At 39.0% G+C, this 288,358-nt stretch overlaps 5 protein-coding genes across 12 annotated transcripts in view; 3 read left to right on the forward strand and 2 right to left on the reverse strand.

The window, feature by feature from the left end:
- Positions 1 to 22,008: 22,008 nt before the first annotated feature.
- On the reverse strand, positions 22,009 to 178,442 carry grin2aa (glutamate receptor, ionotropic, N-methyl D-aspartate 2A, a). Its single transcript, XM_084401231.1, has 13 exons — positions 177,804 to 178,442; positions 174,249 to 174,656; positions 88,278 to 88,870; positions 80,753 to 80,867; positions 51,060 to 51,262; positions 36,494 to 36,665; positions 36,013 to 36,166; positions 35,453 to 35,578; positions 34,520 to 34,749; positions 32,659 to 32,819; positions 27,930 to 28,117; positions 26,547 to 26,785; positions 22,009 to 25,492 (listed from the first exon to the last, which is right to left on the reverse strand). Exons 2-13 carry the CDS (start codon positions 174,651 to 174,653, stop codon positions 23,699 to 23,701), a joined length of 4,380 nt encoding a protein of 1,459 aa, XP_084257357.1. The 5' UTR covers positions 174,654 to 174,656; positions 177,804 to 178,442; the 3' UTR covers positions 22,009 to 23,698.
- A 3,386-nt stretch (positions 178,443 to 181,828) lies between these two features.
- atf7ip2 (activating transcription factor 7 interacting protein 2) lies at positions 181,829 to 190,495 on the forward strand. 4 transcript variants are annotated; one of them, XM_084435101.1, is made up of 12 exons: positions 181,829 to 182,637; positions 182,743 to 182,807; positions 183,989 to 184,120; positions 184,657 to 184,743; positions 184,957 to 185,036; positions 188,977 to 189,029; positions 189,123 to 189,181; positions 189,370 to 189,412; positions 189,499 to 189,545; positions 189,628 to 189,691; positions 189,787 to 189,845; positions 189,933 to 190,495. In XM_084435101.1, the coding sequence occupies exons 1-12, from the start codon at positions 182,619 to 182,621 to the stop codon at positions 190,332 to 190,334; spliced, it is 1,110 nt and encodes a 369-aa protein (XP_084291227.1). In that variant the 5' UTR covers positions 181,829 to 182,618; the 3' UTR covers positions 190,335 to 190,495. The 4 variants fall into 4 exon arrangements, with proteins under 4 accessions (XP_084291227.1, XP_084291230.1, XP_084291229.1 ...); XM_084435104.1 differs by having other exon boundaries at positions 181,829 to 182,031; XM_084435103.1 differs by having other exon boundaries at positions 181,878 to 182,637; positions 189,790 to 189,845.
- A 1,216-nt stretch (positions 190,496 to 191,711) lies between these two features.
- On the reverse strand, positions 191,712 to 214,227 carry emp2 (epithelial membrane protein 2). Of its 2 annotated transcripts, none has more exons than XM_084401524.1 (5): positions 214,055 to 214,227; positions 195,819 to 195,933; positions 195,186 to 195,282; positions 194,954 to 195,094; positions 191,712 to 193,020 (listed from the first exon to the last, which is right to left on the reverse strand). In XM_084401524.1, exons 2-5 carry the CDS (start codon positions 195,894 to 195,896, stop codon positions 192,851 to 192,853), a joined length of 486 nt encoding a protein of 161 aa, XP_084257650.1. In that variant the 5' UTR covers positions 195,897 to 195,933; positions 214,055 to 214,227; the 3' UTR covers positions 191,712 to 192,850. The 2 variants fall into 2 exon arrangements, with proteins under 2 accessions (XP_084257650.1, XP_084257651.1); XM_084401525.1 differs by lacking the exon at positions 214,055 to 214,227 and adding an exon at positions 203,980 to 204,082.
- Positions 214,228 to 244,260: 30,033 nt separating this feature from the next.
- nubp1 (nucleotide binding protein 1 (MinD homolog, E. coli)) lies at positions 244,261 to 268,946 on the forward strand. Its single transcript, XM_084408181.1, has 11 exons — positions 244,261 to 244,388; positions 244,830 to 244,934; positions 245,158 to 245,291; positions 255,527 to 255,595; positions 255,700 to 255,732; positions 255,848 to 255,938; positions 258,884 to 259,038; positions 259,791 to 259,901; positions 264,629 to 264,731; positions 265,051 to 265,134; positions 268,323 to 268,946. The coding sequence occupies exons 1-11, from the start codon at positions 244,358 to 244,360 to the stop codon at positions 268,370 to 268,372; spliced, it is 966 nt and encodes a 321-aa protein (XP_084264307.1). The 5' UTR covers positions 244,261 to 244,357; the 3' UTR covers positions 268,373 to 268,946.
- A 3,076-nt stretch (positions 268,947 to 272,022) lies between these two features.
- ciita (class II, major histocompatibility complex, transactivator) overlaps positions 272,023 to 288,358 on the forward strand; it is an 18,833-nt gene continuing 2,497 nt past the window's right edge. The window contains exons 1-13 of one of the 4 annotated variants that reach the window (XM_084407902.1): positions 272,028 to 272,193; positions 272,287 to 272,455; positions 277,357 to 277,407; positions 277,508 to 277,567; positions 277,676 to 277,708; positions 277,883 to 277,972; positions 278,054 to 278,122; positions 278,404 to 278,535; positions 278,636 to 278,728; positions 278,828 to 278,878; positions 279,323 to 279,442; positions 286,483 to 286,554; positions 286,635 to 288,315. In XM_084407902.1, coding sequence (XP_084264028.1) covers positions 272,134 to 272,193; positions 272,287 to 272,455; positions 277,357 to 277,407; positions 277,508 to 277,567; positions 277,676 to 277,708; positions 277,883 to 277,972; positions 278,054 to 278,122; positions 278,404 to 278,535; positions 278,636 to 278,728; positions 278,828 to 278,878; positions 279,323 to 279,442; positions 286,483 to 286,554; positions 286,635 to 288,315 — 2,681 coding nt within the window. In that variant the 5' untranslated portion in view covers positions 272,028 to 272,133. Of the gene's footprint in view, positions 272,456 to 276,807; positions 277,032 to 277,356; positions 277,408 to 277,507; positions 277,568 to 277,675; positions 277,709 to 277,882; positions 277,973 to 278,053; positions 278,123 to 278,403; positions 278,536 to 278,635; positions 278,729 to 278,827; positions 278,879 to 279,322; positions 279,443 to 286,482; positions 286,555 to 286,634; positions 288,316 to 288,358 lie in introns of those variants that run through there. The other 3 variants (XR_014627193.1, XM_084407901.1, XM_084407903.1) reach the window with 3 other exon arrangements.

Raw genomic sequence — 288,358 nt, forward strand, 5'->3', positions numbered from 1 at the left:
TCAGCAACTTTTCTCAAACTTGTTTTTTTTGGGGTCATTTGCAGTTCTGTGAAGTGTCTGCACATAGATAAGCGATAAGGCGGATGTGCAGGTTTGAAGCAGTGCGCTAGTCTCCGACATTAGCATTCACAACACTAGACTTCGTGTCTCAGAGTGAAACTCCAGAGGAGCTGCCGAATTGATCCGAGCTGTGACTTTCTCTGTTTCTTTCTTGACTTTACAGCAAAGGTAGCAGTTTTTGGTACTAATTAAACTTACAGTGCAGAGAGCAGCTCAAAAGTTAGCAGAGCCAAGAGAAGAAGGGGACGATGAGGGATGGTCAACGTGAACACTTAATTTCATGCATCGTGGCTCCCTTCAATAACGGAGCCGGCCATATGGATTAGCGCCATCCACTTCTGTCAAAACTGACCACGAACGGACCCCTGAGCGAATCCTGATAACTAAACTTGATACTAGTTTCTACACATAGGCTTTGACTTACTGTATTAATGTTAATGAGCCATCGTTGTCTGCTCTGTGATGAATTTAATTACCTCCAGATGACCAAATGTTCTAAATATGATAGTGCTCATTATCTAAATATAAAGATGGAGAAAATAGCTCTGCCATGAAAGCATCTCTCTGACTAATTGGAGATTTTCCCCCAAATGGAGCCTCACCACTGAGACACTGTCCATATGTTCAGATATGGAGTGGAATTCTCCGGAGACAGTCTCGCTGCTAACTAAATTAGCCTGAAATTCAAATCACTGCCTGTTGAGTTGTGAAGGACAGTCAAAGCTCTGACTGCATGAAGACAACGGAAGACATTGAACAATGAGCACTGTCTTTGCCCTCACTGAAATGAGAGTGTGTTAGATCAAGATTTCAAACTAAAGTTAGACCACATGAGTCATTCTCTTGCTTATTAAAAGAGATATTCAACATCTTTGTTACATACAGCAATGAGTCACTGGTTGTCTTGCATCTTGTCCTTAAACCAGCCTTGAAGCCATCGCATGGATGGCTAACTATGTGCCTTTGGCTCACTGAGAGCCTGTTGTCCTCCATGTAGCTTAGATGATTTCAAGGTGGTGAAACATAATTAGGGTAAAAAAAAATCAGAGCCACTTTATAAGGTATCTACGGCAATTTTTATATTAAATTGTCAATGGAGGTTATCAGAATAATAATATCTCAAATGTTACATTGTCAGAAACTCCCCACAACCAATAGCTGCATGATTGCATTGCATATTTAACGTCACAAGCAAACAACCGCCAGCCCTTCACCCAAAAAGTAACTGGGGCTTATTCACAATGATCAAATGTGTTCATTCTGCATGGATGAGAACTCACTCAATTTTGCCTGACATGCAGTTTTATGGTGCTGTTTTTTTGTTAGTTTTTTTTTTTACCAGTAAAAGGTGACATTTTATTGGTATGATCATCAACACATATAAATGTAGGTAGTGCCAAACGCAAGGGCGTAGATTTGGTTTGAACATTGGGGGGGTTGAAGTTTGGGTATGCCTCCTTTTCATGTGATCATGGTATAAATATTGGGGGGGGGTTGTAATGCATAGATTTAAATATTGGGGGGGTTATCTCCCCCCCAACCCCCCCACAAATTACGCCCCTGGCCAAACGGCATTAGTACATCCAGCGGCCTTGGATAGCTGTGGGTATTCCCTCTCGACAGAAATCCAAAACTCAGCCAGCGTCTTGGAATTAAACGCTGTTGTAACCCCCGTCAGCCGATTAGGGGTTAACTTATAGTAATAAACTACAATGGCTCACTAGAATTTACTTAGATTTACTTGCAGGATCGCATTAGACCAGGTTAATACTCATCAGAAGACTCAAGAACTCGTAAGAAGCAAGAGCACACACACACACAAGTATATGATTTAAATGTACTTATTTATATAAAAGTGAGATTTGGGTTTTTTCAGATTTTTCCGACAGAATACACAAATTGTGTATGTCAATAACACTGCATAGAAATTAACAAAACAAGCAAAAGAAATGTAAATCAAAAGAGCGTTAATAAACTTAAAATCAGACTTTTATCCAAACAAGGTAACTGAATGAATTTTAAATGGAACTTCACACAAGAGATTCCTTCCCTCAAAATAAATGAAATTTTGTTCTCGACTCAAATGTTCAAATTCTAGATTTCTTCCTTTACTTATGACCTTATGTCAATATTAGCTCAATTTTAACACTTGAATTGTAACTCAAATAAATTCTAACAACACATTTGGAAAATAAAATAACCCAAATACCAGTGTATGTGAAATCACATATACAAGTTTACAACATAAACATTCATATGTAAAATTGCACGAACAAAAATCTGTTCAGTAACCTTTTAGAATGCACAGTTCGATAATGTCAGTCCAGATGATAACAAATGATTCCTCAGTTCCTTATAAAGAATGATCCTGTGCTCAAAAAAATGAAAAAAGGTAATAAATACTCCAAACCTTCAAGAACCCAATGAAATATTTCGTTGGAAGCAATGCAGATGTCCACGAAGGCAAAGGTAAGTGTCTTTGGTCGTCTCAAGGGTGGCCCGCCATCTTCACATAGTGCACATTTGAAGTGTTCATATCAAGCAGTCCTCGAACAGAAGAATCCAGAATCTAAATTCTAAGATAACAAAACTGGCCTGCGCACACACACAGGACAATATTCTTAATCAATCCACACTTACATACATTTTTTACAGCTCTGTACATATTTTTATAACAGTGTATACATTTACTCCATACAAAACTGAACATTTTTCCTCTCAAAAATACACCAATACACCACTGAATCACCATATTTCAATATGTATATTAAAATAAACATTTTAACTCACCGATTCCTTTGTGTATTAATGATACTTCCTATTTTCTTTTAGGTTTCCACCGGATGACGCAACGATGGCCTAACGCTACTCATTGGATTCCAGCGCAACAACAGTCACACGGATCAACAGGATAAAGGTAAGTTCTTTCAAAACTACTTCAATTCGTTCCACAACAAAACATCTACAAATGACTTTTAATAGATCAACATTTCACGCAGTTATAAATCAACACATCTAGCTCACGTTTCTCTTCTTGTGTTCTCTCGAACTTTCTTTCTACGCAGCTTCCCAGAGGGGGCGGAGTCAGCTTGACCTAATCGATTGGCTGCTCACCTGCGCAGCACAGACAAAGAGCTCAAAATAAAATAATATTTTATTGCAACTATTTATATTGCCTAATACTATAAATAAATCTTATCTAATGTGAAATAATTTGTATTTCAGCCTTTTATCTTATTTATTATTTGCTTCACATTTATTGGTTGTTTAGTCTAACTGTATTCATAAAACTGACTCAGACTACGAATGTTTTTGGACCTGGGTTACACCCTCCCCCCTTAGAATCATGCAAGTCCCTTTGCATATTGTTAGTGTCCGCACTCTTCTGTGATGTGGAACAACTCAATTGGGAATAATCTTGTAGGGACTCTGAGAAGGCATCATTCAGACCTTGAAGAAGGGACTGAACTATGGTTATCAAGGGATTTCCCAATTTAGGGTAGGTCAAGATTTTAGGTTTCTCCTTTACTCGAACAGACCTCCTCAACTCATTCTGTGTGTGTGCTTCATGTTCGAAGGTTTCTTTATCGGTTTCAATATTTCCTGCATCATTTAACTCTTTTCCAGTGGGACTGGACTCTGGCATAGAAGGTTCTCCATTTAAGCTTGGATTTGCTGAAGTGATTGAATGAGTTAAGTCAACAGGTTCTTCTCTTTCAGGTTGGACTCCAGAACTCTCAGGTAAGTTTTCCTCAAGGTTTACAGGTAAGTCTTCAGTAACCTGACATTCAGGCGTTTCACTCACTGAGCCTGTTTCCAAGGATTGGGTAATGTGTTTCTTTCCAAGTTCTGTTGCTCCAGAAGTATGGACTGTATAAGACTCACTTACAACCTCAAATTGGGGTCTTGAATAGTAACCTTCCTCTTCTGAATCAGGAGTATCTTCTTCAGGGTTTTCACAGACCGTTTTACTGCGAGTTTTACGCTTGGGAACTGAACTTTGTGACTCGAGTTCACTCACATCAGAGGAAAGGGTTCCGCACGGAAGCAACAAGTCACGATGCAACGTTCGAATGGGCCCTGTTTGAGACTCAGGACACACTTTGTACACAGGTAAATCCCCACATTGATCTACCACCACATAGACTGTTTCCTCCCATTTGTCAGCAAGTTTATTCTTTCCTCTCAATCTGACGCTTCTCACAAGAACTCTGTCACCTTTGTTCAACTCTGATGCGGTCACGTGTTTGTCATAACGAGTTTTATTTTTCTCAGCCATCTTTTTGGAATTTTCAGCTGCAATCCGAAAACTCTCCTCAAGGCTTGACTTCAGGCTCTTTACATACTGAGAATGTGTCACATCTGCCTTATCTCTGAGGGGTAATCCAAATGCTAAATCTACTGGAAGCCTAGGTTGTCGCCCGAACATCAGCTCATAAGGGCTAAACCCGGTGGTTTCATTTCTGGTACAATTATAAGCGTGTGCAAGTGGCTTTACAAACTCCTTCCAGTAGCTTTTCTTCTTGGCTTCCAGGGTTCCAAGCATATTTAGCAGAGTTCTGTTGAATCTTTCAACAGGGTTTCCCCTCGGATGGTATGGGGTTGTTCTGACTTTCCGCACCCCAGCAATATCACACAATTCTTTAATTAGGTGTGATTCAAAATCAGGGCCTTGATCGCTGTGAAGGCGTTCGGGATATCCATAATGACATATGAACTGCTCCCAAAGACACTTCGCAACAGTCTTGGCTTTCTGGTTCGCGGTAGGTATAGCAAGGGCGTATTTAGTAAAGTGATCCGTTATTACCAACACGTCCTTTGTATTACTGTGGTCAGGCTCGAGGGTGAGAAAGTCCATGCATACCAATTGTAAGGGACGATTGGTTGAAATGTTTACGAGCGGTGCTGCCTTTTCAGGTAGGACTTTTCTCCGTATACATCGACCACATGTTCTGATCTTATGCTCTATATCCGAAGCCATTTTGGGCCAATAGAATCGGTTCCGTACCAAATCCAAAGTGCGGTCGATTCCCATATGACCGAGGTCGTCGTGCAGATGATTAAGGACGTCAGAGTGGAATTCTTCAGGTAAAACCAACTGATACATGACCTTATCAGCCACACTCCTCCTTCGATAAAGGACTCCGTCATGGAACTCTAGTCGTTCCCTCTCCCTGAGAAGGTAAGGTAACCTAGGCAAAGCACTACGGACAGCTCCTGAAGGGGATTCTCCAGTCTGAATCTGGGTAATGACTTCTCTGATACAGGGATCGGCCAGTTGTGCCCTTTGGATTTCTGAAGGAGATAGATGGGGAAGAGTTGGTAGTCCTCCACATTGGTCCTCTTGCGAATACACATCAGGCACGGCAGCTGACTGCATCGTCAGAGAACTTATGAAGGCCACAGGTAAGTCATGTGAATACTCACTCCATTGGGTAAGACGACTGTCGCATATGGCTCTTACTACCTCACTAGCGATCTCTTGCTCTCCAGCCTCTGCAGTGAGACGCTCAGCAAAGGTAAGTATTCGGTTCTGCTCATCATGAGAGGTATCGTTTTCAGGGAGCTCTGAATGAGGTCGCCGAGACAACCCATCGGCATCAACATTTTGCTTCCCGCACCTGTACTGCAGTTTGAAATCGTAAGTAGAGAGTGCTGCTAACCACCTATACCCTGCCGCATCCAGCTTAGCAGTGGAAAGAACATAGGTTAAAGGATTGCTGTCTGTCACTACCGTGAAGGTGCTGCCATAAAGAAAATCGTGGAACTTCTCTGTGACCGCCCACTTCAACGCTAGGAATTCTAGTTTATGGGCAGGGTACTTGGATTCGCTGGATGAAAGTCCCCGACTTGCATAAGCAATAACCCTCACTTGCCCATCCTGCTCTTGGTATAGAGCAGCTCCTAGTCCTGACGTGCTAGCATCTGTATGCAGGATATATGGTAACTTGGGATCAGCAAATGCTAATACAGGGGAAGTAGTGAGCTCCTCAATGATCTGTTCAAATGCCTTTTGACAAGCAGTAGTCCACCTACTTTCGAAGAAATCCTTTGGGTTTCGATAACGGCCATTGCTTGTCGACTTGATGCCCTGGCGAGTAGGGGGGTATCCTGAAGTTAAGTCATTCAAGGGCTTAACTTTTTTCGAAAAATCTTTGACAAAGCGACGGTAATAACCAACGAATCCTAGGAAGGACCGGAGTTCTTTCAAGTTCCTAGGAACCGGCCAGGTTTTGACAGCCGTTACTTTGTCAGGGTCTGTTTGAACTCCCTTGTCAGACACTATGTGTCCAAGATACTTGACTGAGGTCTGTGCAAAGATGCATTTTTCTGGGGCAAGTTTCAAGCCGTACTCCTTGAGCCTGTTTAAGACCCTAAATAGCCTTTCTTCATGCTCCTCCAAGTCCTTGGAAAACACAATTATGTCGTCTATAAAGACAAGAACCTCACGAAGATTGATGTCTGCCATGCACTTCTCCATGATTCTCTGGAAGGTACTCGGAGCATTAGTGACACCTTGAGGCATACGGTTAAATTCGTAGAACCCCAAGGGACACACGAATGCAGTTTTTGCTTTGTCCTTCTCTTCGACTTCAATTTGGTAAAAACCAGACTTCAGGTCGAGTACTGAGAACCACTTAGATCCTGTCAAAGCCATAAAGGTGTCCTCCAATTTTGGGAGTGCATAAGCATCTTTTATGGTTCGTTGGTTTAACTTTCGATAGTCTATACATAACCTGATGTCACCACTCTTTTTTCTCACAACGACAATTGGTGAAGAGTAGGGGGACACAGATTCTCGTATGACTCCCGCGTCAAGCAATTCCTGCAAATGCTTCTTTACAGCGTCCATGTCCTCTGGATGTATAGGCCTTGGCCGATGTTTGAAAGGTGTCTCATCCATAAGGTTAATTTTATGCTTAACCTTATCAGTGCACCCAAAATCTTGAGTATGCAAGGAAAAGACTTCTGGCATCTCTCTTAACTGTCTAATAAGCTTGTCTTTCCACTCTGGTGGAATGGGCGAATCACCAAAGTTGAATTCAAGAGAAGACTTTGGAGTAGGTTCTGTTTCATCCACACTGTTAGACTGTTTATTTAAGATCACAGACTGGACAGCCTTTAGTTCAGCTACAATGCATCTGCAAGGAATTGCGATGTCGTGAGTGGTAGGGTTGGAGATCACTACAGGTAATTGACAAGTCTTACTCTCCCCAAGGGTAACTACGCATGTCTTAACGATCAAGCCACCAGGTAAAGAAGAGGAGGATGGGTGTTCGATGACTACCCATTTGTCGGAGTACACTCCTCGAACAGATGCTGTCCCACAAAGAACTGTGCTTTGACCAGCTGGAATCACTCGAGATTGCTTTTCAGGAAAACGCACTACCCCGACATTTCCTTTCACACCCTGTTTTTGGCGTAACTCCAAGATCTTAAGGATTTGCTTATACCCATATGAGGGTGAAAAGTAACAAGGTTTTTGTTGTGAAAAATCCTTGTAGAGCTCGTCCAGGGTATTTGTACCAATCAGTACAGACGGTTGAAAGGCAGAAGGAAGATCAGGGATAACAAGAGCTAAGGTAGGTACCTCCATTCTGATTCCAACAAAATCTCTGGGAAAGGTGATAGTAACTTCAACGTATCCAAGGTAGGGGACATTTTGGCCATTGGCGCTCTCAACCTCAAGCAAATCATCTAAAGGGTAAATTTGTTGGTCACCAAGATTTCTGTTGTAAAAAGACTGCGTGATGGTGGTGACTTGGGAACCAGTGTCGAGCAAACAATCACACGTCATTCCTGCTATGTCTACTTGGGCAGTGCATCTGGCCCCAATTAATCCTCTGGGTAAAACTGATTGTCGTGAGTTCACCTGTGCTTGTGCCATAAACGCTTTATGCTGTTTGGGACACTCTGATTCGGTCTCAGTTCCTGTTTGTCCCGCAGCAGGAACTGCGCCTAGTTTAAACGGGGCTTGAGGTTGCCATACTGCAGATCCCATTCGTTCTGCCGCTTTGTGAGTTGTTCTCTCTTTTCTGCTACTAATGTGGGATTTGGATCATTTGAACATGAGCTGGCAATATGCCCCTCCTCTCCACATCTAAAGCAGTAGCCCGGTTTAGGTCTGATTGGCTGTGATTTGTCTGCAGCTTTGTTTTTCCCCTTGGGACTACTTGTGCTCTGCTTATTCCCAGGTTTGACAGCACTCATCTTTGCATTTGATTTGTCTTTGGACTGGTTTGAGGTTAGTGCCGCAAGTTGCCTTTGGAGCTCTGTTATTTGACTTGCTAACTGAGCAGTAACAGAATGTAACTGAGTCACATCTTCTCCAACAGCTGTTTGAGACTGTACAACGACACGCTGCTTAGAATTTCCCAAGTGTTGTTTCATCCGTAAACTTTTTGAAGCGTGTTTGCTCTCCTCAGTACGTAACGTTGTCATTAGCTCGGCAAAGGACGGCGGTGAACCTTTTCTCTGTTCTAATTGCAACTCTAAAAGCAAGGAACTCTCCCAGCATCCTCTACAGAACTGTTTAAGCAGATGCTTGTTAATCTCTGAGCTAAGGACTCCACCACGTCGCATGGTGGTCTGCAATGCCACGTGCAGTCGCTGTAAATAAGCAGATGGCTTTTCACCTGGGTTCTGAAATGTGTTCAGAAATTTAGCGAATAATTCGTCGCCATCTTCAATGGGTGCAAAAGCAGAATCAAGGAGCTGAATGTAAGCTGAAGGCGATGCTGTAGGACTAAGGGATTTTACAATGTCCGCGGCCGGGGACAAGAGACTCTCACAGATTCTGCGCACTCTGTGGAAATCAGAGACCGTCGGGTCTTGGAAGAGAAGTTCAGCGCTGGTACGCCAAGTTTCGTAATCAACTTCATTGGGTGGATGGGGAGTTCGCCCAGAGAAGGCACGGAGTCTTAATGGTGAGTTCCCAGATATCGCAAAGTCAGTAGTGCGTACAAGATGCTCTACCACAACTTTTTGCACTGCAGGTGGGTTTAAGTCACTGACGGTAAGTGATGGGGATTCTGGGCCTGCGGCTGCAGATGCTGGCGGAACTGTGCAATGTCGTGCAGCATTTGTTGGCACCTGAGACTGTTTAGAAGTGAAATCAGTTTGGGACGGAGCAGTCGAATGAGCAGGTAAAGTGTCGTCAGCTTCAGCAAGGGCGGGTTCAGAATACGGCTTTGGCACAACCCTCTCATGAATATGAACTAACATGCCCTTCAAAACATCCTCAAAACTTTCTCCACTACGGCTTGCCAATGCGTCCAGCTCATTGAGGTAAGTTTGGGTTGTGGTTTTTCCCAGTTTCTGAACATAAATATCTGACAGGGCTGTTACATGGAAAGAGATTTCGGGATCGTCTTGTGCTTGTTGGACATATGGGAGCATTGTCCGGAGGGTTCGCACTGCTAGCCCTGAGTTGAATTCAACTATTAAAGACTTCTTTGACTCTGGGCTAGTATCACTTACTGGGATGATTCTGTTAATTGACCCGTACTGTTTCACAAAGTCCAATATTTCCTCATCTACTTCTGTTTCAGTTATGCCAGTAATTAAAATAGCATTTGGGACTTTCACGCATTCCTTCTCTACTACCTCCATTTTGTTCTACTTGTGTTTTTTCCTTTTTTTACGTCACTATTTCTATGATTGATGGAGAAAAAAAAAAGAAGGAAATAACTAGTTTTCTCAAGATGGGAACTTTAAGTGAATACCAGTAAATGTGTGTGTGGTCTCCTTTGCCTCTCCTGGCTGGCTCGCCACAAATAAGTGTAACCCCCGTCAGCCGATTAGGGGTTAACTTATAGTAATAAACTACAATGGCTCACTAGAATTTACTTAGATTTACTTGCAGGATCGCATTAGACCAGGTTAATACTCATCAGAAGACTCAAGAACTCGTAAGAAGCAAGAGCACACACACACACAAGTATATGATTTAAATGTACTTATTTATATAAAAGTGAGATTTGGGTTTTTTCAGATTTTTCCGACAGAATACACAAATTGTGTATGTCAATAACACTGCATAGAAATTAACAAAACAAGCAAAAGAAATGTAAATCAAAAGAGCGTTAATAAACTTAAAATCAGACTTTTATCCAAACAAGGTAACTGAATGAATTTTAAATGGAACTTCACACAAGAGATTCCTTCCCTCAAAATAAATGAAATTTTGTTCTCGACTCAAATGTTCAAATTCTAGATTTCTTCCTTTACTTATGACCTTATGTCAATATTAGCTCAATTTTAACACTTGAATTGTAACTCAAATAAATTCTAACAACACATTTGGAAAATAAAATAACCCAAATACCAGTGTATGTGAAATCACATATACAAGTTTACAACATAAACATTCATATGTAAAATTGCACGAACAAAAATCTGTTCAGTAACCTTTTAGAATGCACAGTTCGATAATGTCAGTCCAGATGATAACAAATGATTCCTCAGTTCCTTATAAAGAATGATCCTGTGCTCAAAAAAATGAAAAAAGGTAATAAATACTCCAAACCTTCAAGAACCCAATGAAATATTTCGTTGGAAGCAATGCAGATGTCCACGAAGGCAAAGGTAAGTGTCTTTGGTCGTCTCAAGGGTGGCCCGCCATCTTCACATAGTGCACATTTGAAGTGTTCATATCAAGCAGTCCTCGAACAGAAGAATCCAGAATCTAAATTCTAAGATAACAAAACTGGCCTGCGCACACACACAGGACAATATTCTTAATCAATCCACACTTACATACATTTTTTACAGCTCTGTACATATTTTTATAACAGTGTATACATTTACTCCATACAAAACTGAACATTTTTCCTCTCAAAAATACACCAATACACCACTGAATCACCATATTTCAATATGTATATTAAAATAAACATTTTAACTCACCGATTCCTTTGTGTATTAATGATACTTCCTATTTTCTTTTAGGTTTCCACCGGATGACGCAACGATGGCCTAACGCTACTCATTGGATTCCAGCGCAACAACAGTCACACGGATCAACAGGATAAAGGTAAGTTCTTTCAAAACTACTTCAATTCGTTCCACAACAAAACATCTACAAATGACTTTTAATAGATCAACATTTCACGCAGTTATAAATCAACACATCTAGCTCACGTTTCTCTTCTTGTGTTCTCTCGAACTTTCTTTCTACGCAGCTTCCCAGAGGGGGCGGAGTCAGCTTGACCTAATCGATTGGCTGCTCACCTGCGCAGCACAGACAAAGAGCTCAAAATAAAATAATATTTTATTGCAACTATTTATATTGCCTAATACTATAAATAAATCTTATCTAATGTGAAATAATTTGTATTTCAGCCTTTTATCTTATTTATTATTTGCTTCACATTTATTGGTTGTTTAGTCTAACTGTATTCATAAAACTGACTCAGACTACGAATGTTTTTGGACCTGGGTTACACTGTCTTTAAAGTTTGGTCGCTTGACAGTTCAACCAGTGCATCCTGCAGGTCAGATATCAGATGATTTGCCCTTGTTACAGTGAACGGTGATCTTATCCAGTCATATTGTTCTGGAGCTGTTTCCTCTGGGAAATACTTGTTGAATTGTTCCAGGAGGGCTTGAAGGTGGTGATAGACTTCTTCACTATGTTAATACTCAGTTCATTTTCCTCCATGAATTCGTCCAGCTCAGAAAACATGTCAATCCTACCCATTTCAACTCGCTCAGTCCAGCGCTCAAGTTTTCCTGTGAATGCATGGATTTTATCATTCAGTGACATAATGCTTGTGTTTTCACCTTGCAATGACATATTAAGGCCATTAAGTTTTCCAAATATGCAAGACAAATACACTAGCCTTCTTAACCAGTCAGGATCAGTGAGGTGGTCAGCGAGCTGGGACCCATGCTCCATCAGAAATAAGCAAACTTCGTCCCGCAGCTCAAACAGCAAATGGCTGAGCACATTCCCTCACGAAAGCCACCTGACTTCTGTGTGGAACAGTTTGTGACAGAGAGTGGTAAACAGCCTGATATTGAGTGGACGTGTTTTTATGTAGTTGACAATTTTTATTGCAGTCTCAAGAACATGTTTAAGTTCTGGGTCAAGTGTTTTGCTCGCAAGAGCTTCTCTGTGTATAATACAATGCGTGAAATTTACATGAAGCGCCACTTGCAAGACTCTTGCTTTATATATATATGTCTATATGCTTTAAGACCTTTCTTTTTCCCCAGCGTCGCTCCAGCACTGTCTGTACACACATCGATGCACTTGCCCCAAGACAGTCCCTCTTCTTTTAGTTTGTTGTCAAGTTTTGTGAAAATGTCCTCGCCTGTGCACGTTCCCTCAAGCGGGGTGCAAAACAGAATGTCCTCGTTAAGTTTTCCATCAAAACTGTATCTGACGAATTCAAGCAGCTGTGGAGAGTTTGATACATCTGTGGATTCATCTATCTGTAAAGCATATTTCCCTTTCTTCACTCTGTCCACCAGCTGACACTTTATGTCCTGGGCCATGTCGGAGATGCGCTGGGCATAGTCCCGTTAGACAGAGGCACTGCTTCTAGCTCACGGCCAGTTTATCCCCATGCATAGCCTGACTTATTGCTATAGCGGGTTTGATAAGGGTTTCCCCGATCGTGTGTGGCTTTTTTGCCTGTGCAATTAAATATGCCACCTCATTTGATGCCTGTTGAGCTTTGGCAGGGATTGTTGTTTGTTTAGTTAGAAATTTCCTTTGGCCTTGCAACTCTCACTCCTTTCGTCTGAAAAAATCTACTGGTTTAGCAGTAAGAGAGGGGTGTTTGGTTTGGTTTCAAGTGTCGTAGCATTTTTATAGGCTTTAGACTTTCATGTGCAAGCACCTTACACATTGGGGATGTTGTACTTCATTGACGATGACGCATGTGAATCCATACAGGATAAATTCGTCTCGATACTTTCGACACTTGGAGGAAGGCTGATCCGACTGCTGATGGATGTCCTCTTTATGCACACGCCGGTCTCTTTCCATACCTGAGGTCGATGGCATTTCCAACGGTGGTGCTTCTCCTCCACTCTCCTCCGCTGGCCCCTCTGCTGGCCTTCCTTTGTTGTCTTTGTGGTCGATATTAACCAATGTTTCATTTCGAAAAAAATATTATCCTAAGCTTAAAGCCTAAAAAATGACCTACGTGTCAGAATGTTTAACTTGGTGCTGTAAATTGACCGTTAATTGTCGTTAATCTGTCATCATCACCTCAGGAGTTAAGGTCAAGGAAAATCGAAAGGCTGATGGCTTTTTTTATTTTTAATTTAACAACTATTTTTAGTAATTTGCTACAATTATGGATACAATATGCTATTTATAATCGTTATAAAAAAATCAATAAAAAAAAAATCTGGAAATCATCTCGCGACCCCCCCTCTCGCTGGGGTGCGACCCCTACTTTGGGAACCACTGTACTAGAGGTACCAGCCTTTCGAGACTGGCTTCTGGATTTTGTTGTTGTTGTGCAATCAGCCCGACGCCCTGTAACGGCGAACCGGCAGGGAACGACCGAACTGACTGCTCTAGGACCCTCCTCGGAGGGGGCGGGCATCCCAGGACCACTATGTTTCCGGGTGGACCCTAAGATATTATGTGCTCGCCGGAGACTGCTGTGCCCTAAAGCACATGAGGTGGCAGGGTTAGCATAACGGCCCTCTGAGGGCACCGAAGGGAGACGGGCAACGTATAATGAGGTGTTGACCGCTCTGCTTCGGGGGGGGACTGCCCTCATTGGCCTGTACCCTCGGACGTCAGGACCTTTTCTCCGCAGCCCTCTTGGAATGATGTCTCTCAGTGGCCACCAGGGCTGCCATAGAACGGCCGATAATTTTAGCCGTCTCCCTGAGAGACAAATCTGTGGCCCGACGCAGTTCACAAACCACGTTCAGGCCAATACCCCCACCCTCATCAAGGTCTCCTAACAATTCAGCCTGGTAAGCCTGCGGCAGTGACATGGTGTGGAGGCACGCATAAGCCTTACCCACCAAAGCTGAAGTTGTTCTGACTGGTTTGGTGGGTAATACCTGGGCCTTAAGTGAAGATGCTGATTTAGGGGAGAGATAGCTCGCAAGCGTCTCTTCCACCTTTGACATTTCTCCATAACCGTGCTCTTTATAGTTTGTGATAGAGGAATAGTGAGATGTTTGTGGACTATAAACTCTATATGAAACTTGTTTATCCAACGATCTCGACACCTCGGTGTGGAGATCGGGGAAAAATGGAAGGCCTCGGCGTTGAGGTTGTTAACGAGAGGGCAGGAAGCGTTCGACTAGTTTGCTTCTAGAATGAACGTCCTGCTTATCTGCCGGCCAATCGATGCTTAATCTTTCGACCGCTCTCGTTACAACCTCAACAAGCTCCTCAAAAGCAAGAGACTGAGGTGGCGAGTCCTCAGTATCTCCTGCTTCGACACTAACAACATCTAGTTCCTCAGAACTAGATAGCTGCAGTGTCGGTGCCTCAATCAGGGCGGAAGTAACTGCAGTGCATGCTTCCAAACCTTGAGAGAAGGCACTGGATCTGTCAGGTGAAGGTAGAGATAAGGCTAGGCCCGTCTCTAACCCCAATAACAAATCCATTAGTTGTAACACCCCCTAAGATCACTGGTTTTAATGTTTCCTACTCAGGGTGATGCTCAGCACCTTTTCAAATCTGGGAATAAAACCAAAGCAATTGAAAGAATTCTACTGCCAACTATAATAATATTACTGTTCCCATGTCTATATACAGTAGTTTGCTAAATTGATTGAATTATGAAGGATATTAAATGTTTTCTCTCTCTCTCTCTTCTCTGGGATCTGAGAAGTTCCTGTGTAAGGTCACAACCTGATAAAGGACGGTGGAGAGAGAGAGACGCAGCATGTGGAATAAGCTTGCACAGATAAGCAGTCAACATGGAGCTGGAAGCACATGCATTTAAATACGTGCCCTAGATACCCAAATAAGCCTGCCTCAATTGCTGGAAATCATATTCAAAGCAGTCAGCTTGGGGATCCATACTGCTAACCTAGATAACTTTTTGACTTTTAATAATGCTAGAAGGTATCTTAGAGCATGGAGCATTATTGAGTATCACGTAAATCTTGTGCCCCCTGCATTATGACTCCAGAAAGATGAGCCATTACATCTGTGCATTACCTCAGGCCAGCAAGACCCGGTGATCTGAATATATCCATTCTGAATAAAAATGACTTCTTAAATAGGTGGAAGGATTGCTGAGTGATGATTTGGTTTGCGCTGACTATAATAAACTATACTAGGCAATCAGATGTCTTGTATAATACAGTTTGTGCATATTAAAAAGATTAAGAACACAAATTTTCATTAAAATGTTATTAAGCAAATTCATTAAAGTGTTACCCCTCTGCTAGAAGATGTAGTCCCTGACAGAACAGAACGTTGCTATGCAACACAACAACGATCAGTTACGGGAGCTGCACAGTGATGGTAAACAGCTGTGTCGCGTCATAGCAGGTAATATCAACTTCAGTCCTTCCCCGAAAGCCGGGGGCTTAGATTCGTCACCGACTTTCACCCATCTAGCACCTGTGTAGTCCAATTTTGTTTGATCCAGTACACAAATTCGCCCTCTTGTTTACTTTTTTTTTAAATGAAATCCACTTTTCTAACAATATATTTTCTTGTTATATTGGCTTACATAAAACTAGTTAATGTTCCAGCATGAGTGTTTGTGATACAACGGCAAATCTGACGCAACAATTATACAATTATACAACAATTGTAGTTTTCATTCCCCAGTAAGTGGGGTTCTTGACTCAATGATTACATAATACTTTCATGTTTGATGGGTTATTCTATTTTTTCTACTTCGAGACGCTTAATTCATAAAATGTAATTAAAATTGAAAATTCATTAAAACTAAATCCATACAATGATCCTATGATGGGAACCCCTAAGAGATTCTATACACTGTTAGAAAAATCTGTAGAAATTACAGTATTACTGGCAGCTACTTGCCAGTAACTTACTGTAGATTTAAATTGATGTTATTTACTGGCAACAATTTGTTCAAAATTAAATGAACATTAAACATTAACAAGTCTTTATCTTTACATAATAAAACTAAAATAACAGCCTCTTGCAAAGCATTCTGGGAACCAAAATCTGAAGGAAAAAAAAACAGAAAAAGGTTGATGAAGATTTCTGGTTCCCAGAATGCTTTGCATTAGATTGTTATTTTATAATTTTATTCTGTAAAGACAAAGACTTGTTAATGTTTAATGTTCATTTAACTTTGAACAAACTGTTGCCAGTAAATAACATAAATTTAAATCTACAGTAAGTTACTGGCAAACAGCTGCATAACTACAGCAATTTTTTTACAGTGTATAAGAATTGCCTGACAGAACCTTTTAAGGTTCTAGAATCCTTTTTTTCTAAGAGTGGGAAGTTTACCCAACTTCTGGTCAAGGACAGCTCCAGTTTATTTATATGGGATGCTCTAATGTGTGTCTGAGTTAGAAACAGTAACCGAGGGCCCAGAGCTTATGAGGCGTTCAAGTCCTCCATGGGAAATTTGGAATTACAGTACAACGTCAGGTGTGATCAAATCACTTTGGTTGGAGCAAGATGGCAATGTACAAAATAATAATAATAATACAGCAAGGTTTTTAACTCTACTTCTTTAACACTATCATATTTTGTACATGCAACTTGGCTAGTTTTGTAAATGTAAAAATATATCTATTTCATACATTTCAACAAATTTACCTTCAACTACAGATTGCATCCGCCAAGTTTTCATGTTCTCACTGACACAACGCCAACTCTAAAAATCCAAGCTCAAAGAAAATCCAGAGTTTCCCACCCGTAAATGTAGTGGCATTCATTTGCATTCAACTCGTAAAAATCTTTCCGACATAACATGAACACACCATTAGCGTAAGGTCAACTGATGCAGTTACAAGGTGTTAATTTTTAACCTTACAATAATAAAAATGTCTGATTTGTTGTTAGGATTCATGCACATTGAGTTTCATTTGTTCTGCTAAATAGAGAAGAATGACAACAGAAGAAAAGGAGGGAGAAGGACAGTGTTTAGCTTAGAATGCTATATTTTGTCAGCCTGTGTCAACTACAGAGTAAACGGTCTTAAAGTGGGTTTTGTTGGCTAGTCTGTAAAGTAATTAATTACAGGTTCAATCCTGCCAGTCCACATCACGCTTGTGATGATTAATTGCAGCTCTTCAGAAGATATAAGAGAGAGATCAAGAGTCTACTTCAGCCAGTGTTTGAAAATAAGCAAAGCTGAGCAAACTTATTCATTTCCCTTCAGTGAGAAACAAAGGCACATCAGCAGCTGAAGTCATTCTGCATGCAAGTAGCTCATAGCACACAGATGCCCATAGATTTGCTGTCATTGCGTATTTCTTTTCAGCGCCTGCGGGGTTTTCCTTTGTATTTCTTTTTCATTTCTCTTTATTCAAAAAAAAAAAAAAAAAGAGAGATTACTCATAAGATACGTAACGTTGTGTTTATTGTTAGCATCATCATGTGCAGATGATTTTAAATAGTGCTGAAATGCTGCCAGTAATTCCATCTAAACCAATTCACTTACTCTGAACAGTTTTAATCCACCTAAAGATTACATCTTCAATTGTTTTCTTTCTCCCAGTGAAAGTGAGTCATTGTTAGTCTTAGACAATATTGTGCTTTGTTCCAGTGTATTCAACCATGAATACCAGAAGCCTAGAGATCCATTAAATAGCAAAGACATAAGAGATAGTGCATTCTTCTCTCTAAAGCATAAAACTTATTTAGATATTGAAAGGGTATTTGTCCCGGTCATAACAGATATGATCAATATCACATTACCTCCAAACAAAAGGCAGAGCTACGTAGGTAAGGTGCAAGTTATAGAACAGTACAACCTTTGCTGCAATGTGGAAATTGATGGAAAATGGCCTGTAATTATTCCTGACTTATTTAGAGAAACTACTTTCTCTCTTTTCTTCTTTCTCTGTTGTCTTTAAACGGTTCAGAATCATTTACTTTAATAATGAGTGGTCAAGAAAAAAAGCACAAATTATGATTCACTTTCTGTGTGTGATTGAATCATTAAAAAGTAACAATACTTGATGAGATTATAAGAATAAACGGTTACACTTTAGTTTATGGTCTTATTCTCAGTTGACTAGGTGCTTATTAGTATGCATATTACTAGGATATTGGCTGTTTATTAGTACTTATAAGAACATATTAATGCCTTATTCTGGATGACCTTATTCTGCATCCCTTAATTCTACCCAATACCTAAACTTACTACATTACTAACTATTAATAGGCAGTAATTGGGAGTTTATTAAGGCAAAGGTCATAGTTAATTGTGAGAATTGGACCCTAAACTAAAGTGTGACCGAATAACCTTTGAACTTTTTTGGTTTGGTGGATATGGTTTTGAAAAATGTATTAAATAGAAATATACTTGTTAAAAATAATATCAAAATGATTAAATATCATATACATTTGAATGATATTTTGATGCTAGTAACGATACTGTAATAATCCTGCATAATTAATGACTGCACTAAAACTTGAAATGTCAAATATTTGAATCAGTTAATCATTTTGAATGGATGATGCAAAACTAAGGAAAAATGACAAAACGGATAAGTCCCTTTCATTTCTCAGTGCTGTCTGTGACAGAGCGTCTTCATTGTGCGCACATAATGCTTCATTTCTGCTGATAGCAAAGCTGCTTTTTTGACTCGTGTAATATTGCTGGGTCACGGCCCTTGTTGCACACATATTCAGACTGAGGACTTGAAGCCTGAATGCCACATTTGTCGCCATTACAGCATGTACTAATCATGACTGTTGGAATTACCAGAGTTGTCAGTCAGTTCCCAACCCCCCGCTTCATGAACTATCTAGGAGTCTGTAATATTCACCGGGAGCCTTGGATTCGGAAACATACCGCAACAGATACAGTGATCATATAAAGTGGCAGAAAGAGCCTTTATTAGAAAAATGAAACTTTGACTTATATACATGTTTTTACATCTTGTAACCCAGCACACGTCCTGCAACCACGTTGTATTGACATTTCACAAGTCACATATCAGACCTGTTCCTTTAATATGATCTTCATACACATAAAAAAAGCAGAGAACAAAAAAACTAAACAAATTCTGAACACAATATTTTAAACGAAATGTACAGGAGATATGTTTAAACCGCTCCAATGATTTAGTACTTTCTCATGCAATTTGCCAATAGCAGAAATGATTTCATTTATGCAAGTTTGTGTCAGCTTTTATGTAAGCGATTACTTCCAACTTACTTTAAAAAGTTCTTAAGACATTTCAGTACGCACACAAGTGATAATGCTTCATTATAAAATAACATTTAGGCAGCAGGTCACATGTTTCAGTGATAAATAGGTTATAGTCACATGACAATCCCCACCCGCCCCAGTATAAAACACTGTTCTAAAATAATTTCTACTTTTAACCACATAAAATATGAATGCAAAGCTCACAAGAGTGATTATTAAACAGGAAACACAAGTGATTCGTTTCAAACAAATCTTCTTTCTACTGTGATTCTACTACGATCAGAATCGTTGTTTTTACAGGGAAGGCAGCGTTCCTCTTTCCTTTAATAAGTGCAAGTATTCCAGCAGCTCTGCTCAAACTCAAACAACCAAACAAAGAACTTAAAAAAAAAAAAAAAACACCTTTAGGGTCAGTACTCACTAAATCGCTGTCTGTCCTTCATTTTTGATTCCCTATTAAAATAATCAAACATTTAAAATATCCATCACAGGAAATGCATTACAGGTGAGCAAAGATAATCATCATGTCAGTAATGCAATGATAAAAATGCCATTGCTGAAAGAGCCGCATGACTGACAGTGAGCATTTACAAGTTGTTTCCAAGCTGCCATTTTTGCCCCTGCAAACGTCTTCCTGAGGGTTATAAAGCGGCCTGAGAACAAAAGGGAGCGAGCTGCAGTCGACACAGTCATGCATGAGGACTCCCGCTCCTGTCTTTAGCCACCTGCCCCTTCTCACCGTGCCTTGTGTGGCTCTGGCAGATGTAATTTGAGCTGAGGTGATTTCTCCTTGAAACTACCTCAATGGGAACACAGCCAATGATGCAGTGACAGTACACCAGCTTGCCTGGCAGACGAAAAGGGCCTATCCTTCTTACTGCACTGCACTTGGCAAAATATCAATTTAGGAAAGAATAGATTTCAAATGGCCTTCCATGTGGATGCAGAGATCTATTGTTGTGTTAAGTAACTGTCTCACTTCCCTGCTTCGCTTTTTGATATTCTGCTCAAAACGGTCATAAAATTTGCCTCAAAGGGAAAGAAAATTGGTTGTATCTTTTAGTCTAATGGGTTTTTATAAAAGACAAACTTGCGGTGATGGAGGCATCTCTGTTATCTACAAAGACTTTTAGAGTGTAAATATTCAGCATACAAACTGAGTGCCATTAGCCGTTGATCCTAAAACTCCCTCTTCATGATCCACAAATAAACGTACACAAACACACATCTCTGCTGAAAGAAGTGGAGTGTAACAAACATGAAGGACGAAACAGATTAACCCTTAACTGCTGTTTAATGTGTAATTGAGAAAGTACTAACTTTTTTCTGTGACTTCAAAATCCTCCTTTGTTGACTTACTCAACTACTTTGCCTAGTCTAACTCATCTTATGGAAATAATCAGCATCTGAGCTACTTTAAATTCACATTTGTGCACTATTCTATGAGAGGTAAATAAAACCAAAAATATAATATAATAGATTTTTCAATAAACTACAGATGGCTTTTGCCTAGCCAAAAACTGCTACATAAAATAATCCCACACAGTTCATCTGTTTCCATTTGCAATCAATACCTGACCTGCGCTGTTCCACTCGACACATCCGACCGCCTCCGATAACCTTCGACAAAAACAAAATGATGAAGTAAAAAGTACATTTTGGTTTTCAAGATGTTTTTGTGTAAAAATCCCAGAAGTTTGGCGGCCTAAACGACAGGCCAGAGTGGCCACAGAGCTTTGGTTCATGAGCAGGATGGATTCGTACCCTGCAGTCTCATGACGACCCCTGTGCAGTATGTCTATGAGAAAAGGAGGCCAGTTCTCCTCGCATTGATCTGCTTGATCCAAGCTCACCTTCAAGTGGATTGACAGTATTTACTTAGAAAAAAATCTGCCTCAATGCAATGTAGTCCCCACCCTCACCCCAGCCCCGAAATGTTCAAGCTTACAAAAACTGCAGGGCTACAATCCCTGATAACAAACTGCATGGAGACTTTGAAATCTCGAAAGGTGACGTTTCGATGCAGACCTTGTGAGTGATGTCATTTTTCGTACGTATGCTACAGAAAACGAGTGCTACTGTACAGACCTGTGAAACCCACACAAAAAATATTGTTTACTCTGTATCGTCTTAACTTTCATGAATTATTTGAGTAAGAATTTACAAGCAATATACAAGTGCCTTATATTCAAAATAGTTGCTAAGTCTTTGAGGAATTTAAAAAAAAGCTCTATTCTTACAGCAAACCATAGATAATAGAGAAAATCAAGAAGACGTCATATCTTTGGAGGGATAGCAGACCCGAAAAGAGCAGACCCGACTTTTTTTCTCTCTCTCTCTTTACAGGTTAAATCTGGCTATATGTGACAGGTAAGAGACAGAAAGCATAGTTGGTGATGTTTTCACCTGCTAATCAAGGAAGAGCAAGGATATTCACCTCGCCTCGCAAAGGATATGAAATCAATGCAGATGTAGCTCTGTGATTAATAATAGAGGCTAATGCCTTGCTATTTCCCCAAAACTGCAGCTCTGCAATATGAATTATCATTTTCTTTTCATTTATATGCTATATTTGCACCCTGTTACAAATAATTTGTGATCATAACATCATAACAAAAACATAGAAAGAGTTACAATTGAGTTGCATGCCATTATTATAATTCATGTTCATGTAATCAAAATACATTTTCCTTAAAGACTGGGGTTATTACAAGGGTGAAAAATAACTGAAAAACAAGTTGCAAAGAGTAAAAACTATGTATGGCATATATGATTACAAGACCTTGATATTTTACATGTGCATACGCACATTAGCTTCTTAAAGCAGCACTTCATATGTTGAATATGTTCATGATTGTGACAGTGATGACATATTCAAGATAAGTGTACAGTGAATAATGTCACATTATTGGGGAAGTTCAAAGAAAGCAAATCTGATATGAGAGTGGAAGCTGCTACAGCAGTCATATAACACGGTTATGTCGATAAACATCCTGTTTTCCAACAAACGTTGAAATCGTAAACAAAGCTTGTTTCAAAGATGGCTGAAAGATCCCCTCTCTATTGTTCACATAAACGCGACTGCAATGGAAGTCCTTGGACAACCAGAGCGGAGTGGAGGGAAACATGCGTGAATGTTGTACCTTTCGGTGGTGCAGAAAAAACCTTACACAAAATGACACAGAACCATCCTGAGGTATTTGATCTAATACACGATTTGGCTATGTGTTATGATTCACATTGCATGGAGTTCATTGAGTGTGTTCGTACAGTATAAAGTTTAGTAATAGGTCTGCAGAACAAAGATCTTGCGTGGTAGTCCTCAATGTGAATAGTGTGTTGACCGTGTTACGGACTGCAACAGAAAACCAATGCTCTAGTTCAGACTTCAAGCTTCACACATGGCCCTCGTTACATTAAATGAGTGGATCGCAATAGCGAAGCAAGGCTCCGCTGAGCTACAGTAAACAACAGTCTTCGAGAGGTGATGCTCTGATTCGGTTTCACAGTGTACAGTGACAGGATGGAAGTATTGAACAAAATAAATGCACGACAAACTTCCATCGCAAAAACTTCCCCAAAATCTTGAAATGGAGGATCAACACAATATTCCTAGTCGAACAACCTATACAGGTCAAGTTTTCATTGCACAGATGACCACCTCAGCTATCAAATGAAATCACCTTAAATGTAAGTATATCTTCAAAACAAATAAGACAAGAAAATAAACACACATGCAAAATAAATCTACTCCTGACAGTAATATAGAAGTTCTGTTTATAAAGCAGAGGTGGGCGGTTAACTAATGATTATTGTGCTACCAAATAAGATAGAGAAGAGTCTAAATTCTAAATAGGGATTAGAATGCCAAAAATCCCAAGTCTATATTAATAAAAGCAAAAATGCAATTGCTGAGTGCAAATTAATGAATGAAATACCCTTGCTTGCCTTAAGTTCAGGAACTATTCCAGCCACAGTCTGTCTGATACCAGGTACGCTCTTGTCACATGCAATGTGGGGCCAAATACCTGAAACCCCACCCTAGGATCTGTTTCGGTCCACCATGGCTTTGGGTCGGACTTCGAAGCAGTACATCTGTCCTAGCACTCAGCGTTTTGAGTACACACTAGCACTAGGCCAAGTGTGGGGGATAATTAACAACTTCCATGCTGGACCACATTTTATTGGCTTACGCCCAGAAGGCATCTTAAAATGCTGAAAACCTTTGGAAATCGCTCGTATAAGAAGAGCGATATCTCGGGTACTTTATAGATGTAGGTGAATGTGGCATTCTAAGTGAGTAAATAGTTCAACTTCACAAAAAAGCATTAAACATCTGACTCGAGACTAGGTATTTTCTTATACACTCGTCTATTGCTAAACTGCGAAGAGTTGAGAACCCGGGGAGCTGAGTATGCACTAGTCTTGTTGGCTACATAAGGCATTACATGCTCTGAAATGTACATGTCATTGGGTATTTGACCATCCCTGGAACAGTATGAAGTGGTGGACTTCACGGAGGACCTCAGATTGTTCTCGTTCCTGTTTTTGATGGGAGCCAACTGTTTGTAAATATCTGAGGAGCTCCTGCCGTGGACCAGGCGAGTGTCGTCCCGTATAGATTGCATGAAGGGGTTGTCTGAGGGGTGATCGGGGTAAAGTGACTTACTACGCTTGCTATCCTCCAGGCTTCGGTTAAAGAGCATGGACCTACTGCCAAACAGTTTGTCAGCCTTGATGTTAAACATGTTTGCATAAGGGCTGTCCTCCAGGAAGCGGTCCTTCTCTTTTAGGCTGACGCTCCGCGCCGGCCGGTTCAGGTCAATCTCTTTGGGCTTCTCGAGCATGATATTGTCAAAGGAGTGCTGACGGCTAAGCCTCAGTCTGTTCCTCCTCTGTACGTGTGGCCCGTCCGTCTGAGGCCAGTAGTGGCTAAACATGTCATCGTGGTGCATGCTAGGGCTGATCATGGCATCCTGCAGCATCTGGTCCTCACTGATGTCGTACAGGTTGCCCATGTGGATGCATGCCTCACACCGGTTATATGGCGAGCGTGCGGCAGCATACGGCCCCGTGCTGTAGTTGGGTACCTTGGAAAGACAGCTCCGGCAATGAGTCTGTTTAAATCGGTCGTTGGTTTCGTGCGGACTGAGGTTCTTCTCCTTCAAGCTGTAGTGTTTGTTGTAGGCGTTGTCAGGCAGGAGGTCAGATTCACTTTGATGCAGGGGGCTGCTGTTGAGATGGATGATGGGCTGGTCACATTTCCTGTAATTGTCGTTGTGGTCTGAGTAAATTTCACCAAAATCCAAATCGTCGGTTGTAAAGGCTCTGCCTTCCCTGTAGTGTTGTGGCTCTGAGTGCAGACTCAGCTCCCGGTCAGAGTCTATGGTGTAGATTTTCTCCCGGCCCGCTCCGCCCTGCTTATTTTTTAAGTAGGACAGCTCTACTTCACTGCAATCCCTAGGGTATTTTGACGTCATCGATCTTTTTTTTAAGTTATCCTTGGGCTTTAGGTGCTTGTTATTGTCTGGATCCTTGTAGGAGGTGGCTCTGCTTGAGCAGTCAGAGATATCCGAGTGTGCAGCATCCTCTGGCAGGTACCTCTGACTCTTCATGGACAAACGGGGGTCTAGGGTATCAGGCCCCTGTGTTTGACGCAAAGTATCCACAGATTTCTTCCACAGAGCTCGGGGTTTTGCATTGGTCTGGGCTGTGTCTGCGCTTACCGCCACCTCTACAGTATTAGGGTTTGATTCATTGAGGGTGAGGGGATGTTGACCCTGGAAGATGTAGTTGTTCAGATGGTCCTTATGGCGGTTGGACAGATATGCCTGCAAGTCGCTGGAGTCCCCGTATATATCCTTTTGGGCATAGCTGCGATTGTCAGTGTAGATGAAGTTCCCTTTCTCCGCCATCATGTCCATGATCATGGGGCTTGCCGAATGCATGAACTCACTGCCACGTTTAGGAGAGTTGATCCGGGAGCCGCTGAGATTGGTCATATTAGTCATCTGCTTGGCGGACTTGATAAGCTTAAGCATGTTGGACTGTGGACTGAAGTCCAGGTCAGATGACTTTTTCTTCATGTCGATATGGACACCATGAATGCAACTCCATATACCCTATGGAAAACAAGTGAATAAAGCTCAATATTCATGCACTGACCATGGTGTCTGTGAATAATATGGCTTTCAGTTCTTTTTACAGTACAAGACCCCGATATCTGATTTTACTGCAGAGACTTGCAAATGTACCAATCAGTGAGATCAAAGAGCACTATGAAGTTTTTTATTTAGGGCATAGATTAAGGCGGTGACAAAGATGCCTTCAAATTTGAAAACGAATTGCTAGTGGGTTTATTTTGAAAAATGATCATGTCCTCTCTCTAGCTCTATGAATCTCTTTTCACCAGTAAACATTCTATCAGTTATGCATGGGTCCGTCAACACCAACATTTCATTACCTTAAAGATGTTAATCAGAGGCACCATATTCTCACACTGATAGCATGTACACAAACCCATCAGGGATCTAAACTAAACAAAGACATTCTAAACTTTTGGTGGTGCTAGAAATCAAGCTGTCAAAACAGACTGCTGTGTTGTCATTTTAAGCTCTGTGGCCATGGCACCAGTGGTCGAAAATAAAATTTCTGACAAACTTTTTCTTTCAAACACTGGCCATGTCAGGGTAAATACTGAGCTCAAATGCCAACTGGATTACTGCTGACACTGTCACAAGTTAGGTTGAGTGATATTGGCTGTCCATTGGCTGTCTCTACAGTCAAGACAGGAAAACTCAGGCAGAGGACATCTTCTGTGGCATGATATTAAAATCAATAACTGTGAGGGTGATCCAATATAACACCAAAACCAGGGTCTTCAGCAGCTGGTTCGCAACCCCTAGGGGGTCTACTGCAGTAATTATAGCTTGATCTCAAAATAATTTGTGAAAAGGTTTTTTATTGTCCCTCCCACATTAAAATTTACTAGGAATAGCTAAAATATACTGTACAAGTATGACTCTGCCCATCAATAATATTAATTAGAATTATTTATTTACTATTATTAATTATTATTATTATTATCATTATTATTATATTTTATTAAATATAATGTCTTATTCAAGATAACATTACGATTTTGTATTGACCTCAAAGAGAGAATAGAAGCCTTACCCTGCTGATGGAGAAGAGCAGGCCGGGTGTGCCTGAGCAGACGCCAGTAAAGCAGTATCTGAGTCTCCAGTAGAACAGGTGCTCCCAGACAAAGGTAATGAGGCTGAGACCCATTGCGGTTGCCAGCATGTAAAACACTCCAGCCATGTTGTCCACATCCAACTGGCTGCTCATCACCTCATTCTTTTCATTGTGGCAGATCCCAGTCAGCCACTGAGCCTCCAACTCCTCCATCTCACCTGTGGAGATATGCACATGCCCAAGCCCACATCATCAATCAGCTCTGTCTCCCATTTCATGTACACTTCAGTGGGCCACACTGGTACCGTTCACAGACATATCCTCCTTTTCCAGAACTCCCCATGCAAAAACATGTCAAAGTGAGGATCAATAAAATGATATGCTCAAGCTTCAGCCATATGTTAGCACCATCTGAGACTTTTTTCTCTTTACTCTCCATATAGCACTACTGTGAAACAGCATATAGTATGAGAGACATACTGCAAATGTCTATGTAGGAAGAAATCTGAACTAAAAGAAGGCTAAAAAATGTAACAGATGGACATTGCGGCATGAAAACAACACATTCTAATTCTGGCTTTACTACACTGCAAATTCTGGCTTTACTACACTGCATAAAAACTCCTTAGGGCAGACATTTACATGTATTAATTTAGCAGACACTTTTATCCAAAGTGACTTTCAAATGAGGAACAGATATATTTTCAACATGCATGTAGTGCAGCACCACACATACATATATTCCAAGATGTTATAAAACCACGCACATGAACATGAGTAGGTGACACAAAATGTGCCGATGTTTTCTGGGGGGTGAAAATGTATAAAAAAGTATGGATGTCCTGTTTTTCACCTTTTTTTCTTATTTTTTTGCACTATGATCGTAATCAATAGTTTTTGCAACTAAAACAGAAACATCATAAATATAGTTACACACTGAATCCACAAATTAATTTTGAATGAACAGAATTTATTATTTAATAAATAAGTTTAAATTATTAAATGTAATAATTAAATATATATATATATATATATTTTTTTTAATATCCACTGAATTATAATCATTTTTTAATAATTAAAATATTATTAAATTAATTATTTTACAAATTATTATGGCCACTCATAGTGCACGCATGGACCTCCAAGGCCATAACCTAAAAAGGAGTGATTCACTACCTATATATGTCTTTGAATATACGTATTTAATAAGAATTTACATCCTTACAGTTCTATGTTTGGGATTCCATGGAAAGGTCAATAGTACTTGAACAACAGTGAACTCAGTGGGTTTATAGGGCTTTCAAGCTGCCCATTCAAACATGCACAGTATTCTGGACTGCTGCCAGGCTTGCGTGCACTTACCATCTCCAATAATAGCGAGAATGGCCAGATCCACCGGGCGCTTCCAAAGCGACCCTTTCTGCAGGGCAATGCCATAGCCAGTGGTAGCAAAGATGTAGCCACTGCCAATGGTCACTAGTTTACAGCCCTCATCCCTACCGGCCATGTAGTTCAGCACAGCTGCGTCATATATGAAGGCATCAAGTTTGCTGGTGAAAGGAAAGAGCACAGACACTATTCAGATGGCAAATAGAGAGGTTAAATGTTCTGAGTCATTCTCATGCCTTAACACCACTGTCATGAATCATAACACATTTTAACTTGTTATGATGTAGACACAGAGTCACAAGTTTAAGGTGAGAGACAGCACTGGGTGCAATCACATCACAAGCAATGGGGAGAAATAGAGCAATAAAAGCTATTTGATTGATTTAGGCTTAATTTATTTATTTTATTTTATGCCAGGGGTTGTCTGTAAGGTGTAATTGGTGTCTGTAAGGAGAATACATTTTCAGAGAAAAAAAATACTAAATGCATTTCAACAGTAAGAAATAAAAAACAAGGCTGCATACTTTCCAGAATTGTTTGTTTATATAAGCCTGCATCTTCTGCCTTGCCATTGTTGCTTGTTCACTGGGGCTTGTGAGGAACAATTCTCTGTAATGCTCCTTTGGAATAATATTTGTTGTGAAATGTGCAGTAAATTTGAATTGAAAATATAATAGTCTCACACTGGGTAGAAAAAGATATGTATTAACTTATATATTAACTGTAAATATATAAATATTTTAGTCCAGATCCTTTTTGTAGTACAAAGACAAGCAAAAGCCAATTATTTTGTTTTGGAAACAACATGCTATCTTTTAAATATTGCAAATTTTTTCTCACAGAATACTTAACTGCCTTTTTAGGAATGGTGTCATCATATATGGGGGTCCTTTGGCATTAAAAAAATTAAAACAGCACACGCAAATAGAGAAAGGGAGATGAAGAACGTCTCGGTTACGTATGTAACCCTCGTTCCCTGAGGAGGGAACGGAGACATTACGTCAGTGCCTGACGAAATGGAGGTTTCGCTTAGAAGTCTCTCACCTTCGAGTTCTAGAAAACGAGCCAATGGCAAACCAATGCCATGGGTCTGCAGAATTTGCATAGCGCAAAATACGGGATGCATATGGAAAAACTCAGAGGTATCCAGCCCGCAGGGTTGAGATGGCAAGAGGTCTTGCCGAGGAAAAGACATGAGCTCGGTGGAGACTTACTGTGGGGGTTGCCCAAGCGGGGAACCATGCACATGGAAGCACGTGGTGACGGCATTGACAGTGCAGGAGGAACTAAGGGTCTAAGGAGAACTCATCTGAGTGAATTAGCGCACGTATCCAGTCCGTGGAGTGGAATGGCGCAGCAAGCAATGACACTGAGCAGGTCCTACTTACTGGCTAGTAGGGGTGTAACGATTCGTTTTAACAACGATTCGATTCGATTCGCGATTCATGGTTGTCGATTCGATTCAAGGACGATATTGGTTCACTGGTAAAGCCCAGGAGGAAGCCACACTCCGGGTGGAGTGTGCTTTTACCCCTAGGGGGCATGGTCGACCCTGCATCTGGTAAGCCAAGACAATGGCGTCCACTATCCAGTGAGACAACCTTTGCTTGGAGAGAGCCCTTCCCTTCAGCTTCCCACCAAAACAGACAAAGAGCTGGTCTGAGGTCCTGAAACACTGCGTTCTGTCTACGTAAGTACCTGATCCCGGAAAGGAGTAGTGGGAACCTTGGGCACGTATCCAGGCCGGGGTCTCAAGATCACATGAGAGTTAGCCGGCCTGAATTCTAGGCACGCTTCGTCAACCGAAAATGCCTGCAGGTCCCCTACCCTCTTGATAAAGGCCAAAGCAACTAGGAGCGCTGTCTTCATAGACAGGACTTTAAGCTTAAGTGATCGCAATGGCTCAAAGGGAGCTCTCTGCAGGGCAGATAAAACCACTGCGAGGTCCCAAGAGGGTATAAGACACTGTCGAGGACTTTGTCCAAAAGCAGACTGAGGCCATTAAGTACATCCTGCCCCAGTCGTGATACCACCGCCATAAGGTCGCCACGGGCTGGTTCCCAGCCTGCTCGTCACAGAAGGCATCCCCCTGTGGCTTCTACACCTGCTCCGGCACGACCAAAGACGTCCCTCAGGCTGCAACTAAACCCTCTACCCCTGGAAATGCCTGATTAGCTCTCGCGGCACATCACATTGCAGTTGACGGTAGGTCACTGGGAAAGTAAACATGACCATCAGGTTCCTGAGAGGTGCCAGGAAGCTAAATCCTCCCAGGCCATGCCTCATCCCCTCCTGGGAACTCTATATGATCCTTTCTGGTCTTCAGAGAGCTCCCTTTGAGCAAGCTCCCTTCCATCAAGAGGGAGTAAGGAGTGGGTGCTCACTCCACTCGGAGTGCTGCCTCCTTCTGGGTGTTGGCGCAAGGCGCCTCTTTGGCAGGCATCTGCAGAGCTGTGGGCTGAGCGACACCTAATACCTTTGCGAGATTCTACAATTTCCGTGTGGAGCAGGGTTCTTCCCATGTGTTGGGTACAAACAGGTGCATGTGCAAGAAGGCTGACTCTGTGTCTCGTTTGAAGCGCCATTCCCCTCTAAGGGGCGATACGAGCGCATTCTTTGCTCTTCAGATGAGTTCCCAATTCGGGAAGCTCTGGATTGAGTTTCCTGCGAGCATCCTTCGACAGTCTGACACGGTAGAGGCATCTGGCCTGTCAGCCTTTATACTGGGCTAGATGCCCCATATGCTGTGATTCCCCCTTCGAATGTGACTAACATATATGGAACATCTTCCTGATGGAGGAAACAGAGACATTATGTCACTCCTGCCACAACCCTGAACCACCCTGCTGAATGGCCGGGATCCCTTGTCTCTGCTCCTCAACATAAACCTGAATGAGTGGATGCGTGCCATATACCCGTATGTACAGGGGAGTGGCTTGGCATGCAAATTCCACTGGCTGTTTTCAAAGGTGATTAGGTCTCTCAAGTGAGACCCAATTTTTCAGTCTTTGACGATGGAATTTTATTTTCGCTTTATTTCAAATATTTTTTTATTTTTTTTGGATGATGTGCTTTTATTGTGCTGTTGTGTAGGCTTATTTGTGGATGGGTACAGCAAATGCACAATAATAAATTGTCTTGCAGTATATTAATAAAGTGTCTATTTTATTTTATTTTATTTTCGCTTTATTTCAATTAATTATTATTATTTTTTATTTGGATTAACAATAATAAAACTGGGAACAGACTGTATTATAATTTATTATTATAAACTCAACTGAACATCACAGTCAAAAAAAATAAAAATAATAATAATAATAATAATAATTCTTATCATGCTAATCCCTAGATAAATAAAACATTAGTTCTAAACAAGCAAGTTTGTGCTTCTTCATTCAAAGCTATTATATGATCAGCTCATGACATAAATCTACTACGAATAATACTAAAACGTGAAAAAATTCACACTGTGTGCACCCGACTTTCGACCCCACCTACAAACTGACATTTGGAGCCATGGTGGGCTGCTTGTCAAACTCGATCTCTCTGTTGGAAAAGCCTTTGTCTAAGACTCATTAGTCTGGTTGTCTGACATTTCAAGAATGTCAAATGTAACTCAGGGATCATGCTGACATCCAGTAGATTTGCTCAATGATTCTTTTGTAACGGTGCTGGCTGGATCTACAGTATGTGTAGTGATATGCTGAGCTGCAAGAAATGATGCTGTGTACAACCAAAGAAAATCATTGACACTTTATTAATATACTGCAAGGCAATTTATTATTGTGCATTTGCTGTACCCATCCACAAATAAGCCTATACAACAGCACAGTTTTGCTGCCATTTAGAGAGATAATGAAAGCTGTTTAATAGCCCTTGCTGCTGATCTACTGCTCTTCTCTTTCACTGTTCCCCCTAATATTCAGAAGGCAGTATTGCTTGTAATTCATGAATTACATTAAACTGAATTGTCTTAGTAACCAGTAAAATTGTCAGAAAAAATGAACTAGGGCCATCATTGGATCATCATTGACTTTTTATTTTATTTTTTTTATTTATTAAACAGAAGAGTTAATTTTGTTAATTTTTGCTCTTTTTTTAATGTTTCTTTTGTTCTCTGACCCAAGATGCTGCTTTAATTCAGCTGTGGCCATGATGGGGAGTGGTTTATAATTTTAATATGAGTTTATAATATTGATATATAATAGTTTATAATTTAATATGAACAATTGTTTTTGTTAACTAAAATAAAGCTGCAATAAAATAAATTTAAATATTATATGAAAACATTAAAGTTAAAAAAACTGAAACAAATTCAAGTTGCAGTACTAAAACTACTAAAACCGAAATAAAAATAAAATAATGCTTAATAGAAATGAATATATACAAATAAAAGCTAATACAAAATATTTATAAATACCAAATATAAGTAATGCTAAAATAACTGTGTTTTTCACACAAAAAAGCTATTGTATGAGTTTTAAAGACATTTTGTAACTCGACAGCCTTGATAGTGGCCAGGAAAATGTACCTTTTGTGTTCCACAAAATCTTCATTTTTGGGCAAACTAATCCCATTAATAATAGCCCTGCCACTGCCAGTTTAAGGAAGCACGGTCAGCATGTAAGACAATGACTCACTCACTATTTCAACCATTCTGCTCAGACTGACAAGACAACCAGTGAGGGTGTAATATACATACCCGGTCTTCAAGCTGACTAGTGCATCATTCACCCCGGTCTGATGGTACTTCACCATGTACTGGTGCATGTCGGGGTAATTCTTTCGGATGTTTCTCTCTGTACTGCCGTTTGGGACCGTTCCAAAGCGGAAAGGAGGGGAGTAGGAGTAGGGGCTCTGAAACTACAAGTTAAAAAACAAAATAAACATTCGATAAAAGAACAACAGGAAATAAAATGCTTTTATTTTATGTTTACAAAACATTGAGTTTTATCACTTACACTCCAAAAAAATACTGCTTCCAATAAGAACAAAACATTTGTTTTACAAGCCAAACCTTTTAAAGTTCACAAAGGACTTTTCATTCTCTAGTACTTTTAAAACCTACATACAGCAGCGATAATATACAGTAGTGTTTGAATGTGTTTGTTTGTTGACCATTTGACCAGAGTTATGCCACTTTAATGTGTGTCTTCATGAGCAAACTGTGTCATGAGTGACTCTTCATGTCTTCTTCCTGCAGGCCCATACGTGGCTTCACCTCTCCTCTTGACCTACTTTTTAGAGAACTGACATTGCCTGTCTTATTATACCATTAATTCTCTATTACAACCCAAATGAATGCCCTTTTTGTCTGGAACAAGTAGCTGAGGAGCCCTTCTCGAGCCAGTCTACACCTGCTGCTCTCCCTGTACTTGACTCAGTATGGTTATTTATTTTCAATAGGCAGCTATGGCAACACTTAACACATTTTCTGAATGGACAAAAAATATCTGTTTTTGGGAATCAGGAAAAATACACACTCATCCATACACTACTGTCTGTTGTACAAAGGCATAATGCTCTGTGTTCTGTAGATGAAATTTTGCATCACAACACTCTACACCATTCACAAATGCGGAGCTTGCAGTAAAACACCAACTAAAAGTCCCATGACAGCTGAACAAGACAAATGATTCTACTTTAATCGAGCTTACTACTATATAAGAGAGTTCACAATCTATGTCAAAGAGCTTTGGGCTTTGTTTTATTTTCAGACAGTATATTTTAGATTTATACTTGTTTTGCCAAATTTTTCACTAGCTCCACCACCACACACACACACACACACACACAAAAACACCTCAACCAACTTTCCAGCTCTGACAGGATTCTCTGCTCTGATACTAATCAGTTCTGAAATCTTTGTTTTCATGTAAAGGAGAGACACTCGTTAGTCTTGGATACGAGCCTTATGAACAAAACATCCAGCGGTCAACATAACTTCAAGTCTGCAAAGAAAACACTCTAGACTGCAGTAAATACCCAGCAGAGACTGCAATGTCTTACCAAAGGTCAAAGTACTTTGTTGCACTATTACAGGATCGAAACCACTGACTGTGACTCTTTGGGGGACACACACCCTTGCCACAAGACCTATCAAATTAATATCCTTACATGACTTAAAAGGCATTAAGAATGTGAATAATATGAAATGGTTATATATATATATATATTGTCTCTTATGCTCAATGCTAAATAACTACTTTACTATATTTTAAAATGTAATTTATTCCTGCAATGTCAAATCTGAATTTTCAGCATCATTACCCCAGTCTTCATGTCACATGATCCTTCAGAAATTAGTCTAATATTGTGACATTTATTATTATGATCAATTATCAACAATTATTATTATCAATGTTGAAAACAGTTGTGCTGCTTAATTATTTTTTTTGTGGAAACCGTGATACATTTTCTTCAAGATTATTTGATGCGAAGAAACAACAGCATTTATTTGAAATAGAAATCTTTTGCAAAAGGCTTTACTGTCACTTATAAAGTAAGTGTTCATTTCTTTAAAAAACTTTTGAATGGTGGTATGGATATATAAATCATTTTACCTTATTGTCGCTTAGACCTGTCACTTGGTCCACAAATTCCTCCTGGATCATGAAGGCAGCCAGGTTAGCAGTGTAGCTGGCCAGGAAGATGACAGCAAAGAAGGCCCAGACGGACACTATGAATTTACTGGTGGTGCCTTTGGGGTTTTGCACCGGCACAGAGTTGTTAAATACCAGGCCCCACAACAGCCACACTGCTTTCCCCATGGTGAAAGACGGTCCGTGGGGGTCTGCGGAAGACATGTTTTCATTAGCATCCTTCATTTGTGACAAATGTGTTGCAAAGTGCCTTTTTCAATGCTTTAATTTTGGAAATAATATAGTTTCCCCTCTGCATGGTCATTAGAGTTATTGCACATATTAATGACAACATACAACACCCTACTGCTCAGCTGTTAATCATTATATTCTTGAATAGTTCATTGTTTTCATATAAGCAGAACTGCATGCAAGAGTTAACAGTGGAACATTGGGGTAAACACACAGAAGTGAAGCTGGAAACGGTTCGTTTGTAAGGTGGGTGTAGAACTAGACAGTTGATTTATCTTTAGAATTCTTTGACATGTTTCCCTTTTGAAAACGGAAAAATCTAAGCTTTAAATGAGTCATCTAACAAGAGAAGAAATGCTTTTTAGTGCCTCATAACAAAAGCCCTCCAAATGAGACTACATGAATTAAATCTGATCCACTTGAATCAAATGAAAATGAATTGAAACCTCGGAGCCTGAAACCACTCAGCACTGAAAACAGTGAAATTAAGCATAAATTAAGCCTTTATATTTTGCAAAATAACCAAAGGGTTGTGGTACAGATTATGAGACAGGCTCTATCAGAGCAGGGCAAGGGTTTACGAGTGTGCCTGAAACTGGAAGACCAACTGCATTGCAGGGGAACCGCAGGGGGAGAGAGTAGCTGAGGGTGCTAGTTACGTACCTTTGCCCTGAGCAAGGTTCCTGTTGAAGCCCAAGGGACTGATGTACTCAAACATGAAGACAGCCATTGCAGTCACCAGCAGCAGCATCACAAACATCATCACCCACACAGACGCACTGAAGGGCTCTGCAGCGAGGGAGGAGAAGGAGGAGCAAGAGACAGGTAGATCAGGGGAAAAAATGACACAGTCAGCGACTATCATGCAGGCATTCTGCATGGTATGTGACTATAGACAAGCTGAAGAGATTAAAGAGTTTTACCATGGGAAGTAAATGGAAACCTGGCAAGTGTCCATTGAGGAGGTTTCTCAGACCCTATAATTATTGGCCTTATGCTAATTAAATAATGGCTTGCTGATCTAGTGCCATCAAGCATAAAGAAGCACTCAGGGTGCTATGAATCTAAAAGCGGTCCACTTCAGCAGATTTGTGGGAGACTCTATTGGCCTGTTGGACCTGTGCTTTGATTGGTGAGAAGACCTCAATATTTTGACAGGTGGAAATAAGATGCGCCTCTCACGATCATCAGGAAAACAGCTGCTGTGCCCTGCAGATAGTTACCTAAAAACGCTGATGGAGAGACAGTTCCGTTGCTACGGGATACCATCACACTAATCCCCGTTTCCACGAAGGGGACGGAGAAATCGATGACCTCTGAGCGCTCCTCATTGATTGTCAGGGAGCCCACGGCCATGACTGCTTTTTTGGTCAACACCTGTGGTAGAAGACAAGACAACACAAAGGTTTGGACAAAATCTGCTTGGTTTATATACAGAACACCTGGGATATTTCAATTTATTTTTGCAACCAAATGAAACTTGAGTTTCAACAGCATTTCACTCCTTCTGGATCCAAATTGAACAAATATCTAGCTCCTTTCCCCAATTTCACATTTGATTGCTATCAGGCTTTGAGTGATTACTTCCAGTGGAGAGAAAGAGAGAGAAGCTCACTCCGCTTCTGTGAACAAAACTTTATTCAGTCTAACCTTTGTTTAGCTCTGTAAATGGAAAAGCAGATTTGGCTATTTAAAACTTCTCACCTCTCCCACCATGCCGTTCCACACATTGTTGATCTTCTTCCCGTGCTTCCCGTTGGTCACTAGATAAAGGTCATAGGTGAACTTCACATTCCGAGCAATTTTCTTGAGTATGTCGATGCAGAAGCCTTTGCAGCACTTTTTGATGTATGTTCCTCCTCCCTCGGTGGTGTTGCTGATGAATAGAGCATATTAATCAAAGCTCAACTTAAAGCAAAATATCTGAATCATGATGTCAGGACCATTTCACACTTAGCTGACTGATGCATTTTCTAGATTCATCCATGTATGGGGAGATATATGGCATGTGTTGCAATGAACATTCAAAGCAGTAAGAAATGCAGTTTTGTGCATTAAAAAATACAGCAGTCACTCTTGAAATTGCAATGACTGAGCAAAAAAAACAGTACCATTCAAAAGTTTGGGGTCAGTATTTTGAAGTCAGTTTAAAAGAAGAAGAAGAAGAAGAAGAAAATTGTACAAGAATGCATTACATTTTTTTTTTCATTGTTATTACAATTTTCTTTCTATTCAAAGAATAAAAAAAAATTAGGCAGCACAACTGTTTTAACATTGATAATAATAAGAAAAGTTTCTTGAGCATCAAATCATCATATTCTTATGGTTTTAGAAGAATCATGTGACAATGAATGCTGAAAATTCAGCTTTGCCATCACATGAAAAAATTACATTCAAATAGAATAGAATAGAAAATGGTTACTTTAAATTGTAATAGTATTTATGTTTTTACTGTATCAAATAAATGCAGCCTTGGTGAGCAAAAGAGACTTCTTTATAATAAAAAAAACATTGTGCTGACCCCAAACTTTCGAAAGGCAGTGTAGATAACAAGAGTTTAATCCATTTTAAGTCAGATATTTTTAACGAAAGAAATGTTACAACTACAAACACTTATTACTAAACTGTCAATTACAGAAGTGCCTTTTGTTTTAAATAAACATGCTCTCTGGAACATAATTTATGGGTTACCCAATCAATTTTGTCACAACCCTGAGTTTTTGGAGAGTAAATTCAGCTCAAAGGTCAGTGTGAACAGAAAGAAATTTAGTACTCAGAGTGATCAGAATTTCAAGTCTCTGATTTCATGACTACGTACATCACACACTATGTCATTGTTACTTCAAGTTTATAAATCAAAAAAAAAAAAAAAAGGAGCAAAATGATAGTTGTTATCTTTGTAGCCCTCATTTAGTATAGTTAAGCCGGGGACACTAAGGCTGATTATGAATGTAATTTGATACTTACGACTGATCATGCCCAAACGCGCCGAGTCACAGACAGTCGGTGTTTAAAATCTGCTCCAGTCATTGGAAACAGTCTGTAAGTGTGTTCAGTTCAGTCTTAGAATGTTTCATCTAGTCGTTAAGTGTGTCCCTGGCATAACAGTATATTGGATATGTGAGCTTCACATGATTTTCACTGCATGTAAAACCAATATCTGTGTAAACAAAACAGGATTAAGCACTCAGAAGAGGAGTCACCATCGTATTTAGCTGCAGTGTGTCTAAAGCATATTTTGGACACCTGTCTGCTTGTGCAGATCAGGCTCTAGCTGGGATTACTGTACAGTAGGTATAGTCTGCTGAAGCATGAACGATAGAGCCTTTTGCTGCCGGCAGTGGAGATATTTCTTAATTACAATGAATAGTAGGGCTTTCCCATGAGAGCCACTCTGGGAGCCATCAAGGGAGTGCCAAACCTCTGGTGAAAATTGCAGTTGGCTGGAGATTTCTGATGCCTCGTAAAGACCACCGCCAATCTGTGCCGACTTAATTGCACAGGGGTTCCTGTTTTCCAGAGCGAGGAGGAAGACAATTCTATTTAAAGGCAGTCAAGATTATTATTTAATTTGGACTGGGGGAGAAGGTCCTGCTCTTAGACACAGTCAGGAGGCGTTGACTGGAGTAGGACCTGCATTACTGTGTTCATATTCTCATTCACCCCTTTATTCATTTCTCAGTTGAAGAATATTACCTCACCCAAACAAATATCCTGTTTTCAACCTGGTATTAAAATTTGTCGGGTGTAATCCAATCCCAAATGGTTAGCCAGACACATTGAATTGTATACCAGGTAGGGACTATGAGTGTTAAAATGAAGGCTTATAACATTCAAATTGATCAATTTATTTAACTATAATTTAATTGTATTAACTTTTATTAAAGTATAAATAAATATAAATAAAATATATATTAAGTCTCCCGGGAGAAACACTGATTTGAAACTTGCCTTTGCCTACAGCTGAGGAAAATGTGTTTCTGTCTTACTTTATCTATAATTAACCTTTTAAAGGTTTTCTTTTGCAAAATGTTTATTACATATCTAGACAGAAATCCACATTAGCACTTAGTAGCACTTCACTCTCTCAAGGATAGGGGAATCTATAAGCTGAAAGCTGCCATCATATGTTGCTTTTTTTTTTTTATTCTACACCGGACGCATGCGAAATGACTAAATTAGTGATTATGTCTACACTAGACGAATCTATTTCTTTCGGTCTCCATTAATTAATGAGAACATTTCATTTAATTGAAAGGAGGGTTTCATTTGTCTGTCCAAAATAATAATTTGGGCACTGCATATGTTAAGAAACAATTGTATATTGTTTGTTTTGTTCATTAATTATTTTATTACATTAACAGTTAAGCTGACTGAACGCCAACTAACTAAATAAATAAATAAATAAATATTTTGGGTGGATCTCAGGCGCTGTTGCTATTATACTGGCGGGATAAATGACTCTTGCGCCCAACGCAAATCTAAAATGGGTTGGTCTGAAGTAGCTACATTACTTTATGTTTGGGTGTAACGTGAAATAAACCAATCAGATCTCACATTACCTTTAAAAGCAGGTGAGCTTGTTCCATGGCAGATTGCTATTATAACGGCGGATTTGCCAGGCGCACGCCAGGAGCGGTTCACAGCCGAGGAGACCGACATTCTCGTCAGGGCCGTAAAAGACAGAGGAGTGACATTGTATGGGGATGGGAGAAACCCACCCAAATAAGCTTTGGTTAAACAGACGTATAATAATTTGGGTAAATGTGTAAGCTAGATTTAAGCCTATTTTTTCACATCTTCATGGACACCACAATGATTTCCCTCGTGTGGAATATTTTTCCTTGTAATTATGTATGGTTTGCAAAAATGGCAACTGCTACGTCTGTGTAGATGAGACATGAGAGAAGCAAAGTGTATGTGCGTTGTGCACACGCTACATTATGGCCAAGCATGCACCCTTAAAATAGCATCTGAATAACGCGCCACTGACTTTAGACTAGGTTTTTCCTGGTCTGTGGTGGAATTGTTTTCTGGAACTGCAAAATAGCACCAGGTAACGTTTGCGCCAGAACATACCTCCTCTTTTCGCTGAACCGCCCCCGGGAGCGCAAGGTCATTCCCTAATTTACTGACATGCGTCTGTGGAGGGAAAAGTCCACTTTGCGTCGGGTGCAAAATAGGAATGATACATGTGTCGGTGTACAAGTCAGTTGTGCTGGGTGCAAGATAGGGCCCATAGACTCGTTCAGTAAATGTAACATTTTTACAAAAATGTAAAAAAGCAACATATGATGGCAGAGCTTTCAGCTTAAAGATTCCCCTATCCTTGAGAGAGGAACATTTTGCATAAACATTTTGCAAAAGAAAACCTTAAAAAGGTTAATTATAGAAACACACCTGTTCACCGGTCATTTTCCTCAGCTGTAGGCAAAGGCAAGTTTTAAATCAGTTCTTCTCCCGGGACTAGCGCTAAATTAATCCCCTATCTTAGCGCCATCTACTGTTTTAGAAGAGGAAGTTGCTCAACTGCATTTGTGAGAAAATCTGCCTGGACATATTTGTGAGAAAATCGAGCAGAGAGATCTCATAAAAAGCCAAGTGTCTCACAATCATAACAGACAGATATGCATTTGTATGCACTAGATTTGGTATTTGTTCAAAGGTTACATGCAATTTGTAGGATGATTTGTATTTATTTGCGAAATATGATCTAGGCTCATTTATTTATATTTGCAAAAGACAATGCATATGTGTTACTCCACTGCATTTTCGCTCAAATTGACCTTTGTACTTGCACGTTGCTTTCTGTTTGTTTGCGAGTCGAGTTTTCCTTTGCAAAGCAGATCGAGTTTGTTTGCGAGTCGAGTTTTCCGTAGCAAAGCAGATCGAGTTTGTTTGCAAAATGCTGGATTTGTTTGTTTAATTAAGGCACAATATTAACTCCATACATATACACCTGTATTTAACACTGTCACTTGATCAGATGTTTTTAACATGGTCAAATTGACAAGTAGTGAGAAAGAGTTGTGCATATTTTTTATCCGCAGAGATCTTTACACTTGAGTCAGGGACACGTGAAACTTTTGCTTTTGTCCAAGACAATTTACAGTACACTTATTACAGGGACAGTCCTCCTGGAGCAGCCTGGGGTTAAATGCTTTGCTCAAGGGCACAATGGCAGTGGTTAATGGACTGTCTCTTCTTGGGTTTAAACGTACAATATTTTGGTTAACAGCTCAGATGCTTAACCACAAGTCTGCACAACATCCTCTCTGGGGAAGGCATGTTTTGGACATAATTATGAGAGACTAAAGTAAATATAGCACTATATATAATTATCAGGCAGTTGTACAAAGCAGCTAAGCTTGTAGATTTTTTTTTACTTTGGTTTAAAAAAATGACAGGGTTGCAGACAGGACAGAGCTGCATTAGTAATCAGGCCACCATCTGAGTGAGTAGAGCATCACCACTGTGGAGTTCATACAGAAAACACTTAAACTAGCAAAGCCACCTGGGAGCCTCATTTAACTTTTAGATTGAAACTAATTAAGACTCAGCTTTCTATGTTCTTTAAACAGATCAACACTAAGAAAAAAAAAAAAACACTTATACTTTGTCTCCCATGTGATTGCTCCCATGTGCACCAATTCCTTCTTCTCACGGTGAACTATCGCCATGTATTTGTCCCCCTGATGTAGTCTGATTGCAACAGCTATAAATATCAAATACTTCAAAATAATGGCCAGAGAAAGTGCATGTGTATTGCATAAGCCTGGGGAATAAATACTAAGGAATAGAATAGAATACATTTTTAATCAATTGCAGTGCTCACTGATTGTCCTAGCTGTTCTACAACCAATATCTGAACAAAATAAATTAGTCTACAATACAGAGACAATGCAGTCTACCAAAAACTGAAAAGCTGAGCAATAAAATGCGTGTTCCCTGCTATTGTGTTTTGGTGGGAAGCTTATTGTAAAGCCAGCCTAGCACTGATCGCATAAAAGCTGAGGAGTGTGTTTGGCAGCAGGAAGTGGCCGCATGCCTTCTGACTGCAGAATTTAACAAACTTTCCTGTCTCCACAATGAGAGAGACACACATTTGACTGCCTAGGCAAAATCCAGTTTAAAATCAATCTCTTCCCCTCTGTGCTGGCTATGACGCACACGATGAATTCCCCCGGCTCCTGCAGAGGCTCTATTCAAACTCTCACATGGCACAATCCATATTATTACAGTCTTCTTCACATTTCGATTACCCCAGCGGCAATAAGAAGGGATCCCTTATGTTACCAGACCACTTCCTCGCTGCATTTACTACACCAATTACATTCTTATGAAGACACACTGTCCGCCATGTTTGTTTCTTCTTTTAGAGAAACATGGCATGCTAATGTGGTCACTTGCCAAGACAACACAGTGAGTAAATCTAGGCAGATAAAAGATGGAGCTAAAAGATGGAGGTTATACTCTGAGTTGACAACAGGTTTCAGATATCTGAATTCTTGACATTTGCTTTGAAAGCACAAATATCTCAATGGCGCAGAGTGAGCTTGAATTGTTTGCATTTGTGTGTGTGTCCTGGTCACTGAAGGATGTTTCATCTGTGTCTGTGGCTTGTCAAGCTGGCACTGCATCAGTTTCTGCATATACAGACTTCAGTGGCAGCTGATGTAGAGGGTAAAATGACAGCTGAGGATAACACATCATCAGATTTATCTCTGACAAAGTGTTAGACTGTCTATCTGTCAGACTGGGCCAAAAAAAAAAAAAAAAAATCACATTATTATAGCTAATTATTCTGAGGTTAAAGGATTAGTTCACTCATAAAGATAAAATTTGGCTTTCTTTTTTCATGAAACAAAAAACGAAGAAATTTTGAAGATCTGCTTATTTTTTGAGGTCATACTTTTCTGTGCAATTACAATGAATGGGGACTGGGATCTTTCAAGGTTTAAAAAGAATGCAAAACTACAATAAAATATAAAGTTGTCATTGTCACATTTTTTGGGTTTTGTTTCATGTTTATATGTTTCATGTAGTTTATTTTGAAGTTTAGTCACAGTCATGTGCTTCCCTTGCTCCTCATGTTATCCTGCCATGTGCCCCCCTTGTGAATATGTCATGTTCTGATTGGTTGTTTCATGTCATGTTTTTTTTTTCTGTTTTGTGATTTATTGTCTTTTTTTTTTTTACAGGTGTTTCTTATTGCTTATTAGTCTTTGTGTATATATAGCCCTCATGTTTCATTGTTCCTTTGTCTAGCTTTGTTCCCTGTAACCCCTGTTTGTGAGTTTGTTTAGTTCATGTTCGTTTCAAGTTTCAAGTCAGGTTTTTGTTTATGACCTTTATTTGTTATGTTAAATAAACTGCACATGGGTTCTTACTACAACTTGCTTTCAGTGGATTTTCTTACAGACAGCTAGACCTCTAAAATGAACCCAGCAGTCATTTTGCTACATTTGCGCCAGGGGAATCGCCCCATTGAAGAATATGTGATTTGTTTGCGGCTTCCTGGGGGAAAGATAGACTGGTCCCTGGCAGAATACATTGACCATGCCCTTCTGTTAAGTGCTACGGCCACAGAGGCCACCCATGAACTCACTGTGCCTCATGCTATGTAGGCCATTTATGTTCCAGGCCCACCACTGCTCCACGGCCCTCTGCTCCACGGTCCAGGTCCGCTAACGCTCCACGGTCCAGGTCCGCAAGTGCACCATGATCCTCTGCTCCATGGTCCAGTCCCTCCTCTGCCCAACGGCCCAGGTCCACCACTGCTCCACGGTCCAGTCCCTCCTCTGCCAAACGGCCCAGGTCCACCACTGCTCCACGGTCCAGTCCCTCCTCTGCCAAACGGCCCAGGTCCACCACTGCTCCACGGTCCAGTCCTTCCTCTGCCCAACGGCCCAGGTCCACCACTGCTCCACGGTCCAGTCCCTCCTCTGCCAAACGGCCCAGGTCCACCACTGCTCCACGGTCCAGTCCCTCCTCTGCCAAACGGCCCAGGTCCACCACTGCTCCACGGTCCAGTCCTTCCTCTGCCCAACGGCCCAGGTCCACCACTGCTCCACGGTCCAGTCCCTCCTCTGCCAAACGGCCCAGGTCCACCACTGCTCCACGGTCCAGTCCTTCCTCTGCCCAACGGCCCAGGTCCACCACTGCTCCACAGTCCAGTCCCTCCTCTGCCCAACGGCCCAGGGCCGCCTAAGCTCCATGGTCCAAGTCTGCCACCGCTGCACAGTCTAGACCACAATCCAGGTGCTCTTCCTCTTCACGGGCCTGGCCCTCCATCCCTTCCCCTAGACCGCCTCCACTCCTCCACCCTTCTGGACTATTTATTGTTTTGTGTTTATTTTTGTTGGGTGGTTCGTTAGGGCGTCGGGTGCTGCCCTTTTTTGAGGGGGTGGATATGTCACGTTGTTTTGTGTCATGTTTGTTTCATGTTTCAAGTCAGGTCTTTGTTTATATTTTGTTCACATTTGTTAAACTTGCACATGGGTTCTTACTGCAACTCTCTTTCAGTGGACTTCCTTACAGTCATACAGGTTTGGAGAAGACATGGGGCTGTAATGACAAGTTTGAAGTCGGTACATTTGTTTTTGGCAAATTGTCTCTTATTCTCACCAAGGCTGCATTTATTTTATAAAAAAAATACAGTAAAAACAGTAATATAGTGAAATATCAGTACAATTTAAAATAACATTTTCTATTGTTATATTTTTTAAATGTAATTCCTGTGATGGCAAAGCTGAATATTCAGCATCATTACTTTAGTCTTCAGTTTCACATGATCCTTCAGAAATCATTCTAATTTGCTGCTCAAGAAACATTTATTATCAATGTTGAAAACATTATGTAGCTTTATAATTTTGTGGATTTTTTTTTGTTTGTTTTTTTATTATTCTTTGAATAATGTCCAAATGAATGGTATTTATTTCAAATATTTTTTTTTGAAACAATGTAAGCCTTTACTGTGACTTTTGATCAATTAAATGCATCGATGCTGAAGAAAATTATTAATTTCCTTTCGAACGATAGTGTATTTTGGGTGAACTGTGCCTTTGACAATACTTATACAAATTAAAGGTACAATATGCAATAATTTTTTGCCGCTAGAGGGCGCTACATTCCAAACAACAACAACGGCATAGCTTGATGACGATGTGAAGGAGTGTGGAATGATGGGAACTGTTGTTTTAAACTCGAGACGTTTAAAAACGAGACGAGCGGGACGCAAGTAGGTCAAGTGCAAATGACAAACACCTGTGCCTTATTGCAGTGATCGGCGTGGAGAGACCGCTTATAGAGCTGGTAAGTCCCGCCCATCCGTAAAACCCCAAGTGGACCTCTAGGTTGAAAAATCGTCAATGCAAGTGAATGGGAGAAAATAATTATTTTCTGGTCCCGTTTGAATTGTGCCATGAATGTGAACTTATGTTGTCTGTGAATTTTTTATATAATTTTTCATGTTACGAGTTTGACAGTATATGGTATGATTCTTCGGCTAGCAGTTGTGGAAAAGACATAACGAGAAAGACTATGTGACGTCACCCCATAAAGTTGACTTACCCTTGGTTTTCGCCAACCTCAACGATTTTGTCCTCTCCCTGAAAGAATGCGGTGAAGTGCACCAAAGACACAGTCATGTTTAGCGGGATCCGTGAGCTAGTGTCCGTGTGCGAATGGTGGTGACGTTTCAAACGCGTCGAAAGCAGCGAAGAGTTGTAGTCCACAAAGTGCTCTCACACAAAGTCTACCCATATCTAACTTCTACCCGCTAAATTGTAGCATTCTTTACACGAAAAATTATATAAAAAAATTCACAGACAACATGTGTTCACATTCATGGCACAATTCAAACGGGACCAGAAAATAATTATTTTCTCCCATTCACTTGCATTGACGATTTTTCAACCTAGAGGTCCAGCGGGGTTAGCGGAAGGGGCGGGACTTACCAGCTCTATAAGCCGCGCGTTGGAACGAGAGAGAGAGACTGAAGAAAATATTGGACGCAGAGAAAGAAAACCGGTGGATCCGAGCTCTCATTTTTGAACTGTTTTGTGCCGTCGCGGTTGCCACGGTGAATGCGCGTTGTGCATGACTTTTGTTAAAGTACGAGTCCCAGTCACGCCGACCCCCAGGCCCGGATTGGCTAATCGGGAGCACCGGGAAAATTCCCGGTGGGCCGGTCTGTTTTATTGGCCAGGAGGGCCGGTGTTGTCATGGCACTGGGTTGAATGCTTTCCTTATGGCTCCAGTCATAGCGCAGCCCCACTATTTTTTTTAATTATTATTTTATCGCAGCCCCACAAAAAAATAAAAAATAAAGTCACTTTGTTAGAGATGTGCGAACAAAAAATAAGAGATACAAAACATGGATAATAGCCTATAGGCGCAAAGGCGGCGCTGAAAAGGTCAGAATAATAAAATATCTCTAGAAACTCAAGCGGCCAAATAGCCTACGAGTCAGGGCCGTACCGACCATTGAGGTCTCCGAGATCCGGACCTCGGTAATTTTTCCTGAGTGTATAATGAACGTTGTGAAATAATTGCCTAATATTACCTGCTGCAATGATTCGCATATCGCGACGATAACCGACCTCATCATCTGAGCTGCTTCAGCACTCAAACACCGCTCGTCGGCAATGGCAAAATGTTTGAGATGACCGATCAAAGCAAGCGGGATTTAAGTTCACAGAAGCGCGAGCCGCGGCCGCGCGCGAATCCCAACGCGACGCTTCACGAGATAAGGTGCGTGGCTAAACTAAACGGCTGTTTTACAATAGAAATTTTAAACGACCGACATAATAATCACTTTACAAAGACTGTATCAATCTAAGCTCATCTTCAGGAAGGGGAGATTTACAGGTAAAGATAAAGAGACTGAGAGAAGAAGAACGAGAGAAGGAGATGGAGATGAGAGAGGAGAGCAGGTAGAGCAATAGCCTATTGCATAATAATGAGAATAACTTTATTACAATGGATTCCTATTTAACACAGTCAGATGTTTATGGAAGCTTGTTTCCGCCACAAAAAAAAAGAAAAAAAAGAAAAAGATAATTGCGACTTTTTATCTCACAATTGCGAGTTTACATCTCGCAATTCTGACTTTATTTCTCAGAATTGCGAGATACAAAGTCAGAATTGCGTGAAATAAAGTCGCAATTGCGTGTTATAAAGTCAGAATTGCGAGATATAAAGTCAGAATTGCGTGAAATAAAATCGCAATTGCGTGTTATAAAGTCAGAATTGCGAGATATAAAGTCAGAATTGCGTGAAATAAAGTCGCAATTGCGTGTTATAAAGTCAGAATTGCGAGATAAAGTCAGAATTGCGTGAAATAAAGTCGCAATTGCGTGTTATAAAGTCAGAATTGCGAGATATAAAGTCAGAATTGCGTGAAATAAAGTCGCAATTGCGTGTTATAAAGTCAGAATTGCGAGATAAAGTCAGAATTGCGTGAAATAAAGTCGCAATTGCGTGTTATAAAGTCAGAATTGCGAGATATAAAGTCAGAATTGCGTGAAATAAAATCGCAATTGCGTGTTATAAAGTCAGAATTACGAGATATAAAGTCAGAATTGCGTGAAATAAAGTCGCAATTGCGTGTTATAAAGTCAGAATTGCGAGATAAAGTCAGAATTGCGTGAAATAAAGTCGCAATTGCGTGTTATAAAGTCAGAATTGCGAGATATAAAGTCAGAATTGCGTGAAATAAAGTCACAATTGCGTGTTATAAAGTCAGAATTCTGACTTTTTTTCTCGCAATTGTGACATCACGCAACTCTGACTTTATAACACGCAATTGGGAGATATAAAGTCAGAATTGCATGATATAAAGTCGCAATTGTGTGTTATAAAGTCAGAATTGTGAGATAAACTATTCTGAGAAAAAAAAAAAGTCCGTCTTTTTTCCCCCCTTAGAATAGGAATTTATATCTCACAATTGTGAGTTTATATCTCACAATTCTGAGAAAATATGTCAGAATTGCGAGATATAAACTCGCAATTGCGTGTTATAAAGTCAGAATTTTCAGAAGGACCCTCTTGAAAATGAGATGGTACATCTCAAGGGGTTAACCTTGAAATAAAGATTAAAGAATAAAGAATTGCGTGATATAAAGTCGCAATTGCGAGAAAAAAAGTCAGAATTCTGACTTTATAACACGCAATTGCGACTTTATTTCACGCAATTCTGACTTTGTATCTCGCAATTCTGAGAAATAAAGTCAGAATTGCGAGATGTAAACTCGCAATTGTGAGATAAAAAGTCGCAATTATCATTTATTTATTTTTATTTTGTGGCGGAAACAAGCTTCCATATTGGGGGAAGTGCCAGATAGCCCTTGAAAGATTGGGCCTTATATACTGAGGGTTTAATTACATTATTTTAATAGTCAGTCGGGAACTAAAGTGGGCCGGTCTAAGGCATGAAACTCCAGGGCTGAAAATGAGTCCCAATCCGGCCCTGCCGACCCCTGTCTTCTTCCTTCCTGACTCTTGAACCTCATCACACTTTTATTTCATTAAAATGAATTAACCGCAAGAAAAGTAAGGTTTAATACTAAATTGGTTATCATAGATGTTACTGTATGTTGAATTCATTGTTGTGATAGCGCTGCGCAGTTTTACGTGTTCTAAACAATTGTTGTAAAAGTACATTCGAACATACCCACATCATTTGCCAAAATACTGATTAATCTTTATGTAAAACACATGCTATATTTATTTACATGGCCATAAACACAGACGTGATAAATAATGTCAATAAACTAAACACAAATCTAAAGCAATAATACTTCCCTTACATAAACATAACTATTACCGAATGCTACATTTGGAAAATATAAAATTAAGCATGCTTTGTCGACAGAACCAGCTGTCCACGCAGTACGAGCGTTTATATACTGTCTATGAGTACGAGCGGAAACCGAGGGTAACGCGGATATGACGCAATTGACTGGCGACTCCCAGCTCCCCCCTGCTCTAACGCCCTGTTTCCTTGGTTAAAATCACAATTTTCTTACGATTTAAAAATATTTGGAAACATTTGGGATATTGTAAGTAATCAACTTAACAAAATATATAACACTGGCCTTGAGATTTTGGGATATTTTAATGCAAAATTCTTACATATTGTACCTTTAATACTGTGCATATCACTGACAGATAAGCTTTCAAATAAATGGGAAATTCTCTATAGCTTTTACCATAAAACCTTTAGCTTTTGGTAATGTAATTTAAAGGTTGTTTATCAAACCACACAGAATTTAATCATAAAACAGAAGATAATAACAACTCTCTGATCTTGTTTACGTTAGGTTGAATCAGGGCAGAAGTTCCCGTTGGGTTTTCTGATGCACTGAAGTTAACAAATTCTAGTTTTGTTTACTGTGATTATGGCTAAGTAGTTAAGTTGGCTGAGTAATTTTGCTGATAAAAGCAAACAGATGAGGAACCAATAAAGTAAGGCTGAGGGAGAGACACACAGAGAAAGAGAGAGAGAGAGAGAGAGAGAGAGAGAGAGAGAGAGAGAGAGAGGCAGGTCTATCCTGCCAGTGTCTTTGCATGCCTCAGTAATTCCTGCCTCCTCCTCTTCCTCCAAATGGGCACAATGGATGCTTGAGTGGGAATTGTGCCGTTGGAGGAAAACAACAGAGAGCATTGGCCTGTTTGCAAGTGGACATGTGTGGAATCCATGTATTCTCTCGAGTGTTTGTGTGTGTGCGCTCAGTTCTTTGATGAGACTAATCTTCATGCATACAGAGCAGGCTATAGTGATCCTATGAGATCATATATTCTTCGCCCTATTTAGCAGTGTATGAAATCCAATAAAAGCCCCTGTGCATTTCTTTAAGGGACATGGGCAGTTCTCACAGTCTGCATTAATCATGGCTCACAGATCACATCAATTTTTATGACTGTGACCTTTTAAATACTTGTGTGCTCAAAAGTGTACACTACCTTTCAAAATTTGGGGGTATTAAATTAATACTTTTATTTATCAAGGATGCATTCATTTGATCAAAAGTGACAGTAAATACATCTGTAATGTTACAAAAGATTTTTTTTTTTATAAAAATTATTTTGAACTTTATATTCATCAGAGAAACGTAAAAAAAAGTATCACGGTTTCCACCAAAAATAATTAGTGGCACAATACAATAACAATAATAATAATTGTTTAAATAATTAAATGCACATTAAAAAGCAAATGAACACAAGAGACTTTCAAAATATTACAAAAATTTTACCGACCCCAAACTTTTAAGCAGTAGTATACTTTTTTTTTAAAACACCTTTATGTCTCTCTGACAATAAGCACCTAAGACTCAGTTTACACCTATAAAAATCAAATGTTTCTTCCAATCACACTTACACCCGACGTACTTGTTACATCATAAGAAAAATGGCATATATGCTAATATTAGTCTCTCTGTATTACTCTCTGTATCCAGATCAGATGGTGGACCTGCGCCTAGACACTCATCAACACGACAGCCATCAGCACTGATCCTCAACAAACCCGTCTCCATACTGGCGTGATGACTCCGATCTTCAACCAGATGGATCTGAATGTTACGATCCAATATTCCGACTTCTGATCTGTAATGCTGCCTGAATCATAATCATACTGTACTCGGTTGGTTCATTGGCCAGAGGAGAACTGGCCCCTCAACTGAGCCTGCTTTTTTCTCCATTCTGTCACCTGATGGAGTTTTGGTTCCTTGCCACTGTCACCTTTGGCTTTTTGGCTTGTTTAGTTGGAGACACTTAATATTCAACAATATTATTGATCTGCCTGCATTGACACCATTGTATGAGAACTGAACTGAGCTGGACGATTACATCACTGTTTTCTCCGGAGCGGCTACATATATAAATGAACTAAATTAATAACTTTTTTACAACAAAAATGAACCATCACTGAACTTACTTAAGCTGGACTATGACACTATTTTCTTCTAGATCTGCTGTACAGACGAAACAAACTTTGTTGCATTATTTTCCTGTTATCACTGTAAAGCTGCTTTAAAACAGTCTGTATTGTAAAAAGCACTATAGAAATAAAGGTGACTTGACTTGACTGATATATGTAGTCATGCAGTCAACAACACTCAACATATATCAAACACGCTTACATGCTTCTTTGCACCCCTCTAAGGCCAAAATGTCAAACATCCAACAGTTTGAGAGTGATTTTTTGAGGTGACATGAGTGATGGGAAAGGTGAGCATGAGGGGAGGTTAAGAAAAACAAGCCTCACTCTTTGATGTGTTTACGACAGGGCACAGAGTTTCTCATGCAGGTGCCCGTGAGGCGCTCCACATTCTCCACGATGACAAAGGGCTTCTCCTCTAGTGTTACAATGGTCAGGTGATTGTCGTCGGTCTCTGCATCGCCAAACGAGTTGAAGCGAGGCCACACCGGATATTTCAAGGTCAAACTCTGGTTCTCCCATTTGCCCATCTGGAAATAAATCAAAAAGAGGAGTTTCATATTCTTGCTTAATTATTTGTTTATTGCCATTATTGTTGTTTACTTGCAATATTGCCATGTATCAATACACACAATAATAACAGTGACAGAAAGAAAAAGAAAAAACGAATGAAAAAATAGGTGTTAATTATAATAAGAATCATTAAAAAAATAATCAAACTAAACATAAAATAAAATGAATTAAAAAAATATTTAAAAATTTGTTTGGCTGAATGTGGAATGAGTTTATTTTTCAAATTATAGTTGTGAAAGGGAAAGTCTGCTTCTGTCTTGACATCACCAGTGTCACAATAAGCACAGAGTTTGTCTGTCAGTCTTCTGTGGCTAGACTGTGATCACTAAGCCTGTATTTGCTGAGGATCCATCTCTGCTTTGTATCTTTCTCTCTGTCCCAGAGGGCAAGGTGTGTGGATAAAGCAATGCTTGAGAGCAAATCAGATCAGATCCACAGAGGCCAGCCCAACACATTCATCAAATAGTGCTACATAGTCCCCGTGTCTGAATATGCATCAATACACAAAAATAAAGACAGTGACAGGAAAAAGATAAATAAATAAAATAAAGATGACAGTCAATTTAAAAGATTCCAGTAGAATTCAAATTGAATTAACAATAAATAAATAAATAATAAAACAACATTATGAAAAGCTTGCACACATTCCTTGTATCCGAATATGCATACTTCTCTGCTAAACAGTTAGGGAAAAAGTTGTTCGTCAAATTAGTATAATGTACACAGGAGGCCAACAATACCAGGCTGATGCACAGATTGGTGCCACTCTGGGGAACAAGAAAACCCCCCTTTTGAACAAGAAAAGACGTTCAGTCATGATGTCAAGATACCAAGCAGATCTGCTGGAGTCTCAGTCAAATATCCATGGCTCAGATATACCAGACTTTCCTAAGTGTGCAAGGTCAGTGTACTGGAGAAAGATGAACAGTGATCTCACTAGCTGCAGTAGTGCTAACCAGTGTCAAAGCAGGAAATTTGGGTTAATGCTGTTAATCCTATCAGCGACCAACCGGAGACTGAGGACGTGTCTGACACCGTCACAATTCCCTTTATCAGCAGCACAGCCGCCGATTCAACCGCAACCTTATTAGAGTCAAAGCGCCTTTCTTTTTGAATTCCCCCCTCCAACTTTCTTCAACGCTTCTTGTTCTACTGTGTGAAAATTTCATTTCATTAATCTGTTTCATTTGGTTTGATGGTACATTTCTTTTGTCAAGCATTGTGGGAAAAAATGGCTCACCCAGCTTATCTGTCTCAGCTGAAGACAAAAGTAACTCCTAGCAGTTTCTGTCAGGCTTCCCAGCCTAAAAGAATGATTAATGAATTCAATGTTTTCAGAGTATTTTCTTTTCTGAAAATAAAAGGACATGACTCCTCTTGTATTGTCAGTCATTTACAGAGATGGCGTGCAAACATTTTAGTGACGCTGAAGTAAAGACGTGTAATATTCAGGCCCAATTCCCACTTTGTGTGTTGATAGTGATGCTTATGTCTCGCAGGACACATATGTTGCTGTACTTGCTGATGATGGAGCGATAGGCCACAAGCAACTGAATAATTCAGTGTGTTTTGGAAGGGTGAGCTGACGTCAGCAAGCCTACCAATGAAAACAGAGTGCAAATCCTAAGAACAACAGAATGCTGCCTTGAGTTGAAACTGCACAGAGCTATTAATTCTTAATGGAACAGGATTCAGAAATTGCTAAACCTAGCTCTTGCTGCTTTTTTCTTTCTTATCAAACTTCTTTCCACTGTCTCATGAGTAGTACACACACTCTCTCTCTTGCTTTCATTCTGCTCATTTCGGCCTCTGGCTCAGCTTTCTCTCCCTATTTTTCCTCTGTTATTTGGATTATATATGTTTGAGCATTTGTATTTGAAACTTTGTTGCCCTTGAAACACTTCAGCATACATTCATTACAAATGCGCACACATACCTATATTGTAAACATCCAGACATGGCACTCCTGGGTGCCTATCATACACTCGGCACAGCGCAACGCAAGTGTTTCTTTGTTTCAACCCGACGCAGTTAGCATTTTCACATCCTGAGCCATGTTGTTTAAATAGCAAATGCATTTGCGCCCATTTGTGCGCCCATGGGCATGCTGGTCTGAAAACGAGGTGTGTTCAGGCGCATTGTTAGCACATTGCTATTTTGAGGCAACAAAATATTTTTTTTGTAATTTAAATGGCACATTAGTAATATGCACCTATAGGCGGGTGCACAACGTGCATACACTCTGCTTATTACACACACACACAGGGACACAGCAGCACACAAACTAGCCAAATATTAAAAATAAAAGGATTACAATGTTTATTATTGTGTAAACAAAGATATGGTGGAATCCGGCTTGTCCCGTAGATGGTCTGCTTGCACGATTTAACCTCGCGCACGAGCAGATCCGTTATAACTGATGTCTTAAGACCTTTCAGTCTAGATATAAACAATATGTCAATATTCAAGCCAACAACACAAATGCGAGTGTGATATTGCTTTTATACAATTACTAAATAAACAAGAAGCGATTATTGAGGAACTTTTACATCCATTACACTTCATTTTAAACTTGCCGACTTTGAATAGAAAAAATTGTGTAGTAGATTGAATGCAATCAGAACATACTATACGTACCACAAATAGCTGCAAACCATACTGTGTGAAAACCATTTAGAATGTCCTTGCACTTGAAAAAGTAGTGAAAGGAAAGGGTTTTAAATATCCTACATAATGCATTTATGAGGCATTACAATCAAGCTGTGAAAGCTCTCTTTTGTGCGAAAGTTCTTTCCTTTTATGAACAGTGAATATTCTACAAACCATGCATAAACCAAGAAGACACTTAAACAGGAAGAGACTTGCAAAATGAGAGAGAGAAAGACAAAGAAATTGGATAAACTAAATTAATGAAGAAAGGCACTTGTGCTCCAGACACTAAGTAATGACAGTGTTTGAGCCACTCAAAATCTAATAAAACAACACAGGCAATGTAGCGCCTGTGATGAAAACAGTTGCATCCCGCTACTATGCGAAGTAAGCAGGCTGCGCCTATGCATTTCAATGACCTCATTAGATAAATATAATTAAAAGGGAACTTTGTGAAGCAATGGAGCAGACAATCCAAATTAAGATGCTTAATTTCCTCCTCATTGTATTACTGCTCTTAATAGAGAAGTAAGTTTGTTTTCTTATTTCATTTGAAATTACTATGTTCGTGTTTACTATGACAGTGAAATGAGGTTATTGTGGATACAGGCACACATTAACCAAGGGGTCCTCTGACTATTTAAGGGGCCCAAACAGTAGAAACTGTTAAAACTTACATCTTATGTCTTACATGTTCACATACAATTATCATATATATATATAAAATGGCATTGTAAGTATTTAAAGGACCCCTATTATGCAATTTTAAAGTAATGTTAATGTTGTTGTGGACTCTCCTACAACATGTTTACATGCATCAAAGGGAAAAAAACTGTTTAATTTCCTCATAATATACATTTGCACATCATCACATTTTCAATGATTCTCAAACGACTCATCAAATGAATCAATCTCTCTAAATCCCTCCTTTCCGTGATATACTCTGCTCTGATTGGCCAGACAGCTCAGTCTGTTGTGATTGGCATACCGTGTACAGCGCGTCGAAAACAAAACCACCCATTGCCATAACAACATCAGCTCTGCTTATCCTGAGGCTTCCTACACCGTAAACTAAACACAGTAACGAACAATGACGTCGATTTTACCATATCAATGGGAGCGCGAGTCCGATGATGAAACATTGGAAGAACTGTTATTCAACCCGAACCTCCATCGCAAGGACGACTCGAACAGGACGTTTCTCAGTGAAACACTACTCAGTTTGAGGTACATTATGAGATGTTGCAACTGTAATTCCTCACCATCAGCATTAACAAGTGCATGTCCATCAACAAACCGATTATTTTACTTGTACTAATTTATTTACTGAGTATTTTTCTAATATATTGCGGTGAACACGTGGAAACTGTATCAATAACAGTGCATGTATACATTAGCCGAGCTCTAGAGTGAATGATCTGATGTAACATAAACATTGGTAAAACAAATATTTCCTCAAAGTAGTGAGAACGACAGACAATCTGCATTATATAGACACAGTTATAGGTAATAGTGGCCCACAAACTGATTAGCAGAAGTTTTTCTGTAAGACAGTAATAACGTGAGTTAGCCAGTTAGCAGGAGACCTAACAGTTACACAATATAAAACTCAAAACTAAGTATTTTGAACACCATCTTAAAAGAGCAAGCAGTTTGCAAATCCTGCATTGAACTCCGAGATTTGAGAAGCAGTCGTCAGTGAAATAAAGGGAACACAGCAAAAAGTTTAGGATTATACTGCTGTGATATCGTGGTAAAGATGATTTTTAACCACTGATTCTTCACATGCTCGTCCTTGGGCAGTGAAAAAAAAAAAAAAAAAGGCTTTACCTTACATTATAGAGCACAGCGCCGTCTTCTCGACATAATGCTATCCAGTATCCACAGGAATCAGCTGCTGGTTTGAGGTTCAAGTTTTCCCTGGTGTCTGCGCGCGCAATAAGTGCAATATGGAGGGGGGGGGGGGGGGGTTAGGTCTTATTTTGGATCTCAAGGTACTGGATCAACCTCCGAGGGGGTTCAGATTCAAGATACCGACTGTCAGTCAGACCAGCTCCGAGGACTGGTCTGTCGTGATAGATCCACAAGCTCCTTAACTCCTCGTTCCCTTCTAACCCCATCACAGGAAGTTTACGAGATCCGCTTTTGGGGGAAAAGCGCATCGGTTCCGGACTCTTCCAGTCGGCCTAGCCTTATCCTTTCACACCTTCACTAAATGTATGGACGACCCTTGCTCCATTGAGACTTCAGGGGGTCCGTATCTTAAATTATATAGATGACTGGTTCATTTTAGCTCAGTCGAAAGAACTAGCAATTCAACATCGAGATGTTGTTTTGCGTCACCTGAGGTGCTTGGGGTTGAGACTCAATGTGAAGAAAAGTTCCTTAACTCCTCTTCAGAGGACTACGTTCCTGGGAGTAGAGTGGGACTCAGTCACGATGCGGGCACAATTGTCTCCTGCTCGTATAAATACTATCTTAAACACAATAAAGAGTATTAGGTTAGGCCACGCCATCACTGTCAAACACTTTCAAAGAGTTTTGGGTCTTATGGCTGCAGCTTCCACAGTAGTGCCTTTTGGTCTGCTCCATATGAGCAGTTTATTAATAAGCATAATATTAGCAATATGCTAATGATTTCATTGACTCAAGAGTAGACTCTTACTTTTGAAAGACAATAACTTTATATACAGTGCACTTTCAGATTTAAAACTTTGCAGGATGTTTTCATTCACTTAGCTTAGAGCTATGTTACACACTACATGAAAGGTCATTTTCAAAAATCCATAATAGAGGCCCTTTAAATTACTTGCAAAAAGGGGGTAAAAACAGGGGCGATTCCAGGATTTTATAAATGGGGGGGCACAGGGGGGACCAAGAACCAGTAAGGGGGGGCCCCATGGGAAATCAGAAAATTCAACTGGAAATAAATACTTGTTTAGAAAACATTAAGCACGATTTCAAAAATATTTGCAATGCCCTGTGCCCTAATATAGATGCTATGAAATGTGGCACTGCATTCATTGGACCACACAGTTTTGTTCTAATAAATAAAAAACAAAAAAGACTCTGTCCTCTTTTCATTCTCAACTCAGGAACAGGTGAGACTCTTATCAATTAAACAATGAATAACTATGACAACTAAGGAAACAGGAAAAGGGAAGCTAGGCAAAATGGAACAGAAAGGACTTCAAACCAAGAGTCCCAAAATACATATAGACCAAAACCATGACAATGTTAAAGTCCATCTCTTGAAAATGCAGGGCAGTTCTTTCGCCAAGCAGAAGTGTGATATATTGAACTTTGTTTTACTAACTGTCAGACAGGGTGCGGCACTTTTTCTTTCTGCTGTCAAATATCGGAGCATCTGGCAGCTAATGAACAGTTGACATATCACCAAATGTTTGTAAAAACAGTCAATTTTCTGTTCACTCAAACAGACATGGTTATCTGTGATTATGTGTCTGTTTTGCTGATAAGACTGTCCCCGAGTGTTTATAGTTCCACCCACTATGAACACCTTCAGGAACACACACAAGAAATATGTAGTTTATGAGGAGACAGAGCTACATAAAAATCCTGATTCTTTTATTTTACTAAAGGCAATTGAAATAAATGTATCAAAAAATTTAATTAATATAATATTTTTATTATCAAAATTTAAAATAATGTTAAACGATCCATTGATACATTTTATAAAATAATTATCTATAATTCTAATATTATTATTAATGAACTAATTTAAAAAATGTAATATTTGTTAATAAAATTAATGTATCCCGGTCTCCTCACAAACTACATATTTATACCAAATATATATATATATATATATAAAATAAAATGTAAAAAAAAAAAAAATAGGAACAGGCTATTGCCAGTGAATTCAAGTACTTGTATACTTAACACTGTATGTATCGATCTGCACCACTGACCCACACTGCATGCATGCCCTCAACTGGTTTCCAAACTGCATGCTATAACCTTCACTGGGAACTATTTATTAGATGCTGGATGACTAGAAAAGTCATTAGCACTTTACCACAGGGATGGGAAATTAGCATTTTAATTGTTTGCGCGCTGTGCATTTCCATGGTCACGGTGCAAATAGATTTTGTGCTTGTAGATCTCAACCTGCTTCTATTCCAATCAAATTCTCCCCCCTTCAGGAGTGATTACATGAGTGCCACACAATATCGGAGGGCTCTGGCTTCACCTTCAGGCCCCATGAGGATGAGGAAGGCTTGTGACAAGCCTTCATAGATGCTCTGCCCTCAAAAGCGACAGAGAGGAATTGAATTGAATGAGAACGCCTTCGCCAGATAAAAACAGTATAATGTACATCCTGGAGGCTTGCTTGCAGAGAGCTATTAAGATAAAATGCTCCATGTCTAATTCGGTTGAGGAGGTATAATTAATGACTCCTGTGCAGAGGGGAGGGGCTGTGTGCATATAAGCGCTAACCAAATAGCTAGCTTGAAAGCGGCTGACACTCAGCAACGCGTCTGCTGCTGCCCACTCAAAATTCCACATTGGTAGAGCTGCAGCTTGCCGCAGAGTATTGACCTTGGATACTTCACTCTATATATTTCTACAAGCATCATGTATTACCAGGGCCAAAAGACGCATAAATGAATTACGATGTGGGTACTGAGTGCTGATGTGGGAGTCATACCCAGAGGGTTGATTAATTGTTCATATCAGTGCTTCAGAACATTGGAGTATTTGACAAAAATGTAATTCTGTTCACTGACATGCTCTTGGTACAGTGATGGACACAGATACCCATGAGACTATGAGAATATTCTCCAACTTTCTTAAAGGAGCAGTATACCTAAAAATGAAAATTCAATCTCATGACATTCCAAGATTTTCTTTTTTTTTTACCAGAGCACAAAAGAAGACATTTTGAAAAATATACTGTTCATTCTTGTCAAAAAATATTCTAAGTCTTCTGAAACCATATGATAGTTTTGTGTGAGAAACAGACCAAATATTTATAAACACTTTTGCTAATTTTGGTTATTTTATATACATATGTAGTTTGTGAGGGGACAGTTACATTAAAAACTATATTGAAAACTTTATATTCACTATATTAAAATAAATAATACAGTAAATTATATATAATAATAATAATTTAAATTAAATTAAATAATGAAATAAAACAAAAAATACTGAACACAGAAGTGAATAATAATTTCAACCATTCAGTTACAACTTAGACATTGGCAATCTGTTGTTACAGATTGAGATTCTGAAGACTTTGATTATAGCAGATTGGTCATATGGACTACTTTTGTGATGCTTTTATGGTACTTTTCTGTCCTTTTTTAAACTTGAAAGCCTTAGTTCCCATTCACTCCCACTCTGCATGGAATAAAAAAGACCAGCACATTCTTCAAAATTATGGTAATCATTGTGTTCCACAGACGTAATAAAGTCATACAGAACCAACGAGTGTGAGTAAATGACGGCAGCTTGTTTGTTATGAGTATTTGAATGGCCAGCAATTAAAGAGAGGGAAGAAACACTCATACGTTTATGTGGTGCACACTGTTCAGCCCATTAAGAGAGCAAATATATTCTCTTTTGTTTGTCAAACTGTGGAATCAATCAGTCAAGTCAAGTCTGGGTTTTCTGTGTGGGTGGCAGTTGTTCTTATATTGAAGTCCCATGTGGATCCATGATCCAGCATTCAGCCAACATGAGACAGCGACAACAGATTCTCTGGCTGCCAATCAAAGCTGGGGCAGAGTTTAATCATGAAGGCTGAAGCTGTAATTAGCTCCAGAAAACCAAACTCCTCCGTAACATCTTAAGAGGATGGATCTGCTTTAAGTGTGAGGCGTTTATTATTTATAGTTCAATGATGGTAGAGGAGAGCTGGACTGAGTAGTATGGGATTTCTGCCTGACTGAGACATAAAGATGGGAAAGAGAGAGAGAGTTAAAGCAAGATAAACAGAGGAATAAAAGACAACAGGGCTCCAATGTGCGTCATGAGGTGCTGCTGCGCAGTCGTTTTCATCACAGCCTCTGGTCACGATTTACAGTGACCCACTCTTTGATTAAAAGCAGCGACGCTGTCTGATGAACTGCCTCTCGGCCACAGTTTTGCCACAGCATCACCCATACTGCCTGCACAATGACCTGCTCAGTTTAGACGTCATTTGAGTCTATTTACTGACACTTGAGCCTGGGCAATCCATTCGGGTTATGCTTCATCTCGCGCCAGGCAGCTAAAGCCAGATGGGAATTTAGTTTTCCTTAAGGATTTTAGGCAAAATTGTGTTTCAAAGATGTACTTTGTGATTTTAATTCCACATGGATCGAATACATTTATGTCTTTCTCGCACAACCTCGGGTAAAAATCACAGAGAAAAATACCAACTGTTTTTCAGTAACTTGGAGGCCCTTTGAAGAAGGGAATTCCATCCGGATAAAAACTCATTGTCATTGTGGTATATTACTCCTTCACATTGCTTCTCTTCATTAATTTTGACCTTTGTCAAATACCTTGAATTCTAAATTAGATGCTGCTCTGTCTGGTGCACCTTCGTTATGAATTCAGACCTTTTGCCCAATCCGTCCAAATCAGTACATGAAATCAAAGACACCCCATCTTAATAATATTCCCAGCTAAATTTAAGTTCCAAATCACATCCAAAATAGTGCTTAAATTAATAGTTCACATACAAAAAAAGAAAACGCTTAAATGAATAGTTCACCTTAAAATTTAAATTCATTATTTACTCGCCATAAAATTGTTTTGAACACATATGACATATGGAATAAAATATAGATATTGTGGCCATAAATTAAGAATTTGTTCCAATAGGCCAGATATTATCCATTAAGTTTATGGATATTTTCTCTGACCCTAAGGCCATGAGTCCACCAAACTGTTTTTTTTTTTTTTTCAGTGGCTACCGTATTTTTCCAATTGTTTTCAATGGTTCCAATTGTTTTTTTACTGGTCGCCGAGAGTTGAAAAATGTTGAACTCTGGTAAAACGTCCAACTTTGGCTCATCACTGTCACTTTTTACACAACCGTCCAATCATAGTGGAAGAGGGGCAGGACAAATACCACACCGATCAACAGCACATTCTGCTTGTACAACGTCAACAGATGACAACAAGTATAATAACGGTACAAAATCATTTAAAATAAGAGCCAGAGCAAATACTTTACATTGTATCGACATTTTTATATAGAAACAGTACAGAAACAAACTATCTGTGAAATGAGACACAAATAAAACTTCTGGGGACATTCAGTATCATAGCAAAGCATCTCAACCGAAAAAAACACTGCGGTGCCGAATCACTCTCAAGCTCCCACAGCCAGGCGTTTTCAGCAGGGTGCCTACCGCCTAGTCTTTACAGCTGGCTAAAAAACGCTTTGGTGGACACACAGCCTAAAACACAACAATCCATGATTCAAAATACAGGTAAACCACCTGTGAAAAATCAATATACATTATTTTTTTTTCATATTAACAACATTAGGCCTTATTTTTATTTTTTATTTTTTTACAGTGTATTGAATTGTGGGCACAACTTATATATATATATATAAAAAAATCTTTGTTTTAGTTACATAGTGGCCACATTTGACTAATTAATTCCCTCATTTTAGTTATATCATGCCCACATTGTACTTATTCATTCCATCATTTTAATTTAGTTAAATCGTGGCCACAATTGAACTAAAACAAGGAAATCAATAGGTACAACGTTGCCACAATTTGGGGAATGGAATAAGAAGTCGTGGGAATGAATACTTAATTCTTTTTTTTTTTTTTTTAGCATGTGTGGGGCTGCATATTTATGAGAGTTCATGAGAGAAGTAACACTGCAAGTAACATGTGTATGAATCATTCATTTGAGTAAATTAATTGTTTGATCCAGTTCCTGTATCTTGTCTGAATGATTAATTCACAAATCTGACTGATTTGGGCTGGGTTTCCCGATAACGTTGTCTCTACGATGACCCGTAAGGTATAACTTAACTAAAGGTATACCATTACTAGGCGTGTTCCCCAAACTATACCTAGAAAGCTGCTTAAGATATACTTTCTTACGTGCGACGTTACCCAGTGCTGTCCGTGGCGATGGTGCTGAATTGGTTGATATCGATGGCTCGAGAATCAATTATTCTCTTGTCCAGGCGCTGTTTCACTGCTTTATGCTAGAAAGTGGTGTTCTTTATAAAAGAAGCACTTCAGAAATAGTTGAAATTACATTTATTAGGACTATTGGATATTATAAAAAATAATCCAAACTACAGGGTGGGCCATTTATATTGATACACCGTAATAACATGGGAATGGTTGGTGATATTAAAGTCCTGTTTGTGGCACATTAGTATATGTGAGGGGGCAAACTCCTCAAGATGGGTGGTGACCATCACATATACTAATGTGCCACAAACAGGACTTTAATATCAGCAACCATTCCCATGTTATTACGGTGTATCCATATAAATGGCCCACCCTGTATAATAGCCTAGCCTACATATTTTACAATTGTAACATATATTGCTGCCATAAAAACCATTTCAAAAATTTTATGTGCTTTCATCTCTTTCCTATTTTTGTTCGCTGAGGTGGAGCTGCGATGAAACATTGTTCTTGTAAATACTTTCCAGCATTTCAGTAATACAAGTTTACATCTTACGTACGGTGCTCGGCAATGATCAAAAAGGATTTAAACAGTGGATTTTGAATCTCTTCTTGTAAACTCAGAGATGTGGATTCAGACGGCAATTAAATTCCCACACGACCTGTTTGTCAAAAAACAGTAGGTAATTTGGACAGGGAGTTTTACGCGGGTTGGGTGAGAAAAAACACTGATATTATGGATTCGGACGGCACTAAAATCACCGACTTACCCCTGTAAATGTTTAAAATACCGGACGAGCCCATGAGAAACAATATTAGCGTCCGAATAGAACTTAACTGACAGTAGCCTATGCTTTCACTGGCCTTTAAAAGTGCTCTTTTATTAAATTAATAATATAATATATAATAATAATATAATTAAAATTCTAACAACAATCAGTGTGATTGATAATTTTATTCTTTGCATGAAAACACTTGAATTAGCCTAAATGAACACTGTCTGGGTGTATTAAAACTTCAGAATTATATTCGTATAGACCTGCAACACTGATAAGGTAAAGCTAAGAGTGGTTCAGACCAACCTTCCGAACGTATGACTTACAGAAGGTATACTTAACTAAGAACGTTTCGGGAAACACGTATTAACGATAAGGTACAGCTTAAGGTGTAACTTAAAGGGATACTTCACCTCTGGAAAGATGAATGTGTATTTAAAATAGGTCATTTATGTAGAAGAAATGTGAAAGTATTTTTGAATTTGGAGCTCTCTAGACTAAGAAAAGCCAGAAAATGTATTTTTGGCTTATGTGGATGAAAGACAACAACTCCCAGAATGCACTTGCTTCACTGCCCTAGGAGGCCACTCCCAAGCCACGCCTACCAGTAAGAGAGCGCAGTTGAAAAAAACAAAGCTAGGCTACTAGCTAGTCTCCGTGATGAGTTTGCCCTGGATTTCGAGATCGCCCAAAATGTCCGGGATTCGGCTTTTGCGTTCTACAGTCGCCATTCATTATGTTTACTGTGGCGAGCAGGACGAGGCTGAGGGCCGCGGGAGAACGGCGCGAGGCCGGTGGTGTGATTACTGAGACGCACCGGTCTCGCATCTCTCACGGAGGAGCGGGAATTTTCTTAGCAATGTTAAAACGCACATCAACCGATCATTTGTTTAGCGTTCATGTAAACACTACATTCAGATTCACCAATTGGAATGAATTCAGTTAGATTGAAACAAAAGGTGTGCATGTAAACAATGTATGGCGACTGCAGAAAGCAAAAGCCGAATCCCGGACATTTTGGACGATCTCGACGGCCGGACATGTCCGGGAAAAAGAGGATGGTAACCCCTACTACTCAGCTTTCTCCTACTACTCAGTTTTCTCCACAGAACAAGAGCCTGTTAACTTAGCTTCCAAAGAAAGACGGCTGAACTATGTGTACATTCTGTGAGTGAGATCCCACCCTCTATGGGCGGGTTGAGAACATGCGGGACAGCCCCTACTACTGGCTGTAGTCTTTAGCCTCTGGCCAGAAAATCCTCCGATGACGCAATATGACGATTTTTGCGTCATCGGAGGATTTTTTCCAGATAAAAAATACATAAATCTCTCCTCTCAGGGGGATATGAGGGTGGAAAGCAAGGTAATTCGAAAATACTAGGTTTTCTACTAATACAAAGCTTAATGCTAAATCCTGAAGTATCCCTTTAAGAACGACGTAGCGTTAAGAAGGTTTCGGGAAACGGAGCCCTGAATTATATAACGCACAAGCCACATGAACCACTTTTATGATGCCTTTTTGTAATTTTGGAGTTTAGATACACACAGAGTACAAAGAAATCAAAATGCACTGTAAAAAAATTATATGATCAATAAGTTATGACAACATATGTTTATAGATTTCTTTAACTCATCATAAGTTAAGCAATTTTCAACTTTTTTTATAAGTTATACAAGATTAAACTAATTTGTTTAAGTCAGTTTAATGTAATTTAAGTTGAAATAACTTAAACAACCCAGTTGATTGTACTTTAAGGCAGCAACCTTTTTTTACAGTGTGGCTTTTGAAAGTCATGATGTTGAGTAAATGATGATAAGTTTAATTTCTGGGTAAACTATCTCTTTACATAATGACTGAGAAGCTACAGGAAAAATAAAAGCATAATCTCAGCCATTTAGTCTATAAACACAATCTGCCTAATACACTGAGCATTCAAACATATTAAACGATCCACCCTGCCATCAACTAAAAGTCCTGGTCCAGTTCAATGATGACTCAACGTTTTAATGAGCCCTGACCGAACAATATGAAAAGCACATTGGGGGAAGGGCTTGGGGGAGGTGTGTGTTTTAAATAAAACACAAAAAAAAAATAAAAAACACGGTGAAAAACGAGGGCTGTTTTTCAAGGTGACAGCAGTACAGGTTGAATGCTATAGTACAGCACTTGTATTCTCCCACTCTCTCTGGGTGAAAAAGATGGAGAAGAAGAATGGAAGCAGGACATCAGCTTATTTCTTGCTACCATAGTCCACGGCTTAGCGGCCAGACCAATTCACCGCAGGTCTCGGGTAGGTCACGCAGATAGGAGGATTACTTTAAGAGGGCCGACATTCCATTACTCTGTCGGACAATAGTATCAAAATAATCAACGATACCCAGATTTATGGGCAATATCAAGAGGCCGCTCCTGAGCAGAGATGAGTAGGACAGAGTTGACCCCCCAGAAAGGATTCCTGACGGGAAGCTTCGGCCCCCGAGTAAATTACACAACACAAGCAATTTGCCACACGGCCGACGAGGCCGGGAGCGAAGGGAGCGAGGGGGAGAACGAAAGTGACAGACAAAGACAGAATGGAAAGGCTTTCTGCCTAATTTTCAAGGAGATGAAGGGCACTTGTGCATCATTTCAGCTCATCAGTAGTCAAAAACACCACTGTTGCCTTTCCCTAATGCCTTGCACCATTCTTAAAACATTCAGATCCACTCCAAAATAAAAGCCATTTGTGTAAACCATTATTCACAAGAAGAAAGCTGAATGAAATCTCTTCTTAGGGGACTCACGCATGCGGTGAATTCTAATGTTTTTATTTTGAACACGGCTTCTCCCCATACAGACAGGCAGAAAGCTGTGTGGTGAAACCGCCGCTCACACCCGACCCGCGTATGCCACCGAAAAGTTTGTGCTCATTCTTCTCGTCTTGTTTGCTAAGGCAGATAGCTCATGGTGACACCAATAATTACACAGTATGGAAAAGCCACACTAGGATCGCGTTTCACCTCTCCATAGGATCACATGCTTGACTTACAGATACAGATGAGTATCGGAAAACATCTAGCATACTTCTCTCGAGACATTAAGGAATAGAACAAAGATATTCCATCAGTGTTTTTGTGAAAAAAACAATGTTTTTATTAATTAATGTCACATTAAATTGATCAAAAGGGACAGTAAAAACATTCATGATATTACAAAAGAATTATATTTCAAATCAGTGCTGTTCTTTGAACTTTCTATTCATTAACTCTTTCCCCGCCAGTGTTTTTGAAAAAAGTTGCCAGACAGCGGCAGCATTTTTTATCATTTTTTTTTTACAAAAGTTTCATAGCCCCCACCCAGAACATTTTGTTGTATAAATATCTGAACATGCAATATATAAAAAAAAAAAAAAAAAATTGTTTATATATTATATGGTTTTCTTTTTCTTTTTTTTTTCTTTTTTATCAACACTTGAACATGGGTGAGTTTCATGAAAAAGCAACATTTCGAGCAAAATCTTGTTTTTGTCAAAGACTACATCTGGATCAGATTCAGAACGATGATCAAAACATAGATGGAGTAGATCGAGTCCATCTTCACAGTCCTATACCTCGCCCTGGGTCGACATTTCATTCGGTAACGTTAGGCAGTTTTGATTTATATGCTGTTTAATGTTGATGATCGCATTATTCACATGTGCATCTGCTTACATATGCCATGGCTTGTTTCTGCTTCTTCTTCACATGTCTTTTGATCTGGAGATTCAGTACTCTTTCAGAGGTTGTATAATAACGGTGAAAACATTTTATTTATTTATTACATTTATTTTGGGATATTTTTAAAGCTGTAATTATAATGGTGATGGCTTTGGAAAGTATTTAAAAAATAACAGAACAATAATAGGTCTGCTGAAAAAACAAGGTCAATTAAATTTTGAAGAATGCACCTTCATATTTTACTGTTTTGTTATATAAACCCCCTGTGGTGAAAATCAAGTTTTTAATGTTGTTTATATGTCTATGTGGTGTTTTTAATATGCTTTAAGACAAACCATGTGCAAATTCATAAGTCAACATCATTGCTGAGTATTTTCTCCTTAAAACTGCAGTGAACTGCAGTGAACCAAAGACAGATTTAAAAACGCAGTTTGAAATCACCCTTGTTCTCTGTCACAAGCATGTTGTAACCAACCACGTCAGCATATCATTACTATGCTGTGAAGCAGTGGAGTCTCAAGAGAAGCCAGGTTATCCCGGTATATGTTTCTGCTGATATGAACAATCGGGTATATTTAGCAATATAGCGGGTGAATTATGTATATAATGTGTATTACGGTGTTATGGTGGTGAACTATACACCTTTCTCCACTGACGTTCTGAGTTGTTCAAAGCATTTCTAAGCAGGGCTCTGAACCGGTTCAAGGAACGAAAACGAAAACCGGAAACAAACGAAATTTTAACAGGAACAAAAACGAAAACGAAAACAAAATCAATTTTAATCGTTCTGAACAGAAACGTTTATTTAAAATGACTATTAACCGGTTAATAACGTTATTTTATCGTTCTCTTTAATATTTTAATTTGCCATTGACCAATCATGAATTTAGTCAAAGCGTGACGTTGACGCATTAACGAGTGACGTTGACGAGTGAAATGCCCGCGCAGCAGTCATCGGCAGACAATCTCTTCGGCATAGGCTATTCAAGAGAAGCACACCTTAAGAGGAGTGAGTGTACTTTTAAGTCTACTGGGCAAGTGTTGCTCTCACTAACCCAGATTTGTACAAACTTGCTATGAATGTAATTGCACTACCGCGCCCACGGTAACGCAAGTCAGCGTAGATTGCGCATTTTCATGCCTCAAGTAGCCTACATTCTTTCCTCATTGAGTAGGTCTTCAATGAATGCACAGGTATTGGAGGACATTATTTTCGTACGTTTAAACAAGCTAGCCTACGGACTTTAAGCTCAAGTAGTTTATGGATTTCGTATAAGTACTAGCAAGTATCGCACATTTTTTCTATAGTCTTTCAGGTAGCCAAAAACAGGACAGGTCAAATGTTTTCTTTATAGACTTTTAATGCTTTGTATTAAAAATAGAAAATGTGTTGTAGTTTTACAATGTTATTGCATTAAATGATCGTGCTTTATTAGCAGACTGAAATTGGTTAACGTTATGTGATGCAAGGATGTGTTGCGCAGTGTTTGCTTTGAAATTAGCAGTTGACGGTGCATTAAAAGAGCAATGATCGTCCAGTTTATATAGGCCTACTTTTTATTCATGTAATTTCTAAAACAATTCGTGTTGCAATATATATATATATGTGTGTGTGTGTGTGTACAAATAATTGTATCACTCTTCTGAAAAGAATTAGGCATAAGAGTGCCAATTTCGATTGTCTAACGGTCCAGTAAAACAGGTCAATATTTTTCCAGCTGTTTATGCTTTGTAATTAATACAGGTATTTCTGTAATGGTTTTAACAATGTTATGAAATAAATGTTCAAGTTTAATTATCATGTGTTATCTTATTTTTGAGTGAAAATTAGTCTTATTTATACATATTGTTTAAAATATAGGCTAAATTAAAATAACGTTATTAACCGGTATTTTATCTAATCAAACCGGTTTCGGAACGGTAATGTTTAACGAGGAACGCAAAAACGGAAACGTTAAAATATTGATTCTGCTCGGAGTGAACCAATTGAATTTTTTTTTCGTTTTTAAGCCCTGTTTCTAAGGATTCTGATTGTTAGAAGACTGAGATTGCGAACGGGAACGTGGTTTGTGTAACATTAGCAACACATTATTAGCTGTTTGATAACGTAGTCAAGCAAAAGACTAATCCAATTAATTATTTAATTATTTCCACTTCTTCTGAAGAATCCGTTTCTGGTTCAAACATATGTGGCTGAATTAAACCAGTATTTCCACTTGCCATTGTGCAGCGTTTACTACAGTTGAGCGAGTGGATCAGGTATAGAGTGGTGCAGCCAGGTATGACGTCACTTTGTAGGCATTTAGCATCACACTGGTTCCCTTGACAAAAACCCAATAGGATTTTCCCATTGGCTTTTGGATTATCACTTAAAACAAGCTCTGTGATCAACAAAAGTTTATGATTTTTGCACGTTTTGTCCATCAAGATAATTTTCACAGATTATCACAACTTTTATGAATTTTGAAGCCTAAATGCAGTCTCCAGAAGTAAAAAGCTAAAAGTAACCTTTAAACAAACTGCACCACGATCCCACAAATTCAATTTTTCAATCTCTTTCAGTTTTTATCTAAAAACATTTTCCCAGAACGTTTGAGTTAGAATAGTTTATAAGAGCACAATTAAGCATAATGAGCCCGTAAAAGCGGACTGAGCTTACTTGTTCGGCGTGAGGATGTTTAATCTCCTCGACACCCTCTTTAGTCCCATTTAGCCACTTGTTAGCATCCGTCTTTTTCAAGACACGTAACAGCTTAAAAAAATCAAATCATAAAATTTCTGTGTTTTATGTCGTAGCATAAAACGTGAAAGTATCTTGAGCTTGTGTTCACCACAGACCTTATTTCAGCCATTTAACAAACAAAAAAAACATTGACTTCAGGACGATGCTAAATGCTAAAATGCTAACTCACTTCCACGTTTTGACCTACAAAGTGATGTCATACCTGCACTATTCTATTCTGAGCTGTTGTGGTTGAGTGGAGGTGGGGCTAATTTAGATGTTTAAAGATGATTTTATTATTCATAGAGAAAAGGTGCCTAAATAAAAATGTAGTTAATGTTTCTCACAGCGATTCTTCAGTAAGAAACTATTAATGTTAGAATTATACAATATAAGATTAAAATAACATATACAGTATACTTGCGATGTTGCTTGTGATGTTCCTCATTTGTATGTCACTGTAAAGTGTAAATGTAAGAGAACATAACATACTGTAAAATAACTGTAACATAACATACTGTAGCATAACATTATGACATAACATACTGTAAAATGACATGGTATAAAATAACAACATAACATGACATACACTGTAACAAATATATAGGCTATATATACTGTATATATGTATGTATATATATATATATATATATATATATATATACACACATACATATATACAGTATATAAAAATTATAGGTGACAACATTTGGAAACGGAACTAGATGATCAGATTATGTTAGCATGAGAGAAGAAATGAGAACCGATGGTATAAATTTAAAGAAAGGAGTGAAGTGAATGCTAAATTACCCAAAAAAGATATCTTCTGAAATGACTTGATTAGTTCAACAGTTTCTGTAATTCTTTTAACCTGGGGTTTGTGTGATGTAGTGGTCAAAGATATAGAGACGAAAGGACTATTACCACTGTACTAGGCCCAGCTTTATGATGTAAGGTGGGCCAGATAGGGCTCTCATGGTGGGGCGGACAGGCCAACACTTAACCCCAGGTCAGTCTAGGGCGACTGTCACTGAAAGGATAAAATCTTCTGTGAAATGTTTAATAAAATGCCAGCCCCAGGATCTTTTTGTTGCTTTCCTGTGTCCAGACTGAGAATGACCGGGCACAGCACCTCACTGTTGACCATGACAACATGCAGTGAGACTTGACCGTCCCATCAGTCAAACTTTGTTGATTTGATAGTGCGTAAAATTAGGCAGCAGACGAGCACATCATCAAGTGTATCTCCACAGCAGAACACAGTGGCTATGAAGGGCAGAGCTGTGATTGTCAGTGTAGCGAGGGGTGGAGATGGAGAGGGGCACAGCAGTAAGTATGACGGACAGCGGAGGTGAAGAGAAGCACACCAGGCTTACTAAAGAGAATTACACCTTATCTCTGCTGGATGAGTCAAAGCCAGTGCAGGCAGCAGAAGCACTGCTAAAGCTCCCAGCCTTGTCTGTCTTTGTATTTATCTGTTTGCTTCTTTTTCTTTCTTTCTCTCTGCACATTTGTTTTGTCAAATCAGTGTACAATAAGTAAAATAAAGTCAAAACACAATAGAGCAAAACATAACTAGTATTAACAAAATAAACCAAACAAATAAAATAAAATAAATTAAAAAATATTAAATTAAATAAAATAAGATAAAGTAATTTAACAGTGCAAAGCAAAAATAAGAAACGAACAACGAGTAAATGTAGCAATTTATAATGAAGTTACATTAATTATGAATTGCGAAAAGAGATAAAAAAAACCCCAAAGACTAAATGTGTCTTCCTTCTTTTTCTTCTATCTTTCTTTTATGAGAGAGCTGTTGGAAGGTCAGACCCCAGCAATTGCCCAGGTGGCATAGTCATTTTCCACTGTGAGAAGGCAAAAATGGCAGTGAGATCCATTTCACACTGTTACAACTGCCTTCCACAGATTCAGTTGCAAGAACGAGGCATCCCACCACCACCTCTAACTCAGTGAGCAATGAACTCTCCTTTTGATTGTTCCATGTGTGTATATGTAACAGAAAAAGACAGACAGAAAGAAATTCTGTATGTTGACTATTACTTGACCAGCAATTGTGCCCCTCAGAGTCCCACATTTTTCCTCCATCTAGCGGTCAATCCTCTGTCATGGAGAGATCACTCAGATAAATATATTTCTCGGCCTAAGGTGCCCACAGGTTCAGCGCCATGGCCCCATGCGGCAGCTCTGTCAATAAATGAAATTCTGAGGGCAAACTGCAGCGAGCCACGGTCCAGCAGATCTCGGGGATCAGATTTTGATTAACTCAAGGTTCAGATGATTTCCAAGTTCACTGGCTGCAGTAATATCTGCTCTTTGAGCCACTGAGATGAGCTTAAGGATGTTTGCTTCAGGCGTTGTAACAAACACTTTTCAAGCATTGGACACGTGTGACAGACAAATAAAGCTAGATATTATATGGTCAAAACAAGGTGAACAAAGTGTGCATGGCGGACTACAGTGTTAGATTCATGAATATGTAAGTACAAAGCCAAGATTATAATGTTAATTATTTACTGACTTGCCTATGTATGATTCAGCAGCACTTTGCACATCACAGACTGTGTGTTTCATGATTTATACTGAGACTTGCACTGTTATGTTGGCAGTACGTGCCACACAAACACACGCACACACTGCTGCCCCTGTAAGACCAAGTGGCCATGTGACCCCTGATTGTACCAGTCACTTCCAGGCATTGAATAGGCCCATCAGCAGCCAAGATGCTCAGTCTTCATCTGTTTTAATTAGCCAATCATGTTCTCCTCCTGGCTCTCCATGAGAGCACTTCTCTCCGGCTTGGCGTCAAAACAGAAACACAGTGTAGTAGCTCAACCACCACCACCTCCCCCCCCCCATCAAGCCTCGGGTTCTGGAGCCTTCTTCATCACTCCTTCATCTCTAATAGGCATTCAGACCAGCCCTCAACACAGCATCTGGAGCAGGGTCTTGCCAGCACTGCTTGTTTGGCTTGAATGCAGAATGATTGGTGGTTTTGTGAGGCCGAGACTTTGTTTTGTCCATTCCATGTTACACTTCTCAGTAGACCACAACATTTACATCAAAGGCAACACTATATATATATATATATATATATATATATATATATATATATATATATATATATATAAGCAAAGTGAAAAGTTGGAGGGGAAAAAAACAGTACATTTACACACAATGGGTCTCATTCATGAAACATTCGTAAATATACGAGTAAATATGTGAGTGATTTGCACGTAAAGAGACATTCACCAAAAATTCTTCTCCTGATTCACAAATACTTCGTAGACGTCAGATTTGATAGTGAAATGTGTGTGTGTGTTAATGAATTCCAATCAGTCGTAAATGGGACGCGCGTGCACGCTCATTCTCTCAATTACCATAAATCCCGCCCATTAAAACCGACTGACAACTATATATGGGCATCATATTATGACACCAAACAAAGAATTTCAACATGTCTTCTCAAAAGTGAATGAAGAAGAGAAATTTCTCAGATGCAGAAATTGAAGTTTTATTATCAGAAGTTCATTCAAAACGCCACATTTTATTTTCAAGCGTACATAGTGGCGTATCAGGTCCTAAAAAAAATGATTTTTTTAGGTAATAATGCTTTTACCTAAATGCTTTAGGTAAAAATGCTTGGCAGCATATTACAGATGCAGTTAATGGAGTTTCATCTGTTAATCGAACAGTCCCAGAAGTGAAAAGAAAATGGTTCGACATGAAGCTTGACTGCAACACTTGTGACTTGCGGACTTGTAAAAAAAGAAAAAAAGAAAAAAAGAAAAATGAATAAACAGCTTGAATCTAAAAAAAAAAATAAAAAAAATACTTGCGGACTTGTGTTCTGTTTGCAGATGCTATTACTGGCTCTCGTAATAAAAGTAAAAAGAAAAACCGTATGTAATTACTATATATAATATTTTTTCAAAATGCTGTGTAAATATGTACCCGATTAAGGTGAATTAAAATGCAGCCTTATTAATGAGCAAAACGTTCGGCTGTTAAACGCACTATTTACGCGTGGCTGGGAGCAGGTGTAGATTTCTTTCGTACCAACTAACATTTGGAAAATACGAACATTTTAATGAATCCGAAAATTTACGTCAGAACCACTTTACACACGATTTACACAAAAATTCGTTCTGCTCGTGTTTCATGAATGAGACCCAATAACTTTTATTTGCATACAAAAATCATACAAAAAAGGTACAACGATATAGTGATGGCAGTAACAACATTTTACCATATTCTTCAAAATATAAAACCATATAAAACGATAACAATATATTTGTATAATGGTTCTGCAAGGTACAATATCTTTATTTTTTCATGTTGATTTTTTTTATATACTGTATTACTGAGGTAAATTTCAGACATTTCAGTCTGTGGACTATGCTGAGAATAGTCACTGAACACAGCAAAAGAAAAGCACAGCAAAAAAAAAGCAGTAGAAAAACTACTAAACAATAGTTCCCTATTAGCTAGAGAGGCCAATCTACTTCGAGTGAAACTAAACGAGCCAATGCACATTGGCGTGCAATCATTTGCATCAGCTGTTCAGCCACGCAGCACGGGTATATAATAAGCAGCATGTGCGATTGCACTTCAGCTTTTTGCTTCGGAGACGAGCACTTCTATGCTGTATTTTCTACAACAAATCAGACCATCCACGAGGTGCATTGAAGGGTGGGTTCGACTTCTCTGCGGATGACGAATCGGCGCAGCTACCCCCTTCGGGTGTGACAGCGGTGCCCGAATCGGACCCGGAGATGATAGCCATGCTTTCCCGGGCCGCCAACAGGATCGGGCTTGTGTACACCTTCCCTCAAGGCTGGATGATTGGTATCTTGGGGTGGCGCGCGCTGGTTCTCAGCAACCCACCCCGGTGTCTTTCTTCCCGGAGGTGCATGAGGGGCTCACTGAGGCGTGGACGGCACCTTTTATTGCCAGACATGAGGGAGACCAACAAGTCAGGTTCCTTAACTCCCCCGTGTCACAGATCGGCCTCTTCGGAGATGCAGTCGAGAACTTTGCCCAGCAGTTCTCGGCTGTAGAAAAGCAGACTGGGGTCAATAACCCTCTGGGGTCGGCAAACGTGCCACGCATTTTGCTCAATTTTTTTCACATAGCAGCAAAATAGACTTAAAGGGATACTCCACTTTTTTCAGAAATATGCTCATTTTACAACTCCCCCAGAGTTAAACAGTTGAGTTTTACCGTTTTAGAATCCATTCAGCCGAACTCCGGGTCTGACGGTACCACTTTTAGCATAGCTTAGCATAGATCATTGATTCAGACGAGTCCAGTAGCATTTCTTTCAAAATGACCAAAGAGTTTCAATATTTTTTTCTATTTAAAACTTGACTCTTCTGTAGTTAAACCGTGTACTAAGATCGACGGAAAATGAAAAGTTGCGATTTTCTAAGCCTATATGGCTAAGAACTACTCTCCGTCAGTACCGTCAGACTCGGAGTTCGGCTGAATGGATTCTAAAACGGTAAAACTCATCTTTTTAACTCTGGGGGAGTTGTAAAATGAGCATATTTCCGAAAAAAGTGGAGTATCCCTTTAAATACTCCGTAATTTATGGTCATACAGACTTAAGAAATATGTAAAACTGTAAAATGTCTACTTTTTTATGTGTCCACTTACAATCGAAACAAAACATTGTGCTTTTGTAAAATAAAGAAAATAAACAGGATGTGCTTTCTGCCTCTCCGTCTCTTAACTTTAACAAACTCAGCGCTATTCACCCAGGCATGAGCAATATATCTTTATAATCATTTAAGTGTCTACTATTAAATTATCTAATTCAAAACGAAAACAAATATGCTCTGTTTATGTAATCTGTATGAAAAGAGAGAGATATCAGTCATTCTCATTTCAACTCATTATATGAAGTTTTATGTAACAAAGTTCGGGAGGAGCATGTTCAGGTAATCATCCAATCAGCACAAGAAGAAGCCAGTATAAATAAAGCCTTACCTTACCTCCTGTCTCATGACAAATTTCTCAGCATCCCGCCACCAACCCATCACCTCACATTCAGATGGGTCTGCTCATAGATACCCATGATCTATACATTCATAGGGGGGAGTACTCTGGGGCCGGGCCGAATTCTGAGCTCGGAGCCCTCCCCCCGGACAGCAAGCCAAATACGCATTATAATATTACATCAGATTTCATTAACATGTGAACTCGTGAACTGCTAATGTGAACACGCCCACGGAGAGCGCACACTATTCAAACGCAAATGATCTGAGGCAATCGGCAAACCTGTGAACGGCCACATCAGGTCAATAAAACACATCAAGTTTTATCAGATTCATGTACTTTACGTCGTCTTGCGACGCTGTGAGGAATAATACTATCGTAATAATAATCCTGGAAAATTTATCTCAGAAGTGCTGGTTTAGTTCATTTCGAGAAGCAACGGATCCATCTGAGGATTGTGAATAGTAAGTTCTTTATTCTTAAACACATCCTGCCACGACGGTCAGCTGCTGCCTCCACCCCATCGTCTACTCGCCGGAAGCGTCCTCCTGCGTCTGCGTCTCCTTCCCAGTGTTATCCAATAATCTCACTGTATGGGTTATCACAGAACAACAGTGACAGATACACTCTGTGTAAGCCCTCTCCTATCATCCTTCCAGGCAAGAAGGGGCAAGAGGCTCGCACAGGGCGCTGGATGGGGTCAGCAGCTGTGGCGCTTTGGTAGGGATTCCTATTCGTTGGTCACAACTATGTCATTAAACTGAAGTGCAATTGCACCTCCTGCTCATTATATACCCGTGCTGCGTGGCTGAACAGCTGATGCAAATGATTGCACGCCAATGTGCATTGGCTCATTTAGTTTCACTCGAAATAGATTGGTCTCTCTAGCGAGATTCCTATTTGTCGGTCACAACGTACGTATCCGTTCCCTCCTTCAGGGAACGAGGGTTACCATAAGTAACTGAGACGTTATTTCTTAAAACTGAAAAAGGAGTTTGATATGAGCAGAGCACTGGTGATATTTACTTGTGATAGTCATATTGCTCCTGTATCTACTCTGAAATGTCAGTCACACTTCAAGCATTTCATCAAGACTTTGCATACTCTTCATTAATGCATCTATTTTGGTGTTTTAATGAATGCACACACAAAAAAGCATGAGAAATAAGAAGCTCAGAGGTGACAGACATTGCTGACAGTGTCATGATGACAACACAACCGTTCCAATCACAATAAGATCAGCTGAAAAAAACAAAGAACAAACAGATGTTTGTGTTTGGCAGAGCTGCCCAGACATAACTTGCAGACTAATCACAATCACATACACTTTGTGAATGAAAATTACTGTAAAAATTGTGTAAACTGCTTTCATTGCAGCCTGCAATGTTGTGATATCCTTAATAAACATTGTTTTACACAGACAATGTTTGTTTATAGCCAAAACCGTCTGTATTCAATCTTTTATATCTAACCGTAGTTCAAAAGGTAGCTGAAACAAATTTCCAAAGATTTCCCAGTGCTCCAGTGAAGAAAATGTCTAGCTTATCGACTGCTGCGACTACTGCAGCTCTATAAGCATAAAGGGACATTCACACTTATAGTGATTTGCAGTGACAAAATGACCGGATGTCATTCTTTTTAGAGTTAGAGTTGATGATTTCTGGTGACATAAGCGACAAAAAAAAAAAAAAAAAACAATGGCAATGGCAATGTGGAAGTTATTTTAAATTTATACTAATGACTATATGACAAATATAGTGTTGACAGTAGCCGGATTTCACATTTTGCAATTCTGCCAAAAAATGCAGGATGACAAAAAATGTGGATAGATTTTCCAAATGCACATATGCAAATCACCACCTTCTATTCATTAAATTACTGAATCATTCATTCTGAATTTCATAGTTTTTATGTGTATTTTGGAAATGCATAGTTTTGTTTCCAACAAAATTCACATTAAAATTAATGAATGGAAATCTGTCTGAATTTTGAACAACTCTGGTGAATCGGGTTATGTCTTATCCCAAAACAAAACTGTTTATAACAAAACACTGATAACTATCAAAAATCAGCTTATTATAAAAACTTGACAAAATGTGCTTACATAAAATTTGTAAATTGTCTGTCTTGACGTCAAAACTTAAACGAACATGCACACAAACTAACATGTTTCATGTGCAGAGCAAAATGAGTAAAATATACAAAAAACGATGTATATCAGGTTTTGCATTAATCGTTTACGACCTTTACCTGATAAAGGAACATTGTTTAAGGCATTTACAGTACTATGCATTATCAATGCATGATCAATGTCATTCTGCATAGCTTTTGTGCTCAGTTACTGCCATTGGTGCAGTCTTTGTGCAATATGCTTTATGACTTGTTGCACACTAATGGCCACGTGGACATGTCGTCAGGGCAAGGTGTGAGATATTGCTTTGGTTCAACAGGGCTGTAAATCTGCCCCATGCTTTTGTCTTTGCTCTGCCAGCACTTCACACTGATGAATAGGCTTTGTCAGATTAATATCAACATAGTGTGGTGTCAAACTGCATTACTCTGCGGTTATGTTCCTTAGAGCTACACGTTTGACATGTAACTCTGTGTGTTCTACTAAAGGATTTTAAGAGTTCCCCTCAGTCTTGTACACAGGCAGACCTGTGGTATCAGGGTAAATGTCTTCAAGCTATTCACCTTTATGAGTTTTTGATGGTCTTCTGTCCTCCACCATGAAGCTAGTGCATCATTGTGAGCTGTATATTTTCAATCCATTGAGATGAAACCCAATTGAGAAGGTTCACTGATGAGTCAGTAGGCAGTTAGTAGTCTTCCGTGAGGTCGCCACATTTGTGTGGATATTTCCAACTAAGTTGTAATTATTTTCCTAACACTTGTAGTCCAATGTTTTCTGTCATCTGTTTCCAAAACTCTGTCCAAAGGTGAAAAATAATATGTGACAGCACACAGCTAGAGTGACAACCAGTTCAACATTTTATCCGCTTTAATCAACATCAACAAGAGGCAACTTGACATGGAATTAATTAATGTAATTACTTTCATGTGGATTTAATTTGGCACCATAGCAGCTTGATCTTTGCAGCTGTCAGCTCCCTGATAAAGGGAGGAGACCGTTACGTTTGTACATAGCCACTGGCTAGTGCAGAGTGCAAAGAGTCAAAGGCTATTTTTAGAGTGACTGAGGCCCAACAACTGGGCTGTCTGCCATCACAAAAGAGTCAGATCCTATGTAAAAATGTAAATACCATGATACACTACCGTTCAAAAGTTTCGGGTCAGTAAGATTTTATTGCCTTTGAAAGAAGTCTCACATGTTCAACAAGGCTGCATTTATTTGATGAAAAATAGAGTAAAAACAGTAATATTGTGCAATATTATTACTATTTAAAATAACTGTTAATAAGAATTTGAACATATTTTAAGATGTATTTTATTCCTGTGGTGACAAAGCTGAATTTTCAGCATCATTACTCCAGTCTTTAGTGTCACATGATCCTTCAGAAATCATTTTGATAGGCTGATTTGCTGCTAAAGAAACATTTATTATTATTAATGTTGAAAACAGTTGTGCTGCTTAAAATTTGTAAATATCAATATTTATGAATTTTTATAGAAAGCTCAAAAGAACAGCATTTATTTGAAATAGAAATCTTTGTAACATTTTACATTTCTGTACAGTCACTTTTGATCATTTTAACACATCCTTGCATAAAAGTATCATACCAAAGTACCATGGCATTTCTGACAACCACCTCACGTTACAATATGCATTGCAACACATCACGATTCATTGAGATGCATCACAATATCATAATTGGATCGAGAATCAGTTTCAGCCTCTCTTGTGCAGTTCATTTCACTTTTGGACAGTGCTGCATCTCATTGAATCAGCTTTGACCACGCTGAGAATGACCTACTTCGTGATATGAACTGTAGAAATTGATATGAATCAGTTGATAGATAAATAAAAAATATCAATTAAAAGACCTGAACTGTATTGGTAGAGCTCTGAATAATTAAGCCTGGTTTATACCAAAATTGTCAAATGGAATTGACATTCTTATTCATACATTCTTTTGAAAAGCTTGTTTATTTTATACTGTTTAAACATTTTATTAGTGTGACTAAATTGGGTTCAATTAAGGTCTAAAATAGAAACTATAAAACTGTTAACTTAACTTGCAGCTCTGGACAAAAGACAAAAGTGTAAAATACTGGCTAGTGTTTTTGTTTTTTTGTCCACTTCTTGAAAACAACCAGTGAATATGAACTACCTGGCAAGTGAATCATAAAACGATATCTTCTCACTGCATTTCGTGTTGGTTCAGCAAATATTTTCTCCACACTGCCATTTGGTATTTCGGAGAATATTGCATAGGTGAAACAAGTTTAAAGTGCTGTGAGTTACACTTACAAAAATGTATCAACTACTAATTTAATCCTATTAAAATGATTAAAAAATATATTTTGGTAGTACTTTTGAAGACACTTAAGAGAATTTGAACAATGAATGTTGTTGTCACCTAATGTATTCTACTTTAAACACTAATAATACTACAGTCCCAATGAGCTGAACGACATGGGATGCTTTTTATTACAGATTTATGAAACTCCAAAAGCTCAATCGACAGTCAAAACAGCAAGAAAAAAATACAGAGCCACTGTAATGGAGCCCACAAGAATGCTTTACTAATCAGATATATAATAAGGCTCTAACCACCTCTGGGAGCTAATTTAGTGTATTGTATCCTACTGTAATACAAACCCAATATCATAACTGCCGTTTAATGAGCAATAGAATGTTCTATTAGGACAGACCACCGGTATGCGGATTGCCCTCAAAATAACGCAATTTCTTTGGGATGTTTTTTATATCACTGATGATCTTCATGGTCTTCCAACAAGAAATCAAGAGGCCTAATCAGAGCAAATGTGCCTTTTGCCACATGGATGTGTATTCATAACCAAGTCTGTCTCTCAGTGCGAGCCTTATTCTGTCAATTAGGCTCCCATTGATTGATTTGCAGAGCGAACTCCACAAATCAATTTCTCCCGTTGTTTTGCTTTTCCAATTATTCCTCCCGCACTGGTTTCATTGAAGCACATTCTCTCCTAGAACAGATAAAAGAGGGACACGCTCATCCAAGATACCAGCACTAATGCGCACGTGTGTGTTTCCGTACGTTTGGGCTTGGATAGGATTACGGTCTAAAAGAAAAAAAAAACGGCCCTAATTACACCTCTGAATTTGCAGACTCTTGCAGTGTGTGTCTGAGGTAATTACCGCACTGACACACTTTTACATCGTTCCAGGGTGTAATTAAGATGGCGAATTCATGGGTACTAATATTGTGTGAACAGTTGTTAATGACGCTTTGCTTGGAGGAGTTATAATGAAATTATAATGACGCAGTTAGGAAGGTCAGTTGTTTTCAGCAGCCTTACCTTTTCCCACTCTCTGTCTTTGTTCAACACGATCACCACCAGTTTGGGATACACCTGGTAACCATCCTCGGTGAAGGACAAATCTCTGCCATCCCAGGTCACGTTCATCATGTACCTACAGGAAGCAGAGAACTCATCAGGTCCAGAAATAGAGCGGTCAGGTGACACGAATATTATCTGCTGCAGTAGGCATAAAAATAACTTTTCATCCTAATGATGTTCGTTCTATACCTAAAAGATCAAAATAACATATGAAGGTCATTTTCAACATGCAAGAAGACAAAAAGAGGAATTAATGAGCTATCTGAAGACTAACGACTGACCTAAATCAGACGTCACATTAAGCGAAGATGAAAAATCTGCCCGAGTTATTATTAGTATCTAATGAAATCTACATGAATCACAACCATTCTTTCTTTTGTCCTCATCTTCAAAGAAATAGAAAGAGAGAGCATGTAGACATAAAATAGACCAGTCTGGGTTCATTACAAGCACTTTAATAGCATTTGTTGCATTATATCTGATTAGTCTTTTTTTTTTTTTTTTTTTTGTGTTTGCAGTTACAGTGCAGAAGTAATACATAGGCTATATGCAAACATATATGTTTGAACCAGAAACAGATTCAGAGGAATAAGAGGAAAAGCGATTCATACAGGGTCGTCTATAAGTTGCTTCAAGTCTACAACGTCGGACACATAACAGTAATTGATGATTTTTCCTGTCCCTTCATAAAGGTGTTTTTGTGCACACTCTGTAAAAATGCCCGCAGAGCATGACATGAATGATAAAAAAAATCCTGCCCCACACGTTGACTGTATTGGTTACTTGTTTGTGACAGTAGGAAATAGGCGGTTTCAAACCACATTTTTAAGACTGTATTTGGTTCACTGCAGGTTTTAAGGAGAAAATAGTCAGCAATGGTGCTGACTGATGCATTTACACATGGTTTGTCTTAAAGTATATTAAAAACACCACATAGGCATATAAACAACATTAAAACTAGATTTTTACCACAAAATGTCTTGACATTAATTAAATATGTGAAACAATATTTTTTGGAGATATTTACAATAATCCCTATAATTATTACAATTTCATTCATCTTTCAAAAAACTGATTTTATGAGATGATGATGATGAGCTTTTTTTAGGAAAAGTAAAACCCAAGTGAATAGAGACAGGATCCTTCACTTTTCACAATGCCACCATGTTCCTGTCATATCACTTTAAAAGCGATAAACCGAGAAACACATTGTGTAGCCTTCTCACTTTTCACACCATGTCGTCAGGCCTACCTCAGAGACTCAAGAGGAAAAACACCAGCTGACACAAACACATCACACTGCCCCTTCTCCTTCAGTTATTACAACCCAGTCATTTTGACGTACAATGCGGCACGGGTACAGTCTGGTGGTATGTTTTATGCCGCGGTTCTGCCAGGTGAGCAGAATTAGAAGTGTAGTGCGATGATCGATTCATGAAACTGGTCTTAGTGGGCGTCTAATGACTGAATGGCACGGAGCAGCTTGTTGACTTGATTGGGGTCCCATTTAGGGGGCAAAGAGAAGGCCCACTCACCCTAGATATATCGTTGAATCCAATTACATCAGACTGCGGGAGAGGAAAATAATCGATAAGCTCTGCTCTCCTCCACTACAAGACGTTTCCATTTACAATGGGCTCCGTTATTTATTTTAAACCTTCTTTCATATTTTACACCTCCTAGTTCTCTTTGGGGAACTAGTCTTCACCTAATACTGTGAGCCATGGATCACTACACTGATCACACCTGCAGAGTCCCTTTTACCAATTACTAAGGAAACCAGACACTGGACACAGTGTGTCAATAGTGCTATAGGTTCTCAGCAGATAGATATCCATCTATGATTGCATAAAATGTTTGCCTAGGGTACCAATAAGGACTGTCAAAAAAAGCACAATGCCCTACACCAGCACATCAACCAGACCCGACCCAACCCAACAGCCCTTCCATGACCATCTCCACAATGTCAAGACAACCTAGTGCAACAAGGATAAGAACCCAACCTGAGCACAGCTCACTTCTCCCTAATTAAACACATAACCACCCCTGACCCACACTTGCTCACTGTGAACCCTTCATCAGAGTCCTCATTACAGCAGGTGTACCTGAAAGTGCCACACAGCTGCTCTGGAATCAGACAGATTAATATAGGTGAGTGGTACAACTGGCCTGAAAATGTTCGCAGTACTTTATATGTGGTCAAACTGAAGTAGGCAGCTGCATTCCAACCGGTTGAGTACAGTTGAATATAACAGTTCCTCTTTAGGCATTTATAGTAATGGGGTTGACACTAATGAGGGCAGGCAAGATGTTCCCTATGCAACATTTTTCAGTCATTAGAGAAGCAAGAAAATGTTCCTACATGAAGTTACAGTAGTTAATTTATGGGGAGTCTGCACATCTCGAGCTGAATCCACTGGCATGATGGAACATGTAAATGAAATCAACTCTCCCTTGAGTTAATAACTCCGGACGTGATATACAAACAAATCCAATCATTTTTCTGACACAGGTATCTGCGCAATGCTCAATCAGTGTCATAAGAGAGCATTGCATCTGGCGCGACAATACCAGGACAGCTGGGACTGTGGAGGTCTTTTCACCTGGGGCTCAGGCAGACGTTACAAAGACCCAGGGAATGGCAGAATGAGTGCACACATAAACCTGCGGTACTAAGTGCATCAGATACAAAGTGGGGCACGGCGAACTATATAAGAGCAAATATGGTCCTGACAGCACGTTTGAGGAGAAGGGAGTGACTGGTGTTTGCTCTCTCTCCTCTCCCCTGAGGACACATTCAGGTCAATTAAAGTCCTTCCAACCAAAGGTTTTAAAATAAAAACATGACTCGAACATGCTACCTTTTGCCAGGCTTGTAGAAAAAATGGATTCTAGACCTTATGGATATTGACAATAAATACAAATTTAAAAACCATCTTCAGGCTTATTTTTCTTCATACCTTGACCAGATCATTCCACCATATTCATTGAACCAATGGGTGTGTGTGTTCTGTCTGAGTGTCTCTACTTTACTGTAGACACAAGAACAGTAGTAAGAGTCTAATAACCATTGAATTGAATTCTAACTAAATTACAAATTAAAGTACAAGGTAGACAGACAGACAGACAGACAGACAAATAGATAGATAGACAGACAGACAGATTATTTTACTTCAATCATACATCCTCTACAAAACTCCAGTCTCAACAGGCATGTCAGCAAGCCCAAACATTACAAAAACAAAAAAAATTGACTGTGAGCCAGAGTGTTTCTGATTGGCTAAAAAGCCCTGAACCGCAACGTAAAAAATATATTAACATTACGAGAATAAAGTAAAGTCATAATATTTTCTTTTTTTTTACGTTGCGGTTCAGGGCTTCCGTAGACTTTTTTAGCCAAAATTACAAGACTTCCGTAGAAGTTTGTGTGTGTGTGTGTGTGTGTGTCAGAGTAGTAACGAAGTACATTTACTTCATTACATTTACTTGAGTATTTTTCTGGTAAATTGTACTTTTAAGAGTAGATTTAAATGTGGGTACTTTTACTTTAACTCGAGTACATTTCTAATGAAAAAAGTGTACTTTTACTTTGTTACGTTGGGCGACGTTCCTCTCGTTACTTTATTTGAATGCAATACATTTTGTGAAATGCAATGAATTTTGTGAATTCATAATAGAGAATTAATCACTCTTTTGAGTCGATTCTGTTCAAAGACTTCATCGAACAAGTTGGCAGATCTGTCTCTAAATCAGTTCGCGAATCAGTTTGAATGATCTGTTCAGTTTCCTGCACGCACTGAATCGTCTGAAGCGCTTTCAATTCACACTCGACTCGGAGTCGTAACGGGAAGATTTAAGAACATCAAAGAGCGTGGGGGGGGGGGATCTTTGAATAAAAATATGTTTGGAATTTTTTTAAGATTTAGAAGATTCTTTTTTTACAGAAATTTTTTTATTGAATTTTTTTTACGTTGCGGTTCAGGGCTTCCGTAGAACCAATTCTTTGACACTTAAAAAAAACTGCCTTCTTCCCCATAGGGAGGACAGTCAAGGCTCAAGACAGTTATTTTAACCCAGCTCTTTATAATGCTTCCCATTGTGCTGCTGCCTGCCAACTTAACTCCCTTTAATGCGCTGTGATGGCCATATAAAAGTATTATTTCTACAGGAGCTCATATTTCCCTTCACTCCAGCCCACAAAGGCTTTGAGTTGAGGGTAAGACTCTGGTCCTTTTTAAAGCAAAGGCACAATGACATCACTGCTAACCCTCCCCAAAAGAGAATGACCTGTTGCCACTGCCAGGAAATGTTCTGCCCACACATATAATCCACCTTTATAACTACCATAAGTCATATTACATTTTGCCTATGAAAGTTAAAAGTAATAGCAGTGACTCCTGTAGCATTGCCCTCTGTGAAATGGTGTTTTGCTGGGGGTGGTCAGATTGGCTCCCATCTCAGTGGGAGTGTTTAAAGTGCCCTTTATTTAAAAAATGTATGGTTCCATAGAGCACAGCTGACAGCTACCCTTGGTCCCCAACATGTGGGAGGAAGCACATTGGACTTGCCATGCCTCTCCCCTGTTGACAGGTAATTTCAGTATTCGTCACTGATATATGAAGTCTAAATTTTGCTAAGGTCCGCTTTTCACAGCACTTCAGATGACAGTCTTAAATCTGTCATAAAGGAACATTTTGCTTGGGGACTGCATATTTCACCCAGGCTTCTGACACTCAATTTTAACGAACACGAAATTCAGAATTTTTTTTTTTTTTTTTGTCACCTGAAAGAAGAAGAAAAAAATGCTGTGCCAGATATATTCCCTATATTACATTCCAACTTAAATACAGAAGATTTTCTATCATTTCTGAAAGTGTCTGTATAGGAGAAAAAAAATTATATTTAGAATCCAACTTTTGAGGCTTTATGACAGCCCCGTTTAAATTATTAATTTACAAGTGTAATTATATCTATAGATAGTCTATATTTTATAATTCTATCATAATTACACCATTAGAACATTAAACATAGGAGTAATTAATCATTAGAAAGTTGAGACTTTTTTTCTGCCAGTGCAGAAAACTCCAAATGTGTGTTTGGGTCAAAGAAGTGGCTCAAAATGAGAATGTCACATACAGTGTAAAATGAAATGAAAATCTAATATATTACAGGAACGTGTTGACATTTTTACAGTAATCATTCAGTCCAAGAACAAGGTTGGATTTTCAAAGAATCCGATACCTTCCCTCGGATGATCTACATGCCTAAAAAGTCTAGAATACAAAAGAGACCCCCATGCATTCAGGGCACGAGTCTTCCTCTTTGCTGGCTCTAGTAGAGCCGATCTCTGGCCAAGCCTTTGACCATCTGTGCTGAGACTATCAGGATTAATGTACCCTAGACACCAGGGTGAACATGTATCTCAGGCAACACCGCTCCACTGCAAATGGGGCAATTCAGCGTGTCTGCTCAGCACTGGCAGGTACAGAGGCATATGGGTGAGACAGACTAAGGACTGGCAGCATGTAAGCTCGGTGCTGCATTCGACACCGGCTCCAACACAGGGGCATAAAGGAACAAAAGCACCCGGGCTCATCAAGAGCACTTTATATTTGGAGAGTTCTCCAAGCGCATTAGCAAAGTCCATGCTGTTCTGCTCAGCACTGGCTCTCTCAGGACGCTGTGTAAAACATTATTCATTAAAAGCACAGGAGCGCTGCGCTGTCCCGAGAGAGATTGAGAAGTGCAGCAGTACCCACCTCTGGGTGTCTGAGCGGCACTCTGCAACTCCCTAAAAACCTCCCTCAGCGTCGCTCGCCTGCCCCTTCACTGCATTCGACCATTAGTTTACTCAAGAACGCAGCTCACACTTAGAAATATATTTGCAGGATGTAGCAATGAATTTTGCATACGCCCGACCCATTCCTCTCTCTTACAGATCTCTCGGGTTGCTTTTTTCCACCCCGTATTTTCCTTTTTCCACTTGACTGACCAAAAACTGTGTTTTCTCACATAAATAGCCTTCTTTTTTTCCACTTTTTAAGTGCAGGAACAAGATGAACAGAAAGCACATATAATAAGCAGCTCCTGGTCCCTCACTCATTTTGTAACTTGTTTTTGACAAAACAAAGTCTCAGCTTTGAAATGATGTTTCAATTATAGATCTATGTTTACATAGCTGAAAGATGTCAATAAAAGATTATTTTTTATTTATATATTATAATTATTTACTGACATCAATATAAGATGTCAATAAAACAACACCTTGTCACCACATTAAAGGGATATTTATGTAGTAGAAATGTGAAATAATTTTAGAAGTTGGTGCCTTCTAGACTGAGAAAAGCCAGAAAATTTATTTTTGGCTCATGTGGATGAAAGACAACAACTCCCAGAATGCACTTGCTTCGCTGCCCTACAAAGCACTCCCAAGCCATGCCTACCAGTTACAGAGGGCAGTATCGGAAGAAATGATACAACTAGGCTACTAGTTGATTCGAAACTGAAAAGACACCGTTTTATCGTGAGATCCCACCCCCTATGGGCGGGTTGAAAACATGCGGAACTAGCTCCTACTACTGGCTGTAGTCTCTAGCCTCTGGCCAAAAAAGCCTCAGATTGAAAATGACGATTTTTGCGTCATCTGAGGGGTTTTCTTTCAGACACACAATACAGAAATCTCTCGTCTCAGGGGGACATGAGGGAGGGAAGCACGGTCATTCGAAAATACTACCGGGTTTCTACTGATACAAACCTTAATGCTAATCGGTGAAGTATTCCTTTAATATACCTCTATATAATGCCATTCATTTATAATGAGTATGTTGTCAAAATGTTGTCAGAAATGTTGTCAACATTGATAATAGTAAGAAATGTTTCTTGAGCAGCAAATCAGCATATTAGACTGATTTCTGAAGGATCAGCTTTGCATCGCAGGAATAAATAACTTTTAAAAATATATTTTAAATATTCATATATTTTAAAATAATATTTAATAAGAATTTTAGATTAAATAAATGGAGCCTTGGTGAGCATAAGAGACTTACTGAACCCAAACTTACATATAGGCGCTATATGATATTTGCATTATATTTTTACTTAACCTGCTATTGATGTCTTAATTAAAAGTATTCATTAATATGAATACATATATTTATATATGTATATATTATATATATTTGCAATTTTTAAGTTTTAATGATGGCCACCAAGAAACATAATAGTTCTATCATTAGAAAGCTGAGACTTTACTTTGCATTTATTTACCCGATATGCCCTATGTCTCTAACACAGACCTCTTGGGTTGTTTTTTTCCCACCTTTTCCCTTTTCCACTTGACTGATCAAAAACTGTTTTTCTCACATAAATATCCCTCTTGTTTCCACTTTTTAAAGCGCAGGAAGCAGATGGACAGGCTGTTGACAGAAAACACTAACATATTGTTGACACACAGATAATAAGCCTGTTCTCGTCCTTCACTTACTTGTGTAACGCGCTGGGCGGCAACTTGGTTTTCTCCATTTGGCCATAGCAGCTGGTTTTGGCCTCAGGGATGTCCCCAAACTCTTCCAACATGGCTGCAGCTGCTGTGGTTATAATCCCAAGCCCATCTCGAACCCGTGCCTCAAGAGGATAGTCCCAGTCATCGTAGGATACAGAGATCATTCCAGAGGGTAACGAATCTGGAGTGATATCTGGGTTGCCCGTGGTCAAGCTGGGCACGATCCAGATGTACCCGAACCCGGTCAGGCCCAGCGAACGGGCCTCTTCCAGGATGTAAGCTGCTTCGTCCTTGGAGCAGTACAAGAGGATGACTGGAGACTGCACCTTCTTCAACTGGATCTGGGTTCTGGTGTCCCCGTCCACAGCATCCAGGGTTATGGTGTTCTGGAGGTCCCAACCGACAAAGCTGTTGTCGACCGTTGTCTTCAGAATGGTGATGAAATCCTGGTAGCCTGGGAACTTGCTGGTCACTATGGAGAAGACGTGCCAGTCGTACTCTTCCATGATGTTAAGCATGAGCAGTGCCTCCTGCTGGATGGAGGCCCCGAACTGGAAGAATGTTGATTTCACATCCTGTTGAACAAACAAAGATAAAAAGATGTGAGTCACAACATGATAAATATAGGCTTTCAACAATACATCAGTATCATATCGCTTTTGGGTCTATTTTTTTTTTTTTTACTTTTAATTTACAATTGCCGGCATCTAATGCTCACTTAAAGTTAAACATTAAAAACATTTTAAAAATAACAATACTTTTTAGTGCATCCCTAATAAACTTTAAATTAAACATCAGCTAAAATTCCATAATTCCCTCAAATAAATACAGTAGAACAGCCAGAAAAAAAAGAAATTATTTAAATATTTAGGGAGCTCTGAACTCAGTTTTACAGACTGACAAAGTTAACAAAAGTTAATAAGGTTCTTTATTAAAATGTAACGAGACAAAAAGGAAAGAGAAGAGCTATTCTGGTTCTTTAACTCCTTTGAGATCCATCTGATATGTGCAGCTCTGGCCTTGATGAACTCATTGTCTAATCATAATGATGCACAGAGCCAGTTCTTTCTGGCTGAGCAGATTCAATCCCCATGTGCCTTTAGAACTATTCCCTCCAGCATCCCACAATTCCACAGCTTTAACAGGCCCTCTGAGGAACAAAGGACACAATCATTTTAAGATTCATACTCGAGTTCAAACTTTGAGAGGATCGAAAGCTTATAAGGAATGCAACATGCCTTCATTAACCTTCTCAATCACCATGGACGCTAGTTTTCCCATCACCATTTCAATGTCAAACCAATGACTATGGCCTCATAAATGCGAAATGAAAGATAGCCCATGAATCAATACAGTTGTAAGATGAGGCATCTGTGTTTGTGAATGTGTGCATGTGTGAAAGATGCCTGTAGTAAGCAACATGTAGTGAGTCTGCATATGTTGGGAGAAAAAAAAAAAATCGCTATTTTTAAGGAAGACTGGCTTGACATTGGCAATTTCACACACCTGGGAAACTAAATAGACACTGACGCTGCAGGATACTGTGGATAACACTTCACACACAACCACGGCCCAATTGAACATAAATCTGCTTTGACCAAAACCGTCATGTTACTTTTAAATGACCAACCATCTGGCACTCAGCGGCATCAATATCTTCGAACACCATATCAGATCTTCTTCCGGGCTTTGTCGATCTTTTCATTTGATGCCAGCCCAATATAACACATTCATTAAAAGTCGCTTCTGAGATACGCAGTGATTATCTTCTGTTTTGGTGACGGATAGTTAATGAAACATGGGGTCGACACTGGAGACGCTTCATTGAGTGGTTTTGCAATAGATGTTTATTAGCCAGTCGGTTGGCTGATAATGAGAGTTTTTTGTCTATGGTTTTTCTGCAAGATTTAATAAAATGTCACATTCTTTTAATGGAAATACTGTAGTGTTTTTGGAGGGGGAGGGGGGGGGACGATTTTATGTCTAAACATAAGCTTTTTTTTGTAAACAGTGGTTTATTGAACAAATTGTGTCTTTCTCATTAAATAAATTCAATTATAATTAACATTTTCTTAAAGGTGCATTGCGCAAGTCACTGAGTTTTTGCAGAACTATGCCCCCTTCTGGCGACACGCGAAACTGCAACCAGAGTTGTGCACGCGGTTACGTGGAGTTTGCGTTGGGGTTTGGGATGAACTAGAAGCCGGTCTCTTTGAATACATCTTCTACTTTTGCAAAAGTCGCTTGAGTTGTCTTCGCTGATGCGGATAATGGCGGCGAATACACAAACCTGCCAGACATAGCCAGGTGAGCGTGAACGCGCATGACGTCACGCCCAGTCGATTCCGTCCCGAATCCCTCTTATTTATTTTACTGTACAGGATTATAGAGGCAATCGCAGTGATCATAGAAGGGCTCATTCAGCCCATCAGGCAATTGTTTAAGCATGTATGGGTTAGAAAAACGGGTATTTTTAACATGAAAAGTTGCATAATGCACCTTTAAGGATAAAAAAAATCTATCTCTGCTAAGCAGTAAACTATACTGTATATGTGGCCCTTACTAACACATTACTGTAATATTAAAAGTTACTGTTAACAACAGAGCCCAAACTATTAAATTCAGTTGCTATTATTAAATCAACACTCAAATAAATAAAAAAACATGTAAATGGCAGGTTTTGTATTAACTTCTACATCTAATTATAAAATTATTTTTCAATTACTTTTCTACTCCAATTCATTTTTGAAATATAATCAACAGTTACTGTCATAACTTGTTTTCATGAAAGATTTATTTAAACATATTAAATAATTAAGACATTACTAACAGGCTAAGCTTAAGCTTAAATAAGCTTATATAGTGCATATATTTAGTGAAATGCTCCCCTCTAGAGTTAATTTCTCTAGTGAACTAACAAGCTGTGGACACTAAATGACTTGCCAGAGGCAAATGTAATGCTACGTGAGATATTATTCTCAAGCTGTTTTATTGATGTCTTTCTGCAGTTTAAACTGGTTGAGAGATTACATGTAAACATGTGATTTTTTCCCCCAAACCAGTTCAGAGGAAATTTCATTTTCAAGATTTCATTGGTCATGTCAGTCTTGACAATACTGATTGTCTACACCGAACACTGATCCCTAAACCTACCCGTCACTGTAACCTTAACCAATAAAATTAGCTGCAAGGCGGGATTTCCGCTGAACTGGTTTGGGGGGAAAAATCACCTGTTTTCATGTAATCTCTCAACCAGTTCGGGAAAAAAATCACACCACGTAAACATATATATGCATAGATAATCTGTTATTCTTCTTCTGTGCTTTTTCCTGTTGTGGTGGTTAGCAAACAGCGTTGCATTACCGCGCACTCTGGATTGGAGTGTGGATCGCCTGTGACCAACTGTATTCTTTGTCTGATTGTATGCACTGAACCATTATGTCCATAACGTGATGGTTCGAGTCGAATACATGTACCATTACACCCCCTAAGAAATAGTGTTTTTGTTTTCAACAAAAAAGGAAACAGAGTCATAAAACGTCTTGGTTACTAATGTAACCCTCGTTCCCTGAAGGAGGGAACTGGAGACGTAACGTCGATGTGACGACGTAATTGGGATCATTTCAGGGAGCTCTATCATCTTCAAGTGTCTACAGAACGAGCCAATGAACGTTGGCGTGGGTGAATCACGTCACACGCCCTGCCCTGGTATAAACAGGAAGCGGGTGCACACACACATTGTTTTTCGCGGAGGAGCCGAGATCATGACGGCCGTACAGCGATGGTCAGCAATGGTGGAGATGGGACGTTACGTCTCCCGTTCCCTCCTTCAGGGAACGAGGGTTACATTAGTAACCGAGACGTTCCCTATCAGTCGCTCACGTTCAACATAACGTCGACGTGACCACATAATTGGGATCCCTATGGAAATTGGGATCCCTATCCCCCACGGTTACAGCCACATCCAGCACCCTACGACTCTCAGACCCCCAACTGGCAGGGGCGGAAGGCCTGCATAGAGGGAGTTCAAACTGCTGTTCCGTTATACCCCACACAGTGGAACTCTCAGAGGGAAAGACACAGGCTCACCGCAGGGAGCTGGTCGTGGAAGAATACGCATATGGGATCGCCGCAGGGATCACCACATTTGGAACCCAGCCTAGCACAAGTTACACAAGCATACGAGCACTAGGCCTGGTGTAAGACGCTCCGCAACGTCTGACTGCCGAAGGGGTGCGGAGGTACTCAACAGGGTTCGCCTAAGTGGGGAACTCGACTGGAGCAGAAAAGTGCACGTCCGCTCCACGGCTGCGCAGTTAAGCAGGCCCAGAATATAAAGAGCACGAAGCGACCTCAGATGCGTCTGACTCCAAAGGTGGAGATGGCGGGCGAGTTGTGACATGCGGCGGGAGTGTAGACCACCCTGACGGTTGATGTACGCAGCGGTCGCAGTGCTGTCTGTACGGACCAGTACATGCTTGCCTAGTAGCGGCGTTTTGAAGCGGCCCAGCGCAAGATGTACTGCTAACAACTCAAGGCAGATGATGTGCTAATGCAGCTGAGGCCCTGACCACAGACCTGAAGCTGCATGCCCGTTGTACGTGGCCCTTCCAGCCAGTGGCAGCCGGTGAGTTTGCTCTTTTCCCAGTTGACCCGAAGCCCTAGGTGGCTGAGGAGACTGAGCAACATGTCCCTGTGTTCGCACAACTGCTCTCTTGACTGGGCCAGGAAAAGCCAGTCGTCACGGTAGTTGAAGATACGAACACCACGCTCGTACATGGGAGCAATGGCCACCTCCGCGACTTTCGTGAAGACACGGGGCCAGCCCGAAGGGTAAGACTTTGTACTGATATGCCTGCCCCTCAAACGCAAAGCGTAGAAATGGTCTGTGTCGAGGGAGAATCTTCAGGTCGATCGCTGCAAACCAATCTTGGGGACGGACGTACTTGAAAATGCATTTCTGCGTAAGCATCTTGAACGGCAGCCTGTGAAGGGACCAGTTCAGGACACGCAGGTCCAAGATTGGTTGTAACCCATCGCTTTTCTTGGGTACAATGAAGTACGGGCTTCAGGATCGGCTCGATTGTGTCCTTTGCCACAGGGGCATTCAGTTTACCCGTGTTCTGGCGGATAATGAAAGCTGAAAGCTGGGGGACACCGGGCGAACTGAATCGCAGAGCCGAATCTGATAGTACGGATGAGCCAGCGAGACGGGCTGGGAAGTGCTAGCCAGGCTCCCAGAGACCGTGCAAGCGGGACCAACGGCACCACAGACGGCGGAATGCATAGACCCAATTCGGACGGCATAGCAGCCCGGAGTGGGGTCTGAGTGTGTGGTGCAACACGTACCTGCTTGTGCTGCAGAGTGAGTGTGCGGAGGCGTCAGTGCGTCCGGGACACAGCCACTGCTGCTCGCTGGCGATGAAAGAGGGGCCAGAGGGTGACAAGGCATAGAGTTGTCAACCGCCAAGCGCGCCCTCTTGGGACCCAGAGGTTTCAGTAACTGCTCTTTTATTGAAATTGTGGGAACAAAAACAAAAGGAAACAAAAGATTCTCCGCCCGGCCCTCCACCGGAGAAGGAGTTCATCATCTCCTGAAGAGCAGTCTGATCCACCTCTGGGTCGCCCGTCTCAGGGTCGTTTGCACCTCCGCTTGCCCCCTGGTTTACGGGTGGGGTCGACTTCCTGTGGCTTGCCGGGGCAGGATGTGGCGGATGGCCTCTGTCTGCTTCTGGGCGGCCGAGAACTGCTGGGCAAAGCTCTCGACCGCGTCGCAAAATAACCCAAAAATGGCGCTCCTGGACCACCAAGGTGGACATCGCCTGACCGACGGAACGTGCAGTTTCCTTTGTCGCCCAGAGGGCGAGGTCAGTTGCCACATGGAGCTGCCGGAGGAGCTCTGGGTCAGAACCACCCTCGTGCATGTCCATGAGCGCCTGGGCCTGGTGGACCTGCAGAAGCGCATGGTGGCAGAAGCAGCCTGTCCACAGGCTCTGTAAGCCTTCGCCGTGAGACCGGACAAAAACGTACATGCCTTTGACGGGAGGCGTAGATTGCCCCGCCAGGAGGAAGCGGACGCTGGACACAGTTACATCGCAACAGCACGCTCCACCGGCGGGACATCCACACACCCCTTAGCCGCTCCACCATCGAGGGTGGTGACGAGGGAGTAGGGCTGGGACGGTATGGATTTTTTCTTACCGCGGTTGAAAAGCAAGAAATTCCCGCGGTATTGCGGTAAACCGCTTTAAACCTCAACCCCCCTCCCCATCCTCCCCACCCTCCCCCAGTTTTTTTTTTTCTGCAACGTTGCGGCTGGAACAACAAACAAAGTGTGTCAATGATAATCTCAGGTAGTGTTTATGTGCTTTATTTAATGTTAAAAGCATGCAATGTGACTTTGAATATTGTTTAGTGCTCCAGCTTTGTAGCTGTAAAAGCAACAATGGATAATTCACCTCAGATCTTGAAATTAAACAAATGGAAACAAGAACGTTCAAACTGTGAACATACAAGTGTATTCTTTGACAAATATTGTTTTAGTAACTCAGTAGCCTATGTATTTTTAATAATGTTTAAATGGTGTAATATTTGTGAATTTGATTATGTAGTCTACTTATCCATTTTCTTGCGAGTGCCGTCAAGATTACTCTCTGGTGCTGTGAGTGTGCACTTGCCGCGACTCCGCGAGGGTTGACAAATGCGGTCTTCACGTGAGAGAATTCTGTTAAATAAGCACGTGCAATTAAAAGCTGAGGTCCTGCTTTTACTTTTTTTATTTATTTACGGTGCGGCTTGGACGCGGCGTACGTCGAAAATAGACTAGGCACCTATCTTTATCGAAGCGGCGCTGAGAGATGCTTCTGAAACGCGCTGCGCCGTGGCTGTTGTAAACACAAGCATTGACTAGAGTGGGCGCGATCAGCTCCGGTAGCCGCGTCCCAGCCGTAACACGCCACAGAGTGTAAATAAGGGGTTATAGTCAATAGCCTACGAATGGAATGTTATTATGTGTCATGAAACAACTTGCGAACTTGCGAAAGGTCGGATTTGTTCCATCTTTTGATGATAAGTTTTGTTTAGAAAACCTTGAATCCATGTAAGACACAATGTTATTAGACACAATCCATGTCATTAGAATCAATGAATCCATGTCATTAGACACAACGTGAACACATGTGAAGGCCAGTGGTTAATTTTTTTTATTTTTTTTATTTATTTTTTGCGGTGATGACGGTGACGAGCTCAGACCCGCGGTAGGCATCACGTGACCGCGGTATTGCGGTAAAGCGGTAACCGTCCCAGCCCTACGAGGGAGGAGCCACTAGGACGGCTTCTGGCACTATACAGTGCCGTCCACGTCCTAGTGAGCTCCTCATGAACCTCCGGGAAGAATGGCACCCGGGTTGCGCACTGAAAACCAGCACGGCCTGCCCCAAGAAAGCAATCATCCATCCGAGAAGGTTCGGGACGTGGTGGAGAATTCCACGTAAGCTCAACCTTCTCGGCGGCCCGGGAAAGCATAGCCACCCATTCTGGATTGGACTCGGGCAACGCTACACTCCCCAAAGGAGTCCAGAGGACTGAAGCTCCCCCTCTGATGCTGCGACCGACATCTGATCGTCAGGAGGAGCCCCAAAAGACACGACTTGTCGTCCATGAGAAGGACCAGCACGCTCTTTTGGAGGCTCCATCGGCGGCAGCGTTTGTGAGGCGTGAGGGGCCCACTGAGATTGCATCGGCGGGGAAGCCCTCACGGTAATCCTCAGATCACCCTGGCTAAGCGCTGAAGTAGGCCTATTCTGAGGTCCAGAGTAGGCACTAGATCGAGGCATAGGCGAGGGGACTGCACCTCCCTTGAGGTAAGCGAGTCTTGATCTTAACGCTGCCAAAGTCATATTCCTGCAATGGGAACATGAATTATTCACAAAAGCTGCCTCAGCGTGCTGAATGCCCAAACACAAGAGGCAACTATTGTGGCCGTCTGCTGGCGCAGGGGAACGACCGCACCCAGAAACGCACAAGCGGAATGTTGCTCTTTCAGTTGAAAACAAAAAAGAGAAAATATAACTCTTTCTGCGCTGAGGCACCCAGGGGTAGCCATGAGAGTATAAACTCAGGGAACGCCCACCGATACCAAAACACACACACAGTATAATGCTGTGAGAACAGCAGTTGTGAGCTGTAAGCTGATTGCGCCATCACACTAATAGGGTTGTGCCGATGGACGATATCATCGTCCATCGTGATGGCTGACCGACATCACGATGGTGAGCCACCATCGTGATGCCACGCCCCCACCCTGTGAGACCAGCCCAGTCTCACGGCAGTTCGTGTTCGTGTGTACACCAGTGGTTGGGAACCTGGCTCTTAGGCAAAAATCATGTGGCTCGCAAGGTCTCTCACCCTTTACCAACGAACGATAAAAAAATTAAGACGTGCGTGTTCAGTGCTGTTCGCGAGTGTCACGAGTCACCACAGCAATCAACTAACCGCTTACGTTTCTGTGGTAACCTAACAGTTAAGTTACAGCTCCTGCACTGGGATTCAAGCAGCTGCTGCTTGTTTAAGGTGATGGCCAAAATCATTTTAGAACAGCAGCGAAAATGTAAAAGTAGGCTATATAAACTTTAATATATCCTTTTATTGAAACGGGTGCTTTACTGTTCAAAGAGACATTTCGAAACATTTCACCCGCTGGCCGCTGGTACTTTCACTTTTGCCGCAGAGACCCTTATGTCCTATAAATGTGTCGTATTGTTGATAATCCGCGCAGATTTCAGTTGACGATTCTGTTTAAAGTTATTAATGATAAAACATGAATGAATGAGAAAGAAAAGAGCAGGATGTGCTTTATATTGAAAATAAATATTAAAAGCGTGATAAGTCGCGAAAGAGACCTGAATTGTACTGACAGGATGCTGTGCACGCGCTCCGAGCGCAACACGGACAAGCATAGTCTTTGTCTTCGGTTGCGAGCCTAAACGGCCAAATAAACATATAAATATTTAAAAATGCCAAGCCGAGTATTCCCGTGGCGTAAACACAGTAGAAGTAGCTACTCTCTCTCTCTCTTCGTGATGGTCAGCGCGATTCCATAGCATAGAAGGTTTTTTCTTCTTTCTTTTCGGTTAATTGTTATGCTTTCTATCTTATGCTGTTACCTGTATCTGTACAGCACTTTGGGGCAGTAGTGACTGCTTGTAAATGTGCTTTATAAATAAACTTTGACCTTGACCTTGAACGTGAGCGACTGATAGGGAACCAAATTTCTGAGTAATTCATAGACTGTCAAAGACTAAATACTAAATACAAATAAATAAAAATATTTAAAAAAATGCTAAATAAAATACCATAGTAAATCTAAATAAATAAAAAATGCATATTGCATAGAATGTATTTAAAAAAAGGTAGTTTAAAATAAATATTTCAATTATATTGCTGAGGCTAACACAAGATTTATAAATCGCACACCGTTGGGTCATTTTAAGCCCCATTATGCATTCTACGATAATGAAAAAGCATTACAATATTATTTTGAATCTAGAATCTATAAACTCGATAAAACTTATTTTGCATTGAAATATTGTGTATAACAGTGGCACTGTTATGTGAACTGGCCCCTATGAGACTAGACGTATTTACTTAAATGATGGATCGGCGACAAGACAGTCCTAATTTATTTTCGCTGTCTCACCTTGGAAAGATTTTAATTATTACTCAAATGTTATCATGATGTTATCTTAAAGAGACACAGTTTTGAGTGGCAATTTCTTTTAAATCAGATCTGGAGATGTCAACGCAAATGTATCAAATAACGGCATAAAGATTAATCAGCTCAAGCTGCCAGCTCCCCAAAGTTGTCCATCAACTCTTGAAGTGTAGGGTTAACCAAACGTGACCTCATAATCATCAGTCTAGTGGGTGCTATGTGTGGGGTGAACATGTAGATTGTGCGAAGTGAGCCCTCTGACATCATTCTGCGAATGAACTCAAGAGATGGTGGAAAAAGAGGGAGGGGTAATTGTGTTCTCTTTCTGCAACATGAATGAAACCAACAATTACAGAGACCATGAAAAAGAAACAAAAGACACTGATGAACAAAAGTAAGATATTTTATACAGTTCGATGTATACAAATTTATTCTAATGTGTGATGTGAAACAATTTATATTATATTAAATTATATTAGGCTATATTTAGCATAATGTTTTTAATACAATTTATAGCCACAAACTGCAGCATGAAAAGTATGATTCACAAAGTACATTTATAAAGATTTTGCATTGTTGTCTACAGTAAATGTAATTTCACAGCAAAGCACAGACTGTGACATGACAGGCATGTGTAATCAGCTTCAGAGGTGTGAAAGAAGATTTGTCTGCACATCTGAAGTGTAGCAATACTAGTTAATTTCCTCCCAACTTTCCCATCATCCCTGTGTAGTGATTTATGATCTTAAATATTAATATTAATATTAATATTTAGTATTAATATTAATATTGAGTTTTTGGTCACACGTCACCTAAGTTGAGTTTGACAATGTCAGATGATTCCTTCCTATACGGGGCACCAACCAAGGAATTTCACCTTGGCAATAAAGAACAATCATGGAAGATTGTATCACATCTGATCAATCTGAAGGATTTAGTAGAGCCTCTGATTATTAACACAAGAATGACACAGTTTGCAATAATATGAATTTATTCACAAAAAGATATACAAGATATCACACTTACTAAATACTACTAAGGAAAATGAATAAACTACTAAGAAAATGTTATCAATAATCAAACAGAAGCTACAAACTATTACACAAATGGACATTAACAAAATGAATGCCAAGTAGATAAGCAACGGATTGGACGAAGCAATGAATGAGTAATTAGCAGTCTATGGGGGAGTCAACTGTGGTCTTTCTGGATGCTGGTATGAAATAGTAATAGTCTAATGAATCTATCTGTATACGCTGACCCTAGATAAACAGTCTCTACACAAATAGCAATCTCATATAGCAACAACCTAATGCCAAGGCCTTTGGGAAGAGGTTTAGTTAGCTTATATTTACGTTCCACGTGGTTGGGTGATCAGTCCGGCGATGGGGTATGTCTTCCACTGGTATCTTTCCGCTTGCAGTGGGAGTAGACTGGATCGCTTTCCAACAGTTGCAGAGCCGCACTGAGTGCTGGGGGTTCGCTGCTGGTCCTTGTGTAATCCGGAGAACTGTAGGTCAGGCGGTGGTTGATCCACAGGGTCCTTTGCAGGCTGGAGGTTACAACGGCCAGATTCATGCAGGTCAGGCGTTGATTGCTGGAGCCGAAGTCCTCTGCAGAAGCAGTTGGGCTGCTTGAAGGTCCGTGCGGCTGAAGGTTTACTCGCAAGAGTATAATCTTGGTCGTCCTCTTGTTCCTTCCCTCTTCACGTCAAAAACTCAGAACGAGGGTGTGTTCGCTTGGGAAAGCTTTTATTCCTTCCAGTTGGGTAGAGGGTTACTAATTCCCGCCTTCCTACGGTAGTGGTGTGATTGGGTCGTAGCATTCCAAGTGTCCGCCCATCACATCCCACCTTTCCATCCTGTGGAGCTTGGTCTACACCTTGGTTTCAGGAATGAAGGGTTGAGGTGAACAATGGGCAACTGGTCATGAGATTAGCCTGTGATCAGTGGGACGTTGATGTCCTCATTCTTGTCATTCACCTCTGACAATCCTGATCAAAATGGTCACTTGTTTGTGATATTCCTTTGTTGAGGGTCTTATCACACCCGTTTGTCTTTTCATCAAAGTGGAACAAAGGGACTCCTTTTGTGACGAGGGAACCTGTGGTGCCATCTTGTCTGCTGTTCACTACACCTGCCTGCTGCTGAGCTTTCTCAATGCCATTTTCTTCATGTAACAAGATGCCATTACCAGCCAGAGGCGATAAAGCTATATTGTTTGCTCAAAAATAGGAACCGTGCTGTATCTTATTTCTAAGCCTATATGAAAAAAAAAAAAAAACATGATTTGGAGTGGAGATATTTCTCAAAAGACATTGCTTAAGATCTTCAGACCTTCTGAAGTTCTCTGATAACTCCTTTATTGTATGTGATACTGGGGTTTGTCTGACATCAATCATTCTGCAAAAGGTGAAATCTTAATTGCGACCTCATACTTCGTAGCACCACATCAAAAACACTTTATATTTACCTTGTATACTTGCACTGTTTTAAATCTAAAAAGCAGCCGGCAAACTTGACAGACTGAACGTGTAATTTCGGAAGAAATCAAATGCAATGAATCACATCAATAACCACTAAGAGCATCTGAGGTGCTCTTTTGATATCTCAACAGCTCTCAGACACATTAGAGGCATTTAGTTCTCTCTGTTCAGAAACAATCACTAAGATATTCAGATCACAGCATCTAGTGGCAAGAACAAGTGGCCACAATCTCTCATGCCTGTTAGCCTGATTAGACCTCCATTACAAGGAGACATGATCTGCCCATATAGGTTGGCGTCATTGGCTGAGCAAGCAACAAGAGTGCATGTACACAATCTACTGTAAATATGCCATTTTGTATGCGAGCGAGCATGTGGATAATCTAAAGTGCTTCACATGTCCGCTTTAGGGGTGGCTGTATTATTCCTACAACTCATATCATTCCCAGAACAGCAGAGCAAACACAGCAGCGTTAGTCTAATAACACAGAAGAGCCACACAGTGTTAACGCAATCACAGCATCCAGCCCAGCAATTGTGACTTAGAAAATTCTATAAATTGTCAATTTGCTTTTGATGGAGTGGTACTCCACCAAGTAGCATAATGTTGTTGTTGCTAATGCCACTGTCTTGCACCGCCTTTAATAACCACGCCTTTTCAGCGCAAATTTTTCACAACGTGTCTTTAGTAAATCCTGACAGTAGTTTTTTTAATGCCAAAAGAGGGTTTGCGCTGGTGCAAGCTGTTAGTAAATATGGCCCTAGGTCTTAAGAGCTGCTCCATGAGCTCATTTTAAGTGTGGTATAGAGTTCTTAGTGAATAAAGCAAATTAGTGCAGCCAAAGTAAGAAAGAAAGAGAAAGGCTGATATAAACAGAGCAGTACTATAGCCAAAGAGACAGAATACGTCACCATCTTACCTATGCAGAAGAATTTCTATCCCAAATATGAAAGTACATGGTTTCTCTCATTTTATGACTTTTACTGTCATTCATGATGATTACTGAATACTTTTTATTTTATTTTATTTTTTTATTAGTTTATTTCTGTTGCAATTTTTATTTGTTTGTCAGATGCCAATCCTTGGAATGAAAATACTTACATAATTATACTTATTTGTGAACATAAGTCTGAAAAAGAACAAAAGAAATGCCCAGAGGTTTCAGTTCAGCTCAATGGTGGATTTGGCTTTAACAGACAAATTTACTTTCAGTATAAAAAGTTCTCAACCTTTTTGACTCCAAGGCCCCCAAATATCCACAAAAATATTCAAAGGTCGTATGACTTTAAGATATTTATGATAAACTGGACTTTTCTACCCACTGAGCTCTGCATTAATAGAAAATCAATATTGATTATAGAAATTCCAAGTGAGAGTGACAATTTATTAGAATTATGCATGCATGACACTTTTTAAAATCAGACTACTTCATAGTAGAGGGAAAAACTATTGTTAAAGAGGTTAAAAAGATCATTTGATTTGTAGCTTATTTTGTATTTTAGCTTGTTTTGTTAAATAAAAAATGTTGATGTCCCTGGGATGTTTGGTCAAGAACCATTGCAGTATACACATTACTGTATAAGGAGCAGCTGGACCTTTTGGGGGCCCAGCAGGGAATGCAGAACAGCTGAGATGGGCCCAACTTCCTCTAACTTGCACTGGGCCCTGCCCCATGCATGTAAATATGTGTATATCAACATTTATTAAATGAGAGCAGAGATTACATTTCTGCATACTGATTATTGTCACATACACACACACACAAAAAAATTATGTGACATGCTAAAGAACACGTGCACACATTTGTTTTTTCTATCATGACGGGGACTTTCCACAATTTAAATGCATTTTACATATTTCAATGAATGAGATTTTGCTTCATTTTGGATCTCTGAGAGAGATAAATAAGCTTTTACCAGATTCACAGTTTGGAATTAAGCTGAATCAAAATGCTGGAGCATCAGCTCCTTTTCACTGTGTTTAAATTAGCCAAACTCAGTATAGTAATCAGGTGGTGTGCAATGACTGGTGGGTAAATCCTCCACTTCCTGCGAAGTGAGTGTAGTTTAGGCTGAACATTTACGCTCCCTATGATTTGACATTTCTGTGGCCACTAGAGGGCCCTATGCCAGGTGTATAGATACACTAAATAATAATAACTTTGATAAAGTTTGCACATGTTAGTGTTTGAAAATGAACAGGCAGCACTATCAATCTAGTACAAAAAGAGGAAAGAAAGCGAGCAAGATAAGAGAGTAAGTGATTAATTCTGAAAAGATACTGTAGAAATGGTAGTTGCTGGATCATGTCTTATCGGTTTAATTCAGCGTTCCGCGAGAGCTCTGAAGACGCTGTGCAAATGTAACGGTGTCAGTCTCATCCATATTGCGGTTATGAACATGAATGATGATTGTTGTCACGGGCTCTTCAAAATATGTGAATAATTCCTACCTTTTTATCCGAATTGTTTAGTTTTGTAGACTGCACATTAGCTTCTTTCCCATTGACTGGTTACATTTTACAACACTGTGTATTTTCTGCATAAAAAATCGGTCTGATTTTCACATTGATAAGAACAAAAGCAGAAGACCGGCTGAAAAAAAAATGCAATGTCTCACACTCTGACAGTAGGAGGCGCTTGTGGAACAACAGAAATACAACTGTTACTGTGGTTACAACAAGCACAACTTGAAATCTTGAAAGATAAATATACTGAGTAAAACAATTTGGTAAAACTTTACAATAAGGTGTCAATATGTAGGCTACTTTGGGAATATGGGTGGTTAGGTGAAACCATAGGTTCCACCAAAATGGTAGGGCCGGCTCTGATCTCACTGAAGATGGTTGAATTCCCTGTGAATCCACTTTGTGGGGCACTTTCAGGTGAACTTACAAAGCACCGCACTGCACCACCACCGTCACTAGTTACACAACTCCATAGTCTTTCTCTCTGTTTTCCATTCCTTCAATGTCCTTTTCTCTCCTTATTCATTCTCTCTTTTCATCTTCCTCTCTCTGGGCTCCGCCTGAGTGTCCCTCCTAAACCACCTTATCAGCACGTGTGATTGATGAAAAAGGGGAACGTGTGCAGAAATTCAATTATACTGACATGCTGGTGACAGAGAGAGAGATGGGGGGTGGGGGGTGCTGGAGAAAAAGAAACAGAGAAAGGAAGAAAAAAACAGTGCCCTAGCGAAACGCCACTCACTGAAGTGCAATTAGCTCTCCTGTGAACAAAAGACGTGATTATTCTCTTTAAGATCATGTCTGAAAAACTTGCGATAAAAAGGTTCATCACTTTGTGTGTCACAATTGGGAGAGAAGCATTATTTATGATCCTGTTGGAACAGCTTCTTTTGAATATTTAATGAAATTCCTCCACAATGTTTGAGCAAAAAAGAAAAGGGAAAAGATAGAGAAGATGGGTGGAGGTATGATGAAGAGGGTCTGTAAACCCATGGATGCTGCGCTCTGAGTAATGACTACGCCAGTGTCTCATGAAGTGTTCATTACATAACTGTCATGAGTTTCTCAAAAACAGATTTTGCAGAATGCTCCCATAGTCTTAGGGGGAAGTGACTGACAGCTGCCTTAGACAGTAAGGTGTTCACCTCACAATACAAGTGAAATACAGATTACTATTAATGAGAGAACCTGGTTTAAGAAGGATTTACAAACCGTCAATGGCTCTGTGTTCCAATCATGTAATCTAGTCTGACCTACGAAGGCAAAAATATTTTCAAATGACAAATGACAGAATTTGACTTTATTACTGTTCTGCTTTCTAAAGACTGGTCCTCTTCAGGATTGTACACCCAACATTACTATAATGTAGCTACAGTATATATAGCCTATGCATATATTCTATAGAATGTATCGCATGTATATATATATATTGCATATATACGCTATATTTTACCATCACCACGGGAACCGTTTCACCGTTTGTATCACTCCACATGTTTCTGCCACATCTATACTGGCAGCACTTCTCACAGCAAGCATCAATGGCGGAAGAGCAAACCCACTATAATTTTACAAATACTACTGTTATTGTGTCACAGAATGTAGGTTTAGGAGTTTTTTAGGAAAGAATGCAGTTGTTTAGACCTCAAATATGCGAAATTGAAATTGAGCTTTTAAAAAAAAAATGTTTAGTCGTTTTCGGAGATATGAGCTCCTTACTGAGCTCCAGAGAACAGCTTTATCTTGGCCAGTCCTTCAGGAATTTGCAGCTGGCTCTTATGTAGATAGTGGTTAACTTTGAGACATAATTAATTTTGGGTATATCAAACGGGCAATCTTTGGCCTTATTGATCTATTACTTGTTCCAGAGCAAATCGGCAAAGTGGAGTTTCATAACTTTATATTTTTATTTAACTTAAATCCTATACAATCCTATAACTAGAGTCTTGCTTTTGTACTTTTGACTTAACTGTTTGCCTGTGTTTATTTCCTATTGTACAAACTTATTATACTTATAAAATGACTATTATTGTTAATTTAAATATTATTGTTCATTAAATCATATTTTACTTTATATATGCCATATTTGGTATTGAGAAAGGGTCCTTCAATTATTGTGACTTATTTTTAGTTATTTCGACTTCAGTGGAAATTACATTATTAAGCCATTAGATGGCGGCAAAGACTGTCTTTTTGAGTAAGTCAGTGGCAAAGACTTTTATGATGAAAGGGACTGAGACATTGGGTTTGTTGTTCATAAATACCAGTAGAAGATGTACAATGAGGACGTTGTCATGTCACCGGAATCATCAGTGTACCAAGGGGTAGTGATCCAGGGTCCTACTGTCCTTATCAGTGCCCGAATTTGTGTACACGATATACTGATTCACGACCTCGGAAGATAGGAAGCTGATTAAGAAGCCCAAGGTTGTAAATAAGGATTTTTTTTTTTTTTACTTTAAACAACACCTTATAAGACGCATGCATTGACAAGTGCTGTCATGGGAAATCTCCTTAACTGTTAAAAGGATCCTAAGGATTTACTCAGCGGACATTCAAACTGATTTTTTATTATGGATATCAGACTGACCTGAAAAATAAGTGCTAAAACTGATGCAGGTAATACACTTGCTTAGTCGATCTCTCTCTCATAATACTCTTCTCTACATAATACAATAAAGTTTCAGTGAAGCGACTCAACGTTCCTTCATTGCTAGTTCTAAAGTGACGTTTTAGAATTAGTAACGGCTTGGGCTTTACTGTTAAACTGTCAACTTGAGATTTGAATCCGTGGTGGAAGGAAGTAGTTCCACAAAAAATATGGGTTTTAAAGACACTCTATAGTTGATTCTTATTTACACACTTGTGCCATTGAACTGTGGTATAAATGCAATATCACACGAGTAGGAGTGCGATATGGCTCTATATCAGCACTGCTGTGATTGCCTGCGGCACTCAGTCTACGGCCTCGTGCCTACGGCCTAAACACAACTGTGCTGATAGAGAGCCATATCGCACTCCTACTCGTGTGATATTGCTCATATATACACCAAAAAAAGCTTGAAAACCCCTCAGTCTTTGGCTCACAGGAACAGGAACCCGGTGGGATAAAGAAGAGATAAAGCAGAAAACTAGAGAAGCAGAACACTGTCTACATTTTTAACCCATCATAATGAATCTTCCATGCTCACCCGGAAAAATCCCTTCATTAATTCCCATGCCCTCTTCAGAATAAGACCTGATCCCTGCTGGAAACTGTTAGGAGATCAATAGAGAACAGAGGATATATTTTACCTCACACAAGCAACGGTAATGAATGAATGATCACAGTGGCTCCCTCTTACATTGAGCCCCCTAAAGCACTTTAAAATAACACAGAGTCTTAGTTTGAGCCTGCACTTTAAACATCACAAGCTTAATCAATTCATCTAAGCTGGGGTTTTTTAAAGACGCATTACGATAATTAAGAAAACATATGATGAGGTCAAACGGATGATCAGCTACTGTCTTTATAGAGTTAGATATGTTCGCAAAGTGAGGCAACGAGGGGCAAAAGACGCTCTTTTGTGTGAGATAAAGTTTAAAAATAGCAGACGGCAAAAAAATTTGTTCATCTACACGCTCACTGAGCTTGCATTCACAACTGTCTTTTTGTTACTGCTGCTGTTTTTTCTGTCAGGACTTTTTAACAAGCACCAAAACCCCACAGGGGCAAGCTGACAAAGGCAGATAAACTTTCTCCGAGCACAGATAGCTCTCTCTCTCTCTCTCTCTCTCTCTCTCTCTCTCTCTCTGTGGGCACTGCCCCACTCCTGTCAGAAAATTCCTGAGGACGTTCCCTTCAGAGTCCTTTATGTTTACATCATCAGATTACTAATCACATTACAAGTGCTGTCATTCTGAGGAGAACTGCATGTTTGCACTCTACTCAAGCTGTTTGTTCAATCTTTACATGTCATGATCTGTGACGCAGCCTGTCCAGGAAGATGATAATCCCCAAATCATACAGGCGGTCAGAGAGGTCAGTGTCACGATGGCTGGTAATCATCGGATGTGGCAGAGCATGTAACAAAGAGCAGGCATCTTTTTCTCTGGAATGACCTGATGACTCAATACAAAGCATTATATGACAGAACATCAACATCAAAATGTTCTGCTGCTTTTCATACAGATGCAATGAAGCTTTAAATAAATGATTCATTTTATTTGTGTTCAGTTGCGTTTAAGGAGCACATGATACACTTATTTAAAATGATGTCCTATACTCACCCTCAAGTCTGTAAACCTGTAAGACTTTCTTTAGTCCATGAAACATAAAAGGAGATGTTAGGCAATATGTCCAAGCTGCTCTTTTCTATACAATGAAAGTGAATGGTGACCAGAGCTATGAAGCAAGATTTAGTCATTTAGATTGTCAGTGTTATTTTATTTTTATTTTTAATATACCTTTATAGTATTTATAAATTTTTTGAATTAGCTTTTAGCTTAGGCTTTATTTATTTTTTGTTAATTTTTTCTATTTCTATTTCAGTTTTAGTAATTTTAGTACTTAAACTTATTTTATTTTAGCTAGTTGCCAAAGCAATATTTCTAAATTCCATTTTAGTCTGTCATCTTATATTTTATATGATTTTATTTCAGCTTCATTGCAATTAACGAAAGGGCCTGTTGATAGTTTTAGAATGTTCAAAGCTATTATATGGCTTTGAAAGACTTGGAATATAGTGTGTGAATCATATGGACTATTTTATTATGGTTTTATGGTGTTTTTTTGTTGTTGTTTTTTTTAGCCCATCCACTACTATGAAAGAGAGCAGAGTGGATATTCTACATAACATCTCTTTTTGTGTTCCACAGAAGACACAAAATCATATAAGTTTGGAATGAAATGAGGGCAAGTAGATGATGACAGAATTTTAATTACTCTATGAACTATTCCTTTAAGTAGCAGTTCGGGAGGAGAGCCGAGAGCAAGAGAGTGAGAGAGAAAAAGAGTGAGAGTGTAGCACTGCATTATAGGATTGGCATTTTAATCACTTCCAAAAGAAGCCAAATAATTAACATTACAGCTCTACATCAATTGTCTTATGCAGTTTTCTTTGTCATTTTTCCTTAGCTTGCATTCATTTATTAAGTAGACAGAGAACACACACGCACACACACATCTAGACTAAATAAGATTATGTATACAGCGGCTCTGGGCAGGGCCCGAGTGTTGGAACGGATGGATGTTCTGCCCTGTGGTTTGCGCTGTGTCCATTTGCACTACAGAGAAACTTCAGCTGCAAACGTCACCATCTAACTTTTTAAAACCACCAAAGTAGATGCCATATCTAATCAACTTCAAAACAAAAGCCAAACAGGATGAGGAAAAACACTGTTCCATCTTTCGTCACATGGCAGGTGCTGGGGGAACGCAACCAGCCCGTGTTAAGTGCTCCCATTTCATTTTGATTGGCTGCCAGCAAACAGTACAGAGTAACTGGCACTTGTTATACTTCAGCAGACAAACGGCACTCCTGGGAGATGTCAATCAGACACGCTCGAGGCTGTGACGTAACCACCCAGAGCTACTGAACCTGAAACCAAGCAACGGTTCACACACACTCACTCAAGCATAGACGTACACAAAATACTCCACTTCAGCACCAGACTCATATAACGTACAATGTCAACCAGATTTTAACTGTGATTATCCCCCAGAAAATGCACACACTTGTAAAAAAAATAATAATAATTTTTTAATTCACTTGCATTCACAGGATTCGATAAAGAGCCCAATATTCACATCCAATACAAAGAGTCATCATAGACTTTTATTGGTCTTTTTAATTTTTTATTAGGTGTTAAATCATGACCTATTAGCTTTAAGAGATTGTGCGAAAGAAAAAAACAGTTTTTGTATTTTTATTTTTATTTGTTTTTTAATGCTACTTAGTTTAAATTTATTTTATCTTTATTATATTTTAGTTCAGCTTTATATCAATGAAAACTATTTTTAATAGTTTTACTTTATATTACTGTCAAAGATTTTAATATAAACTCAAGTGATTCTCTTCACAATTCTAACAACACCAAATTATTTGAGCAATGCTATTCCAATGAATTTTCTAGCTCTGTTTTATTACTCTTACTGTATATAAACACATTCTCAGTCTATTTTTACTTCTATTGACTCTTTCCCTGCCATTGACGGAAATTTACGTCATTTATGAGACAACGCTTCCATGCCATTGACAGAATTTTCCGGCTTTCCGTGTTTTCACTATTATACGGTAGGGGGCGCTATTATACAACTTCTGAAAGAGTACTGAATCTCTAGATCAAAAGACGTGAAGAAGAAGCAGAAACAAGCCATAGCATATAAGCAGATGCATATATGAATAACGCGATCATCAACATTAAACAGCATATAAATCAAAACTGCCTAATGTTACAGAATAAAATGTCGACCCAGGACGAGTTATAGGACTCATCTATTCCATCTGTTTTGATCATCGTTCTGAATCTGCTTTTTGCTCAAAATGCTGCCTTTTTTATGAAACTTACCCACATTCAAGAGTTGATTAAAAAAAAGAATACATGAAGCTAAAATAAAATGTTTTTTTGTTTTGTTTTTTGGTTAAAAGTAGAGGCTCTGTTCTTTCTTTTAAAATACTGGTATGGCATGTTCAGATATTCGTACAACAAAATATTCTGGGGGTCATGAAACTTTTATAAAAATCATCAAAAATGCTGGTGGAAAGAAACTGGCAGGGAGATGTTTCTATTTTAGGAGAAACATCTGGGAGCAAGTTGATAGACTAAACACAAGAACATTTAGTCTTGAGTAATTGAAAAAAAATCTGTTTTATCACATAATTGAGAATCAATTGTAATTGAATTGCAAAGCCATTTGCGTAACTCTCCTGCTTCTCAGTTTTCTCAAAATCTCTCGACAAAAGCTAATAATCGTACTCATTATATTCCATCACTGTAGTCAGGAGACGCTGGCTAAACAGAAAAAGCAAACGAATAAAACTGCTGCAGAGACTCGCAATTCTCTCCTTGACAGTGATTGTGCTAGAATCGTATTTCTTTCTATTGGAGTTTACACAAATTGAAAAAATATTATGTGACTTTAAACTCAATTCTGAAGAAGTGAGACAATAAAAATGGGAAAATGTAGTTTGCGATGTTGAGACAAATCAGGCGAAAACAGAGATGGAGCAGCTTTGTGTAAAAAGCTCAGCTTGCCACATCTGTCTTAATATAACCATGTGTTCAACATTAGATTTCCTCTGCCATACACAGACACGCTGCCTCTGTAACCATGGCAAAAGTTTTTGTGAACTTTCCTAAGGACAAGAATAAACAGCCAAAGTGTCACCATTGACCAGCCCTCTATTGACTTTGTGGCTCATTTTCTGCCTCGCTGTGTACTCATCAGCTTGATTGACAGGATGTCTGGTTCACTCTCAACCAATCAGCGTCTGTGCCAGAGAACAGACGTTTGGTCTTATCAGACAGAACCTGAGGGAGATCAGATGTCAGAGATGCGCTGGGACTAAAAAACAGCTTGGGACACTCCTGTCTGTTGCCAACTAATGCGTGCAGTTTTATCTTGTTCATATACAGTACTGAATTTCATTTTGACATTCCAAACAAAGAAAAAAAATCTTCACTGAACATTTAGCATTCACTATTATGTAAAGCACTGTGGAATATGATTCATTTTACTGATTTGGTTCATTTGGACAATTCATTTTAATGAACAGAAGATATTCACCAATTAATTTGATTCCACATGCATTAATTGTTTTTCTATGAACATTTAATGATATACTGCTAGATCACTATGTTTTCATCTCATTCATATAAATTAGGATGTTAGTTGCATTATTAGCCTATTTAGTGTAAATTCACCAGTTCGGATCAAATAATATCACTTAAATGGAGACCTTCATTGTTTTGTTTTTTTACTTGTTTTTTTTTTGCCAGATAAAAACTGTTCTGATTGAGAAAAAAATAAAAAATAAAGTATTAATCAGAGAGGGTTAACATGAGTTTAAATCATCAGGCATCCATTAAACAGATGCTGATGACGGCCAAATTATTATTTTTTATTTTTTCTCTGGTTTCAGAGACTGTTTATGGTGTCTAAAGTAAAGCCTCCCATTCAGACCTACTTCATAATTAACTTTATAATGTGTTTTTTTTTTTTTTTTTTTTACTTCAGCCTGGTGTTTTACTGCAGTCTAATTGGACTAGAATCAACACAGGTGATACCATGTAAGATTAAAAATAACCTGACCTTTAAAAAAGATGAAAAAGGCCTTATTTCCTCAACATATTAACATAATAAGACTTCTTTAAAATCATCTGATTTTGCAAAAGCATCTGGAAACGTCTCAGCTGTTGCCTTTGAAATACAGCAATCTGACATCTCTGCAGTGCTCATAAAAATGCATTGAATCAAATGTCTGCTACAAACAGCCCCCTCTGGCATTCAACGTGAGGGCATGAGCAGAGAAATATAAACATTTAGTAACAGTAAATTAAAGTGCTTATATAAGACAGTGTGAGCCATCTGTGATCCACACTGCTAAAGGAGGGAAGTGTAACTGGATCAGCCGCCCAGTCCTGTCCTCTATCTCGCTTCAGCCTGAGCAACTTCAATGTACAGGTGAAGCCAAAAAGCTTTCCGTGTGCGCTGAGACCTGCAACATTGGGCTAAAGTGCGCCTCAGAACTTAAACCTAAGCACTTGAGCACTAAAAAATGAAAACAGCTAATTAAGATTGCAAGGCAGCAAGTTGCCATTATGCTGAAATGGCAAGACAAATAATACATGGCTTTATTACCATTTAATGTTTTTTCTCGTTTGCTTAATTCACATCAAAAGGCTGAGGAGAACACAGCAAAAGTTGCTGACCTACTTTCACTCCTTCAAAGTTTCCAATCCCCCTTTTGAGAGGGCAGTAGAACATGTTGGTAAAGCTCTCTCTGCATGAGAACAGAGGAGGAGCGCCAGACTCAAGCTGTTCTTAAAGAGCTGTGCTCTTCAGAGAGGGCTCACCTGCTCACACACAAAGATCAGATGCCTGGCCTCCCCAAACCTCCCACTTTCCCAATCACCCTTGACACACACACATAATTATCTGTAGTCAGATTGTTGTCGCTCCTGGGAAGGAGGTAGCGGGAGTGAGATGGAAAAAAAAGCCTAGTGAGTTGTCATTGTAGGCAGCACTTTTAGGCATCATTAACAGGCTTGCGATGCAAAGGCTGTTCTAAAAGGTAGGTAGCATAAATATGCTGCCTCCTATGGTACCTCATTTTGGCCATACATGTACTTAAAAGAGAAGGCAATCACATAATGAAAGAAATGGAGGACAAAGCATGAATTTTGAAATATACTAATTATATTGATACATTTACCAATTTAAATAATTAAACACTGAAAAAAATCATATTTAAAATATAAACTACTGTTCAACTGTTTGAGGTCAGTCAGATTTGAAGGACAATCAAGAAGGATGCATTCAATTGATCCACTGTATGTAGTCTTATCAAAGAGCATATTTGATTGCTCTTCAAATGATGACTAGCTATGTTTCCATCCAAAGCTGCCAATTTAACTTATTTAACATAAAATTGGAATATCGCATAAAACGTTTGCGAATAAACCACTGTTTCTATCCAGTGAGTCGAAAAGAACAAAATCGCTGCTTCATGATAAACTGGTGCTAAATATCACTAATAAAAGTAGAAGCCACTGTAAATAATCATTTTCGTATATAATAAATGACTTGCGCCTCACGGAGTCCAGACGAAACTAATAAACGCGGTCAAGTTATCTTGCTTTCGGAGGCAGATGTCTGCTGTTTGGGAACGCAGTTGTGTTGGTAATTTACACTCAACCACTTTGACGACAGACTTTGCCCTGGCATTTCAGAGCAACCAAAACAGCATTTTAGATGCTGTGCAACGAGATCGGTCCACTGGTTGGTCCAGTTATGCGCATTGAGGTATTTATTCGGTAAATGTGTTTCCATCATAGTTTATGCACATGCCTTCTTATCAGATTTAAAAAAAAAACGACACAATTGAGCGCATAAGTTTTATCATACATTTTTTTATTATTATTGATGCCCATCTTGGTGTTTTTGATCAAATAAATGCAGCTTTGGTGAGTATTAAAGACTTTTTATACTCGCACACCTTTTGAACTTTTGAATTGTAGTATACTGTATATATATTCAATTAATGAATTAAAATAATGAAATATTACAATAAATAATAATTCAAATAAATAAAAAAATCCCAATATTTGTGTGTGTGATGCTTGTATCGTGCTGTTAGCTCACAATGTGCAAACAAATCAATTATGAGTCTTCAGTGCGCTTCAAGATGCTACCTATGTAGAATGTTCCAAATTTGTTACTTATGAGGATCCATTTCAGTTAGGATGCTTCCTCAGAAGGCAGCTGTTTATGTAGGCAAAAGGCAGCCAGGCAGCACACTAGGTTTTGGAACAGAGCCAGAGACAGGGGAGATAAGAGACACAAACAGAAGAAGAGTAAAAGAGCATACTTGTGTCCGTGTACACTAATGAACATTGTCATTGGATGGGGCTGGCAGACAGAGCTGAACAGACAACATTTGCTTCTCATGACTAAAGGATCTGACACGGCCCTGTGCTACACCCTCAGTTCCCTGTAATGCTGTGTTAGTGGAGAGATTATCACAGATGCTCGGCACAGCCCTAAATGATAGTGTGATGCAGGAGAGGAATGGAAAAAGAGAGAGAAAAAACGCCTCCTAATTTGCAAATCAAAGAAATGAGAGTCAGATATTTATAGCCCAAACAGCCTGAGGAGATTTACCCCAATTTTTCTGCTCTCCACTTTCTTTTTTTGCTGCCCAGTGGTATTTAAAACTCACGTCTAATGTCTGTTGATAGGTACAAACTTGCGGTACACCCATGGAGACCCACCTTGACCTCACAACAGAAGTTTGGACGTGGTGTTGAATGCCTCTGTCTCACTGAGCAGTCCTGGCATATGTGAGTTGGCAGAAACAACATCCACAACAACAGGCACAACAACAGGAGACGGCGCTTACCTTGCATCAACTCCATGACAAAAACCTCTACACAAAGCATGCAATTAAAGGTGAACTTCAAAGGGGACATGTCCAGCGCTCTGCTATATAATGCATCAGACACTGGCCGAGGGGCGGTGAGTCACACGGACACTACGCAGTCAGCAGAGCGTGCGTGTACATGACACAGATCAGGGATCAGTTAAGATCTCATAGCTACAGTAACATGCAAACACTGAGGTTTCTTGGGGTCAGAACAACTAGGCTATGTATACGTATGGAGGAATGCCTCAGATAGTTGGTGACAAATTACAGATATACATGTAAAATAACAACTTATAATTTAGAAAACTGTAAACCCTTATGTGTTAAGCTCTATCATTACATGTACAGCCGTGGCCAAAAATATTGCCAGTGATTTTGCGTTTCGCAAAGTTTGCTGCTTCAGTTATTGTGGTGTTGATTCACATTGTTAGATTATTGTGCAGAGTGATCATATGCATTTTGAATAATTGCAAAAAGCTTCACTGGCCAAAAAAAAAAAGAAAAAAGAACTTTGTCACTGTAACGCAGTTAGATGGAGGCAGGAGGCGGGAACCAGCGAACATTCAAAGACTTTAACACATAAATAAATAAACAAATACAAAAACAAAAACAAAAGTAAAGGCACGTCCCTCACGGACGACTGCTGCCACATTTAATAAAACGTGGCCTGGCCTCTCTCGTCCTTCACTGACGTCGCTCTTCCTTTTATGTTTCCGCTCCTCCGTGAGAGATATGAGGCCAGTGCATCGCGCAGGTGTCGTTCATCAGCAATCGCGCTACCGGCCTCGTCCTGCTCGCCACAGTCACAAAAACCCAAATTTCACAGTTTTTTTGGCCCTGGCCCAAAATGACCAGCTCACATTATTTAACTAATCATATCTTTACCACATGGGAAAGTGTGAACAAGTACTAGTCAGATAAAATCAATCTATTATTCTTATTGAATTATAAGAGCAGACTGATTGCTATAGTATAGAAGGAGGGAAGAAGTGCTTCCAATCATTGTGTTCTTGTGTTAGCAAAGATGTGAGCATTGAGTTACACATATAATTACTTTGAGACAATGGATGTACCAACTTATTAGGGTTAACCAGTGAAAGGCAATCTGCTGGTCATAGGTGAAACCAGGTCAGCCATGTCAGGAAAAGAGAAACGGTCGGCACATAGACAGGGCCTTCTAGGACACTTTATCCTGCCCCTCAGCAAGTCCCCTGCTTTCAATGCTGTCAAATGTGTGAATGTGTGTGGGAATGTGTGCATATGTGTTTGTCAGCTACAGCAATCAAAACCAACCCTGAATGCAACTCACATAGAACCCTGACTTGAGCGCAGGGAGACAGAGAGAATATGAATCAGTCCTAGATTTGACACGCACAATATTTCAGTCAATCTTAGGCCACCTGTTCCTGTTGTTTTACCTCATTAGTGCATAGTTTACTCTGCCAATTGCTCCTTCCCTTCAACCACACTCAGCCATCAAAATGCTGTTCCTTTCCTTTCTCACACACACTCACCAGAACAATTTCAAACACTCCACTGGTGTTTGAACCTTTTAAAAAATGATAAATATGATATTGACGGAGTCTTGCTTAAAATCCATAAAAGCAGAGTTTCCTCAGGAATTCCAGTGAATTTCCTCAAGAATTCCTTTCATTTGACAGCACAGCATCCTGTATGATTGGGTAAGGTGATAGCAAGTGACAGGGTTTCCTATAAAACAGGAAAGCAAACAGACTGGAGGTCCAGAGCAGGTTGATTATTAGAGCAGGAAGCTGTACCTCACATGGGCCGAGCCGGAGCTCCTAGACAGCAGCACTAAATAAAGAAGCCCTCAATTCTCCAGGATTGTGTCATAAGTCAAATTATTTGTGAAGAGAAAAGTATAGAATGTGACGTCACTTACCGCATACATGTACATGATTCTCTAACCCTATCTCTCAAATATACAGTGTAGCTTGCTTTACCAAGCTACCAAGCTTTGCTTATTTGCTGTCTATTTTATTGCAGAGGAGTAGCTTAAGCCTAAGCTGGTGTCTGAGTTTTAAAACATGGCTGGTTTCTAGATAGTCTAACCTGGTTATTAGCTGGTCATTAGCTGATAGACCAGGGCTGCGTTTCCCAAAAGCATCGTAAGTTGATCGTAAAAACGATCGTACGACTGATCTTAATATTATGGTCTGTTTCCCAAAAGCATTAAGTAGCACTTGAAAATCTTCGTAGAACTACGAGTGCTCTGGAGTAATCGTACATCCCCAAGTGCATCGTAAGAAGACAGATTTATGAGGACACCTGCAGGACAACTGGCAGATTACACCTTTAACTTTATTCAAATGCAATGTGATTATAATATAAGGTTTTGATTGTACTTTATTGTACACTTTATTACTCTTTTTTTGTTGTTGGTTAAATTAATGTATAAATTAAATAATTAAAAAGGTCAGAAAACAAAACAAAAATATAGAAATAATTTAATCTAATAATTTTAATCAAAATTAAATGAATGAAAAAAAAAATCCTTTAAATCTGTTAAAAATTACATCTTTGTTTCGCTCTATCTCCTCTAAAAGGACATTAATTTCATCTTTTTGAAAGGTATCTTTTCGTTTTTTTTGGTTTTTTTGTTCAGCCATTTTGTCAGTGCCTCCGCCTGTAGGTGCTTTATATAGACTTGTCTTGATTGCTAATCCACAACAGAAGACAATTATTAGGTTAAACGTTCAGAATACGATTCCATATAAGGTTATATTTCAGCACTTCGCGGGTGGACAGCGACTCTTAAGTAGCACGTAGAGCGCGTTCTCGCGCGTTCATGTTAAGTGCATTTTTTGGGAAACGCTCGTGGAATTGCTGCGAGCGTTCGTAACCTTACACGTAGAAAGCGCTCTTAAGAGCTAAGATACATCGTTATCGGGAAACCCGGCCCAGGAGTAGACCAGGAGAAGGTTTGCACACCCCTGTGGTTGACCATCTTGGAGCAACAACAAACCAGGTACCAGATGGTCATTCCAGTTTAAATTGATCATCTTAGGCTAACTAATAACGATTTAAGACCAGCAAAGAACTATCATAGACAAGTTATTGACATCTTAGTTCATCTAATGACCATCTTACCAGCTATTTACCATCTTATGGCCCTTTTCTACTGCATGGTACGACTCGGTACAGCTCGGCACGGCATGGCTCGGCTCGGTTAGCTTTTCCACTGCAGTTTAGTACTGCTTCAAAGTGGGTGGGATTATAGACTGATCGTTATAGTTGCGCCACATCTACTGCTGTGACATCATCATAAATGCGGCACAAACAAATGCAAAACACAGGAGCAATGGAGCATATCGATGGAATGGTGTTCTTGATTCTTGGCATGTGGAAGTTTTTCACTGCAAGACGAAAAAGTTTGTTTGTTCGGGTTAAATGTCTTGTGTCGCAAATACACTGACGCTGGTAGTGACGATTCTCTCTGACAAATCAATGATCTGCAGTTTACACGTCACATTTTAGTATCGGTACGGCTCGCTTGGAACCTCAACCGAGGTGGTACTATTTAATTGAACCATACCGAGCCGTACCATGCAGTGGAAATGTTCCATCAGACCAGATTGACCATCTTAGACCAGGAATTGACCATCTTAGACCAACTAATGTCCATTTGAAAAGCTAATGAACATCTAAGAACAGCTAATAACAATTTAAAACCAACTAATAACCATTTAGATCAGCTAATGACCATCTTAGACCAGCTAATATCCATCTCAGATCAGCTAATGTACATCTCAGATCAGCTAATGTACATCTAAGACCAGCTAATAACCATCTTAGACCACGTAATAATCTAATAACCTTAGACCAGCTAATGTCCATCTAAGACCAGCTAATGACCATCTTAGATCAGCTAATAACCATCTTTAGACAAGCAATTGACTATCTTAGTCCAGTTAATGTCCATCTTGACTAACTAACAAGAATAAGATACAGATAACAATAACCAGATGAGGACTACCTTAAACCATTTTTCCAACGTGTATGAGTGTGAGAGAAAACATGAAAAACTCAACTGACAGAGTTTAAGATTCAATTACAAAATAAGACACAGTAGATCCAGTAGATCTCAGTGGACTATAGGTGGCGGCTCAGGATACTTGCTCTCCCTAACAGAGATTTACAAACAAATAGACACTGGGGATCAGGGTAATTACCAGGTGAAAGCTTATGAAAGATTTCTAAAATGGCTGCACACACACATAAACACACATCGATCAATAAAAACAGCAGCTTACAGCCAGGGGAAGTGTCTCACACTGACAGATGAGGAAAGCGACTCAATTCTACTCCAACTAAACTTCACATTTAAGTTCATAATTCACATCCTGCACTAACATTCACAAGCACTTAGATTCACACTTAATACAGTAGAGATTGATTTGCACTTACAGTAATACCGCTTGTAAGATTAATCTAACCGCCATTGAGTCACGTTTACAAATCAGATACGGTTCGGTGGATTCAACACACCACCTGAGATCTTCTCTATGGGGTCCAGAAGGTTTGTGCCATAATGAATCACACTGTCATTAACACCTGCCCCATTTTCACTCAGGTATTTAAAAGAGCTATTGGAAAATATTTAGAAAATTAAAACACTCTCCCACCACAAAAGGCAAAAGAACAAAATTTTGGCAATTTTGGCAGTAACATACAATAAATAAAACTCCACAACGGGTATCTCTCTTTTCTCTGAAGGAAGACTGCATGGCTTTTTGTTTTGTGTTGTTTTTTGGGTGGCAAACACTTTCAGGATATTATTTTGAAAAGGTACATGAGATTACAGAGGTGTGCATGAGAACGAGGGAAATTGAAGATCAAAGTGATTTGCTTGAGGGAAGCATGTGGGGATGAAGTTTGGACTTGGATGGGAGAGATTTTTATGGTTTTATCTCACCGAGCATCCGGCCAATGCTGCACAGCTCACTGCATCTTCCAATTACAGTTTCAGCCCAGCGATCACTGCAAACCCCTGTGTGATTTGATGTTCGCATCTCTCTGGCAGATCCTTGCAGTTGGGACCAGCTCATTTGCACCAGAGCTTTCAGAGAAGATGGAAAGGCCTTGGCTTTGTAAGAGAGTGAGACAATCTCTAGTAGGGCTGCACGATTTGGGGAAAATGTCATATTGCGATAATAGAGGTCAATATTGCGATTGCGATATGCAATATAATAAACAAATGGTTTCATGAGTCAACTTGCTTGGTTCTCAAGGAAAATAAATGCACACACAGATTAGTGATAATCTGCCTAAAGAAAAAAGTTCTTTAGTCAAAAGCAGTGAGTGTTTTTCTCTGTTCCCTTTGTTCTTTGATTAACTTTAGCGACATATATAATTAGTGGCTACTGTGTACTGTCCCTTTAAGACCAGCCGCTGCTGTCAGAGACACGGATCTCACACGTGCCTCATTCTATGAAGATACTCGACAAAAAGACATTTTGGCATAATTGTGTGTGTTATTGTTCGTTCAAGCTCGAAAGAGAACTGTATTCTGGTATGCTGTTTTGTGCGCACGCACGATATTAGCGCGAGTCTTTCTGTGTGTCACAGTCAGGACATTCACAGGCTGTCTGTCTGTCCGATACTGGCGCGCGTCTATCTGTGGGCCGTGTGTGTGAGTCAGGAGGACATTCACTGACAGCGCGTTCTTTTTTGTTTTATCGCGCATGAATGGTTTAAAAGCATTTGCATGAATAAGAGCGGGATCATAACACTAGCCAAAGGATGCCAAAAATGAACAGATGCTGCGTTAATTGCGTTAACAGCGCTAATTTGTTTATTTAATATAAAATCGCAGCATTTTGCGTCATATAATCGCGTAGGCTTGACATCGCGATTGCGATACGATTAATCGTGCAGCACTAATCTCTAGTCACACACATACACATCATATCAAAAAGTGCTCAAGCCACAGTACTGTGTTTACTCAGTGAGGGAGATGATCGCTTTATCACAACAATGTTGATCCAATTAAAATATCATTTTCATCAGCCTCGTCCAGCAAGTGGACAGAGCATGTGCTTGTAAGCTGATTTTCACTAGCCGGTTGGTTTCCAGGACAGACGGCATGTGTACACTGTAAAAAGTAAAAACTAGGGCTGTCAATCGATTCAGATTGAATTAATTAACATGCCTATTAATTGCACATATTTTCTGCATTCTTTTTTAATTGTTGGTCACAATTACAAGCTGACATCTGAAGTTTCACACTTCAGTCCAGTAGTTGCCAGACATGCACCTTTTGCATTGGTGTGTAGAAAAACCAGGAGAAGGGGTAAAACATCTTCTTTTAAAAGATAAAGATAATGGTAATAAAGGTAATGGTGGCCTGATTTTACAGTTAAAATTGCTTAAATATCAAGTTGTTTTTAACCAAATCCAATTGGAATTCTTGGGAAATGAAGCCACATTGACTTTTTGCAGACACTCTTGGGTGCTTTATTTAAAAATACTGCCATCATACGCATTAAATTATCTTTTTTAATGTTGCACAAAAGAATGAAAGTCATGGTGGACTCTAAAAGTCAGAATTTTTATTCTTGTGTGAACCGTAAATTTAAGACAATTTCCTACTAAAATGTGCCGTTTCAGTGCAATTTCCTTTTGTTCATAAAACCAGGTAATTTCAGTCATATTAATTAGCATTTTAGATGCTAAACATTTTAGTATTAACATTGTATACAGGTTGGGAATTCCGTTTAGTGGACCAGCGGCCACGTGGGTTCGCACCCCTGTGATGGTGTAAATCAATAGTGAAGGAGAGCGAAAGAGTCGTAACTGAGCCGTAATCCCATTCCCACAGGACTGTCAGAGTGCCATGCTCTATAAAGCACAAGTCATTGCACAAAGCTGTATCTGCCACGTGTGGCTGGGATCGGGTTTACAGCTTACCTGGCCTCCCTGTGTAGGCCCCATGGGTAGCATGAACAGATTTTCTGACAGTCCTCCAAGCAGCCCATAATGGTTGGTTAAGCGAGATTTGATTTCACAGTTCGGCGAATCTGTGCAATCTGTGATCAATGGTGACAAAATGAGTGGGTGTGTTCATTTATATGATTCCTGCGTGTTAAATTGTAGTAATAATAGTAATAGTGTCACTCATCATGTTCACATTCAGACCCGTTCAGTGGGTTCTCATGAAATATCTATACTCAGGTACAGAGAAGCATACGTAAATACAGGCAGACTGCAATCAAAACGTAGCTTCTGTAATTCCCATATGAATCTTATTACAGCTGTCACTGAATTCTGTAACCATTATTTGTGAACAGCTGCATCTTTTAATCCCAGCACAGGCCTGAAATTCTCTTTCAGGGGGTTTGATCTTATGCATTTCTATTTCCAGTCCTCTCCCTTCACACGCCCAGTGTGATGGCATGCCTAATTTATCTTCACTCACCTCCCTCTGAAAATTCAATCACCCAGGATCGATTTTAGGTTTGCCAGCAAGGATCTAAAAACAGCTCTCTCTCTCTTCTGCCACTGACAGATCAGTCCCTAAGGGAGTTCTGGTCTAGACCGCACATCCACTGTATTGTCTTTCTCCCCTCGCTCAAGCACTAGGCCAACGTCCCTTTATCTTTTCATTAAGCAGGGCTGCATGCACCGCGTGACTTACCTTTTCTCCCGCTCGAAACTTTAGATAGAGAGGGTCTTTCGTTCTGTCATTCTCACCTTCCCTGCAGGGCCTATTCACATCAAATCCAAAATATGCATGACAAGATTTTGAACTCCATAATACTGATTTGAAAGTATAGTCGAAATATACAATAATCAGAGACCAGGACTATTTCATACTGCCCTTTACTGGTTGCATCACACTCTAAATATAGAATGGCTTATTTACGACATAAAAGTTTTTAGGACATCTACAGAGAAATTACAAGAGAGAATTCAAAATATATTTCATATATCTTTGATAAAATCACATTCATTAATTTTTTTGTAATGGCAAAGAATATATTATTAAATAACAATTTTGTAATTTTGTAAAAATATATTTTAAAAAGGGTTTAAAAAGTTATCTGGAACTGAAATTAGGGGGTTACCTCCATATTTTAATTACAGAAAATATACTTCAACTGGAGCTAAAAAAAATGTGGATGGCACACAAGGGTTCGATGCAACTAAACAGTGCAAGATGATCAAATATTTGCTAAATTTCACAGTGCTGTGAACAAATTGTTTGCAAAAATGTTATAATTTTGAGCTGTTTAGCTGCATCAAAACCGGAGTATTAGGTAATATTCTCTAGAGTTGGAAAGGACTCTTGCTGTCAATGGAACATCAATGATGCATAAACCAAAGTTACAACTTAGCCTAGTTTTGATGTAAATTATCCTAGTTTTAACTTACGCACTACTAAACATTTTTGTGTTGCACCATTAAACTTAGTTGAAGTGTAACTCTACGTATAAACTAAATATTTATGGAAGTAAAGGAGTAAAGGTTGGAATAAAATAGCAGACGGATTGAACTGCATCAATAAGCTCTTATTTTACCCGACAGACTTCAATTCTTTAGACATAGGCTACACTCGCATTTACACTCGCTTACATTTTAAAGGTGAACTAAGTAACTTTTTTACCTTAACTGAACAGCTTCGGAGTCATTGGAATGGTTATAATACTTATTTCGGGTTGAATGGTGGTCGTTTCGCACCCCCCTGGTGCCCGTGAGCGGAAAATACGCACTTGCAACTTTGGGGCGGCGGGCCGCCGCGTCAGGAAGTCTCGCGTGATATCAGGTCTCGCGATGTAAACAACTGCTTTACGGCCAAAAGAAATCTGCTAAAATGCTGTCATTATTGCGCTCCCTCACGCTGTCCGAACCTGAATGAAGAAGACGTTTTAAAGAATGTCCCATCTGCTTTGATGTCGTTGATCTACTAGCCTCTGGTGTCTGAGAATCACCAACGAGTTTTTACAACAGTGTTGTCAAATATCTATTCCGAAGCTGTGGGGGGAGCTCTAGAGAGAAACCTGCGAGCAAAAAGCGAGAATACAGCGAAGAAATCCCGAAGCTACTGAGTGCTGCTTTAAGAGAGAGAGAACATTATGTGAATAGTTAGCGACTTTGTTAGCGGCTCTTCAACATGAGCCCATCCTAAACAGCACGCCACTTTGTGCATTAGCCTGTTGTGCAATTCAAATATAATCAGTCATAATAAATAAATGCCATTTCTTGCTTGTTTGTTTTTGTATCAGTATTTATTTGTTGATCCTTATTAATTCAAATACAGTTTCTGAATGTTATTTACATACACTTACACTGATGTTTTTCATGATTAAGTAGTATCGTATTTAATGGAAACTTATTTTTACCATTAAATGAGGCAAAAGAAATTAGAAAGAAGGATAAACTGAAAATCACGGCATTTTAACACAACTTCTGGCTGCTATTGGATCACTGAGGGTAAACATCACATTATGTGACTGCGCATTACTTTAAGGAGAGCTTAGCTACGCTATGGCTTAAAAACAAATGGTGCAACCAAATAAAGTACAGAGTTAGTTATAAACTACAGTATATAAACTATACAGTAGTTACTAAGCCTCTAGAGTGGACTTTAAGTTTCAATTTAAGAAAGAACTTACGAATGGCTGGCGCAACCCTACTCAGATCACAGACGAGAGAAGGAAGGAAGCAGGCCCAGCTCCACAGGGTTTGTGAACACATGCCTGCTGGAGATCTTACTCTGGCCTAGATTTTCAGATGCACCATTGCACGCTCTGCCTATGACAAGAGATACATCAGGGACATGCATGCTCAAGTATAGCCAGACGATCAAATGAATGTTTTTAGAAGGCATCTTTAAAACGACAGACTACGGTAAAGAAATGTCCTTGAGGTTTTACATGACTGTGAGTATTTCAGGAAGTCTTTCACGATCAGATACACCATCATGTTTAAAGGACACTCTAGAAGACTGCTCACACTAAGTTTGAGGTTCTTTTAATTGTAAGAAGAAATGATTGCTCTGTAGATTTAAATGACCTGCAGTGAATTTACCATAAAATGTCTCAGCGTTTTCTTTACATCCTGTTTGTTTGCGGACTGTTTGCTGAATCCAAAGACTGCATTAACATCCCACCCCACCCCCACCCTAAAGCATGCCCATCTCTCCGCTAGGCCCTTGGGTTCCTATTCTTCCACAAGGCTGCCTCGCAATGCAAGGCTGACTGCGCTACAGCCTGCCTTTTATTTTAGCCTGCAGGCTCTTTATCATTTCCCAAAACTTGGTTGCTAATGAGTTATTCCTCCATTTCCTGCTTTTTCTTGCTTGCGGTAAACAGAAAAAAAAAATCTCAAAAGTTATGAACATAAGAAGCATTATCATTTCAGGCCCTATGTGCTCAAACAAGGAGGTCAGTCGTTCAGAGTGAGCTTATCTCATCATATGAGATACGACAGTTGCTCCTGTGAGAACAATCAACATCAGACACTCTTGTCCACCCACGGATCCTTTGCTCTGTTTAGGGAGGGTTACAGGAAGTAGTGTTGAGGTTGACAGGAAGAAAATGTGGCATAACATGCATACATGTACTCGTTTTGACAGGCCACATAGATGATGCTATTGATGAGTCACACAGAAAGGACATGCTGAATCACACATATTGTGACTGACATGGGGTCATTGGGTCTCAGCTCTCAAAAAAAAAGTGCAGCTGAAGTCACCATGAAATCTAAATGGACCGTTCTCATTTTTTTTACTGAAAATTGCAGTGTTTATTACAAATAGACAAATCCCTCCCTACATTTTTCTCAGTCCAGAAGCCATTTCACTCGGATATACGTCACAATAGGGAAGAAAGGACTTACATTACATCTTCTTACATTAATTCATGAACTGTAGACTGTAGTTTTACAGCACTCTACATACAGAATAGCTTTGTCATGTCTGTTTTTGGTTTGGTTTCTGAAACCACAGGTATGCAAAATCACTTACTCTGATCTCTTACTTTGGTCCTATTAACTTGCTAATATGTAAATTTCATCTGAAATATATTTCATCATTATATATATATATATATATATATATATATATATATACAGTATATATATAGAGTGAGAGGGGGAGAGAGAGAGAGAGAGATGTACACATTTGTATATATACTGCAGTTTTGAGTTATATACAGCTAGCTAATCAGAGGTCTGTATTGTGTACTGTCTCTGTGTCTGTATTAAAGGTGTTTTTTTGTGTGTGCACTTGTTTTGAGGATGGCACACTTGGCATTGCTTGAGGATCTTGCTGCGCACGCTTTCAGCGCGTCTTTAGAGAGTGCCATGTATGCTGAGAGTGCAAAAAAGGAAAGGGTGTGCGGAGAGCCCTTATATGGACATGGTTTGGGTGTGTTTTATGAAAATTAGTAACCTTGTTTCATTAACGTTCAAACAAGGATAAAGAATAAGATAATAAATTAATGTGCATACACACGTTTTGTGAATTAGGCGAACATTTTTAGTGAGAAGTTATAAATATGAATAGGCTAATCCACGGAATTATTAGTGAATGAGACCCAATGTTTTAAAGTTTTATTTTAAACAAATAAATAATAAATTAATTAATTAATTTATAAATTAATACAATTTGTTAATTAATTAATTAGTTAATTAAACATGATTAATTATACACAATAAATTACATTATTATTATTATTATTATCAGTATTACTGATTGTAAAATATCATAATATATTTAATATAATATATAATTTAAATGCTAGTGTTAAACTTGTATTTTAATATTTTATTAACATTTTATTAATTTATTAAGAAAGAATATAATTTAACTTAAAATTAAAATTAAAATTAAAAATAGGACTTTACCACAAGCAGATTTAAAAAATATATTTGTAATAAAATCAGCTTTTTAGAGTACAATCCAGTTCTTGCAGCACTCTTATAACGAGAAAATGCTCATCACACTAGATGATATCAATGTCACAAATGCCACCGCTGCATTATGACTATGAACAATGCACAGAGTACAGTAGAATGCACAGCGAACGCAGCGAGTGCTAATGCCACCCCTTCTAACAGCAAGTGTTGCATGCATTTTTCATGAACAATCCTTTTTTATTGACACACCAGTGAGCAGTATACCCACCGGTCCCTCTTGAGCGGACAGGCGCTTGCGTTATGTATACGCAATGTTTCCTTAAATATTTATGGGTGATCTTAATCCTTCCCATTGAGTGGCCGCTGACCACTGATCGGCTGGGTGACCAAATCTCATTTCATGGTCGTTAACTGCAACAGGCTAATTGGAATGAAGCCTAGGCCTCCAGGCAGGGCAGCGTGAGGTGATAAGGGGGCGAGCTCATTACTGCGCATTTATAGAAACTGAGGGTGAATGCCTTTGACTCGACACACTGAGAATTTCTTCCAAACTGGGCCACGAACAAGGGGACGAGAGTTGATCTGCCAGCGCAACACAGCTAGCTGTGCTACATACACTATTGAAGCTAAAAGTCACAATCAAGCAAAACGGTTTACACCGTGTCCTAACCAGACGCAATGCGATAAGATTCCAGCAACAAATAATTTGTCTGTCCACACTAGACGCGACGCGACTGCGAGGTGTGTCGAAATCAATCAAAACCCACAGCCAATCAGAGTGTGGACATAGTCTCACGGCGAGTGCACAGCACCAGAGAGTAATCTTGACGGCAATCGCAAGAAAATGGATAAGCTACATAATCAAATTCACAAATATTACACCATTTAAACATTATTAAAAATGCATAGGCTACTGAGCAACTAAAACAATCTTTGTCAAAGAATACACTTGTTTGTTCACAGTTTGAACGTTCTTGCTTCTACAGTATTTGTTTAATTTCAAGATCTGTTGATCATTGTTGCTTTTACAGCTACAAAGCTGGGAGCACTAAATGATGTTTTATAAACAAAGTTCGGGAGGAGCACGTTCAAATAATCAATCAATCAACCAATCTATCAATCATCTCATCAAACAATTACCATGTCTACCCTATCAGCATGAGAGGAAGCATATATATATTCACTCTGTCAACTCACCTAACTTCCTTGACAGTTTCAGCATCCCTTCACCACCCCGACTCCTCACCCTTGGCTTGTTCTTTCACAGCCAGGAATACGGGGGGAGTACTTTGGTTCGGGCCGAATACCGAGCCCGGAGCCCTCTCCTCGGACAGCACGCCAAATACGCATTTATTCTATCTGACTTATTTGTAAGTGTGAACTAGTGAAATGATATTCAAAGTCACATTGCATGCTTTTAACATTAAATAAAGCACATAAACAGTACCTGAGATTATCATTGCCACACTTTGTGTTAGTTGTTCCAGCCACGACGTCGCAGAAAAATAGAAACTGTTTCTAAAATAGAATCGTCGCGTGACGTCGTCACGGCTGGTTAGGACAAAAACTCTGATTAACATGGAAAAGATACCTTTTATCGCGCGTCGCAACGCGTGTAGTTAGGACACGGTGTGACATATTTTACCTGTAGATAAATATGTGCTCAATCTTTCTGACCTCCTTTTCTTCCTTTACCTCCTTCCTCTCTGCTTCAGAGTGCTATTTCTGACTCCCTCAGTCATGTGCTTGCTGTAAGCAGGACAAGGGCAGTGAAGATGACCACTTACTACAGAGCTGAAACTCTCCTTGCTCTTGTGTATGGTGCTGTAAGTTATGCATTGCTAAGTACAGTGATTAATTAGTCAGGCGGTGGCTAATAAAGACGATGCCCTATGTGCGGCCTATATGGTCAAGGAACTGCAATCATTATCTCTGCCTGTTGCCGTATTACTTCTTGAGCACTGTCAAAAAACATTGCAAGTAGGTGAAAATGTGTTTACAGAGGCTATAATTACTAAACCACCACCACAATGGGACGCCCCATTCCAATGGGAAGCAGTCGTCACTGATGTTCTGCATATTTGCTGCGAATCTAAAATCTAAGGTTGAATCCGGAAATGCCCCCTATACCCTCTAACAGGGCATTATTTGAGGGGACAGTCATTTGTAGTGGTGTCCGAAACCATAGTGTACGTTATTGAGTGCACTCATTCTATCCCACATTGCACCACAATAACGAGTGTAGAGCCGATGTACACTCTACGGCTGTCCAAATTCGCTCACTTGTTTTCATTCACTCCTTCAAGTGAACCGTATTAGTATACTAACGTAGGGAATAGCGATTGAAGGTTTAGGGGGCGATTTCGGATTCAGCCAAAGTGCAGAGTGAGCTTCCTTAAATAATGGAAGAAAAGACTGGGAAGTTCAAAGTGGAATTTCTGGCAAAGCATCAGACAGATGCGACAGAGCCATTGCTTAGGTCCTGTGATGATGAATTGGGCTATCTGGAAAGTGGATTCTGTTATTAATAATAATTTGTGATCCTCTAAATTACACATAAACCCACTGCATTTATTATACTTTTTACAATGGCCCAAGGGCTTTGGACTTGGCTGGTTAGCCCTTGCTGGTAGATGGCTGTAACATGGGTGTTTCTTCAACAATGGGCACATTTAGCTTTGTGGACTTTTAAAAAACAAGTCAAAAGTGTAATTTCCTCCACATCTCAAATGATTTTTGAGTTTATTATAAAAAATATTGTGCTTGATTGCATTTTGAGGTGGAAATGACGGTGAAAATTACATAATTCAATTTAAACTCCTTTGTCTTGCTAAGGCTAATCTCATAATTAATATTTTTAAGTATCCAAAATACCCACAATAATATAATGTTTCTACACTTTTTGCAAAATTGTACAAAATTACTGTTTACCTGGAAATTACAAAAAAAAATCTGTTCACAAGTGATATTTTCTGTTTTCTTCATTTTTCTTCATTTCTCCATGCGTCTCAAATTTCATTTTAAGCATGCTCTTCACTGACACGTGTTGTATTCTGACTTGTTTAGCATATTTTAAGATTTTAAGATTAAAAGCAGGCAAACAAAAAAGTAAGACATAGTCATGGTGTGGTAAATAGTTTCCAAGTCAGTTACCTTTATCCACTGACAGCCATTCAAAATGAACCATGTTTTTCGACTATATATAGCCTACACTACTGTTGAAAATGAATATGCCAAATTGTATACAGTCAAGAAGACTTTTATGTTACAAAATATTTCTATTTCAATTAACAAATCCTGAAAAAAATTATTAGTAAATTCTATTACTATATACTATACTATATAATATACAATTTGTGGTAACACTTTATTTTATTTTTACAGTGTCCTTGTTACATATGTTACATGTACTTACCAGTAATAACAGTAAATTATGCATAATTACATGCAATTAACCCTCAACCAAAACCTAATCCTACCCTAACCCTATAGTAAGTACATGTAGTTAATTATAATTACTCAGTACTTAAATATATGAATACACTGTAACAATGACACCTTAAAATAAAGTGTAACCCTATTTTTTCTCTTTTTTTTCCAAAAAGCAGCTGCAATTAAGATTTAATTATTATGTTTTCACCAGGTAGTGCAGGCCACCTTGCAACTGCAAAGTATAGCTACACAGACTCCTGTTACAGTCACTATAAAAATAAATCAGGGCATCTTATCCATTTAAAGTACTTCATAAAGACTTTAATATGGCTTTAATTCTTTTTCAAAAACGTATTGTCTTTTTAAAACCATTTGTACTGTTTTTATGACTACAATGATATCTCATCAGATAAACGTTATCTTTTTTTCTATTTGCTCCAGTTAAATGGCCATAAAGGAAAGAAAACACTAAAAATCTTTTTATATCAGTCCAACTCCGGACAGAGTGGATACAAAGCCATTATAAATCGCATTGAGAACACAAAGAACAACAACATACTAAAACACATACTAAAAGTGTTCTGCTCAGACACTTTTGTTCCTACATATCCAACATATGTTCAGACAAACCACCGTTATCTGAAACTAATTTGGCCTGATAATAAAACCAGTGCTTGCGGCGTGGATCCGCTCTCCAGAGCTATTTCAATACCAGAGCAGATCTACTGCATCATGAGCTCTTCACACCATCACAGCTTCCCTTTGTTCTCAGATACCATCTCACAGCTTGAGGGGCTTCTCTTGTTGTATTACAAATCGATTTCCATGTCGTGAAGTGTGAAATACATGTGACGTATAGTGTTTGGCTACCATATAACCGTGGGAACCTCACACAACCCTACAATGTATTATCACTATGTCTAGCACAACCATAGAACCACACGCTTAAAAATAAAGATTCTTTATTAGCATCTACACTCTTGAAAATAAAGTTTCACAGTGATGCCATAGAAGAACCATTTTTGGTTCCTCAAAGAACCCTTCAGCAAACAGTTCTTAAAAGAACCAAAAATGGTTCTTCTATGGCATTACTACAAGAAAAAAACCTTTTGGAACATTTTTTTCCGAGAGCGCAAGGATTGTGTCCTTTGCAGGGAAGCTTTGTTTTAATGCCCGTATTTGATGTTTTAGCAGATGTGTGCCTCTGAAAGGACCCCAGATGCCGCAGCCACACTCCCCATGCTGGGGTGGACATATGCGGGCTGCCGTTGGCTCGGCTGTCACAAGCTTCAGCGCTTCCCTGAGCTAATGTGCCAAGGCCAGTCACCATTAGCAAAAACACAAACACACACACATACACACGATGCCGCCTGGTGCGGGCTGCCAGGGATCAACCTGCTCCAAATATCCGGCGACGTTACCTTGAGCATGTGTGCAGAGGAATGCACGCAAAACACAAACACAAATAATTATGCATACACACACACACCTTAGAACACAGAACTGTGGGCTGTTTGAGCAGAAGTGTGTGCATCAGCAGTAAGGCGTCCTCATTTCAGTCCTGTGGGCTGATTCACCCCTCCTCATCCATCCAGTCAGAGAAAGAGAGAGCGAGGAGGAGGAGGAGGACAAGATGGAAAGTGAGTGATGAAAGAGGAGGAAGAGACAGACTTGTGCGAGGTTACTTGGATAAGTGGGCCACTGCTGCAGCGTAAGACATCAGCATTCAGACGGCATAGCGGAGTGAGGATTGACTCTCTCACACATACACAATGCATAGCACAGTTGCGGTGAACAGAGGCAGACTAGCTTATGGTTGCTGATTGTGTTTCTTGGCATTACGGCGTGGTGTGAGAGAGAGAAAGAAAGCAAGGCCCTCTGGTGGTCAAATATAAGTACTGCTGATATTTTACTACTATAGCAAAAAAAAATTTATCATGCCTAAAATTGACAATAAAGAACAGTTCTCTATTGTTTATGGACAAACAATGCATGGTAAAACTATGCACAAAACCTGATTCTGTTCTAAATACACAAAAACGATTACCCAGCATGCCTCACAAATTCTAGTTTAGATATTGTGTACTACACGTTTACTAAAATAGTAAACATTTATTTCATATTTAATATCAATATTTAATGTTTCATTTAATATTACACTTCATATTTAATATGAATACTAAAATGTAATATTCAAATAATTTTCAAACTATCTATTTAACAATAAACTAATCATTTCAATGTAATATATCTTTCTGTACAAGCATGCACAATATATTGGTGCCATATTGCCTATTGGCTGATACAAAAAAAAAATCAAATGTAAAAATATATTACATATTTAATATTGAAATCAAATAGTAAAATTGATATTTAATATAAAAATATTTATTATTAGTATTAAAATATAATATCAATATAAAATTCAAACAGCATATTTAACAACAAACCAATAATAATTAATTTAAATATATATTTTTGTACATTATAAAAATATTCATTTTATTTTAATTTTTTATTCTTTTTTAGACAATATAGTATTGGCCATTTATCAGTTATTGGACATAACACATTGGTATTTATAATACATAATTTATATGCATTCTAACATGCATTCCTAAACTAACTACACACAGTTTCAAAGATGTTTTCACTTATATAGCAAAGCTGCTCCCATAAGATCCACTTAAACGGTCTCAATCAAATACTCTTTGTTCCCTTTTAAACCTGATTAGTTTTCAAGTGTAAAAACGAGTGTCATTTTCTTCAGAGAGCATTCAGACTTATTGACTTGAAGTTAATGCATCAATCCCAACATGAGGTCTGGCATGGAAGACTATAGATCTCCCTCCCAGCGTTAGAGGGCTGATAGTGCTCAGCTCATATTGGATTTGATTGGATTTGTTGCTCATTTATGTCAGTGGTGTCAGCCTCACTGTAGCAGGAATCCTCTGATTATTGTGCCTCGCTGCATGCCAGATGACCAGAGAGAACATCAATCAGAGCTTTGTAATTGAAACATTCTCCTCACGAGCAGCCTGTGAGCTGAGTGATGGTGCAGACCCACCACCTCTCCCACTGAGTTTAGAGGGGACCGCTGGGAGCTTGTGTTTGTCATCCTTTTGGGGGCTTGTGCCATTTTTTTAACACTGACAGAAGAGAAATGACAAAAAATGACAGACTTCAACTCACACCATCCACATGACCATCACAGCTCAATGTCACCTAACCACTAGGCCACAGCTCTTAAACCCTCCAAAATACCTATGAGAAACTTAAGAGCTCCTCACTTAAAGTTTCTTCTCTCTGTCAATTAAACTTGCACTGCTCAGGTCGTCAGGGTATAGGCAATCATACATGCAGGCATGCGGGGATTGGTAGCTAAAAGAGACTGTGACTGTTTCTGTAGCGACCCTGTTGGAACAACTCTAGATTGTTTAATTAAGTTATTTTAAATTCAAACCAGGCAATTAATAAAGCCACTTGGACAGGAAGGAGAGAAGCCCCCATCCTTCAAGTATGCGCATTTCTTTCAAGCGGGTGTTGCAGCAGAACTGTAGGATGTTTTCCATGACCTATAGGGACATCATTAGAACAACATAAATCCCTGAGCTCTCCGCATGTCACTGAGCTGTGGCTCAAAGCGGCACACAGGCGGTGACCAACACCTGCATCGCTGGCACCACGAGCCCTGTATGGTGCTAGCAATGGCAAGGCTGTGGTTTTGAGTCTAATGGAACACAAATTCTGATCAAAGGTGTACAGTAGCTTGAATGGACTTTAATTTGCTGTGGATAAAAGCACCTGTCCTATGCATCAATTAACGATACACCATTTTAAAAAATTATATTGATCAATATTTATTTTTAAGTTATGGCGATAAATTTTAAATGTAAAAAACAAACTAAAATCAATCTTTTTAGGGATCACATTCACAACATTATAATGTAGGCTACAGTATAAAAGATGAAAATTAATTTTGAGATTTGCAAAAGAATACATTTAAAAGTTATTAAAATCCCCCTGTGGTGAAAATCAGTTTTTAATGTTGTTGTTATGTCTATGTGGTGTTTTTAATATGCTTTAAGACTAACCATGTGCAAATTCATAAGTCAACACCATTACTGAGTATTTTCTCTTTAAAACTGCAGTGAACCAAAGACACTGTTTGAAATCGCTGGTGTTTCTGATGTCACAAACTACCTTTTAACCAATCACATCAACGTGTGATCGCTGAGGCTGGTGCGAGTGAGTCGAGGCGGAGCTAATTTCCATATTCATAGAACCGCATATTAAATGAGGCAAGGGTGTAGAGTTACATTCAAGCTATTTTAAGGCATGAAGAATTTTTTTCCCAGGAAAAAAAACATTTAAATATGTAATTTTGGTGACCAAATATGAGTTTTAAGGGATAATATTATTGACTACAGGGGGACTTTAAAGATTGTGTTATTAAAGAGTAACTTTCAGTGAGCGTTAGACACAAGCATGAAAAAAATTAATATATTAAAAATAAGGGGAAATGAGTATGTACAAATTCCCAATATCAACTTATAAACTGTTCAAAAGTGACAGTAAAGACATTTATGTTACAAAAGATTTTGTTATATTCATCAAAGGATAGGCCTACTTAAAGTCCCCCTATGGAGAAAATCAAGCGTTTAATGTTTGGCCAGGATGCCGGGGTTACACCCCTACTCTTTTTCCTAAGGACAGCCTAGGATTTTTAATGACCACAGAGAATCAGGACCTCGGTTTAACATCTCATCCGAAGGACGGTGCTCTTTGACAGTATAGTGCCCCCATCACCATACTGGGCCGCAACATGTTGTAACCAATCCCGTCACGAGGGGGGGCGGGCTTTAGCATATCATAATAACTATGCTGCGAACTTGAGAAGCAGTGGAGTCTCAAGAGAAGCCAGGTTATCCCGGTATATGTTTCTGTTGATATGAAAAATCAGGTACGGTATATTTAGCAATATAGCGGGTGAATTATGTATATAATGTGTATTACGATGTTATAGTGAACTATACACCTTTCTCCACTGACGTTCTGAGTTGTTCAAAGCATTTCTAAGGATACTGATTTTTTAGAAGGCAGACTGAGATGGCGAACGGGAACATGGTTTGTGTAAGATTAGCAACTAATTATTAGCCTAGTTGTTTGATAACTTAGTAAAGAAAAAGGATAATAATTTTAATTACCGTTATGTGTCGACTTGTAGATGAGCCTGTATAATTCACTCTTCCTCTTCTGAATCAGTTTCTGGTTCAAACATATATGGCTGAAGTAAACCAGTATTTCCATTTGCCATTGTGCAGTGTTTCCTACAGTTGACAGAGTGGATCAGGTATTCTGAGCTGGCATGATTGAGTGGAGGCGGGGCTCATTTGCATATTCATGAGTCTGCGTATATTAAATGAAGAAAGGGTGTAGAGTTACATTCAAGCTACTTTTTATATTTTAAATATGTCATTTTGGTGATCAAAGATAAGTTTTAAGGGTTAAAATGATTGACTGCAGGGGGATTTTAAGAAAATTAACTGTTTTTAACATTGTTAATAATAAGATGTGTTTCTTAAGCACATTAAAATGATTTCTGAAGACTGGAGCTGAAAATTCTGCTTTTGCATCACAGGAATAAATTACATTTAAAAAATTATTAAAATTGAAAACAGACATTTTAAATTGTAATATTATTTTACTGTATTGCATACTGTTTTACTGTATTTTTGATAAATAAATGCAGCCTTAGTGAGCAGAAGAGTTTTTTTATTTTTTTTATCTTACCAACCCTAAACTTTTGAACAGTAATGTATATATTGTATATAGACTTTATAACAGTTATAGCACCGAAATATCATGCATCTCTAGGATGTTTTTAGTGTTCTTTAAATGTTTAGGGCTTATGAGCTTTTGCTTAGATCTACAGCTGTACGAGCAGAGGTTTTGGCTTCCATCACAAAAACGAAATCCTTGAATGATCATGGTATTCAGTCTTGGAATTGTCCCAATACTCCCTGAGGCCGGGATGAGATTGGCTCATGTTGTCAGAAAGAAAAAAGCAACAGCAGATAAATAAAAAAAAGAAAAGAAAAATCAATAGACTTAACATGATTTAATGAGATGGACTTTTGTTCCCCTGATAGTAGGAAGTTCTAATAGATATCTCTTGCACTTTCAGCAATTTCATTTGGAAAGAGTTCAGAAACGCTGTCCCACCACAGAAAACTAAATTGAAGAATGTCATTTTAAAAGGGCCCGAGCAATGAGAAACAATGACTAATTGAGACAGTTATTAAAGTGTTCTGACGCCAAAGGCTCAGCAAGCCGTCTGGAGACATTCAAACGAGTCTTTTTATAGCACGTTCTCCCTTTGCGATCAAACGTCAATGCAGCAAACATGCTAAAAATGGCTACGGGTTGAAAAGTGCAGAAGTATCAAAGCCCTCGCACGTGTTTACACAGATGTAATACAATCCCCCGACTCTTTTGAGCAGTGCATGTAGGTAGGGAGGGAACTGTTTTGAATGGGAGCACAGCCACATATGTATGAGGTGAATTATTTAGCAGGCAAGAGTTGCGATATAAAGCAAGTCAGCAAAAAGACACTCCAGCTTTCGATACGGGTGGCGTCTGAGGAGGAATGTGATCACCATGTGAATGGCGTGAGCACATGGTAGAGCAAAATATGCTGGAAAAAAAAGAGAATAGACAGGCAGAGATGGAGACAGAGAGGATGGGGGTTGATCCAGCTGTGTTGATAATGGATGAAAAGTAGCAGCTGGAAGCGGTTATCACCCCGCACTGAGTCCCAGATGAGATCCATCACTCACGCGCACGCATGCACACATGCATCAGCCCCTGACAAACACATTATCAAGGTTATTCTCTCATATTAGAAGGCAGTGGAAGCAACCAATAAATGCTAAAAAAACAGGAGCTTTTTGCTGCGCAGAACATGAGAAAAGCAAAAGAGAAAGAGAGAGAGAGCTGCAGAATGAAGCAAATTCTTACACGGCTTTGTTTCCTAACAAAAACAACAGTTAGAGTAAGGAACACATAATAAATAGAGAGAGAGAGAGCAGTGGTGAGAAAACAATACGTGGAAAGTCAGTCAAAAAAGCGCAGCTGAGAGAGAGAGAGAGAGAGAGAGAGAGAGAGAGAGATGGGGTGGGCAGTAACTGCACTGCAGCAAGCTGCACACAACTTCTCCCTCCTCAGGTTATTCAACTAGATGTGGGAATGGGGAAGTAGGAGATGCGGCAGTAGGGATGGGACTAGTGCAGAATTCTATTCTGCTTCCAATTACATTTCTAGTTCTTTAACAATTATTTGAGGAATGATGAGATTCGATACCCCACAATATGTGTAGTCAAAACTAGAGATGTACTCTTAATAAATGAAGAAAAAAAACATAATTAACTGGATGAAACCACACTCACCAAAAGTGGGTCAATGGATAGCAAATCTGCCATCCTGCATGCATATGGGCCACTGCTATTGTCAATGAATGTTTAGTTCATTGATTGTAATTTGTTACAGCATTCCAAGCCCATATGACTTCCCCTTCTGTGGAACACAAAGGGATTTTGAAAAATGAATCGATTGATTCTTTATGGAATTGTGGCCAATTCACACTGCACCGACAGACGCAGACCAATGGCGACAGTCACCAGATTACAGCACGTCACTTCTCTCAGGCATTCTAACTACGATTCAGCATGTTTAATCGGCGAGAACAAGCTTCGACAGACGCCAACAGACTCTAACATGCTGATCCAACCAAACCGGACAAAGTGTCTGTTGCCGTCTGTCGGAGCAGTGTGAATTGGCCTTTACACAGCTAGTCAGAATGATTCGTTCAATAATCAAGGGTGCGTTTCCCAAACCATCGTTAGCAAGCTATGAGTGCAAGTTCCGTCGTTACCAACATAGTTCAACGATTCTGCATTTTCGGAAACCATAGTTCTAACAAATATTGGTAAACAGCATATCGCAAAGTTGTGTGGTTGGAACAGCTCTTGACCTGTGGTTAGAAACATCATTTCTTGTTAATATCACATGTAAGTGCCATTTTTGAAGAGTGTGCATGTGTGAATGTACGGATCACTATGACGTACATTAAGAGGGATCCTGCGAATAAATCAAACATCTGATAATAAAGCAATAATCTGATATTATTATTGACCTCAAAGAGATTAATTAACAGATATTATTACTCCATCACCTGTGTGATGTCAATAATGACAGTTCTATATTGTTGAACCGACATGGTTCATACAACAAAGTTACTACAGTTTTGGGAATCTATTAATTTCACCAATGATGCATCATACTATGGAAGTTAAGCAGCGAGTTAGAACCGCTGTACAGGAAACTCACCCGAGTTTGACTTACTGATTCAATGATTCGGTTAACAGCTCAATGGAGGAGAAAATGAAAAATGAGTAATAACTTTCAGTCTGTTTCCCACACAAAGCTCTTGCATGGCTTCAGAAGATGTGAATTATAGTTTTATCATACCATTATGTTGATTCTGCATGCTTTTTTGAAACTTATCATCCCTTTCCTTGTTTTTGCATGGACAATTAAGACCAACACTGTTTTAGTATTTAGTTTCACTGATAAAAAAAAGGTCATAGAAGTTTTGGAACTAAAATGATGACAGAATCTCTTTAACACAACTCCTTGGTTTATGGTAAGGCGTATATATTTTCTATATAAGGTTTGATATGTTCTCAGAAATCCTCTCAGATACAAAGCTGCTAAATAAATCAAAAACAGCATTGATTTCAAGGGCAAGCATGTCCATAAATAATAAAACCCCAGTGGCAGTGGAATCAGCATCAGCGGGTGGCCAGGAGCTGTCCATGGTCCTGAAAACAGCTCCCTATAGGAAACACAGGGCTCCATCAGTCTCAACAGAGGTAATGGGGGGAAAAAAGGAATGATCAATACTACTTATCAGTCACCTGGCCATAACTAGAGCTGGGACCCAGAACCTATTCTCCCAAGACGTGATTGATTAAGCTCTAAGAACAACGATATAGCCCAATGTTCCTTTTACACCTGAACTATGTTGCATGCATAAATGACAGTTTGGCTCCCGCTGAACAAAAGCACTGCTGGTGCAGGGAGCCAGTGAGAGGCATCAAAGCGCTGGAGGAGGAGGCTTTGTTGTACTGTGTGAATGAGGTCCGTGTTCTGGAACGTGTTAAAATCCTCCACAGGGGTTTGGTGAATCTCTAGAAGTTACTGTTCTGAGTTTTCCTTCGCTTGCGGAGATAAAACTTCCAGAGCGCAGCGTTAATCAACTGCTCGACAGTATAACGCTGTCAACAAGTACTAACTCCCGCCTCCTTCAAGCTTCTTTGGTTATATACATTTCTTTTGCACCTCCTCCATCATAACATGGAAAGGGAGCGAATGACGGTAATCCCCTGCCGATATAGACTAATGGGATTTGAACGTTGCTCCTGTTCGCTAGGTGCTGACTCATTAACAATGCCAAACTTCTGACCAGCTCTAATTACCTGTCCATCATGTTCGGCACAGGTCATCAGACGCCCATCCTGGGCACATATGCTTCTGTATAAGTCCAAATTTAGGGTGATTTCCAACTTTATTAAAAAACGAATTGTGTTAAATTGTCGCATTCCCAGTAAAGACCTACACTACCCACAATCCACTAATCAAAGAAGCTGCTGTTACCATAGAAACAGAAAATGACCAGTGACCACTCAGTTGTACTGCAAATCTCAAACTACTTATATATTTGTATTTGTATATATTTTTTAATTAACTGAGAAAAAAAGTTATTGTATTTATAATCAATAGCTATAAAATCATTAGTTATATTGTCAATTTGTTCTGGTTCGATTAGCAATGCTTCCTAGGATGAGTAGTTTATTCCCTTAAAAATAACTTTTTACTTCACTTTCCTGGCTTACATATTTTTCTGATTGAATACCCAGTTTAACTGAGAAAAACACCAAATTATATAAGTAAAATGAGCTGTGTGTGAACAGTGTTACATGATGACTATATAGGATAGTTATCATAGTTATCAGGAAAGTTGTCATTTACTCACCATCATGTTGTGCCAAACCCACTTTTTTTCTTGAGGGAAACAAAAATAGAGAGAGATTTAGCAGAATATATATATATATGTACTGTATATGGGGGCTATCGGACTCTGATGTTGAATGACAAAATAACCTTAAAAACATGAATTCCCTACACGGTTGAGTACATAGTATAAGTGTGTAGTGTATAGTTTAGTGTGCATCATTTGGGACACAACTCAAGTTTTTCCCTCTCCCACTCTTTAGATGACCACACCACCATACATCATGTCTAGCCAGCATTTTACACCCCTGCTGTTAGCACTGACTAAGCTGTGTTTCTCTCCCCATTCATTAACAGCTACACAACAGCACTCCCGCTGAACATCACACACACAAACACACAAGCAAAGCAGGGCTTCACAAGCATGGCTGGTGACCTACATTCAGTTACCCCCGCGATAGGATTCACAATGACCTGCATGTACATAGCAGCTGCAAGACTTGATATATTATGAGACTGTTGATTTAGCATTATCTATATTACAGCACGTTTGTCCGAACACTGACTGCCAGGTAGCTAAATCCAAAATCTGCCAATAGACAATTTCTCCCACCGAGCACCTTGATGATGAATAAATTACCCCTTTATCCTACATTGATTCCCTTTAAAATGACAAAATGCTCACTGATGTCCTACAAATGGAGTTGGGGACTGCGTTTGGCCTTACAGTAGCAGATCAGGAGATATATGCAAGGGTTTTACCGCATTAACCGTAATTAGGTAGGATTATAAAATGGTGGATGGAATATTTTTTTGGTGCAGTGAGCACAACCTGCTCTTCTTCCTGCTCCATTTTAAGGAAGTCAGGGCTGATGTATGCAGCCTCAGGGATTTTGCGAGGTAAGTTTCACACTCTCACCTTCAAGAATGTGTGACATTGTTCTCAACATTGGCCTAAAAGCTTGTGTTGTAATCTAACAACACTAATTATTTGCTAACAACACCATGACGTATAAAACACTGAATGTATCTCCACATATGGATTAATAAAGCTTTTACAAATCTTACAGTGACTCAACAGTAAAAATGAAAAAATAATCATTTAATTCAGTGTTGTGTTTTTTTCTGGAAATCAAATGAAGACATAAAACATTAATGTTTGCAGAGTGCAATATAACCCAAAAAAGTGACTACAAAAATAGTCATTAACTTCAATGTTACAAACTGTAGTGCCACCCAATTCATTTTACACATCAATGGTGTCCCACTGATCATACTACACTGCTTTTGCACATTTTATATTATGAAAAATATTCAATAACTTCACTGTAACACACCAAATTTAGTTCATTGCTCTAATGTTGGTTATACAACACTTAGTTTGGGAAGTAATTGCACATAAAAAATAAGTAGGCTTATTCTTTTCACAAATTATACTGGTACCGCACGCAGCTAACATAATAGTTACAACCATAGCTTTTGCATTATATTTGCTTACTGAATTTGATGGCATTACACTATAACAGTGTGAAGTTATTGAATATTTTTTTCTAAAAAGGGTGAAGTTATTAATTTTGTTTCATAATAAATAATCATAAAAATTATGCATTTTTATCAAACTAAGTATTATAGTATAACCAGCAGGAGAGCAGTGATGTGTGACAGTACAGTATGTCAAAGTGAAGCTATTGAATATGTTTAATAATATAAAATGTGCAGAGGGGTTTTGGGATTTGCACTTTGCAGACGGTCCCTTATTCTGACTTGTCTCTCAATCGGCTGGTTAGCACAAATTTATATCATAAAGCTCGTTTTGAGGAAAATTGGGTTGTAGCTCGTTGTCTAGGTTATTGTGATAGTAAATATGTGTCATTTGTGTTTTAACAACGTTTAGCTCACGAATATTGATCCGGGAAATATTGCCACCTTCACTGAACTCCTTGAGTTAAGCACTGACCGCATTCCTTTACATTTGAGTCCAGGTTCAAACACTATGAAACGCTCCATTAACGTATGGAGCTCTGAAGCACTGCCAGCGGGACATTAAACAGGAAGTGTCTGTCCGAGCTCACAACAGGTTTTGAGTGGGAACGCAAATAACTTTGCGAGGGAACGCCCCACCAAAACAATGGTAGGGGAAACACTGACACTGGTGCTTTTTTGTCATCATAAAGCGTAACATCCCCAGTTCTCATTCACTTTCATAATACTGAAAACAGTGGCCAGGATATGAATTCCAAAAATTCACCTTGTACCATTAAAGAAAAAAAATCATACAGGTTTGGAACAACATGAATGTGAATAAATATTTTTGTGTGTGTGTGTGTGTGAACTATTCCTTTTCATTAAGTGAAGGCTACAAATCTTCAATATTAAAATAATTAACTTTACTTTAAAAAAAGTGTGAGTAATGCAATATTCATTCCTAGAGTTCCCACCTAAGGCCTTGGGTGTAATTGCAAAAATATGCCAAATTTTAGGAGGAGCTGCTAAATTATAGATCTATCAGAGAGCCAAATTATGTTTTTAAAAATTGATGGTTTTTGCAAGTAGGATGGTGAAGTTTGTATGGCAAATTGCAGGTAAATTAATAATAAACATCAGTGATGTGCTCAGCTGAGAGCAAATAGCATCCAGGATTTGAGCAATAGGACCCCTGTCATCTCTACCCTCGGGCATATATCAGAATATAGAGTTTAACACTATAGATCAGCAATAATAACACGTTATTTTGTGAAGATTCCATCTGATCTTGATTACAACCTGGGAAGCCCTGTTGGCCATGTCTGAATCTGATTGTGCTGAAAGAATGTAATAAACAGTCAAATTTGAGCACATAGTGATTTGGATACAGGAGAAGGAAGGCTGGCAGTGTTTCTGTTTGTCCTGCACCTCAAATTGGCTGGAAAGATACAAGAGGAACAAGTCATTTAGACAGTACCAATGAGCTCTTGGGGACTATGACATTTCTCTCCACAAAACAGACTTTCAAGAGTAACTTCACAATGGGCTACAGTAAAAGAAAGGTTACATCGATTCTTGAGGACTGGGACAAAACTAAAAACAGTTAATGTATCAAGAAATTATTTGGGATTAAAATGTTAAACATGTTTTAGATACACTATGTTTGTGTCACAGTGGATTGCAGGAAGGCAGACGGAAACGAGAATATAATTCCACAACGAAGGTTTATTAGTAATTAAACACAGGACGGCAGAACAGGTAGCAACACACACTAAATAAGATGGAGATCAGACAAGGAACTTAAATACAAACATAGATTACACTGATTAACAGAACACAGGTGAGACAGATGACGAAGATAACTAAACAGGTGAAACAACTGAACTGATAATGACAGTAACCATAGAAACAAAGGAGTGGCTGGAAAAGAACAAAGACAAACAGGAACAAATCAAAACACAAACTTAGGCTACGTTTACACGTGGCCGGTTATTTTCATAAACGGACATTTCACTCTCTCCGTTTTCAGAAAAGTGTTCGTTTACACAAACCTGTGTGTATGCCGTCAAGAGCATGCCAAACCTGTAGGTGGCAGTGTAACGAGAAGCTCAAGCCCATGTTGGCCAATCAGAATCCCGAAAATATAGGTCGCACCTTTGACGCAGTGCAAGTTCTGTCACATACTGTGACGTCGACTGCCTAAAACTCAGTTTTTCTCAGTTTACATGCAAACGTGCAAACAGAGTTTTCCAAAATCTCCACTCTGGCTGGAGTTTTTAGAAAGAATCGGTTTTAGAGGCGAATTCTCCGTTTGCGTGTAAACGAGGGGCACAACCGAAGGGAAATGTCTCAGTTTTTCTAAATAACCATGTACGTGTAAACGGGGCCTTAAAGTCCAACCGAGCACTGAGACGTGACAGTTTGGGTGTAATCTACTTCTTCTTCCATTTTCTTATAAAACATGTGTTATACACACAAAAAATTGCACATTTCTAGGTTATTTGGCAACCCAATGCTGGGAAAATATATGACAGAACATGTTATTTTGACCAAGCTTGTTGGGTTTTATACATTAACCCATTTTGCTGGTTGTTTTTTGACAGGTTGTTTATACTTTTGTCAGTAAAGACAATATACCTATATTGTCTACACTGACAATATAGGTATATTTCAACCTAATATAAAAGGTTGTCCATTTTTTTAAAATAAATAAAAATGCTCTCTAAAATCTCTGTTATATATATAATTTTTATTTTATAAATTTTTTATTATACAATCATAAAATACTCAAAACGTTTAGCAAACATTTTAGGACGTGACAGGAGGAGCCAATGGGAATCTGTAAAATTGGTATCAGTAGGCTGTTCCAGTTCATTAAATGACAATCTTATACAGTGCTATGCATAAGTTTAGACACCCATGCTAAAGTTGACTAAAAAGAGGAATAAAAAATCATCTTTTGGAAATTGAACTTAATGCCTTAATTAAAAAAATTAGGAAAAATCCAACCTTTAAGGACACCAATTTTCTTTGTGAATGAATAATGTATCGTAAATTAATAAATGTTCTTCCTTAAAATACAGGGTGCATAAGTCTGGACACCCCTATGTTAAATTCCCATTAAGGGCGGGCAGATTTTTATTTTTAAAGGCCAGTTACTGGCATATAAAGGCCTAGAGATTGGCATGGTTTTATTTCAGTTAGCCTAATAGCTGGTTTGATTTGCATTGAGAGATGATCTTATGGAAAGTACTCCATGTCAATCTCTAGGTATGGTGAAGGCTATGTGATGATGTGGGGCTATTTTAATTCCAAAGGCCAAGGGAACTTTATCAGGATGCATAGTATCCTGAATCCATGAAGTAACTGGCCTTTAAAAATAAAAATCTGCCTGCCTCTATGGGAATTTAACATAGGGGTGTCCAGACAAATGCACCCTGTATTTTAAGGAAGAACATTTATTTATTTACGATACATTATTCATTCACAAAGAAAATTGGTGTCCTTAAAGGTTGGATTTTTCCTATTTTTTTTAATTAAGGCATTAAGTTCAATTTCCAAAAGATGATTTTTTATTCCTCTTTTTAGTCAACTTTAGCATGGGTGTCTAAACTTATGCATAGCACTGTAAATGACAATCTTACAATTTACACCAATGTTGCGTTGTGTTTCAGCCCTGGTTGTATATTCTTTAGCGGAAGGTGAAACTTACATTTTTTTTGCTTGTCATTTGCTTTGAGTGTAGATCCAGTGAATGCTACGTTTGTATAGCGTTCCAAGCAGGCGTTAGCTGCAACGTACATGTAACCAAAAAAGGTAAAATGTGAAACTACAAACGGTTTCCTATTTGTACAGTAATAATTTGATAGGAAAACAATGTAATACAAACCTTAATTTCATTCAGGAAGTTTTCTCTCAGAACAGAACACAAAATGACAAATTAACCGGTTTGGCACAGACTACCCAATATTGGCAGAGCTGGGGTACGTGTGTGAGGGGTTTCATCATTTGTTTTGACAGTAAAAATGACTCAGCAACTGAGTTACAGAAAAACTAACCAGAACCTAGGTAAAAAAATAAAAAAAAATAACCCAATGGAAAAAGAAGGGTTATGATCAGGCAATAGCTTTTGGACCCATGTTAATATTAGAAAAGCTTTCCAGTGCTGGAGAGAGCTAAGCAGGAAGGCCTGAAAATGGATGCAGAGGTTGCGTTGTTTCTGCTTCATACGTGAGCAACATTGGTTTTGCAATGTTTCGCAGAACCAAGATGTGCTGTTGCTATAATGTTAGCTATAGAAACAGGACTGTTCTGAGTGTCATTGTTTGTCTGGAGCTGCTGTGTTGCTGGTGACTAACAACAAACTCTTGCTCAAATATACCTTTGTGTACTGTATGTACATTTTTTTGTTCTTTCTTGTCGTTCGCTCATCATCTTCTCTTTATTTTTCATGAAGCATTATTTTGCTTTGCTTCAACTATGATAAAGAGACAACCACTCTTGCATTGCGTGTTTGTGCATTTGGGGGGCGGAAAAAGGAAGGGAATGAAGTGTTTGTTTGGGTTGATTTCAAATATCAACTGTGTTTCTTAGAAATAACTTACTGCATCTTTAATTTATGTAAAATTTTTGTATATGAAAATATGTCACCATACACACACACATATTTTAAAGCTTTTTAACACAGATACAGCAACGGCAGGATGCACTGTGATAGTTTTAAGTTTGCCGCAGCCCAAATAGTCCTATACTCATGGCTAAAAACAGCCAGCTTTAAATGAATGTATAAGCTACATCTTTCCTCATTATTAGTCAGGGCCACGACCGCACATTTCTCCCTCTCTCTGTCACACGTACAAAACAGAAAAAGATTATGGATCCCACTACCACATCAGCTTCTTTTCCTCCTTCGTAAATTCACACACTTTTATTCCCTCATTCTAGAGAGAGAGCCAGTCAGCTAAAGTCAGCCATAAGCAGCGGAAAAAAAGGTAACCGTAACAGCAGGAATTCATACAAACAGCTCTTCCTAAAGGACCGTGTCTATGTGTCGTACTTCTCAGAGATATAAATCTTCCTAGCACAACCCTCTTTTCCCCTCTTAATCTTGTCATCTTAGATAGGGCCAGTGGAAAGGATAAGATCATTTTTATAATTTAAAAGTGCAAGGCTTATAATTAGTTTTGAAGGAAAGGAATATGTGACCCAGTTCATCTTCAGATTAAAGTGCACAGGACAGTTTATAATGCAGGAAAAAAAAACATTGCTGTATTAATCAGGCAAAGTGCAGCAGTGAGGCATGTCAGTCCCACATTTCCTTGTCTGGAGACGTTCCAGAGGCTTCGGAGAAAATACGGGGCACTGTTTATTTATTTACAGCCCTGCATATATGAGAGCGATTTAGCTGCTCTTGTGCCGCGGATGTGAGTGTAATGTTAAAAGTCGATATGAGGGACGGTATGATTTATATTCCCAGAGCCCATTACCTGAGTCCCCTGGCAGCGTTTTTAAGTGACGTCCTTTAAACACCATTTACACTAGCCCCCAAAAAACATGTGCAAAGCAGTCCCTACGGTACACAGAAGATGCTTCCTACCCATTGTGCGAGTCGTCAAAGGGTTTGCTGGAAGACAAGTAAATTAGTTTTAAAAGGGATCCAAAAAATGGCTTCAGCATTCTGAACAAGCAACCTTTTGTACCTCTTCTGCGGCATGGCCTTGTTTAAATCAATGCTGCAGTCACAAGACTTTGAGGCTGGGAAATATACAAATGGCCATCTCTTCATTACTATCAAGAAAAAAAACAGTATCAATCTAGCATCTAATAATGATGCTTTTGGACTGATTAAAGTTGACCTAAAAAGCTACAGTTATCTGAATGTAGTCCATCACTCTAATAATTCACAGTCTGACTCACAGTAGGGGGTCCTACTTGATTGGAGGAGTGTTTGCATTCGCAGTACATCTCGTTTTAGGGGAGTCTTCCAGAACAAGTTGAGTTAAAGGTTGATAGCCCACAAAATATCGGTTTTCCCAATGCATTCTGATTTGGCATCTTAAAATCTAAAGATTTATTTTTTATTTTGTGCTTATTTTCAGTGGCTGAAAATGTATGACAGATGTCACTGCATTCTGCTGAATTAACTCACTAAGCAACATTGCTTGGATCCTGTTGTGAATTTACGTTAAAATTTTCCAAATTTAAAAGGTTTTGTGTATAAATCGAGAGAGAAATAATGGTAAGAATTGTCAAAATAAACTTCCAACACAAAACAAACAGGCCAGTGTTGTCAGATTTAAAAACAACTTGTTATTTCTTTGTGGTGAATCAAAAACATGCTGATCGAGAATTGTAGCCCGATTCACACAAAAAAAAATATTATATTAAGCAAATCAAAACATAAAGAATGATCAGTGTCACACCATTAACAAACAAATTACTTCTGTGAGGCGGATCTTTAAGTGAATAAAAAACATACAACGTGACCCGTTTAGCCCGATTCACAAAACAAATAACTCTTAGGAGCCATTTCCTTTTAGTGATTCAAAAACCGGAGCTGTGTAGTCCGATTCACAAACAAATAACTCTTATGAGATGGTTATTTTAAGCAAATCAAAAACATACGTGATCAGTGTCACCTGATGTACGAACAAATGTCACTTATGTGAGGTAGTTCTTGTAAGTGAATCAAAAACATACAACTTAGCCATATTCACAAATACATTAATCTTAGCATGTTCTTTTTCACTGAATCAAAATTATACAGTGCGACCAGTCAGTGTTACCAGATTCAAATTGCTTTTATTAATCAGTTCAGTTTAGTTTTAAAAAGTGTTTTAGATAGTATATCCTGTATAATTTACAGCATTATTTGAACACAAAATAGACATTATACAGAACTATGTACAACTGAATCAATTTGGAATTGGAAAAACTTTTGAATCAGAATCAAATTGAATCTGGAAATCTGTATATCATGTCCTAATAGCCTTTGTAGGTGAGTCATACCTGGTAGATTTAGAAGGGTCTGATACAGGTGGTATCTGTGTGGGCTGGCAGTTTCTGCTCTGTAGATTGAAGCCTGGACTAACAGGTTCTGTCAGAGATGTCAGAGTAGGAGTAATGGACATGCTGTTTTCACAAGGTCGGCCCCAACATGGGGCCAGACAACCTTGAAGATAAGAACAAATCCTTTAGTGACGAACGCCATCCACCCCATCAAGCAGGGGCTATATGGTACAATACAGAAAGAATCGATAACAGGCAAGGGATGAAGTAATGACTCTCCAGGGCATGAACCAAATCTGCACCAAACCTCTGAACAGCAAAAAGACATAGGGACAAAGCAAGAAAGCGATATTGCAGAGGTCTTCTAAATGCCTCATTTAGCAGCGTTGGCTGGACGCTTCTTCCACAATAGTCTAAGCAACACCGGGCCACAGAGTCCACCACCCTGTTCTTGTCCCTCCAGTCATTCATACCCATCATTCAATTCCCACAATCCCTCCCCTCATTTCTCTCATCTGTTCCCCATACGCACCACAGCTTTTCTCTTCACAACGTCACCATCTCAATAAAGCAGGATAGCTGCCTGCAGAATCAGCCTGGCACCCTTGAATGACTCTTCTGGCGTATCATTGATTTTGTAATTCTCATGGTTTCCCTGGCAAAGCTCCCAGTTTAAAGCAATCATCACTGGCTTTTAGTGAGGGAACCTAGGAGGAGGTACAGAGCCATGCGGCTTAGCGTGCTTTACTGCAGTGACTAATGATTCAGGAATAACGTGTGCCTCTGACTATACCCCGAACCCACAGAGGACATCAGACAGACAGCCGCTTCTGTAGAGCCTGCAGGCGGGTGATGCAAGTCTATGTATGACTTCAATGTTTAGAGAGAGAGGGTGGCATGTATGTTGACATTTCAATGAATGGAAATGTGTGAGGGAGTTGCGGTGTGTAGGTGCGGGACGTTCTTGCCACTTAAAAAATAATTAGATTAACAGTCAGCAAGTGTGTTTACATGCACTTTTGATTTGGACTTAAACAATCATTTGTCATGTAAACGCTTTAGTTATAAAAGTGTACCAACAAATTTTTGCAAAGTTCTTACAGACCTACATAATGTAATTGCCTAGCATGTACTATATACTGTACACAACTACAATCAGCCCTGTTGTATGTTTGCTGAAAGAGGTAACGTGATGTTTATTTAATCCTTCAGATATTCAAGACTGTAGCTTGACTACACAAAAATAGCACTGTAAACACAACTGTATTGTAAACATAACTGTTGACCTGTTGAACATGTTGAATTCGAGAACCGGATTAGTTTGATTTATTAATAAATCAATTAGACTTTCTTTTTCTTTTTTCTTTTTTGCCAGAATCAACTGATTCAATTAAAAGATAGTCTCGGTTACATATGGTAACCCTCGTTCCCTGAAGGAGGGAATGGAGACGTACGTCATGACCGAAGGATAGGAATCTCGCTAGAGAGGCCAATCTACTTTGAGTGAAACTAAACGAGCCAATGCACATTGGCATGCAATCATTTGCATCAGCTGTTCAGCCACACAGCACGGGACCCTTTTTGAACAGAAAGTGCGATTGCACTTCAGTTTTTTTGCTGAGGAGCCAAGCCTGATAAGCTGGCCGCCCCGACAGGCAGCAGCAGATGTGGCGACGGGACGTACGTCTCCGTTCCCTCCTTCAAGGAACGAGGGTTACCATATGTAAACGAGACATTCTCTTATCAGTCGGTCACTCTGGACGTACGTCGTGACCGACGGATAGGAATCCCTTCCACAGCGGCACAGCTGCTGCACCCCATACAGCGCCCGGTGTAAGCCTCTACTCCTTCTTGCCTGGAAGGACGATAGGAGAGGGCTTACACAGAGTGTATCTGTCACTGTTGTTCTGTGATAACCCATACAGTAAGATTATTGGATAACACTGGGAAAGCGTGCCCTTTCTATGGGAAGGGGAATGCTGCGGAAGCCACATTCTTCGAAGGAGTTATGTGGAAAAATACATATGGACTAGCCCGAAGGTTGTACTGCATATGAATATTGGGTGACTCAGCCCAAGGGAAAGACGCGGGCTTCGATTAGGAGCAGCCATGGAAGGATACACATATGGGATCCCCGTAGGGTCACACATATGGAACCCAGCCAAAACCCGGTTCTCAAGGATTCAACGGGTAAAGGCCTGGCACCGGACGCTCCGCCATGTCCGGGCCGAGGGTGTTGGAGGACTCACAGGTTTTTCACTCTGGAGCAATAAGGGTACACAGTAGGGTGCAGCAAGCCGACAGAGCCGGGGCCTCTCAGTGCTTCTACCTGTTTAGGATGAGAACACGGGAGGAGACCGGCTCTACACGTAGGCTATAAAATCTAGCAAACGTGTTAGGTGTCGCCCAGCCCACAGCTCTACAGATATCTGTTAGCGAGGAGCTACGTCCCAGCATGCAACGCCTCTCATGGAGTGAGCATGCAACCTGAGCGGGCAGGGCATGCCTTGAGCTTGGTAAGCCAAGGCGATGGCATCCACTATCCAGTGGGCCATCGTCTGCTTGGAGACAGCCTTTCCCTTCTGCTGGCCTCCGTAACAGACAAAGAGCTGGCCTGAGGTCCTGAGACTTTGAGTTCTGTCCACGTACAGAGGCAGAGCGTGAACAGGACAGAGCAAAGCCTGAGCTGGGTCTGCCTCCTCCAGGGGAGCACTTGCAGGTTCACCACCTGGTCCCTGAAGGGAGTGGTAGGAACCTTGGGCACATAGCCAGGCTGGGGTATCAGTACAACATGGTTGTCACCCGGCCCGAACTCTAGGCACGATTCGTCAACCAAAAATGCTTGCAGGTCCCGACCCTCTTGATAGAGGCCAGCGCAATCAGCAGCAAAGTCTTCAAGGAGAGAAGCTTTAAGTCAGCTGACTGCAAAGGCTCAAAGGGAGCATCCTGAAGTGCTCGAAGCACCAGGGAAAGGACCCAAGAGGGTATGGAGGGGGGACGAGGAGGTTTTAACCGTCTCGCCCCCCAAGGAATCTGACGACCAGGTCGTGCTTTCCTACTGATTTGCCATCTGTGTGGTCGTGATATGCTGAAAAAGTGTCAGCATGTACTTTGAGGGTGGAGGGAGACCCTATCGAACATCTTCGGGGGTCCTCTCGGCGAGAAGAACACCAGTCGACGAACAGGTTCCCCTTCAAGGTGTACGCACGTCTCGTAGACGGCGCTCGAGCAGAAGTGATGGTGTTTAATACCTCTGGGGGTAAGTCACCTAGAACCTCCGTCCAGTGACCAGACATGGAGTTTTCAGAGGTCTGGATGCGGGTGCCATAGGGTGCCCCGTCTCTGAGTCAGAGGAATGGGCCAAGGAGGGACTTTCACAAGGAGCATGAGTTCTGGGAACCAGGTCCGGGTGGGCCAATAGGGAGCCACCAGAAGGACCTGCTCCTCGTCATCCCTGACTTTGCACAGTGTCTGCGCAAGTAGGCTCACTGGGGGAAACGCATATTTGCGGAGTGCATCCATGCTGTGTGTTCCCTCGGTCAGGGAGTAAAACAGCTGGCAGTGGGAGGCCTCTGAGGAGGCGAACAGGTCTACCTGAACCTCCCCGAACTCTCTCCAGATCAGCTGAACCGCCTGGGGGTGGAGTCGCCATTCTACCGGGAGCACAGCTCGTGATAGCTCGTCATAGCTTTGCGCGAGTTTGCTCTTTTCCCAGTTGACCTGAAGACCCAGTTGGCTGAGGTCCCTGGGTGGGTTCACATAGCTGATCTGAAGAAAGGCACTGGGGTAGGTTGCTGAGAACCAGCGCGCGCCACCCCGAGATACCAATCATCCAGCCTCAAGGGCTCGGGACACGGTGGAGGGTTCCACATGAGCCCGATCCTGTTGGCGGCCCGGGAAAGCATGGCCATCATCTCCGGGTCCGACTCGGGCACCGCTGGCAGGCAGAAGGAGGCAGTGGCGCCGTGTCGTCATCCGCGGAGAGGTCTGACCCACCCTCCTATACAGCGATCGACAACTGTTCATCGCGGGGAGCACCGAAGGAAGCTTTAGATCGAGGCGCAGGCACGGGGACTCTGCCCCTTTGCAGGAACGAGAGTCTCGACCGCAGCTCCGAGAAGGTCATCTTCCCACAATGGGTACATGACTCATCCATGAAAGCTGCCTCAGCATGTTCAAGGCCCAGACACACGAGGCAGCGATCGTGACCATACCACGATCCCAGGTAACGACCGTATCCAGAAACACACAGATAGAATGTCATCTTTATAAAGACGCGTTCTATCTGTGTAAGCTCTTTTAGGGACTGCTCTCGCTAGTGCTGAGGCACGCAGGGGAGCGTCACTGTGAACACAGACAGGAATGTGCACCTGTCTGCGAGTTGTCTCTTTCCTCCCTGGTCTTACCAGCCGTGAGAATGGCCTTTGAGCGCTCTCAAGCGCACCTTACCAGCTGTTAGAGCAGCTTTTGTTTGCTCAGAAAACAAAAACAAAAAGGAAAGAGAGAGAGAGAAAAAAGACTGCTTGCACTGCTGTGCTGTGTCACCCGCACCATTGTGGAGAGGTCCGAAAAAGAAAGCTCACTCAAGTTTCACAATCTTCTTCTGACGAGTTGTAGAGAGCATCGAGGTGCTTGGCTCCGAAGCAAAAGACTGAAGTGCAGTCGCACCTTCTGCTCATTATATACCCGCGCTGCGTGGCTGAACAGCTGATGCAAATGATTGCACGCCAATGTGCATTGGCTCATTTCGTTTCACTCGAAGTAGATTGGCCTCTCTAGCGAGATTCCTATCCGTCGGTCACGACATACGTCGAGAGTGAACGACTGATAAGGGAACTTAAAATAATGAGTTGACACAAACTTAGCATTGTTACTTCTCTCATCATGAATATAAATAACAACTTAAATTTCCTTCAGTTCATCATACAAAGTTATCGTATGGCTTCAGAAGTCTTACACTACCATTCAAAAGTATGGGATTGCTAAAAAAAATTAATGTTTTTGAAAGAAGGCTCTTATGCTCACCAAGGCTGCATTCACTTGATCAAAAATACATTAAAAACTTTATTAATACATCATCATTAATACTATTACAAATTAAAATAACCATTTTCTGTTTTAATATATTTTAAAATGTAATTTATTCCTGTGATGGCAAAGCAAAATTTTCACAAGATCTTTCAGAAATTATTCAAATGCTAATTTGGTGCTTAAGAAACTTTTCTTATTATTAATGCTGAAACCAGTTGTGGTGCTTACTATTTTTGTTTAAACAATGAAACTTTTTTCGGGATTCTTAAAAACTTTACTTTGATTAATAAAAAGTAAAAAAATATATATATATAATTTATTTGAAAAGTATTTTAGTTAATGTAATAGTGTATTTAATGTATTCTTCCTAAATAAAATGATACATTTCTTAAAATAAAATAAAAAGATTTTGACCCCAGTGTATAATAATAGCGCATGATTCATTCAAACTAAAATGATGATGCTATTATGGTCCATTTAAGTCATTCTTAAAGCTTGACAGCTCCAGTTCCCTTCCCTAATACAGATTTATACTGACATGAAGGTAAGTAAATTATGACAGAATTTTCATTTTTAGGTGTACTATTCTTTAATGAATAACATCACGGTGTGTAATCGGATCAGTCGGCAGATGCTAAGGAGACAGTCGGTTGACGGACCAGAGGAGGACTATGAACTCCCTCAGGGGTGAGAACATGAGCTGCTCTGTACCTCAGTGGGTGTGTCAGAGAAATGTCACAGCCCAACAATCCAGCCCATTCACTTTATGAGACGAGAGAAAGCTTTATGTCGCCCTGATATAGCCATTAACCAGCCTCCTTTAAACCCTGCAGAAAAACACAAGCAAACACTGCACAACTCACACACAGGAAGACTCACAGTCATGCCAATGACCCCACTATACCTGCCAGACAGCCCTAGTACCAGTCACTCTAGTTTAAGAGCCCCGGGTCCGCCCATATTCAGAGCCAGAGAGGAGAGGGGAGCTGGCACTGTCCAAGAACCATTAATAACTATGCAGCATAAGAGGGAGAAGGAGCCCACAGGGCACACACACACACACACTCCAAAACACACACACAGATAACCACAGCAACTCCGCTTTATACACACCCCCTCACAAACTCACAAAACACACATGCCGACTCACAGCCTGCAAGCGACAGATAGAGTCTTCCCCATTCATCACCGAGCCAGGCAGAGGCCGCACACTTTACTGGATGGTTGAGGTGATTTTTTTCTTAAGCCAGAGGAGAGAAAACATCATTCTCGTCATTTGCGCCACCAACAAAACAACTGGCAGACTGTCGCCACAGATAATGCCCTGCACTGACTTTCACCTGCAGATAAACGTGCAAGAAACACGATAAAAAGCATAAACAAGATTGAAAGAGCTGTTGCTTTGCTTCAAACACCCCTATGATCTTTCCTGAATGCTAAGGTCCTGCACTGTACAGAACATGGAAAAAAGAGTGCAGGATCCGTCCTTGACGTTTCTGATGGCTGTGTGGCTGCAGAACAACAATACAGAACTTACTGTGCATAAAAACCTTTCGCAAGCCTTAATGAATAGCTATTCAGCTTCAGGTTTTCTTAAGTGGCGTTTACAGCATGATGTGAAAGTGCTGAAGAGGTCAAGGCTTGGCTGCAGTGTTGCCAAATCCACAGTTTTAATGAGGTTGTAGTATGATAATTTACAGTTTAAGTTCAAGTCTATTAAATGTTCATTTAAAATATATATATATATATAATGGAAAAAATATTATTTAAGATTATTGAAAAACTCAGTAAGATTATTTTTGTAAAGAATTTAATACTTTTATTCAGCAAGGATGCAAATGTGAATGTAGAGAGATTTATCATTTTAAAAGCATTAACAAAACTCTCTAAATGTATCATGGTTTCCATAAAATATTAAGCAGCACAACTGTTTTCAACACTGATTATCTTGATTTCTGAAGGAACAAGTGACACTGAAGACTGAAGTAATGGCTGATGAAAATGTTGCCATCACATGAATAAATGGCATTTTATATATTAAAATAGAAAACGTTTATTTTATATATCATAGTATATGATTGTTTTACTGTATTTTTTATTTAAAAAAAAAAAAAGCAGTCTTGGTGAGAGTAAGAGACTCATTCAAAATTGTAAAAAAAATCTTACTGACCCCAATCTTTTTAATGTATGTATGTGCGTATGTACACGTACATTTTACAGTGCTAATTTGTTGCATTGGCTCAAAAACAATTGTGTCCAGAACTGAGCAAATATAACAGATATTCAACCGCATATTACTAGGGATCCTGCATCAGCCAAACAACTGCCATTGAAATAAATTGGAATGCTAACTGAAAACTTTCTCTAGGTATTAAAGACTTCCTGTGGTTTTACCTCTCCTCACATGAGGCCCGGCAGAATCAAGGCAGTAGATACAAAAAAGAGCTCTTCTTTCATCAAGAGACAAAGCTTGTCTTCTACAGAAAGCTTTGCCCAAAACAGAGCCTGACTTGTGACTCAGCTGTGAGCATTCGTCAGTGGCAGACACCTCCAGCACACGGAGAACAATCTATTTCTATCCGTCAGATGCATCTGGAGGTGTGTTGACCTCACTCATTATTAATCTGCCAGGAACAGCAGGTTAAGGCTGTCTGACTTTGGGGATAAGTGAGGGAGATGCACACACACAAACACACAATCAGTGGTGCCCATCTCATTGTCTCACTGAACAAGTAGTGAAGCACACCCGCAATGAGCCAATCAGGCCGTATGAAACAAAAGGAACACAGATGAGTAATAACTTGCAGCCGATGAAACAGAGCTCAGGTGACTGGATTCATCCTGTTGGAAACATCTCCTGCGGGATGATAGTCATAGCAGCCCTACTTTCAGAACATTGCTTATAGGGTGTAGACCTATGGTAGGCTAGAGGGGCGAAGATAAATTCGAAATTCACAGGTAGGACATGACAAAAAGCATAATCTTCTTCTCTTCTCTCTTCTCTCTCTTTAGAATCACGATCAAATTAAATTGTGGACTATGGATTTCCCAGTGGCACTGGATCGATGTACAGCCTAGTCACCATGACAAAACCATTCAAATTGCAAATGTCTGATGGTGGCACATATACAAGTCAATATGCTCACAGAAAAACTGCATAAACACTGAGTAAAGTGTCTGAAAGCCTGAAGATCTGCCTTAATGTGTTTGTTTCTTCACATCTGTGGTCCAGTGCATGTACAGTATCAGTCCAATGTTAAAACATCTACTTACCCTAACACATTTTCATATTTCTTTTTTCAAATTTTTAGACAATTAGTGAAGTTGTCAAATGTATGAAATAACAAATGTAAGGATGGAAAGATATTTATGACCTCAGATATAATGCCGTCTTTACTGGATGAATGGATGGATGGATGGATGGATAGATGGATATCAGCCTTAGAAACAAATTCAGTCAGATGTGTACCATTTTGTCTGCTACCGTAAATTTGTTAAAATAGGAAATCCTTCTCCTTTAGCCGAAATAGATACCTAGACATTTGATGCTATGGGGTTGCTGTATTGTGATATGTTGAGCAGGTGTTAGACCGCTAACCTCTGTCACATGTGTGTGAGGGACACACTCAGGCAGCCACAATCATCAATCAAAACCCTCAATTATCCAGGCCTGTCCACACAAACGGTAGTTCACATCACACAAAAAAACGATAAGATAATGCTCAATGAAAGGCAGAAAATGTTAGTGCTCTTATATCAATATGTTTAGCCAGCCTGCAAAGCTGAGTCATTTCTGTATGCTTTATAAAGCAAAGTTTCAAAAGGGACCGCAAGTCGATTCTTCGCACCAGGCTTTATGATAACAGCCTGTAACAGGAGCAAATGAAATCCTCGGAAAGCTACAATAACCACATTTCATTTTGTTTACAATGAGGCGCTCGTTCCAGATAAATCCACGCAACTGTTGTCAATGAACAACAAACGCAGAATGCCTACGAGCACACGACACAGCGAGCTTGACAAAAGAGAGGGTCGGAACAGCCTCCTACATACATCTTTAGACTAAATCTATCAAGCCGTTTGTCCACAGTGACTTAGCAATTCACTTTGTATTGCTCTCTAAACTGAATTACATACAGTACAATCATTTGATGGACTGTTTTATTTTAAGCAGGTCCCTATGCTGTGATGTCACATCAGCACTACTTTCACGTCTAAGCTTCTCTGTGGTTCATTTATCTCTTAACCCAGTCGAAATGTCCTCTATTTCTTAAAAGTCGCTATGAAACATTAGGAATAGTGTGGATCAGAGCTGGCACTAAGACATTTTGACTTGATCCGCTGATGAGGGACCTCATCAAAGCTTAATTGGGGTCATGTGATAGAGTACGAACGAGGCCGCTTCTTTTACACCGTAATACATTTCGAAGAATACCTGTTACACCTTAACTTAGGAATCTGAATGCAAAACTGAGAATTAGATCTTTTTCTTCAAACCACTTTCATCCAGTAATGTCTGCAGGTTATCGGTGATGACACGAGTCAGTCTACTAGAGATAACCTCTTCTTCTCCTCCTCTTCCTGGCTTCCTCCACTTTTTCCGTCGTTGTTGATGGATGCTCTGGTCTGATCACCAGCACTGGGTGCCAGAGAGTGATTGACATGCTAGAGGCAACGAGGAGCTAAGGAATCCAAACAGGTCTGTGTGTTGGACAAAGAGATAAGAGAGAGTGTGTTGAAAGGTACAGGGGGGTCCCTCGGGGGAAACTCGATGAGCTGCCACAGGGGAGGAGAACATCTGACAAAGTCAGACAGAGAGAGCGGAGATACTGGGGAAGCTGAGAATTCAGTTACTGTTTTTTAACCAAGGAGGGACTGGGACTGAAATCAGCATGGGATCTATGCCAGCCTAATACAAACAACTGCCTTTTGTATTGTGTACCACAAATATATCATACATCAATGTTCAGTATTTTGATATGTGTATTGATCATTTGAATTGCAGAAGCAATGTAATTAAATTGTACAATAAGCAATACATTTCTATTAAAGGAATAGTTCAATCATTTACTCACATTCTTGTCATTTCCAAACTCGTTTGACTTTCTTTCTTCAGCTGAACTGAAAATATGCCAGACCATTATGTTTACCTCAGGAAAGCCATTCATGGATGCTCTGTAAGCTAGTCAGTTAAAAAAAAAAAAAACACTAGAGAGAAGCGTTTTGTTTAATATTTGCACTATATTACATATTCAGTATATTCTTACTTAACCTGTTGTTAAAGGGGTCATATAATGGTACATGCACTTTTACAAGTTGATTGTACTGAAATGTGTGTTGGCAGTACCTGTACACAACCATCATAAAATTATAAAAATCCATCCAGTGTTTTTTTTAAATCTTCTTATATGTTTTCCCCCATCTCAAATCAAGCCGCTCCTCCCACGATTGTTGATTGACAGCAGCGTTTCAACACAGACCCGCCCTCGCTCGTGAGCGAGCTGTCAATCATAGTCCGCGCGGACCGGCGCGGTCATTGTTGATACGCTGGAGCACTGTCTCTGAGCAGAATGGCGTCTAAGCGATTGTGGTGTTCTGTTCTTGGGTGGAATAAGGAACACAGCAGTCATTTTGATGTTCCTAAATCCGAACCGCTGAAGGCGCAGTGGCTGAGTTTGTTTTCGAAGGGAATATTCCCCACGATCAACGTCAATACTTTCATGTTTGCACGAATCATTTCACACACCAGACTGCTTTATAAACGAGTGTCAGTAACGTTATAAAGCTGTTTTTGCTAAGAAGCTGCTCCTGAAAAAAGGATCGGTACCAACTATTCGTGTTCCTGCTGCACCTCCAGAATAACTGAAGTGAGTGTAACGTTTTATTAACCTTTATATTAATATTTATATTAATCTTTGCAAATCGCTAGCACGCTTCACGATGAATGCGGCTAAAGTTTACACTCAGTAGGGTTGGGCAATGATTAATCGTGATTAATCGCATCCATAATAAAAGTTTGTGTTTACATAATATATGTGTGTGTACTGTGTATAATTATTTTGTATATATAAATACACACATATGTATGTGTATATTTAAGAAAAATTTGGTATTTATATATAAAATATTCATATATAATATAAATTATGTATAAATATATCTACAGTATATACATGCACATTTTTCTTAAATATACACATACATATGTGTGTATTTATATATACAAAATAATTATACGCAGTACACACACATATATTATGTAAACACAAACTTTTATTTCGGATGCGATTAATCGCAATTAATCGTTGCCCAACCCTAACACTCAGTGTACATTACGGCATGTTTTCTATGTACGACGTTCTTAATATAATTCATAATCCCACGTTTATAATGAACAACGCGTTATGGTTATTGTACGCACAGAAGAGAGGGGCGGGGTGAGCAAAGCGCATTATCATTTAAAGACACATGCACTTAAACGGCGTGCTGAAAACAGAGCTGTTTTTGACCAGGTAAAATTAGTGTTTTCTTACAATACTAATGAGAATTTTTAATTAAAGTATATTACAAACTTTTAATTTAGACCCTAAAGAATCATATTAGCTTGTAGAAAAATGGCATTATATGACCCCTTTAAGAAATCATTATTTATCACTGTTCAATTTCTAAATGGGTAAAGAGAGAGGTAAAAGATTCTATTGCTAAGAATCTAGTATAATTCTCATTGTTGGCAGATGTCATTTACACTAACTCTGCCCACCAATTGTCTGATTGATCCAGACAAAATTACATAAGAAATCCTGCTGATAACAGCACCAGTGGCATGGAGATTAAGATGGGTGGCATTAGCTTTTGACACGACTGACCAGAGTTCGAATCCGCCTTTTTCAAAACTCATTCTTCTCCCTTTTCCCATCGCATATCAGCTCAGAGAATATCCCATATATATATTTTTTTTTTAATTAAGTCAAAATAAATTGGTATAGGTACACAGGTATAGAATTTTGGGAATAAAGCGTTTAATGGGTAGGGTTAGGGGTAGGCACAATAAAGCAGCATCAATTTATTATTTTAATAAATATAATCATATCCACTGAATGTTCTTCCCTTTCGAAGGAACTCCACGCTGCGTCCGACGACGACACTATGGGGAATGCCTCAGTGTGACCACATCTGAAGCACATGTGCAACTATTCCAATCATGATTGGCGCAACGTCACCCGGTGACGCAAGATGACTTACCAAGGAAGCTATAAAGGATACCCGGAACAAAGCTCCGCTGGGGCCGGATGCCATGTTACAGATGTGGCCGAGGCTACATCTGTAAGCATTTCCCCCGATCGGTCTGCTCCCGAGAGTTGTAGAGAGAGTTTGCCGGGATGGTTTAAGTCTAATAGTAGCCCCGTTCTGGCCGGCCCTGACTATGGCTCTCTGTGGGAGATTGCCATCAGGAGAGACTTTCTAACACAGGCAGATAGAGAGGTAAAAGAATGTCGAAAACCAAACAGTTGATGGACCCCATTGCCTTCCATAGTATGGGTAAAAATAAATATCATGGAAGTCAGTGGGGTCCATCATTGACATTCTTTAAAATATCTTCTTTTGTGTTCTTCCTCTGTTTAAGCATGTCTGACACACGACTCACAGGTTGTCGATGAAGTGCTTAAGGTTTCAGCAAATATGTTCGCAGGCTAATGACATGTCATAATGTCATCACTGCTGCTACAAAAACTGTAATATTGTGAAAAATTATTACAATTCAAAATAACAAATTTCCATTTTACTATATTTTAAAATGTAATTTATTCCTGTGTTGGCAAAGCTACATTTTCAGCAATATAACTTCAGTGTCACATGATCCTTCATAAATCATAATATTGTCTTTACTTTTAATCAATTTGATGCCTTCTTGCTGAATAAAAGCTTAATTTCTCCAAAAAAAATCGTATTGACTCAAGCTTTTTTTTGACGAGGAAGTGTATATATCTACTATTGGTCGATAATTGATAATGGTCGATACTCTTTGGATCCCTACTCTCTTTTAGGTAAAACATTTTTCACAAAATTCTTGTGCTTTTGGTGACTTGGTGATTTTGGTGAAAATTTAACTTAACTGAACTTGTGAAAAGGTCTTTACACAGAGATGCTACATGACTAGCCATGACGAGCAGCTATTGACAGGCTAAAGGCAATGTCACAAGAATTGTAATTATAGAGCTTAAGTCAGATGACCATAGGCAGCAATTCGGTGACGCTATTTACTTTACAGACTCATACCTCTGACCCTGCTCTACTCGCTACACATATACGAAATACAGATCAAAGCCGGTCCGACCGAGCTACGGCAGCTGCCTGTGCGGGTTGGGACTCAGCTGGCATAGGAGATTTTACAGCTCTGCCCTTGGGCCCGCTTTCTATGCACCCAACTCCAGTAAAGTCTTCAGCCCTTTGGGGCAAAACACGTTTCAAATTGACTTCTGAGGAGTTCAATATGCACCATCCTGGCAATAATCACAGACACTTCTGAGAGAAACTGTGTCACAGAGAGATCTTTGCAGCGCATCTGCTATTTCGAATCTCAATTTAGACATAGGCTAAAATAGAGCATACGAGTGCCTCTTTCCCATAATGCAATAAAACTCCTCTGAAAATCTGATATTTTACAGTTAAGCGTTCCTTTATCATTCACCTCCTGTGAAGGTAATTGGCTTTGAACCAGTGTTCTGGTGTGCTTGGACTGCCTCCAGCCTGAAGCTGAAAAAATGCCACATGGTTAAAGTAACCCTGGTTTTTCAAAGCACGTCAACAGCCACCTTTTGATTTGGTTTATTGACTGTTTTTCAGATGACAACTCATAAGACATCTAAATGTTCCTCTTAACATTCTTTACAATGACTTCTGAAGCTAAATTGAGATCCATTTTGTATCATTTTTGCTCAGTATATTAGTTATAGGCTGACATTAGAGATTTTGTTTTTATTGTATCAGTCGATATAGGTTGCATAATTGTGCGTTTAGAACAGATTACCATCATCAAATGCTCGCTTAAAGGAATATATTACCAAAAATTATATTTTACTCACTGCATGATGTGCCTGTATGGCTTACTTTCATCTGTGAAACACAATAACAAATATTTCTCAAAATGAATATCCATTTTTCATGCTGTACATTATAATGTTGTGATGCCTAAATTCACTTGCAGCATTTAAAATGACTGATTCTGTTTGTTTTTATTATCATTATTATTATTATTATGTATGTATGTAGTTTCCCCAAGGGTAACTTTTTTTTTGGGGTGGTCTGAATAAACCTTTCCATAACATGTGAACAGACCTACATAAGCCCAGCTTGTATGTACACTCAATTGTTCATTTATTTTGCCTACATCCAGGAGGTAGCCTAAATCTCAAGTTTGAAGCTCATCTTTCCACCTCAGAAACTGAGTAATGTGGGAAGCCGTTATTTATCAGCCAGATAATCACTCTTTTCAGCTGCGGTGAACAAGCTGCTTCTTTACAAGTTTTTCCCATTCATTGTTCACAAAACATACTGTAGCACCTTACAATATTTTCATATGACTGTCAAACATTTTCACCTTACCAATGAAATAAACTCTTTGGCATTTTCCCTCAATGTTCTGTACATCTTCAAGGCTACTTTATAAACCAGAACGCCTCTACACTTTCCTTTATAAAGGAAGACAGCTGTCACGATTCACACATATTCCCATGCTGAAAGTCTTTGGTTTTTGTCATGCACAAAAAGCAGTCAAGGTTTCAGGAACAAGAATTTCATTTAATCTAAATCTCAGTCTGACGTTTATCCCCTGCATCCCTGACAACTAAGAACAGCTATATACATTTACATCAGCAAATAGCACTATTTCAAGACCTCGGCTGCTTCCTCCAGCATAACAAAAATGCATTTCCCTCCACCTCCTGAGATTAGCGACCTAACTGTGGAAGTCTCTGGAGCTCTGAAAGTCCGCTGCCTCATTTGTCAAAGCTGACCCTAAAAAACTCAGCTGTTTTGTCATTTATCTTTGCTACCTTTGGACCTATTTTTAAAGGCATGTCCATGTATTGAGAACGAAGGAACATGGGGAAGAAGTAGAACAAAAACTAGTTTACTCTCTTTTAGAAAGATGATTTTTAAAAGAATAAAACGAAGACAGCGCCCATTGACAGTCATAGTCCCAAGCTGGCCATGGTATGAGTCTATACAGTATGCTCTATGAATATTAGGCTACATGGAGACATTACTAAAAGAAAGCAACAAAAAATGTGATTAAAGTACCTTAGGCCATTCAGAAATAAGAACAGCGGTCCTCTCGTTGAGCACAAAACAAGTCAATATCCTGCCATCGATTAAGATGTTAAAGCTCTGTTAATCAATTATCCAATCAAAATCCTCAAGCAAACACTTTTGTAATACATTTTACAATAATGCTGTTTGGATAACCTCTATTAAATTCAGCCTCTAGTCTAGTGCCTGGAGCAAATGCAGCATGATGTGAAAAAGGTTTGTTCAAGGTGCTTAACAGCTTCATGAATTAGATGATTTCTGTCCACAATTATTCTTTGCAATCTTATTTAGTTTGGAAAGTCACCTTGAATGGTTTGCAATTTAGTGAAGCCGCCATAGGCTTAGTTCAATACATTATGTACATGTGAGTGCTCTTTTGAAGCAGATGATCTATTCCAGAGCAGGTTAAATGTCCTTAACATTAATAGGCTGAGCTCTGCAGAAAGAGAACAATGCCACTCAATGCCGCTCCTTCGACCCATAATCCTTACGGATACGCCTTCAATTTTCCTCAAGACTATGCCTTCCTTTTGTGAGCAATTAACAATCTTGTAATTTCCGCTGGGCCATCATACATAAAAAGTGTTTCTACTGAATGCATGGAGCAAAAAGCTAAATATATTTAATTCATGCCATCCACTTCCATTTTCTGTCTTTGAACACACTTCACTGATTCTGACAAGGAATTGTACCAATACGGAGTAGTGTATTCTGATGTAATTGTGTTCGCTGCATGAGCACTGCAGTGCATCTCTCATCTTGCCTCGGCGGAAGAAAAGCAAGTCTAGAGGAAAGCTTTATACATTTTGCAGTCGCATGAAAGCCAAACAGCGTGCAGTGAAGATGCAGTTTTACTTTGCCTAAAATACAGTACGAGATACTGAAAAGTTAGAAGCAAAGCATATGTAATTCATGTGGCATATGCATTCCATAAAAGCATATGGAAGAAGTGCTTCAGTCTCTGCTTCAAGACTTGGATAAGCTTTTCTACTTTTGCACTCCAATATCATCATTTAGCCTACTTACCCTCATTCTAAACGTTCTTTCATAAAGGTTGTGAAAAACAAAAGGTGACTTTTGGTGAAAAAGTGGGATTGTCAAGAACCAAAATAAAAAATAAAATAAAAACATAAAGGTGGTACACAAACTGATGCACTATTTTCCAAGTGTTCTCAAGTCATACAATAATTTTGTGCAAAAGACAATTGTATTCAATTTGAGATGTTATTCACTGAACATCTTGATACTTGATATTATTGTGAATTAATCATTCTTCTCAGTCTGATCTTTTTTGATGAATTGGTTGATCATCTGAATGATTCATTCTCAAATCTGACTGCAAATAATAGTTTATTGGTGGTGACGATTGTCAGTGAATCAGAGATATATGGGGTATGAAACCCCTTAATTTTTTCATTTTCTTATGTTGCTGCCTTACGTTAAACTACTTTAAATAACTTTTTTCACATACAATCTACACTCCATACACCATAATGACAAAGAAAAAAACTGATCTGTGACAATTTTGTAAATTTATGAATTAAACTGAAATAAGTAGATTGCATAAGTATTTCTACCCTTGAAGGTGCAATGGGTGATCTGGGAAATGATAACTTTAGCCTGGTAGCATTGAAAGCATGTCCAAATCGCCGTCCAAAGCCACACCTCCTCCAAAACACAGACCAGAAGCGAGACGACCAGAGACAACGTTATTGGATTACATCATGTGTCATTCACCAGTGAGAAAACTTTATATTACAGTGAGAGGAGAAACAGAAGTGCTTGCTTGCATATGCAAGTATGTGATTGTGAAATGACTCCAGTTCAGAAGTTGACCTGTCGACATAAAGGACAGAATGCACTGTACTATTTAAAATGTATTCATATGGTATTTCAGGACATTGCGGAAACACAATCGAATCTCACTGAATTATCTGCATAGGGCAAAGTCAGCGGTACATAGAACTGTACTGTCAAACCTAAAATGTAGATACTTGCCACTTGTTGTCAGTTCAGAAGGAAAGTTAGATTGTTTGCCTGCCATTCTTGCTCTGTCTGCACAGCGAATGTAAAATGTGCTGATGACGTATGATGTCTTGCTGAACAGGCTGTGCCATGCTATGCAAACACATGTTGACTGACAGGAGAGGCTTGACACTCTGCCATAAAGCCCAGATTGGTGGATTGTTGCAGTGATGTTTGCCCTTCTGTACATTTCTCCCATCACCATATATGATCAACCAGAGTGACCACCACCACCATTCTTGGTCATCACTCTAACCAAGGCCCTTCTCCATTCATTGCTCAGTATGGCTAGAAGACCAGCTCTAGGAAGAGTCCTAATTGTTCCAAACTTCTTCCATAACGGATTATGGAGGCTACATGCTTCTGTCAACCTTTAATGCAGCAGATTTTTTTTTGTAGTCTTCCCTTGATCTGTGTCTTGATACAATCCTGTCTCTGAGCTCTACATGCAGTCCCTTTGACCTCATGGTTTGGTTTTTGCTCTGATATGCATTTTCAGCTGTTAGACTTTTTATTGAGAGGTGTGTGCCTTTTCAAATCATACCCATTCAACTGAATTTGGAATTGGAACGCTCCTGAGCTAAATTTGAGATGTCCCAGAAATGGGTATACTTATGCAATGTAATTAATTCAGTTTTGTTTTTGTTTGTTTTTTATAAATGTGCAGTTATCACAGATCTGTTTTTGCTTTGTCATTATGGTGAATGGAGTGTAGATTGATGTTGGACAAAAAAAATAATTTAAAGTAGTTTAACATAAGGCAGCAACATAACAAAATGTGGGGGGAAAATGAAGGGATTTGAATACTTTCACAAGTATAATTTCACATAATATATATATATATATATATATATTATTCTATATTTATATATGTTAAAGAAAATATAATGCACAAATAATATGCACCAATTTGAAAATACTTTTGAATGTTTTTTGAAGCTTGAAAAACGAGTTTATTAATTGTATGGAAGGAGTAAACAGTACAATCATTTAAATTTTCTCATACTGTGTTCACTTCAAAGACAGAAAGTCACATTTGGAATGACATGGCAAGTAAATGATGACAGAATTTTCATTTCTGGATGAAATAATCAGGCATTTACTGTACAATGTAACCACAGTGGTTATATACTGTGTAAAGCCCTGTACTGTTACAGTGAGAGCGTAAAACAATCAAATTAACATTGCGTGCCCTTAACCAGGCCAAACAAGAGCACTGCAGAAGCCAGAAAAACATCTGCCTCATGCTTCACCCTTCACAACTGCACTGACCTGTCTTTAATTAATGAGCCAAGTTTCATAATGCAATGAAATCATTGTTATTTTCAAGCTCGCCCTGTATTTTCAGCCTGCCTTACATAAGATTACAGTTTTGCTGTTAAGGTCCACTGTTAGCAAGTGGCCCAATGTGTGATTACACCCTCCAATGGATTTGTCTTTACATAAGAGAGCATATAGCCGTGGGGTCAATCTCTCAGCTAGACCTTTGTTGTCTAATAAATGTCAGAGGCTTCATTTACCTCATAATTGATAGAAAATAATTTGCAGCATTTTAACGAATTAAACAACAGACGGCTAACCTGTGACCCTAGATTGCTTCGGTGCAAACTACCTTCATTAATAGTGACATCAGCAAATCTGAACTGCAGCGTTTCCAGGGGTCAATGGCACATTTCCAGCACAGAGTGCAGCTTGCAGCTGCTTGGGAATCCAGGACTGCAGCAAAATTGTTTGCTCCTACCTTGTATCCATCAATAGACTTTCTTGAAACAGAAACTATAATGAAAGCTCTAGCATAACCACACAAATCTGCCAAGATAATGATTAGTTTTTAATAACAATTTAGTCTTTTAAACAGGCTTCTTGAACACTCCCAATCTGCCATTAGTTCAACAAACAGACTGTCCCGCCCCAAATCGCAAGCAACTGGTTGAGCCAATGTTGCTGCATAAACCCACAAATCACTAACTATCAGCTGGCACTGCATCTTGCTGAGAAATGAGGAAGTATTTTAAAGCGGACCTATTATGCCCCTTTTTACAATATGTAATATAAGTCTTAGGTGTCCCCAGAATGTGTCTGTGAAGTTTCAGCTTAAAATGCCCCACAGATCATTTATTATACCATGTTGTAAATGCCCATTTTTGAGTTGTGGCAAAAACATGCTGTTTTCGTGCATGTATCTTTAAATGCAAATAAGCTCCTGCACCCCTGCGGACATATAATTAGGCCTATGTTAAAAAACAATATAAAAGTTAATTTTGCATAATAGGTAGGCTATTACATTTTGCATTTAATACTGAAAAAAAATATATATATACACACCTTTAAGTAACATTAGCAGCATGCCATTCCCCAGTGTCACATCCACCAGCTGGAGTGCCCATAATCTCTAGAGGGCACTACTGCGACTTCATGGACTTCCATTGCCTTGACTTTTGTGATTTGCCATTATGTTGTGATTTGGTTCAGCTGTTTTTCCATTAGCTTGTTAAGTCCTGCCTATATAAGCCCTATGGTTTCACTCTTTTTTTTTTTTTTTTTGGTGAAGTCTTGTTTGTGTCATCGCTGCATTTCTGAGGGCTCTTTCTTTTCCTGTGTAATGATCCTGACTCTTAGCCTGGTTTCCTGGATTTCCCTGTTTGCCTGTGTTTTCTACCCTGCTATTGTTTGGATTGTTTGCCCTGTGGTTTTGACCCTTCACCTGTATTGTGGACTATGATTGTGGATTACCCTAATAAAGCTGCGTTTATATCTTTAACCTGTGTGTGTCAGAGCAGTACGTGACACTCAGTGAAAACAGCTCTATTTCTCAATTATTAGGCTATATTAGTAGAACCGTTCCAAATAACAACTGTTTATGCTTCCAGGAGGGAATAAATGGAAATGTGTCATCCTTGTTTTTGACCTTACACTGACCTTACATAAACAGACCATAAACTGACTAGAAGCACAAGCTCTGTAGATTTCAGTACTCTGTTGAGATACTGTAAGAATCAAGAAATATAATGGCCATTTGCATATTTCAGACATTTACATGTGCAAAAATTTGATGAAAAATCATTGTATTTGTGTGTAAAACCTGTGTGTGATCATTTGTTAAAGGGACACTCCACCCATTTGCATTAAGCTTTGCATTGTTAGAAACCCAGTCATACTATTGAATGGTCGTGCAACACTCTCTCATTTTCCCCTGAGACGGGAGAAATCCGTTATTTATCTTTTACACTTCCTCCTACAATGACGCAAAAATCGTCATTTTGCGTCATTGTAGGAGGAAGTGTAAGAGGGGGGGATTTCTGTTGAGACTACAAGCACTAGTTCCTCATCTTTCCCAGGGGGCGGGACCCGCTCACGCTACAGACCTATTACAGATCAGTGGGTGGGACTTTACTCTCTGAAACTGAAAGCAATATCCTCCATCTTGTTTGAAGCTAAGCTAACAGGCGCTGTGGAGACAGATGTAAAGTAATGACAATAGCGGAGGAGAGTGCTCAATATGATATAGAAGAAGAGGATTTCGGAAGTCTGATGCTTGAATCAGGTGTTTGTGGCTACCTTTACAAGCCGCATTATAGCGAAGAGCAGCCGAGGCAGAAGACCTGCCTGCCGCGGACGAGGAGCCCGGACTGGCTCGAGTTAGGGCGGACTGGTGGCGCCGGTGATCTCACTATGCAACTCATAGACTGTAAGATGCAACTACGAACACAGAGATAGAGTCCGTCTGCGGCAAAGAATTTCAACGATGACAATTTCTCCTGGACGAAATCTCTGAATCAGACGAGGACACGGACGTTTGTGTTGAGAACTATCCTAGTTTCGCACCGCATATGTTCTGACTGAACATCCAGGTACCATGCAATAATTCACCTTTTCGAAAGAAATACAAACGAGGAGTAATGAGTTCGCCAACTAACTAGACATTTTGTGTGAATGTGAAATGAATTTCAAGCTCTGGTGGTAGCTAGCCTTGTAGACGGAAGAGTGATTTCTCTTATAGGCAGATATGCGCTTTCTGGATTAGTGGGAGTGGCTTGCGGAGCTGTGCAATGTGGTGCATTGTGGGAGTTGTTGTCTTTCATACAAATGCGTCCTGAAGTTATTTTTTGTCTTTCCTCGGTCACGAAGGCACCAAATTCAAAATTTATTCTACATTTCGACTACATATATGACCCACTTTAAATAAAAAACAATGTTCAAATGGGTGGAATGCCCCTTTAAAGAATTCAACATTATGCTTGTATACTTAAAATTACTCTTTTAGTCCATTTTTTATATTTAAATTAAGCGAATACTTTTATTTAGCAAGGGTGCATTAAATTGATCAAAAGATTTCTATTTCAAATAAATGCTGTTTTTATTTTAACTGTCTATTCATCAAAGAATCCACAAAAATATTAAGCAGCACAAGTGTTTTATTTTAACAGATAATAATAAGAAATGTTTCTTTAATGTGTGGTTAGTTATGTAACACAAAACTTTTGTTATAACTAACTTTTAAAATTATTAGTAAACAAGACCCAATGTGAGACATCTTTGAAATCTCTTGTGACACTGGAGTGTATCCTTAAGTGATAAGGCGTAGCTAAATTCTCCATTCACTCTTGATATAATTTCAGTCTAGGAGAAACCATTGAGATTTTAAAGTGATCTCATTTGTGATTTTCCTGTGGGAAAGTGCTTCCTTTCATCATTACTCTCCAGCACCGCTGCGCAAAGCCTTATTGCCTTGGAAATAGCAGTAATAGCTAATTAAATTCTTTTTTCTTGCTGTCCTGTCCACGGGAGCCAGGCACACAAGAAAGCACAACTATAATCAAGAGAGTGTTGTAACCCTTGTCCAGTGGACATGTGCTGTGATCTGATGAGTTCTGCACCCCGTGTGCAAGCCACCATCTCCCGGATGCTGCTGAAGAATGATAATGGGTGTCCATGTTTAACCCCTCTGAGGTAACAGCTAGAGACAATGTGTTGAACATTAAACATCTGTGTGAGGTTTAGAGCACATAAGAGGTGTCACATCTACAACTGTGCCATTTCAGCTGGTCCCTCAAGGCTAGCTGTGTGGTAATATGGCTGCGAAGAATATTTGATGATGCTCAGGGGATCAGGACATTAGAATTTGAGAAGATATTTGCAACCTCTGCTGTGTTGCTCTACAATAGCGCAATTATTTTGTTCAGAAGCGCGGCTCAGAATCCTTTCAAATGAATACAACTAGGGCGTTTCGCTGGACACACCTGCAAATTGTGCACATGAGCCTAGATATGCACTCACTGAAATCACAAATAGGGAGTACATTTATGGACACAATGAGGATAGACAAAGGCATCTCTTTGGGATGGACTGATACCACTGTTGTGGTCAGCAATATGGCAGTTTTGAGAAAATGCTGTGACATCACAATGGCCTCATTGTAGTTAATTAATAATATAATTTAAAATCTCCACCCTGTGGTTGTTCCCTCATCTAAAGTAACAGCAGGTTATTAGTTGTAAGATGGCAGTGAGTTAATTACATTTCATAATTCACATGTTCATAAATGCTCTCTTATTATTAGTGAACAGTAAACATAAGTGCTGTGCTTGTTCACAGCATGTCTTTGTTAATGAATCAGCATATAAATAACATAAAGCGCTCAATGGATATGACTTACAGGACCCAATTCAGAAGTATTATAAGGGATTGTATAGCTGAATGTTACAGTTCTCCATTGATTGTCACAGTCATATACTCTGACAAAATATATATTTTTGCAAACACCATACATGTATAGCAGTAATGTTTATGTTTACACAACCGTTCAAAAGTTTGGGGTAAGTACGTTTATTTTAAGAAATTTATCTTTTTCTTCAAAAATAAAAGTACAGAAATACATTTATAATGTTACAAAAAATACTGATATTATAAATAAATACTTTTTGCTATGCTTTAAACTTTCTATTCATTAGAAAATCCTAAAAAAATATTAAGCAGCACAACTGTTTTCAACATTGACACTAATAAGAAATGTTTCTTGAGCACCAAATCATCATTTTAGAATGATTTCTGAAGGATCATGTGACACTTAAGACTGGAGTAAAGGCTGCTAAATAAACAAATTACATTAGGAATAAATTACATTTTAAAATATATTAAAATAGAAAACAGTCGTTTTAAATTGTAAATAATATTTCACAACTTTATTGTTTTTTATTGTATTTTTGATCAAATAAATGCAGCCTTGATGTTGGTGAGCATCTAGGAGACTTAAAAACATAAAAAAATCTTCCTGACGCCAAACTTTTAAACAGAACAAACATTGACCACAAAACCAGAGCAGAGGCCACTGCTATTAAAAAGTTTACCAACTCTTTACTTTGTGTCAGCTTGCAAATAGTAGGTTGTCTAGAGAATTATGCCCAAGAGGCGGATAAGATAAGCCAGTTTTCTCTAGGCAATGAGAAATGGGACAGAAGTAAAACTAACAATTATTTTTCAGAATAGAGTTTTCAAAAAGTACAGACTTAAGTATCACGTCGGTACTGAAATGTTAAAATTGTGACGCTTTGAGCGCTGTTGAGCGAATTCGTAAATGCGCTCATCGGATATGTCAGTGATTGGCTACAATGATCAACGCACAGAGGCATTTGAGAGCACACGGAAGTGTTTTTAGCAGGCGTCTATCCCGTCTGTATCTGTGTAAGTGCTCGGTGAGGAGCGTCATATTTACAACATGTATCTGAAGCACTGATCATTGTAGCTAATCACACAGACATATCCGATGAGCTCTGAGCACAATGGGCAATTAGAGGTGATTCCTCTCAACAGCACTCAAAGCGTCACATTTTTTAAATTTCAGTATCGACTTTTGATAACTCTAAATGTGGATGACTCCTGTATCAGCTGAATTTCTAAGATAGGTCCTGGGCTAATTTTTTGGGTCCATGTGGTATGCTCTCACATGCATTACACACCTCTCAGGGGTGACAAGGCCTTTCCTTCAAACTGAAGTCTTTAAATTGCCAGCACTTGAAGGCTATTGGTCGGTCGGATCTCGTCCAAAAGAGAACGTCATGATCAGCAGACTCCTTAAACACCATGTCCATGAACAACTCTCTACATGCCTTCAATGAGGCCACAATAAGATTAATGGTGTTTGCTCTGTACAGAAAAACTCACCAACACGTTTGTGTCAAATGCAACGTAATGATTTGTGTGTTCAAAGCACAAACAGCACAGTTGATATCAGCCATATCAAAATAGTTCTGTAAAAGCCACACACAACTACCAATTTAAAACTCTGTGCAATGTGGACACATGCATTTACGGCTACCTCTGAATGTGTCGAATCACCGGAAAGAATCTAACAAGCTCAAAGATAGCAGAGGCTTTAGTTTGAGCCATAGTGTGCATATTATGAATCTATTGAGATCTGTTAGGGGTATATAAATGGATAAGAACTTCAGAATTTATATATCCACACTGGCAAGACAGATCACTGCATTTCCCTGTCAGTGATGAAAGAGAGAAAGAACTAAATTGCATAAATGGCAATCCATTGTATGTTAATGGCTATCACCTGCGTATATTAAATGACAATCATGTGTCTTAAATCAATTGCTTCAGGCTGGAGACGGGAAAAGCAACCTAAAACCGTCAATAAGACAGTCAGTTGATCTTTGGCCGTAACTAGCCGTGAACATGACTGTGCATTGGCCACATTCAGTGGGAGGAAGCACATTAGATATAAAACAAAGGATCCCCTGACACATGCCAATGATCACTGTGTTTATTGGGTTCAAATCCTGCTGTTTGTGCACTAAATGAAGAAAGACTTGCCCAGCGGCCCAACATTAATTACCACATGTATGCTTTCTTGTCTCCTGAAGAATGAAAAAGCCTTGAGCTACCAGAAACGGTTACAGAATCGAATCAAATGACTATCACTTTGACATGCCACTAAAATGCAACCTTTAGGGCATTAAAAATGCACACATAATTTTGATAACAAAGCACATTTGAAGAGCTGTAGCATATAGTGATTTCATAATGCTACCATGACATAGATGTATGTAAACCAAGCAAAGGTCACATTTACATGTCACTGCCTGGTAGTATATACTCACATCCTTGCGACATACAGTTTAAATTTTATGCACGTGATGTATTATTCAACAAAAGAAGACACAAAGGTCCCTGTGAGTTAAAACAGGCCCGACATTTATCTCCTTAAGGATCAACACAGAGTGCTTTAGAATGAGTTAATGTACCGCTGAAGAATGTCTCCCGAGAATAAGCTTTCAAAACGTTGCTTCATTTGATATAGCGACATCTCGAGATGAAAAGAGAGTAAACACGTTTAAATGCAGCAGTGAGTGCTCATAAGAAACAGCATTATTATATAAACTCAATGCAGATCTTCAATGGGATTTTTCGGGAGTGGAAAGTCAGATGTGCAGTTAGTGGCGGTCGGTAATGGAAATGGAACAAAGTCAACAGAGTGGCAAATTATCATCTCTCTGGGTTTACCATCTTAAATTGTACCATAAACTGATCTCAAATCCGAGTTTTGTTTTCTTCCTCTTTCTGAGTGTTGCATGATGACAGCTGTGATTGAAATTATGATGGTTCAGTATAAAGAGACATTTGTTATTGGATTCAGTAAAGTGATTACTCTAGTGGAATTTTTTTGATGGAACATATGTTGTGAGATATCTCCATATTGTAATTTGTCAGAGGAACAGTTAAGGCACGACTGCACGTTGCACTAATGATATTATTTTACATCATTGTCATTACCAAACCACATTAAGAGTGCACATTTTGTGATCTCAATAATATTTCGAGCTCATCTTCCGCTCCAGATATTGACTAAACAAATGTGAAAAGTAGAGCACTTTAGTATTCAGTAATGTACCCTGCTCCAGGTGAGCTGATGTTTGACATACTACAGACTGACCTTATCCGCCATGATCATGGACGAGCCCCCATGGATCCCCAGGATGGGAATCAAAGTCTGAGAGGAAATAAAATCCAAAATCTGGGCGATGGCTTCCTGGTCTGTGCCGTCCCCAAACACCACTCCATGGATTTTAGTCCCAGACATGAGATCGCACACATGGGTGATGATGCTTTTGGGATCTGTTTCATTCACCAGCAAGGTCACCACGTTGACATCAATGGGATCATCTTTGCTCCACAGAGCCCGTATATCTCGATCGGAAATGTAGCGTGTTTGACCCAGGATCACAGCAATGTTCAGTATGGGCACTTTCTCTGCCGCATGTGAGACGCTGATGAGGGTAAGGAGAGCTGGAAGAGTCAGAAGAACCAACCTGGAAAGCCCCATAGTGCTCGACTTCATTCCCTGCAGAACAAACACACACACACACACACACAACAGAGGCTGTTTTTGATATAATGCATTCAGAGATTTACAAAATATTAGAGATGCACCGATTGATCGGCTGGTGACCGGAATTGGCCGATTTTCACGTGATCGGCCATGACCGGCAACCGGCCGGTCAGTCTGACATGTGCCGATTTTATGCCGGTCAAATGCACTCGGGTGCCGCATGATTAACCTTTTGAGCGGTACGGACCGGTCTCATATATGGGATTTTTATCTCTGTGCCCCTGAGAGTAACGTTACGGTGCCACATTTAGGATGTTCAGTGACGTTGCATAACTGCCAGATTCAAACTGTGCTTTCGCGCGTTGGCTGGCGCTGAGCCAGAGTCGGACGCGTTCAGCGCTGTCATATCACAACTAAGCAGTGTTTTCAACCTCATAATGTTTATTTTAGGTTTCAGATATTTAAATACACACAAGCACGAGTAAAACAATACATCTGGAGTTTGTAAAATACACACTGATGTCTGTGGAAGCAGCAATAACAATCTATTCAAATATAATTTGCCGACATGTGTTATTCATATCAGACAAACATAGTGGAAGTAACGTTAACTATAAAGTTGACTCTATTCTTCTCAGTTCACCGGCCACTTTCTTGCATTTATTTCGGGTGAAACTGATGAATTCACGTGCTGTAAATCCGACTGACAGGACAACATTGCGGCGCCCATCTCATGTTATAGATCAAGATATTTATAAAGGTTTTTAAACGACCAAACACACTCACTCACACGTATTTGAGAATCGGAATATCAGATAGGCTAGTTGATGACATGGTAAGCAAGTTTGTGAATATTTTGAATAAAAAAGGAAAAGCTAAATAATAAATACAGTATTATTGTGGCTGCGGTGTATCGCGTGACGCGTCGCCATGGAAACATTAAAGGGAACGTTCGCCTTGAAAAAACTCACTCTGGGGGTGGGGTTGTCAGTTAGAATATTTTAAATTTACGCGTGAAAGGGTTAAAGAAAAGATCGAAAATAAATATTTGTGTGTGCTGTAAAGTGGTTAGAAAAAAATTAAATCGGAATCGGCTAAAATCGGTATCGGCAGGTCAAACTCAATGAAAAATCGGAAATCAGAATCGGCCTAGAAAATTGTAATCGGTGCATCTCTACAAAATATACCATGTAATACACTGCTAAGAGTTTCTTCTTAAAGAAGAAACACAAAATGACTCAACATATCTAAATCTTATGCAACACTGCTTAATACGTACTTTAGTTTTACCAACAATACCTATTTGATAACTATATACACACAATTGCATCCAGTGGAGTTACACAACAACGGCGAGGAGTGCAGCAGGATTTTATAATCTCATTTTGGAATTAGGCAATGAATAACTAGCAATGAGCAAATGATGAATATTACATGTGACACTGGATCTGAGCAGCAAGCAGGGCAGAAGAGAGCGGAGCTGACATCATCACATGAAAAGTCTTGGACTGACTGAGCGGAGGAAGCTCACAGGCCCTCCGCTACTGTGGCCAGCATGTATACGCAAACAGATGCATTGTAAAGCAAGGCATAAAACTGCAGAGAAACAACATATGGTGCAGGGGCTGTTGAAGCTTGCAATTCTCATGAAGAATAATGCATTATATAATCATTATTAAAGATAAATTAATGAGCAAGCAAGATGTATTCGTTTCGGCTGATAAGAATTCAGTAGAGCACCATGAATGGTTGATTTGTTTAAATGCAGTTGAGCAGAAATTTAAGAGACCAAGACTCAAAATGTGATGCATTTTTTGCATATATATGCATTTAGACTAGACGCTTAAATTTAGCTTTACAATGATTTAATAATTATTAAATATAGGCTAGATGTGCAAATACAGCAACATCCTCGTTTAATTTTCTGTATATTTGATCACTGTTGTAAATTAATTCATGGCATTTTGTACAACACATCATGTTTTTATATAAGCAGCAAATATTTGCCGTGTTCATGCTCTAAACATACTGGGGGGTGGGGAATCATTAGAGGAATATAATTATGAACAATGTGGCAAACATTGATGAATGTGACTGGAAACCAGGTCTTATGACAGTCAGGCCTTCATTTAACATTTATATAATCTTTTACTTTAATGTAATTAATTAGAGATGGGTGGGGGCTTAATTTATGTAGATTTTGCTGTTTGCATGAATAAAAAACTGACCTGATTTGTTATTTTAGGCAAATACGATATCAGTGTTCTTACAACGTGACTTGGATCTTAACATGGGGAATATATATATAGATGAATATTTCTTTTGATTCCTCATTAATTTCCTCAAAACGACCACTATGCAAGTGCGCCCCCTATTGACGCGTCTCGTTTTGCGTTCTCATCTGGAACTTCAGTACGCTATAGGACACCATCATATTCAAAGGGAAAGTATAGTATGCTCGTCACAACTTTACAACAGAAGCAACTAATGTTCATAATATCCACTATTTGACAAAAAAAGGGGGGGGAGGGGGGAAGACCAATCCCTGTGCTCAATTAAAAATAAAATCAGTTTTAAAAGAAAAGTAGCCTACGTAGGCTGTTATTCGAAGTTGGATCAACAACTCGACCAAAATCCGCATTCATCTGTTACACATCAAAGGAAGCATAGACAAGTCCTCTATCACGTAAAACCTTTTCAAATGACAAATTTATTTTTTCTGTTGATTTTTTCTTTTTCTTTTTCTTTTTCTCGTTCATTAGTAAACGAGTTCCCTCGTCTTATCCAGCAAAACCGAAGCGCACTCCTGAGGGAAGCTCACATGATCGTGACACGAGTTTTCTTACAGGTAAAATAAGAGCGTGTTGTTGAACATAACTCAATAAAATCCAACATACTGTCAAAACCAGCTACATTCTAACGATATAAAATAACCAATCCCCCCTTTCTTCATTTTATGCCATTTTTTAGGATCGCGCATCCCTAATGATGCAGGAAAAAGCCGCGTCTTCCTGCATCAAATTCATTTCAGTGTAACTGAATGGTGAGACTGAATTTGAAAACGTTTATGTTCATTCTCCATAGCCCTTTAGACACCACACCGTAATGAACCACGCGAATTTTAACGAAAACAGAGAGGGAAAAAACAGTGATACTCACAGCATCCCTCTTCCACAAAGCTCCAAAGATGTTGAATGGGGTGACATTGCAACAGTCCTCCTCCTCTCACCAGCCAGGTTGGAAATATGGATAATTATTCCCACCGACGATTCCTTTAAGTTCAACCACAGAACCATGTGAATGAAATTAATCCAGTGGTTTGCATGTTTATGAATTATCCATGACTCTTCATCGATGAATAGAACCGCGAGACTCGCACTTTGGTAACTGAATCCGCAAGAAATTGGGATTGAATCTGCAAGCAGTAGCCTACCACAGGACAGTCCACACAGTCCTCTTTCCCCACAGCCTCTCTGGAACTGAGGGATGCCGTCAGTAACACATCCTTAAGGTGAAAATGAGAATTACACCCTGTTTTAAAGCAAGACACCCCCTAAGAAGACAGCAGTTTTCAGAGCAACGGTCTTCAAATCTCGTCAGTTGGTCATCGGTCTCAAACATCCGACCGTTCAAATGTCATTCATTCAAATAGGTCACTTGTCGTAGCCTAGTATAATAAGCGTAAAAGTTATAATAAACAAAATGTTCATAAACTTGCCAATACTTTGTTGCGGACTAGCCTTGGTTCTGTTTGTCGAGCTTTAACCTGTCGCGGCGTGATTCTTCTGCTTTTTCAGTGATCAGAATCGTTTCGTTGAGGGATTGCCTCTCGGTGACGTACGTGCGTTTGAAATTCCAGAGCCAAACTTCACTGCGGAAACCACTGAGCTCATCATTCCCAATGTACAGTGAGCGAGCGAGCGCTGCTCGGACACATCAGGGGATCATCAGTGCAGATGCTGCTGCTCTCACACACATCTTACATTAGGCTATAGGCTACTCATCTGACCTTTCTTTGCATGCTCGATTCCATGCGTTTCTACATCAGTCGTTCAATACTTTTCGATGAGATGAGGGAACCTCGAGCGTTTTATCTCAGCTCGTTATATACCCTCAACACGCACTTATGCGCTTATCCTCTCATGTGTTCTGGTCTAGTTGCATAAATCAGACAAATCGTGTTAAATAGGTAAAAATAACAACAATAAAAACAGTGACAGTGTTTCAGGTATTCAGGGATGGTCATAAACTAAATTAATTAATAAACAACATGAACATGAAACACCCTAATGAACAGCTGATTACGAAAATAACAGGTTTTTACTGTATACTTTGCCTTTTCTTTACAATTACAACATACAGATAGATGAAGGCAAACAATAGGCCTAGGAAGATATTTTGAAGAATGTCAGTAACCAGACAGTTAACTGGAACCATTGACTTCCATAGTATTTTTTTTTCCTACTATGGAAGTCAATGGGGTATGGTTACCAACATTCCTCAAAATATCTTCCTTTGTGTTCAACAGAAGAAAGAAATTCATACAGGTTTGAAACAACTTGAGGGTGAGTAAATGATGACAGAATTGTTAATTTGAAGTGAACAGCCTTTAATGTAGCAGTTTCTAAGGGAAAAAAAATATTCTTGACTAATAGTGATCTGCTATAGCTGATATTTATATATAGCTGTCAAATATATTTCTTGATTCTCGGATGCTCCATTCAAGAAACGCACCCAAACAGCACCACATGATGACATGTTTCCTCTCTATTTTAGCATCATAACCCCCTCTGAATCATTTCAGTAAACGTGACATGAGCTACGGTATATTCAAACTACGCATTCAAAACACAGGCATGACTCATAGGAAAGCTCTCTGTGTGATGTCACCAGATCCTGTGGGAAGGACTCAAGCTCAAGCTCATGGAAGATGATCAGAGCCAGAACACTTGCTACACAGTCAGACTCAGCCCCCAACTCCCATTATCCTCTCGTACAGAAGGATATGGCCATTTTCTCATTTTCTGCAATAGCAATGAACATGATTTACTTAATAGCAGACTACTCCAGCAGGTGCAGAATACATCTCAAAGGAGAACACGCTCCTCCTGCCTGTGAAGTTCTTAGGTGATGTAGTTTTTTAACACATCTGCAAACGTTTCTATTTTAGCTCTACATGTCAAACACACACACACACACACACAAAATGTGAGCAACCAAGCACCCCTTCTATTTTGGTCCATTCCATTCAACCATCATACTGGCCCTTATTTTCTGGACATTATATATATCAAGCAATGTTCACGCTCAAACTGCAGCTCTGGGTTTTCCCTGAAGGTTTTGTATTTCAGCTTCATACTATCTACTGTGGTGCTGTATAGAGTCATGCGTGAATGCAGGGAAGCGGTATCATGTCTGTTTGAGAAGTAATGCAAAGTGAATGCCCCTGCAATGCAAAAACAAAGAAAATGTGAGCAGTACAGAAAGACAGTGCAAACAAAGATTACAAACTTATACATACACAACCCTCAAAATCAATGGATTGACCAAATAAGTACATTTCCGGAATGATATAGCCTATTCCAGAATGCAATCAAATATTCAAAACTTGAGGGAAACCAAAATGAAAATAAAGTATTGGTCATTGGAAGGAAAAAATATTTAGATTTACCACTATTCTGAATAAACAGGGACAGCCTGTCTCAGTGTATGGTAATGTAGCTAGTTGTAGCCCCTGCACTAGCTATAATCAAACCAAAAATTATTTTTTTTTACTAGTGGGTGCTGGACACTATTTATCATTTACGTAAGTGAGGATAGCAAAATAAAGTAAACTGTGACATATTATACCCAAAAAGTCTTCATAAAGTGGACTACCAGTAAACTTGATAAAATTATTATTTTATAAATTATTATTTTAAATTATTCAGACACTTTGACCTGACCATGTTTTGCTTAAGTGTTTTTTCTTTAATTGCTAATGCGACCTTTTTACACCACAGACTGATCAAAATTAAGCATTGCTTGGTAATTGGTTGACCTAAATTGGTATTATCTAATTGTGTACTTAAATTTAACAGCTGACAACTGACAGCTATTCAACTTAATTCATTTGTGAGACAGTCTAACAGAAGGATGGCCAAAACCAGTGAAATATCAACTGATTTGATAACTGTGAAAATTGTCACATTTTATTACCATTTTCTAAACTATAGCGAATAAACTGTGATAATGTGAGAAACGTTGAAGGTGTCTGAGTAAATTTTGGTTACACCTTTCAGTAGTGTGGATCCAATGACACTGAGTGTAGTTTCATAATCATTAAATGGAAATATTATTCTCTCCCGCACAGATTATTCTTTCCCGCACAGTGGCATAGCAGCATTTATTCGGTGTGAATTGTTTATGCCTGTTGGCCCTAGGATTACAATATTTTATATCTCAATCAAAGACGTTGTTAATTGGGTATTTTTAGAGGGGAAAACATTTCATTATGTTTCTGTGTAAGCCTCACACTGTAAAATGTGTGTGTGGTGCTGCTCAAACAGAACTCATGTGCATGGGACAGAGACGTCAACAGTCTGCAAAAACATCTCCAGCCGCTGGGTGGCGCTTTTAAGGGGCCAACTTGAATTTGTGAGACTGAGGAGAAACAGTTAATGTAGATTACATTCAGGCAGCTAAGCAATTTGGTGGAGAAAAAATAGTTTAACTCCTCTAAACTAAACATCATGCTGTAGGTTGAGCGAAACCTATAAACAAATAAATAAAAAATAAGCAGCCAATAGTAAAAAGGAATACAAAAAAAATATTGGCACTGCTGATTTTCAACAAGTGAGAGAAGGTCCGCGGTCATTTCTTAAAGTTCGTTTTAAAGAAGCGGTTCAAAAACCGACTCAGTGATTCTTTTCAGCCATGCCGCGTCCAATAAAGCCATTAGGGTTATACCTATAAGTTGCTCTCTTTTTTTAAGTTTTTATAAAAAATCGTGTTGGTGTAGGCTATAAATATTACATTTAAATTATAGGCTAATACTAAAAATATCTTACAAATACGTTTTATATTACTTAATTTACAAATAAAACTGTCATACAATCATATTTGTAAAAGATTATTCTTTCTGTCATTCGGCTAGCTTACTTTTCGCTCCATCAGTGAAATCCTCTGATTCGGTAGCCACATTCGTGAACGAATCGTTCAGTCGGTTTTGTGAACCGGTTCAACAAATTCATTGCAAAGATCCGACTCAAAAACGATTCATTCACAAAGCGTGCATCGCTTGCCCAGTATCTTTCGTGACGGGACTTATATTATTTAAAGAAGCAGGAAATCCTGCACAGGGACAATACACAATAACTGGCTACTACAAATTCGGCTTTCTGTTCAGGTGGGTTGTTTTTGAAATTGTTTATTCGTTTGTTTTGTTCAAAGAGAACGCACGCGGTGTCACAGATAGCATTCGCGGGCTCTGTTTGGAGTTTGTTACGCGCGTTGTATGGCAAGCGCTAGAGTCAGTGGTTTCGAAAACGCGTTATAATATGCCTGCATGGTCATAGAAAGCTTTATTTCAAGACCAGCAGATTTAGTAAGCCATTTGGAGTGGACATTTCATCGTTTACTCCTAACCAGGATAGTGGAGTAAATGTTAGCATCATTGTTAGCTGCAGTTGTCAGTGGCAACAGTGGCGTCTGGGTTCGTCTCATAGGAAAGGCCGTTACCTTTTGTGCAGCTGGAAGTGTCGCTAGCGCTTATAAGTGGCGATCTTGTTGCCATATACTGTTTAGTTACGTCACTTCCGGTTTGCTTGTTTCCTTCAGTGTGGCTGTTTATATATAGAAAGCCCTTCATTGATTTTGAAGTGTAAAAAGCATAGGATTGTCTACGATAACCTGCTTTGAGCCAAATGCTTGTATTAGAAGAGATAAATAAAACGGCTACGATTGAATCGTTGGTAAATCTCAAACGAAGTGCAAATGTTTAAATTGACGTTCGGTAAGTAACTAATGATTCATTCTATCTCTAATTTGTTTGGTTTTCATTATAATGTGTATCAGGAATCATTCGAAATGAAATGTGCTTTACATCTTTATATCTCAGTTATGAAAAGGAGCAGACATGAAGAGGAAACATGGCAGAGACCGAACAAGCTCCCTCGGTCCGAGGCAAGTTTGTCTTTTAACATTACGTCCGTTGGATGTTATTCTTCAACGATAATAATGACTTAGATACAAATTTTTTTATGAAAGTACTTTTATTGTACTTTACATTTACGGTTGTGCAAAATTCTCCTTTTAGTTCATGAGCTGGAATTAATATTGAATTGGCCACAACTCACAGGGTGTTGATTATGAATTTTGAATAACAGGAATAATTTACTGAATTGCAATTCTGAGAAATCCCATACAGTTACACAAACGTATAAAGTTACACAAGCCGCATTTATTCTCTCAATTACTGAGAACTTTTTCTATTTTTTATTTAATGAATGGACATTCATCTTTATTAAGTTAAGTACAGTCAAAAGACAAAACAGCAATCAAAAAGATTTTAGTTGCAATACAGCATCACAAAACGTGGTGACATTTAGGCCCGGTTTCACAGACAGGGCTTAGACTAAGTCAGGATTAGGCCTTAGTTCAATTAATAATAATTATAACTCGTTACATTTATATAGCGCTTTTCTGGGTAATCAAAGTGCTTTACAGGGGGGGAATCTCCTCAACCACCACCAATGTGCAGCATCCACCTGGATGATGCAACGGCAGCCATATTGTGCCAGAAAGCCCACCACACGCCAGCTTATTGGTGGAGAGGAGAGAGAGTGATGAAGCCAATCAGTGTATATATATGGGGATGATTAGGAGGCCATAATGGCCAATGGGCAAATTTGGGCAGGATGACGGGGTTAAACCCCTGTTCTTTTTCGAAGGACATCCTGAGATTTTTAATGACCATAGAGAGTCAGGACCTCGTTTTAACGTCTCATCCGAAGGACGCAATTGGGCCATTAAAAAAAAAAAAAAAAAACATTACTGGTGGTGTGCATCTTGAGACAAAACAATGCTACTGACAGATTTTAAGGCAAGTTTCTTAAAGTTAAACCAGCTCAAACATGCATTTTAGTCTGGGACTATCTTAAGCCTTATCTGTGGAATGGGAGTTAGAGTGTAATCAGCCTAGCGGCAGAACGAAGCATGCAAAAGATATAGTACTAATTTATATGTTCTTAATAAAAAATCCATATATTTTTTGTTACTTCAATTCTGAATGGTGCAAAACCTGCTTTACACTTGTCAGAATTGCATTTCATCTCTTCCAGTTGTGATCTGTTGTTTATTGATAGGTTGAAAAAATAATATCAGATAAGGTTGGGACTGCAGTGGAGCAATCTGACCTCAAGATGAAGAATTTGATGGAAAGAATCGCTGAGGTGAATAGTGAACCACAATATGATGCCAGAATCAAGAAATTGGACGTAAGTGACCAGAATGCCAGTTTCTGTGGACTTCAGTCATTTGCATTTTTGGACAATATGTGTATTAAAGGGTTAGTTCACCCAAAAATGAAAATTCTGTCAGTAATTATTACTCACCCTCATGTTGTTCCAAACCCGTAAGACCTTCGTGCATCTTCGGAACACAAATTAAGATATTTTTGATGAAATCTGAGAGCTGGCTCACTCCTCCATAGGCTGCTAGGTGACCGAAACTTGCTGGCCCAGAAAATGTATTAAAGAGATCGTTAATATAGTCCAAGTGACTACAGTGGCTCAATCTTAAGTATATCAAGCAACGAGAATACTTTATTATCTATACTTAATTTGTGTTCCGAAGATGAACGAAGGTCTTACGGGTTTGGAACAACATGAGGGTGAGTAATTACTGACAGAATTTTCATTTTTGAGTGAACTAACCCTTTAAACTGTCCATTTGACTGTAGTGCCCTGCAGGCCTGAATGCCATAACCACCGTTTGCATTTTCTATGTCAAATCAAACCTCTTTTGTTTTCAGGCCCATGTAAGGAAGATAAAGCGAAGAGGAGATGCAGTATTTGCATATATCAGAAAATTCAGATCCTTAGGGATTTCTCACAGTCAGGTATGAACTAGATTATGAGATTAATAATAATAATAATAATACATTTTATTTGTAATGCGCCTTTCTCAAAACTCAAATGCTAAACTCAAAGATTGATTTGGTTTGATTATCATAATTGAAAGACATTTATAATATATATAAAGCGGATATATAAAGCTGAGGTATTTATGTATAACCCATCACTGTTGTCTTTTTTTAAAATCTTTTTAACAGTCTCCCCCTTCTTTAAGTCCTCCGCCTGACCAGCCACAGCGATGCATCTCTCCAGCCGAACCAATAATCAATATGTCCAGGTATTCTGCAGTATTGTAGACATATTACAAACTTCACTAATAATACATGCATGCCACCAATTTAGTAAAAACCGTTGTTCATTTTGGTGTAGAAACTGAATACACTTATGCTGCAGGCTGACGCTTTTCAAATTCTGTTTGGAAAATGAGGCAGAGAGCCTGCTTCACTTAAATATTCCATTTACTGTTTAATCAGAAGTTATTCTAATAGAATAATCAAAGTGAAATCATCTCAGTGGTCCCCTGTGGATCTTTTGCTTTTCGGTTGGTTGTTTTAAATTCAGCAATGATTCAAGGCTGCAGTCTTGGCACCTTTCCATTTCTTTTCTTTCCCTGAGGTGCTTCATGCTGAGTGGCGTTCCTTCACTTTCATTTGTGGCTGTTGCAGCCTTTTAAACTAGTGTGCTTCACTGGAAAGGCATTCATTGCCACTTAATGTTTGTGTACCAAGGCCAACAAACCAGACTCATTCAAAGTAATGATTACAGCTATTTGTTATTCTAGCCATCCGCTTAATTGTTGAATTACCACAATCACAATTCTCTGCAAGAACGCAAGTGTGATGGACAGAAACTCGAGGAGCTCGGCTCTACTGTCTCCAAATGTATCTGAGATGTGACGCATCTTTCTTCATACAACACTGCATTATAGTAATTAAATACAATAGTAATACTTTTAATAATAAAATCTAAATAAAACCATAGCTCTAAAAGCTCTAAAATGAATTGGATGAATTTCATGAATTTTGATAATGTTGCATGCATCAATATAAGGCAGTATATTGATGGTTGAAAACATTGATACAGAGACATCTGTAGGCACGTCATAAAAATAAAAAAATCCATGTGCGCTGGAAGAGCTTGGCCAGTAACACAGTATGCAAGTTCATCTGCCCTGTGCGTTGGGGTGTATGAATAATTGTGGTAAAAATAACCACAATTCTTAGCAAATAATCAGAATAATGAAATTTTGATTTAAAATGAAGTTTTACATGTCATGTGCACATGTAAACATAGTCATTGTAGGGCTGGACCCGAATATTCGTTCGGTGGGTTGGTATTCGATTTGAAAATTTGACATTCTTTTTTTTTTTTTGCACACCTGGCATCCCCCTCGAAACGGTTCTCATTCGCGCTTGAATATGTTCAACACTATAAAATCTGACGAAATACAATACTCTTTTTTACAATTATCTTAAATAGCCTAGCCATTTTTAATAGGATGGACAGTTGAAGGAACCCAACCTCGTTATACTTAATAAATATATTTGCTTCTTCTTGGCCTACTAAAGTGTTCCTGCAACGGGAGTATTCTCTGGCTAGAGCGCAGAACAGCGGAGTGTGTGTGGACAGAAGTGCATGCCTGAGCTTCTGTTTTGGGTTAAGCTGCGTTGCTTTGACATTGCGGAAATTAGAATAATAGAAACAAAATGTATTAGCCTTTTTACCCATTATTATCAATCTAAATTAATCTCGTTTTTAATTTAACTTAAAGGTACAATATGTAAGAATTTTGCATTAAAATATCCCAAAATCTCAAGGCCAGTGTTATATATTTTGTTAAGTTGATTACTTATAATATCCCAAATGTTTCCAACTTTTTTTAAATCGTGAGAAAATTGCGATTTTAACCAAGGAAACGGGGCGTTAGAGCAGGGGGGAGCTGGGAGTCGCCAGTCAATTGCGTCATATCCGCGTTACCCTCGGTTTCCGCTCGTACTGCGTGGAGTCCTGGACAAATGCGGAAGTTGTAGTTGTAGTGTCTATCAAGCAACAAACGTTAGCTTGTTTCGAGCAGTCGTTATGGAACACAATTATTCTTTACCGATTGCAGCTGGTTCTGTCGACAAAGCATGCTTAATTTTATAATCAAATGTAGCATTTGGTAATAGTTATGTTTATGTAAGGGAAGTATTATTGCTTTAGATTTGTGTTTAACGTTAGTTTATTGACATTGTTTATCTGGTGTTTATGGCAATGTAAATAAATATAGCATGTGTTATACATAAAGATTAATCAGTATGTGTGGGTACAACTACAATATACATGTGGGTATACAAATGTACAATATACAAATGATGTGGGTATGTTCGAATGTACTTTTACAACAATTGTTTAGAACACGTAAAACTGTGCAGCGTTATCACAACAATGAATTCGACATACAGTAACATCTATGATAACCAATATAGTATTAAACCTTACCTTTCTTGTGATTAATTAATTTTAATGAAATAAAAGTGTGTTGAGGTTCAAGAGTCAGGAAGGAAGAAGACAGGGATCGGCGTGACTGGGACTCGTACTTTATTAAAATAAAACAAAACAAACAAAAGTCGCGCACAACGCGCATTCACCATGGCAACCGCGACGGCACAAAACAGTTCAAAAATGAGAGCTCGGATCCACCGGTTTTCTTTCTCTACGTCCAATTTTCTCTTCAGTCTCTCTCTCTCGTTCCAGCGCAGCTTATAAGCGGTCTCTCCACGCCAGTAATACTGCAATAAGACACAGGTGTTCGTCATTTGCACTTGACCTACTTTCGTCTCGCTCGTTTCTCTCTCTCTCCCATTACAGACCGTGCTGAACCACGCCCCCTCACAATAAAAAGCATGTCATTAAACGCAACATTTATAAAAAATAGAACTTATCCTCATCCATGAACATGATTTTTCGATTCCCGTCTGACTGATTTACATCCACGGTGGAGTTTAAAACGACAGTTCCCATCATTCCACGCTCCTTCACATCGTCATCAAGCTACGCCGTTGTTGTTGTTGTTGTTGTTGTTTGGAATGTAGCGCCCTCTAGCGGCAAAAAAATCTTGCATATTGTACCTTTAATTTAGTTTTTCTTTATTTAAATTTCTTTTTTTTCTTTATTTAAATTTCGGTTTTCTTTATTTAAATTTTGTTTTTTCTTTATTTAAATTTCTTTTTTCTTTATTTAAATCTACTAATCTAAAATATTAGACTACCTTATTAAAAATATTGCTTAAGTTAACAGACCTGTGTGTGTTAAGTGCGAGTGTATTTACTTTGTGTTGTTCATGGGAAAGATGTGTTTAATATCACTAGTGTCCATCTATATTGCACCAAATGCGACACTGCACTCCCTTGTGAAGTCGATTGGATTAACGGTTCTCGAAATAATCAAAATGCAAACGGACAGACAGACACACACATAGAGACTCCTGCCTTTATTAGAGAGAAAAATATGTTCAGCACCCTCTCTCCGAAGCTTCGAATATTCGATGTTCATTACTACCGAAGCTTCGAAGCTCAAAAAATGGTATTCGGACCAGCCCTAAGTCATTGTAGGTTTGATTTGTCTGCTAGAGATGCAGAAGTCTTTTTTTTTATTAAATAAAAGCACTAAATACAATTCTATAAAATATCCCAAAATCTCAAGGCCAGTGTTATATATTTTGTTAAGTTGATTACTTATAATATCCCAAATGTTTCCAACTTTTTTTAAATCGTGAGAAAATTGCGATTTTAACCAAGGAAACGGGGCGTTAGAGCAGGGGGGAGCTGGGAGTCGCCAGTCAATTGCGTCATATCCGCGTTACCCTCGGTTTCCGCTCGTACTGCGTGGAGTCCTGGACAAATGCGGAAGTTGTAGTTGTAGTGTCTATCAAGCAATTCTAAATACACTAAATACAGTATTTACACTAAATACAATTCTATACAATTGAATGTAGGCATGACGACATTATAATGTACAGTATGAAAGTGGATATTAGTTTGTGATTTGCTGAACATCACATTTAGCAAATGTTTTTAAAGATGAATTTTTAAGTGAGTATTGGGTAATAAAATGTAAAAACAAGGTGAAGTGGGAATGCACAATTAAATAGCCCAAAAAAGTGCAGAAATTATACTTCACTTTTGAATGTCTTGTTGTGGTGCAGAATTCTAATTTCATGCAATATTTTTTACCAGAAGTTCAGTCAACGGAGGCAATTTCATTGACAACGCTTCAGTGTCATCAGCAGGTCTTGTTGCTATTATCATCATGGTATTCTAGCTTCAACAATGTCCAACGTTTGTAATTCAACAGATTAAAATGATTGTTTTTGCACTAATAGTCAATGACTGTGTGGTGTCTACATTGAGAAGACCAAAGGAAGGGTTCTGGCAGAGTTTGGTAACTATATATTTCATTGTCTTCAATGTCTTGTCATTCATTACTTGTTTATTCTTGTATAAGATTTGTAATGTGTCTCATGTGATTTGCGATGACATGGCCAGACCGTGCTGGAGACAATAGATTAAAATTGTTTATATATAAACTTCAAATTGGAAAACCGTTCTCTTTTTTTTTTTTTTTTTCAGCGGTCTAAGAAACAGGTTGTTGACCTTACGGAGGAAGACAGAGGTATTTGATCTTGAATTCAAATCAAATGACTGTATAAACAATGCGCTGTTGCATTGACTGTATGATGTGTTTTTGCTCTGGTTCAGCGGCCAGACTGAATGAAGAGAGTCCGGTTACCCAGCCACCAGATCAGGTACGCCATCATGCTCTCTCTCATTCTGCAACATTTTCAGACGGTTTCTTAGTAGTTTTGTTTTCACATCTGTGCCTTGCAGAAATTGGTACCTTCAAAACCAGAACCATCAAAGCCCTCAAGTACGACACCCAAAGCCATTAAAGGTATGATGCCATTGAATTTATCATGTTTGTTTTTGTTATTCTTTTTTTCTAAATATTAACAAGTCTTTTTTACTGTCATTTTCTTAAATGAAAAGAAGAAAATCAGAGTGTTACGGAGGAGCACCGTGTCATTTCTCCGGTACAGTCGGAAAAAGTAAGCAATTCTTTTGTATGTGCTACTGCACCACTAAGTTTTATGTCATAACAGCCATAACATTTCAGTTATACCTTTCTTTATTAGGAGGACTGGCACTCCAAACTCCATCCTTTTCCGCACACTCCGTTCCCCAAGGAGCTTCCGGTTGTAGCTGCCTCTCATAACTTGCCCCAGAAGCCAGTGGTGAAACTAGCTCGGATTGGAAATGCACAAGAATTAGGCATCGCGTGGAACGTTGATCGGAAAGATCCCCACGCAGCTGAGATGGATTGCTACTACATTTACGTTTCCCACGAACACAAAAACTGCACTTTTTCGGAATGGAAGTGCCTCGGAGTGATCAAAGCCATGCCTCTCCCTATGGCCTGCAAGGTGTCTGACTGTAAAGGAGATAAACGACTGTGTTTTACTGTTGTGGGGAAGGATATATTCGGCCGTTATGGGCCGTACAGTGACATACGTACTGTTGCACCAGGACAAATATGATTTTGGCAACAATTCTCTAGTCTGTCGGAACCCTTGTTCATATAAGGATTCAGGTAGGATGAACGTGTTGGAATATGGAGTAATACATTTTTTAAGATTTGAATTTCTCAAAAGATGTTGAGTCCAGTAAAAATAAAGTTGAAGCTGCTCTTTTTCTCCTTTTTTGTATTTTAGTTGTTTTTCTTTCTCTGACAAGAGAATGTTTGTTTTTGTTAGTTCTTTTAAATGTCAGAAAGCCCTGAAAGTCCTTCGTGTTATATTTGAAAGGCATTACCACAGAAGTATTAAGAAAAAGCTGTTGTTTTTATTGGTTATAAAGTTACAAAACGATTTAATTTGCCTCTGGCCTTCATAATATGAAGTCTTCAGTGGTATGAGTCAACAAAGCAATCACTAGCTATAATAGACAGAGTGAAATCTGATTGTTAACGTCTAATGTAAGTGGCCGAAAACCATTTGAGACAACATTTGTTTCCTGTAATGACTGCATTTGTGGATTCTACTTCATGCTGCTGCAGAAATGACATTCAACTCGAATGAAAATATACCACTAAATCCAATGTTCATTGAGTCTATACTAGTCTTAGAAATATGACTTATGATTTACAAATGTCCATTTTCTGCTATAAGAGCTGATGTTTGGTATTTATTTAGATCTTGATTTCATCTTTATTTTATTTCACAGATGAAGTGAGGTTTGTAACTGAAATTTCCATAAAATATAATTTTCCTCAAATGGTATGAGTAGCATCGTCTGACTAAAATCAATACAATCATTAATCTACAGAAATTCATTTTTCCAGATAAAAAGTCTTTCAAGCAAACATTAAACAATGTTGCACCACTGACATCTAAATCGAAAAAATTAACTTATGTTCTGAAAACGGGAAATATCTGGGAAGTATTTTTCCACAACAATTTGTATTCTAAAAGTGAAGGCATTAAATGTTCTTATTAATTTATTGAATTACTTTTAGACTTTACATTAATGCTTAATAAGAAGCAAAATGAGTAAAATATAAAAAACTGAAAATGTCACATAAGTGACATTTGCACCAGATGAAGGGGGCGAGAGGTTTTTTTTTTTCAGGCACTTCTGCATTTTTTTTTTTAGTCAAACCATTTCTGTTATTACGTAAAATGTCAGATTTCAGAATAAAAGTCTTTACTCTGAAAATACTTTATTCTAAAACCTAACATTTTATGTAATAAATGGTTTAACTATAATTTTGCCTGTTTTAATTATTATTATTATTTTTTTTGACATTTAAATATTTTCCATGACTAAACTGTCTTGGATCATACTTGTCACCATATTTTGAGAATGACCCAGCGGTACTTTGCTGTACACCAAAACAGAAAGAGAGTCTCAAATGGTTTTTAATGTAAAATACATTTATTTGATTAAAAAAGAACAATATTGAGCCCTTGGTGGGGATCAGTCTCCAGAAACAGAGCAGACCTGAACAAGTCAGCAGACGTTTAAAAAAAACAAAGCTGCCACATTGTGGTTTCATTCCAATTACAAAAGCCTTCACTAATATTCATTAAAACCTTCTGAAAAGTGAGCATTAAACAAAAATGTCCAGGCCTGTTGATATAATACTTCATTACAAAAAAAAACAAAAAATATTAACAGCAACAATGCAGTTAGTCATAATAAATACAGCTTAACTTCACTTTCGCCTAAATAATTTTAGCTAAATGCTTTTTATTCCATAGCAGATTTGCGGATGAAAAGATTACATACAAGACAGGAAAACTGAATTGGTGTGCTTCACCAACACCATCATCTTCAGGTTATTAGCATGAATATGACGCATATCCCAAGTGCCCCAATCAAACACAATGCCTAAAGAACTTATGTTAATAATGATTTCAAATTAAATGCTGCAAACAAATAAAAACATGCAATATAATTAATCAACACTAAAAAAACAATTTACAAAAAAAAAAAAAAAACTATACACGAGAACATATCGTGCTACTAATATTGACAATTTGTTCAGCTTCAAGTATGATATAGTGCTCAGCAAACTGCCAGCACAATATTTCAGATTTTGTTGTTTTTAGTTACTTTTCCCCCAAGCACATATAATGACCAGGAAACATCACACTATAGCATGTTACTTACTACACACTAAGTGTTACGTATAAGGCCAATTTCACACCATGTATTGAGTATGAATACATGTCGAGCCCATAGTGGTTCCATGTTATAAATATGTCCTATTATATCTCCCACTCGTGTCTTTTTCTACTCCCTATTTTAACTCTAAATCACAGCACTATTTTTATTTTACTGGGCAGGTAGAACTAAATTATACACAAAAAGTAAAAAAAAAAAAAAGTGACATAGGCTATGAATAAAATCTAATTAGGTTTCCAGTATGCAGTGATTAATATTACAAGTTGATCTACTATTTAATCTACATATAAAAACAAGTATCATTACAAATAAAGTCTCTTGGCTAAGGCTGTAGCTGGTGGCAGCTAGCGAGGTGGTGTGTTGCGCTTTATTTGCGTTTTCTTAGTACTAGATACATCAAGCCGCTCAGAAATGTAATGGGGAAGGCGACCCAGGCGACGACGAAGGCGTATCCATACTCTCCGTCCTTAAAATCCTTACCACTGAAGACTAAGTGCTCTGCTGTGTAGATGGACGCACCGGTCATCACACAAAAGGCTGTGGGAGTAAAGGAAAAAAAGAGGCAATTTACAGTTGGTTGGTAACATTTCAGTTGATTGCCATATCAGCTTCACAGGCTGTTATGTGGCAGATACAGATTCAACAAACAATAAAACAGATGCCAACATTGCTCACTCTTTAACTACAGTCTTTAACTACAGTACTATGTATTTTCGAAAACAACTGTTAGGTATTTATTTTGTTCATATTTTATTGCAAAACACTTTTGCTGCTATTGAGGTGGGATACGGGTAAGGTTAGGCACAGGTTTGGTGGTGTGTTTAAGGGAAGGGAAGGGTCAATAGTGTAGTTATAGATTATTAATTACACAAATTAATTATAACCGTATTCACATGCAGGTATTTTTAAAATACAAGTACAATGTAAAAACATGTACTGTATGTATACAATAAATGCATTGTATCACATGATTCATTTAAATGTTAGTAGTACATAGTAGTTAAAGATACTTATAAAAGCCATATTATGCTCTTTTACAAAGTCTTGATTTTGGGGGGGTGGTCCAACTAAAACAAGTTTTCATGCTTGAATGTTCAAAAAACATTATTTTGCACATATTTTACATAATTGCAGCACCTCTCTACCCAGTCTGTCAGTAACGCCAGAGCCCGTCTACGGAGAGCCTGCCCACTCCCTATTAAGCTCTATTGTACCGAATTTTGGTTGTAGTACCACCAGAGTTCCACTGGGGGCGATCGCCATGAGTGCAAAATGAATGGGAGTCAATGGGGCTAGACGGCTAAATTTGTCTCTTTCACCCGATTGCCGTTGAGAAATATCAGATCTGATTGTAGATTTTGCAAGTTCAACATGGGTTTTAGGTCGAAAGTTGAATGAACGAGTACTTATGTCCTTTTGATTTCTTACAGGTTGAGTTGTTGTTGCCCATAACACGCTAGCATTCTGCTAATGAACGCTGATTGGTCAGTGAAGGACTGATTACGACCAGAGATACCGCTTGATGGCATCGTGTCATCCGCAGCGGGACCAGAAACAAACAAAACAAAAACTCTTCTAGCACGTGTGTTTACCTGTGTCAGCTGTGTTGTCGATGCGTCGAGTGAAAAGAAAGTGCAGAGCGCGAAAGCACCAGAGTGACTGAAGGATTGCCGTAAAGCAGTATCTCTGGTCGTACGATGTGTATGACGTCATTGACACTTTAAAAGACTTTTTAAAGCAAATAAGTGACTCAAAAAAATCTAACACCCAGCAATGTGTAATTTATTTGCATCTCCTTTTGAATACAACATTCAAATTACTAGACAAAAAATTATATCCTGAGAAAAGTGGATTTTTATTGGTATAGCGCCATAGACCTCCATTCATTCTGCACTCGTCCTGTGAGCGCCCTCATATGGAATCAGAGAGGAACTGCAACCAGTTCAGAAGCCGGAAGTGTACTGAGAGTGAAACTTCTCGCCATATTAGACATTCTCTGGTAACGCTATGTTTAGTTCCTGTCTCTATAAAGCCCCTCCCTCCGAAAAGCACAATGTGCTTTGATTGGTCGGCTAGACCAGTGTGTTGGTATTGGTCAACTGCTTTCTGAAATGTAAAGCCCCTTACCATAACGGCAAGCTTCAGCACACAACTAATGCCCTTTTTATTTGCATATGCCTTTATTTAAATGAGGGATATTGTGAAATTTCAAGACTGTACAATCAAGGTGTTTCATGGAGTTATAAAGTGGGGCCCAAACATTTTCAAAATTGGGGCAATTAAAATAAAAAAATAAAAAAAGAACCTGTCAAATAATTGTTTAGTCACAAAATCACCCACTTCAAGGTGATTCAAGACCTCTCTTGACTTGTGTAATGACCAGCTGACTTGCATATATAGGAAATAACTGAGAAATCGCAAATGTGCTGATAAAGATGATTTAAAATATATATTTTGGGCATGAACTCACCGGACAAGAGCTGGATGATGGCCGTAAAGACAAATCTTTCCCCCTGCTTCAGACGGAAGAGCTGAAGGATGAAGACAAAGAAACCCACACAGCACAAGATAGTGGCCAGTATCATGGTGGCCTGGACAGTCTGAAGATAGGCTGATAAAGAAGAAGAGAACATGACACAAGGTTCCTATAAAATAAATAAATACTGGTTACATGTTTTAATTTTAAGATAATCTAGGCCCACCTGCATCAGAGGTTGCACTGTTTGGTATATCATAACAAGTTGTGATGTTGCAGTGATACCAGAGATCTAAGGAGAAGTTGTTCGAAACCCACCATGCCTAGAAAAGATGGAGAGTATAGTTTAGTTTTACTTTATATAATATAATATAAAATAAACCGTATGTACCAATCAAAAGTTGATGTTTTTTATGTTTATGGAAGAAGTCTCTTATGTTTGCCAAGGCTGCATTTATTTAGCTACGTGCTGAAAATTCAGCACTGTCATTACAGAAATAAATTACATTTTGAAATTTATTCCAATAGAAATGCCAAAATTATGCCATTTTAACTTCTTGATCTTACATGATAAGAAAATATTAAATAAAAGAAACATCTCAAGAACTAATGAAGCCTAAACATGCTCCAAAAAGTTTTGTATTTATTTATTTAAAGCAGAAAATCTTTTAGAAAAATTACAGCACGCTGCACCATTTGAGGTAACCTTAGCAGAAATGGTGCTGGATGACTTAAACACCAAAGTTTAATTCCGAGAGTTTTGCTCAGTGCTGGGATTTTTTGCTGAAATCCCTATAACGCTAATGATGAGCAGTAAGAGCAGATTAATTCAAAAAGACAAAAGAAAAAATCAACTTACATTTCTGATGGTTGCTATGAAGAGTAGTATTGCGGAGGTGATGTGGAAGAGGATGATGGCGGCCAAAATAATCAACATGGCTGATGGTGGAACAGAAAATCAAAAGCAGGAGAATCTGTAAAAAAAAAGGAAGACACATGAATATTAAACATCCTGTTGAATGAATACACAGACACTCATGAGAGCTGAAACTGAGAACTGGAACTGTAATTTGAGCAATAATAGTGTAAACAGTGATTCTCTAGATTTGGTGGGAAAATCACCATGTGTCCACTTGAACAGCCTCTTTTTACTCTGAACTTTGACCTTGGAAGTACTTTTCCACAACTATTTGTATTTTAAAAATACTACTTTAGAACAGTGAACACCAATGACAGGAAATTAACGGACAAACATTATTTTTAAAATTATTTCCTTTATTAAATTACCTAATTTTGTTTTGCACACTTGCTACACCTTGCACTAACTTTTAACAGCAAAATAAATAAATCAACAATAAAGAGTCAAAAGTCAATTATATATTATTATTTAATAAACTGTTTTTAGCATGATTTGAGATTAAGAAGCTACATATATGATACCAGTTGTCCTATTTTATTGAGATTTCCATCCTTCCCTGTTCAAGTAGATAGAAGCTAAGTTCAAAACCTCACACGGGTTTTGCTGAAAAATGCAGTCAGCTTCTGCCTACGTCACACACGTGAGCCTTGGAGTCGGCTGCTAATTTAGCTTCCCATGATTCACTGCAGTACGGCCATGTACAGACAGCCTATACATCTCAGCCTGCACCACAGACGCTTCGAGCCATTTATGAATGGCTTTTTCCCCTTTCACCTTGAATAGTGGGTGTAAGTTTATACTGGGGGTGAGAAACCCATTTTTTGCACTGAAGTGCTTTAATGCTCACTACTTAAAAAAGGACAAAATCACCCCAGCACTAAGGCTGTGAAATACATGTCCAGATCGCTTTCGCAAAACCACATGTGGTGAACTCTCTTTACATCAACAATGGATGGATGGATGGATATATCCTGATATGGCTTTCTCTTATCCATGATAGAAAGTCATAAAACACAAAAGGAGAAATATAGCTGAATGTCACAAGGTCACATGGACTACTTTTATTAAGCTTTTATGTTGTTTTATTCCCCTGTCCTTTTTGGAGTTTGATGAGTCACAATTCAATTTCACTGCGTAGAAAAGAACCAAGACGTTCTGCTAAATTTCTTTGGTGTGCAAGGAAGTCATACAGGTTTGAAACAACATGCATATAATGGCAGAGTTTTCATTTGTGGGTGAACTGTCCCTTTAAGAAGGGATGTGGGACACAGGGTGTGGCATTTCAGCAATGCTGAGTTTAGGCGGGAAAATGGTTAAAGAATTAAGGCCCAGCTTGAAGAAAGCAACAACAAAAGAAACATACCCAATTACAGCTCACAACCAAGCCACAGTGATTCAGCCAACACGGTCATGATAAAAGAGACCTGCGTCGGCTAACAGGAAGCCAGCCTCAGTACACAAGGGAGACACAATGTGGGAGGATACAGGATGACGCTCGTCTTTCTCAGAGCAGTCTCTACAATCACAAGCCTGAAAAATCATTTCTTTTTTAACTTTCACAATTTCTTGTAAGGTCAGGGAAAGTACTGGGAACCGAATTAAGCGTAGGCTTTAATAAAGACGGAGCATGTTGGTCATTTATTCAGAGCCTGTAGTGGAAATCCTCTGGAGACCTTCATCCCCCCAGGCTGTACATTAGCTGTCTGTCTCTGTAGAGTGTAAAGTGGGAGGCTGGTCTCATTAAATAGTAGTGTATCATGGTCTCGGTCCACACATGTTCTTAATTTTCTCTGCAGTTGCCTTCCTGTGTTGCACTGAGAGGCGTAGAGGCATGGAAGGGGAGGAGTCAGAGGAAGAGGAACAGGAGACGAAAATCTCAAAACATGCTGATAGCAAATGTGTTGAGCAGATCATTCTGTGGCAATAGTTCAAACTGTATGACTTTTTTACACCTTTTTCGAAGACATTAAGATGAAAATTATCAAGTTAAAGAGACAGCAAATATCATAAAAGTAGTACAGATAAAACACAAGGTTTGTTCTATTTTTGTACAATTTTGTATGCTTTATACCGCTACCCTGCCGACTTTGTGGGACCAAGCACCAACCCTGCTCATAATGTTTAATCAAAATGTAATAACCTTCCGGTGAAAACGTCAGACTTCTTTTTGTGATGTATACAGGACTTCTCCAATCATTTAGTTCACGACTCTGCCCCTGCAAGCTCACATTCATCTGCCTCAGGGTTTCCAGGTTTGCTTACAAAACCAGCCCAATTGCTATTCAAAACCTGCCCAATCACGGCCAAAACTAGCCCAATCGCCGGGGGCGAGTTCCTGGGGGTAAAAATCGAGTCCCGGGGATGGGAGTGTTGCTTCAACAGTGTAAAAGTAGCCCAATTCTTGGCAATACTGATCCTCCCCCACTTTTGAGTGCAACGCCCACGTCTCAACATACAATCAAAAACTGATGCATAGAATCAAGTCACCGCCCTGCATTTTTTCTTTTCCGATAATCCGCACATCACATGCACAAGGATGCACATCGCAATATGGAAAAAAATATCTGTTTCATCACAACTTTAAAATATTAAAAATGTAGCCTATATGTAATAATATACACATTTCATTAAATAACTTCATAAACATCTTAAGGCTATTTCTTTATGTATTTTCCAGCAGACACTGTATCAGTTGGCTAGAATCCCTGCATTTCCAAGAGCTGCTGGGAGGCGCATGTTAATTTGCTGAAATCTATAATGGCACAAATGTGGCATTTAACACACAGAGAACTAGTGTTTTGTTGTTTATGTCACAGTAGCTCTCTGAATGGTGGGAAATTGAGGAGGAAAATTCATGTAAATGGTTTAGAAGTGAGGAAAAATTAAATCCTTTGACTAGACAGAGGCCCACCGCATACAGGATACATGAGGAAGAACATACTGAAATTTGTTGGCTACACAGAGGGATAATCGTCTGTGCACTGTCCCCTCAGACCTTTTAGGAACAAAAGATCTATTGTAGAGGTCTTCAGAGACCAAGGGCAAGAGTAGAATGAGCTTCACAGTTGATTTACTTCAGCTTTCACAGGAACTGTGAACCTGTAATCATCAAAAGCGGCAATACACAACCACACAGGTCCTAAAGGGGTCATGAAATCGAATTTTCCTAGAGCTTTTGACATATAAGAGGTCATCATACTATAAGAATATCCTGTAAGTTTCAGAACTGAAAACCAATAACAGCTTTTACTAAACAGAAAATGACTCATTTTGGAATGTGCCTATGATGTCATAGATATTTGAAAGAACTCCTACTTCTACATTGTTACCACTGTAGCCCCGCCCACTGATTCACACATGACTAGTAGTAGTAGGTAAACAACATGTGTGATGCTAACACTGGATTGAGCAACCAAGCAATAAACATGCTTTTGAAGAGTGCACAATTTTGTGCAGTGCCAGGTTATGGAAAAACACAGTCTCTGCATAACCTTCCTTCTGATGCTGGATTTGCAGAGAGACTGAAATTAAAAAACTATACCGTGCCTTCTATTTTGGATCCGACAGGAACAGCGCAACACACTCATGTTAGTAAAAAAGTTTTTACTGTGTCACAATTGCTTTGTTACAGATAGTTTGATATGTACTGATTATGTGTACGTGTCTAACCAAAATAACCAGTGATTTCTGATATGTAATGATTATTCATGTACAGATGTGGGCAGATGTTCTTTGTCTATGTGTATGTGCAAATCAAACCAGTGACTAAACTGTCAACTTCACATTGTTTCTCTTAGTAGGAAGAAAATAAGATGTTGTTTAAACTGTAATTAAATGATATATAGAAAACGATCAAAGAACGCTTCCTTTACAGTCACTGGAGCTGTCAATCAAACAGCGCGAGTTTATCAGTGACTGAGTTCTGGACTCTCGCCAAAACCCCTGTTATAAACAACGAATCTCTTATTTACATCGTGTTGGCACTGTTAGTTTTGATGAAAGCATTCGTGAGACTGCAGAAATGACGAGATCACTGTATTCATGCGCTCAATATGTCTGTGATCGGCTACAATGCTCACCCACTGCAACCTTTTATGCCACAATCTAAATATAATGCGACAGATCTAAATATAATGCCATAATCAACACATTCCACGATTATAAAGCCTTGAGAGCTATAATAGTAAAAAGTGCTAAAAGTTTTCGAGCGAGTTCCACATGTAATATTTAATCTGCAAAGATATCAGCCAATCACAGCAGTGGGCGTTTACACTGAAGACTCGCAGCAGACACGTCCCTTCAAACAGAGCGTTCAAATCAGAAGGTCAAAAATGATAAAATAATGCAGTTCATGACCCCTTTAAAGAAATAATCCGGATTCAGTATAATTTAAGCTCAGTTGTTATGTTGTTAACCACAAATATGAATGTCTTGTCCCTACTTTTCTTTAAAAAGGTAAAAATCTCTGTTACAGTGAGGCACTTATTGGAAGTAAATTGGGCAAAAAATACTCGCCACAAGACATAAACAATACGTGTGTTATAACTATTTTAAATTAGTTTAAATAACCTTTCTGTGGTTCAGTTATATAGGCCTATCCAATTTCACTGCCATGGATTTTATATATTCCAAAATGAATTGCCATGACAACATAAAGCCTAAAACTTTAAAAGTAATGTATGATCGTAATTTAAACAACTTTACAGCTCAGATAATACACAGGTCTTAACAGAACAATTAATGTAAGTGATATTATAATAAGCTTCCCTTTTCTGCTTTTAAAAAAATCCTTCATACATTAATATCGTTAACAAAAACTAAATCTAAAACGGATCATTTTTGTTAATTAAGCACTAAAATTGCTAGATGGGAAATAAATAAAAACTAAAACAACTAAATTTAAATTGAAATAAATTAAACCTACATAATAATATTTAAAATAAATATATAATAATAAAATGACAAAAAAAAGTTCAAATGAAAATATATTTAAAAAAGCAAATCCAAAATATAAATAAAAACTACAATTGTATATAAATAATACCAAAATATCGCTGGTCTGAACTTAACTTGAAGCCAGACTATTCCTTTAAATGATGGATCTGGATTATGTCTATATATATATCAGAATCAGAATCAGAATCAGAAAGAGCTTTATTGCCAAGTGTGCTTGCACCCACAAGGAATTTTTCTTGGTACTGAAGCTTCCAGTGCACATATACAAATACAAATACAACAAGAACATAGTAATACAAATTCTAAGAATGAAAATATATAAAAAATAAATAAAAATAGTATAAAAGTAAAAAAGTAGGGTCACAGTTGGGTTTAGTCTGAATAAACATTTACAGATTATGAACATATTTACAGTATTTTGAGTAGTATGAATAATATAAATATCACCTGAATTAGAGAATATTACACTAGACAGTGGGAGTCTAGCGCATGTTACAGATTATAAACATATTTACAGTATTTTGAGTAGTATGAATAATATAGATATAAATATCACCTGAGTTTATTGCACTAGACAGTGGGAGTATTGCACTTACAGGCATATGCTTTGGGGGGCATGTTAAGTGTTCAGAAGGGAAATGGCCTGTGGAAAGAAACTGTTCCTGTGCCTGGAAGTTCTTGTGGCCAGTGATCTGTGTCGCCGTCCTGATGGTAACAGTTCAAACAGGGGATGTCCAGGATGAGTGGAGTCTGTGATGATTTTACCTGCTCTCTTCCTCACTCTGGAAGAGTACAGGTCCTGGAGGGTTGGCAGGGGGGCACCAATAATCCTCTCTGCAGTCCGGACTGTCCGTTGTAGTCTCCTGATGTCCGATTTGGTAGCTGAACCAAACCAGACAGTGATGGAAGTGCTTAAAACAGACTCAATGACGGCTGAGTAGAACTGGATCAGCAGCTCCTGTGGCAGATTGAACTTCTTCAGCTGGCGAAGGAAGTACAGTCTCTGCTGGGCCTTTTTCACAATGGAGTCAATGTGATTTGCCCACTTCAGGTCCTGGGAGATGGTAGAGCCCAGGAACCTGAATGACTCCACTGCTTCCACAGTGCTGTTCATGATGGTGAGAGGGGGGAGTGCTGGGGTGTTTCTCCTGAAGTCCACGATCATCTCCACTGTTTTGAGTGTGTTCAGCTCAAGGTTGTTATAACTGCACCAGACAGCCAGCTGTTCAACCCCCAGTCTGTAAGCAGACTCGTCACCATTTTGGATGAGACCGATGACAGTGGTGTCGTCTGCAAATTTCAGGAGCTTGACAGAGGGGTCTTTAGAAGTGCAGTCATTAGTGTACAGGGAGAAGAGCAGTGGGGAGAGAACGCACCCTTGGGGGGCGCCAGTGCTGATGGTGAGGGTCCTGGATGTGAGTTTCCCCAGTCTCACTAGCTGCTGCCGGTCCGTCAGGAAGCTGGAGATCCACTGACAGATTGTGGATGGCATGGAGAGCTGAGTCAGTTTGGCTGTGAGAAGATCAGGGATGATGGTATTGAAGGCCGAACTGAAGTCCACAAATAAGATCCGTGCATAAGTCCCAGGTCTGTCAAGATGTTGCAGGATATAGTGCAGTCCCATGTTGACTGCATCATCCACAGACCTGTTTGCTCTGTAAGCAAACTGAAGGGGATCCATCAGGGGTCCGGTGATGTCCTTCAGATAGGCCAACACCAGTCTTTCAAACGACTTCATGACCACAGACGTGAGAGCGACAGGTCTGTAGTCATTAAGTCCAGTGATTTTTGTTTTTTTGGGAACCGGAATGATAGTGGAGCGTTTGAAGCAGCAGGGAACTTCACACTGCTCCAATGATCTGTTGAAGATCTGCGTGAAGACTGGGGCCAGTTGGTCAGCACAGGCTTTTAGACAAGCAGATGAGATGCCGTCTGGGCCTGAAGCTTTCCTAGTCTTCTGTTTTTTGAAGACTCTGCTCACGTCCTCCACACAGACCTTAAGCTCAGGTTGGATGGCAGAAGGGGGGAGGAGAGGGGTTGCAGGAGGTGATGGTGGATGTGTGAAGTGCACATCAGGGCGGGTGTGAGGTGTGAGTCTGGGCTTCTCAAACCTGCAATAGAATGCATTGAGAGTGTCAGCCAGTTGTTGATTCTCCACAGATGGGGGGGATGGTGACTTGTAGTTGGTGATGTTCCTCAGGCCTCTCCAGACTGATGCCGGGTCGTTGGCTGAAAACTGGTTTTTCAGCTTTTCAGAGTAGCTTCTTTTAGCAACTCTGATCTCCTTTGTCAGTTTGTTTCTGGCCTGGTTATACAAGATTTTATCCCCACTTCTGTAAGCATCCTCTTTGGCATGACGAAGCTGTTTGAGTTTCCCAGTAAACCATGGTTTATCATTAGTGAATGATAAGAATGTCCTGGTAGGAATGCATGTATCCTCACAGAAACTGATATATGATGTTACAGTATCTGTGAGCTCATCCAGATCGGTGGCTGCAGCTTCAAAAACAGTCCAATCAGTGCAATCGAAGCAGGCCTGTAGATCCTGCTCTGCTTCGTTGGTCCATCTTTTTACAGTCCTTAATACAGGTTTAGCTGATTTCAGTTTCTGCCTGTAGGTCGGTATAAGATGAACCAAACAGTGATCAGAGAGCCCCAAAGCTGCCCGTGGGACGGAGTGATACGCATTCTTTATCGTGGTGTAACAGTGGTCCAATATATTACTGTCTCTGGTAGGACATGTAACATGCTGTCTGTATTTTGGCAGTTCACGGGAGAGATTTGCTTTGTTAAAATCCCCAAGAATGATTAAAAGAGAGTCTGGGTACCTTTGTTCCATTTCAGCTATATGTTCAGCCAGCTGTGAAACAAGTGAGAACAGAACTGCAACAACTGTGATTACATAAGTGCAATCTAAACACCGTGTGTGTGGCTTAGAGTGTGGCTAACCATTTTAATGAATAAATTTGTCAGTTCTCTACATTAGACCAATCAGTCAGGCTAAAGTCAAATCACAAATCACAGACATCTGTACCACAGCTGCACAAGACAAAGAGAGAGAAAAAAATCCAGCTTTTAGTTCAGCCTCAAAACGGAGTTTCAGTTTGCTATGTACGATCCTGCGGGATGATAATGACAGCCATACCTCCAAAGCCTTGAGGTTTCCAGAGCACTTACAAACCATCATTAGTAAATTAATTGGAGTCAGCATTTTAAGGTAGCAGATAAGCCATGTCGACTTCTTTCTGTTGGAGAAATGTCTGCCTGCGTGTGTGTGTGTGTGTGTGTGTGTGTGTGTGTGTGTGTGTGTGTGTGTGTGTGTGTGTGTGTGTGTGTGTGTGTGTGTGTGTGTGTGTGTGTGTGTGTGTGTGTGTGTGTAGACAGAAGCCCCTGCTCATTTCCCCTAAGCTTGGTGGAAAACGCTGACTTGAGTTTCACTTTTAATGTCATTTTTTCATAAAAGCCGCAGTCTCCAGCAAGCTTCCAAGTCGGCCACTGCTCAAAACAGAGACTGCAGTCATGGAACAAATGATTGAGATGAGAAGGAAAGCTTCAATGCCACCCAGCAAAGCTTTGTGGATTTAATCGCGGGCATGTAAGTTACGGTATGACTAGGATATCAGCACTGATTTGTTTTAATTCTGATTTGATTCATTTGGGAATCATTTCAGTAAAAATATCAACAGACCTGCTTCAATTATTATGTACTTGTCTCAAAACAATAGATAAAAAATGATACCGTCCTTCGGATGAGACGTTAAACCGAGGTCCTGACTTTCTGTGGTCATTAAAAATCGTGCGTTCTGGCACAATATGGCTGCCGTAGCATCATCCAGGTGGATGCTGCACATTGGTGGTGGTTGAGGAGATTCCCCCTCTTCCATATGTAAAAGTGCTTTGAGTACCCAGAAAAGCGCTATATAAATGTAACAAATTATTATTATTATTATTATAATTATATCACCATTTTCTTATCCTCATGTTGTTCCAAACATGAATAAACTGTCAAATGAAAGTCAATGTGTTCTGAAAAACAACAGACTTCAATTACTTTCATTGTATGGACCCAAACATTTTTTTTTTAAATAAGAAAAATGTAAAAATTAAGTTCTACAGGTTTGAAATGACATGAGGGTGAGTAAATGATGACAGAATTATAATTTTTGGGAGAACGATCCCTTTAAGTGCAACATAGTTTCACTTTTTCATATTGGCATATTTTGCAGTCCTCATGGGACCACAGAACCTTTTTAATCTGTAAATACCATGTGACAAATTACTTTTGAAAGTGATGTGAACGCTGATTGGCTGATTATACGCAAACAGTGTTGGTCCATTTAGGAGGCTGATACACAATTTGATTATTGAAACCAGTAAAATATTATACTTGATTTTTATATATTTTCTGATTATTATGCTATTACTCTGTCGTTTTTAACATCTTTTAACAATGCGTTATGAAAAAAAATTCGTTTAACAACAAAGAAAAATATTTTATTGAATATATTTATTTTAATATATTTATAAAATTACTTTCAAAATATAGTTTTTACATTATATTTGGAGTTGTATCTGAGTTATGCACATAGGTCTATGGATTAAAACAAATGTTACCTTTATAACTTTCATTGTTACATGTATTTTTGAGGTGACTCAGCCAGCCTTGAGTTCTCTGACCACAAAAACAATAAGCCATAGTGTCTATCCTGAGATGTGATGTCAAAGGCAGTTACCGCACAGACGACCCAACAATTACTCCCATTTCATTGTGCGTCATTGTGTCTCCTACAGAATTAAAACAGAAGCAGAGTGAACTCAGGGAAAGGAATGTTCCTCAGCAACATGACGCAGCCAGACATCCCTAACTCTGCTCATGAAACAAATCTTTGAGTGAAACTGAAATCCAAAGGATTAGGTGTTTTATGAATTATGTCTGGTGCAAATACACTCTCAGAAAAAAAGGTACAAAAGCTGTCACTGGGACAGTACCCTTCAAAAGGGTTCTAATATGTACAATTTAGGTACTAATATGTACACTTTTGGTACCAATATGTACCTTTGAGGGACTAATATGCACTCTTTAGGTACAAAGGTGTACTTTTTGAAAAGGTACCGCCACAGTGACAGCTTTTGTACCTTGTATTGTGCTCATGAAGTCCAGATAATACAACATTTGTTAAATAAATCCATAAATGATGAGAAAAACATGCAAATGTGAACTGCAGAACACACTACCACCCAGTTTGACCTAACCTGACCCTAACTGCAGCGCTGAGCAAGAGGGAAAACCTCAAAGTAAACGAGGGATTTGAGGAGGAATGTTTTAGTGTGTCGGTTGACATGGCCGGCGGTTTCAAATGTCGTCCCGTACAGTAACAAAGCATTCATGGGTTGTTTCACACTCCTGAGACCAACTCACACGTCGAGATCTTAAAGAATGCAGATAAAAGGGAAGAAAAACGTGCAATGGATCAGAAACGGGCAGAAATGATGATGAGTTTAGTGTGGAGTCAACCCGTACACGCCTTTCATTTCAGATGTCCTTCACTGCCAGGATAAAAGGAAAAGGGCTAAAAAGAACCGTTCTCTGAAACAGTGAAGGTTAAAAGCCATGGATAAACAACATCTTCATCTCTCAGCCAAGTGCTAGGCTTTCTTAAAGCTATAAACAATGATTTAATTAAGATCAATGCATTCTCACAGACTCATTTCCACTGAGGCACTCATGTTTATCCTATCAGGGACAGGCGTTTGTTTTAAAATACAGTTGTAAATTAAACATAGCCCTGTTCTTGCTCAATAAAGTTCAAATTAAGCACAAGCATCTGAAATGTGCCTGCTTGGTCCTAACTAACTTATTTCCCAACAGGCCTCTTGTAACATTCGGTGGCTGCAGTTCACACATCAAAACGTCAAGATAAGCATTTTCACACATTCTGCCGTACAGTATATTTGTCAGTGGCATCTTGGGTAATCTGTAGCTAAAATCTGTAATCTGGGGTATGTGTTGTAATTCGCTACAAGTATCAAGGAAACAAACAGACCTCTGCCACACATCTTTGACTCGTCTGTGACACTTCATTCACGTGATGGAGAATACTGGGCTGGGCACCATACTTTTTTTCTTTTCTTTGTCTGCTATTCTGCAGAATTATATTCTACATCACACTTTTTACCATATAATGTTAAATCTTGGGCGTGTAACACCGTGTCTACACCAGACGTGAGAGGCGTGACAAAAATTAATTATAACTCATAATCTGTGATGCTGTCTACACTAAATACAGCATGGCACGAAGTGACATGACAAATTCCTGACAGTAAACTGACGCCCTATTCTATTTCTGACATAGGCTACTTCAATGCTGCTTCTGATATAAAGGACAAATGGCTTCGCAATGGTCGCTTTGTCGTGTACGCTGTGGACAGCTTACATCGTGTGAAAAAATGAAAATTCTCTCATAATTTACTCACCCTCATGTTGTTCCAAACATGTATTACTTTTTTTTCTGTGGAACAAAAGAAGATACTATAAAGAACATTGGGGTCCAAACAATTCACTGTATAAATGTTTTATTTTTTTAAATGTCTTCTTTTTGTTCAGCAGAAGAAAGAGAGACACACAGGGTAATGAAGACAGAATTGTCATGTTTGGGTGAACTGTTATTCAGATTTAATAATAATGAAAATTTCTGATTAAAACGTATTTTAAATCATTTTAATCAATCAAATTCAGAATCATTTGAAGAAGGATTACAATGCATTGGTGAATAATTTTTCCCCAACCCTACTAATTTTATGACATAATTCAAAGCCATAATAGTATGTAAATATGGTTTGCCGGTTAACCTAAAATGTCATGTATTCTATTGATTTGTGATTTGTGTTTCCTAATGAAAACATATAGCAGTTAGACAAAAATGTAGAGCGGGGACTTGGTTCTATGTAACGTTTGTTGATTGGATAGAGGCAGATCTGAATATGAGATTTCAGTCGATTGTGAGAAAGGGCAGGGGCTAAAGCAGGAAAAATTATTGGCGAGATCTGGACTATGACATCAATTTCACTGGAAGATCCAGTTATGACCTTTTGTTTAAAATGTTAAAAAATGTTATGCATTAATCAATTGTTCACAATAAGATCAATAAGAAACATTTAAAGGGTGAATTTCCATTTCATGCTGACCTTAATATCTAAATGACCTGTTTTTACTCTGGTTTAATTCAAACATATTATTCAATATGCCTGAATCAAACTCACTACACCAAACCATACTTAAAACAAACAAGTCATTTTTGAGTCAGTTCAGATAGAAATAGCTCCTCAAATTAACAACTACACCTCGCATATGTCGTGAAACTGAAATTATGCAGCTCTGAACACACGCCAAGAATCATATCTGTTCCTGACATCTCTGATTATCTTTTCCTTACTGTTCAACCCCTGCAGCACCACTGAAGCTTGTGAAATATAATGGGAACACAAGGCTTATTTTTGGAGAAAACACAAAAGCCAGAATTGCTGCCTTTGGAAGGCTGCCAGAAATGAAGTTAAATGTACTGAACAAACAAAGCTTGGTTTTGGGTATCGTCTATAAAGCATTTTAAGTTCCACCCACAAGTACTTTTGGACACACACACAAAAAAGGAAAGGAAAAAGCTAAACAAACTCCCAGCAGAAATGATGTGCACAGTGTGAACGCAACTTTTACGAAGACTTAAGGTCTCGGTACACAACCCTGAGGTTCTCCACTGATATTTCAACTCCGGGCAGTTTTGGCACAAGGGATTCCTCATTTTGTAAAAGGAGTGTATTTTGGCAAGGCACATGTGTTCCTGCTGCAGCTGATCTCAGGAGGAGCCTCATTCACACACGGTAGGGTCCCGTTCGGCTCTCGGCGTGGCCTGCTGGGTTGAAAGTCTGCACTGGGAGCTGATAGGCTTTCATCTTCATTGCTGTGGCTCTACCACAGAGCAATGGCGCTCAGGTGCCGCAGGCTGTGTTTTCGCATCGCATTCCACTGATGACACGCCGCCAGCGTGAGTAACGGCTCCCACATGGATCTGTCAAAAGACACGCTGCCGAAACCCAGCGGCTACATCCAGACGACCTCTCTCGCTGAGAATCAGGACGGCCATGATTAATGCATTTACACACTGTCCAGATTCTCAGTAGCTCCTTTGATCTTTCATCAGGGATGAAGAGAGGACTCTTGTTATTCCCAAAGAGCTTCTTGTTGCTTCCAGTGCAATTAAAGCAGCAAGTTTTAAATCTTAAGTGTGTTAAAACTACAGACAAGAGAAGAGTTTTGAGGCCAATGCTCAGTAAAATCAGACTGACTAAGGTCATAAACACTACCGTTCAAAACTCTGGGATCTGTAAGATTTTTTTAATGTTTTTAAAAACGTCTTTTATGCTCAATCCTGCATTTATCTGATCCAAATTGCAGTAAAATAAATAAATAATAATACTACTGTGAGATATAAATGTAAGATATTGTATATGCTTTAATAGAATATATTTTAAAATGTAATTTATTCCTGTGATGTCGAAGCTGAATTTTCAGCATCATTACTCCAGTCTTCAGTGTCTAATATTCTAATATGCTGATTTGCTGCTCAAGAAACATTTATGATTATTATCAATGTAGAAAACAGTTGTGTTGCTTAATATGTTTGTGGAAACTATGACATTTTCAGGGTTCTCGAACAAAATGTCAAAAGAACACCACTTATTTGAAATAGTCATAATCATTTTACTGTCACTTTTGATCAATTTAATGCATCCTCGACAAATAAAAGTATTAATTTCTTTCCAAATAAATCTTACTGACCCTAAACTTTTGAACAAAAGTGTGACACACACTCAAAAACTGATGCTACATTATCCAGGAGTCTGAAAACACATTGAAATCTAAGAAACATCACAGTATTAGTAAGTAATATTCACTATTACTCTATTTCTGTGCCATTTTTTTCATAATATCCGTCACCTCAAAATACAGAATTTACACTATACTTAAACTCACAAAATTGATTAGACATTGAATTGACAATGATTTTAGTGTTTCCTTAGAAAAATATTATAGGTTTAAGTATAGGCGATTATTGGCATTAACATGAACATTACTGCTTTACTCCCTTTGATTCTCCAAATTCTATAAAATTTCTGACTGAAAATTGACTGGTAAAACACTACCTTAAGGCATGACAATACAGACACACCCATATGATCAAATCCTCCTCTCATCTCTAAATACATGTCTGTAAAGGAGATATATGTCTCTTCCTTTCTCCTCTCTTACATTAGTATGGAATGTGACTGTTTATTGCTAAACATGACACTGTTCTTGTGCTTGAAACTGGTCTGGGTCTCTGGTAAGGCTGGTATCTCATAAGACCTCCTCGTAGAGTTTTTGTTAAGCTTCATAAATGTCACCCCTGTGCACACTTGGCTAAATTCACAGCAACACATGTGCAACTCATTGTCTCAATCCCAAAAACATGCAAACACATCATAACATCCCAGACTCAAAGACTCAGACTGGTTTTACGATTCACACATTTTCCAAGCCACTTTATCAGTGACAAAACAGTGACCCTGCATTCAACCTATCACAGGAGAGGAATGAGTTTCAGTGTTATTCTTTCTGTAATTGGTGAAAACAAATAAAGATTACAAAGCCTCAAGTCTATAGAAACATCATTAGAGGACTGTTTCATTTTTTCTCTCTCATTTCACCGCATTATTTTCCAGAGAACTCTCCAATGATCTGATACTATCTACCGAATCCTCACAATAGTAGTTCATGGCAAGATGAAACTATTTGAAATTCTTTGTTATAGTTTTGCTGAAGCAATAATAGAGTTTGGAAACATCTCCCAGTCCATTACAGTCTCCCTTCAATTAAAGTTCAGAATCATGTGGTGTTAGTTTCATTTGAACATGCAATGACCATGTAAATAGGAGTAGCGGCACATTTTAAGTTTCATGTACCTTAAACCTAAACCTAAACCCTAACCCTCACCCAAAAGTGAAACTTTTATCATCACTTACTCACCCTTGAGTTGTTCCAAACCTATATGAATTTCTTTCGTCTGCTGAACACAAAAGAAGATATTTTGAAGAATGTTGGTAACCAGACAGTTGATGGTCACCAGTGACTTCCATAGTAGGAAAAAAGAATACTATGGAAGTTAGTGGCTTGGTTGGTTACCAACATTCTTCAAAATATCTTGTTTTGTGTTCAACAGAAGAAAGAAACTCATACAGGTTTGGAACAAGTTGAGGGTGAGGAAATGAGTGAGGAAATGAATGATTTTTGGTTGAGTATCCTATCTAGGACTATCCCTTTAAAGATCTAGGGCCCTATCTTGCACCCAGCGCAATTGACTTTGTACACCGACGCATGTATCATTCCTATTTTGCACCCGCGCACAGCGGACTTTTCCCTCCACAGACGCACGTCGGTTAACTAAGAAATACACTTGCGCTCCCCGGGGCGGTTCAGCGCAAAGAGGAGGCGTGTTCCGGCGCAAACGTTCCCTGGTGCCATTTGGCAGGTTTAGAAAACAATTCCGCCACTGACCAGGAAAAACATAGTCTAAAGTCAGTGGCGCGTTGCGCATGTTATTCATATGCTATTTTAAGGGTGCATGCTTGGCCATAATCAATGTAGCGTGTGCACAATGCGCATACACTTTGCTTATCTCATCTACACACAGATGCTCAGTTCTCATTTTTGAAAACCATACATTATTACAAGGAAAAATATTAACACACGAGGGAAATCATTGTTGTGTCCATGAAGATGTGAAAACATAGGCATAAATCTAGCTTACACATTTACCAAAATTATTATACAACTGTTTAACCAAAGCTAATTTGGGTGGGTTTCTCCCCAATGTAAATTCTCTGTCTTTTACGTCCCTGACGAGAACATCGGTCTCCTCGGCTGTGAACCACTCCTGGCACGCGCCTGGCAAATCCGCCGTTATAATAGCAATCCGCCATGGAACAAACACGCCTGCTCTTAAAGGGAATGTGAGATGACGCTCTGATTGGTTTATTTCACGTTACGCCCAAACCACACCTATGAGTAATGAAGCTACTTCAGACCAACCCATTTTAGATTTGCGTCGGGCACAAGAGTAATTTATCCCGCCGGTATAATAGCAACAGCGCCCAAGACCCACCCACAAAGTTACTTGCATTTCGCGCTTCATACTTGCGTTTCAGATCATTAAAATAAGGCCCCTAATGTTTATTATGTTTGCATGTGGACAATGTACAACACATTTAACATGTATTATGAATGAGTTTGCAGTCTGTATTGAATGTGATGCTAAAATAACAGAGATTAATTTTGCATGATTCACCAACAAATTACTCTTATGAGTGAATCTAAAACATACAGAGTGAATTAAATAAGGACAATATAAACAGATACCCAGTCCAATACAACAAAGTTTTATTTTGCCTTGCAATACAGTGAATATGCTAATATTCAGATGGATTTTTATTCACATGGTGTTCTGAGTCAGTTATATAAACCCTATAGTTTATTTAACTACCGGCATTACATGCTAAACTCTTTTGCGAATTAGATTTTTTTTTTTATACATGATTTGTTTGTTAGGGGGGGGGGATTTAGTCTCTTACAAACAAATCTACGACTATATGGAAGAATCAACTGTAGCTTGATCACTCTGAGCTTGACGTGAGAAAAAAAAACACAAAGTATCCAGAGCTTAGGCTCAGCCAAAGGGAGAGGCATTTCCTGATCCAATCATTGACAGCATGCATTCTAATGAAACAGCCCATCCGCAAACAAAACCCGCCACCTATCCTCTGGAAAGCCCTGCAAGCAGCACATTTCTGAGTGGCATCAGTTAGATCAATCAGAGACCCAAAACAAAAGAGAAAAAGAAACTGAGGTTGGAAACAACTTGGTCAACAAGCAACTGGAAAAATCGTTCACTTTTGCAGCATGGAAAATTAATACATGGAGGAAAAAAAGCCATCACTTTGTCATCCAATCATCCAATATAGACTCTCTCAACAGGGGAGTTGTTGCAAAATGGCCACCACAACAGAGCTGTGGCATGGGTGATGTATGGAAAGGTTGGACTCCCACACAAACTGTGTGTAGAATGATAAATATGTTTCAAATAACGATGGATATGAGTTTTCATGGTGGCCAGACTATAAATCATACTGTGTTTTAAAGGCTTAAAAGTGCATATATCCTTTCCTAGGGCGGTTTGGCTTTTGATAGGTTGGTCTGAATTATGGCACTCGCTGCGGCTGTGTTTGTGTTGTAATGGCAGAGCAGACGGGCATCCGGAAATCCAGTCCAGTGAAAACGGCTGCACCTCATGAACACACTTCACACTCCCCACCCCCAAAACCCACGAGCAACACCCCCAAAATCCCACGAGCAACATGCTGGAATGTGCCACTGAGAAAGCACTGCAACTATCTATCTCGCACAAACTAAACTGAGTTAGATAAAATGCCACACATGCAAAATTAATCAGACATGCGAAACATGTTATAGCACCACCTCAGGAACAACACTTGGTCTTGTAAAGCACAAAACATCACACCCTCTACATTTAATGTTCATCTTTTTTATAACATCTACATTTATTTTTCATCTACAACATCTTTTAACTGGAACATGTTTGTTCATTAAGTATTTACTATTTTGACAGATAAAATGCTTTCACCAGGGGGCGATATAGGAGACAAAGTTGGTGGTTCTTAGCTCTAAAAGATTTTAAAATGCACAGCCGCCAAACATGAGAACTAATGCTGAAGATTTAAGTAGCCTGCTGGATAATTTTGTTTTTTCAAAACAGTTTTTCTTTTCTGATGTAAAAACTGAAGTCCATCTAGATTCTCCCACTTGCTTCAAAGTATAATTAAAAAGATTACAAGTAAACAAAACATATCTAAGTAATAAGTATAAGCTGGTGATTCATCAGCGAAGCATCACCGCCAACGCCCCTTTTCTCACAAACTTTCTTCTCTTCAGTTTAAAAGGCTTTAAACTCTCAAACACATAAATAAAATATCTTAGACAGCAATAAATCAACTGTCTGCTGACTCCAGCCAGTATTTTCTAGACATCTGAGATGCTGTGATCCTCCCTTAGAGTTTTATCACTCACCTAAAAACTGTTTGCATGCAGAAAAAGTAACTTATGATCCACTCACCACTGTAGAGAAGCCTAAAAGGATCAAATATTGTATAGTTTGGAAAGGTCAGCCAGATGTGGAGACGAAGTGATGCAAGCGTGACTGCAGAGTAAACGTAGTAGTGAAATGAGAAAAAAGTGCGCGCTCCTCCTCTCCAAAATCCTGAACTGCCCAGAACTCTGGTTGGGTGTGGTCTGGAACTCAATACATGCTGTGCTGAGGAAGGGAGGGAGGGAGGGGAAGCTTTTCTGGAAGCATTAGGTGTTGACATTATGTACTGAATTCTTTGTGGAATGCTTCCTTTTGAATCTGTACAAAGTTTAAACTTCAGAAGTCAACATCACATGTCATTTGTCTTAAAACAGCCAGCTCAAAATGTCTCGTGCATCTATTTTTCCTCTCATTCTCACATGCTCTCGAAAGAGAGTGTGACAGATTTGGTTGGTGGTTTATGTGTGTCTATATGTGGTTCTCTGTGGTGTTAAAGAAGACCAAGAGTGCAGAGGAAAGTCTTAGTCTTAGCCTTAGTAAAGTTCCTGGCGGGAACTGAGAATGAGGCCAGCGACAGGAAGAGTGGAGCAAGGAGATTTACTCACATAGGAAACTGTTAAATCCAACGGCTTCGCCCCCAAATTCAGCCACTGAATGCTCAGCTACCTCTCCCTTGTTCTTCTGAGTAGCTGCTTCTGTGGACGTCCAGATGGTTCTCCCGATATAAAATTACTACAATGCCTATATACTGTTTATCAATAGATAAGAACAGTGTAGCTACATGTATGTATATTTGTAGTTCCACTGTGCATATTTATTATGTAACAGGGCTATATTTATATAAAGCATTGTTTTATGCCATCTGCTGCCATCTGCAAATATTTGTGTCTTTTCATTTCCTGTGTGCTCCTCCCTTTTGCATTACAACCCCAGGATTCTGGCTCCCTGGTTTCCTGAGTATGTGTATGAGATCTAAGCTAGTTGACTTTATGGGTTGACTGACTCTGAGTAACTCCAGACTGAGACTTGGCTGATTGTCTTCATCTCTAACAGGACAGCAGTGCGTAAATAAACCAAGTATCTTTTTATCTGATTTTAAACATGGGAATATATATGAACTAATATTCAAACTATAGTACATTTTGTAGACAAACTTTGATGTTTGTTAATTAATCCTAATTAAGATGAATATTAAATCACCAGCACTAGTAAATTGTATAAATGTACAGTGAGATTCCAAACTCAAAATCAGGGATACAAGTTTTTAAAATCTTAAAAAATGTATAATATGATGTAAAGTAATGAAGAAATATTTAAGATTCTACACAATTTTTAAGTCACTAGGTCAATTAAATAACTAAATATGCGAGAATACCCATGTTAACGCTTTTAGAATTATAAAAAAAAAAAAAAATTTGCATTACAATTACTCAAAATATATTCTACTTACTCAAGTTAAAGGGATACTCCACTTTAAAATGAGAATTCTGTCATCATATACTCACCCTCATGTTGTTTCAAACCTGTATGAATTTCTTTCTTCTGCTGAACAGAAAGGAAGATATTTAGAAGAATGTCAACAACCAGACAGTTTCTGGTCTCATTGACTTCCATAGTAGGAAAAAATATATACTATGGAAGTCAATGAGACCAGAAACTGTCTGGTTACTGATATTCTTCTAAATATCTTCCTTTCTGTTCAGCAGAAGAAAGAAATTCATAAAGGATTGAAACAACATGAGGGTGAGTATATGATGACAGAATTTTCATTTTAAAGTGGAGTATCCCTTTAACATCTATACCTATCTACAGTATATTGACATGCCTTTATCATCCATGGCGGTTTCAGAAAATACCTTGGATGCCTGTACAAAGTACTAGGATTTGTCATGGGAAAACAAATCTTGTCACAGTCTCAATCAATGATTGTGCTCATTTACAACTTAAAGCATCAGGCATGTATCTTTTACACTTACTCTGGTGCCAAAATTCTGAAAACTGGAATCGTAACTAACAATGCAAAATTCTATTCTAAAAGGAAGAGTTTCCAAGCATGCACACTCCTCCTATTCAGTCAATGCATTCCTCTTGTCACTCAACTGTCATATTCTGCAGTTATTACAGAGCAGGCAAACTTTGCTCATGCTATATTTAAATCCACTATGGGTTATGAAGTGCCATTGTTCAATTAAAGACAGCAGAAATACAACTAAAAAAAGCATTGCCAAGAGGAATGCCTATGAGCCGCTTTACCCACAGCCCACATTTATGCTGTACAAAGCATTACAAAGACAAGTAATGCAGGTGAAAACTGGTTTTTCTCTGCCTGTCTTGGACATTTTAGATGTGTGTGCTTTTGTTGACAAAACTATCAGAGCACAGATAGACGTAATAAAAAAAAATGAAAGCAGTAAAATATGTATTTACCATTGGGTCTTTAAAAAAGACTTAAAATGCAAGATTTTGGAGTAAAAGTTACAGCATGTTAGGACATTGCTAGGTGCCATAAATGTCATAATAAAATACTTAAATACTTAAATAAAATACTGCTGCAGTGCTTTAAAGATGAAGTGTGTAATTTAGTAGCATCACCAAATGGAACTGCCTTCTACCACTGGTCTAACAAACACACAGTCCCATCCCAAAAACATATCAAATGTTGCAATGTTGGGCAGCTCAAACTTTTCGGGGAAATCAACCTATGAATGGCTTATCAAAAAGTTACACCCGTCACCTCTATGCTTCGTTTACAATTAAAAAGGTTCTGGTTTCGATCAGACATAGCAGGTTTATGTGCTCAGACTGTGCTGGATGCCTGGATGCTTCTGGCTCAGTCAGTGCAGTGATGTGGAAACTCTGGAGATCTAGACAGCTGTGAAACAGCAGGCTGACTGCCAAACAGCGCAGAATAAGGTGGAGCCAAAAACTGGGGTGGCCCCACCGTGGCCTCTCTAAACCCTCTGCACTAGTCTAGCATTGTGCTTTAGATCTCTGCCTAATGAAAAAGGAAAAATGGAACAAGTATTCTGTTTCATGCATCGGGAATCTGTACGCATGTATGCAGGATCAGAGCACAGTGTGTGAACTAATTATCGTTTGTTTAAAGTCTATCATCCTTCCATTGTACTTTCAAGTCAGTCTTCTCCCATCTTATCACTGTTGTCAAATATAAGTTTTAATGACTGAATGGAACTACAAACCATCTCCAAGTTAAGGCTGAAGTGTGTTCGTTCTTTTGAATTGCAAAAACAATGACTGCTTTCAAACAGGTTCCCTGACCACTGTTCCCCGTCTCGCATTGGTCATTTAAGTGAAAGTAACATGTGAAGGCCAAGTATGGTACCCCATATTTGGAATTTGTCCTCTGCATTTAACCCATACAAGTTAGGGCACACACATTAGGAGTAGTGAGTAGTGAACACACATACACTGCAAACTGTGGACACACACACCCGGAGCAGTGGGCAGCCTTGGGGGTTCGGTGCCTTGCTCAAGGGCACCTGAGTCATTTCCTGCTAGTATTGAGAGTCGAACCCTCAACCTTCAGCTTTGATAGTGCCACAGTGTGTTAAACTTTTTGGGGAAATCAACCTAGAAAAAGATTTCCTTAAAACGTAATGGTTAATTTCTGTAAAAGTGATCCTTCACATTTCAAACAGCTCTAATGAATCATATTCATGTGTTCTTAGGTGGGTGTTTTCCTCACTGCAAGGGTCAACAAACCATTCTTGAGCAGCCAAGGTGACAAAGTGCAGACGAGGAAGGTCAGAAGCGACAGGCTGTTTTGGGAAGAATGCTGTGGGTGATTACCAGGTCACAGGTGGAGAAGTACAGCAGTAAAACCCTGGGGGGTTGAAGTGGGTTGGACTACACCATGTCTCTGAACTTTTTAAAAGCAACAAGACTGTTTGTTTCCATGATAAATCACAACTAACCTGGAACAATAGAAAAAAAAAAAAAAAAAAAGGAAAAAAAAATCATAGCTAAAAGCATTTGAGTTTTGAGGGAATATGTTGCCACTTCTTTTAGATGGCAAAAAAATATATATACAGTATATTTTACAAGTATACAGTACTTGATAATAAAATGAATATTTACAGTTATTTTAATTTTGAAAGTATCTTAGAGAAGATATATGCATGTTTCAGGTTGTTTTTAAATTTTCTAAATATAAATATAAATATATTTTTGAAAAGCTGGATATATAGTATATATAATATAGTAAAGTATACTATAAAAAATGTTGTATCTTACAATAATGAACAATTAATTAAATAGTTCTTATTAATTGAATTAAAAATTATTGAATGAATTTAAAAAAAATTGTATAAATTATTTTATACTGGAATAATATTTTTTCTAATAACTTACAAAAAGTAATTTTTATGTCAGTGGTGTTACCACATTATATAACAATATATGTTATAGGCAGGAAGATCCTTGTCTTTTATGAATCCTGCTGAGAACATAAGCTGGTGTTAAACTCTAAGCTCTGTGCATATAGTGTCCTGCATGGAGACACCGCCCATTTGCTCGGGGGGAAATGGGGGTAAAAAGCTCTATTGTGTTAGCAGTAAAGCCAGTTTTAACACTCCCTCCTACTACACCTTTCCAGTCCCACCAATAGCTGTGAACAGTACAACATTTATTTTGCTGGACATGTTTTACATACAATTTGCATTTCATCTTTTGTTCATTTGTTTAAAAACGTGTGACCCACAGGAGAGCATTTGAGCAGAGGAGTCAAGAGCTCTCTAGCCTCCTGACAGAGGCTCCTCTTTCATACTGACATAAGCAAAATGAATTGCTTTCTCCCTGTTCTGATTAAGCTCAAGATCTCTAGTAGCCCTGCTGAAGTGGAAGGAAATGAAGACAAAAGTGGCCTTACTGATGAATATGAATGAAAGATTTATAAAAGAGCTCTAATTGTACCCAAGCTTCTGAACAGAGTGTAGTTCCTGTCAGTTGTTGGAGCAGTTCTCCTTGTGCCAGCAGCTCAACTGATTATGTGCGCTTCTGGCCATTGACTTGAGGCCACACCTTCTGAATCAACAGACCTCAATAACTTCGATAAATAATGAAATACACTATAGGTCAATAAACCAGAGAATTTGAGTAATCTTGGTCCTAAATTAGATGGATGATCACACTCATAAGAATAAGCTCCTCAATACACAAGCTGGAATTTGAAATGAATTGGCCACCATTCAGGATGTTGAAGTGAAATTTCACTTGAAATGACAGGAAGAGGAGTTTAATTGCAATGCAAAGAAATTAAACACAGTCATTCAATAGTGGAATTTCATTAGTCCAAACACGACAACAAAACGGGCAAGAACTAGTCTAAATTCGGGTAAATTAGATCATTCTGGGAAATTAAGCTCTTCCTCCATGTTCCATAACGATATGATAGTTAATTTATGAAAAATAATGATGACTACATTGCATCAAAATCCAATAACACAAATGTGTTTTCTCTAGGTTCAAGTTCAACCACTCTAGTTCAGAAACCTTAACTTAGAAGAATTTTTGTAAATTCTGTCCTTCAAACTAAAATTACCTTATTGTGTTTTTACTAAAGCTGTTGGAACAAAAAATGTTGTTTATATGTGCTTAGTCAACTTTAAACATGAAGGTGTATTAATAACTGACAGGAAAATCAGTACGACAAATGACAAATGTGATCTCAAATCAGGGCAAGCTGTCACAATATGCATGAACTATTAATTATATTTATTTCTGGAAACCAACAGTGGTTATAATTTGTTTGTTTTTTGTAGCCAAGGCTAAGGTATGTATCCACACAAATACTGTATGTAATATACGATGAAAAATATTCAATGGAGTAAAAGAAGTGACTTTTAGAGAGTCAATCTTTTTGATGAGCCTCCGTCTCACCTTAAATTAAATACAAAATTGTATAATTTCCAACATTTGACCACTACTAGCAGTAGTTATAAATTTTTCTTTTCTTTTTATTCAATTTTAATACTACCTTCATAAATTCAAATTTTACATCCTGTTTGCTTGCTACATTGATTTAAAATGGCATAATTTAACTAAAATTTAAAAGGTATTCTCAATTCAATTCTGAACACACACTCCTGATTGACTTGTAAAACTTGCGACAAGAACCTACAGAGCCTCTTTGTCACTGAACGTCTCTCACGGGTTAGAATATCCCAGGGTTGAATTACACTGCAAGAACACTTCTAACACACCTTCAATTAATCAGCATTCAGCTACCATTGACTGTTTGAATTTCTGCCACACACTCTTCAAATGTGGCAATAAAAATCCATTGGCAGATGTCTATGATTTGTAAGCTGGGAGTGTGTTTGCACAGCTGTTTGAGGTCATTGCAGGCAATCCTCCCCTGAGACGAACATCTACTGGTGCCTCCTTCAATGTGACTGATGATCTAGTAGCCCAGTATACAACATCCCTGCCAGTCCTGCACTATTCAAAGAGGGAAACACGCATAGCTGGCATTGTAAGGAAATGCATGTCTAGATCCTTTGCTAGGAATGGATTAAACTTATCTAGTTGGAGTGCAACAAAAATAGAAAGCTTCCTTCCTCACAACTGTGCAGGGTTGAGTGTTTTCCTAGAGCAACTGTGTCATAAATGGTAGTTGCAAGGTCAATTGGCTTGTTGGCCATAGTGACTTGCCATACATAGCCAGTCTGACCTCAGACACCTGACCTGGTTTATTGGGTTAAATTTGGCCTGACCATACGGTTTACATATGTGGGAGGGACTGAAGTGTTGGGGATCACATACACAGCATTTTCCATCCTGGCACCCACACATTCCTAAATGCCAAAAAAAATTCAGCCTCAATGCAGAAAAACCTCACAAACATCTTGGAATTTCATGATTTCACCAGCTGAGAATAAATTGAGCTAATATATTTAGAAATGAGCTTGCTATTCCTTTTATAACAGGTTGACATTCCAGAATTTAATCAAATGGGTGTAATTTTCTTTCTGTAAACTAAGATTGAATAACACTTTGCTAATGATGGAGCTTCAGTACAGGATCTAAGGTTCAATGGACGGCTCCCTGCTGACACAACAGGCACTGTGTGTGCAAACAACCTGGATGAAAACTCATTTATCTTCTCCAAACAAAAACTAGCTTTACTCTCAAGAATGCTGGCAAACAAAACAAGCCGTAACAAAAAGAGCGTGATCAGTTCAGAAAAAAAACGTTTTCTAAACTCAACATGAAATCAATCGTGACAAATTTATTTCCCTGCATGTTCTTGGTCTTACTGTGAACAATTCATTGGTGGATGTTATTCCAAAGAAAATGTCTTTGGAATTTATAATCAAAATGTACTAACTTGCTATTCCTCTGAAACAACTTTTCCACTGATGTCACTTAGGCCACGTAGACTATTAGATAATGTTAACCAATAGGCCAAAAAAAACTATTTACATTGTTTCAGGAATCTCACATTGAGTCTGGTGTGTAACGCCCATTCTCCAAGATCTAATCAATACCAGATGAATAAAATCAAGTCCCGTACATCAGTTTTCTTTTGGAAATACGTAACATTTATGAAATGAGTTGCAAACTGTTCTGTAAGTAAAAATCCTTAATGTAAAAACTGTCGATTCTGTATAAACCTTTCAAGGCAATGCTTCTGCCTCAGTGTAATCTGAATTTCATTTTAAAAATGATATATTAAATGATATAGTTTTTTTACTTTATTGCTACTTATCTAACTTTTTATTTTTTATTATTTAACTATAAATATAAGTATTTATTTTCCTGAGTGTTATATACTTTTTACAAAATCAGAACATTTTATTGAAAAATCCTTTACAATTTCTACAGAAAAAATGTATAGGACAAATATTACAGTAACCAACGCGGCTGAAAAGGTGTGTGGTACAGGTAATAGTTGCATTGTATTCAGATTGACTTTAAATAAAGGGACTAGACTGCAGTCACTCACAACTCTAAATATCTGTTCCACCCAATAAGTGCAGCAAGGTGAAGACGGGGAACTAAATGACAAGTAGTGCCTTTGATGGTCCAAAGCAGGCCAGAATTTGCATGCATGAGATGTTGAATGGATGGAAAGAGCTGGCAGTCTTTAGGGGTGGTTTGCATGTCACGCATGTGCTGCTTTGTATTGCTGTTGGAAACGGGTCATGCATCATTGTTTGAAAAAAAATCATAAAGGGGAATGTGGCTGGGACACCATAACAGTTGTTGAATGAACTGATCCAGATGGACAGAGCACCCACAGGTTTGCTGAAATATACTCACTATAAAACAATATTCTTACTAATTTTGTATTCTGCATAAGAAAGAAAGCCATGCAGGGAAAGTTTGGAACGACTCAGGGTATTAGTAAATGATGAAAGAATTTGGTGAACTTAAGCTCACTTTGCACATGGAAGAAAAAGAAGAACGCTAAACAGTTGGATAATTCTCAGTATATTTGTGTGCAGGATCCTGTCCCGTAATAGTTTCTGGGGGGGATGGAGGGGGAGAGACATGGTCGCATTATACTGTATGATGAACATTATACTGTATGATTTAATCTAGGCTTTTATTTACATATAATCATTGATCAGCAAACTTCACTCAAGTATGGTAAGCGGAAGCTCAACTGTTGCTTGACATGCAAGAACAAAACTCATTGGTTCTCACGCATTAAGCATGTACGGTTGAGCTTCTGTTTACCATACTTGAGTGAAGTTTGCTGATCAATGATTATATGTAAATAAAAGCCTAGATTAAATCTGTTCATCATATAAAGTGATTGTGTCTCTTCAAAACACCTGGATTAAATTTCTTTTCAGATCTCTTTACTGTGCCGGTGTTGTGCCGAATTCTGACCCAGCCAAATTATTACCCCCCTAGTATTGGTAGGTTTAGGATTAGTTGTGGGGGTTAGGATTAGGCAATCAGGTAGATACTTCAACGAGGGGGGTACAAATTTGGCAGGCAGTCGAAATTCAGCAAATCACCGGCCCTACCTAATAAGCGTCATTAGCGGTTGAACAGGGCCCCCGTGGATACTAGAGGGCCCCATACCAGGGGTACAGATACATTAATGCTTGGTAATAATAACTTTGATAAAGTTTGCTTGTGTCAGTCACGTGTGTTAATGTTTGAAAATGAAGAGGCAGCACAATCAAATTTAAGAGGAAAAGAGCAAGATAAGAGTAAGTGATTAATTCTGAAAAGATACTGTTGAAATGGTAGTTGCTGGATCATGTCTTATCGGTTTAATTCAGCGTTTCGCGAACGCTCTGAAGATGCTGTGCAAATGTAACAGTGTCAGTCTCATCTATATTGCGGTTATGAACATGCATGATGATTGTTGTCGTGGGCACTTCAAAATAAGTTTAGTTTTGTAGAATGCACATTAGCTTATTTCCCATTGACCAGTTACAATTTACAACACTGTTGCATTGACTGTTGGTGCGTAAATAAATCGGTCTGATTTTCACATTGATCAGAACAAAAGCAGAAGACCGGCTGAAAGAAAATGCAATGTCTCACACTCTGACAGTAGGTGGTGCTAGTGGAACAACAGAAATACAACTGTTACTGTGGTTACAACAATCACAACTTTCTGTTTCTGACACCTGCTTGTCATGAAGAAGAAAGGAAGTCAAACTGTATTTACATGTTTCCAAACAACAGCCATTCAGAATTGTTATCCGTGTTGGTGTTTTTAGAGCAAAAAACACTAAATACTTAAAGCTGCATTCAGTAACTTCGGGATTTCTTCGCTGTATTCTCGCTTTTTGCACGCAGGTTTAGAGCTCCCCCCACAGCTTCGGAATAGATATTTGACAACACTGTTGTAAAAACTCGTTGGCTATTCTCAGACACCAGAGGCTAGCAGATCAACGACATCAAAGCAGATGGGATATTCTTTAAAACGTCTTCTTCATTCGGGTTCGAACAGCGTGAGGGAGCGCAATAATGACAGCATTTTAGCAGATTTATTTTGGCCGTAAAGCAATTGTTTACATCGCGAGACCTGATATCACGCGAGACTTCCTGACGCGGCGGCCGGTGGCCCGCCGCCCCAAAGTTGCAAGTGCGTATTTTCCGCTCACGGGCACCAGGGGGGTGCGAAACGACCACCATTCAACCCGAAATAAGTAATATAACCATTCCAATGACTCCGAAGCTGTTCAGTTAAGGTAAAAAAAAGTTACTTAGTTCACCTTTAAATACACTATTTTCCCCACCTGTGGTTTTACCCTACATCAAACATTATTTGTAGCCCCTCCAATCCAATAATCGGAAAGAGCTTTGTGCTTTGTTACTTCCGATAAGAAACAAAGTCTTAGCTTTCAAATTCTCTTAAATGTGATTTGACAGATCTCTGTAGCACCTCAGTTCAAGCAGCAGTGCTAGTCTGTTCTACCACTTTAATACAAGTTATAGCATGAAAAAACCATGAACATCAGAAGGTATGTTGAAAGAGACAGTACAACTGACCGGAATGTATAATGTTTAAATGCTCAATCAGTTTTTCAACCACAGAAAGACGTCAATAAAAAACAGCTTGTAAACAATGTCACTTAACTTTCCCTCAGGAAAGTTATCCAGTGTTCACGGTTCATTAGTTGGCTAAAAAAACACCAGAGAGGAGATTATTTACTATTAATAATATATGTATGTTTGAATAAATTTGTCATGAAGACAAGTGTTTATGAAAACTACCTTATATGCAACTGAGTTGTATACATTACAAACATTACAGTTTTTATTTGAGTGTAATTATTATGTCTGAAAATAAATAGCAGTTGAATATAATAGTTTGGGCTCTGTTGTTCATTTTAACCTCTAATATTATAGTAATGCACTCTAAAGGTATAGTTTACAGCATTAGTTAGGAAAGTTTTTTTTTTTCTTAAGAAAATCAAACAATTGGTATCAGTAGATATCATTCTGAAAATTAAGTACATACTAATCTTACACAATCAGTACAATTCTGTCAAACTGATAGGTTCCATATGCTTAAAATAGAACACCTCACATATTCTATGCAATCTAGTAAATGTTAACTATTACTTAATACATTTATGTGGTTTCAACTAACTTTGCATGTGTTGATGAACAACCACAAAATATAATTTTGTGAAAAAATAAATAAAAATCCCCCGAGACCCTGTTAAAACGGATTACTCTTCAATTTCCCCAATGTTCAAACCAAATCTATTGTGCGCGGCGCACCCTTACATACAGTGGGGAGAACAAGTATTTGATACACTGCCGATTTTGCAGGTTTTCCTACTTACAAAGCATGTAGAAGTCTGTAATTTTTATCATAGGTACACTTCAACTGTGAGAGACGGAATCTAAAACAAAAATCCAGAAAATCACATTGTATGATTTTTAAATGATTAATTTGCAGTTTATTGCATGACATAAGTACATAAGTGATCACCTACCAACCAGTAAGAATTCCGGCTCTCACAGACCTGTTAGTTTTTCTTTAAGAAGCCCTCCTGTTCTCCACTCATTACCTGTATTAACTGTACCTGTTTGAACTCGTTACCTGTATAAAAGACACCTGTCCACACACTCAATCAAACAGACTCCAACCTCTCCACAATGGCCAAGACCAGAGAGCTGTGTAAGGACATCAGGGATAAAATTGTAGACCTGCACAAGGCTGGGATGGGCTACAGGACAATAGGCAAGCAGCTTGGTGAGAAGGCAACAACTGTTGGCGCAATTATTAGAAAATGGAAGAAGTTCAAGATGACGGTCAATCTCCCTCGGTCTGGGGCACCATGCAAGATCTCACCTCATGGGGCATCAATGATCATGAGGAAGGTGAGGGATCAGCCCAGAACTACACGGCAGGACCTGGTCAATGACCTGAAGAGAGCTGGGACCACAGTCTCAAAGAAAACCATTAGTAACACACTACGCCGTCATGGATTAAAATCCTGCAGCGCACGCAAGGTCCTCCTGCTCAAGCCAGCGCATGTCCAGGCCCGTCTGAAGTTTGCCAATGACCATCTGGATGATCCAGAGGAGGAATGGGAGAAGGTCATGTGGTCTGATGAGACAAAAATAGAGCTTTTTGGTCTAAACTCCACTCGCCGTGGTTGGAGGAAGAAGAAGGATGAGTACAACCACAAGAACACCATCCCAACTGTGTAGCATGGAGGTGGAAACATCATTCTTTGGGGATGCTTTTCTACAAAGGGGAAAGGACGACTGCACTGTATTGAGGGGAGGATGGATGGGGCCATGTATCGCGAGATCTTGGCCAACAACCTCCTTCCCTCAGTAAGAGCATTGAAGATGGGTCGTGGCTGGGTCTTCCAGCATGACAACGACCCGAAACACACAGCCAGGGCAACTAAGGAGTGGCTCTGTAAGAAGCATCTCAAGGTCCTGGAGTGGCCTAGCCAGTCTCCAGACCTAAACCCAATAGAAAATCTTTGGAGGGAGCTGAAAGTCCGTATTGCCCAGCGACAGCCCCGAAACCTGAAGGATCTGGAGAAGGTCTGTATGGAGGAGTGGGCCAAAATCCCTGCTGCAGTGTGTGCAAACCTGGTCAAGAACTACAGGAAACGTATGATCTCTGTAATTGCAAACAAAGGTTTCTGTACCAAATATTAAGTTCTGCTTTTCTGATGTATCAAATACTTATGTCATGCAATAAAATGCAAATTAATTACTTAAAAATCATACAATATAATTTTCTGGATTTTTGTTTTAGATTCCGTCACTCACTATGATAAAAATTACAGACTTCTACATGCTTTTTAAGTGTAAAAACCTTCAAAATCGGCAGTGTATCAAATACTTTTTCTCCCCACTGTATGGCTGTTTTGCTTAGAAATTTGAATGAATCTTACACCTGGTGGGGTGCACAGGGAAAACTCTTCAAGCCCGTGCAGCGCTCCAGGTCTGTAAACAATGAATTGGCCTCCTGCTTCAGTGTGGCCTTGAAGTCAGCCAACCAGCTGCCGCATTGTGCCACGTGCATCACTTGGCACTGCTCCAGCATGTTTATTGTCTCATGGATATCCCAGGAATCAATGCCAAACACACACACACATACACATCATACTACATCAGAGAGGTCTACACTAATTTTTACTAATATCTAATTGTTGTGCCATTGGCTCTTCTCGTTATAAAGACACGACGAAATCAAAATTGGCAATTCTTATTTTTTATGGAATGCTGTAGTAGGGTATTTATACTAATTGATTTGTGCACGTCGTTTTTTAAATATATGATTTATGTGTCTTTGTAATCTTTAATCAAAATAACTTCTCCCTCTTGCAGTGACATCTCTGTGGGCTACATGGTGCGAGGGTGGGACAATCTGTCACTCAAATGAGATCACAGCAATAGCAAACCACAAACCGGACAAAATCAAGTCCCGTCCTGCATTTATTCTTGTTCAAGAAGCCGTTTTACTCAGATATACAAAAGGAAAGAAAACACTAGCGCAGCTTCCGTTTCATGCCTACCCTTACGAAAAAGAAGTTTATTCAAGTGTGCTATTAGTATACTTCTTTTAAACAAAAAATAAGAAAGTATACCTTCAGTCTACTTTTTATGTTCTTTACACTTCATGTACTTCTCAGAAATATACTTCAAATTACACTTAAGTATTCTTGACTTATACTGACAGAAAAGTGTATGTTTGGCCTGTACTTGTTGATCGAGATATACTTAAAACTATAATTAAGTATTCTAGGTATTCTTGGCTTGTACTTGTGTTTACTATTTTGATTGAGTAGCTTATTAAATGCTTTTTTTTAAAACATAATATTACACACTGTCTAATAAACTAACACGTTCAAGTTTATATAGTAACAAGCTTTCTGGTGGAATAGCTTATAGATATAAATAAAATAAGCATGGAACTGAACCTGATCTTGTACACAGCGATAATAATTCCCTTACGAAAAATAAGTTCATTCAAGTGTTCTATTAGTATACTTCTTTTCAACTAAAAAGAAGAAAGCATAATTTCAGTCTACATTTTATATTCTTCTATACTTTATGTACTTCTCAGAAATATACTTAATTAAACTTAAGTGTACTTGACTTATACTGAGAGAAAAGTCCAAGAATATTTGGCCTATACTTGTACTCAATCTTTTGATCGAGATATACTTAAAAGTATAATTAAGTATTCAAAGTATACTTGGCTTGTAGTTGTGTTAACTCTTTGATCAAGGAGCCTATTAAATATACTTTTTTTACATATGTTTTCATACACAGTCTTATGAAACTTACATTGTTTGAAAATATTGATATAAAACAGATATGTTTCTAATTCTGCATATCTGAATTTTTGTGTAGGCTAGTCCACTGGTAGTGTACATAGGCGGCACACTTCCTGCTCAGCTACTGTTCGGACGCTCTTGCTTACAGCTCCACGCTTTGCTCTATCGCTTTTACATTTTATCTCCTATTTTTTCTATTTTTGATTTCCTTTATTTTATTTCCTTTTATCACCTAATTTTAACTTCAGCAAATCAGCACAGTGCTCATACGACAAAGTTTGGATTACTACAAAAACTGAGAATTCTTTTACCCGACCAGCTTACATACCGGGAAAGGAAAACACAACTGCCTCAAGGATAAGAGAAAATGCCTCTTCTGGAATCTACTTGCTGCACTAACTGCCACAGACTTTTACAAAGGATTGCAGTTCTAGAAACAAAGTTACTTACGGGACCACCAAACCAGACGGAGCACACAACAGAGCTTCGTCATGGACACCCTCAGCATACCGGTGAGTCCCATGAAACTAGTACTCCTCGACAGGTAGAGAAACAAGCCGATCGACTTACTAATCGATGGCACAAACAGGGAGCGAGACCCAAAGGCACTCGAGACATCAGATTGTCACGAGCATCACATATTACCGCAGTAGCATCCTCTACCCCAGATACAGCTCTGACAAGGATTGCAAACACTGGCCTCCTACCACCGCCTATACATCTTGAGAACAGATTTGAAGTACTAATGAATGTAAATGAGGAATCCACAAATGTGATGAATGTGATCGAACACAGACTGAATAGGCCAGTAGCTAACACTGATGCTAACTGGCGCTCAAGGTCGAGCAGACAGCGGCACTCAGCTCAGAGCGCAGCCGAGCCCAGGACTCTGATAGTGGGGGACTCCATAATCAGAAACATTAGCAACAGGGATACAACTACGTGCTGCCTTCCACAAGCAACAACTTCTGATATAAACAGGGAACTTCAGAACATTCTGATGAAACATAAGACTGCAAATCGACTCATCATACATGTGGGGAAGAATGATATTCATAAAGAGCAGTCAGAACTCCTTAAGAAGGATTTCAATGAACTTTTTGAAACACTTAAAAGACTGAAAGTTGAAACATTCATCAGTGGACCACTACCAGCAAGAGGAACAAACAGGTTTTCACGGTTGCTTGGGCTAAATACATGGCTGCAAAAAACCTGCAATATAAAAGCAGTGAACTTCATTGACAATTTCAATCTTTTCTGGAGTCAACGACAACTGTTTCATCGGGACGGCCATCACCCAAACAAACTTGGTTCAAGAGTGTTAAAGGACAATATCTACTTCTCCCTAAATCATCCTTCTGCGGTTTGTGCCAATCCACTCAATCTGAATGGCACACACACACCTGGACACAGTATGAATGACCACGGGACTTCACTTCAGCAGCAAAATGGACATGATAACACCACTCCGCCACAACAACCTCTGCTCACGGACACAATCTCAGCTGAGCCCTGCACACAGAGCTCACCACAGACAGCCATATCAGAACTGCTTGAAGATTCAGCACCCAAGGACGACTTCCTGGAAAACAGCCAGGGAAGCCAGGACAGCATATTACAGCCTCCTATAACACCGGAGCAACAGCCCCTTTCACCAGACACTTTCTCCCTCTCGCCTGCAACGCCACTACTGTGCTTCTCACAGAAAATGGAAGAACTGGTGCATGCTGGAACCAGACTATCCCACTCTTTTGCTGCAAGCCCCCAGATACCAACTAAAAAAAGACAGGCACCACTACCACCAAAGCCTGCGGGCCCAGCTCGCCCTCCCCCTCCTGTGAGAGCTCTTCGGCCTCTGCCACAACGCCAGGGCCCACACCCTCCTCCTTCTGCTCGAGGTGAACCAAAAACAACTGATACCAGCTCTCAGTGATATGTGTCGGGTCCCCGTTTTGATAACAGTAACTTTCTCAAATGTTTACAAAACAAGCGGGAACCCAGTGTGCCTGTATCTTTCTCTCTTGCTGTTCTATTACATGATAGAAAGTCTAAGGCCTTCAATAGCCGTGCAGCAAACCCAACTAATCTGGTGCCTATTACACGTCAAACTAATATTGCTGTGGGGAAAAGTAAGTCTGTTAAGTTAGCTCTTTTAAACATTCGCTCACTTAAAAATAAATCACTTCTAGTCAACGACTTAATAACCACAAACAACCTGGATTTTATGCTTCTAAATGAAACCTGGCTAGAAGACAGCTGCAGTGCAACAATCCTCAATGAAGCAGCCCCTCCTAACTTTACTTTTATGAGTATCTGCAGAGCTGTTAAGAGAGGTGGGGGTCTAGCTGCTCTTTTTAAAGATATCTATCAATGTAAGCAAATATCATTTGGGAATTACCCGTCTTTCGAATATCTGGGTATTGTGTTAAAAGGTGCTCCACGCATTTTACTTATCATTATTTACAGGCCGCCAAAATACTCTCCAGCCTTCACTGAGGACTTTACAGAACTGTTATCAACAATTACCTCAGAGTTTGACTGTTTTGCCATTGCTGGAGATTTTAACATTCACATAGATAATGCAGAAAACAATATGGCAAAAGAAATCAAAACTGTTTTAAAAACTTTTGATCTGACTCAGCATGTACATGGACCCACACACAATCGTGGACACACTCTAGATTTACTTATCAGTAAGGGTCTAAACATTTCATCGATTGTTATTAAGGATGTAGCACTGTCTGATCATTTCTGTATTTTCTTTGATATATTGATCTCTCCTGCCACTGAAGCTAGATCTGTGTCTGTCAAGAAGAGATGCTTAAATGAGAACTATTCCTATTTATGAAGGCTATATCCTTAACACCAAGCATATCTGCTGACTCTGTTGATTTTCTCCTTGATTCTTTTAACTCAAATGTTAAAAGTGTAATTGATGATATTGCTCCTGTTAAAGTCAGGAAGAAGAGTGGCAGACAAAAGGCACCTTGGAGAAACTCAACAGCAGTGCAAAATATGAAAAGACAATGCAGAAAAGCAGAGCGCATGTGGCGGAAGACAAAACTTGTAGTCCATTATAACATCTACAAAGACAGCCTTCATGCTTTCAATATGGAACTAGGCAAAGCTAGACAGACTTTCTTCTCAAATATTATAAACAGCAATTTAAACAACACACGCACTCTTTTTGCTACTGTAGAGAGACTGACAAACCCCCCAAGCCAGATTCCCAGTGAAATGCTCTCAGACAGCAAGTGCAGTGAGTTTGCTTCTTTCTTCTCTGAGAAAATCAATAATATCAGAAAGGTCATCAGCACATCCTTGACTTGCGCTGGGGTCAGACAGATCAAACCACCTGAGAAAGTAGTTACTATGTCTGATTTCAAAGAAATTGATGGCAAAATTTTGGAAGACACCGTACAGCACCTTAAAACATCAACCTGCGCTCTTGACACACTTCCAACATCATTTTTCAAAAGTGTGTTAAACAGTTTAGAAGCAGATCTTCTAGTAGTGGTAAATGCTTCACTTCTCTCTGGTAGTTTTCCAAACTCCCTAAAAACTGCAGTTGTCAAGCCCCTCCTGAAAAAGAGCAATCTGGATAAGACCATATTAAGCAACTATAGACCGATCTCAAATCTTCCTTTCATAGGCAAGATCATTGAAAAAGTTGTTTTCAATCAGCTGAACAAATTCTTATGCTCGAATGGATACTTTGACAATTTTCAATCTGGTTTCCGACCGCACCACAGCACAGAGACAGCGCTCATAAAGATAATAAACGATATTCGCTTAAATACTGACTCAGGCAAATTATCAGTGCTGGTACTACTCGACCTCAGTGCTGCATTTGACACTGTCGATCACAACATACTTCTGGACAGGCTGGAAAACTGGGTGGGGCTTTCTGGGATAGTCCTAAAATGGTTCAGGTCATACTTAGATGGGAGAGGTTATTATGTGAGTATAGGAGACCATAAGTCTGAGTGGACATCCATGACATGCGGAGTCCCTCAAGGCTCAATTCTTGCACCACTCCTGTTCAACCTGTATATGCTCCCAATGAGCCAAATAATGAGAAAGAACCAAATTGCTTACCACAGCTATGCAGACGACACACAGCTCTACTTAGCCCTATCGCCTAACGATTACAGCCCCATTGACTCCCTGTGCCAATGCATTGATGAAGTCAACAGTTGGATGTGTCAAAACTTTCTTCAGTTAAACAAAGACAAAACTGAAGTCATTGCGTTTGGAAACAAAGACGAAGTTCTCAAGGTGAACGCATACCTTCACTCTAGGGGTCAAACAACTAAACATCAAGTCAGGAATCTTGGTGTGACACTAGAGTCAGACCTTAGTTTCAGTAGTCATGTCAAAGCAATAACTAAATCAGCATACTATCATCTGAAAAATATTGCAAGAATAAGATGCTTTGTTTCCAGACAAGACTTAGAGAAACTTGTTCATGCTTTCATCACCAGCAGGGTGGATTATTGTAATGGACTCCTCACTGGACTTCCCAAAAAGACCATAAGACAGTTGCAGCTCATACAGAACGCTGCCGCCAGGATTCTGAGCAGAACCAGAAAATATGAACATATCACACCAGTCCTCAGGTCTTTACACTGGCTCCCAGTTAAATTTAGGATTGATTTTAAAGTATTATTACTGGTATATAAATCATTCAATGGCCTAGGACCTCAATACATTGCAGATATGCTCACTGAATATAAACCCAACAGATCACTCAGATCATTAGGATCATATCAGCTAGAAATACCAAGGGTTCACTCTAAGCATGGCGAGTCCGCTTTTAGCTATTATGCCAGCCGCAGCTGGAACCAGCTTCCAGAGGAGATCAGACGTGCTCCTACAGTAGTCACATTCAAATCCAGACTCAAAACACATCTGTTTAACTATGCATTTACTGAATGAGCACTGTGCCAATGTTCATCCGACTGTTTGTACTGTATTTTATTTTGTATTCTTCTAAACTGTTTTAATTATTCTTATTTCTTTTTATTATTTTAATTTCTTCTATGTAAAGCACTTTGAATTGCCATTGTGTATGAAATGTGCTATATAAATAAACTTGCCTTGCCTTGCCTTGCCTAGGAATTTACTCCAATTCTACTTTTTCCCACCATAGGCCTATGTCACACTTCCTGCTTCCGGAACGCGGAGTAGGGATTCAGAACTTCCGGTCAACAGTATTTCTCGATAAGGATTTAGATTATCAGCCATAATGTCTAAACCATCCGAGGTAGACTGACCACGAGCTATGAGGTTGTGAAACGAAGGTTTTTGCTCCTGTAGAAGCTATACGTTTGTATGAAATCAACCTTGTTTTAAGAAAAACATGTTTTATCTGCGATCTTATGAAAAAAAACTACACTACCCACAATCCTAAACGTAGCAGCAACGTCTGCTGATTGGTCCAACTCGCTGTTACCATAGAAACGTTTACCTTACTTACAGCATGTCAGCAGAATTCAAACACTTACCTCTGTAATTGAAAATGAATTTCTCCCAGAAGAACTTGTACCCTTTCCTCAGTTTTGACGTTTCCAAGAGTTTTCATTTACCATCCGAACCACATCGTCATTTGTGACTTCAGGCAGGTTGCGGAGAGATTTGATCCAGCGGTATCGATCGGACTCTGCCATTGTAAAAAGCTAACCGGAAGAGCCGTATCCCTACTAAAAGACGTACTTCCGGTCTTAAATTTTTTCGGGACATAGGCCTATTGACTGAATTTTCCAGCCATCCATGTTTTCACTGTTATATGGTAGGGGGCGCTATGACACATCTTCTAGTGCAGAATCTCCGGATCAAAACACAGGAGACGAAGAAGCTGAAACCAGTGATATAAGATTGTTCACTCAAATGTAAAATAACGTGATCATCAAACATACAGCTTGTAAATCAAAACTGCTTAATGTTTCCAAATGAAATGAAGCGTAACCCATGAAGAGAAAACGACTGTGAAGCTCTGGGGTTGTTGGACTCGATCTACTCCATCTGTGTTTTGATCACGTTTCTGAATCTGATCAAGGCGTAGTCTTTGACAAAAATTTGATTTTCTCATCTTTTTCGTTTAAAATGTTGCCTTTCTTTATGAAACTTACCAACATTCAAGTGTTGATGAAAAAGGATGCATGAAGCTAATAAAATGTTTTTAAAATTAAATTACCGTTAAAGGTATTTTTCAAGTATAAAAAATAACATTTGAACATAGTAGTATAGGCCTACTGCAAGTGCAAAAATGATATAGTAAACTATAAGTATGTAGACATAGTAATTACATAAATAGTAATGTTAAGTTCACTTAAAAAAAAACTTAGTATAAAACTACTAAACTAGTAGTTTACTGAGAGTACACTAAAAGAAAACTTGCAAGTATACTTGTAGTATAAAACTACTAAACTAGTAGTTTACTGAGAGTATACTTCAAAGTTGCTACAAGTATTAAAATAGTAAACGTACTCAGTTACTAACGTAACGTCGGTTCTCTCTAGAAGAGGGAACGAGTACTGCATAAGTATCTTACGCTAGGGGAAAATCCCTTTTCCGCGAGATATTGAAGCCAAAAATTATCCTTAATTTTGTAATAATGTAAAACGCGTTGCGGCAGCATGCAGACATAGGCAAGACAGCTCGCGCGCCTATTGGCTGACCTGCAGCAACTGCAGCAGCCTATCGAGAGAGGCCTCTCGTGACGTCAGATCCAATGAGGGCGCTTCGCGCCCACTGCGTCACGTCCCGCCGAAACAGGCGTGGCTTAGGCCTATAAATACGGCTCAACAGGCTGATAGAATCTGGTTTTTCATCGCCGAAGCGAACCAGAGCGTGTTGCATGCACGGCTAAGATACGCAGTACTTGTTCCCTCTTCTAGAGAGAACCAAGGTTACGTTAGTAACCGAGAACGTTCTCTTACGAGAGGTCTCTTGTACTGCGTAAGTATCTTACGCTAGGGGAACCCAATGTAAAACGCCATGCGTGCTGAGATCCAACACCAAAGTCCCAAGGGCAGGTGCCCGGGGCTCATATAGTGCACGATCACCAGGGTACTCACAGAGAGTCCGGGAAAAAAGGGGCTAGAACAGCATTTTTTCCCAGATTTAGTAGCGTCCTATAAGACGCAAATTACATTAATAGTATTCCATACAGACAGGGCGAAAAACTCGGCCTGAACTGATGAATATTGTGGGTCTTACACACTGCCCATAGAGCTATTCAGTCGATCAGCGAGCAGCGCTCAGCAGTTTCAGTATTCTGAGCCGATAGCATCAGAACAGACAATACTGATTTATTAGACCGACAGCAGCTTAGCCTGTAAGGCGGGAACCTCTAGGTTATAAAACCTTATAAATGTAGACGGGGAGGCCCAGCCTGCCACCATACATATATCTCACCATACAAGGCAATCCCACTGGACCAGGACCACGACGAGGCCATGCCTCTTGTGGAGTACGCTCTGACACCTAACGGGCACTGCAGGCCCTTAGAAGTGTAAGCCAGCTCTATAGCATCAACTATCCATCTGGATAGACTCTGTTTCGATGCAGCTAGTCCCTTAGAACGTCCGCTGAACGAAACAAAGAGCTGCTCCGTCTGTCTGAAGACAGTCGAGCGAGACACATAAGCCCTTAATGCCCTGACCGGGCAAAGGAAGCTCGTGTCCTTCTCCTCATTAGAGACCGGGAGACAGGGAAATCACCTGTGCCCTAAATGGTGTGTTGAGGGATTTTGGAACGTACCCGTGCCTTGGTTTGAGTATGACTTTCGAGTCATTTGGCCCAAATTCCATACACGTCGCGCTCACTGAGAGCGCTTGTAAGTCCCCTATGCGCTTCACTGAAGCGAGAGCCAGAAGAAACACTGTCTTGAAAGACAAGTGTTTAATATCTATCGTTTGGATTGGCACGAATGGGGCACCTTTCATGGCTTCCAAAACCGTAGAAAGGTCCCACACGGGGACTGAAGGAAGTCTAGGAGGATTCAGCCTCTTAGCTCCCTTAAGGAAGCGGATGACTAAATCGTTCCTTCCAAGTGACTGGCCGAGCGCCGGTTTAGTAAACGCTGCTATGGCCACCACATAAACCTTGAGCGTGGATGGGGTCCTGCCCTTATCCAGCAGCTCTTGTAGGAAGGAGAGAACCTCCGTCACCCCACAGTCTGGGGGTGATATGCCACGCGCTGTGCACCAGCTAGAGAACACCGACCATTTTGAGGAATAGAGCCGTCTGGTAGACGGGGCCCTAGCCTGCGTGATTGTGTTTAACACTCCCACCGGGAGGTTAGCGGGTACCCGTTGATAGCCCACACATGTAGGGACCATAGCTCTGGGTGAGGATGCCAAATCGAGCCCTTGGCCTGAGAGAGGGGGGCCATGGGGCAGTGCTTGTCAGCTGCATCAGAACTGGGAACCAGGCCTGGTTCTTCCAGAGCGGAGCTCCTTAAGTCCGGCACGCAAATCGCTTCCGGTCCATCCTCATCCGGTTTTCGGAGGAGATCAGCCTGGAAGATTTGCAAGGTGGCCATCGTGTGCAACGCCGATGCAGCCTCTCCAGCGGCGGTGTACGCGCGGCTGAGCATGGTTGACGTCGTACGTCAAGCTTTGGAAGGTAGTGCCAACTTAGCGCGCCGTCCAGCAGAGGGCGGGAAAAGATGAGCCGTGGCTTCTTCCACCGGCGGAAGAGAATGGTATCCTCTGTCTTTGGCACCGTCAACCGCGGAGAATGCCAGCGAGACAGAGGAACGCATTCTGGCTGAGAGCGTTCCATGACTTAGCGACTTCTTCATGAAGCTCAGGAAGAAAAGGCGCGGGTCTAGCGCGCAGACGGCGGCCGCTGTCCATTAGGAAGAGACTCTAGCGAAGCGGGTGAAGCAGGCGGGCGAACCGGCGAGCTTTTGCGGGTTGGGGGAGGTTCCGGGACTCGTTGAGCACGGCGCTTTTTACGGCGCAGTACCGCAGCGGGCGGAGGTGCAGTCTCAGAGAAGGATGCCAGGCGAGTCCTCAGAGGCAGTAGCTCGCAGTGAGGGCAGTAGCCGTCGCTGAGTGGGGCTCGACACGAGCCACAGGAAAGGGGCATCTTGAAAAAGACGCCCGGCTCTTTTAGTGCAATGAGAGTGTGTGTCGCGGCGGCGAACACACACACACACAACACACAGTAGCAGAGAAAAGGATATAACGCCGGATAGCGCAGCAGGAACGGCGACTGAAGGCGGCGCGGCCAGCGGCTTCAGGTGCAGTGGCTCGTCCCGCTGAAAGGCTTTCTCAGACGGTGCGGCTTCTTTCTCTCTGGATCCAGCGATGCGTGAGCTTCGCTGAAGAGATGAAAAATCAGATTCTATCAGCCTGTCGAGACGTATTTATAGGCCTAAGCCACGCCTGTTTCGGCGGGACGTGAGGCCTCTCTCGATAGGCTGCTGCAGTTGCCGCAGGTCAGCCAATAGGCACGCGAGCTGTCTTGCCTATGTCTGCATGCTGCCGCAACGCGTTTTACATTATTAAAAAATTAAGGATAATTTTTGGCTTCAATATCTCGCGGAAAAGGGATTTTCCCCTAGCATAAGATACTTAAGCAGTACGAGAGACCTCTTGTAAGAGAACTACTAGTATACCCATAAGTTCACTTGCAGTACAAATGAGAAACGTAATTATGAACTAGTTGTGCACATAAAGTTTACTACTGTTACACTTATAGTACACTTGAACATATACTTTTATATACTAAAAGTGTGCCAATTTAGTCCCAAGCGGTATTAAAATAGTACACTTACAAGTTTACCACTAGTACATATTGACATTAGTATACTTACTTCATATTGTATACTTAAAAATATACTTGAACATTACTTAAGTATACTTCATAAAATGAACTTGAAGTATACTTCTTTTTCGTAAGGGTAGACAGATGCCACTTTCTCGTAATGCACAAGGAGAAATCTCCAAGCTGGTTCACGGATCTTTTGCGGGCTCCTGTCTGACAACATAAAACGTGAGCAGTGAGAACTGCAATATTATACCATGAGAGGCATGTAAGGCTCTGACACAGCTGAAAGATTTCATAACAAAGAGTAGACAGCATAAACAAAGGGTGAGATGTGGGCCAAACAATAAGCGACATGGAATGTGTATCTTTAAAGATAGGCCTATAGTTGACAGCTGAGTATGTGAATGAACACGGGCTGTGATTTATGAGGAGCAAAACTCCAAAACAAAAGGCTCAATGCCACGTGGACGTGGTCATTATTATTACCAGCACAATATTATAAAATCGCATTTTAAGTATAAGGAACAGGTAGACAAATTAAAAGCTGAAAAATTAAGATCTGGGAAGATTTCTTGGAAAATCTTTTCTTGAAGGAACAGTTCTCAAGCTCAAAAATGTATTATTTACTCACCTTTATGGTGTCACATTTGTGCATGCTGTAACTTTCAGTCCTCGTTAGAAATGGAAAAAATATGTTTTTCTATTCACGAATAATTATTGAACTGTAAGGCACTGCGCGCAGTTTAGTTTGATTCACGAGCAAACGACTCTTATGAGATTATTTTAATGAATCGTTCGAAAATAAGAACTCACGGGTTGGTTTGAACCAGTCAGTCTGACAAACTTTCACTGAATCATTCAGATCTGATTCAATTCACTTACAGAACAGGAAGTTGTCATTACCTTCAGTGACTTTTGTGCATTGAAACTTAAATCAGTATCATTCTAGTTTTTTTTTTTAGTCTATATATTTATTCTCTCCTATAATGTAGCCTACAGTTGACTGTGTGCTCTGTGACATTTTGCCTGGTTGTTAAAGAGTGCCTTTTGAGGCAAATTTATTTTATATAATGTAATTTTACCCCTGGCATGTTTTTTTTTTTTTTTTTTTTTTTGTCTGATCTAGTCTGAAAATCTTTGTTGATTTTACTTTTGTCACTTTTTTATATTGTTCATTTTATATTGTTAAATATAAAAAATGATTACTAGCTAGTTCATAAACAAGATACATATTTTAATAAATTGTATTAAGATACACTACTAGTCAAAGGTTTTGTAATGTTTTTTTTTATGTTTTTATTTTTTATTATTGCTTACCATGGCTGCATTAATTATTTGATTAAAATAAAGTAAAACCGGTTATTGTGGAAAAAAATATTGCAATTCAAAATGTTCTATTTTAATATATTTTAAAATGTAATTTATTCCTGTATATATATATGCACATATATGTATATATGCATTTTCAGCTGTTAGACCTTTTTATAGACAGATGTGTCTTTCCAAATCATGTGTGTGTGTGTGTGTGTGTGTGTGTGTGTGTGTGTGTGTGTGTGTGTGTGTGTGTGTGTGTGTGTGTGTGTGTGTGTGTGTGTGTGTGTGTGTGTGTGTGTGTGTGTGTGTGTGTTTGTTTGTTTTATTATTTATTTATATATGGCCTGTTCCAGCTCATTGGCTGTCCGCTCAATCTAGCAAATCTCCTGCAGGGTCTGCGGAAAGAGCTCAAGAACAAATTGTGGCTGGTATGCTGTCATATATGCTGTCATATTCTGACTCTCTAGTGTGACTCAAGCACTCCAGTCTGACTATGTGGACTGATGTTTCTGTCTGACTCTCTGTTTCTGTTACAGTGCTATGGAGACAAATGAGAAATGGCAAGATTAGCACATTCGTAGTGAGTGAATCCAATCATAGCGATGGCTGGTGCTGCCAGCGAGCCACTCCCCCTGGGCAGCAAGCTGGCGCTCCGACTGAGTCACTGCAACAATGCACATTTGCATTCTCGCTTTGCTCTTTGCTTTACCAGCACTTTATAAAATTCACTCACACATCTTGTTGATCTTTCTTTCCACAGAGATAAATTCATCCTGAACGCTGTCTCATATGGTTCATTATTAATCATTAACAGCATCTGTTTGGTTATTAATAAAATATTGTCATTGTTTCTCCCAATGATTGCTGTTTTCACTCGATGTTCACATACATACATCTGTTGGGATGAATTTAAGGTCAGAATAGCACTATGTAGCCTATTCTATCCATCCTAGTATGGTGATTACTGTAATTAACTTTCAAAGAAAAAAGAGCTCCCGCACTTAATAGCCTATACTAAGCACTGAGTATAGACACAGCAAAGACTGGTTTCTCACAAGCATTCCTCCAAATATATTGGATTAAATGAAGTCTTGGCAGAAATCCTGGATCATCCATAACACATCTACTGTTCCACTTGGAATCATCAAGACACTTCATTGAACAGAAGTCATGTTGTTCTAGTACAACAAGTGAGGGCTGTGTATGATGAAAATCCACTGCAGTCCGCATCGCTCTCTAGACGGCTGTACTGGAATACTGGAGATCAACTCTCAATGATCCACAGGGCCGTCACAAGAGAACACTTGTTAACAAGTGTTGAACTTGTCTCTGGCCCTCCAGGGTGAGTGCGTCCATGGATATTAGTTGCGCATTCTCCACTTTCTTGGAGCGCTCGTCGATCATCCTCGTGTTGATTGAAGTATGCTCCGCAATCCTTTGTCATGGCCTTTAAGTGTGGGGTATGGCAAAGCTTCCAAGAGCAAAATCTAATCCGGTAGATAGACTGCTTGCACTAGCCTTGGAGGCTAATCTGCACAGAAGAGCGAGTGGGCCTGAGGGAAGTGGAGAAGATTTAAGTCTTTGTCCTTGAGGTCTGGAAGAAAGACCTATCATGGGGGCTTATCTCAGTTTCTCCACCATGAATCATAAAGCCTTCTTCTCAAAAGGTTTGGGTTGAAGAACAGAATCTCTTACATATAGCTGCTTAAAGGAAAAGCATGATCTACTGTAATATTAATAATAATCCTTACCTGAGAAGCAGGGTAATCATGTCCAAATGTGTTTCTTGAACTCTTTTAACTTGGACCGGTGGAAATCACTTTACCCTCACCAACCAATAGAGATGCAATCCAAAATTGACTTCTCAAAGGGTTTGGGTTGAAGAAGATCTTCTTGCTCTGGAAAATAATGCTCTGGTAAATAATAATAATAACAAATTAAAATATTAATAATAATAATCCTCACCTCAGAAACAGGGAAATCATGTCCAAATATGTACTTTATCTTGAACTTTTTTAAGTTGTCAGGTGGCCTTGAAGTCACTTTTTCTCACAAAACAATTGAGGTAAAATGAATGTATTGGATGTAGGTGTGCTGTGTACATGCTTCTTAACTAGATTAACCAGCAAATATATGGGCCCTATGTTGTCCTGTGAGAACTTAAGTTAGTTTGAAACTCCAAGACCATATTTCAGCTCGCTCAAAACCAAAGATTCACACATTCGGCATCTCAGATCAGTTACACTGTAAAAAATGATATGATCAATAAGTTATGACATCATGTTTTTACATTGCTTTAACTCATTAAAATAAGTCAAGCAATTTTCAACTTTTTTATGTTATACAAGATTCAACTCATTTTTTAAAGTCAGTTTAATGTAATTTAAGTTGAAACGACTAAAACATCCAAGTTGATTGTACTTAAAAAATGAAGGCAAGCAACATTCTTTTCAGTTTACAGGTGCAGCCGTTCTTCATTCATAATCATTCATCCATGAGACTGTGTATGACTAAAAGAAAATAAGGTTTTGAGATGAGAGGATTGATGATTAATTTTTTTGATTCACATAACATAGCACAAGATAAGGGTGCTGCACAAAACACTTGATCCGTAAAATTGAATGAACATCTACAAGACGTTATAGCTTTATATTAACACAAGCTCACTTTCCATGTCTTGCCTTATTCATAACATAGCTATTCTAAACCCCTCATTTCTGGTCTCTGACACTAATGTAAACATGATAACCGTAAGATAAATGAAGAAAAACACTCTCTTCTTCTTGGTCTCAGTAAACAAAAGCACACCCTCCCACACCATTTCCAGTGAACAAGGAGTGGTGACTGGGTCCATCTTAAGCTAGCCAGGTAGAATAGTTTCCTTGGCAACAAACTGACATCTATCTGTGCACTTGCCCTGGGGTATTTGAGGTTACAGACAGAGACACCTTTATGGACACACAGTGACTTTCTACCGTTTATGAGTCAGTGCTTTTATATGAATTTGCATGATTTGAGTTAAGGTCATGCGATGTAAGGGGATAGCCAATCACAACAATGTGCTTTTTATTCAAAATGAAACTGCTTTGTGTTAGTATTCTTGTTTCAGGTTGTAGATATTCTCCATAATTATTTCTCCATAATTTAGGCATTTATAAATGCATAAATGCATACAAATAAATAAATAAATAAATGCAAAGAATAAAAACATACAAATTCTCTTTTTCTTCACTGATTCTTTTGTCACCCCCTACAGGACAGCTTGAAATATTACACTAGTGTGTGCATGAACTAAAAAAGAAGAAGAAGAAAAAAAAAAACTTTTATAATATTGCTGCACTTTTTACACTTTTTTTTCTTTGTCAGTGCTAAATTGCATTTTAAAATTTACATCACTAATATTTTGAACTGCTTTTCAGAGAGAGTACAGCTTTTGCAACAACAAAAAGTTTTCTGATCAACTCAGCAAAAGAGAAAATTCCTCAGCACACCTGAGGGATTCATAAAAGAGGTTTTATATGAATGGGGGATGAGGGGAATCTCCTCCCATAATGCCTGTCTATGGGCGTGTCTTTTCATGGCCAGCTGCACTCTATAAGCATTTGTGAAGGATGTTAAAAAACAAAGGACATCTCATATTACATCATGTCCAAGAACTCAGGGGCCCAAAATTCAGATTTGGATCACTGGGAGCTACAACCATCAAGAAAACAAACCAACTCTTGCACAAGAGAATTTTATGTCTTTTTGTTCTTTTTTATTTATTTATTTTTTTAGAAAAATACCCAATAAAACTTTATCATGGATAAATCACCATACAGGATAGAACATCTTTTTATGTAGGTTTATTGAGGTTAATGTTGCCACCTGTTCCACAACATCAATATGTTAAATGTCTGAGAAGTTTAAAGAGTCAATCTCAAAAGCTTTATAAGAGTTGTTGATGACAAATGGCCAGAAGTCAGACAATCACCTTTTGCCTTTTATGTCATTCTCTGGCATTTAAAAAGAAACATCCGTAACTGGGCAATTCAAGCACAAAGCCATCCTGTATACAGTGACACTGCCCTTGGGAGGATGTAGGAAACTAACTCCAGTGTTGCCAGAAAGTCATTTCTGCTTCCTCAAAAGCCCTGTACAAACACTTGAGTTAACCCTTCTGTGACTGAGAGGTAAAACTGCATTTTAATCATTAACTAAAAGCTGAGAGAGTGTGAAGATCCGAGATCAAAAGTTATGGCTATGGTAATATAATTGGCATTTGTAGTCACAGAGCTACATTCCTTTTGATTTACATAAGCGTTACTGACCATCCACTCATCCACTTTCGCTCAAGTAGGCAGAAAGCCACAATATTTGACTTTTTTCAAAAGCTATGTGTTTGCCATTCAAATATAGTTTGAAATCTACAATTAACCACTTAACATGCCACATACTGATTTTTTGTTTTTTTAAAGGACGATGACAAAGTGGACATTTAAGTAAGAGTTATAGTATTGTAGGCTATGCTCATTTTGTACAAACTTATCTGCATAAACTGGTTAGGCTACCACCTAGAAATGAGGAGTAATTCAGAGAAACATTCTTCCTCATAAAAGGCACTCCAGACCACATCAGATAAAGAGTTAAGAAATCCTTAAATAAGCAAACCATAAATAACACAACAGTCTGTATATTATTATTATTATTATTATTATTATTATTTTCTTTCTTTTTTTATTATTATTTTTTCATTTGTCATGTTTGTTATATCATTTTTAATTAGAGTGGGAATTCATTTAATGTTAACTTGACTGACTGTTTCATTTCCACTTTAAGTGGTCCCTGATGTGAGTAAACCTTAAAAAATATTTTTACATTTGACTTTTCACTGTGAGTCAAAATACCGCAATGTGAGCGTGCGGAACTTTCGACACACTGCATTATCCGGGGAAGTTCATGGTCGTGGCACCACTGTCAGGAACTGCGCAGGATTTGAAACATGGCGGATGTTCCTAGTGATGCGCCAGAGCGTAAGTCTAAAAAATGTGTATATCATTAACTCTAAGGACACTGAATCCACACTTTTTTTTAACTGCCATCTGTTTACGGTTTAGTTTAAACTACCCTTTCGCCAACTATACGCATATCCAACTACACGTTTCTCTGTGCCTCTCTGATGTTTATCTTAAACGGACATCTGTCATTTTAGACCGTCTGGCACTACAACTGCCTGTGTCAGCTGCCTAGACGTTTAACTACTGTTTACTTTAACATCCATAAATATAGTTAGCAAGTTGCAACATGCTATCAAATTAAGTGTGGTCTTCTGAACTTGTGTCTGAGTCCATCTGTCTTTGTGTTTATTAATAATCTCTCAGTTAAAATAAAGAAAATGAAGGCATCTGTACATGATTCACACTTTATATGTCTGTTTACTTTTTTTTTTTAAAGTCTGTTGTCATTCTGTCTAGACTGTCCGGGCACAACCAGTGACCAGGCTGGTAAATCTTCATCATGTCAGGGATGCCCAAACCAGAATATATGTGCGTCAGGTGCTGCTAAAGCCCCTGATCCAGGTATACATTGATTCATTTATTTGAATACATATATTACACTTTTACAGCTGTATGTGAGCAGTTTCATTCTAGATGTTTCAAATGTTAAAAAAGAAAGAAAGAGCAAATTGCATGTCTTAATATGACTCTTTAAGATTATTTAACGTCAGTGTTCTTTTAATTATAATAGCTTGTTAGCTCCATCTAAATCTGAAGTGTATGATATTGTTTTCTGTCATTGCAGCCATAGAGGTAATCAGACAAAAAATGACCTCTGTGAAGCACAAAATTCTAGTTTTGTCTGGCAAAGGGGGTGTTGGGAAGAGCACATTCAGCGCACATCTGTCTCATGCATTAGCAAGTGATGACTCCAAAGAGGTAAGTTCCCTCATTTCTGCCTGGCTTCATTAGTTTTAGATATGGTGTCTGAGATGTATGTTTAAAGATTTCATGTAATTGTTTGTGAATTGTGTTTTTTTATGTTTTTACACAATGTGTTAAGCCACAAATACAAATATAAATATGTATATTATTTATGCTATTCTTTTTAAATGTGCAAGTAAAATATTTGCAAGTAGAAGTTACTCAATAACTTGAAAGGATTTAAGTTATGTTTAATCGCACTCTAATACAGAATTATGTTGAAAAGTTAGAGTTGGGGTAGATTTTACTTCATTTTAATATAGCAAAAAAAGTCAATTTCTTGTTTGTTTTTTCACTTTTTCAAAACAAATTCATTTGAACTTTACAGATTTTTTTAAAGGTGCTGTATATAATTTTTTGGGAGTGTACTAAAGCATAAAAATACCATAATATGTTTGCAGATATTTAGGCAACATGCTATGTTCACATACTTGTTCCTCCGAAAAATAATGCCAAGCCATGAAATGTAAACTGTGCGTTCCATGTCCCAATGCCTGGTTTTGTTTTGGACTGTGTGTGATCCCGCCCACAGCCAATTAACCCAATAGTATTTCTACACCCCGGGTTGCCAGTTGGCGGGAAACTTAGCGTATTGCAGCCATGGAAGTCAGCAAACACACTAGGTCAGTGATCGCAGGTGGAAGCCTTGGCATCCATCTAAAAAGCTATATGACAACCAGAGACATTAAAATGCAGATAAATCAACTGATCAACTTTCAGTGTAAGTGCTCGTTCCTGTTGCTTGTCCTCAATCTGGCAATGCACGTGATCGTTGAGTCTGAGGAGGAGTGGGTGGGGAAACGACTCTCCAATATTTAGAATTTGGACACAAGCAGTACCCATTTCAACCACTAGCTATGCAATATTACATACTGCATCTTTGAAGTACTATTTTCTTGGTAGAAAAAAATTATTTGAATCCATAGAAGTAAATTATGTACACAAAAATTCATCAGGTTCTTTGGCCCGCTCTGATGCCGTTTTTATTTTTTTTACTAACCGCACATACGCCTGTTGGAAGTCATGAGTTACATCTATGTTGTCTTCGACTTAGTCAACTACTGTAGCTTTTAGTAGAAATATGATCACTAAATATGATCCACAGCCTTTGTTTTGTCCAATATTTATCTTACTATTGTGATACCAGTGAATGTATGTTGTTGTTTTTTATCAAGACTTAATTATGACTTCCCCTTTTCGATTAAAAATATATTTTTTGCACGCATCAGAATATGAAGTGCCACAACTAATTTAAAGGGGTGGTAAAACAGGCTTGATTGTGTTTGTGGGGGTGCACTGTAACATGTGTTCATGCTTCGTTTTTAAACATTCGCATTATTTTTCACATATTTAACCATTGTTCTACACTGCTCTGTTCCTTCTTGTAAAAACGGTCGGATGATTTCCGGGTTTTATGAAGCCCCCCCCCCTCAAAAATACGCAATGGGCTCAGATTGGTTAGCTGGACCAGTGTGTTGTGATTCGCTAACCACCAAGTGCACTTTGTTCGGAAACGTCACGGCCCTTACCCTTACCGGTAGTTTGTGCTTCAGTAAACAACGGCGTCAATATTCCCATACCAATTTGAGCCCGAATCAGACCCAGAGAATGTTAGTGGAGAGGATCGAGCAGAACCTGTTCAAGAACGGCTGTTAAAGGACGTTTCAGAAAGGTATGTTTTTTAAGACTGCAGATCGCTATATGACACTGTTACTTTTCTATATTTAGAACGATTGTAGCTAAATATCTGTCGCCAGAACTATTAATCCAATACGAACACTAAACATTGGCTTTACAACAGTAGCCAAATCAAACACAAAACCATGTTTAGCATGCCTGTAGATAAACAATACATAAAAGCTATAATCAAAGATTAATTTACACTGATCACATAACCGACAACAACCACGAACATTCCAAGTTCGCTGCGCTGGTGATATTAAACAGAAGTTTGTATGTGTTTGTCGGATAAGTATGAATTAGCATTTAACAAACTGGTTTGTGGAGCCAAACAGCGTTGTCCTTCGTTTACTTCCTTGCTACAACGTACAATTAACAATACGAACTATTACAGGAAAACACATCAACGAAAAAATCATACTTGCAGGTTGTGGCTCGTAAACAACAGCTTCTGTTTTTAAAGTTGGAACTGCTCGATCTTTCAGGACTAGCCGTTTTGCGAATCCTTCATCGGAGGAGGGGTTTATGTAAATATTGGGCTTAGTGATGTCAGCAAGCCCGCAGGAATGTCGTGTAGTCCCTACCGGCCGTTTTCTGTAGTTCTTAGAAATTGATTTCTTTAAAAGCAAATATCTCCCTTTGCTTTAAACTTTGAACGTTGTAACTTTGCAGATGTTGTTTATGCTCAAACAGCAACATTACACACTAACTAAAGTTAGAAAAGTGAAATTGTGTTTTACCACCCCTTTAAATAGGCTGAAAGCCTAACTCGTACCTTTTTTCCCCACAATTTACACACACAGCCCAACAACATCACACAAAACAGTAGGGACAATACAGCTAAATATTAACGAGAGGTCAGTTGCTAAATATAAACAACTCATACCGTTTGATTAATTTTCATTCTAGCTTGTTATTCAATGTATTATTTACAGATTGCCTTACAGCACTATGAACATTTAAGTCACATTTCCAAACTCGTTCAGAAACATTTCTGAAATCATATCAGACATTTTAAGTGCAGTGCCTTTAGCAAAACATTATTGTATTAATCAGAATAGGAAAACCAACCAACCGCTGAGGGATAACATGACACTTATGGTTTCGAACTTGGATGAATCACTATGAGAGTGCAGTGAACAGGAAAAGCTTCTGTTTGTATCACAGCATCTGAGCCAAGCACTTCACAATAATGTTTCTCTGTCTGAGACTGCTGGCTATTTTTAGTGCATTGTAGGGCTCTGCGGCAGAAAGAGCTGTGTTTACCGGGTTCATTGAGAAGAGCACGGCTCTGCCTGGGACTCTTTCTGAGCCAGTGCACTAGGGAGAGCTGTATTGATCTCGTCTCAACAAACTGCGGCCACAATAGTGCTGTCAGCGTGTGCAGACTGAGTCCGCTGTTTACCCTTTGGCAGCTCACTGAATGAAATAATCTTCAATCCCTCAAACAATTTAAATCTCACAGCTTGGGGACATCCACAATGTGAAGCGATGAAGCGATCCAATGTGGCCGACATCTAAAAAGCCGAGAGGAATCTACTCCCACGCTCTTGCTTCCCGTATTCAGAAGTGCCTTTAAAAGGTCTCACTGTGAAATTATGGGTCATGTTTTTTTCTTTTTCTTTTATATCCCACTCTCCATTGTTAGATTGCAGTTTGTGCAACTGCATTTTTCTCTATATTGATTTTTTTTCTTTAGGGACTGTTACTATTTCTCAAGCACATGGTATATGTAGTAATGGGACGCTGTAGCCTGCAGAAAATAATCGAGGTGATGTCTTTTTTTGTGATCATCTGAGGTGAGTGTAGGACTATGGTCACCCTGGCTGATGGTGTTGACAGTTGAAACCCTATGTGTGTGTTAGTATGACCTTTGGTGGATCACCTGCCACTCGGGCCTTTGTGCTGATAGCTCACACTTATCTGCTGTGTCAAAAGTCCCCCGTCAATTCCAGAAGGGCTGTGAGCTTGAGTGGGAACTTCCTGTTGTATGCCTTGCGTGGTGTTCACACTTCCTGAGAACTGAAAGAATCAGGAAAGCGTTGAGAGGCCCTCCTAGTGCAACCTTCAGCAGATAAGAGACGCTTTAAAGGTGCCATTGCATGGATTATTTTATTATTTTAGAATGTTTCCTGGGGTGCCCTTATAATGTTAGTATGTTTTTTAGATCAAAATTTGTTATAATTTAGAAATAAAAGGCATTTTTCCTAGCCTGATTTCAGCCTGTGATTTGAACACTCTGTTTGAAGGGGCGTGTCTGCTGTGAGACTTCAGTGTAAACGCCCACTGCTGTGATTGGCTGCTGTGAGACTTTAGTGTAAGCCTGTTGATCACGTGAATGAAGATCTTATCATTGCAACGCAGTTTCTGCACTCTCTCACTAATGATTTCACCAATGCAAACATGATGTACGTACAGTAAGAGCTTCGTTGTGCAGTGTAACAGCGTCATTGATTTCATAACGAGTTTTGGCAAGTGTCCAGATAAACTCGCGCTGTGTGATTGACAGCTTGGGCGACTGGAAAGGGATTGTTCTTTGATCGCTATCTGTATATTAATCACAGTTTAAGTAAGATCATTTTCATCCTATACTAAGAGAAAAGACGTGAAGTTGATCGTTTAGTCACTGGCTTGATTTACTGATGCATAAACAGTATTGAACGACTTTGAGAGAAAGATTATCTGTCTGAACTTGAACAATTACACATCAGACATTCACATAACCCACTGGTTCTTCAGAGGCTCGGATGAAGGAACAAAAAAAAATACCTTTGTGTTCATTTGTACATCCAAACACTGAGCAACTGCCATGCTTCGCTCGTTTGCAAGCCATGATGTCTCTCGAAGAAAAATGATTCGGACGATGATTCGGCTGCGCAGTTCCACCTGGCCTTGAACATGGGCTGGCATATGCACATTTTTGGAGGCGTACATATTAATGATCCCGACTGTTGCGTCACAGTCGGTGTTATGTGGAGATTCGGAGATATTTTTCAGGGGTGTTTTTCAAAAACGAGATTTAAATAAGAAGGAGAAAACAATGGTGTTTGAGACTCACTGTATGTCATGTCCATGTACTGAATTCTTGTTATTTAACTATGCCAAGATAAATTCAATTTCGAATTCTAGGGCACCTTTAACGCACATGCTTGATATCAGTCATAAGGAGTTTATTTCACATGGAGAAAACTGGATGTGGAACAGAAAGAGAAACCTCACATTTGACGTTAATTTTATGATTAAGTCTTTCAACTTTATTAGCTTTGAAATTACCTTTTTTTTCTGTTTATATACAGTTGTAATTGAAATTATTCAACCCCCATTGCAAATCAGGTTTATTGGCAAAATTTACAGACTTTCAGCTGTTTGCAATGAACAAATCAAACAAAAGTAATTGAAATAGCTTCATCAAATGTTTCAAGTGGTTTCCCCGAATTCAACTGAAAACGCAACTTTTAATGACTTCTGTAGGCTCAAAATTATGCAACCACATTCATGGAAAGCATCTTTAGTACTTAGTAGAACACCCTTTTGCTGTTATGACCTGCTGCAAACGAGATGTATAACCACACACCAGCTTCTGGCAGCGTTTCTGAGGAATCTTAGCCCATTCCTCATGAGCAATGGCCTCCAGTTCAGTAATATTCTTGGGTTTGTGTGCTGCAACTGCCGCCTTTAAATCCCACCAGAGATTTTCTATGGGGTTCAAGTCAGGTGACTGTGATGGCCACTGTAGAATCTTCCAGGACGACTTCTGCAACCAAGCCTTGGTGGAATTTGAGGTATGCTTGGCATCATTGTCCTGTTGGAAGGTCTAACTGTAGGCAGTTTTCTTTTCAGCATATGCTTCATTCTTCTTCCTCCAGACATACCGCTGATCCATAGGGCTGAAAAGTTCCAGTTTTGTTTCATCACTTCACAGAACAGAATCCCCAAACTTTTGTGGCTTATGATTTTAGCACTTTTCTTGTGCTTTTGGGTCAGTAGTGGTGTACGTCTTGGGAGTTCTGGCATGGAAACTGCATGCGTTTTGTATGCGCCTTACTGTGGAAACTGAAACCTCAGTGCCTGTTGCCACCAAGTCTTGCTGCAGGTCTTTTGCAGTCACTCAAGGGTTTTTCTGCCTTCTCAGAACTCTGGTTACAGCCATTGATAGCTTCCTTTTTCTGCCCCGTCCAAGTAGTGTAACCACTATTCCTTAAACTTTGAACTTGCAAACTATGCTTCCAACTGTGTCTCTAGGAACATTTAGTGCCTTAGCTATGTTTTTGTATCCTGTTCCTTGTTTGTGAAGGGCGATATCCTCTCTTAACTTTTTTGGACCATTCTTTTGACTTTTGAGCATATTTCTAACATGCAGTCAAACATGACACTCAACAAACCTAGCAGATATTACATGTGTTCTAGCTCAAGATCACCTGGTGCAACTAATGAATCCCTTGATTAGTTGCATCAGGTGTGCTTGAGACAACACCTGTTTTGCAGATTTGTGCTGTTGTGAGGGATTCTATTCAGGGTGTTGAATAATGTTGAGATGGCAGAAGTCATTAAAAGTTGCACTTTCAGTTGAATTTGGGGAAACCACTTGAAACATTTGATGTGTTGAGCTATTTCAATTACTTTTGTTTGATTTGTTCATTGCAAACAGCTGAAAGTCTGTGCATTTTGCCAATAAACCTGATTTCCAATGGGGATTGAAAAATTTCGATTACAACTGTATATATACATGTGACACTGTTATTGTCTTTACTTTTGGACAAATTAAAATACCAATTTAAAAAACATGAAAATACCAACCCCAAACTTTTTTAACATTAGTGTGTGTGTGTGTGTGTGTGTGTGTGTGTGTGTGTGTGTGTGTGTGTATATTACGTAATATATATATTTTTAAAAGGAGTAGATGGATAAACTATCCCAGTTTAAGCACATCCATCCATCTACTCTTATTATTTTGGTTTGCAACAGTAAACGCTAAAGGTCATACTGTTAAACATTGTAGACTGACATCATGAATTAAAAGAGTGCATGGTGTTCTTTTAATAGTGTAGATTATCATAGTAAACATTGTTTGCCCTAAGACTCATTTCTTGCTAATAAGCATCTATGTATTGAATTTACTCAATTGACATTTTAATAGGTTGAGTGCCTCAGGCTTTTGACAGAAGGTGCATGCGAGTTGGAAAAGCAGTGTAATTTACAGGTGTGGCGTTCACTCACAGTAACTGGAGTAGTGCGATGAGGGATGAGGTCATCGTTAGAGCATAATGACAAGCTTTATGTAGCTGTTAATGAGGAAGATTGTGTGTTACTGGTGATAACTGGATGAACCTGCTGTACAGTTGTAATTAGATCAAGTTTATAAATTTAACTGAAACATCCTTTAGTTTTGTACTTTTAGCTGAAACTCAATGAAATTGTGATGAGACATATTTTAATGTTAAATCACTGTGTTAGAATATGTTTGTGTCAAAAAGCAAAGGCTGTATTTCCATATGGAGTCTGTCTCATAGTTTTGATTACAGGGGAATACTCCGCTCAACTGAAACTGGGAAGAGACTTGTGTTTGACCCAAGAATGTCTTGTTCTTGTGCCATTTAAAGTGCTTTAGGCTGTTGAAAACACCCTTTTTTGGTTCTTGATTCTGAGTAGAAACCACAATTTTTTTTTGCTGTTTTCATTTTTCTTAAACATTTCTGTTAAATATCTTTCTGTTTGTCTGTAGAGATACAGTGACGTATTTTCCCTAATTTGCCTCTAGACGTGTGAAGAAATAAGATATAAGAATTTCCCTTTGGATGAACACTCTCCTCCTCCTCCTCCTCTTTAACAGAGGATAAATACCTTTTATGAGAGAGCTGTGCCTATGTAAAACCTTTTCTCCTTTTTTTTTCTATATCCCAAGCTGCTTTCTAAGGAAATGCTGGTGGTTTAGTAGCTGTCTGCAGAATCCTGATGAATATAGCAGCTACTTGTTTTGATGGTTGAGAATATTTGCCTGCAGCTGGACAGTTTTAAAAGTCCCAGTTCTTTAACAGTATTGTTAACACATTTGATCAGATATTGGATGATCAGTTATTGTAGTGTGACCAGTCACTAAGAGGTATTTGATTATGACTCCGGAATCTCCCCTTTTAAGCTTTGAACCAACAACCTTTGGGTTACCAGTCCAGGTCTTTAACTGCTCAGCCACACTACCTACTCATATTTTGTTTTAATTTTGTAGCACTGTACTCAAATTGAAATGAAAAGACAATTTTACAAAGATCAAATATTCACCTCTCATTAGTCAGGTTTCCATCAAAATATTTGAATACAAATTGTGCAATATTTGCATAAATAATTAACATTTGTTGCATTTTAGCTCTGTTTTTTTTTCTTCTGATCACCTTTTCTCTGCATAGTCAAGTATTTAGAAGGTATCATTTATTTTTTAATTCTGGAAAACTATGTAATAATATTTAATGATAAATTATGTTCTCTTAAATGTTAGATGTTTTATTTGCAAATAGTAATACATTTTAGTTTTTAGTTTTTTCGTGCATCCATGCATTAAATTAGCAGCAACTTCAATGGAAACATAGCAAAGGCTACAGTAGCCAAATCTACATCTGGTACCAAACAGGCCTGTTCTGGATGTTCCATATTCCCTCAAGAGGTCTGTGGGATTCTTAGCATTTTGTAAGGTTAAGACGTATCCTCCCCTCCTCGCTCAACATATATTTGATGAGCCCTAAGGGTTTTTAGACATGGATTTAAGAAGGCCAACTAAGACACTGGAGAGCATATACATTTTTGTTTCTAGCCCAAGAAAAAGGGAAGTACTGGAAAAGAAGAGCGGTAGCCAGAAAAAAGTATTGAGACTCTGGGAGGATGTGGTGTGACTTCCCCTGTAGCTCTGCGGGAGAATCCCCGACTCTTGCCACTATGGTCTTAGCCTCTCTACAACCCTGCTCACTATGTAGCCATTTCCTGAGAGAGAGCTTCTGTGCTCCTTTTTTGCTGCTTTCACTCCTTAGTTTGCTTTCGGTAAACTTCCTTCAGGAAGCAGAGGAACAGGGAGGGAGAAATAAACATCATCTGAGTGTGACCATAACAAGAGTGTGTTTAAAAGAGTGCTGCTTAATTCAGCCGTCGGCAAATAACATTTAACACAAGCCAGGGGCAAGGCGGTCATACGTTTATTAGACTCTATATTTAGTTTTTAAACTAAATGCATTTAAACACCTAAACAAACGCTTTGAGAACTTGTAATCAAATCATTGTTGATATTTCTGATCCATTTAGGTGCGAGTCATGTCTTTGTTGCAGGAAAAGCAAGGGCTCCCTTCCCTTCCATTCCATCTAAAAAGTCAAATCATCAGCACATCTGGAATTTTCCTCAGTTCCTATCATGTCCACGGATTAGTCACACACACAAACACTAACTCATGGCTGGAGATTTGCTCTGGTGTGATCATCTAAACATATGCTGTAGTTGGCATGCAGCAGCCCTCGGGGGTCTATTTGTAAGAGATGAAGAAGAGTTTTGATTATCTCCTTTTTACAAAAGCCAGGAATATCATCCCCCTCCCATTCTTTTTTTTTTCCTGTTCCGAATGACATCTGCAGCTTTTTCTGTGAGGCTCCACTGAGATGTTTTTTAGTGCTAGATAGATAGATTGATCGATCTATCTCACCTGCTCTGTAGTTTTGGCAGCATTTGTTAAAGTGCTCTGGATGTTATCACACACACTAATGCACATTGAGCAGTTTAAGCAGTTCAATTTATTTTTAAAGCACATATAAATGCAGCACATGTTGTTCCAAACTGCTGTACAGAATCAGTAAACCAACAAATAAAACAAAAATCCACACTACATCAATCAATGATACAAATTAAGACCCTAGACATTATTAAATGAGATGCCAACAGGAGACTGTTTCACAAACTTGGGCATCTGTTTTTATCTCACAGCTCTGCTTCACATATAACCATCAAATCAAGGCTGCACACTCAGACATGATACCACAGAGTCAATGATTTCATTCATACCACAAAGGCCATGGAAAGGTTATGTTTTCCGGTCACATCAGGGTAATGTGGTATTCAGGGATGAATTTAAAAGCTTAAACATGTTTTGGAGGTTGTTGAGGTCTGTGTGTATAGAGCTGGAACTGAAGTGCGATGGTCTTATGTAATGACTTATGAGTCAGTGCTGCTCAGACTGTGTATGTGCATGTAGCTGTGCCACACTGACATCTTGTGTTAACATCATTGTACTGCACTGCAGTGGTGCAATTTTCATGTCGTTCAAATCAAATCCCAACCTCTTTGCTTTGTTTTGTTTGTTAAAGCAAATAATATGAGCAAGGTACTCCATTAGACTGACCAAATGTACACATTTTTTTAATACAATAATTATTTAGCTTAATTATCAAAAATCTGGTTAAAAGGCACATTATGTAAAAAATAAACATTCAATGATTACATAATCCATATCTATAATAAATATTTTGTTTCCCTGTTCCAGATAGCACTCCTAGATGTGGACATCTGTGGGCCATCTATACCAAGAATAATGGGCTTAGAGGGGGAGCAGGTATGTCACTGCAGAGACAGACTTCATTATGCATCATACTTGTGTCAGAATTCTGAGGGGTCTGAATGTTTTATAATCTCATTCTGTCTTTGTTTCCTCTGCAGGTTCATCAGAGTGGCTCAGGCTGGTCCCCAGTGGTGAGATTTTTTATTTTTATTTTATTTTTTAAATCTGTTCTTTTGATTTGGATTCTGATGTCCCTTCAAAGGGTTTTGTGTCATTATTACACGCTGATATATTCTCTGTGTCTAGTACGTTGAGGACAACTTGGCTGTCATGTCCATCGGCTTTCTGCTCAGTAGTCCAGATGATGCTGTTATCTGGAGAGGCCCCAAAAAGAATGGTTTGTAGTTCACTTTAGCCCACTTATATATTTTATTTAGTGGTTTAAATGGCCTTCCTCATAATCATGCAGTCTTAATTTAGCTGTGCGTTGTATTGGAAGCCAGAGATGGCAAAAGTGTGACAGGATGTGCTAACTGACGTTTAAATCAGTTATTTGTATCTGTTCACTTGCACGATTGTGCAGCACAGGCCAAATCAACGGGTATAGTGCTGCACTAGCCCACAAAACCATGTGACCTTTTTGTATTCTACCCAGAATGCTCCATTTCAAAGTGCTGGGGGAATTCAATCACCTCTGTCAGAACATGCTCTAGAAAAAACAGGGTCATTACGCAGGTATTAAAAAATCTGAGTGGAAGAGTCACATCTTGGTGGTGCAAACTTTCAGCAAGGCTAATCATGTCCTTGGCATAAAAGATGACATGTATGGTGCATGTGGTGTATTTGTTGTTGGTAGCAGTCATAGGATTGTTGGTTTAATGGTTAAGTTTATCTTAGTGGTGCATTTTTGGTTTCATATAGCAGTTTTTAGCTAAAATGTTTCCACTTGGTTAATCTGCAGGTTTCATTTCAGTAAACTATTTTTTCATATCTATCTCTGCCAATCAGTGTGAAATAACTGATGCTTCTTACTGTACATGTAAATGTAATTAAATAAATAAAAGGGCAAAAGAACTGATGAAAGGGCAGTGTTAGCTTCCTGCCACAATACAATTATATATGAAGCAGAAGTACTGCGTTCAAAATTAAATTTAAAAACGGTTCTGTTCCGACAGATATGGCTATTAGCAGAACTTGGTTAAAACAAAACAGATATCATGATGTACTGTATGAAATTCATCTTTCTTTCTGCATTAGACTTAGAAGTATTATTTGTTAAATGGGTGACACTTTATTTTTCGATGGTCCACTTTAGACTTTCTACTAACTATTAGTAACTTTGCAACTACATCATGTCTACTAGTCATTAGAGTATTATTAGACTTTCTAGTAGGGAGTCTACAGTGGACCATCGAAATGAAGTGTAACTGTTAAATGTGTTTTATACCCTTTACTACAAAGGAACAGAAACACTGGCATCCTGTTCCATGATGACATGCTCAAAAAAAGCTCTGTTTATCTGAAGCACAAAGTTAAGTTTAGACCAGATGAGTTTCACTTCCTTACGTGGTGTATTGTAACCACTGTCTGATATCTGAATGTCTCATCTGTGATGAGGACTGTTTCTCACAGGTGTGTTGTTGAATGTGTCATGTCCATTCTGTTTTCTGTTGATACAGTAATGGACAAGATGTTGAGTAGCCCCATTGATGCACATATGTGAACTGAATGACTCTTGATTGGTGTTGAATCTCATGTACACAGAAATATGCAATAGCCGGTTTCGATCATGTTTATCAGATGTCGAGCCGGCTGTTGTTTTTGTATTTTAGGAAGTAACTTTTTTTTTCTTTTCTTTTTTTTATAATGCAAATGGTTATGACAAATAAATGTTATGATACTGACATTTACATGTTACAAAACCAAATTCTGTTCTGTTCTTCTTCTTTCTTTCTTTTTAAATAGAAGTCTATAACTATGTGTCCTATGTGTGATCATTTAGCACAGGTGGGTGGTTTGGCAGGACTTGTAATTTTACTCTGTTATCTGTGTTAAGCACTCTGTTATCTCTGTACTTACTGTTTACTTAAGAGTTGTGACGAGAAAGGCTTAGTAACGCTGGCCTTGTCTGGCTGGAATAGGTTTTTAGAAAATCAGGATTATACTCCATATCTCCGGACTGCACCTAAAATGGACACAAATGCATCGAAAAATATAATTCAGCAACAAAAGTATAAAATCTAGTCAGTTGATAGGTGATTTCTCCAGATATAATTTTGTAAGGGTTAATGTGCCACTGTTTCCTCCATGCAACATCAAACACAACACAAGCTGTGATGTCCGATTCACAAACAAATGACTCTTGTGAACTGGAACTTTTTCATATTGATGCAACAGCCTCACTGACTCATCTAACTAACTAATAATAGTTGTTTAACCTTTTGAAATTCAGTTATATGGTTGAATCAGCTTTAAGGGAAACTTTGAGTGACATGTTGGAACCATAAACGACACCATCAACCAATATTTTACTTTATTCCAAACAGGCAATTATATTTATATGGCACTAACTAAACTAGAACACTTGGAAAAAAATGCATCATGGTCCTTTATTACAGCACATTGCAGTGTGTAGTTGAAAACTAAAGTAAGATGCTATGCACTCAAACTGAAGTACTTTTGAATGACCATATTTGTCAAGTTCTGTAGTCATCTTTGTTTGTATGGTTAAATAGCATCAACATTCCTTGTGTTTTTGTTTGCTTTTTTAGAGGAAGTAAATCACTATCAGTATATCTGCAGGATAACAGCTTATGTATAAAAGTTTGGCATTTGAGATACAAACATAAGCAGACGCATTGGATTAGGCTTCAGTGTGGTGCACATCAAGCATCAAAACATTACAAGTGTACAAAAAGAATGACTTTGGCTGCCAAGCTGTTTGCTTATCTGACTATCACTGAGATTGCATTAATTAAGACAGTCGTTACCTAATGGTTAGAGAGCCAGACTGATAACCCGAAGGTTGCGGGTTTGATTCTCAATACCGGCAGGAAATGACTGAGGTGCTCTTGAGCAAGGCACTGAACCCCCAATCGCTCCCCAGGTGCCGCATCTAAAATGGCTGCCCACTGCTAGTTCACTACTCACTGTGTGTTTACAAACTTGGATGGGTTAAATGCAGAGGACAAATTCCGAGTATGGGTTACAATATTTGGCCTTCACATTTTTAAAGAGAGAGAAAAAAGATAAGACTAAAGAGGCTAAACAGTGCAGTTGTTTGCAAATTGATACATTTGCTATGGTGCATTGTCTCATTTTCGGTATCTTGATGTTGTTTAGGGATGATAAAACAGTTCCTGAGGGATGTAGACTGGGGAGAAGTGGACTATCTGATCGTAGACACACCCCCAGGAACATCTGATGAGCACTTGTCCATTGTGCAGTATCTCAGCGGCGCTGGGATCGATGGGGCCGTCATCATCACCACCCCGCAGGTGAACAGCAACAATTCATGTTTCGGGAAGTTGTTTTTACTCAGTGTGGTCTAGTTTGCATTTTTTTTTAAAGATTAAAATCAAAGAAATGAAAAAAAGATTTGCATAAAAGAACAGAAACAACAAGTGCAAAATAATCTAGTTTGATTTTAATCACGAGTTCAGATGTACTGAGGTGTGGGGAACAACATGCTTTCACACTTAACTGAATGTTTTAAAAAAAATGTTGATTTCCTGCACGTTAACAGTGAAGTGGAACTCAATGGTGTGAACAGTGTATAAAAAAAGAACAAAGTTGTCTGTCTTTAGACAAGTTGTGCTTCTTATTTGCACACATGCTTAACGAAGCCCCCAACAAATAGTTCTCCCAACTGATCATTTAAACATTGATTACTATGCAGTTAATTAATAACATCAAGAATCATTCAGGTTTAGAGAGGCTTATACTGCAGCTGTGTGAAAGGACACATAAATGCACTTACACTTCCTTAAAAATAGCCAAAGGTCTTGTTTTTTTGTTTGTTTGTTTTTTTGCAATACCAGACTGCTTTGCAGTGGTACACTATAAATTAAATGTTTGCTTTGTAGCTCGTGGCACATGAGAAGAAAAGTATCAGCCAACATAAACAATTTTTCTGTATTTTTTTGTAATTTATACAAGCATTTAAACATGTTCAATGATCCCTATTAAAATGTAACTGCATGTTTTGACTACTATATACTGTTTTTCTTTTCGTTCCCTTCTCAAATAGGAAGTATCTTTGCAGGATGTGAGAAAAGAGATCAGATTCTGTAAAAAGGTCAAATTGCCCATCATAGGTGTGATTGAAAACATGAGTGGCTTTGTTTGTCCTAAATGCAAGGTATAGTATACAAGTTTAAATGCAGTATCTTACGGCAAAATACAGCACACATCACCCTTAATGTTTTCTGTATGTTAACAGTGTTGCACATGATTTCTTTTTTCATTGAACTCGTGTGATGAAGCTTGATATTTTCTTCTTTTTGTTTTATATTTATTGACATAATTTACTCACCCTCATGTCATTCCAAACTGTATGACTTCCTTACGTGAAGAGAGAAAAGGTAGTTTTGAAGAATGTCCCATCATTAAAGGGATAGTTCACCCAAAAATGAAAATTCTGTCATCATTTACTCACCCTCAAGTTGTTCCAAACCTGTATGAGTTTCTTTGTTCTGCTGAACACAAAGGAAGATATTTGGAAGAACGTTTGTAATCAACAGATCTCGGTCCCCATTGACTTCCATAGTAGGAAAAAAATATACTATGGTAGTCAATGGGGACCGAGATCTGTTGATTACAAACATTCTTCCAAATATCTTCCTTTGTGTTCAGCAGAACAAAGAAACTCATACAGGTTTGGAACAACTTGAGGGTGAGTAAATGATGACAGAATTTTCATTTTTGGGTGAACTATCCCTTTAAGTATCATGAAAGAAGTCAATTTGAGTCCGTATACTGCATGCCAAGTTTTCCGAAGCCATATCAGGACTTGTGTGATAATTCTTTTTATTGTCCTTTTATGAAAGTCATTAGTCTTTTCTAAACCACCTTCCTCTCCCTCTGGGTAGACAGCAGTTTAATTTCAGAGCGGGTAGCTGCAGTGAATAAAATAAAACAGATCAATAAAAAAAGTTTACATTAAAATAATAAGCATACGATAAAGTTAGCAAAAAGAAAAAAATCTTATTTAACATACTTATGTGATAATACTTGTAACAGGGTAAGTTTTATTAATTTTAAACAATCACAATGTTACATTACTACATCAACATAATCTACCAGTGTAGCACCACAGGTTTTCATATAATCAATATATTTAAACCTAATCTTCTCAAATAAAGTTGTTTTTTTTGTTTTGTTTTTTTTTTTAGCTTGAGAGATTGAGATTTAAACTGTAAGATAAGATGATAGTTCTCTTCATTGTGTAGCTATTATAGCTTGTATAGCTATACATTTCTTTGCTGCTATAGGGCCAAGTTGCTGAACTGATTCACTCCCTAATAAAATAAATCTTGGAACAAATGGAAGTTTAACCTCAGTAATTTTGTTAATTGTATGTAGTATATTTTCCCAATAGGTTTTAAGTTTTGCACACACCCAAACCTTATGTGATAATGTGCCAATCCCGGCAGGACGACATTCTGAATAGGAATCACTTACGTAATCATCTTGTGTAATCTCTCTAGTATAATGTTAAAGGTACAATGTAAGAATTTTGTATCAAAAATATCCAAAAAACACTTGCACAGTCTTATATATTTCTTTAAATTGTGTACTTACATTATCCTAAATGTTTCCAAGAATTCGCCTGTCAATGACGTAATATCCGCGTTACGCTAGGTTCACACCGGACGCGGAAGCGGCGCGGAACGGAGGCCGTTCCTTTCGGCGCCCATGTTAACCTATGGTGTCGTTCGCGGCGCTCCGCGGCCGGCCCGCGCCGTGAAGCGCCAGTTTCGGCGTGTGGTCTATTTTTTGCGCGAGCCGCGAGTGATCCGCGTCCATTCCGGCAGGAAGTCACAACAAGAAACACGAGACAATCCGGTCAATTGTCAAAATATAAGCAATTTTCAAATTAAAATACCGCGAGTGACAAATGCGATCATATTTGTGTATCTAAACAGACTAGAAAGATGAAAACAAACAAAGAAAAAACACAACACACACACGCACGTACATACACACACAGAGCAACGGGAGTGTACAAACTTCTTGGTTACAGAAACATGGTGTATTCATTTTATGAGGTTATTTACTTACCCATGATGTAAAAAACAGCTCTGAATAAACAACAACTGAGCAGAAGCGCTTGTCGACCGCCGCGGAGAATACGCGTCTGGTGTGAACAGGCAGGCGCCGGACCGCGCGTGATTTTACGTTCCGCGTCGCTTCGGCGTCCGGTGTGAACCTAGCGTTATCCCTGGTTTCCGCTCGTACTGCCATAGTAACCATGGCGACAGATGTGGACAATGCGTAATGTTTAGCGGCACGCTGTTGTTGTTTCGTTCAAACATTATGGATAATGGCAAGCACACTTTGGGACAAAAAGAGAAATAAAACGAGGATCAATATCAGCGTGGCGTTTTTCGAGATGCCGAGAGCTCCACGTCCACGACAAACTTAGACTTGACAGAGACGCTGCTCTTGCATGTACTTTATTACATAAAACGAATCAGTTAAATATCTAAAAATGATGAAATGCTAGAATATGATCAGTATGTTATTCTAATGTTGATCTAGCTTACTGCTAGTCTCATACAGCCAACAAACTAACACATAGAATAACATAACTTTCAACTCACTCAAATGCATTTTAGTATGACAGTAAAACGTTCGACCAAGTGAAACAGCGCTGCGTTACCTCACAAGTTAAATTCGTCAAATAAACTGACCTGTGTGAGTATTAATTCAGCACTTGCGGGTAGTTCGGTAGAATGAAATGTCCTCATTCCTTTATATCTGCGGGATTCGCGCTGATATCTGTCTCTCATTAGCAATCGCGACTTGCTTCATACCACAGTCATGAAAAAAATATAATAATAAATAAAAAACATGAATGTATTCACTCATCCATAAACATTATTTCCCCTTCAACATTATTAATGTTAGATCCATCGGCATGACGACAACTTCCATGATTCCACGCTTATTTACTGCGTCATCAATCTACGCCTTTGTTATTGTAAGAGGTTAGCGACCCCTAGCGGCGAAAAAATTACACATTGTGGCTTTAAATTGAGTTAACCTATGCCTGCTCTTACATGAACATCTTAGGGAATTTTCACAAATAGATTCCCAAGTATCTTGTTCAAAAATACACTCCAAATCTTTTTCCCATCTGGATTTAGAAGATGGTGTATCCTCTCCATAAAAATCAGTGAGATTGATATGACATAAGTCCTTGGGCCCTTTTTTCTATTCCCTTGCATCCCTTTTTATAATGTTATCTGTTGGAACTTGGAACTAAAAGAAAAATGCAATAAATTACCACCTTGTTGTGTAGCAATATAATGCTGCACCTGTAAATCCTGATAAAGGAACTTTGCACTCAATTGCTCAAATGTTATGAGTATATCTACCTCATACAAATCACAAAAACAATTACATGTATTTGTGTTATTCCATCTCTACGTGCATCTGAAACATCAGGATTATAGTGAAGTTGAGTATTGTTATACTGTATATTGGCAATAACCATTTGCATTTTTCCTGATCTTCACCTCAATCAATATGTGAATCTGACAAAGATATTGCTGATCTACTTCAGTTCACAACTGTCATGGTTATGGACTTGCCTTAGTTCCTGTTTCTCTGCTCCGTTTAGTTTTGGTTTCCTTGGTTACTGGTTATCGTTTGTTTTTATGGTTGCGTATATTTATGTTTTGTATTTAAACTCCATTATGTTCAGTCTCTTTTTGCTTCTCGTATGTGTTCAGTGGTTTGTGATTTCTCCTACGTTTCCCTGTGTGTTCCTGAGCGTTTAGTTTAAATACAGACTATTCTGAGTTCATATTCCGTCTCGTCAAGTGTGCTGCAGACCAGACTGTTACAACAACACAGGTCAGGGGAATTAATAATGCCTTATCATCCCTAGCATGATGGTTTTCAATTTGTATCTATGCAGGTGCAGAAGCACAGTTAATCTGCCATATTCATACCACTCTCATTTGCACTTCCCAAAAATAAAGTAACAAATCTGTGAGTTGTAATCCTCTTTTGTCAAATGGCAAATGTAATGCCTTAAATTAAGTAAGACTTAATTTAAAGATATTTATATTTTTATTCAGCATGGATACATTTAATTGATCAGAAGTGACTGTAAAGTGGCCTTATTTATAATGTTACAAAATATTTATCTCTGAACTTACTATTCATCAAAGACGCAGCACAACCTTTCAACTTTAATAATAATAATAATAATAAGAAATGTTTATTGAGCATCAAATCAGTATATTAGAATGATTTCTGAAGGATCATGTGACACCGAAGACTGGAGTAATGATGCTGAAAATTCAGCTTTGCCATCACAGGAATAAATTACATTTTAAAATATATTAAAATAGGAAACAATTGTCAAAATATTTCACAGTATTACCCAAAAATAAATACAGCCCTGGTAAGCATAAGAGACTTCTTTCAAAAACATAAAAAAATGTTGAATGCTATTAAAAATCGTTATATGCAGATATCCAAGGAGAAGTAGCACTCCCCAATTTCTGAACAAACTGTTCTTTTAGTAGCATCTTTTAAATGAATATGTCGATCCAGTTCACAAATACACGCAGAATCATTCATTCACCAATCTGACTGATCCGGTTCTTGAGGTCCGACTCAATGCTGCAGTCGCTAACAGATCACTGGACAGGAAGATTGTCAGGGAAGAACAACTTAAATGCCATTCTCTTCATCACACAAAGCTGTTGTGTAACTTCAGTAGACTTGGGTTGTGTGGACTACTTTGATACTTTTGCATCCTTTTTGAAAGCTCCATTATACTTGCATGGAAAAGAGAGATCAAATCATTTGTATGTGTTGTTTTTTGATACCCTTTGTCTCTGTTTACAGAATACTTCACAGATATTTCCTCCGACCACAGGAGGAGCACAGAGAATGTGTGAAGAACTAAATCTCCCTCTTTTGGGCAGAGTACCCCTGGACCCACGAATAGGTACAAGAAGCTTAATCTTTTACCTAGGAAGAGAATGTTTTCAACCAGATTAAATAGTAATGAAATTCTATTCTACATTTGTTCCGCATTAAGTGGTCAGGATATGAGGAAGTTTAACAATTTACACCGTAGCAAAGCGGTGCCTCCCGTTTCTTGATTTTGTGAGTGTTTCCTTGTTTTTATTTTTACAGCGTGTAGTCTGTAGATTGAATCAAGTACAAAAAACTCCCTTCACTGGTTCTTCTTAAACATATGAGGAAAAGTCTGCAGCCAGCAGTTTCTAGTTCTCAAAATGTACTTCTGTATTTTACTTTTCAAGGGAAAAGCTGTGACGAGGGAAAGTCTTTCCTAACTGAAGTTCCAGAATCTCCTGCAGCAGTGGCCTATCAGAGCATAGTCCAGAGTGAGTCATCCAAAACGTCAGCATGCCTCTCTTTACTTACATGTCCCACGCATAAACTAAGGAACTGACATAACTAACCAATCTGGTAATGCTGCTTAGTGTGTTACCTTAACTTACCTAACAGTCCTAATTAATGTCCAAACCAAGAATTACAAGGGGGAAATTCTAGAATTTCTAGAATTCTTTTTAAAATAAAATGAATAACGTATATGTAAACTAACTGTTCAATAGGCCTACTCGTCTTATATGTGGATAGTACATAAATGTCCAATATTATTCCCTTTTGTTTAGGGCCGTGTGCCGGTTAGTGTGACCACCGCCCCATCGCGGTGGCCGAATACCACCGGCAGTGCTTTACCAAAACACATTTTTGTGCGTGTGAATGCTGTTTTGTGTAGATATTAGGACATGAGTGAAGTACAAAGCTTTGTTTACCAAAGAAATGGCAACCAAATGTTACATCGCGACTATGGAAACATTTGGATTCGTGCCGAATGAGTGAGGTAGGCTACGCGAGTCCATAAATTAGAATTAAGCCTTATGTCGGCTTTGTATTCTGTTTTGCGATTTTCCACGAATTTAACAATATTCCGTGAGTTATTCCTCTGGACATGGAAACTCTTGTTTCTTTTGCAAAATCCTCAATCACGTCCTTTCATTGAGGATTATAAACGTTTCTTCGTCTGTTAACTTTTAATCCCTATATTCTTATCTTTCACTATGCCAGAGGAGAAAACACTACACCAGATACCATTTTATCTGCCAGAAAACAGTAATCTATTAACTTTTTAGTTCATTTTATTTCATTTTATTTTATTCTGCAAATGAGTCAACACAACAAGTGATTTGTTGGCAAATTACATTACTGGTCACACTGTGCACTAACACAGAAATATATTATCTTGTAGGTTTTAGTCTTTATCTTGTGGGAATTTTTTTTTTTTTTTTTTTTACACTGTCTGTGCTCATTAGACAAGGTTAGGTACATCAATTTTATTTGTATAGCGCATTTCACACACGCCTGTAATTCAGTTTTACTTTCTCTGGCAGCGCTGTGTCAAATAGCCTATAATTGTCACCATTATGTTCAGTTATATCCAGTTCATGGACTTTTAGTTTGGTTTCATTCATCACATGTGTGTCTTTTGTCTGTTTCCCCCGCCATGGACACTAGACTAATCATCAACGCTGTTCGTCCTTTAGTTAATCGTCTCTTTGTATTTAGTTCCTGCTTTTGTTTTAGTTCATTGTCCGGTATTGCTTGTGCTATGCACGCTGTCTCGCATCGTGTCTGTTGTTATTCCGAGTTCTTTAATAAATCCTATTCATCTGTCTAATCATCTTCGTCTTCTTCGGATCAAGCCTTACAACAATATCTCGCTCAGGCGGACGATAAAACCAGTGTCAATTGCTTTGGAACATCAGGAAAACATAAATATATTAAGCCGGGTGCACACTGTGCGATTTTGGCCACGATTTGGCCATCTTAGACAAATTTTGCACATCCTAAAAGATTCCCCCGATCCTTGGCTAAAATCTGAAGTCTTTGATCGTTAGTTTGACATGAACACCGACAGCCGATTAATGACCATTGCGATAAAATTTTACCTCTGACGAAATTCTGGCAGTGTCAGAAGATTTGACTCACAGTCCTGCAGTGTGACTTCTCCTACAACAACCATCAAATTGTTTTCTTTTTTCAAGACAAGCCATGACCAAAAAAACGTTAGAGATTTCTTTGTAGCCACCATTTGAATCCTGTGTGTAATGCAGCTCACATCACCGAACGCGTCATTGATTGATGATGTAAAACTCCGCACAACTTTTCTTGCATGCGTCCTATTTTAACACGTCTTGATTGTCGTACAGACTGACATTAATGACAACTGAGATCTTACAGTGTGACATGGCTTACAGCGAGGATCATGTTTGTACAGTCTGACAAGCAACAATCGTAAAGGACTATTATAAATCGCACAGTGTGCACCTGGCTTTAGTCAAGAGATGGGCTCTGTCCTGCTTGTGTCCCACAGTCCCCCCAAAGTGCAGAGCGGGACATAGAAAGTTAAATGTTTCGTCGTGGGGAGGTATTATTAAACTTGGCTTACTTCCTAAATTTCATGTAATTTCTATTGCTTTCCATGTTTAAGGACTTTGCAGCCTATTGTTTAAATTTTAATGCACTTTTAAAGTTTGAATCACCATTAAAAGCATAGTTTTTGCATTGTGCATTTCTGCATTAATTTCTACATAACCTGCATAACCGTTGGTGGTTGGCCCTGACGTTAAAAAAGTTTGAGAACCACTAAACTAAAACACCTGAGATTAAAGGTAAACACCTTCAAAGACAACAAGTATAATTAAAGACAGCAAATATGTTTGAGTTCATTTATTTCCCCATTCTTTTAATTCTTTTTTCAGTGAGTCGTGAAATTCAGTGGGCACAAGACATTTAAACTGATTGCCAAGAATGCCTAAGACAAGAACTTGTTTTATACAGGTTCTGTCTTCCCCTTTTTTGGTTCCTTAAAGCTATTGCACTCTTTATCCATATACACTAATTTACCACTTTATTAGGTACACAACAACCTGCAACAAGGCCTTGATTTTCTGAGCAGAACCCTTTATGTTGGTGCTCTATATGGCTATGCACCGAGCAAGGAAGGAAGTATTTAATATTATGCTATACACAATATTAAATACTACTTCTAGGTGAAAAATGGCACAACAGCTCCTGCTCTTCCTATGGAGGCTTCAAGAAAGCCAGCCAGTATCAGGAAAGACCCCTGTTAAATGACATGAAACTTTAGATTCATGGACAAATTTGCTACAGCTACATAATGCTATTATGGACCATACTGGATCAGGAGTGTTTCTAGCATGTTGCTGAATCCTTGCCATGAAAAATTTGCCCCAGAGGGTCATTAATATTTGAAAGGTGTATTGTTGACAGTATGCTCTGTTAAAAAAAAGAAAGAAAGGATATCAAGGAAATAGTTTAGATTCTAAGAATGAACTCCCTCTCCTCCACCCATCCGTTTTGAAAGAAGCAGATTACAGAAGTGTGTATTCTTTAGAATCCGGATATCTTGCTATTTTGATTTAAAGTTTAGTAAGTTTGCTGTTGTTACGTGCTTGGCCTTCATTTGTGCTGACAATAACAAATTTTATTTTTTTTACTTTCGCAGAAATCCGAGATTACTGTTCTTCCCATTCCTCATCAGATGATCCTTGTTGAAATGGAGAACGTCCAGCCAGATCTTTATGTAGACAGCTGGGATATCCTATGAATTCAGACAGCAGTGTCATGTGATTGGCCAGTCAAAAGAAAGGTCATGATTATCTGCACAAACTCTTGGTCACATTTAAAAATTAATTTACAGGAAAATATATCCTTTTAAGACCGGATAACCAGTTTTCTTCAAATCACAGATTTCGAAAAAAAAAAATTTGAGAAGGGAGATTTGAAATATAGTTTTGTAATTTTCTAAAATAATGTATCTAAAAAATCATTCCTGTTGAAAATGGATTTAAAAGTAGAGCTCAAAGACGCATGTCACACGGAGCTGTACGTGAATCCAAGTTTGCAAATGATGAAAGTGAAACAGAAATAGAATTATTACTGTAATTAAATGGACATGTTTCAGCAGGCCAGGAAGAGCTATGATACTTTATTATCAGAAAACTTACAATGTGGGCCATACAGTGGCTTTTTCCTGTCATTGAGTAGAAAAATGGCTATTGTTTAATTTGGTTTTGAATGCTTTGTAAAAATTGTAATAAATTCAATTAGTAAGAAATTATTTAAGACATCTGGTCTGATCTGTACTAAACCTCTATTTATTTATTTATTTTAAAATGCAAAATATGCAAGGACACCTTTTATAGCACACTCACCATTAAACCTTTTTTGATTGTTCTGTGTTATATATCAAAACATTTCTGATACACCAGCATTAATAATGTTCTTCATGTATTATTCATAGTGCTACGGTAAGTACTTACATTCAAATCAAGATTTTAGGGAATTTCCATTTTCAAGGTGTTGTCTGTTAGTGCAGTATTAGTCACTGTAACGTATTAAGGGGTCTTTGCGCTTGGCCTGCAAAAAGCTCATTGATTTCCTTTCCATACGGAAAATTGTGAATGCAAGAGACAGGAAATGCAAGCTCATGCCAATTTCGCTGCATTTCAGAGTTTGGTCAATTCTGCATTGCAAATTTGTTTTTGTTTGAAGGCGTAAGCCCAATAGAAGATTGATATGTCACGCTGTGACCACTTAGCTGATTTTAAAAGAACACAAACTTTAAATCTGTAGGATTGCAGCGTTGCTTCAAAATGGAGTAGATTGTATATTTTTACATTTTGAATGTATTATGTTAAAGGAGTCATAATGTTGTGTTACCTTGGATACCCAAATGCTCTATTATAGTATTTTAGGCACTTCTAAAAAAGAAAAGTGGAAAAAAAATCAACACAGAGCCCCTCAGACCCTTATTTCTAAAGGCATTATTGTCTCGCGAGATCTGATGCGATGTTTTGGCTGTCGTGGACGGTCATTATAATAATGCAAATGAGGAGCGCGTTGATTGGTTGCAGGAATGTATTTTACTACTTCCAAGCGGTACAAAAACATAGACAAAATACTGCAATAGCTCAATAAATGTGACGGTACTTATTGTTAGTGAAATTGTAATCCCAACCAAAGAAAAAAGAAAAAATACACCATTGCCAGATACATTCTTACAGAAGCCCCACTAACTGAAAGCTATTTTCAAACTGCATGTTTTGCATGAGTTTGGCTAATAATGTTTAGTGGTATATTGTTTTCATACTTGCATTTAAACAGTTTTAGCCACTGAGCATGGACTCCTGTACCGTCACTACTGTAGCTGCTAGTGTAAAACAAAGTGGAAAGATGTGGCTAGCATTCGTAGAGTCCATTCCCCGTGTTTACCTCGAAGGTAACGTTACATACAATAGCCGCATTAGCAGTTAGCTGCTATTTGTTAACCACAGTAGAGCAATAAAAACACAGTTTTACCTTTTCAATTTCTGGCAAGTCCCTGATGGTTGGGATGGCACCTTTTCCCAAACGGTGCTTCGAGGCCAAGTTCGCCTGATACTGCCCCAAATTTGTAAAAGATTCCGGTGTAAAATGTTTAGCACACACACCTAACGATACGCCACTTGAAAGAGTTGTTGGGACAGCGTCATTAAAAATGAATTTCATCCACTGTTCCCTGATAGTTTCGTCCGTTTTTGGTAGATAAAACACATTTGCATGTTGTTTGTGGCAGTCACCCACAGAGCATCTCAGGTGTGCACTCGATTTCTCCATCTTTCTCGAGTCAACTAAACTGAATCTGAGGGGGAGAGGGGCGGGCTTCCCGCGGCATAGGTTTGCAGTGTCCATATTTGGTATATCCTCCCCCGTCTTGACGTCAAGAAGGGGAAGAAATCAAAATCTCGTTTTTTCGTGCGCGTGCACGTGGCCTATTTTACAAACCCCGAGGTAAACAAACGCTTCACTTTTAAATATCGGCTTCCCGGCCAGTGTATAATCATTATGCAATCATAACATACATTGATTCTCGTGGAAAAGTGAAATTTCTACATTATGACTCCTTTAAATTATGTTTCCAGATCACGATTGTTGTGGTGTCTGTAGACATTTCACGTGCTCAAAGTCTAGTGTGACAGCTGCTTACGGCTAGCCTGGTTCTACCAGACTCGCGTACATTTCATTTGTACAGAGAGTCTGGCCTCTCTCCATTGACAAGCGTTAACTTCCTTGTAGGCGGGTACTCTGCTGAAGTTTAAAACTATTGGATCTGACCGGAGTCACTCTGGATCTGCCATAACCAATTGCTAACGTTTGGTCGTGACGTATGTCAACTCAAACTAGCGCACGATCTCAACGTCATCGTTCTCAGCCACTCCCTCTGTTCGCTGATTGGACCGGTTGAAAATTGATCGGAGAAAACCAAAGAATACACCACAATCCCAGACGGAGTTACTGAAGGAAAATGAAATTGAGCGGAAGTACGTTGGAGGGCGGAGCCAGGCTAGCTTACGGCTGCTGCCTTTAGCACGAAGCAGTAGTATTTCTGTTTGTATTTGGATGCAATAACTATCACTGACTAGCCACTGGCACAGCTTACCCCGAAGCATCTGCCATTTTGGGTGAAATAACTGGCATTTATACGGTTGCACTTTTCATTTGCTTCATCACATGCCATTTGTGCTCTTTACACCAACCACTAAACTGCACACAAAGGATCGTGGGGTATCATAATTGGAGAACAACATATCTACCGTATGCTGCCTTCATAAACTGACCACAGTAGACAGGTGTTACACAAATATTGCATTCGGTTGTGCGTTGGTGCTTTCCTACTTCCATAATAAAGGCTCCTTATTGGCTTTGATGTTTACATGGAGAACCTTTAACATCCATGGATCTTTTCCATTGCACACAATGTTTACAGTGGGAAAAGTTCTTAAGAATATTGAAATATTCTTCACAGTACGGAAAATAAACAGAATGGTTCTTTGGGGGAACCAAAATGGTTGTACTACGGCATCTCTACGAAAAACCCCTTCCGGAACCTTTATTCTTGTATACTGTATACTGCCTGCAATTTCTCAGATGCATATAAAATATATATATTTAGTATATAGAAGGGAACACATTTCTTTTTCTGGCATGTATACATTGAATCTCTTCCATATAAATTCCTAGTAACAAAAGAGAAGTGAGATGGAGATGTGGTCTCTTGATTTGTCCATGCACTGTCAGCAACATTAGTTTTCTTGTGGAAAAAGTACATGTGAAACTGTCCTCACCTGACCTGGGTAAAACTGGTTGTCCTTAAACACAGTGTAATACAAAGCAGACAAATGGAATCTGTTGTGGGTTTTACCAGATTTTTTTATCCAGGAACAAAGCACAGATAATTTAGCATGTGTATAGCAAGGAGGAAATAAAGCATTGAAATGAGAGGATCTGTCAGCTGCTGTCCAGTCATGGTTCCCTTTGAGGATGTGTTGTTTCAGGTGAGAAAAGCTTTACAGGTTAGCCCTGGCCTAGTACACAATCTTCTCAGAGAACTGCACGAGGCCAGCGTCTTTTCTACAACGTATTACCAGTCTCTCTACAAGGATGGAGAAGTTGAAGAGCAGTGCTTGTGTGAAGTCGTTTGTAATGATGGAGAATATCTGGCCAGAAGACTCTCTTTACCTATCTGGCAAAACTGGGACATCAGCCAAGGCATCCTGGATTCAGCACTCAGAAAACTGGACGATTTTGTTCCTTCTGGTGAGTTAACGTCTTTAAATGTTCTTTTTATTTCCCTTTTTTGTTACCTATTGTTTATAACGTTTCTTTTACTTTAATGGCATTAATTGCTCTACGAAGATTCATGGAACTTTTCAATTGCACAAAACTTTCTTTATAAAAAGGTTTGGTAACACTTTACAATTAATTTGTACTAATTCATGCTATGAACAGATGATCGTGAGTTAATGTATGACTCACTAAACCATTAATGATTGCCACATCAGCAACTAATAAAGAGTCATTATGGATTAATTCCCTATCAACATCTTATTTTGCTGCACATTATTTACATTTTCTTACATATGTTCATGAACCAGCCAGAAGAAGATTCTCTGATTCTTCGAAGAAATTTGGCCCCCATATTTAAAATGAGAACGATGTAATCGTTTTTTTTTTTTTTTTATTATTATTTGCTTTTGCAATTAGTATTTGGATGAAGAACTTACTATAACTATGGTTGAGTCGCTGACATAGCTTACCCCGGAGCGTTTAACACTTTACCCTACATCTGCAATTTTCGGGGCGAAATGCTTCATTGAATAATTCACGGCCAATACTAAGACAAAATCTGTTTTAATTTGTTTTGTTTATTTTACCATGCATGATATGTATTTTAATGTGTATTATAGCAATATTAAGCAAACATGGTCTTTTACATAACCCTGCCATGGAAAACTTACTTAAAAAAAACGATTTAACAAAAATGTTTATCATTTTCTTAGATACATTTCTCAATCACATGATGGGCCCTTTTTCTCCACAATGCTGCATAAGACTTGACCCAGTCTCAGCACAGATTCATCCTGATTACAGTTGTGGTCAAAATTATTGGCACCCCCGGTAAATATGATCAAAGATGGCTCAAAAATAAATCTGCATTTTGACAACTTTTTATCATTTTGATCATCAGTTTATCCTTTTGATCTTTCATTCAAAAAGTCCGCAAAAAATCGAACCTTTCATTGAAGTAAAATAATTGAAAGTGGAGTGTAAATCACATTATGAAATAACTGTTTTTCTTTAAAACTCGTAGGCCACAATAATTGGCAGGCACCCTTTTATTAAATACTTTTTGCAACCTCCTTTTGTCAAGATAACAGCTCTGAGTCTTCTCCTATAATGCCTGATGAGTTTGGAGAACACCTGACAAGAGATCAGAGACCATAGGCCACTCCTCCATATCTCTCCGGGGGGGGGGCCTCATGTAGCCTATAACTTTCCGTGGTTTTCGTCCTAGAAGTGTGCTTACGCACAAAAGCTATATTTTGCGTACACACACAAAAGTAAAACCATGCGTCTCTTCCCCGAAACAACCATATACGGAGCTCACAACGCCTCGTTTTTCTATGCATATCCTCATCTGCATATCACTTGCATATGCATTCTCATCCACGTGATGCCATATTTAACGGTACAAGACATTAGGAAAATATGAGATGCGTGCCGTCAGATTACTTTTCTAAAAAATCATTTAGTAGCCTATCCTTGCCTTGTTTTTGAATAAATAAATAAATAATATAATATAATATAATATAAAATACATGTCAGAGAAAGTTTTTCTCAATCTTTTCCACTGGCCAAATAGTATTTTTAATTGATTTATATTTTTAATGGAAACAGAAATAGGCATTATTTATTATTATGCACAGCATCCCACAGGAAAAGTGTTCAAAAGCATCGCATCCACTACAAATATTTCTGTTTATTGAATATAATTTTTTTTGTAACTTCTCAGTAATGATTTCATGTAATTTAAGTGTTTAACTCCATTAATGAGTGCCATTTAATCTAAATGTTTATATCAGAAGTAGGCTATATAGTTTAAATCATTATTTTATTTATTTAAACTTTCATTGTGAACATGCACTGTATTTATGATTAGGACTCATAATGAAGATTTGCAGTTTTACTTCATCTGCCATTACATATGTGTCAGTTTCACTAAACGGCCCAACGCGCTCGCTGGCGTGGATTTTTGATGTTTGTTTTGGATCGTTGTCCTGATGGAAGATCCAACCACGACACATAAGATTTCTAGCAGAGGCCGTCAGGTTTAGATTTTTTTTTATCTGTTGGTATTTGCTTGAATCCATGATACCATGTATCTGAACAAGATGTCCAGGACCTCCAGCAAAAAAAAAAAAAAAAAAAGGCCCACAACATTGAAGATCCAGCCGTGTATTTAACCGTGGGCATGGGGTACTTTTTATCACCCCCAAAAAGCTCTTTTTTTGTTTTGTTTCACCTGACCATAGAATCCGGTCCCTTTTGAAGTTCCTGTCGTGTCTGACAACTGAATATGCTGGAGTTTGTTTTTGGATGAACAAAGAGGATTTTTCTTGAAACCCTCCCAAACAACAAGTGGTGATGTACACTCTCAGAAAAAAAGGTACAAAAGCTGTCACTGGGACAGTACCCTTCAAAAGGGTTCTAATATGTACCACTTAGGTACTAATATGTACACGTTTGGTACCAATATGTACCTTTGAGGGACTTATATGCACTCTTTAGGTACAAAGGTGTACCTTTTGAAAATGTACCGCCACAGTGACAGCTTTTGTACCTTTTTTTCTGAGAGTGGGTGCCGTTTATTATTATTATTATTATTATTATTATATTATATTATATTATTATGTGACCCTTGAAGAGTCTTTGGCCACTCAACTTCCCTCCTCGCCGTGCATTAAGACAATATAGACTCGCGTCCTCTTCCTGGCAGATTCGTAACATGTTTAGTTGATTGGAACTTCTTATTTCCCTGATGGTGGAAATGTGAATGTTTTTTTTGCTGCACATCAGAACTGTATTCTTTGGTTTTACTCATTGTGATGAATGATTAGGGTATTTTGGCCTTTGTGTTTCCTCATATTTATACTCCTGTAAAACAAGAAGTCATAGCTAGACAAAAGTTTCATGTTCCTAGGCACCCTGGTGTGCTAAATAATGTAAATATGAATGGGAATATACTGCAGAGATATTTTACTCATAAAACAAATCTAGGGGTGCCAATAATTGTGGCCAACGTGTCTACATATTACATAATGTGATTTACCCCCCAATTTCAATTCTTTTACTTCAATGAAAGGTTCGATTTTTGCAGTTCTTGCAAAGACTGTATTAAATGCATCAAATGTCTTACAGTTTTGAGTACAGTAGCAATGCTACAGGAGGGTGTGAATAAACATTTAAAACAACATTGCAGGATACTAGTTCTATATTTAAATACTGACCACATTTACACTCAAAAGAAAAGTATCAATGGGGTTCTAAATAGAACCATAGGATTCTTGACTAAAATGTAAAGAACAATTCATGCCAAAATGGTTCTGTATAATGACAAAGATTGTATAATCCCATGATGGGAACCCCTAAAAGGTTCTATGAACTGTCTGACAGAACCCGTTAAGGTTCTATGCTGTAGTGTTGCAACAGTAATACTGCTTGACAGGATGCACCTGTAACTAGATCTCTCACAGTTGCTTTCTAAGCAAGCTGTTATGTGTGGCATGCTGATTAAAAATAACTCCGAAAGATGTCAGAATTCAACCCAAAGAAGCCACTGTAATACATCATTTTAGATGTCCTTCTTCAATATACAATATGAGTTGACTGTGAGACATTGTACTGTAAGATATGGTATCACCTGCAAACCAGGCAAGTCTGTGAGACGGCTTCTATTGTGTGACAGTTTCTATTATGGGCAGTACTGATAAAAAAAAAAAAAACCAAAGCAAACAAAGTTGTCATACCAGTCTGTGTGCTTTCATTTTACGAGGAGGGTGGCATGAGATGTTTGGTATCTTTTGTTTTGGAGCTGGGAACTTCACTGTAAATGGCAGAATTTGCAGAGGGTTTTTTGGCATTCACAGACATTCAACAGGTTTTCGGAAATCATGGCATAAACAGGTGTTTTATAAAGACCAGTGTGTGTGTGTGACGAAAAAAAAAAGAAAAGGTCACAAGAGACAATGGAAAATACCTGCCACTCCAGGGTGGAGCATTACCACATAGGAGTGCCAGGCTCATAACGTATTGAGTATACGTAGTGATTGAGTTTTTTCAGCTTTTTAGAGTTCCTTACCGCGCGTCATTAAATTATATAATGTTAATACATAAACCTCTTTTAACGTGTTTGTTACTGTAAAATATACTAATATTAACACAGTTGATGCAATGTAAGGTCACATGATTACTTCTAAAGACAGATCACCATCAGGGTAAAACACATGACAGTAAAATAATTCAGTAGACATTATATATCATTATCATCATCATCATCAAATTTGCATTTAAACACCATGCACGCAGAATGAACAGATTTTCTAAACGACAGAGGGAGGTGAGTTTGGGTTTCTGCCTAACCAAACCAGCCTCTCACACATACTGAAAGTAAAAGTGTGCAGAGACAGTGCAGCCTGTTTTGGTGTTTGCCAGACTATGCCTTACCTCGGTGTAATCTGAGGACACGTCGTGCGCAATAAGGCTGATTTTCTTCACAACTTTAATGTAATGGAAAAATAATTCTGAGTAAACATGGACTGTATCAGTGGAACAGGTAAAGTTAAATGATTTTCATTTATTATAGACTACAGTTAAATAATGTAATGCGTTTTGCGTCGTACTTATTTTACTTTGCTCCATAAAACCAGTCATTTTTATTACAAAAGAAATGAATAATTTGAAACGTCAGACAAATATTTATATATCTGAAACGGGTTTTCCCCCTCGCAGTTATTTATTTTTTTGCGGAAAGCGCGCGCTTCATGCCCAGCATCTTGCGCGTCCACGCTACTAGTTTTAGGCTACCTCAGGAAATTGTAACGACATATTTATGGCATGATTAAAAATATGTAATATAATTTGTCACTGTGTTACAACAGATGCTGAATTGCAAAATATTGTCTCAGACCCAATGTCTGAACTCTTACCTGGTGAGTAGCCGAGATACAGTTATTTTAACGTGGTAAACAAATGTATCCCTATTTGGCATTTGAGTTGTTTTCAAATGAGATTTCCCTTTTTTTTTCACAGATAATGTCCTCTTAGAATATCTTGAGTCCATTCAGAGTGAATCCGAAGAAGCTTTTTTTGGTCAGTTTCACACATTACCCCCATTTAATTGTGCAATTCGTTACTTAAAAGCTGTATGCCTTATGTCTACATGAAGGCTATAAATAATTTCCTTCCTTGTCTTGGCAGATCCCAACTTCCTTGAAAACCTCAGTTTTCTATGTAAGACTCCCTAACATAATATTGTTTGAATAGAATAATATTTTTAAATAATATTTTTGGAATTGAAGGGGAACCAATGCATGTTTGTTAATGCATTTGCATCACACTGTTTTATTCGAAAATAAAGTTAAATACATTTTGTAATGTCTTTCACATCTGCTTTACAAACAACAGTTGACCCTGACACAATTTGCACACAACCTAGCCAAACACTTGGTCAAGAAAATGCTTCTTTGACAAACAAAAGCTCAAGAAAGCGAAAAGGTAATGTTATTTTCTCTTATGTTCTCATATGAAATACCTGTATTGAAATTAGTAAGTAAGAGGTATGTTTTCTATTGATAGCTGATTCACCTTCAAACAAAACCCGCACAGATACTGATGGCAAACCCTTGTACAAACGCAACAAAAAAGGTAATTCAAACATCACAATGTAGCATTGTAGCATTGTAATGGTTTAATGGTCAGAACCAGAAGTGTTGAATTATTATATAACTCCCAAACTAGTTTTACATTTTTTTTTTTTTTTTTACTTCTGTTTTAAGTAACACAATTTGTGTGTGTATATATTGTTTTTAGAACTCTATACTTATTAATAAAAGAAAGGAAACATATTTGTTATAAATGCAGCTCTCAGTGGCAATGAAACCACAAATGAAACAATGATGCAAACCAAAAGCATGTCTTCGTTACAGCAAAAGCGTTCTCTGAAAGCCCCTCAAGAGGAAAGACGCCCGCCATAACACAGGGTAGTTTCCAGTTGAGTTCAAACACATTCCAGAATGTTTTACGTATTCCATTCAGACCCCTTCCTCTGCCCTCTAGTGGTGAGTTTTGTAGGGTTTTTTTATTTTCATATTGTACATGCATTTAAAAAAAACTAGGCCTAGGCTTTGAACATTGACCATGACTCTTTGGATCACTCAGGTGGTTCAGCACTACAGTTCATCCAGAACATCTGCCCTTTTACGCCCCCTCTGATCGGCACTGTGGTTCCGACATGGCCCACGTATGTGCTTGGTGAGTCAACTGCTATCGTCATCAAACGACTGCATGTGCCTGTATGCTCTTTAATTCTTTTATTCACTTTATCTCTCCTTTCACATCCAATCTATGCAGTGTCGCCCCAACATGTGAGTCCAGGCACTCAGATACTTCCACTTTCACCTGGTAAGTTAAAAAAGATGTTGTCTCATGGATAATTAAGCCTCTTTGGCATGGGTTGTCAAGTCTGCAGTTTTCCTGTGGAGGTGGGCTACTTTTAGACTGCTGACGTGGATAAAATGATAAATGTGCATGAACTGTATTTGACTGAAATGCTTGTATTAAAATATATTACACATTTTACATTCTACCAATGATAAAACTATGCTAGATGATGAGTTTTGTGAGGGAGGGCCACTGGTAGGGTACAAAAATAGACTGTTTATGATTACTCCTATATACTGATTTGTATTTTATACATATTAAAATATGTATTTTAGGAATTAGAGTGGGATATTGTGAGTTTGGATATTTTGGTCATTGTGGTAGTTCTATTTTTGATCGGACATCGAGTCAGATTTGTTTTTAGCGATACTGTGGTGTGTAGTAACAAAATTCTTTCTTTTCTAGCTGATGGCACAGTTGCCCCACCAGAGCTCACGGTTTCAGTACTCCCAGTCGGCTCATCCTCAGACCGTGCATGCAAGAGTTTGCCATCAGTATCTGTAGACACACTCTCTCCTATAAAAGGTGAGTTCAGGGTTTGAGGACAGAAAATGTGTGTCTGTGCTTGGTTACTGCTTCATATTCTGTTTCAAAAATAGCGGAGTCATTTGCTTCTTTGACAAGAATAAATATGAATACAGATAAATATTTACACGGGTAGTTTTGGGCATGCTCAATTTATGTATACCGGTAATCCTCAGTTCTAAAGAACTCCAATTTACCTTTAGCCTGGATGCCAGCCGAACTTAGCCCCGCCCACATCATTTGAGGTCAGGAAGTTCGGTCTGGACTTGATCCGTTGTGGACTTAATAAATACATAGACTCCCTTTTGGCAGCTTTGGAATGTTGCTGCAATATGTCAACACCTCTGCCATATTGCTGAGTGCAAGACTGCGCTGTAAACAAATGCAAGTAAATGGGTGAGCAGCGGTTTCTCTGGATAAAAACAAAAATAATGTTTACTTTTATCAACCGATTTCAGTCAATAAATCCTTTGATTTCAATAAAATAAACAAACAGTATACAGCAAATAAAATAGTAATGAATAGTATAATTATATAATATCATAAGTACAATAATATTGATAATAGTATACAGTTTATACATAATACTATTATAATAGCAATAGAATATGAAATATCAATTACAGAATATAAACAATAAAAAATAAGTTAAATAGTGACTAGTGAATAGTACAATAATTTAACAGCATAACTATAATAGATTGATAATCGCAAGTTGTATAATATTATAATAACAATAATAATAACAGCAAATACAATGTAATATCAATTGCAGAATAATATAGACAATATGAAAAAAATATGAAACATTATAATATTGATCATTAAACTGACATTTAACAAAAAGAGAGGGTTGTGTCATTTTTATTTTATGTAGGCCTAAATGTATGTGTATATATAAAATATTTTATTTATTTTAAAATATTCTTACATAGGCTATATAAAATAAAATGACACAACACTGTCTCTTTTTGTTAAATTTCAGTTTTATTGATCAATAGCCATTATAAAAGTATAAGTAGCCTAAAGGTATAAGAAGCTAAACGAGTCAAGAAATAAGTAAACGATTCAGTCAAACATTCAGCAGGCTACAACGTTAACGTTAAATAGCCTTATAAAACGTTATAACTGAAATAGTTATGAAACTTCACTTTGCCCTCAGCCAAAACGATTTGCCAGGGAATAAATTATAGATTGAGACCAAAGATCGCCCGTTAGATATAGCCTACACAAGACGAATTATATGTCATGTTTAACCACGAGACTAGAGACATCAGAGCCAGCGGCTATTAAAGCACTAGACGAGGTAAGGTTGTTCCAGGCGGGGCACATGAGCGCTGAGCGCCCGGTGATCGCATGGATCTCACAAGATACATTTTTTTAAATAGGCGCTATCTTTATAAATAAACCACAGATTTGAACTTTAAACAACTACATTCTCGACTGAAAAACTCTTAAAACTACATTTCGTGACACAATAACTGTAGTATTTTTAAATTTCGCGGCCTTTCTCCTCTGAAAATAAAAATAATAAATGAAATAGTGACTAGTAATGTTAACGTTACCTAACTTACCCGAAACGAGTACTTGTCATAAAAGTCGGTTTTAAGAAAATATAGATGAATATTTAGATTTCAGGAAATTCACTTTATATTATAAAATATAGCCTAATATAAGCTAAAACTTTAATATAAATCATGTCAACTCATATTTCAACTCTCACAGCTAAGTTAACTTGCGACATCGCTAGCTAAATAAGTCAGACTGACTGACTATTACTAATTATATAATGACCAAATACAACCAGAAACAAATGTTCAGACTTGCTTGTGAAAGGTGATTCCCCGAGACCTGTCTTCAATTATGCGGCGATTTGTACAGCCCCCAATAAGCAGCACATAAAGCAGGCATTTTTCTCAATTTCCGTTATGAGAGTTATGGAAAAGTTGACCTCCGCAATATGGCGGCGCCATTGATGTACGATGCTGCGTCTATGTATTTATGATGTCTATGGTTGTGGAGCAACTATGCTCGAACCAGAGCTGTTCGGTCCAATCAAATGGTCAGAGCAGGCTTCATACGATGATGGGCAGATGATCAACAGTAATCATCCACGTCCCTAAAGAGCGCTTGGGTTGAATTCGTTTACAACACAGATGACTGCCGCTGGAGAATTGAGATGTGTAGATTCCGCCATCGCGTCTGTTATAGAAGATATCGACAGCGCATTCATTTTAAAAGAGGAACAGAGAAACGCGATCAAGACATTTGTCGATCGGAAAGGTGAATGAAGAGCATACGTCGCAGAGGCGTAGGTTTGATTTTGAGATTGGTGGGGACATCCCCGGAAGCTGAGGCTTCAGGAAATTAATAGGATCATGTATTAAGGTTTTTAGTCTACATTGACCTGTTAATTGAACACTGAATATGTTAATTAATTAATTCTGTAATGTTACAGGTATAACAAATAATGACAAGGAGGCAGTTTGACAGACTTATTAACTCCGCTTATAGTGTAATGCAATAATTAATTCTATAATGTTACAGGTAACAAATAAAGACAAGGAGGCAGTTTAACAGAGACTTAACTTCACTTAACTTTGTGTCTACTGTCTTGTTACTATTTGAAGTAGCCAAACACATGTCTACGTCTGTCATTAACAGAAATGAACTGTTGGCATATTTTTTGACATCAACTTTGTCCAGTTTGTCCTGGTGGACTTGGCACACAGCAATACTGTTAAGTCTCACTTGTGCCATTGTTGATCTGAGCCATGTTTTCAGTCTCCTAAGAGCACTGAAACTTCTTTCAGCCTCAGCTGATAAGACTGGGTTTCAACTTGATATAACGTTACATCTTTTTAAATAGCAAGCACATATAAAATAGCCTGTTGTCATGATCTTTCACTGTGAGTGTCCATCACAAAGTGTACACACACACACACACACACACATTTTTTATACTGTAGCCTACACACTGTAAAAAAGTCTACACGAACCCTACCATCACAGAAAACTTTTTGCATTTTCAAAAAACATCACTTAGATAATTGATAGGCCTACGCTGTTTTCCTCATGTGGATAAAAAAATCCTTGTCCTTATGGATATTGCCATCATTGTTGTGGGGCATTTTACACCCACAAGGGTTTACCAAGACATACAGAGAGAGACAGAAAGACAGACAGACACACACGCACAGTTTGGGTTTGCTACTTATCCCGCGATTATCATACATTGAAAAAAACTGCACTGTCCCAGAATCAATATTTGACGCGATTTGTCCCGTATTTTTGTTCACAGAGCTATTGATTTCTCCCTCACTTACCGCATCTAGGTTTCTGAGGAATTTTGCCGCTTCTCACAACAAAATTACAGCCTCTCACAAGCAAAAAAAGCAAAGCCAATCGGATTAGCGATGTGGGTTCGCGAGGCGGGACTTCTATGAGATCTATAAACCATTTGTGTACCAGGAATTGCGCCTTTTTCACAGAACGCTCGAGTGGTTTTATAATAGCCTACACATATTTTAATTTATATATAAAATTCGTTTTATATAAATATGAAAAAAAAAATCTAAATTATTGCAAGGGACAAATCAGTGGTCATTGGATATTGGTAGGGACCAGACTGTAAAGGTAGGGACACGTCCCTACTAAATTCTACGCCCCTGCGTCACTTACTCCGTTGCTCTGATTGGTTGTAGGTCTATCCTAGATAGACAGCGACCGAGTTCCATTACCACAGCGATATTTTTCACAATGAGTGTTTTTAGGATTCAAGAGAGGTGACTTGCCTTTCAGAGGGTGACCGCCTCAGCACTTCATTGTTGTGTGCCGTTATGTACAGTTTCGTCACGTTATAACAGAGAAGTCAGCTTTCATGCATTCCCCGTTGACGCTGCGGTACGGGCTGAGTGGATACAGAAGATCCGGAGGGATGACTTCAACCCGACCACATTTTTAAATTAACCATTTTCAGTGTATTTCACCTGTGCGTTTCTATGCTTTCTATTACTGCATTTATTTTGCGCAAGTGAGATGAGTAAGACCATCTGTTTAATAAATCATTATCTGTCTGGTGTTTATATGCAGCACATACAGTATTGTACTACGTGTAAAATATACACAAACTTACCCATATTAAATTGTTTGTGGTACCTACAGTATAGAAACGCACAGGTGAAATACACTGAAAATGATATGCATTTAAAAATTTGGTCGGGCAAGTCACCTCTCTTGAATCCTAAAAACACTCATTGTGAAAAATATCGCTGTGGTAATGGGGAACTCGGTCGCTGTTGTCTCTCGCTCTCGCTGCCTCCCGCTCTCGCTGTCAGATCACCGGAAGTACTGGCCCACACACTCAAGTTCGAAACGTCAACGGTCGCCATTTTGTGCACGGAGCGAATTGAGTGCAGCAGAGCATAGTTTCAGAGGCAGAGGCATTTTCTTTTCTGGTTTGGTTGAAACCATAGGTTGAAACACGCCCCATAACCACATTCAGACAAGAATCTGAGTATGACGACGTCAGGCTGACTGACCATTGCACAAAAAAAAAAAAAGTGCTCTATATATTCCTCTTCATGAGCATTGCCTATGAACTCATAGGTTTAGATCAAGGCAAAAGCTTATGAATAAGGCTGCATGTGTTAAAGCAGATTCATTAAAACTGCTACAGTACAACACTGTACTTCACTGTTACTATTATTTAGGTAGACTAAATCCATGTATTGCCTTGTATGGATTCTGTAGCACAAACTGATTTATTATATGAAAGAATAAAAAAAAAGAATTCTGGGTCGTCTGGGACGCAAAGGCAGCTTTTACACCATTTGAAGATGTCGTTAGTGTGCATCACGTTAAAAAGCTTTGAGTAATGAACCATTTTACGATACAGTTGAGGGGGAAAGCCTTGGTGCTTCGCAAAGCTTAATTTCTTCATCACTAATAAAGATGAGAAACCTAAGACAGAGCGCTCATAAATGCAGTGTGACCACCACTTATGTAGCCCTATTTTCGCTCGCTGACAGGTTTTGTGAGATCGCCTACAAATGCTCGAAATCATTGGCAAATCGGTGCTCGTTCACGTGAGTGACAATCACGCAGTGTGAATTATCAGACGCGATCTGAGAGAATCGCTTTATTTTATTTATTTACCCCCAACTCTCTTTGCAGAACACACAATCCTTGCTCCCCTCATCCCCCCAACCATTTCCTCCTGCATAATCTTTTTTTCCCTCTCCTTTTTCGCTGTAAATCAGCGCACAGACAATTTGGATCGCAATCTTCTTGCAGGCTGTCATTTTTTAAATAACAGTTTCAGTCTTGCGCGAGAACGCGTGATCTTCCGTTATTTCCTTATCACTTCTCGCGTGTGTTTGGTTGTGAAATGTAGTTTGCTGACCAGACAGAAGGTCTTTCTTTTGTAAAGTCATGCAGTGTGAAAACCTCCTGTCGTCGATCTATCGTGCACACAGTGTGCACACAGCAGCAACTGAATGTTACCCCAGATAGTCGTGCAGTGTGAAAAGAACAGTGACCCCGGTTGCCAACCGTTCCGTATAATACGGAATCGTCCCGTATTTGACACATAAAAGTCTTGTTCCGTATTGAACTGATACGGAACGCACTTTGTTCCGTATTTTTGACAATCAATTCAGTGCAAATCCATGACAGACACATAGCTTCTAATATATGTCAGACTATGAACGAAGACAAGAAAAAAAAACCAGACGGCGCGGTAGATACTAATTTCTCCCCCTGTTTGTCTATGATCAGCGTAGCGTTTTTAACATCTTGGAACATCATCAGAGAATGCCCTTTTAATAGGTCGTTTCAGTCATTGTGAGTCACGTATCGTAGCAACAAGTAAACGACAAGTGACAACAGGGGGAAATGGGAAAATGACTACCCGTGGCTGGAATGCGTGAGGGACAATGAATACTGTTGTGTTTATTTTTCTTCAAATGCAGTTTAAGCCGATGAGTTTTGAATCTTGTATTTGTTTAAGTTAAAAATAAAACGTATTATAAAGTAAACAAATCCATGGTTCATTGTTGGCAAAATGATCATGATAGCCTTTATATTTCACATCTATGTGGTTCAGTCTTGTATATTGATTAGGCCTACTTTGCTTTTCTATAAATATATAGGCCTAATAAGTTGTATTATAATATGCTATAATGTATGAAATATATTTATCTAAATGTATCAATTAGTTTCCACAATATTCACCAGAAGTCCCCCCCCCCACACACACAATTTGAAAATTGTGCAGTGTGAACTCGGCATTACAAGACTTCGCAAAGAGTGACTTAAGGCTTATAGGGTGAGATAACAAGGCTAATGAGACACAGCTGAAGAAAATAATGGATAAGACCAGTTTACTAGCAGAGCATAAATTTCGTTTGTTTGTTAAAGAAGAGGCGATCTAGCGCTGAAATGTGTTGTTTTTTAAATCAAGTGCTCAAAGTGCTCGTTGTCGCTGCTATCAGTGGCGCAGATACAGTGTTCTCTTCACACGGACGAGCGCTTCAATCTATCGCTTTATGCCGTTGTGGAGACTCTCTATTCGTTTTGGTGAAATCACGAAACAAAATGCACACAAACGTGTCCCTGCTTGATATACAACCACTGATGAAGATATTCGGTTTTAATGAGAAGAAGAAAAAAACTATACAAGTGCGGATTAGAACCAAGAACCTCTGACACGCTCGGCAAAAATTCTACCACTAGACCATTAAAGTACACAAAGCACGCGGATGTATGGATTTATTCATGTGGAAATTCTCTGCACTAACAATATATATTAGTAGATCTCATTAAACGACAAATTAAACCCAATGTACTATTGTTTTGAAATTGATTTCTGGACATCGTAATGTGTTTGTACACATATATTGTACATGTATCTGATTTAGTTTGTATTAGCCTTATTTTGTATTTTATTCTTGTTGTATTATAAGAATAAAAAAAAAACAAGTATGGTAGGTCAATTAATAGTGACAGAATTTATTGCTTGTTTGTTTTGCGAATTACAGAAGGAAACCCACAAAAAAACACTGATTCACCACCTTCCAAAACCGAAAGGAAAATCCGCCCAGAAGCACCTGGTAAGAAACCTATTTAATCACTGTGTAAGCCTGAATACTTTATTAGACTGTGGGAAACATGATAAATGTTTGTTTTACAGAATGTGTTAAAAACTACATACTTCACGTAAAGTCCCACATGAGAGATGTCTGCTGCACTATGCGTGGGGGAATGGGAATGGAATCACACTACATGGATGTGCATCTGATCCAGAGGAAACTCCTTATCAAATCTGGAAAGAATGCAAACAAGTGCTTAGAAAAAGAACTGGTCATCCTCAGTGATTCAGAGCGAAAGAAAGCAAAGTTGGACAGGAGTCAGTTGTTTCGTAGCAGTGATTCCAGACCAAAACAATCTGTCGCCCTCCTCGGAAAAGCCGGAGTGGGGAAAACCACGTTCATTCAGCGTTTATGCTTGGACTGGGCGAGCGGCAGCCTGCCTCAATTTCAGTTCGTTTTTTTGCTGAACTTTAAAATTTTAGACCTCACACAATCTAACTACGGCTTGAAAGGTTTACTGTTCGATTTGTCTACATCTCCTCGCTGTGAGGACTCAGATTCTGTGTTCAAACACATTCTGTCCTGTCCTGATGAAGTTCTCATTATCTTTGACAGCTTTGATCACATTAAAGACTTTGAGGGGCTTCTTCAGTGCCCTGCTAAATCACCCACAGACACTAAATACACCATCAAGCAGCTGTTTTCGGGTTTGTTCCAAAAGGAAATCCTCTCGGGCTGCACGATTCTCATCTCCACAAGGCCTAAAGACGTTTTAAATCAGGTGCTGCGAAAAATCGACAGCCTTTTGGAGCTTGGTGGCTTCTCTCCTGAAGACATCGAGTTGTATACATCAAAATATTTTGGGGATTCTTCCCTCCAAGGGAGTGCACTAAAAAAGATTAAGAGTCAAAGCTACATATTCAGTTTATGCTCCAACCCGCTACTTTGTTGGACTACCTGCTTCCTGCTCGAGCACCAAGACAATCGCGGTGTTGGTTTGCCTTCAACCCTCACAGACTTGTACCTCAGAGTGACCTCCAAACATCTGCAATTGGCTATTCCTGGAAACAGCTCATTGTGCAAGAAGAAACAGGCAGACATCCCACAATTGTGCAAAATGGCATGGGAGGGATTTAAGAATCACAATACACATGCAAACCCTGGCAGTTCAACAGAGCTGCTGGGCTGCGGTCTTAAAAGTGGCATACTTGTATCCTACGAAACATCTGAACGCCAAGAAAACCACTTTGCAGACCTCTTCACTCAGAACCTCCTGGGCGCTTTGCACTTGGTACAATCTAAACAGATGAATGAAAAAATGGTAGTGGCAAACTGCATAGTCCAGCAGAAGAAACGAAAGGTTCAGGGAGAGTCGCAGGACGTGATGCAGAGGTTTGTCTCTGGATTGGTCTTCCAGAAGGCACCTGACGGAGGAAGCATCCTGGACAGCAGTATCAACATAAAGGCCAAAAGAAAGGCAGTTGAAGCCCATCTGGAGAGAATGAAGCCTAAAGATTTGGTCCCTGCCAGGTTATTAGAACTGTTTCATTGTGTTTATGAGACCAACAGAGTCAAATTTGCCAAACTGCTGTTAAAAAACCTGCCTGGCAATCTGTCATTCTGTGGGGCGCAGCTTTGCCCTTCAGACGTGTATGTCATATGCCATCTCCTCCGGCAAGCCAGCGCAATGAAGCGGACCTTCTCCATTAACCTGCAAGATACATGCATTCCCATCAGTGGCCTGAAAGAGCTTGTGGGACTCAAATGTATCAAATCGTTCTGGTGAGAAACTGCATTGCTAAAATAAGCAATTCACATAAAAAAA

This window comes from Rutilus rutilus (genome assembly GCF_951802725.1).
Source record: "Rutilus rutilus genome assembly, chromosome: 1".
Taxonomy (NCBI): Eukaryota; Metazoa; Chordata; class Actinopteri; order Cypriniformes; family Leuciscidae; genus Rutilus; species Rutilus rutilus.

Bases quoted from the DNA above. Each gene is read 5' to 3' on its own strand.
- nubp1 (XM_084408181.1), top strand. From the start codon at position 244,358: ATGGCGGATGTTCCTAGTGATGCGCCAGAGC. The intron at 255,939-258,883 runs GTTTGTAGTTCA...GATGTTGTTTAG, and splicing joins GAGAGGCCCCAAAAAGAATG to GGATGATAAAACAGTTCCTG. The intron at 259,902-264,628 runs GTATAGTATACA...CTCTGTTTACAG, and splicing joins TTGTTTGTCCTAAATGCAAG to AATACTTCACAGATATTTCC.
- emp2 (XM_084401524.1), bottom strand. From the start codon at position 195,896: ATGTTGATTATTTTGGCCGCCATCATCCTCTTCCACATCACCTCCGCA. The intron at 195,283-195,818 runs GTAAGTTGATTT...CATCTTTTCTAG, and splicing joins TCATAGCAACCATCAGAAAT to GCATGGTGGGTTTCGAACAA. The intron at 193,021-194,953 runs GTGAGTTCATGC...TTACTCCCACAG, and splicing joins CATCATCCAGCTCTTGTCCG to CCTTTTGTGTGATGACCGGT.
- atf7ip2 (XM_084435101.1), top strand. The intron at 185,037-188,976 runs GTATTCTGCAGT...ATTTTTTACCAG, and splicing joins CCAATAATCAATATGTCCAG to AAGTTCAGTCAACGGAGGCA. The intron at 189,692-189,786 runs GTATGATGCCAT...TTAAATGAAAAG, and splicing joins GACACCCAAAGCCATTAAAG to AAGAAAATCAGAGTGTTACG.
- grin2aa (XM_084401231.1), bottom strand. From the start codon at position 174,653: ATGAAGTCGAGCACTATGGGGCTTTCCAGGTTGGTTCTTCTGACTCTT. The intron at 80,868-88,277 runs GTAAGTGAAGGA...TGCTTCCTGTAG, and splicing joins CCGCCCAGCGCGTTACACAA to GTACATGATGAACGTGACCT. The intron at 25,493-26,546 runs GTAAGGCTTCTA...TGTTTTCCATAG, and splicing joins TGCTCTTCTCCATCAGCAGG to GGTATATGGAGTTGCATTCA.